At 45.7% G+C, this 288,358-nt stretch overlaps 1 protein-coding gene across 1 annotated transcript; it reads left to right on the forward strand.

Annotated features, from left to right (window-relative positions):
* Positions 1-17,631: 17,631 nt before the first annotated feature.
* LOC146817828 (uncharacterized) lies at positions 17,632-164,131 on the forward strand. The gene is made up of 8 exons (XM_085609247.1): positions 17,632-17,981; positions 57,125-57,395; positions 65,520-65,648; positions 94,428-94,685; positions 107,192-107,283; positions 150,151-150,332; positions 157,456-157,625; positions 163,277-164,131. Exons 1-8 carry the CDS (start codon positions 17,661-17,663, stop codon positions 163,441-163,443), a joined length of 1,590 nt encoding a protein of 529 aa, XP_085465373.1. The 5' UTR covers positions 17,632-17,660; the 3' UTR covers positions 163,444-164,131.
* The last annotated feature ends 124,227 nt before the right edge of the window (positions 164,132-288,358 follow it).

Raw genomic sequence — 288,358 nt, forward strand, 5'->3', positions numbered from 1 at the left:
GCAGTGCGAAACAAAGTCAGCGAGGAATCAAGTTTGGTGCTGAGCACCCCTACCAGAACGCCACACTCGTCCGCACTCGAACCTGGAAACCAAAATAACCGGCACCCGCAGTGGCGTAGCTAGAGCTTGTGGCGCCCGGGGCTATCCCTCAGATTGCCGCCCCCCCCCCCCCCCGGCGGGAGGGCATGCACTTCAAAGAGGTCCGAAAAAAACGTAATATCGCCTCGAATAGTTACCTTGATCATGCAAGTTACATGCACATACATGACACGGTCCAAGGCTACACAGTTGAATACACCGGTGACTGGCAGTACAAAAGAGAACACACAGACTGCATGATCTATCTGGGGACTCAGAAAAACCTCATATGACATCCATCAGAGAGCTGCGTGAACAATTACCTGGTAATCCCCTCAACACAATGCAAACATGCACACACATGACACTGTTCATGTAACCTTCATCTACAGCTGACATTAAATGACCATACATCATGGTCCCACCATTAAAGCAGTGGGGACCTGCACGAACGTGATGTGCTCTGGGGACCCAAAACCAACTTAACAGTGTCGAAGCCTGTGATTCTTTATCTTTCAAAAACAGCAAATTAATTATTCACAGGGAATGACTCACTGTGTGCCCTTAAAACTAAACGCAGCACAAAGGGGTCAGTCAGCTCCACCTTGCCAACACAGACCAGATACAAAGCCCACTCTGGTGGCCCAAAGGCAACATCCAGGGGCCGCTCCCTGTCATTACTTCAAAGCAGCAGCAACCAACTCCCTGGGAATGAAAAGACGTGTGCTCTTGGTACCCAAAACCAGCTTGTAATAGTGCATCTCTCCTTCACAGCAGCCTCAGCACACACATGGTGCACAGCCTGCCTGGGGGCCCAAAGCTAAAATACAGGGAGGGCCGACACATTATGATCACAATCCTTAAACACAGTTGTGGGGGCCATGGGGACTTGTTCAACTCTATCCAAGACCCGGGACAAACTGTTCCGGCGCTGCGGCACTCCTTGAATATTCAGAAGAAACAAGAAATATTAAACCACAGTGATGTCGGCCAAGAATGGTCAATGTTTCGAAATAAAGAAATGTGCAGGGCAAATAAATAGATACAAGACAAAGACGACATCAAGCATGTTAAGTGTGATTGTCAGCTGCTAAAATTTAAGTGAAATACATCTAGATTAAAGGAAGTAGATGTACAGAGGTGAGTCTTGAGCATACCAGGTAGGCTGCATTATGCTAAACTTACATGAGATGCTGTTAGGTGTGTCTATTTAAATATATTGCCAAACTAATACCACACATACATTATGGCTAAATTAAAGAAGACAATAACAATCAAACTGAAAATTAAGGGATGTAAAGCCAGGGAATCGAACCCTGGATGTACATGAGATAATCATGGAGATTATGGGATGGGCTGTATTGTGCTATACTACTGTGCCCCCCTGTTATATGTGCCCATTAAAATCTATTACCAACATAAGTTAAAATAATTTGAGTAAGCTACATCTGAATTATACATTAGAGAAGAAAATTGTGCAATCTATATGACTTATATGGGGGTACTGCCAAAGAGATCCAACCCTTGATGTGCATGGACAAGTCACAGATGATACACAGTAAGAAGAGTTCTACTGTACATTGTTGTTTTGAGTAGTTCCAACGTCAGTTGGTAAATAGCAGCCTCAAAGTGCATAGCTGCCAAGCTTTCAGATTGCTGGGTGTGATATTTTCATAATTTTATTGCAATTATGAGTCCGCCGCCGCAGACATTTGTACCAGTTTTAGTCTTCTTAGAGTTTCTCATTGCTCAAATGGGTGTAATTACTGATATATATATATATATATATATATATATATATATATATGTTTCCCTCGTCTTCATTGCTTGAGTTTTGCTCGCAAAGAAGTGTCACTCATAGTCGTTGAAATGTCACTCACAACTACAATTGAATTATGAAAATGTCACACATAGCAATTTGAAACCTTGGGAGCTATGCTCATAATCGTTGAAATGTCAATCATAATTACACTGAAGTTATGAGAAAATGTCACACATCTGAAACCTTGGCAGCTATGCTGCCACTCTGCCACTCACTAAATATCCCCTCTGAAAACGTTTAGCTCTTACCTCACTCAGCCTCCAGCAGCACTCCACAGTGGTGGCAGCCAGAGCCAGGGTCTCTATGGCAGGGGTTGGTTCACGTCTGGGGACGGAGGACACAAAAGAACCTGGGAGGGCAATGCACAGCAAGACACACTCCGGACAGGGAGGGAACCTCATGGAAGAGGACGCGATGCAGGAAGAAAAAAGAACGTGCAATTACATGGTCAGGCTTGTGTCAGAGAGCAGCGGGAGGTAATGAAGGAGTAGAGGCAGGCAAATTGGTAGAGGGACTGTAGATGCACATACTTAGGGGGGCGACCAACAGGCGAGACAGGAAGAGAATGAGGAGGGCCAGTGTGAGGGAGAGAGGCCAGGGAGTGATAAAGAGAATGAGGAGGGTTTCCAGAAAACGGCATTAGCCGCTCGGGCAACCGGAGAGGGGTCTTCATTTTCCTAATGGGCTGGAAGTGCAGCCAATGGTGGGAAGCTGAGAGCCGCCTCTCCTGTGGGCTGAGCCTGTAACTTACCCCCAAGTCTACCCAGGACACAGGAAGGGAGCCACTGCCGAGAGAGACACGGGCTGGGAGGCAGTGCCAGGGCAGGGCTGCTCTGTGGAGTGCCATGCTGTCAGCTCCAGACATCCATTGTTTGAATGTAAATGGTCGAGGATCAACTAAGCCCCTGGGTCCAAGCTGTTACATTCTTCCTCAATGTGGAGTGGGATTTTAATGTGTGTAATGGGTCTTAATTTTGGAAGTACTGCTCAGATGCTGGAACCACAAGATTTGTCTGTTAACATTATTATACACCCAGTCATTGATCGCTTATGGAATGCTTTTTGAAGCCCCATGCCTCTTCTCTGTGGAGAGCCTTTCAGCTTCAAACCGTTTAGAGCTGTGCTCACCCATTCTTTGAACGTAAAGGGTTGAGGATCTTTAACACTGTGTGGCCATTCAACCCTAACCATACATATCACTATCCCCATCCCACATAAATGTTCATTGTAAAATACTAGCATGCATCGTAGCCAGCAGGATAAACCCACTGAGGCCCAGTCGGATGCCTCCAGATGAGGCAGCTTAAAAACAGTCACCACCACAGAGCAATGCCACATAACAAACATGCACAAATATTTTTGCCACACATCAGGCCTGGCTCCAGGAATTTTTATTTGGGTGGGCCAAGGGTGCATTTGGGTGGGCCACTGCGGGCTCGATTTGTCGCATATATGTCTGGGCAGGCCTGCTTCAGAGCCCTCCTTTATCTCTTCTTAGCCTTATAAGGACCAGTAAAACTCACTCTTTTCCAAATCTCTTTCTAAATATTATCACTCACAAAAAGTGCTTTTTCCATGTAATGTTCCTTTGATGGGAAGAGGATTTTTTTGAGGTGGGAGTATCAGGCAAGTGATACTACTCAGGCTCCATCTGTTTGAGCCTTCATGGAGGATCCCTCTTCATTACTACCTCCAGCTGACCCCGGACTCGGCAACGCTCTCCCTTACAGGCTTGATTATCCACTACTCCTCTCTCCAGTGCACCTTTTCTCACAGCTGTCCTTGGGCCCCAGCCCCATATCAGGCACTATCGAGCTCCACTTTGCTTTTTCCCGGTAAAAACATTAGTAAAATCACCTTAAAACTTAAAACATTGAATATAGCAGTAAATATAATTAGCAGCACTTTAAAGCATGTTCCACAGTAGCCCTTATGACCCGACTGCTAATTAAATAAACAAAAACAGAAAGGCCATGACAGGGCCGGCTTTAGCGCTGATGCGAAAGTCTTTTTTGGCGCCACACTAATAACCTCTTTCTCTGTAAATACCTTTACTACCACCTTCCAACAGTGCCCCTCGTCCCTCCATGGCCCCCCTAGTGACCTCCTCCTCAGATTCCCTCACTGCCTCACGCCACAAGTGCCCCTCATCTCCCCATAGCCCCTCCCCCTCATGACCTCCTCCTTGGACTCCCTCACTGCCACCATCCACCAGTGCCCCTTATCTCTCTGCAGCCTCTCCCCCTCATGACCTCCTCCTCAGACTCCCTCACTACCACCCTCCACCAGTGCTCCTCATCTCACCCTAGCTCCCCCTCCACACCATGACCTCTTCCTCGGATTCCCTCACTGTCACCCAGGGCACAAGTCCTAAAAAAAGAAGTATGGGGACGCTGACGTCACAACAGGAAGTAATGTCACGAAAGTGGCTTGCACCATCAGACTCATTGCCTCCCCTCGCTCACCCCTTAGATGCCATTGCATCAGAGAAGCCAGCGCGTGAGCAGCGTTCTGAATGAGCTCCAATCTCGCCCCAGAGAGGCCAAAGAGTAAATGTGTGGCTCCATTTGCTCCAGTAATCGAGCTCCCGTTAAAATAAGTGAGGGGACACCGTCCACCCGCCTGGTACCCCGACTCGAGCCCTGCAGTCACCCTCCACCAGTGCCCCTCATCGCTCCACAGCCCCTCCAACTACCTCCTCCTCAGATTCCCTCACTGCCACCCTCCACCAGTGCCTCTCATCGCTCCGTAGCCCCTCTGTTTGAAGACCAATGATTGATTTACAGTTTTCGGCATGGCGAGCTGCCATGCCGAAAACTAAAAATCTGACGATCAGAAGTTTCCTCAATCTACCGCCAATACAAGGACACCACAAATGTGGTACATGTGTCTGCTGCGAGTCAACCGTTGAAGGAGATCTCTTTTCGTATAATGGAATCTACTGGAAACATGATACGTTTTCAAACTGTAAATCCAAGTATGTAGCGTATGGCATTTTGTGCCCGTGCAATAAGCTATACATTGGAAAGACAAATCAGGAAATCAGGCATAGAATTCAACAACATAAATCAAGAATTAGAAAGAACGTCCAGTATGCACCATTGGTCAATCATTGGTCTTCAAACAACCCCACCGAAAAAGATCTAAGATGGACCATTATTTCGAAAGTAGAACAAGACGCCAGAGGAGGGGATCTGGACTTGAAATTATTGAAACGTGAAGCAATGCTCATTATCAAATTCAATACATCAGTATACGGTTTAAATGAACTATCAGAAATATACAACCTTTAAGTACCACCAATTCAATATAAAGACACAATACAGGTTCATTCAGAAAATTATAAGCATTGTGATCGCACGCTGGTGTGTTCATTTAATAGTGGTGGGAATGAAAAGAAAAACTTGAGAAAAGAAAAAAATGAGGCCTAAGGTGTATCATGTCACCAATAGCTAGCGCGACACGCACATGAATTGGGATCCATTCCACTCGTGAATTATAATCTGAGACAGCATGTATGGTAAAGCCAGCACCGGATGGCCTTTTGAATAACATTTCGACCATTTAGTCAGAACAATAGATTCCACAAGCGCTGATTAGGGAGGCTCCGGACGCATGAAACGTCATTTATAGGTTCGAGCAACTGCTGGCAACAGCCGGCTAACTCGCGAGACAGAGTATGGATTAACATCATTTTCCAGCCTGTTTAAATAATATACTGTTAAATAATTAAAGTGTTTTAGTCAAGCCAATTGCGCTTTTGAAAGCGGAAACATACTACAAGAAACCCACAACGAACTTCAATTCCCAGAAGCATTGTGGAGTCGCGTCTGATACGCGTTAAGTAAAGGCCGGAAAAGGTTTGCGGTATCGGAAAGAATTATAGCAGTTGATTGCAAGCCCGCCACGGACATGCTGGACGATTTTTCCTCAAAGGTAAGACGAGAGACTCCCTGTAACAGACTATTGATAAGCAGGTTGTAGGGTGACACAGCACGCTGCTTTTGAGGAAATTACTTAAAAGAATTCTCCACTCTTGATTGTTTTCTTCGTTCCATAGACTGACGAGGCAAGTTGAATTTACAACATCTGAACCATTCCGGTCCACCGACCTAGATTCATCAAAAGGTACTCAACAATAATTAATATCACCACAAGCTCACATTGGTGAACTTAACCATGCTAATATGAACGCTCATTAATTTGACAGAATTTCCGTGCAACGAACGACTTGTGTCCCCATCACCAGCCGACACCTCAAGTAAGACCGTCCGATTGTTATCTTGGTGTAAGAGTTTGATAATATGAATTAGGATCTTGAGACACAATTTTTGTGGAAATAAGACTGGTTCTTAATTGTATGCTTGTAGGTAGAAGTTGGACGTTTAACACCTTTGGAATGTTTATTACAGCATTAAGTTGCAGGTAAGCGGTAAAAGCACTTTTAGAGGTTCGAGGCAACTTTGGTCAGGTCATTGGGTAAACAAAGTTTTGTTTGTTTCTTTCAGTGTATATCGGTCCTGACGAGAGTCCCAGCAAGAAAAGGGACTCGAAACGCGTAGACCTTATTTTCTGAGGCCAATCTATTAGTAAAAATAAAAAACAGAGTCTAATGTTCTTAAAAAATCACTAATACTGTTTATGTTGATGGTCTTTTTTGTGTATATGTATTTAATATTATTTGGGTTTGTTCAATGTGCCAAATTGACATGAGTGGGATTGAATGGGTATGAGTGAATAGTGAGTAAGGGATTTGTATGTCAGTATTGATTCAACACGTTAGGAGGTGTCTCAAATGTAAAAAAGAAAATATATGTTCAAAAGACAATGTGGACATTACTATGAGATGTGCTTTTAGGTTTGTGGAATGTATTTTGTACGAAAAGATTTTATGTAATTTGAGTAAATGTTTTGATTAAATCTGACTGAAAAAGTAGTCACCAGTGATATTGTTTGAGTCAATACACTTTGTGAAAGGCAATGTTCAATAAAAGTGCAGCATTGGCATATTTTTGGTATTTGATGTTACTAGGCTAGGCCTTGCTGCCATTAAGCCAAGACCCGAGATTGTTGTGACTGGAGCTTCAGCACGACAACATGGATGATGTTTATTATATATACACAACAGCAGTCCTTTGTTAAGACAGAGGAGCATTTCGCTGGTACTGAGAGGTCACCTGCATGCCGGAATTCCATCCCAGTTGATTCCAGTTTACCTCATGCGAGGGATGCTGCCCAGCTCTCCACCAACACAGGCAGCCTGATGACATTTACCCACAGGTAACGGGGAGTTATAGCACCCTACAGGGATTTGGCAGATTCACTCACCCTAGAAATGATAGTTTAGGAAGTGCAAAATGGTTGAACTGTTTATCTTCCTCACCATTCTCGTAATGCTAATCACAATGTTCTGTTTCCTTCTATTGATTATTGCAGTGCAAGTATTTTACTCAAGAATCACAATGTTTCAATAAATATTGAAATGCTTTTGTCATGGTTCTGCCCCGGGGGGGATTAGCAGTATGTGTGGTGAGTTCCGGTCCATATTATGTGCAAACACTGCAGGACAGGTCAGCGGTCTAGCACTCCGACAAGGAAGTGCACCAGGTCAGGTGGGAAGCACTACCGGGTGAGACCGCATAAACCCGCAGTGCTCTAATCCATCGGTGTTTCTAGTACTGATCCATGCCGGATGCCTGCCTCTAGCAGCCTTCACTATCCTTTGCAGACGCGTTGAAGCGTCTTCTTTGCCAGCAATCCCAGCTGGAGTGCATTGCTGTGTGCAGACTCGCGACACGCTCAGGGAAAGCGTGGTCACGGTCTCCTTATTCTTTGCAGCGCCGGAGCGCCTTGTTGGTCTGCCTCTCGTGACACGCACAGAGAAGCGTTTGTCACGGTTTCCTTGCTTTGTGCCACGGCGCAGGAGTGCCTGATTACACTGCCTCTAGCAACACGCAGAGGGAAGCGTGGTCGCGGTTTCCTTACTTTTGCCACGCCGCAGGAGCACCTTGTTACACTGCCTCTCGTGACCCGCACAGGGAAGCGTGATTGCAGTTTCCCTGCTCTTTGTCACGGTGCAGGAGCGCCTTGTTCCTTTCTCCTCGTGACACGCTCTGGAAAAGCATGGTCGCGGTTTTCTTTGTTTTCATCACCGCGTAGGAGTGCCCCTTGTTTTCTTTTTATTTCTGCCCTACTACCACGCAGGTGAGCGTGACAGTCGTTTCACTCTCCTTGCCATGACATTGGGAGTGCTGGTGTCACACTCTTCTGGTGCTACAGGAACTGGAGCGTGCCTTGCCTGCCTATGGGAGCGCAAGCCTTCATTTCCAGGTGACTATACAAACCTTAAAACAACACCCCTAGTACTGGTGTGTTGCTGTATGTGTATGACCAGGGAAGAAGGGTTGGCAGACGCACTAACCAATTGGTTGTTCTCTCATCTAGCTGGCAATACCTAGGAGAGTGCCCTCAGTCTAGTGAGACTCCTCACCAGGTCTTCACAGACGACGTCCCTTTCCAACACCATTAGACTCCTTCCCCTGGTCCCATCCTTGCCTTGGTCAGTATATTCACCTTTGATTGGGTAAGGAGGGGGACGGTGGAGGTTGTTCACGTCGTCCCTGCCAGATAGCTCCACGAGTATAAGAGGTAAGACTTGTAGAGTTCTGAAAGCTTTACTGTGCATTTCTTGTGTATCTCGTTTGATATGCATAAGTAACTAAGCGAAAGGGTTCTAGATCTGTTACCACGATTTCCTTGTGGAGTCAGGGTCATCATGTTCAGGGGTTGTACAATCCATTTGTTAAGTTGCGATGTTAGGGGTGCAGATGGTTCACTGTGAGCTAGCAGGACTAAGGCCAACATATCAGTATAGTGCGCGTGGAGTGAGTCTTGCACAGTTCTCATGTTTATGTTGTACAACAAATGCACAGTTTATTTGGGAACGTATAAGCCGTACGACAAATTTGCCAACAGCACTAACAAATGAAACTCAGTGCCATCCACTGCAATCAGGGGACTAGGTACTGGTTAAGAAGCATGTCTGGAAAACCTGCCTTGAGCCCAGGTGGCAAGAGCTACATCAAGTTGTGCTTCTGACTAACACTGCTATAAAGAGCGCCGGAATCCTGCAGTGGATCTACTCAGCTCACATGAGAAAAGTGAAGACGGCAGATGAAGTAATGGTAAAAACTACCACTGATTCACAGAGTCAAGCTCAAGTTGACAGCATGGATCCAGAGAGGGGAGAAGTTGGAGAAGAAGTTGGAGAAGTGAATCCTGAAACTAGTGGAGTGGGTGAAAGTGAAGATCTTGGTGAAGGTGCCAGTAGCCAGTTTCAGTTTGAGAATCAGAGTGAAGAATTGTTGCAAAGTCACAAGCAGATGCAAGAAATAGCCTTTGATCCAGTTCATGAAAAGATTTAGCTTAAAACACAGGTTCCAAGAACCCCAAGGAGATAAAGTTGTTCACAGTGAGCTGAGTGGCTGATGCTAGTCAAAGCACAAGTTTGACTGTGAGTAAAGAAGATTCAGCGGTAGTCACAGTGAAGATACAAGAATTTAAATGTACATCAAGGAGTGGCCTAAGGCAGTAAACAGAACTTGCAAAAAGAGAGATTGAGAAAATGAAAGAACAGAACTAGAAATAAGTGAAATTCATACAGAGAGCAATGATAATGAGTTGTCTGTTGCCAAGAAACTAACAAGAAAGAGAATCCTGAACAAAAGTATGCTTCACCTGAATGGGCGGCTCTTGCATCTCTGTCTGAAGAAGAAGAGTCAGATGTGGAAGACTACAATCCAACAGACTGTTGCCAGTTAATGTTTGAAGAAGAACCACTATGAATTTTTTCAATTCTGATAGTCTTAAATTTTCAAATCTAAGGTTTTGAACTCAGCATGAAATGATTATTTTTGCCTTTTTTAAAGTATCCAGGTGAAAAAAGATAAAGTCCAGAGTCCACATTTTCTAAAGAAAAACCAAAAAGAGAACTGTTAATTAGTTTTAGCTTTTGATTATTGACTAAAAAAGAAAAAAATATATTATTGTTTAAAGAAAGTCTTAACATTTTGATTGTTGAGCCCTGAATTATTTTACATTTTTGGGCCCTATTATAACGTTGGTCGGAAAGCCTCTGACCGCAGGTCAGAGACTTTCCGACCAACATCCCTGGTTTGACTTTAGACCAACTAATTACAATGTAGGCATTCCGAAGTCAAATCAGCCGGTCATTCCGGCTGGCTTCCGACGGGAGTCGGAGCCACAACGTAATCCCTTTAGGAGGGCGTTTCCGCCATTGGGATGACGATGTCGGTATCACACAGCCTTTTCATGTCAGAAAGGCCGGCTTTGGGGGCCTCTAGCAGGTCCCCCTTGCCTCCACGGCTTACAGTTGTGTGTCTTCACTTTAATATTAAAGTGAAGGTACATGCTGACACTGGTTTGTTGCACAGTTATTTTGATCCGATGGGAGTGTGGTTCGTTTTTGGACGAAATGTGGAACTGTATATATCATAAAAATAACCTTTCAGGCATAGAGTGACGAATAAATTATGCAAAAATGAAGCAGAGAACTCTGGGTAGTTCTCAAGTTTAGATGGAAAGCAGCTCTTGTATAGAGCCCCCTCAACACCAGCAACCCTCTAGATCTGCTCACCTCAAATGTCTGCTTTTCTATCAAAGTCTTTAAGCATAGGATTAGCACAGTGCTATCCACACAGAGATAGAAATGGACAAAGTCTTTTGCCATTTCTACAGCAAAGTCTTTAAGCATAGGACTACCACAGTGCTGTCCTTGCCGAGCTGTGAAATGACAAAAGCCATTTACCACTCCAGGCACAGTATTACAGCTTTGAATTGGTATAATACCAACCAAGCCAACCTGAAATGAGTAAAAGCAACCCCTGACACAGTGTTTCGCTCTTTGTCATTTCACAGCTTGGCAAGGACAGCACTGTGCTAGTCCTATGCTCAAAGACTGTTGAGCGTGGGGACGTCTCCAACTCGTCGCCAAAAATAAGTGTAGTAATCAGGACAACGCTGGTGTGATGAAGTCAACGTAGCTTTACTGAACAGTAGATAAGAAGATCTCTGTAAGCAGTCCTAAGTATCCATCAACAGTCCCACCGGGAGCAGCCTGCTAGCTGCTCAGCCCCATCCATCCAACTTTCATTCTGCTCCAGTCACCCAAGCATTCCACACATAGCTCACACACCAAACATTCCACTCGGAACACTCACACAGGCTGAGCACCTAGTAGCAAGTTAACATAAGAGATAGATAGTAATAGGAGAATACTACATAAGTCAATTTAACAATTGATAAATATGTATTCACTGTTTTATAAATACATAAATATGAATGTATAAATACATAAATAAATAAATAAATAAGTAACTGGTTTAAAACATTCAAGAATAACATTAGGCGCAGTCTGTAACACGCTGTTGAGACCATTCTCCTTGGTCATGTCTGTGTGTGTGCCACCTTTTTAATTTACCCTTAATCAATTTGTCTGTGTGTGTGCCACCTTTTTAATTTACCCTTAATCAATTTGCAACCAGCCACCATCTAGCCCTTCTTCATTCTCTGTTGCTCATGGCCAGTATGTCATAATATTGCCCAAGTGGGTCTAAGTTGCTGTATGCTTTCAATATAAAGTGTGTTATAAAGTGCTACGTGCTTAAAAACACCTCCCTATGTGCCTACCCAATAATAAAATGTTACATTTATAATAAAATTAAAATATAGGTAGAAGCAGGGATTGTGTGTGTGTACACACATTTTTATATACAAATGGACATGTTGAACCTTCTATTAAGGGATATTACAGTGAGGAGCATTGTACTCTTGTCTCAACCTCTTAGTGATGTTATAGACAAGTGTAGAAATCCTCACTGGCATTCAGCCCATGTGGGCTTTTGGTGCCGAGCTCTAAGATGTAAAGCGTTTCTTAGCATTGCCTCCCGATTGCCTCCACATCTTGAGTGTAAAACTGAATCTAGTACATAGTACTTGAGATGCTCTAACTTATTCTCATGCATTTCTTTAAAATGACGTGCCACTGGGTACGTTGGATCAGAGTTGGCGATAGCTCTGATGTGTTGGAGAACCCTCTTGTGAACCTGTAGTTTTGTACTACCTACATACCGTAGCCCTCATGAGCACTCCAACACATATACCGCATGGTCAGTATGACATGTTAGGAGTTTTTGGATGTGGATGGGCTGATCTCCAAATGGTGTAGTGTAGTCTGTTTTATTGATACCAAATCTGCATGCACGGCATGCGGTATATTTAATAAAACCTTTCCTTTGTGTCAGCCAATTTGATTTTGTTTTTGTCTCGGGCTGCTACTGACTAGAACGTCACTCATAGACGTTACTTTCTAAAGGTGATGGCTGGTCTTTTAGGTAGTATATCCCCTATCACAGGATCACTCAGGACAATTGGCCAATTCTTCATGATTATATTACATATTCTGTTTTTCTGTTTGTTGAAAGTCAGAATTAGTCATGTACTTTCCTTTGCCTGTGTTTTTTGATTGTTGTGTAGTGGTACTATCTCACTGCCTGTTGTTTTAAATAGCAGGTCTATTCTACATAAAGCTTGAGTTTTAATTATGGCTGCGTTGATGGTACTTTCTGAGTAACACCTTGCCAGGAATCTGAGTTTGCTCTCCCTTTGTGCTCCTCTAGATCTATGACACTGCTACATATTCTTCTAAGCATTTCTCCAAATGGAATGCTGTGTATGAGGTGTTTAGGGTGGAAAACTACTAGCATGTAATACGGAGTTTCCCGCAATTCGTTTTCGGTGTAGTTTGGTTTCAATTTTCTTACTCAATATGTATACCTCTACATCCAAGAAGCAAATTGAATTATGGCTCAGGTTAGCTGTAAAGCGTAAATTGATATTGTTGACATTAATTTGTGCTATGAAATTCATGGCACTTTCTTTTGTGCCCCACCAAATTACAAATAAGTCATCAATATACCTTAGCCATTTAACAACATGCCTGTCAAGTACCTCCTTGTAGTCTGCTTTGAGGACCAGTTCCTCCCACCATCCGATGTGTAAACAGGCTTAGCTGGGGGAGAAGCTGGCCCCGATTGCGACAGCTCTAATTTGCTGGAATATCATGTTCTGGAACATAAAAAAGTTGTTTTCTAGGCAAAAGGTGGTCATATTTACTAGCATCTTATTGTGTTGGTACTGATGAATTGATCTAGTGCCTAAGAAAGGTTCCAGAGCTCTTGTACCATCCTTATGAAATTCAGCAGTTATAGTTACTGAGCTAAGTATAAATTACACCCCGCAATGCACTGCTTATGACCTCACATATTACATCACTCATGACATGGTCAGTGACATCACTCATGACATCTCAAAGGGCATCAGTGATGACATCATCTTGTGAGGGTTTCGTAAACGTTTCGGAGTCTTAATGATACATACTAAGCTACAGCATAAGTTACATTTCTATTCTTTCTATACTAGTAATTAGGCATACTTTTTCTAACATATCTTATCTGAGTGGCTCTGTGACTGTATCATTGTGTGAGTGGGTGTCTGAGTGGCTGAATGGGTGTGTGAGTGGCTGTATGGATGTGTTACTGGGTATGTGGGTAGCTGTATGGGTCAGTGAGTAGCTCTTTGAGTGTGTGTATAGGTAAGTGAGTGGGTGTGAGTGGCTGTATGGATGTGTTAGAGGGTATGTGCGTAGCTGTATGGGTCATTGAATGGCTGTATGGGTGAGCTAGCGGATGTGTGAGCGGCTGTACAGGTAAGTTAGTGGCTGTGTGAGTGGCTGCATAGCTGTGAGAGTGGCTGCATGGGTGAGGGAGTGGGTTTGTGAATGGCTGTATGGGTGGGTGAGTAGCTCTTTGAGTGTGTGTATAGATAATTGTGAGTGTGTGTGTGTGGCTTTATTGGAGAGTGAATGTCTGTGTAAGTGGCTGTATGGGTGAGTGAGTGGGTGTGTGAGTGGTTGTATGGATAAATGAATGGGTATTTAAGCGGTTCTGTGGGTGTGTGAGTGGTTGCATGGGTGAGTGAGTGGCTGTATGGGTAAGTGAGTGGGTGTGTGAGTAGCTATATTGGTGACCGAGTGGAAGTGTGAGTATCTGTATTGGTGAGTGTGTGGGTGTGTGAATTCCTGTATGGGTGATTGTGTGAATGTGTGATTGGCTTTAAGGGTGTATTATTGGGTGTGTAAGTGTCTGTATGACTGGATGTGTGAGTGGCTGTATTGGTGAGTGAGTGGGTGCATGAGTGACTATATGGGTAAGTTAGTGGGTGTGTGAGTGGTCAGTTTGAGTGAGTGGATGTGTGAATGGCTCTATGGATGAGTGATTGGTTGTGATTACAGGTATGGGTATGTGAGGGGTTGTGTGGGAGTGGGTGCATGAGACGTTATATTGGGTGTGACTGGGAGTGTGAGTCATTCTGTGGAATATATCATCAATGATATAATTTGAGATGTCATCAGTAATGCCACTGACCATGTCATGAGTGATATAATATGTGAGGTCATAAGCAGTGCATTGCAGGGGCATAAGTTATAATTAGCTCTGGTAACTAGAACTGTTGAATTTCACTAGTTTTGTTCGATTGAATTATGAGCCTAATTATAATGTCCCTGTAACCATTGTTTTTTCAGTGAATTTCTAAGCTTTTTGTAAATTATATTTCCTAACTGTAATGTCCCTGTAACCTTTGTTTTTTTCAGTGAATTTCTAAGGGTTTTTTTAAATTCTATTTCCTAATTATAAGGTCACTCTAACCTTTGTTTTTTTCAGTGAATATCTATGGTTTTTTAAATACTATTTCCCAACTGTAACTGGTAACCTTTGAGAGTGAGTGTGTGAGTGAGTGCATAAGTGTCTCAGTGGGTGTGTGAGTAAGTGTGTGAGTGTCTCACTGAGTGTGTGTGGGTGTCTGAGTGGGTGCATGAGTGGGTCTGTGATTTAGTGTGAGAGTGTCTGAGTGGGTTTGTGAGTGCCTCCATGAGTGTGTCAATCAGACTGTGAGTGACTGCATGAGTGTCTGAGTGGGTCTGTGAGGGGGTGTGTGAGTCGCTGAGTGGGACTGTGAGTTGGGCATGAGTCTCTAAGTAGATCTGTGAGTGGGTGAGAGAGAGTATGAATGATTCTCAAGTGGATACATGAAAGTCTGACTGGGTCTGTGTGTGTGTGTGTGAGAGTGTCTGAGTTGTTCTATTAGTGGGTGCATAAGTGCCCGAGTGGGTGCTGCTCTTTCTCTGCCTTTTTCTGCTCATCTCTGACCTTTATTTGGCCTCCTTCCGCTCGTTGTTGACCTTTATTTTGCCTCCTTTTGCTCGTTGCTGACCTTTATTTTGCCTCTTTTTCCTCATTTCTGACCTTTATTTTGTCTTTTTCCGCACATTTCCGGCCTCTTTTTGGCCTCTTTCTGCTCATTTCTGACATCTATTTTGTAACTTTCTGCTTGTTGCTGACCTTTATTTTGCCTTTTCTTCTCATTTCTGACCTCTATTTTGCCTCTTTCTGCTCATTTCTGATCTCTATTTTGCCCCTTCCTGCTCGTTGCTGACCTTTATTTTGCCTTTTCTTTCTCATAAAAAAAAATCTAGCCCCGGGGAGGTGGTGGCGCTGGTTTTAAAAAAAATTGCATTGAATTTGCAGCAAATTATTTTTTTATATTATTTTTTGCCCTGTCGTGGTCCCTCTGGGACCCCAAGACCAAGGCTTGGGGGTCAGGGTATTCCTACCCTTCCCCCTTTTCTTTTTTTTAACCTTTTTTGTGGAACTTGGCTGAAGCAGAGTCCCAAAATGGCTACCAACACTTCCTGATTGAAGTGTTGGCAGCCAATCAGAGCTCTACTTTTCCCTGCACAAGCTCTTTATTATTCACAAATTAGCCACGATCCCAGATAAACAAATTTTCATTTCCTTAAATTTCTCAACAACTACTGAACAGTTTCACACCACATAACTGAAAGCGTGATCTGCGAACCAAAAACTACCATCCTGCCAAATTTGGTGTAATTGCATCTAGCGGTTCGGGCTGCAGTCGTGTCTAAAACTTCTATGGGAAACACACTTTTTTTTACCCCCCAACCTTTTTCTCGGCTCCTGCTTGGTGGATCACCCCGAAACGTTCCTTGCCCATCAAGACACACTATGACACTTATTTTGGGTACATTTTGTGAAGATTCATCAAACGACGCCAAAGATATAGGCAAGTCAAAAAACGCTTTTTCTATAGAAACAGGATCCTAACTATAAATACCTACTGGTACTGGTACTCCTACCCAGTCAGTCTCCCCTCTGCTCTGAGTATGCATCCGTCCCCCTCCTGTGCTTCCTGACAGAAATAGATAGATTATCTAAAACATTTCAGACTTTAGAGGCGCCTGTGAATGGAGTGTACAACTTTCAATTCAGCTTTGCAGAATAACATGACCTTTGTCCCAAAAACTGGGACATTTACTTGAAATTAAGAAAAGTATCGGGACACCAGGACAGTCCTCTGAAAATCGGGACTGTCCAGGGCATCTGGTCAGCCTACCTCTAATGTTGACATCCAATCCAAATGGGCCAATTAGTTTTTGTATTGATTTCCGAAAATGGAATGCCGTTTGGTTTGGTGCATATTTTATTTTCTGTGTGCATGACCTAATGGTGTGCTTAGGATAAGCATACTCCGTCTCACAACTCATTTTTGCAAAAAGATATTGACAGATACCTGTTGTCAATGATGGCAGAGGAAAGACTACCTTTTCCTTAACACTGGGACTATATCACTTTCATGGTATGCCCTTTGCACCATTTGAAGCTACCGCAGCATTTCAATTATGGGAGGACAGATTGAAAGGACCACACCAAGCATACTCAAGAACATATTTAGACAGGATCCTCACCCTTCACTTAACATATATCTAATCTCTCTGCAATATGTTCCATAATTGAAGCCGACCCATAGCATTATTCATTGGAGGATGAAGAGCAGACGGAGAAGCATTATTGTAACAAAGCTTATGGTCCCAATTCTTTCAAATGTAGAACAGCATGACTGCCAAAATTCAAGAACGCCATGTAAATATCGTACTCACAGGCACCTGATGAGATGGCCGTCTGCACAGTTGACAATCGCCACAAGTTCATACATAAATAACTCATCTATTCAATACTTTTTCTTTGCATTCTAGAATTCGTAGTCATGCGTTTATAATGTGATAAGCAGGACTACAGGACCCAAAATGCAACAAAAAAAATAACACATGGACTGACTGAAAGAACTACTAATCCACGCAAATTGTATAATTGAGAGCTCCGGCACTGGGTCTTGTTCTACGGACAGGATTTGGAGAAATACGTTCTTAAAAGGAAAATGGAAAAAGGCATACCATGTTGAGAAAAATAAGCGACATACACACACCTGATGAATACACAATCAGCGATTCACAAATGTAATCATGGAATACGATTTATATCAAACAGTGATTTTGGCATGAAAAAGCATTAATTAATTCAAAGCAAGTTTGTCTTTGTTAGTTTATTGTACTAAGTTTCGAACTAGCTCCTCTAAAATGACTCTCCCTGAAACAAAAACAGAAGCTCAAATACGGTGTCTGTTTCATGGAAAGGGTGGTTTACTAACCTTCATTTTAACTTCTTGGTCTGGCCCCTCCCCACGCGACCTTTCCCGTGGTACGCTCTGACACCTGATAAGAAGGCGGCGTGGGCGAGTAACTAGACTGTTTTACTGCTCAGTGGGGATGAATCAAAGTGAGGTGGAGAGACGCGGCACCCAGCAGCAGGAGGAGAAGCACGACCAGGATGTGGGGCTCGCAGACCCCGCCGCCGCTGTGGAGCAGGGCTCGGACCAGCGGGCCTGTCAGTGCTCAGAGGGGAGGGAGGAGACCCTCAAAGGCTGCTGCCCCGCGCCCTCCCCGGCGTGCCTGTTACTCCTCAGTGATGAGGTGCTGCTGCTGGTGCTGCGGATGCTGGACCCCTTCTCCCTGCTGCGGGCCGGCTGCACGTGCACCGCGCTGTGGCGCGTCTGCTCCACCGCCTCCCTCTGGCGCAAGCACTGCATGGTTAGTCCCGCACGAGAGTATGGTGTTAACTGCTGTAGACGGGTTTAAGTGGGCTGGGTTCTGCCGGTACTCAGCACCGGCAGTTCTAAAAAGCAGGTGCGGAGACGTGTAATATCGGGCTCTCCATTTTTTGTTATAAGTTAGCGAATGCGTTAATAGTTTTATAACGGCAGCTGCATGTCCGCTTAGTTCACTAGGGAACGGGCTATTGTATCAAACCGCGCTTCCTTAAGGGCTAGCGCAGCGATGTATACCTGGCAAGTGTTTATGAGGAACGATATTCGTTTTTAAGGGCCATGTGTTATTTTCCCCCATTACATTGCATTGTGGGGCGTGTAGTTTTCGTTTCCGGTTATGTGTACGCCTTGATATTGGCCATTGCCTAAAGGTCCAGGACTGGTTACAGGGCGGGTCCACTCGCAGTCTTGCATGATAAACGATCGCCAATATTTTCGGAAACAGCTGAAAAGTAATGGTTTAGAATGCTGCATTGGTTAGATGGTCCGCGCTAAAGATGCACGCATTCCTCAAAGAAACCACGCAGGTGGCGGTGTGCGCGGCGCTGTGCAAACGCGCTGATCAATTACATCACTGATCTTAAATTATAGATAAGAAACTTGATTTTTTGTTTTGATGTCACAGGAAGTGGTGATATTGCCTGTCAAGGGCATGTGGATGGGGGTCTGTGCAGCCACGCTTTGTGCCGCCTGCATGGATGAAGGTGAGGTTAGCTTCTGTTAATGGCGGGTTAGCGGCTTGAGTGGATGGGGCAGCTGCGAGGGACATCTGGGATCTGTGGTGGGCCCGATGTGCGTCTTGGTGGATCTGTGAAGTTGTGGGTGTCGAGGGGCGAGTGGGTTGCAGAAGGGATGGCTTGTGAGGAAAGGAAGGCCCTGAGAGAGAGAGGCAAGGACAGTGATGCAGGAGTCTACTGTGGTGGATAACCATGCCAGGCGTGGGAGAGTTTTGGCGATCAGTCTTGCTCGAGTGTGTTTCGTGCAAATACCTGTGGGACTTTCCAGTCAGGATCTTGGAGAGCTAGAAAGTTGTTTGTGTGCTGCATGCATTCGCTAGCACCAGGCAAACTACAACTGGTGTAGACATCTAATTAAGCAGCTTCCCTTCTTTGGTGCGGATCAGTTTCAGGCCTGCGCAAAGCTCTGAAGTCTTGCTCACCGGCTGCTATTCATTCAAGCCCGATGGTTCTCTTCCCTGGGTTCCCCCCGGGAAAAGGCTCGTCCTCTTTCCATCAATTGGTTCTCTTCAAAGGGAAGCTTCTAGTCAGCTCAGTGAATGAATGACTGTGCACAGCAAAGCTAAACATGTCAGCCTGGGGAGGGATGACTTATCCAAGAACAACTGACTGCGTGATAGTGTGGAAAAGGCTGCTTTAATAAAACGGGTGCACACGCTTTATACCTACCTCGACTCTACCCTTTACATAGTAACTCAATCTGGCCTCCCTATACATTTTTATAACTTTCCAAATCCTCTTCCCCTCCCCTAAGCAACTCTTCCCAACCAAACACAATCCAGTTCCAGCTCTCCTGACTCCAACTCCCTGCATCCAAACCTCGTGCATACAGCACTGTTGCCACTCATTCCATTAATAAACTCTGCCCCCCTAAACTTCAACTGGGTCTAAACATGATCAATGTTTTTTGCAATAACTCTTGAACTTGTGTACCAAACTGACACCAGACCCACCCCCCGCCCCTCCCTTCCCCCACATAAAAAATGTGTACTTTGCCAACCGGCAAATGCAGCATCTCCACCAAAACACTTCGTACCTGCATCAAATACAGCCCCCCCCCCCCCCCCATAGATGGACAGATGTACCCTGTCGTCATAAAAAAAAAACCTCCAGTAACTCGTATTTGATATCAGAATGTTCCATAAATATCAATTCCTCCGCTTCGCAAAACTTCCGCAGTTTTCTATTCCCTTTCCTTTGTTCCCTGTCAATAGCCCAGGTTTCTTTGCCCCACCAAACTCCTCTCAGCATTAACTGACAGAGCAACAGTGGTACCATACCAAAACACTTTTATTTGCATCAAATCTTCCTTATGTTCTTCACCAGCCCTTTTAACTGCACTAAAAAAAGTCTCCCGGGTGCAAAACCAGGAGGCTGCCCTTCACCAAAACATTTTGTTGTTGACCTTCCATGCCACCTTGCTGACTGAATGTGCCCCTCTGGGGACCACACTGAGTAAGCATGTGCTCCACCGCACTTGGAGCAATCAAGCCGATATTAGCAATGCTCCCACAAACAATGTCTCCAATTGCTACCAAGGCATGCCCGCTCCCCTCTTGTCCCCGACCTGCCCCATCCAAACTACCTGGGTGGGATGCCCTCGCACGGGCTTGTAGGCCAGCCACTAATTTTATAGGCCGATGGGGCTAACCGCTTGGGCGTCGTACTCTGAAGAAACCACTCAATGTCTAGCTGTCCCCAAAACTCCATCTTTAATTTCAGCGAGCACCACACCTTCCGCGGATCTCTGCTTTGTCTCTCTACATGTGGGCCACCCGCTGCCTGCAGGGCCCCCTCTGCTAGCAGGTCCAACCAGCCTGCCTCCTTTAATACCTGCAGAGCCTGGCACACACTCTGGTTAAGCCATGGCTAATACCAAATTTCTAAACTGTGTAAAAAATCCACTGTACAGCAAATGAGCCACTAATCGAAACCATTAACAAAAAATGTTAAACTGTCCCTAACAGCTGGGGTGTACCACAAATGGCAACGAAACCTAAGTGACCTATACCTAAACAATGCTTCTAAGCACTTCCCTAAGACCCCGGGACCAGTCGGGCTGCCCCTCGCTCCTGGACCCTACCACCTGCCTCAAGGTTTCCGGGAGGGTAGGGCATTCTGCCCACCCTCCTAAAACCCTAGAACAAAACCTAAAGGGTCGGATCACAAAACATTGACTGAACCCAGTGGTCTAGGTGGGCGAGATCTGAGGCGCACAATGTGCCCACACTTTCCTAATTTAAGAACAAGCATTGGCATAGCCAAAAGGTCTCGCCTTTGGGACCATATAAGTGTTTAGCCATGCAACAGTTGATGTTGCACCAAGGCTATTGTGCTGCATAACCAAATACTTATAAGGTCCCAAAGGCGAGACCTATTGGCTATGCCAATGCTTGTTTGTTCTTACCTTCATAGTCTGCAGTCTGATGGTGTCCTGGCTGCAGGTGTGCCGAGAGCTTGTTTGCAAGATAAGCAGGGGTGCTGGTTGTCATGATAGGTGATAATAGATAACTCCACACTGTTCTGTTGCAATGGATGAAAAAAGGTTGGAGACTGATTGGCATACAGTGAAGCAGTAGTTAAATAGCCAATCTCACTTAGGGGTTGTATCAAGGTCATAACCCCTTGATGCACCACCTAAGTGAGATTGGCAACAATATCAAATGCTGTCAACTTGCCAAGTAGTACCAACGCTGCTCACTTCTGTCATCCACAATTTGCCTAAAGGCTTCCACTGCAGGCAACAGCACAGTTTCGGTCCCGTCCCAGGCGAAAGCCCAATTGTCAGCTGTCTAAGGCATCTTTCTTTTTTGATCTAACTGGATAGCTGCTCAGCCTCCAGAGACCGAGATCTCCTCATTTCACGCACCCATCATGTACCTTCCTCTTCACTTCAAAGAATCCGAACGCTTCAGCTAGGAGGAACCTACCCTGCATGCTAGTGAACAGCAGTTGAAAAACCCGCTGCAGAGCTTGCAGCGAAAACTAAATTTCCGATGCAAATGCTGCAGAAGTTGGAAGTCAATGGCAACAGCCATCTCATAATGAGTGAAGGATAACCGGCAGTTTAGCTGCGGTCGACTAGCTCAGAGACAATCACCCGAGGACAGCCAAAGTGCACAGAAAAAACTACATGGCAATCACAGGAGATGTGCTATATTAAAACTCATAGGTGATGTTGTTGAAATCCGATACCTTTCTATCTTGATGCACTGCAACAAGCACTGATAGGACGAAAAAATAGCACTGTACAATTTTTAAGTTAATTTTTTTATTTGATGTAAAAAGAACGAAAATATTCAAATTGTTTTCCAGGAATCTAGATGAAGTTCGATGTGTGAGCAGCAGACGCAAAGAATGCACAAAAATTATCAAAACCAAATCAGCTGACGGGAGATGCAAAAATAACCTAACTAGAGTGGCCTGGAAGATATATAAGCCACATCAAGTACCAAGATACTAGGTTTTGGGACTGATTTTTCACGCAGAATTGCGCTATCGAAGGAAAAGACAAATGGAAATTTTTTTTTTTCTATTAAAACAAAAAACGGAGCTAACGTAACATCTGAGCTCAGGAAAATAACTCTCTACCATTATAACTTCGCAAACCTCAAGACAGACACTGTAAGTTACCTACACTATTACTCTTGGTTGGTGTTTTACTGGTTGCCATTTGAAACAAGCGAAGCCATCACCTCCTCCTGACAGACTACTTTAGAGGTCAGAAAAAACAAACAGAACAAACCTCCGCGGCCCAGAGCAGTTGTTTTGAAGCACTCGTGCTTGCGTCAGTACTGTCCTGGGAGCGCGCACAAGAGGGGGGGAGCAGGGGGTGAGCCCGGGTGTGGTGCGCACGCAGTATGCTCTTTTTGAAGCACATACTCGTGGCACTCCCCTGAGTGCTCCCGCAAGGTCGATGCCGCCACAAACACGAATATGTGCTTCGGAAAAGAGCAGAACGACGGCTAAAGGTCCTCCTAAGCAGCGGATGAGCGCTGTGTAGGTGAGACCTAAAAACCGTTCCCCTACTGTTTTTTTGTAGAAAGACACCGTCCTAGGATGGTTAATTCTGAGAGATGAAATGCTTTAGCAGAAGTCTGAGGCAAGGCATAGAGCTAAACAAGCATTCCAGTCAGGGTTCCTGCTTCCTGAAATAAATGTAAATGTGCGCAACTGCAAATGTAAAGGGTGCTTGGAGCCAGAATTGACCTTAATTGATGGTATCATTTGAAGCCACCTTTTGACGCACATTTATTCTTTTTGAGTGATAATGCACTGGAGTTACCAGCTGAGCTGCAAAGTGGACAGTTCTAAAAAATAAACAAAAAAACAATTGCACTCCATGCAGTCTGGGTATCACGAAAATCTATATTTTGAAAGCACTTTATCTTAAACCTTTTTTGTGCATTTTGTAGCAGTCTATCTTATACTGTGTGTAATACAAGTTTAAAGTAATGACTTGCATATTCAGTGCTTTCGGTCACAGACTGGGAAGTCATAGCATTAAACATACACAAGTCACTAGTCTTTAACCACTGTATTATGAAAGTAGATTTGTGTGAATGTGGAACAAGTTTGTGGTTGTGATCTGTTGTGGTGTTTTGGGTTACTTTTTTATGCTGCCTTATTGCGATGTTGTAATTTTTGGCGCAGTCTGTTTTTACAGTTCATTGTTTTGTGGCATTGTTTGTTATAGGCTTTTGTTAGGTTTCTTTTGGAGATCTCAACAAAAGTGCTACGTTTCCAGCCAAAAGCAGAACATTCCTTTACACTTCCAGTCGAATCCAACCCTTTACTACAGGCTAAATTAGCAGAATACGGATGCTCCAGCTCTTCTACTAATTCAAACACCAGTCTGATCAGACTTGCAAATCCAGTGCTCGTTTGTGATACAGCTCAAAAGCTTTGACACACTTTTAGGTTGTGGAGCTGCGGTAGGGTATGGAGCCCCCTATCTTTGCTGGATATATTTTAGTTCTACCATTGACTAAAAAAAAAAAAATTTAAAAAAAAGTTATTTCTCCAGATAGTTCAAAAGACGTTCATTCCGCCCTTATGTTCCAGGAGCTGATGGAGGTGATTCTTGAACTGCATTTTATGAAGATGGATTTAGTCCTCTGTTTTTAAGTTTTAAAAGAAACTTTATTTGATGAAAAGATAAACCTAGTATAGTAGATAAAAACACAGTACATAATTATAGCGTAATTCATATAAGAGTGGGAAAAAGGAGAGGTGAAAGGAGGGAGAGAAACGGGGATAGTAAGGAGGGGATACAAACTGTATATTGGGTCTTATAATTAAAACACAAATTGTTACAATAATTCCTACTGTAATAACTTAAGTCTTTGGGTGATTCTATTCAGGAGGGAGGAACATGGCGTCAGCAGGCTAGCTGTTGCGGTACTCTGCTCCGAGTTCTAAGCTCTCACTAGAGCGCCACGCCCCCAGCAATGATTCGGAAATGCTGAGCGTGTGAACCTTTTCACCGGCGATCTCTGGGGTCTACGCTGCCGTTTTACGAGCCTGATCTCGTTCTTTCTGTATTTTCTTAGACTGGTGCATTGAGGTTTTGCTGTGTTCGCTGGCCCGCCCCATCCCACGTTGCATGTGTTTAATGTGCCTAGAGAAAGGCATTTCAGCCGCGCTGGAGCCTTATTTCACCTCACGGCCGGTCGGCGCGGCTCTGCCACAGGTATTGAACCTGTGGCATTTGGCCGCCCTGGAGCTTCGCCGCGGGAGGCGGGCGCGATATCTAAAGAGGGATCTCTTTGCCAACAGTCTTACCCGACGGAGAGAACCACCAAATGCTACAAAAGTGAGTGCAATTACCGGGAAAGCTGGGAAAGCAGGAAAAGCCCCACGAGCCACGTTTAAAATATCCACAGTACCTACGATCAGGCAAGGGAGGAAGTGGGTGCTGGCAAGGGGGGAGCACGAGGCTACGGATATTTTTCAGCTCCCAATAGCGCATCATCCTGTTTTGTTCCCTCCCAAATAAGTGAGTGGGGAGCCCACAGTGGTGTGGTAACCACAGAATTCATCTTAGAAACCACCCTAGAAGGAAGTATTCCTAGCAATTCTAGCCTTCACCTTCACCCTCGCCCTCAGCCCAGACAGCCCCCACCTCAGTGCCCTAGACTACCTAGACAACCTACATCCACAATTAGCAGGGGGCGGAGGGGGCGGAGTGGGTCAAGAGATTTTAGCAACATTAAGAGAGGCAGTCCAACGCGTAGTAAGGGGGGAAGACAAGTTAAAGATAAGGACAGGAATGGATGCGTAGCCTCCTCACCACAAACATTGGAGGCCGTAGTACCCATCCATGCTACCACTCAAGCCTTAACAAGAGCTAGCCATGAGTTTATACCTAAAGCATCTTCTCAATTAGATACAACATCGCCCATTAGAAATTCTTCCTATCTTCCTACCTCTCCACTGTGGTTAAGGCTAAACGTACCAAGAAGTCCAGGAAAACCGGTAGGCCTGTTTTAGACTTTGGTTCTAAGATCACGCCCTCATTGCGCACTTACTTTAAAGTTATACCCCAGGTCTTACATTTGGCCCAGAATAGCCTCTCCACAGTATCTACCCCCCCAGATACCTCAATGACTGTCTGAGTTAACCCAGGTTAACTCTACAGCTACCAGCTTACCTGAGGCACCACACCCTCTTCTTCCAGCGTTGGCAGTTCCCACCTTAAGTACCAGTCATAATGCACTATCCAGGGATCAGCGATTAATCCTTCCTGCCCTCATTAATCCGGCTGTTGAGGATGCAGACGTTTCTAACTTGGAAATACGCCATGAAGAGTGTGAAGATTCTGGGTGCCAGATGTCAGAGGGGCACTTGATCTTAATACCTAATGATGAGCAGCAAAATGATCTTCAGGCTTCTCTTCCTTTGGTTTCCAATGCCCTCCAGGCTTCCTCTTCTTCTATTCCTACTGCAAGTACACCTCCTGATCTCTCAGTCCCCTCATTATTGTTGATGTTCTCAAATCTATCTGCCGACATTAAAAGAGGGTTTGAAGAATCAACGATCATTCAGAAAGAGATCCGTTCATACTGTGAGACCTTAGACAAAAAGATAGATGGCCTCCTTACTAGAACTGGTGTACTGGAAGAGTCAGTCGCAGGGTTGTCTGTAGAGATGGACCGCGTAAAGGAGGAGATTGACAAGTTGAAAAATGTGGACTCAGCCCTAATAGACAGGATGGAGGTGTTGGAAAACAACGCGAGGCGAAATAATATCCGCATCCTGAATGTGCCGGAAGGCAATGAAGGGCAGGATATTAAGTCGTATATCATCCAACTCTAAAGAAGTCTCTCAACTTTGATCATTCTGAAGAGCTCCTCGCCACAGAGATCCAACGGATCCATAGAGATCCATTCAGACGCAACTCAGAGGATTAAGCCCCGTAAAATTCTAGTGAATTTCTACACCTATGCTTTAAAGGAATCTATCCTGAATCTGGCTCTTAAACAAAAATCACTTACAGGTTCTGGCTTCACCTACCAAGTAAGATCTGATCTGTCTAGGGTTACGCTAGACATACAATGGGAGCTGGGCAGGAGAATGGAGGCTTTTAGGTAATTAGGGGAGACTGTGCAGATGAACTTTCCAGCAGCCCTGAAGATAATGTTAAATAATAAGATGCATAACATCCGTTCAGTAGAAGCAGCTGATGATTTACTTAGGGTCATGGGGGGGGCAGCGGGGGGCTCAGTCTGATAGTTTGAATCGCCTGTTTGGGTGGCCTCTCTTCTTTTGCATGACCCACTTTATCCCCCCAGATCTCCATTTGCCTTCTTCCTGGGGAAGGTGTGAAGGGCATACCCATAACATCTCTAAAGTCAATAAAGTTAATAAAGTAGGAATAAGTTACAAAGGGAAGAGAGAAAAAGGGGAAGAATAGTGGAGATCAATAATGAAGGGGGGTAGGAGAGAAAAAAAAAGGGGTGAGGCAAAAAAGGAAGAAATTGGATAAGACAGGAGGAAAGGGAAAAAAAAGGAAAAAAGGGGGAAGGAAGAAAAAAAAGAAAAGAGAAAGAAAAGGGAAAAAAAAAAAGGATGGACTTTACTCTCTTAGGGTGTCTGGGTTTAGTCCCAGTATTTTTCTTTTTTTTTTTTTATTTAATTATTTGCCTTATTATGTAGGGCATAGAAGATTCTTTTTAAGTAATGTTTTCCTTTTTCTTTCACATTCCCTTTCTCCCCATAGCGGGGGTTCTAGCTCTCAGCAGTCCGTGAACATTTCAATCTTGACTCTTCCATCTAGCAGTGGCGCTTAGCCGAGGCTCAGACAGGGGCAAGGGTACCACTATCCGGACTGATCCGGCTAGACTACACAGGGGTTCCTCAGGGGTGGGGGGTGGGGCTCTCTAGGTTTGGGGGGCGGGGTGGGCAAAAATTCACTATAAAACTTTCCTCATTTTCTGCCAGGCTGATAATCCTTTTTTTTTTTCTTTCTTTAAAGTAAGGACAAACCATATATGTGGTTATAAGGGCCATAGGTCACCCTATTTTCCTATCCATCAGTATATATTGAGAAGGAATGGCTAACCTACGGATTTTTTCCTGGAATGTTAATGGTCTGTGCACCAAACCCAGAGCAAATAGGATTCTTCAATATCTACGTGATATGGATGCGCAGATCATCATACTCCAGGAGACACATTTAGCTAAAACGGTGATGCTTGAGATCGCAAACAAAAACAGATGGATAGATCAGTTAGTTTGTACGTCCCAATCTTCAAACACTAGGGGAGTTTCTATTCTTTTTAAAAAGGCGAGCAATGCTAGATTAATCTCGCAGAAAACTGATCCCGCAGGTAGATGGGCAATTGTCTCAGTGATCATAGGAGGTACATCTTTCACTATAGCCGGGTTTTATGGGCCCAATAGAGACGACCCCTCTGCTTTGGAAGCATTATTTTCTGAACTTCTGCACTTCCCTGAGCCTGTTATTCTAGCAGGGGATTTTAACATCGTGCTTGATCACTTATTGGATAAAACCCCCTCTAGTCGACAACAGGGGATGTCTAGGTCTAGAGCGTTCCTGCTTAAATGTATGGATCAATATGGATATATTGACATCTGGAGAGCAATAGCTGGTTTGAAACCTGGATATTCATTCCGAGATTTTAAATATAGTCATAGTTCCAGGATCGATTTTTTTTTTTTTTTTTTTTTTTTTTTTTTTTAACACAGCTCTCCGTGATTCAGTAAAAAATATCGTTTATCTTCCCTCTCATTTGTCAGACCACTCTGCTGTTCTGCTCGAGCTTGTGGATGTGATCCAATCTTCGACCAGGTCTTGGTCCTTGGATCGTTCCTTTCTTTCGTCACCAGATATATCTCTGAGACTAGACACAAAGGAATTTCTGCAAGCTAACATTGGTTCAGCCTGCTCCTCTATGGTATGGGACGCTTTTAAGTGTTTTCTGAGAGGGGTTATAATGAGCAAGACAGTATATCGTAGGAGGCAATGCACTCAGGAAGTCTCAAGTATAGAGGCTAATTTGACATTATTGCAGAATGAGTTAGACTCCCGCGGTGATGGCCCCAACTCCAACATATTGCGTGAGAAGCTCGTTGCTCCAAGGGGTGAATTGGCCTCGGTGCTCAATCAGCGTATTTTCCAGAGGTGGGAGGCGAGTAAACTTGCTCACTTTGAATTTGGAGAAGGGGCGGGTAAACTGTTAGCCTGGAAATCTAGAATGGCCAGGTCACGTAACAACATCAATTCCATCATAACCAGTGCTGGGAAGGTATTTTCTGACCTAGAGATAAGATCTGCCTTTAAAAATTTCTTTCAAAACATCTACCAAGAGGATAAAAACATCTCCCCTGAGAAAATAAAAGATTGGCTAAATGGCATTACGTTACCATCACTATCTTTAGAGCAGAGCTCCTTTCTGGAAAGTGCAATCACTGTAGATGAAGTTATGGGGGCGATTCAAAGCTGTAAGAGTGGTAAAGCGGCAGGGCCTGATGGCTTCCCCGCCGAGATATATAAACATCTTGTGGTAGAGGTTGCGCCTTTCCTTGCGGTATTATTCAATCAAATCCTGCAGGAAGGTGTTTTACCGCCCGCCTCTTGCAATAATGCCTCCATCACTCTCATCCTTAAGCCAGACAAAGTCGCAACTGACTGTGGCTCATACCGCCCAATCTCAATATTTAATGCAGATTATAAAATCTTTGCATCACTGCTGGCTAAGAGACTGGGTCAGGTCGCCCCCTCCGTATTTCATCTTAACTAGAAAGGCTTTGTTAGGGGTTGCCAGCTCTATGAGCTGACGTATGACCTTATAGGAGCTATAGACATGGCCATAAGTTCATCTTCACCTCTAGCTATCTTGACGTTGGATGCCGCCAAGGCCTTCGACAGGGTCAACTGGTTGAACCTGTCGGAGGCCTTGGAGAGGTTTGGCCTTGGTGGTGGTTTTCGCAGAGCTGTAGAGCTCCTGTACCATAAGCCCCTTGCATCCGTTTTGGTTAATGGAGGTCTGTCCGACCCTTTTACCATTACAAGAGGAGCGCGACAGGGATGCCCACTTTATCCGCTCCTTTTTGATATGTTTATTGAGCCTTTTGCCAAAAAATTAGAGAGGATAACAATATCCAATCCTTTAAATAATAGGGATTGGGAAAAAAGGGTGTCGTTATATGCTGACGACATCTTGATCATGACATCGGAGATTAGTACGGCATTCCCTGCAATTATTAAACTAGCTCTTGAATTTGGAAGTATTTCAGGATATGAGGTCAACTCTGCCAAAACTGAAATCATGGCATGGAACAGTGACCTTTCTTGATTCAATGAGCAAATGAGCAACAACTTGAGGTATCTAGGTCTTAGAATTATTAAAGATATAAATAAGATCGCCTCTATGAATTTTTCTATTGTTGCTAAAGAATGCCGGAAGTTAATGGGATCTTGGGTCCATCTCCCCCTAACAGTCTTGGGCCGTGCAAACTTAGTAAAGATGTCCATTTTGCCTAAGTTGACCTACATCTTTAACACCATTCCACTACATTTTGAGGCATTGCTCATTAATAAGATGCAGAGCGATATTTCCTCATTTATCTGGAAAAATAAAAATGTGAGGATAGCTTGGAAAAAAATCAGACGGCGCAGGGAGAAAGGTGGACTGGCTGATCCGGACCTCAAGATTTATGCTTGGGCCTTCCAGATGACACATGCTCGAATGTTGCTAAAAAATTCCATCTGCCCATGGAATAGGGAATATGTTTCCAGCCCTATTACAGGGTGACGGAGTTGGGCAGTCAAGCTTTCTATTTAAGTTTGGGGACCCCAAGTTTTAAAAAAAAATCAAGCTGAAGGTGCTCCATGGCTTAGCTAAAACCTGGTCTAACCTTAGGGCTGTTATCAAACTAGGGTATTTTTCAAATAGATCTCCAATATGGAACCTTCCATCCCCCCCTGGCTGGGCTAATGACGCCTTGGTAATTCCACTAAAGGATGCCGGTATTCAATCATTGGGCGATCTGTTTTTGGAAGGCTGTGTTTCCTTGGGAGTATCTGGTAAACAAGGTCGGTCCAAACCTTTCTAGATTGAAGTACATACAAATCTCAAGTTGGGCCCAGTCACATCCATCCAGTGCCCCTCGGAGCTTCAACATGCCCCTAGGAGGAAATAGCTTACTTGTGTCAACGTTGTTGGACAGAGCACCTCAATCTAAAGAAGTTTCCCTTTGGTATAATCTAATTTTGGACGAGATAGATGGGGAATTTCTTCTTCCTGATAATCTGTGGGGCACCTTACTGCCGAATGAAAATTTGAATGAACTCTGGCGTATGTCTTGTAACATCATGTGGGACCTGGTTAAGCCTGCCTGGCTCCGCAGAAATAATCTTTACGATCCACAGGGCATATTATTCTCCTCAGAGGCTCTCTAAATTTACTCCGGGAGTTCTGGTGGCATGTCCCTGTTGTGGTTTAGTCGAGGCTTCTAATGCCCACATGTTTTTTGAGTGCACCCATTTGTCACCTTTTTGGGATTCCATCAGCACTAAACTTTTTTCTGCCGTGGGTTTCACTGTCATTGTGGACTTGCGATTAGTAATATTTGGGACTGTGGATCAGAAGCGAAGTCCAGCAAAAGATCTTGTGTTTTATTCCATCCGGACGGCTCGAAGGGAAATATGTAAGCGCTGGAAAGAGACAACTCCACCTTTTCTATATGACTGGCAGTCGGCGATGCTACAAATCTCGAAAATAGACCTCCTTAGGTCTGGCAATCTGAGTAAAAGAGCTTTCTGGCACTTACTTGATTGGTCTCGATGACAGACTAGGGTTTTTTTTTTTTTTTCCCCCAGGTCCGATGATTATGAAGCCATGGTTTATTCTCCCTGCTAATGCCGCATGGCATTGATGCCAATTCTCCTGCGGATTTTAGCTATGGTGGAAGCGGTTTGTGGTTGACGTGTGTTGAGTCCATTACAAGATGTTAAGGTTGGCTGGACGCATGACATAGCTGTGAGGTCATGGTCAGCATTTATTTACCTTAAGACCTCTTCCAACTATCTGTTGAGTCAGCTTGTCAATGTCCTATATGCCATTCTTTTTGTTTTGGCCTACGCAAGTTTCAGCCTTGGTGAAGATGAGGACAAAAAAAATAAAAAATAACTTAGTCTTTGACCCAAAGATAAAAGGGGTTAGACACATGTGATTAAGTATTAAAATCAAGGCGTTTTGAATACTTACACATTTAGGAAATTAGTAATAGGTAATCGCAGTATGTCTCGCTTAATAGCAAGTGTGATTGGGTGAACATAAGCCCTATCTAGTTTATGGTTGTAGCAAATTCCATACCACCAAGCTTGAAATGAAACATTTGAAGTATTTTTCCATGACTTGGTAATTTGTTGAAATGCTACAGCTATAAGTAAATCGATGATGCAGACATTAGTATCGTGGGAGGCCCACACCTCTGAGATGCTGCCTAGAAAAATATGTGAAAAAGAAAGGGATACGGGGTATGGAAAATGTTGATTTGTTGCCACACTCTGATCCAGAAATTATGAATAGAGGGGCAAGTGAACAGCATATTTTTAAGATCTGCTGAAGGTGCAGGGCAAGACCAACAGGTAGAGGGGATGGTGGGATCTATATGATGTAATTTAGCCGTTGTGAGCAGAAGTCTATTTTATATGAAAAATAAAGTTTGGGTGGGGTTTGCTGCTCTAGAAGACTTCTTTATTTTGGTCCAGATTTTGTTCCATGTTAAAATAGGAAAAGATTCATCTAAGTCAGATTCCCAGTTACATTCTACCTTAGATTTATCTCGAGTGATGGGAATATCCCTTAATTTCTTATGTTTAGATGCCGAAGGGAAGGCTTGTAAAGATGGTATTGTGATAGGGGAGGAAACCGTAAAAGTAGGAGAGGGTATAAAAGCATTATGAAGCTTGAGCGGCTGTAATCAAAGACATATATTTGGAATTGTAAGAGGGAGGTAGAGAAACGGGATTGAATTACTGTAAAGGGGATACAGATACCATCATGAAAAAGTTGATGAGTCCATTTCAGTCCAAAATCTAACCAATCTTTCCATAAAAGGGTCCTGCTATGTTTATTGTACCAGATTGGGGATCGTAGAAATCTGGTACGCTCATCTAGACCACCGAATAAGAGGTTGAAAGATTTTATGGACATTTTTAAGAATAGGGAGGGGTAATGTTACTGGAGCATGGTATAAAGAAATGTATTCTTCAAAGGTAAAGGGGTGAAAAAGGAGTTTTCGATCTCTACCCACAAAGGTTGAAAATTAGTCATTCATATTCTTGGATAGGAAAAAAGAATGTTTAAGATAAAATGAGGTATGATGAGAGAAATCGGGAAAATTAACTACACCCATGTGTTTAGGTTATTTACGTTTGGAAAAAGACATCCTAGCTGTTTTGTTCTGCCATAAAAACTTTGAGAGAATACTGTAAATATTTTTAGAACAGGATTTTGGAATATTGATTGGAAGATTCGATAAGTAAAATACATTTTTTGGAACTAGCATCATTTTTATAGAGTCCAATCTACCCCACCAGGATAATGGGGGATGCCAGCATGTTGTGGAAGTAGTTCAAATTATTTGTAAATTCTTCAAATTCAACAGTGCCTTTAATAGAAGGGGTGAACCATAGACCTAGATATTTGATCTTAGTTGGGCTCCAATGAAAAGAAGCCAAGAAATCAGCGTGAAAGCAATGTTTGTTTAAAGGAAGGATTTCACCTTCATCAACGTTGAGTTTGTACCCTGAAACTAAAGCAAAATCCGATACTTCTGATAAAGTCGGTATGGAAGTTTGTGGATTGGAAATAAATAAAAGAATGGCATCTGCATATGCAGAAAGTTTTGAATGTTTTATCGCCATATGGGAAACCTGTGATAGCATTTTTCACACACATTTTTGTTAAAAAGGGTTCCTAGGCCAAAATAAATAAGTGGAGAAAGCGGACAGCTTTGTCGAACTCCTCTGTGAAGAGGAAAAGAGGAAGATACAAGGCCATTAGCCAGAATGAAATACATGGGAAAAGAATAGAGTAAGAAGACATAAGCAAGAAACTTGGGGCCAAAACCAAACAAGTGTTGAAAAAATAAACTGCCAATTAACCCTATCAAACGCTTTTTCAGCATCTTACGCAACAGCCACCAATTATTGCTTATGAGACTGAGATTTGCTAAGAGCATTAAAAAAGAGACGAGTGTTGTCAGATAGATGTTGGCCCTTAATGAAACCACATTGCTCTTTTCTAAATAATTTTGGTAGGATATTATCTAAACGAAGGACGAGAATTTTCGCAAATATATTATAATCTAAATTAAAGAAATGGGTCTATAGTTCTTACACAATATGTGATCTTTGTTTTCCTTAGGGAGAAGACGGATCAAAGCTTCCTGAAAAGAACCTTCTGATTTCTGGGATGATATTAAAAAAAAAAAAAAAAAAACTTATGCAATTTGGGAAGAAGAAAATGAGAAAAATATGTGAAAAATTCTATTGTAAAGCCATCGGGCCCAGGTGCTTTCCCTTTTTTAAGAGAATGAATGGCATTAAGAATGTCTTAATTTGTATATCTTCTTCCAAGGAAGAAAAATCCATCGCATGAGAAGAAGGTGGAGGAATAGAAGATAAATATTGTGAAATAGCAGTCGGTTGAGAAGGGGATTCAGGGGTATAAAGATTTTGATAGAAGTTAGTGAATTCTAGAAGAATATCTTCATTTTTATGGACTGTAGTATTAGATGAGGTTAAAATAGACTCTATTTCAGTGCGCCCTTTTCTAATCTTGAGATAATTAGCAAGAAGATTACCAGACTTATTCTGCGCGCTATAGTACTTAGCACTAGATTTAAGGAAGTATAAAATTGCAGGTTCAGTTGAGTTTATTAAGAGTTTGGCTTTGATAAGTTCATTCAGATCAGACTGAGTTTTCATTAAGTAGTAGGAACGTTCCAATTGTTTAATTTGTGCATCAAGTAATTGTATTAATATGGGAGGGTGTTCATCATTTTTGAGCTACGAAAGAAATAATGAAGTCTCTAGAGGCAGCTTTAAAAGTATCCCAAATAAGTTGAGGAAATAACTGAGGGGATTCATTTTCTGTAAAGAATATGGTCGCAAAATCAATCAAGGCGGGTGTAAATTTTGAGTCTAATGGAAGGGAATCATTGAATCTCCATCTTAGTTCCCTTGACGGGGTGGGGGGGGGGGGGGGAGTAAATCTAAACCTAAGGAAACCGGGGCGTGATCAGACATTAAAATGGATCCTATATCTGAATGAGAAATGTGTTGAGTAAGGGCTTTGGAGATAAAAATATAATCTATCCGGGATGGAGATGAATGCACTGGTGAGAAATAAGTGTATTCTTGCAGAGTAGGGTGGCATAGTTTCCATGAATCAACAAGAGACCTTTGAGTTATAGTAGAAGTAAAGTGTGTGTGTGTAGGAAGGAGAGAATCTAGAGTTGGAACGTCTATCTATAAAAGGGTCCATAACCATGTTACAATTACCACCAAAGATTAAATATTCATCAGTATAAGTCATCAAAGTAGCAAGGATTTGAGGCCAGAAAAGCTCATCATGGTTAGTGGGTGTGTATACATGAAAAATGATTAAAGGAATTTTGTTAATTAGTAAAGACCCTGAAACCCATCTACCTTAAGAGTCATTATCTTGCCATATAAGTTAAACATCTAAACATTTATGGCAAAGAATAACTACACCATTACGTTTCCCTGAACCTAGGGATGCAAAAACATGGCCTACCCATTGGCGGCGTAATTTGGCTATTTCAAGATTTGTCAGATGAATCTCTTGCAATAAAACATCACCCTTTAAACCTGCAATATGTGATAAAACACGTTGGCGTTTGATGGAGGAACCCAAACTTAATGTTCCAAGATATGATTTTTAACGACATCTAAATATATAGAATAAATAGTACATTTTGATATAAACACTTGCAAGTATGTAAATATAATGATACATCATATGTCAATTAGAAGGAATTCTGTAGAGAAATGATAAGTGTAGAAAAAGATTATAAGGTAAGAAGAAAAGTTAAGGTGAAATAATACATGAGATGTTTTGACGAATAAGAAGAGACCAGCAAATGGAATAAGGGAAAGTAGGAAGATGAAGAGAAAGGAAAAGATGAAGCAAATAGACATGGTAATAAAGGAAATATGAGTAAATGGATACAGAACAAAAAGAAATGAAAAAATAATTAAAGAACATACCACAAAAATACACGGAAACATGGGGATGTTGAAACCACATAAGGAAAACCGCGCGGTCAAGCAGGAAAACTCCAAGATGAAAACAGAAAAGTGAGACATCATCCAGGCGAGAAAATGGTCTCACATAAGGACCACAATAAACTGCACCTAGTAGTAGAAAACAGAAATGATCACAGGAAAGATAATAAATACCAATAACAGATATCAAGATGCATAAAATACAGAATTATAACAGAACAAAGACACTCAAAACAATGATCAACGAGGAACTTCTATGTTTTCTTCTTTGTAGGCGTCCAAGAAATGTTGTAGATGAGCCGGATCTTCATAGGTAGTGGTTTTGTTGTTAAGTCACCTTCATAAGACATGGATGAAACAACCCATATCAAGCATTCAGACTATGGAGAGCTGGTCTCGTGTCTAAGAACTTTTTCCGTCGATCTGCGGTCGCTTTAGCATAGTCCTGAGCAAAAAAGAGATGGGCACCTTGCCAGGAGATTTTCCCTTTACCTCTGGCAGCATGTAGGTCTTTAAGCAAATTGGTATATTCTAAAAAAATATAGAATGACGCCTCTTGGTTTAGTGGAGGAGGATGCTGATTTTGGGGTTTGGCCCACACAGTGAGCTCTTTGGATGTTCAATTTTGGAAAGTCAGGAAGACCTAGAAGAGTCGGGAGAAAGGATTGAAAAAAGGAGAGGATCGGAACTTTCAAGTCCCTCCACAAGACCATAAATGTGTAAATTATTACGCCTATTGCGGTTTTCCAAGTTTTCCACCTGTTGCTTAAGGTGTGAAACCTCCAACTGCAAAGGAGGAATCTGACTAGTAACAGCTTGGACAGAGTCAACACGTTGTTCCAGGTGTAAAGTCTTTTTGCTCCAGTCGGGACTATTTATCTTCAAGTTTTTGGAGACTGATATTTATTTCCTCCATGTAGGGCCTGAGAGCACGAATTTCTTGAAGTAATTCCATAGATAATGACGCTGTCGAGTTAGAAGGTGACGGTGGATGGATCCTTCTTGACACGTTTGGTTGAAACAGTGGTTGAAGAAGAAGGAATTTTAGATGACTGCTTGGAAATGTTACGAGGCATGGTAGGTGTCACATTACCTGTGTGAGGAAGACTAGGGTCGATATCTTCCATGTTTTCTTGTAAGACACTGAAAGGATTATAGTCGGCCACTGAATTGCTGTCCATAGGATTAGCACAGTTGCGTGTAGAGCCTTTGCCATAACACACTGATATCAGCAGTTCTATGGGAAATCAGTGAAATGAGTAGAGTAATTCATAAACAAAATGGCGGCCGCATGAATACGAGCGCCTCCGAAAATAAGGAGAGAAATTAGGAAAGTGTTCACCCTGGGCTTTGAAATGGAGTTCAAACTGTAGCGCTAGACTTCGTGCAACCCTGCCAGCAGTTGTGGGGTCCTAAAAAGCAGAAAACACGCTCGGAGGAGACTCTACTCCTCGCGTTGTTCCGGAGCTCCGCGTAAGAGCGACCATCTTTTTTGGCTCTGAAGCCACGCCCTCCCGCAGTCCTCAGTTTTGACTGCTTCTGTAATGAGATGTGACATGCATGTTAAGAGATGTCCCAATATCTAACTTTCTACATTCAACTAGGTCCTCACTAATCTATTCAAGAAATGCATATTTAAGAAATTCTTCACACCTGCTGTCCCCCGTTGGAAAAGAATCCCGTCTCTAGTTTCTATTTAGCTTGGGTAACAACCCGTGGCAAGTGGATGGAAATATCCTTCTGCAGAGACCAAGTTTTTTTTCAGAGTATGTACTTTGGTGCAGGGAAGAAATACCTCTGGAGAAAAGAATGTAGGTATTTTCACATTTTGTTTTCTTCACATTTAGCAATTCATCACCATTGATGATGCAATAAGTTTGAGGGCTTGAAATCCAAAGCAACTTTTTTGGGCTTATAACATGCCACAATATTGTCAAACGTAGACCATAGGGGATTGGAGGTTTAAGTTGTCTTCCAGTATCGTTGGACACCTCTACTCTTAGCAGAATCCATATTTAGTTATGGGGCACAACTAGGCCCCATAATGTGAGGGGAAAGGATGCTAACAGGTCAGCCAATTAAGATGGGGCGAACACGTCAAGGAATGGGGCATCACTATCCTTGGAGCGAATTCAAGAAAACGGTGAAATTGTGGATTTTAAGGATTGGTCAAGCACTAAACAATATTAAATACATTTTTCAATGGATGATTTGATAATGTTTATAGGTTACTGACGGATCTTTTGAAACTTCGTTTTTACTGGCATTTATAGTAGTTACACAGGAGCAGGTCACAACATTGTTGTCAGCAATTTTTCCCCCAGAATATTACACCTTAGCTTTCCCGCCCCTAGGCAGAGGCCAAAATATGGTGTCCATTAGTGTCTTCATCCAGTCGCAGCGAGGCTGGGATCAGAATCATTATATGCATTTTAGAATGACTGTTATGAGAGGCAACGCATTAGCAAGTTCAGGCCTCTTGTGGCTAAAGTCTCAGCACTTGAGTGGTCATGGGGCTTTTGCCTGGTAACCAGAAAACATAGCAAAACTCTAGCCTATCAGGCTTTGGCCAACGGGGCATATGTGCATCTGTTTGTGGGGATCGCAATTTCGAGTAAAAACATTACAACCATCGCGCCAACCCAGAAAGTAAAGGAAGAGAGAAAGCAGAGAGGAAAGAAAATGGGTCGGAAGGGGAGGAGATTGAGATGCGCGCGCAAAATGTGGCAGGGGGGGGGGGGTTTCCACCATTGCCCGACTCCGGAGGTGCTGCAGGCTTTGCGTCAACCAGGTTCTGTGGCAAGTGCCATCTGTCTGTAGTTTAAGGTCGGGGTCGTCTACGTCAGGGGAGGAGTAGGGGTAGGAGCGTCCAGGGTCAGGTGTGTAAGCGCTGCCCGGGGTGGTGTTCGGATAGGTCTATCCATAGGCTTCTATAGGCTATCAGCATCCGGTGGTTATACTGCATCCTCAGTCGCAAAGCCTGTAGCCTTGGGGGTTGCATGCTAGCCGTCTACAGAGATAGTTTACAAGTGGCTGCCACAGTTTAGTGAACTTAGTATCCTGCAGCTTCAGGTGTGCCGTGAGTAGCTCCATGGCTATCGTGTTCCACAGGCGGGTGAACCAGAGGTTGATTGGGGGCATTTCCACCTTTTTCCAGTAAAGAGCAGTGGTTTGCTTGGCAGCCCCAAGTATGTGGTGGCTGAGGAGCCAGTCATTAAGAGTCATAGCATGCAGGCTCACCAGCAGGAGGCCCATGACAAGCGCTAGCGGGTTTTCAGGCAGTGGGTACCCTATTATCAGTCTAATGTGGCTGAGAACCTCCTTCCAGTAGATGGTCAAGAGTGGGCACGTCCACCAAATAGGCAGGAAGTCCCCCGGGGCTTTTAACATCTCTCCAGCATAGGGGTGATAGTTGGGAAACATTTTATGTAATCGGTGGGGGGTATAGTACCATTGAGTCATAACCTTGTATGCGGATTCTAGCTGAGGTGTGCTACGGAAGACCTTCGGGATATCGCGCCACAGGTGCGCCCATTGGGTGGGTGTGATGTTAGTGTCCGAGACAGATTGCCATCGCAGTGGATAGGGGTGTGGAGCAATTTGCTGTGAGTGTTGAAGGACTTGGTATGTACGAGAGATTAGCCCTCTGGAGTTGTCAAAGGAGCGGACCAGCTGCTCAAATGGGGTAAGGGGTCGAGTGGCTGTTCATGTCAGACTATTGAACCCAGTGTTGAAGTTGAATGTATTGGAATCCAGCCCCCTCTAATAGCTGGAAGTCCCGTTTACATTGTTCGAAAGTTTAAAGGTGTCCCCCAGGAAAAGGTCCGGAATCGTCGGACATCCCCCTTCCGTCCAGTCTAAGAAGTAAGGCGGGTTAGAAGCAGGCGGGAAGTGAGAGTTGTGAGCAATAGGGGTGTGTGGGGATGGGAAGGATGTGAGACCTCTTGAGTATCGTTAACTTGTCCCAGATCTCAAGCACCATCCTAGTAGGGACCGTGATATAGGCGCTATGAGAGCGGGCTTCCCGTGAGCCATGCGAGGTCCCAAATGGGACAAGTCACTTCCCTGTCCATATGAAAACAGACTTTTTCACTCTCCCATGCCATCCACTCCAAAATGAAGCGAAGGTGTGATGCCCAATAGTATTCCAACAGGTTGGGGCAAGCCAACCCTCCCCTGCCCCGTGGCAACATAAGAATTTTACTGGAGAAACTCGGTTTATTCCCTCTCCATATAAAGGCAGTGAGTTCGCACAGGAGGCCCTGAATCTGGTGCTCCAGTATAGGTGTGGGTAACGTCTGGAATAGAGTATCTTGGGAAGGATCGACATTTTAACCGTATTCAGGCGACCCAGCCAGGATAAAGGAAGGGATTTTCACGTTCTCAGATCCGCTATGACTGAGATTGTACACTCCTGCCAGTTGGCTTGGAAGCGTGTGGCAAGGTTGGGAGTCAAATTGAGCCCCAGGTACCGAACAGTGTGTGGCCCACTGGTAAGGGACAAGGGATTTGAGTGCGACTATCTCCTCTGGAGGAATTGTGAGGTTAAGTGCCCATGATTTCTCGTGATTGATTTTTAAGCCCCGGCACCTGTTCAAATGAGCAAAGTAACTTATGCAGGGCTGGTAGAGCGGTTTGTGGTTGTGATAAGGTGAGGAGAAGGTCATCAGCAAACAAGGCTATTTTGTGATCTAACCCCCCCCCCCCCCCCCCCCCCCCCCACGCGTGAAACCATGGATGTCGGGAGCCCTGCAGATAATGATGAATAAGAGGGGGGACAGTGGACAACCCTGTCTGGTGCCCCTGTGTATAGAAATGGGTTCTGTGAGCTGGCATTGACGCGCACCTGAGCCAGCGGGGAGAGATAAGGAGCCATGATTCTAGAGACCATCTGCGGGCCTAGCCCTATTTTCTGTAAGACTGCCCGAAGGAAGACCAATCTACTCTGTCAAATGCTTTCTCAGCATTGAGCGATAACAAGCTGGAGGGTATCTTCCAATGGTGCGCCTTCCCGATTAAGTGGGCAATCCGCCATACGTTGTCTGCCCCTTGACGTTGATGAATAAAGCCCACCTGGTCCGGCTCTATGAGCCCATGGAGGTGCGAGACAAGGCGCTTAGCTATTATTTTAGCGTAAAGTTTGAGATCCGTGTTTAGGAGCGCAATAGGGCGAAAGGAGTAGCAGAGCAAATGGTCCTTTCCTGGTTGGGGGATTAAAGCGATTTCAGCCATGGCCATATCCATGGAGGGCCCAACCGCGTCTGAAAGAGTTGAAGAGGCGGAGCATATGGGACTTAAGTTGTGGGAGGAAGACACGATAGAACAAGACCGGTAGACCGTTTGGTCCCGGGGTTTTGCCGAGAGGAAGGTCCTGCAGAGCACTGGCCATCTCCTCCGGGGTGATAGGTTCCTCCAGCAGATGAGTGGTAGCTGCTAATCGAGGACCACTCACAGGCCTCCAAGACCGCGAGTACCCGATCGGGATCCGGTGACTCCCTGGCATAGAGGGATGAGTAATAAGTCTGGAAAGCCCGCTGTTTGGCTGCTTCAGTGGTGGCCCAGGTACCGTCTCCCAGTTTAAGTTTGGCAATATGCGCCTTAGCTGCCTGCATTTGGAGGTAGCGTGCCAGGACCTTACCCACCTGGCCCCCCCATTGTATCTCCATCTGCGCGGCCGGACTTGGCCACGGAGCATAGCGAGGCGCCTTTTGTGGAGCGCTGAGGGGCGTGTCTGGTCCGGCCGCTATAGTGTCTTTATGTCTTCAATCAAGAGAGCTTCTTGACCCCTAGCTATAGTGATGGAGGTGATATTGCCACGGATCGTGGCCTTAAACGCATCCCAGACTACAGGGAGCGGAGTCTCTGGAAGGTAGTTGGTCTCAAAATAGGACGGGATAGCTCCCCGGAGTTCCGTAACGTCCACAGGGTCCCTGAGGAAGTGGAGTGGAAAGCTCCATCGAGAGGGACAGTTGGGGCGGAAAGAATGATCCTGCATAAGGAGTTCCACATGAGTGTGATGAGACAGATGTCAGACATGGCGCTGGAAGGGTGTCCTTAATAAGGGAGTGTGAGACGAAGAGGTAATCTATACGAGTATGAGCGATGAACATGGGAATATGAGTAATCTGACGTCTGGGGAGTGGTAGCGCCACACGTCTGAGACCAAGGGCATTTAGTGGCTGCTTTAAGGCAGAGGACATAGCCCCTGTCCCATGAACGAGCCTTCACTACAATCGAGTCCTGCCTCCCAAGCCAGATTAAAGTCTCCCCCAAGATGAGACTAGGGTCATTGTGTGTTGTTCCCGCAGCAAACTCCGCAGATATGAGTCTTGGGCCTGATTCGGTGCGTAAGTATTGCATAAGGTGAGGGTTCGCTGTCCACTCCTGACCACCAACTTGAGGAATCTACCATCCCTACTACGAACTACCTTGGGGTCCCCCTGGTGAATGCCTGCTCGCCATAAGATTGCCAGCCCCACTGTTTTAGTGGGCGCAGATGCCCAATGTTGGAGAGGGTATCGTGGGTGGGCCACACGAGAGTCATTCTTCCTCAAGCGATGTGTTTCTTGTAAAAATATGATGTCTGGATTTTGCAGTAGCAGGTATCTCCAGATCTGGCGGTGTTTGTTAGCTGAGTTAAGACCCTTCACATTGAGAGAGAGGAGTTTCAGACAAGGTATCGACGTCATTAAGTCAGTGTAAGTTGCGTGGGCGCCCTCTCGAACAGTGGAGTGGAAGCAGGGCGCAGTGTAATGTGCTCCCCCACCAACACAGTCCCAAATAAAATTAGCAAGACAAAGGCAATGGTGTTCGCCGCAGATTCTATCGCACTTCTGGGGGAAGAAAGGTTGGTCGGCCCTGGAAGACCCCCCACCACATTCAGGACAACCCCCCCCCACCAGAGATAGAGACCGGGGAAACAAAGGTGAGAGAAGAGACCTAGTGTTCAAAAACTAACAACGCCCAACATGGTCTATTCCAGTCCAGGGAGGAGCCAGGTGCAGAGGCACAGGCCATCTCGCAGAGGTCACTCTCTAAGGAATAGAAGTGGAGTCGGGTCATAGGAGATCAGCATCGCCAACAAGGAGCTCAAACCGGTGCCGCCATCCGCATGCAGTGCAGACACAGTGCAGTCATATCAACAAGGTGGTTACGGGGGTGTGCTGTGTCAGACCCCCTTCCGCAAGGGGTCGGTTCTGGGGGCGAGGGGCAGCAATAAAGCAGTTCGTTGGGCGAGATGTCTAATGACTATTTTACCGAAGGCTGGGAGCCCGAGGGTGAGTTACCTCCTTCCAAGAAGCAGATGTGCTGGATAATGTCCTGCTTCTCCTAGGACGAAGTGTAGATGTCCTGGGGGAGGGGACGTCCAGGTCGGTGTACTTTCGTCCACAGGGGTTTTGTAGGCTCATGGGTCCGCTGAGATATTCGTGAGGGACTGGCAGGTGGCGTGTCTGGGATCTGGAGTAGTTGAGCTGCCTCCCGGAAGGACCGCAGCACTCTGCGCCTCGACTCCCACTGAAAGATAAGGGCAAATGGATGCCCCCACTGGTAGCGTATGCCCAGCTCTCATAACTTGTCCGTGATGGGTCGGAAATCTCTGCGGCGGCGGAGCGTCATGGGTGCGCGATCCTGGAACAGTTGAATGGGGGTACCCTTGAAGGTGAGCTCAGGCTTGCCTTGTGCTGCCTTGAGGCTGGCCTCTTTCTCAGTGAAGAAATGGACATGGGTCAGGATGTCGGGAATGAGGCCAGGGCGGCCAGGAGGGCCAGACACTCTATGGGCACAGTCCAAGGCCGGAGGGGACATATCCTCATCTCCCCTAATGTCCTGGAGCAGATCCGGTACCAAAGTCATAATGTCAGTCCTCCATGCCCGGTCGGGACTCCCCGTATGCGCAGGTTATTGCGGGGCCCCCTATTTTCAGTCCTTCTTGATCTGTAGCGCAACGTGTTCTTCCAAGGTAGCCAAGCGCTGCCACAAGTGTTCTTGTTCTCCGAGCGAGCGTCGACTGTCCTTTCGAGGTAATCTACTCTCCCTCCGAGCTCTGTGACATCCCGCCGAAGCTCCTGAACGCAGGCCTGGACCTTGGTTCTTAAAGAGCCGATTTCAGATTTGAGCTAGTGCATGAAAGAGGTCATGAAGGACTGAGTGACGGGATCAGACGATCCTCCCGTCGAGGATGCCATGTCCGCCGCTGAAGCTGGCCCCGGCTTGTTCCATAAGGCTGAAACTGGGTTGTCTTTAGGAGGTGCAGAGGAGTCTTTTCCAGTCCGTGAGTGAGTCATGGCTCCTCAGAGACCCATGCAACAGCCAGGAGGTCCAGGCAAAGATGTGCAACGCGAGATCAAGGAGGTAGCCGGCACAGTGGTGGTAGAGCAAGGGGAGAGCCCAGCCAGTCGGAGCAGGAGATTGGGGGGCTGCGGATGGGTGGCTAAGGGATGTAGCTGGTAAACCCCCCCAGGCGCTCCACCAGGTCTCAGTTCATCCGCATCTTGCACCCCGCAGTGCTGCATGTAACGCTCCCCATAGCGTCCTAATGAGTGCCCCAGGGCCCAGTCACAATCAGAGAGGCCTTACTGGGGCAGGGGAGGTGTGCATCGGGGCACACAGGGATTCAGAGCAGGGGGCGGCTAAAGTCACAGAATGATCGTTGTGCCAGCAGACTATCATCCACAGCTGCTTCGGCGTGGAAGGGCTGAGCCTCCAGGCAGGTGAGGTGCCCCTCCAAGCAGGCAGTCTAATAGGCCCCATGGAGTGCCTGTGCTTCACAGGCCCAAGATGGCAGATGCCGTCAGGTAGAGACCCCCCCCCCCCCCCCGACCCGGGCAGCAGCGCTGGAGGTCCTTAGCCCCCGTACCTCCACTGCCGTACTTGTTCCCGCATCATCAGCAGTCTCCGGTCACAGGCCTCCTGCAGCACGGGGGCCCGCAGGGACGCTCCAGTTCGGGGACTTCAAAGTGGTGGCCGCGTTCCTGCCAACCGGTGCCTCCCGTCTTCCCTCTCGTTGCCGCCGAACGACAAGCACTGATGTACCCCTGTCCCCGTACCTCTCAGGGGCTCAGGGCCTCGCTCTGCCAGCGACCACCCCAGTCCTGGGATCACAGGACCACGACTGGGGCCGACTCTCCCAGGGCACTCAGGGCCTGACTCCACAAGATGGCGGGTGCCCTCACGGGCCAGAGCGCTCTCTCTCTCTCCTTCACTGCCCACACCGCTGTTGGTCCGTTCAGGAAGCCGCAAGGCCTCAGTGTAGCTGCCCGTGCTCTTCTGCCAGCCAGTCGCCCCCAGCCAGAGCACCCTCGGGGCTGTAGTGCCGTGTTAATGATGATTTACTCGGCAGCGGCCCGGAGTGCCAACGGCGTGTGTCTCACTCCATCGGTAGCGAGACCACGCCCCACTGACAGATCTTTTAAAATGCTACTTTTACAGATTGTAACACAAAGCACTGTGGGTGCACTTTTGGCAACGTTGTTTAAAGGTGAGGAGACTATTATCAATTCTCCAAAAATTCCTTCAAAGGAATGACAATGAGCTCATAAAATATTTCTAATTCCATCTTCAGAAACTCAACTGTGGACCAAAGGGACATTTTGTCTGCTGCTCTGGAATTTGCAACATAAGCTAGTTTGAGGCCACACACGTGCATATATTGATCCCAGTGGATTAATGCACCTGATTTCGGGAAGTTTGACTGGCAAGTCTCAGATTGATCTGTTTCTTCTGAGATTGAAGAAGTGAGTGTCAATCAGTGGACAATATGACCACCTGTTAATTACACTGCCAAGAGTCTGGGCTTTTCTAAACTTAATTTTTGATTTAAGTACCCTACATTGAGAAAGTTACTACATGAGATGATAGAGCTACATCCATGCAGAAAACCACCTGGCCCAAAGAATTGGTAAAAAGGTAGTAGCCTTGAAATAACTTTGCAACAAATGCTATTCTAGTTTGCAAAGCATATACGTATTCATTAAAGCTCCAGAAGACCTAGAATGTGGGGCTGATAGGCAATATCTTAAAAAGATAGGCAATATCTTAAAAAGATAGGCAATATCTTAAAAAGATAGGCAATGGCAATATCTTAATAGCATATGTTAAGAAAAGAACCATGCTTTAATTCTATTCCGAAGCCCCCAGCACCCCACAGCTTCTTGACCTCTTGGTCCTCATGCAGCTCCCTCGCTGCTGAGGATAACTCCTTATTAACTGGGACTATGCAATAAACCTCCAATTGTTTTGTAATTCTGTTCTGTTCTGTTCACTGTATTGTATTCGGCTGCTGTATTTTTTTCAGTGGTTTGTTCACTTCTCCCTCACACACCATTTTATCCCGATCCTTGCCCTCCTGCCTCCTGACAGCCCCTCCCATTACTATTTATGGAGGCCGCAGTGTGGATGCACCAAACGCAAGCTAGTCCACACTTAGACCGCGCACGGACTGTGCCCAGCACCGGGAACCCTGGCTCTATTGGCACCCGCAGCTACAATGCCACCAAGCTGCAAGCCCTGGACCCAGGACTCTGCAACAGCAACTGCTGCCTCACATCTCTCCAATCCAAGATAGGACCGTTTACCTGCCATCATTGTATCTTCTCCTGCAGCACCAAATCTCCACTATGCATGGTAACCACCAACATGCCTACCACAACCACCACAGACAATCTCCACTGCCTCCTGCTCAATGCACAATCTCTCCAAAAGCACACCACAGAGATTTGGGACACCATCACCTTCACCCCTGACTCCATATTTCTCATCGAGACCTGGCCCAACCCAGCATCCATGCCAGACATCGCCTCAGCCACACCAGATGGTTATGATTGCACACTAAGAACGCATCAGCAAGCACAGAGGTGGAATTGCAATCATTCACAAGGAAGCCATCCACTGCACAACCACCGCGTACGTCACCCCGATCATGGAACACCCCAACTTCCAACTCTCAACCGACAGCAAAACCACCATCAGAGGCACCCTCACCTACATACCTGAGGACCTCGCCCCAGTTTCTGCAACACCATTTCCGATTTCATCGACTCCGAAAACTACATCTTCCTCGGAGACCTCAATTTTCACCTCAATGGCCCCAACGATACCAACACCGCCAACCTCCTCAAAAGCATGAGCAACATCGGCCTCGCTTAACTAGTCACCATCCCACTCACATCACAAGACACACTCACTTCATGGCCAGTGACAGAATCAGGTACAGTCATGTGACCGAGCTCACTTGGACTGACCACGCCAATGGCTACTTCACCATTTCGGGATCCCTCGGCACCGCCCCCAAGCTGGCCAGAACTTCACACCACAGCTGGAACAAGATCGCAGAGAGCCAATGGACTGACCCCTTCAACATCTTCCACCCTCGCACTGAAACCAACCTAGAACAGGAGGTCTAGAACTTCTCCGCCTGGATCACAGACTGTGCTGACAGTCACCCCCAGCAAACCCACCAAGCCAAAAAGGTCCTCCTACCAAGCCAGTGGGCACACAACGGAAGTAAGCACCATAAAGAGCACATGTAAATGACTTCAAAGGAAATGGCGCACCAGCATGGAGCCCACGGACAGAACATTCAAATCTGCCCTCCGTCAATACCACCTACTCCTGAAAATGACAAAAGGAATTGCCCTGGCCGACCACATTCAAGCCAGCTCCAATCACAGCAAGGAACTCAATATCGTCAGAGTTCACCAGCACCTCAGTCACCAAAAACATCATCACCCCCTCACAGGAACCCTGTGACTTCCTGGCAGGTTTCTTCAATGACCAGATCCCCACCATCTACAGAATTTCGAACCCCAACCCACCAACTTCTCTGCCATTTCGCCCCCACAAATGAGGAACACTACCACCTGGGACCAGCTCACCACCAAAGACACCACAGCTGTCATGAACCACCCATCATTAGCCACCCAAGAACACTATATGCGGTGTCCCTCAAGATTTGTCTCTCAGCCCTACCCTGTTCAACACCTACACAAGCCCTGTTCACCAGGCGACTGGACTACCGGAACACACATTACATAGCAATCACCTCATAGCTCTTCAAGAGACTGCAAACAATACAAAATTCAATGGCAAGACTCATCCTAGACCTCCCTAAACAAACTCAGATGATCCCCCCCCCCCCCCTTCTCAAGAAGATTTCAAGATGCTGATCCACACCTTCAAAGCCCTCCACAACCAGGGGCCAGCCTACATCAACCGCCAACTGAATTTCCATCTTCCCTCCAGACACCTGCACTCTGCCTCGCCCACTCCCCACATCTGCCACAGCAACAGTGGAGGACACTTCTTCTCTTACCTTGCTGCGAAGTCCTGGAGCAACCTCCTGCTTCACCTACGGACTTGCCCCTGCAGCAGTCCGATCCGAGCTTGGATACCCTCACGGGTGCTTAGCTGCCCTGTACAAATGCAGAGTGATTGAAAGCATGAAATCCACTAAAATATAAATATTTTTCAAATCCTGTAAGACAATGCATATTATGAAGTGCAACATTTGTTACAAATTTCTCAAATTCCATTGAGAAGAATCAGTCTCCATAACTGATTTTCCTAAATATCTTTGCCAATTATAGCAATTGGCCTGGGGTGGCCAGAAAGGCACAACCTTGAACGGGCACAAGAGACACCAGGCAGACAACATGGTTACCGGTTTGTTATTGTAACATGGGAGCAAAGTAGTGTTTTTATTGTGCAACAGTTTTACATTCGATCCTATTATACTCTATAACAGGGTTCTGCTCCTTTTGACAGACCCAGGCTAAGTTTTACTGTAGAATAAGGTTTTACAAGCATTTTGCTGCCATACTACACTAGCTTGACGAAGGACACAATGATGCAATACCTCCTATCGCTCAGGTGACAATGTTCCATTAAATATATTGGAAACCTACACTGATGAGTTGAGTTAATTTTTAAATTGCAATGAACGCCCTAAATTTTCTTGGCCTTGAAGAGACTAACAACATCAGAAAGGCTATGAAGTTAATCAATAAAACATTAATTTGCAAAGCCTTCCTAAACCTAGAATGGCCTCACTTTGCACAGGCCAAGATGGAGAACATTCCAAACAGTTGAAGCCATAAGAGAAGCAGCAGCTCCCTCTACCCCTCCACTGAGTCTTTCTAAATCAGTAGGCTGATAGGAGGGACGAGCCACAATGACAAGATTGTTTAGACTTGGAAGTAAACCTACATTCAGCATGGGGATTGTTTCCTGATAGATTGTTTCATAATAAGGTCTATGTGAAAACAGCATGTCTTATAATGAATTCTATGCATCTGTATGGATATCCTCTTTTTAGAAGCACAAAGAAAGATTTTGTGTGGGGTACTTATCAATTTCTCCTGAGTTCCCCCACCTCAGAATGATGCCTAGAAGCAAAACCAGTGTTTACCACACCAGATTCTGCATGATTTGAATTTGTCTTGGCATTTTATCCTAATGTATTTCCTCAGCCTTTTTCAGGGGAATTTTGTAAAGAGAAAATTGCAGAATGTGGTAACTGATGCACAACTCAGATTTCCATCCTTTGTGTGAACATTCACCTGTGGCTGGGTAAGATTTTAAAATAAAACTTTGAATCAGGATTTAAGTAACTATATATGCTCATGAAAGGCATGGATAGGTTATGTCAATAGTAAACGGCCTAGCTCTTTCTTGCCATTGTTAGAGACTGTCAGTGCTGTAGAGTGTGTGTACGTTGTATTGTGCTAATCTTTATGCAATACTCCTTACTCCTACTGACGTGCCAAAGTATGTTTGCGAAAGGGTAATACACTAATCTGTGTAGTACCACAGATCCAACCATGCATGTTTGTGGCCTATATGGGGAGTTTTTTGATGTCAAGCACAGGACCAGAGTTCTACTCCTAATGTATTTTTGCTATTCCTCTCTGTGACTTTGAAGAGAAAATGAGTGAGTTGCGGGGTCAGCAGATCACAATGTATGTGATCACATTTAAATAAAGTAACATTTTTTTTTAATGCAGCAGTATTTTTAGTTTTGTTTTAGTTTGACAGTTGACGGTGAACCGCTGCCTAATCCCAAACAAACGTTTTTTTACATTCACATTTGCTAATGTGTTACCATCTCAACAACTGAGTCAGTAGCTTTTCAATGTTTTGTTACGATTGCGGCTGCAAAACATTGGTACATATTCTAGCATATCACTATTTAGAAGCGGCGCCCTTACAAAAAGTGATTCTTTTGAAACCCATTTTGCAATTTGATAACCTGCTACCAATCGCAAAATGGGTTTAGTGCATTAAAGGTATTTTGTGGCCACCAACTGCTGATTTGCAAATCGCAGGGTTTGACTGCAACACGGCTTTGTTTTTCAGGCCCAAAATCTTTGCACATTTTACTGTAGCTTATGTTATATTGTGTGTAATACAATTTTTTAAAATATTACCTTGCATGTTTACATTGCTTTTAGTCAAAGGCTGGGACCTTGAAGCACTATAGATGAATATACATTATTCCCTTGTCCACCTAGTTGAATTGAGATGTGTGACTGATTGCACACAGACGTCTGCAGTCATCCTACTAACCAACTGAGCTTTCATAACATAAAAGAATGCATTTTGCACCAGTTTCTCTAACTTGCATTTATTTTTTTCACTTCAGGTGTGTTTTATTTATGTGAAGGTGAAATGCCAACAAAATCGTTGTAAAATATTATTTTCTTTTTTAGGCGCATTTCTGGCCTGACCCCTTTGCATTCAGGATCAATACTTGTGTTATGCACTTCAGCCCCGGGAAGACTTGGGAAATATTTGTTCAAGGCTTTTGTTGAGTTCCCATCTCCAATACAGCCCAGGACACATCAGCTGAAGGAATGCGCCTGTCCTAGAAGCTGCACCAGCCCAGGCTGACACACTACGGGCCGAGAGTGGAGGGGTGTGGGGTGGCTCTAAAGCCCTTGTAGCTCAATGAGTGATGCGCTCTGGTTTAATTTTACAAATCCTCTTGTCGGTCTCGCTGCCTACATGTTGATTGGAGGGAAACGCATCCCTTCCAAAACTTTGCCCTTCTCTTACACTGGTTAGGTCTGTACTCTAGATGGCGCCATGCGCTGCCTTGAACTGAGTCATGGTGTATTTACGTCACTGCCACTGGATTCAAGCTATCCTGGCTGATGAGGGGTGAAACCCCGAAACCGGTGCTAGGATGCTTGTTTCCAGTCCAGGGAGGACCTGGCTTTGCAGTTCGGGCTGGACTGTTCCCATGAGGCACAGGGTCAAGACTGATTTGAATATGGCCAGGTCTAATCTGGGGTGGCATGGTGAGCAAAAGAATGATGGATTTAACCCAGATTTCTTGATTGAGGGTGAATGTTTTGATTTGTTCTGCATTCCATCCATCAATTGTGTGTCTTTTGTATCTACATCATGGGCTTTCATCACACCCATCGCTTTCCATTCGTTCCTTCAGGTGCCTTCCTAAACTCCTTGGTTTTCATTGGTGAAACGTTGCTATTAGTCCTGCATTTGGGTGTTTTGCATGGCTGCTGCCCCCGTTATGTACCTCTACTCTTTTGTATATTTATGGTTTGATTGGTGCACTTTTTTTTCCCTTTGAATTGGTCCCGCGTCATTTGTTCACCAGATTCTGTATGCATTCACAAAGGGAGTTCAACCATTGCGTAAGTATCGATTGGCAATTGAAAATTGGTTTTGGTTCAGTATTTTGTTTGGATTCCTTATTATTTGACTGCCGGCTACACATGCACTCTTTTTAAACCTCTCAACTCAGCTGTCTTAAGACTGCTGGGTTGAGCAAGTGTAGGCATCTACTTCCCTCTGTAGTGCTGACTAAGGCTGCTCCTACCAATCAGTGCGCTGCTCACATGCTGGTTAACAGTACATGAGCAGGTCATGATTGGTCGAGGGAGTTTGCTAGGGCCTGCACTGCAGTCCTTGCGGAAGAGGTTGGAGTGAGAGGAGGATGCCATCATCGCATTCGGTAAGTGTTTTACTTTTTTTACATTTTGTTTGCCCGCCTCCCCTCCCCATTCTAAGTAGATGCCAGCCGCCACTGTTCACATCTGTCAGGGATGCATATAATGGTCAAGGCCGAGTCTAGCTTTCATGGTCAGAGGTGATCTGGTGTTGACCAGCTGGTGTAATGGCTGATATATATATATATTTTTTTAACGAGCATATGTCACAAAACATAAAATCAAACGAAACGTGCCGCCAGTCACCTAAATATTGTCGACAAAATTGCAATAAAAACTAGAGTATGGAAAAAATAATCCTAAATTTTAATGGAAGATTACAGGGTACTTTGTATCAGGGAGATGTACTTGTTACAGGTCTAGAAACCTTTTTTTAATGTAATGCATATCAAAGGAAAAAAGACTTATTGGCATGATGGAAAGGTACTTTTGGCCTTGGATTGCTGTAACTGGAAGCTCTAATTCAAACACATGATGACAAAAAAAATAAAAATGGGCAATGACTAGGAGGAAAAAAAGCATTGGAAACGTATTAAAATGGCACACTGGTGAAGTGGACTTCTTTTATAGGCAGATGTCTGTGGTTTGGCAAAATGCCATAATCTGTGCGAGAGAGCCAGTGGCTGAATTGGGCTGCCCCTTGACTGTATGTTGTAGTGGGCAACAGTAAACTGTGAATGACAGTTGAACAGACTACTGGATGAAGACCTATAGCTCCTCTGTGTATGTATACAAGTAGGCAACTTACGCAAAGGCCAGACCTATTTTTTTTTTAGGTCTCGCTGAGCTAGCCTATTTGCTGCTTTGCGAGAAATTTTGTGTGGGTTTTTCAAAAGCTGCCACAGGCTTTTGGGGGCCTAGTGCTTGCATTCACGTGAGCGTGCACGCGTGCAGCCGCTATCTGTCTTTGATTGCAATCACTTTCACTTTCCCGGGCCGTGCGGCCGTGTCACTTTCACGGCCGCGTGGCCAATGCTTGTTTACCTCCATTCCCGTGCCAGTTATAACCTAATTCCGTCCTTTCTCTCTTATCCTTTCCCTGTTTGTATGACCCCCCTTTCTCCTATTTCACCACCAGTTTAGCTCATCGTTTCTTCTCTTCATTTCTGTCCTCTACTTCACCTCTTATTGCACTCCCACTTCCGTAGAGACTGGCCACTTTCTCCCGCCCATTAGTGATTTGTCCCTTACTGCCTCCACATCTTCACTCATATGCCTCCCTTCTATATCCCTTGCTTTCCCATCTTTTTGTAATCTAACTTATGCTTAAATTACGTACCATACTACACGGCAGAGGAAAATTATTTTCCTTCTTTTACATTTCCTCCCAGACCTTTGACTGATGCAACCACTTGCAGTGGTAATGGACCTTTCCAAAACACTGTTTAAATGTCTGCTGTGAGTAGCGCTTGTTAGAGGCGCTGAGTGGAGCCTCAGAAATGGGCATACACCTGAACTGTTGAACCTCTTTCTCCAGTGTCTCCACTGCACTATTTGCGGCAGTTATTGTCCTTTGTGTAGTTGGCCTCTCTTGAGATGCCTGTTGATGGCTGTGCGTAGTTGAACGGCCATGCATAAAAGGTACCTCTGGAGCACTTTAGTGCTGCCCTGTAGTGTTTTTAATTGGCTCGGGAAGAGTTGCATAGTTTTTCTTCCCATAAAGACTTCTTTGCAGCCAATCAGAGGAAGTCGTTAACTGCCTAATAAATACTTATAAGGCAGGTCTTTCCAGGACTGCCTCCAAATCCTCATTTTTAGTACCGACGTGTTAATACATAGGTCGGTCTGCAAGATATTTTAGTGGTTTCAAATTGTGACCATAGTTTGAGAATGTGTGGCTCATTGTTCCATATATTGCATTCTTGACAAGTCATGAGACTTGTGATATCTTCAAGTGCTCTTGCAAGAAAGTGCATGTTCCTTCCTTTTGATTAGTTTTCTATCTTCCTGCAGCTCCATAAGTAGCCACATTCTTGTGGTTTTTCATCTCCCTGCTTCTCCAGGGCAGCTTGGTGCTTTATTCACTAGAAAAGTTTGCATGCCCCAGTTTCTTTTCTTACTACAGTTTAGTGGGCCATCTGTACATTGTAAATGTATTTATATAGCGCTTACGACCACTGACGAGACATTGAAGCGCTTTTTGCAGCGAGTAGCATGCTAGCCACTCCGGAACCCAAGATTAGAAATTATTAGGTTAGTAAAAAAAATGTATTGCTTTTTCTTGCGTGTAAGCTGTGTTAGAATTGTGCTCTCGATTTATTGTGTGTTTAGCAGAGTTTGGGGTAGGGATAGAATGATAGGAGTGGATTGAAAAATGAGAAGCAGTAAGTTGTTTTGTAAGTAATGGTCGTGTGTGCTTGTTAGTTGAGTGGCAAGATTTAACAAGCATTGGCATAGCCAATAGGTCTCGCTTTTGGGACCTTATAAGTGTTTAGCCATGCAACAGTTAATGTTGTTGCAGTAAGGCTATTGTGCTGCATAACTAAATACTTGTAAGGTCCCAAAGGCGAGACCTATTGGCTGTGACAATGCTTTTTTTTTTAGTGGAAGAAAAAGCAGTTTCTCTCTAGCTCCTATGTTGCTGCACTTGTTCAATGCAGGCAACTAATAAAACATAGCTCTAAATAACAGAATTGGGGAGTGTAGAGGTGAGGTGACACCCTACAGGGGCATCGGAGATGGATATGTCCTCCACATAGAATTAGTTACAAAACAAAGAAATCCACCTCTGGGGGAGGGGGTGGGAGAACAGGCTGGGGTCAGACTGTATGGATAGTGGAAGGTGTGTGTCCTGCAATGGTTGGACACACACTGTTTGTTTAAATACCCCTCACACACCAAAAATGGCCCATGGTGTCATGCTTCATCATAGGGGTCTTCCCGCCCCGCTGCGGGGCATGCTACGACCTGCGACTACGCGGGAGCACTAGTTCTGTAGTACTATGTGTAATGTAAGGGGGAGGGTCTTGTGTATGGATAGGTGGGTGAATTAAAAAGACCTGGCCTCGTAGGACATAGAATTTTTAATGGGTCACGAGAGGCTGGTGCTATTAAAAGTGTGGTGCGGAGATGTCCTGCGTAATGAGCGGATACTCCTAGTGAGTCAACATGTTTCGATGCTGCAAGGCATCTTCGTCAGGACAAGAAAAAGATCCCTCCTGTATTAACTATGTGAGCTCTAATTGAGAAGCTATTAATGTATGTGTAAATGCAAACACTCAAGCATTTATATACAATACCTAGCGGTATGCCTTAATCAGTGTCTGAAAGAAAGAAAAAAAAAAGGAAAAAATGATAACAATGTCCCAGGCAGCTTAAATCGAGGTACCTGCAAAAAGTGATCCGTTCGCCACATAGTGACAGTGGTGTTTAGCCATTAGCCTTTAGCGTAAAAGTGGTGCAGTGACCTGTTAGGGAAAAATTAGACCGTACAAGACATACACACAGAAAACGGAAAACACACTCTATCGTGATATTCTCAATTGGTGACCAAATCTATGAAAAATGTAAAATAGGTATAAGTTTTATACATACTTGTATATATGAGAAAGCAATGCCTCCCCCTTACATTACACATAGTACTACAGAACTAGTGCTCCCGCGTAGTCGCAGGTCGTAGCACGCCCCGTCCCGGGGCGGGAAGACCCCTATGATGAAGCATGACACCATGGGCCATTTTTGGTGTGTGAGGGGTATTTAAACAAACAGTGTGCGTCCAACCATTGCAGGACACACACCTTCCACTATCCATACTGTCTGACCCCAGTCTGTTCTCCCACCTCCTCCCCCAGAGGTGGATTTCTTTGTTTTGTAACTAATTCAACATAGTCACGCATCCTTACATTCATAACTTTTAAGTGATCACAGCGATTCCATCACAAGTTTATATGCAACAAACCTCCAGTTATAAACTTTGGCAATTGTTCCCTTCTTGCTCCAACTCCTATTTGAGATACATGGATATCTAGAGGGTTCAGGTTATGATGTCCTGTTTCGCAGGATCTAATTTAATTCCTTACATCCTGGGATATGTATTTATCACCTTAAATTCAAAGGATATTCACTGAAACCCATTGTTGCACTCTGGAAACCTTGTCACTGGATGCATCTCTACAGGGTGTGGCATATTGCTGTGCTACCAGGAGTGCTTTCATCTGTTGCTCTGGCCTCTGCTGCATGGCTTCTCGACTCCCTCAGCACTACTTGTCTGCCTCAGTCTTTGCACCCCTGTCTAAGCATCCAGGTTCACCTCCATCCCAAGAGCCAATGGTATGACACGAAGTGCCAATTTGTGCCACCATGGGGTTACCAACTTTCCCTCAGGTTGTGTTGTCTTTTTGTTCTTGGTCCATGAGGTCAGGGGTGTCTCAGAGCCTCCCTTCAGTGGAAGCTCTGGTGCTGTCCTGTCTCCATCTTAGCCATGACCACTTGCTTTGTAACGTCTAGATTTGGTATTCATATGTGGAGTTTCTTTATAAGAGACACCAATTGTATACCAGAGATAAGCCACAAGCAGCTGCAACAATTGCCAGCATTATCTGTGCGCTTGTGCAACTTATTGTTTTTATTTATTTTGTTTTTATTTTATTATATGCAGATTAACTTTGAAGGCAACTGAAGTACATTTGAGTTTGGCCTCAAATGGATAATTAAATATAAGTGCAGGCCTCTTCGTGCTTGAACACAGCCACATGACCACCGAGACTCCAAAGCCACCACACAGCCCGGGCCCACTTCACCTGAGAAAATAGGTTTGATGCTCTGGACACACTGTATGATACACGGGGCAGTGTCCTGTGAGTTTTTATTGAATTAGAAGGAGAGTATTTAAGAGGTGTGTGGAGCGAAAACTCTAATCCGTTGACCTAATTCCGATTTAAACATGTCAGTAAATCTGTTTCTGGACAGCTTAGAATGGTGCAGACTGTAGTTGACAAATATACTACTGAGCTCGGGAACAGTTTGAGAGCCTGAAGACCAGTTAACTGTGGAGTTGCCCCATTGTAACCAACAAAGACTGCCAGAGAGGCCAGCCAACCCCCCAAGCGTACTTTAGGGACCGGTGTGGTGGGCGCTTGAGCTTAGCCATGACGGCTTTTGGCCAATAACCAGGCTCCAACTGCCAGGTAAATTTCTGACATTGATTAAGGAATGTTCTCTCCAAATAACAGTTCACCAACCACAAACTATCTTCCAAGTACCAGATTTTAGTTCAGTTTCGAAAAGATGAGTTTTAACAAGATGTGATATTTCTTTTGCCCCTCTACACCTCTCTCCCATCCAATTATTTTTTTCATAGTAAACATAATTTTTTGACAATTGCAAGAACTGATATTTGTTCTTCAATACTGGTTGCTTGTAGACACTTAGTCAACAGCAATCTGTGCGCCTATCTCAAATGAGATCTAGTCGTTCTCTCCTACATTCACACATACATTTTATATAAACTGCAAGATCAGTGTTGCAGAAGCAGTTTGCAGGACTCTCGAGATACCTATATCTGCATTTAAGTAGGTAAATTGAAGGTCCTATCTGAAGCTAAATCTAATTTCTTAAACTTGAAAGGGCCTTTTTACATGAGTTTTAAAGGTTGTCTCAAGTATACATTTTTCAATTTTCGTATTTTTTACAGGACTATTTTGCTTTGCCGTTCACTGCCTGTGAGAACTACTCTCCACAAGAAGCCTTCAGACTCCTGTATATGTGGCACAAACTGTATAGAACGTTACCATATAACAGACAGATGCAAGACCTGTTCTTTTCTGGAGCACCACCCTCTAAATACTGGATGCAGTGGTTGGTCTTGGAAGAGATGGTGCCTTTACCTTCCATCCAACTTCCGGCTCAAGAAATACAAGATATCTGGGGAATAAGTGAAGAATTCCTAGATGAGAAGCATAAAGGTTGGTAGTAAAGCTGTATTTATTGTGCCTACTTACACTTGAGTCTTGCTGGTCTTAGAACATCAATCTCTTTGGTACACCCAGTATGATTTGAATGAGACAACGTTTTTGTAGTTTTCTTTTTGGTGTTGGAGAATTTAGAATCTTTGGTAGCTCCCTTATTGAAGAGTTTCTACTTACTGTCTCAGTTGTCATGTTTCATTGTATAATTACTTAAAATCTTTTACAAAAGGAATATCCGTGATGCAGCATGACAAATCGGGCACTATGTGCCAACCCTATCTGAATGCAGCACTAGGGAGGCAAGCCCTACAGAACATATTGAGGGCTAGGCTTTTAATCCTTCCAAAATGGGATTATAGGGGTCATTGAAAAATATCTCGTCGGGTAAAAAGGAGTTAAGCTTGTGCCAAAGCATACAGAATGAGCTGCGCACATTGTCTGCTGCTAAAATATTGCCAAATCACTCCCTGGGGGGGGCAATTTGCCTAATGACGTGTTGTACGATGAATTTAATCTTGCACTACACGGTTTAACACATGCATCTTGCACTTTATGGTTTTACGCATGCTTGGTAACACTGTACACCATGTGGTGCAAAAGGGCACGGCCCAATCCAGCAACTACTGCTCTACGCAAACACCGCCCATCCCTGTAGGATTATCAACACCTTATGTGCTCAGGTTGGCCCCCTTTGGGCTCAGAATGTCTTGCTTTACAATGTAATATCTGGAATCACTTACTCTATCATTTAAACGGTGTATCACTGGCTCTGCTCTTGCAATATCTCATAAATGATGCCCTCTTGCACATAGCATGTCCTTGCATATATATATAAACCGCTAATGCGGCCAGGCTGATTTTGCTCCGGTTTGTGTCCGGATTTTTATACTATCCTATTTCAATTTACAAAACGTCTTTTGCACAGGTTTTCAATTACCTGGTTTTAAAAATCGTAATTTTAAAACTTTTATTTTTTTATTTTGTCTTGCTGTATCACCGATGTTCCTTTTGTAAATGATTTTCAGTAAATCTACAATACAACATGAGTTTTTAGTTACCTTGTCCTATCCTTTGTTTTTGACCTAAATTTTTGTATTGTCTGATAAGGCCGGTTTCCACCATCCAAATCTTAACGAGGAACCCTAGGTCAAGGAGTCATTTATTACCTGCTGAGAAGTGTAAAGGGGCGTAACAACTCATCTTAGACAATCTAACATTTCCGATGATAATGACTCAAAAGATTACAGACTCCAAATTCCAAGTTAGTAGGTTTGTTACAAAGCCAGGAACAACTGAATATACAAGCACCTCAGGACGAGGCTGTAAAAGTACATAGGAACTAATACAAAGCCATATCTACGAGTGAGCTTAATCCGATGAATCATGAAAAGAATTAAAAGTTCCTTAAACGGAACACAGACAATAACTGCCCCAACATCGAAGTCAGACCTCATCTGCGGCTGAAAAGTGAAAAACAGTCTATCCCTACTCTATCTCTAAAGTGACATCCCTACTTAGCATTTCCCAGGCAAGATCAATTAAAGGCGTCAGCTCGTGAAGACTTCCTAAGAAGTACGCTCACGTTGTATGGGTCAAGTAGGCAAAGCTACAGAGCTTGTTCTAAGAAGCTCCTTCTGTCTAGATCGTTCTCCTAACCACTTCTCCTAACCACTTCTCCTAACTCCGTCCCCGGGACACTGTCCCTAATACAAAATGCACAGATGTAAAACACGCCCACAGATCACCTAATCTGACCAGGCACCTTTCATAGGTAAATTTCCACCATCTTCCGCACTCCACCCAAGTTAAACTCGACCTTGATTCCCAGGCCTCCTCGATGAGAAAGAACACCGGCTCCCAATTATCGACATTCTGTTTACAAAGTATCACTTCTCCTCCATGCCCAAGTCCTAACACAAAAGGCATTAGTTGTAACTAACAAAGACAGCTTCTTTCACCTGCAACGGAAACGTGAGAACAGAACAACCTTGCATGCACATGGAATTTGCTGACTACCTCCAAATGCGAGAGCTTACCAGAGAAATCACATTTTCTGGCCTACACAAATCTGCCAACATAAGAATAAATGATCAGGCCTTCAATTACACAAAGGAGAAAATCTAATTTGGGCCTTTAAGCATCAAACTATACACACAAGTTAACACTGGTTTCCTTTGCAAGCATCTACAATTATTACACGTTAAACACAATTCGTCATCTTCACGTGCAGACTCCCAACATGATGCACGTTTAAACAAATGCATTACATTACACATATAGGCTTTTCGTTACGCAATTGCAATATGCTAAAGGTTACTCTTTCCAAACACCAGTGCCATTTCGTTTCTCTTGCATGGCACAACATTTCTATCAATTGATCTCCATTATTACAACACGTTTTCTAATGATCAAATGTTAATAAAACACAGGAATATATGCGGGTGTGGACTAACCATCCTTGTGATGCACCCCTACAATTTTAGAGCACTATCGCGCTCCATCAGGTCTATTGATTTAAAATGTGAGATTATAAAAAGTGAACTGAACTACATTTGGATCCGACTCTTGGAATTTTCATTGGATTTAGTTTCTTGCATTGAATGCAGAGTTGCCCCAAACTTTTGCGTTTTGTATTACGTTTAGCGTTTGCATAATTTTGATTTGGCCCGTCAAGCTTATTGTACCCTCAATCTTTGATCTGATTGATCTGTAGAGCACTCGTATCCAACAGGGTGTTTCTGCGCTAGACGTACAGTAACAGGAGTAGAGCCGTGCAAAGAAAATAACAGTCTTTTGCTGCTTCCTTAAGTGCAGTAGGTTCCTGTGAAGATTAAGATCAGGATGTTTTGGATTCCAGGCGCCCGATATGGAACTGAGGCATCAGAAGATTTTAGGGACATGGAGAGCTCTGATCACAAAAAATAGATCAGCATATTGTAGAAAGGCGGGACTAGATCCAAAGATGTTAATGACACATTGTTTTTAAAACAATTCACTTATGTGGGCCGACTATTGTCCGAGCAAAGAGGAAACTGGTAAAGGATCGTCCGGGCTAAGATGAGCGGCAACATTCTAAAAACTAGAAACAGATTAATCTGTTATTTCTGCAAGCTCAAACGAATTGCTTTGCCTGAACACTAGCTTCCAACAAAGAACTCTTCCAGCCACACCCTATGTGGTGTAGCGTGCTACCCATGTAGGCAAGCGCTTCAGCTCCCCACACAGGGGTAGTAATCCCTATATCAATTTTGTATTGCAATATAACTACTCCTTGAAGTTTTTCAAAGTTACCAATCTAAAGAAAGATGGAAACCACCACCTGATTCCCATGTGACAAGTTTAATCAACAGGTAGTGAAGGGAAACTCAAATCATGAGGCCATCAATATGTATTTGACAGCATCAGGATCCACAGATGCAATGACTTGAGCTTTGGATTGAATTTATATGGGTTTTCCTTCTTCCGAGAGGCTTTGGAAATCCTTCAATAATGAAACTGGCCAACAACTGTTCATGAGCACAAAAATCTGAGGGTCAAGAGCTTCTGATTAGAAGGAAACCAAACAAGAATGATCCTGGGCAGGGACTGGGGCTACATTAATATTAAACTGTGCTGGACTCTCTGAAGAATCTTGCAACACTCCAAGCACCAGAGTATGAACAGAGGAATATAAAGGAAGCAGCATCTCAAGTGCCTGGCAGCAATCCTGCAGAAATTATTGAAGCTAGGCTAAATCATCAGGGGCCTAGAGTCAAACCCTCCATTCTAAAGACTATGGATAAAACATCCAAAAGGATGATGGGTGTGACCCAACATTAAACAATATTTGGAATATGTTGCCTTAATTTGTAAAATGGAAAACATTGTGATTAATTTGTAGAACAGAACATAAACAAAGGATCAAGAAAAATTTAAAAACGAAATATTTGTAGAACAGAGCTTTCTCTGTACATTCTTTGCTGTGTGACATGTGAGTGGAGCGTATTTTCGTTCCACATATTCCAAATATCACTAAAGTGCTATTGGGGTAAAGCACGCACTGGTCTGCACATGACCACTTTGCCAATAGAGCATCAACTAAAATAATTGACTAATTACAAAACGGAGTGCATCCATCACTTTCAGCAACATTAAACAATGCCATAATACAGTGAGCCCGGGACCCACGTATGAGCATACCCTAAGTGCACCAGGTATGCCCAGCCATGGGTCCCAGGCTCACTGTGCCACTGGATTCAAGCTATCCTGGCGTAGGGGTGAAACCACAAAATCACCCTTGGATGCTTGCTTCTGGTCCAGGGAGAACCTGGTTTGGCGGCTCGGGCTGGACTGTTCCCATGAGGCACATGGTCGAGACTGATTTGCATATGCCCTGGTCTAAACTGGGGTGGCATGGTGAGCAAATGAATGAATGATTGATTTAACCTAATCTCTTGACTTGGGGTGTTTTGATTTGTTCTGAATTATGTCCATCAATTGTCTTTTACTTCTAGAAAGTGAACATTTCTCTGCTCTTACTGTTGTGTGCCTTGCAGCCTGTCCTCCATACATGTCTGGGGTGGGTGACAACTACACTTTGTGCATTCCTCTAGACAGTCACTAATACAGGAAGGGTGGGTACAACAGATAAGTCCTCTGCATTTATCTACATTTGAATAGCTCTTCCTGGGCACAAAGAGAGGGGATTCCTGAATAGGCAGTTTTCTGTCCCCCTCCCCCCCCCACACACAATATGCTGATTGCCCCCCTACTGATGGTCTGGAGCCGAGCCTGGGAAGAAAGCAGGACCTGTGCACCACAAGGGCCTGCTTTGAAGCCACCCCCGCCCCTCTACTTCAAAGGCACAACTGGGTAGAAGTACTGGGCCTCTGACCCTACTAAGACCGTAATCTACTGAACCTGTGAATAACACTGCTAGGAGTAAAGTATTTTTACCAACACTCACAGTAAAACAGTGATAACACCACAAAAGGACACCACGCCAGTTTGGAAAAATAAAATATCGTTATCTAAACTAAACCAGATCAAAACGACGAAAATCCAACATATACAGTTAAAAATATGACTTTGAAAATATTTCAAGAACTTATACCATAGAAAACTATGGATGCGTGACTTTTCACCAAAGTACCTGTAGATGCGTCAAAGTTAACAAGCCAAACAGCCGCAGTGTCGGAAAACAAAGATGCGATACTCCTGAGACCTTGAGGAGGCGATACGACAGTCCCGCAGCATGCAGAGGAAGGGTTGCGTCTAATCCGATCAGTACGGGGAGTGATGTGTTGATTCTTCATGACGGTTCCGGTCTGCAGGTGATGCATTGGAAGAACTTGCCACACAAGTACGATGCGTGGAAATCCAGGATGCGTCGACAATCGATGCAGTGGCGTCGAGCGGCGCTTCGTCTGTCCGCTTCAACCGTGATCCCTCGATGCGTCAATTTCTGTACTTGTTTGAGTTATTTTTCTTTCTTCCAGCTCCCAAACAGCAGCAACAACCTCCAGAGGCCCAAAGCTGGCACAGACATCTCTTGGCAGGTCAGAACTCACAGCAGCAGAGTTCAGGGGAGTTGGGAGTGAAGACTTTGTGTCCCTGAGACTTCAGAACAGGAGGCCAGCTCACTTCAGGCCCTTGGAGATCTCCTTCAAGCAGGGGACACAGCAAAGTCCTTCTCCTTTCCTTGGCAGAAACAGCAACTGCAGGCCAACCTCGGACACCCAGCAAGGGCAGTACTTCTCAGTCTCTCCAGCTCTTCTCCTTGGCAAAGGTTCCTCTTGAATTCCAGGAATGATCTACAGTCTGGGGTTTTGGGTCTGATACTTGTACCCTAAAATGTCTTTGTTCTCTTTGTGCAAGGGGCTCTGAGTCCAGTTCAAACCAGTTCTGGGGGGCACTCTGCAAGTGCACAACAACATCCATTGTCTGTGTGAGCCTTGGCTCCAGGCACACCACAGGGGGGCAGAGACAGTATTGTGGAAGGCAGGCACAGCCCTATTCAGGTACAGGTGCTACTCCTCCCACCACTCCAAATGCAGATCAGGCCTATTCAGCCTAGTGCTGACTCATCCAGACTCCTGGGGCCACTGTACCTACCCACCCCCTGTCACTCAAAAGCCAGACAGTCAATCCACAAAAAGGCAGAGGCACACAGGATGGTTGAACAAGAAAATAGCCACTTTCTAAAAGTGCTATTTTCAAACACACTATTTAAAAAACATCTTTACTAAAAGAGGTTATTAAATCCTGAGTTCAGAGATACCAAACTCAAATTTTCTATAAAACATTCCCCATTCTGTCCTATGGGGCAAGATAGCCTTTCAATAGTGAAACAAAATTGGCAGTATTTCACTATCAGGACAAACCCCTTTATGATGCAGTGCCTGCATCATAAAGGGGTTTGTCGCTGAAGCCTTCATCACCTTCATGGATCAGAACCAACGCAAAGTCTTCGCTGTCGACGTAGCTCCACTAACTGTACTTTAAGTGGGACCTCCGTGAGTCCTATAGTAAGCCCGCCCTCCAACATGGTCACTCTGAACTTTGGATTTACCCAGGTCCAGCACGACCTTAAGTAACCCCTAAGCACTATTTGACGCTAAGAACTTGTTTTTGATTTAATCTTTAAAAATTCATAACTCTAGTTCTACTTCTTGGATTTTTGTCGTTTTGGTCTAATTTTACTCCTAAACATATCAGTTTCTAAACCTAGGTGGAATATTTTTGTGGTGTATTCATTGTGTTAGTGTGTGTTGCACAAATACTTTACACATTGCCTCTTTAGATCAGCCTGATTACCCTGTGCCAAGCTACCAGAGGGGGAGCACAGGTTATCTTTAGTGTGTATCTAACTTACCCTGACTAGTGAGGTGGTTCCTGCTTAGGTTTTAACTTTCAGAACATGTAAAGTCATCAAAATGTATTTTGTTTTACTATTTACACCCTGCCTATAGGGCTGGTTAGGCCTACCTTAAGAGTGACTTACAAATATTTAAAAATAAGATTTGGGCCTTGCCATGGGTGAAAATGGCAAAGTCGAGTTAGCAGTCTAAGTCTAAACACTCGAACTACCAGACTTCAATCGCAGCCTGGGTGTCATGGTCTGCTTTGTCACACTCGTGTTGGGCACAATAAGTGCTTCAGTCTACAGAGGATAAACTTGAAGGCCCTGGGTTCAACTGGTACCATATACCAGGGACGCATATGTAAGTGAACTTATGCCGATTGACGGGAGAGGATGTGGCCAAACGATTAGAGCTCAACCCCCATGTGGCTCCCCTAATCAGTGGAACTATTCTTTAGTTGTGTACCGATTTCTTGCCCCAATTGTGCTGACAGAGCCTGGGATATTTTTCCCCTCAAGACAAAACTCAGAAACCGATCATGATCTTGGGAGGCTTTCTGCATTGTCTCTGGGTTTGGAGGCATGGCTATATTTTAGATGCTGACTATGAACGACTTCCTCCTCCAAGTATGCCACCTACTTGGCGCAGTTCCAGAATAGATGGTAGTGAGAGCCACCCCCCCCCCCCCCCACACACGCACCCAGACTCTGTGCTGATGCACCATATTGTGTGTAATACCACATTTTGGACAAGAATTGCCTGCCTTTAGATGATCTTTCCGTGGTGTATACTCGGACCTTTTTTCCTGTCATGTTATTCTCTTACCAGTTCGCCTTTGCAATCAATCAGGAACCTTTGAAGCGCTCTACTCACCTGTGAGGGTCTCAAGGTGCGGGGGTGGGGGGTAAAGGGCGGGGGGGGGGGGGGTTCGAGCAGCTCCGTGGTAATCTGAAGAGCCAGGTCTTTGAACTGTTTTTGTTTGGCCAAAATGTGCTGCATTCTTACGTAAATTGCCTTTTCTTGCTGCGCAATTTAGTCAGCCTCGGCTCTTCATTTGATTGCCCCGGCTACACACAATTCTAGTGGCCCTGACTACAAGCTATCAAGTATACTACAATATAGATGACACCAAATTTCTTAAAGCAACATATGTCAAAGCCATGTGTTAAACCAGATGTGTGTACACTGAAAATGGCTCAAAATGAAAATGTGCTGATTTCACTTAAAATGTCGTTCAATGTAGCAGATACAAGTTCATAATACCTTTCTTTGTTTGTAGTAATGGACGAAGCGTCTACAGAGTGCGCGTTTAAGTACGAATGGAAGGAGATGTACATTCTGACAATTAAATATTATAGCAGCTTCTCTAATCTCCAAAGACACGTCCTGAATAAAATGACCACTGAAAGTAAGTTTCATTGCAGTTCTTGTAAATATTGGTGAATCCCCTGTGTTCGTAGGATGTTTTAAGTGGAGTGCTGATTTACAAGTGGGATAAGCTTGTTGGCTGTGGGATAAGCTTGTTGGCTGTGGCTTCAGTGGACTGAAGGGCCACCTGGGTCAGGGGCAGGTGATGACTATTGGGATGGGAGATGCTATGTATTGATATGCTATAGCTTGAAACTGTCTGTTTCCTGTCCTTGGTCATCTTCCAGACTGTTTTAGTCTTACCTATAGAACCTGGGGTGCATTTGTTGATTTTGGTTGATGGGTAGTGGAATAAGAGTTTCCCTGTAATGCTTTCATGAGCCAAGCAAACATGGGTTGAAATGTGCTGTGGCCTCCTGGACCAAAAATGGAATTCCCCTGTCAAGAGTGGTGCTTGATATACACACTTCTGCTTCATGGTGTGTGTTCGTTTGAGAAATTGTGTTACTGCTTACTTTACTGCTTTATAATCAAACTTGAAGAGTAAACTACATTTTCAATAAAATGAGGTCTCGCAAGTGCTCTTCCTCAGAGGCTGGCTTGGAGAAGACTTGATGTTTGCAGTGCTTGTTCTGCAAGTAAATCTGGTTCAATTCATATAGTCTAAGCCCAACCTTCTTTTAAAGGAACCAAGTTACTTTGCCTTTGTCTACATGAAATATGTAATTTAAGTAACCTAGGAACTTCAACAAAAAAAAGCATGACTTGGCGTTTTAATATAAATGGTGGCCAACTGCCTCCTTCAAGCTTATTATTTTCCCATTTGCTACACAGTTGAAAGGGCCGGATTCTTGTCTAACCAGTTATCTGCAAGAACCCTCTCAGGTCGCCAGGATCTTTTTACTTGCCAAATAGCGTAGAGGGAGTCAACACAATTATCAGAATATAACTACCGCAAGTTGACATCATTAAAGGATGGGAGGACTCAGGATCTAAAATTTCCGAGATTTTATTATGAGCAAAAACATCGGAACATAAAGGCATCTCAATACAAGGCACAAAAGATAAGTGGGCACTAATACAAAAGCTAGCCTATGAACAATTCGCATTCGACTATAAAAATAAAAAGAATTACAGATTCTAAAAGCATCAAATAAAGAATCGTTATGCTGATATCAATTTTTGGAATCATTAGTCAAAACATTTCTGTCCCTACTCTATTCTAAAGTGGCATCCCTACTTAGCATTCCCTCCCAAGCAAGAGAATCATTAAAAAGGTGTCAGGAGTGAAACTTCCTAAGACGTCTTCACTTCGTGAGAGCTCGATCTTGGATGCTCCTTCTAGCTTCCCGCCTAAACCTCATCTGCCCAACCCACGGGAGTCTGTCCCTAATACAAAACTCCAAAATCGCAGAACATGCCCTTCGGCACACCTTCAGCCAGGTCTTCCTCCGGTGAATTTCCATCCAGAGCTGTCCATCTTCCATCGTCCGTTAGCTTGACCTTGGGTCCCAGGCACCTTCCATACTAAGAGTTACAGTTGCACATTCCAATGCACTCCCCTGTAGGCTTCTCGCCGTATCTCAACTCCTAAAACAAAGACTTATTCTCACTAACAAGCTAAATGTCCTTGCACCTGCAACAGAAACATGGGAACGAAAAGGAAAGCTCTTCGCATCTTGAAGTTTTACATTTCACGGCAACTCAAGCCTTAAACAAGAAATCCCTGTCAGCCTGTAAAATATAGCTAAAATAAGAAATGAACAGGCCTTCTCTTCTACCTATGCACTTAGGGACAGTATTACAGACCCAGAAACATACTACGAAATCACATTCTAAGCATTAATTCAACATAATCATCTTGTAAATAAGCAACCTACTTTTTAATTCCAACGTGGCACACATGTAATCCATTACATTTATTGTGAAACCTAATCTACATTATTCCAAACACATTCACGATAACTTGCAACGTTAAACTTCGCAAAACATTATTACATGTCTAACACTTCTATGTTAAATGATTATAGCAAATACATTTCTGACGCTTCTAGACATACATCGATTATATGCGGGTGCCGACTAACTGTGAATATGATGCACCCCTACAAATCTCAATCACATGGCGCTTGATCAGTTCCCCCCCCTTTGACAATTGTCATCACACCATCAATCCCTTTGAAGACCGAACCGACCTAAACAGTGCTTGTTGCCATTCTACTTTGTCAGAACCCCTCCATCCTTTTAAGGTTCTGACATTGACTGTACTGCAGTCTCGCCATTCTTCTCTCATTCGCTCTGAGAGCTCTCTCAACCTTATTTCCCCTGTACCATTTACAGGCTCTAAGTCCCCACAAACAGATCACACAAACCACAACGATAACCAGCGGCTTCAGCACAAATCTGAGGAACCCTTTTCCCAAGTTTGCAAACCAACTTCCAATACGACCAAATCCTTCACCAATCTTTTCCCACACATTCTCTTCAGTCAACTCAGCAATCTGCTGGTGAATCGTTGCAATGTTGTCTATATATTTCTCCAGATTCTTGCTATTGTCTGGAATATACGTACAGCATTCCTGGACCTTCAACAATTTACAGACTCCGTCCTCCTTTGCCAATAACACGTCTAAAGTAAGATGATTTTGCAAAACCATCATTCTTATCGATAACCTCTCCCCATCAACCAACAGCAATGACCTCGCTGTGTTCATTGACAATTCATCAACCACAGTCGCCAGCTTTCTTATCTTGACGTCATTCAAGACCACACCCAAACCGGGTATCATTGCTCCAAAGATATCACCAATCACTGCACCTGCACTCGTAGCTCTTCGCACTTTAGAATGATGTCCTGTCTCTAACAAATTTAAATCTTCTGTATGGTAAATCTTCGGGAAAATGATAGCCAAGTAGCATGTACCATACCAATTCACAGGCAATCTCACGTAAGCATTCTTTCCACATACAAAATACACCGTTGGAATCACTTGCACCAGACCCTGCAAAAAGTTCTTACTAGAATCTTCCATAGTAAAAGTATGGTCACACGTACTATGTCCCATTGGAACCTTATCATAATGGGTCTGAGGACGTCCTACGCACAAAATCCCCTTCTGTACTTGATCTAATTCTATAGGTCCATAGCTTCCCTTGGATCTGTGTAATCTCTCCTCCTCAGTCCAATCTACCAGACTCTCTCCTGTGTTTAGTTTCTGGGTTAGTTTTCCATATCTATCCTCAATCTGGGCAATAAACTTCTTTTCAGTTTTCGACAATAAGCACGTCAAATTATGTCTATGGGCATAAGCTGTATCTAAACTTGTAGTCTGTATGAAATAAGTCCGAAGTCTATCTTCTGACTTATAATAATCATACTTATTCAAATGCTTATATGCCAGAACTTCAGGAAGTACTACATCATAGTTTGAGAAGAAATACTCAAACTGTTTCCTCTCATAGAACAGGCTAAGCAATAAGTAATCCCATATGTTAGTGGAAGGTGATGGTATCTTATACCCTCGTCTACAGAAGGCAATTGCATACACACATAGCAATCCTTCGCATCCATCGCGTCAACATACTCGTACAACAGCTTCGCATAAGCATTAAGCTTGAAATCACCTCTAGACAGGTCTACATGAAGTCTACGACTCTCTTTAAGTGTCAAAGCTCTTTGAGCTCCTATAGTAATCCCTTTTTGGCTGGAAGTGGTAGGTGTAGGTGTCCCTGTACCTCCCCCTCCTGCTCGTGTGACACTATATGAGGCTACAACTACCGCAACTAAAGCAAATATCACTACCCCTAAAAGTGTACCTATCACTAGTTTAGCCCTACGGTGAGTAATTCCAGCTTCTGCCATCTTCGTATAGTTCTCAGAGTTCAGTTCAATGACAACAGGTAAAAGTCTTTCTCATCCAAAATTTTGTGTCCACTCAGGTCAGTCACCACTTTGAAGCTGGAAAACCCCTAACAATTTTCAGTTCCTTATTTACACAGTCCAGAAAAAGACTTCCCTAGCCCTCTTTCATTTTCTCCAACGGAAAATCCCTAAATGTATCCTTCTTCCCCTCGGGCCTAGGTTATCTTCTTTCAGACTTGTATACAACAAAAGTTCACAATCAGTCCAGAACAATATTCGGTCCCAACAGCTCTAGGACCCCCTGCAAGATTTGAATTCGAAGTGTCAACTCCTGAGGTGCGGGTATAACAACAAAAGTCGGAAAGACTAAGGTTTCCAAAATCAGTTCACAAACTTTACTCAGAAGCGGTGGGCTCGAATATTGAGGGTCAATATCCCATCAATCTCCAATCCTGGGATTTTCATCAACGCTTTTATCTTCAGGTTAGGAGAACTGCTGACCAGTGTCAAGGATTTTAGCCTTCCCATGCTTGGTATGCCTGGCTTCAGTCACAGCGTATGTCCACTCTGGTGAGGCGTACCTTCGACACAGCACTCTTGCTCTCCTCGACTTTCTCAGACCACCTTGAGCTTGCGCTTCGTCACTCTGCTCCACTTCGGACGCTTCGGAGACTGGGGCAAGATCTCTTCCCGGTGCCACTCGCAAGTTTACCCATCTTTGACTCACGGGCCAAACCCTTTCTGGTTCTGTGGCACTTCTGCTCTCCCTTTGAGTACCCTGTGCGCTACTTCCTTCAGCAGAATTTGACTCTACTCCACCCACAGCAACACTTTCTTCGTCTGAGTCAAATTCGGGACTTCGACTTGCACATCCCCTTTCAGCTTGGTCTAGTGCACCACCAACTGCGTCAGCAACCCTCATAGCTTGACTTGCCCTCTCAGATGGCTCTGCCACCTCAGCTGGATTTTCATTCACGAGAGGGACTGTATCTTCGAAGGGTGCTGGAACTCTACGGGCATGGGAGGCATGCACCCAGTTCAGCAATCCCCCACACTTCACTTCTGTATTCGTAACCAAGATTATCTGGTATGGCCCACGCCAACGAGCATCCAGGCAACTCTTCCTCACGTGTTTACGCACAAGTACCCAATCCCCTGGGCACAAGTCGTGGCACAGGTCACTTGCGGCTGGAACAGCTGCTGCTTGCACCTGCTGAGACACAGAACAGACTACGTCAGCCAGGCCTTTACAGTAGTCGAGAATCAAAACATCAGTGATGTTAATCAAAGCAGTGGCAGGTATCGCTGGCAAACGCATCGCTCTCCCCATGAGTATCTCATGAGGTGACAATCCAGTCCTCCTATCAAGCACACTACGGAGACTCGTGAGAACTAAGGGTAATGCGTCTGGCCATTTCAAAGATGTCGAAGAGCACACTTTTGCCATCCGGGCTTTCAAAGTCCCATTAACTTGTTCCACAATCCCAGAAGCCTCTGGTCGATAACTGCAATGCAACCTTTGGTCTACATTCAGGGCAGCACAAAGCAATTTCATGATCTCACTATGGAAATGCGTTCCTCTGTCTGACTCAAAAGAGGTCAGGAAACCGAACCTCGGGATAAGCTCTCTCAGTAGTAACTTGGCTACGGTGAGTGTCACACCTATGTGTTGGGTAAGCCTCCACCCATCTAGAAAAGACACATACTACAACTAATATGTACCTCAACCCATTGCACCTCGGCATTTCAATGAAATCCAACTGCATTCTGTTGAAAGGCTCACCTGACCTCCCAATATGACTCGGGGTCACAGCCGTCCTTTTCCCTACATTCATTTGTTGACACGTAACTAGGCTGTCTGGAATTAGGTTAAAACCAATTGTGAACGACAGTACCCTACCGGCTGAAAATGAGTTGACCCGGTTTAAACCGGCTTTCACTGATTTTGCAGGCATGCAGTCTAACACTCCGGAGCAGTGTGGACCCGAGTGCCCCCCCGCCCTCCCTCGAACTCAATGGCCATGGGAGAGACTGGATTGGACCAGCTCAAATTCCCTGTGTGCACCCTCCCATCTCCTTGCCAACAAAAATAAACACAGGCCAGCCTGAGGTGTAAGCACGTTACCTTTTGCATCATCCTGCTCCGTAAATCAGCAGCAGTTCTTCTCCAGTCCAGTTAAATGATACGTGTGACGTATCTGGATTTGGCGCCACCTCTTGGTCCCCGCCCACTACGTAATTAGATCTCCCTCCTCTGACTTCGACGGAAGGACGGGCGCTGGGACTCCTCGGAGGGGCTGGGCCCGGTCAGCCAATCAGAAGTTACAGCAGCCCTACTCTGGCCCTCCCTTCCAAGCAGTTTAAAGGCCAGTGTCTCGTTTTTTCCACACCTCCTGAGCATCGCTGCATCATCCATTCCGAGACGCAAGATAGCTCAGCGGGTTTGTCAATCAAGTGCTGAAATCTGCTTGAAGTCTGGTGGGGCTGACTCGTCCATCCATCGTTTGAAGGTTGGTAAAAGCAGTACCATTGCTTTCTTTATGAGTGATGCATATTAGTACGATGTAAACACACAACACGGTAGGAGTAAATACTGGATGTACCAAAATATTTTGTAGGTTCTGCAGTCTCACCACCAGGCAATCAGCAGGTAGCGCCGGATTGTAAAGCAGCTCAGTGAGCTAGTGCACCTGCCGCGTTGATGTGAGTTCGAGCCCCAGTGACTTAAATCTCTACTGGGATCAAGTAGATGAGTCAGACGCATTGAAGTTTTGTTAGCCCAATACTAGCCTTTGATGGGTTTAAAAATTCTACAGTACAATAATTTATTTACAGATGTAGTTTTGTTGCAAGCTTTCTTACTTTTGAGTAGTCGTCTCTTACATTTGGCCCCTTGAGCTGTATACAGGTGCGCTACGAAACGCCCATTGTGCTGATAGGGCTGGTTTTTTCAGCCTCTATTTTGAAAGTAAAACACGTCCCATAATGGTGTTGCCTATGAAGCCAATTCTGACAACAAGTGTCCTTCATGACAAAAGACCACAGAGTGGCAAACCGAGTCACAAAGTAGTTGTGACCTACATTAGGTTTTACACACATTAGCAGCACATATGTAAAGCCCAGCTATAAACATACAACCATCGACTAAAGAACACTTAACTTCTCTAGCATCAAAAATCAGAATTGGCTGAGCTGCCTACACCTTACTTGTAGTGATTTGAGATCTTTGGCAGCAAATCGAAATTGTTCCAATGTTGACTGTATACTGTCGACCAAGATCCCTAATGCCAGATTTAGAACTTTTCAAAATCCTGGGTACATCACTTTTGTTCCACATGTTCTAGATTGTAAATTTAGGAAATTAAAATAAGTGACAACCAATTGTACAATGATGTTTATTATTTTCGTAAAAATATCTTCCCACCCACCTCCCCATTACATCCTGGCTTAGGTACTCTGGTAAAAACCAGGGCCCAGACTCACTGTAGATCTTTGTTCAAGGTATGTCTTCTGTGTGTCTAATGGAAAAGAACAAAGATGCAGTAAATGAGCTATGTCAAGTGGGTGAGGTCTTTCACAGTGGCAAGAGAAAATGCTTCTACAAAGGGCAGTGAGGAAGGAAGGCCTGAGTCCTCCAGCTTCTCATAAGCGCTTTTTTTCTTTTGACATTTGTAGCTTTGGGTCTCGCTCAGCATGTCCGGAGCTGGGAAACGGCGAAGCATTTGCACAAAAAGTTAACTTTGTACTGAGAGGATGAGGGCCAATTAGCCGCTGCGGCAGGACCAATCTAGAATGTACCTGTGTTTGTTTTTGATCACCTCAACACGCATACAAAGATAAACACACATCTATTAATGGATAAAGACACAGAGAAGTTCCCATGCGTGCCGTTTTACTATGCACAAAATAAGGGCATTTGTTAAATCCGCAGAATGTATGCGTATTTGTGTTTTATAATATTTGAAAGAGTGAGTGGATACAAGGCCGTTGTTACGGGGATGTTTGAAATACGTTTCGAGTTTCTCTGTGCCCCTTCTGTTGGTCCAATACCCCTCCCCTCAAGCACCTGCTTTGACACTGGACCACCCTAGCACCCAGGACCTCTGTGCTTCCTCTGGGCGATGGACACCTAGAGCTTGACAGATCCAGGCTGCTGGAAATGGTGGCCTCCAGGCCTTTCAATCAGACCCTTGCCTGCATTGTATTGTAGAGCTTCTGTAGCGCTCTCCTACATCTTGTAGAGGCCCCAAGGTGCTTTCTGGTGGGTCAAGGAAGTAGCTACTCTGTTGTGTATGACCGCAAGGGTTAGTAGAGGTGCTTGCTGTAGGCAGACCCTACTGAGGCCCTAATCTACAGTTGGGCTTTAACTTTGGGGTTAGAGCCCCCATGCAGTAATATTACTGCAATCGAGGTGAATTGAGAATACAGGAGCAAATGAATTTGGTAAAACATGCAGAACAGCCGTCAATAGAGTAGGGCAGCCTTATTGTGCACACAAAGGGCCTCTCCTTGCCTCTGCTGTAGGTGAACCCCTGCCCTTCCCATGTGCCCTGGTCTGAACTCAGCCACAGTTTGCTGAGGCCCTTGTTTGATGGTCAATGTTGAGAGGGCCTTTTCACAGATAAGTTTACATGGGAAGTAAAGAGCGAGCGCGCAAGACCAAATACTCACTGAAGAAGTATTGTATGCTGTACTACAATAAGTTTAATTTGTAAAAAATGTATTTGGCCCTCGTATACACTGTACGTTCAATGTCTATATACCATGCTCTATCAGTGCAGAAACGGCCCATAAACACTGGAAAAACACTGTTTCTGTTTTTTATGGTGCGAAAATTTGTAACCACTGATAATCACTGTTTTTTTAAGGTATTGAAATCACTGGAAAACACTGAAAAAACCCCACCAGAATTTGCCAAAAATAGAAACTGAAAACAGGAAAGCCTACACGTAACACATCTCTGACACACAGCTTCGGCTACTGCACAAAACTTTGGATTGTACCACGTTTGGCGAAACACTCGCACCATTGCATCTCTGCCAAGATGTACAGCGCCATGTATCAATCTCGCCATTGGATTCAACAGACATTCCGGTAACACAGCTCTTCCATCATTCGAAATCCATACATCCACATCTCCATTTTCACATCTAGCTCACACCCAACTAGCCCGTTCTTGATTGGAAACTTCATCCTGCAACCGTTTCAGTTCTTCCCATATATCAGCCATGGCTAACATCACGTTGAAATCTGCTCTTTCTTGGCTTCCCTCGACATGCCTTTCAGTGAATGTGCATCCCTGTTCTGCACAAAATCGAGCAACTTCATCTGCGTAGTTATTACCTAATGACAGTCATTCCCCTTGGAGTGTGCAGAACCCTTAACAACTATGATCTCCGCTGGACTTTGCAATGCTTCCAACAATTGCCTCACATAATCCCCATTTCTAATGGGTGAACCAGAAGATGTCATAAACCCTCTCTGTGACCATAGCTGTCCGAAGTCATGAATGACACCAAACCCATACTGGCTATCTTTATAAATGGTTATACGGATCTTGTCAGCAGCCAAACAGGCACAGGTCAAAGCAATAAGTTCAGCCACCTGTGCGGAGTATACTCCTTCTAAATAAGCGGCTTCAACCACTCCAGTGAGGGTACATACAGCAAACGCTGCTTTCAGTCGACCAGCACTGTCTCTTAAGCATGAACTGTCCACAAAGAAAATGTCATCCGAGTCTGGAAGCGGCTCATCGACAATGTCCGGTCTCGGTTTGGTGCACAATTCAGTCACATCAAGACAATCATGGTCCTCAGTCTTCATCGTCTACATTTGGGATAGGCAACAGTGTGGCAGGGTTTAAAACCGAACACATCTTCAGCGTCGCGTTTTCTGCAGCAAGGATGACTTGTTCATAACGCGTCGACCTATTATTCGTGAGATGCTGTGTTTTAGTCCTGGTCATCAACAGTTCAACAGAATGTGGTACATAAACAGTAAGCAGATGACCCATTACAATGCTCTCACATCTTTCGATACTGACACCTGTTGCAGCAACGGATTTGAGACATCCGGGCAACGCAGAAGCTACTGGATCTAAAGTAGCTGAAAAGTAGGCAACTGGTCTACGGACACTTCCATGAGTCTGAGTTAAAACTGCCAATGCACAACCTTCCCTTTCGCAGCAGAATAAGGCAAATGCCTTGTAATCAGGCATTCCCAAAGCTGGAGCGCAACACAAAGCTTCTCTCAGCCTCAAAAATGACCCTAAACAGTCTTCGTCCCATGGTACCGGATCACTCACATCCTTACGCGTCAGCCGCTGTAAAGGCTTCGCTTCAAAGGAAGTTTGGGATCCATTGGCGACAATAACCAACCATTCCCAAGAACATTCGGACTTCTCTCTGAGTAGTCGGAACAGGCATTTTCAGAATAGCCTCAATGCGATCTGGTGACACCTTTCTCTTGCCTTTCTCAATTCTGTGACCCAAATACTGTACTTCACTCAAGCAGTACTGCAATTTGTTCGGAGATACTTTATGCCCATTCTCCGCTAAATAATTCAACAAAGCAACAGTATAGATCCTGCAAGCGTCTTCAGTTTCTGACGCAACAAGCAGATCGTCAATGTACTGCACTAGAACAGAGTTCTGTGGCAACACAAGACCTTCGAGATTTTTCTTCAAGATCTGATTAAAGATAGACGGGCTCTCTGTATACCCCTGTGGGATACGACACCCCGTTAACACACGACTTTCCAGCCGAAAAGCAAAAAGAAATTGTCTCTCCTCGTGCAGAGGACTCGAGAAAAATGCTTGACACAAGTCAATCACTGTGAACCATTCAGCTTCACATGGGATCTGGAACAGGATCACAGACTGATTTGGTACCACTGGACAACATGGAACAACTATCATTGATTTTTCGCAAGTCTTGTACAATCCTGAATTTCCCACTCTGCTTCTGTAGTCCTATAATAGGCGAATTGCATGGGCTACCCATGATCTCCCTCAGAATTCCCTGCTTGATCATGGACTCAATTACAGGTTTAATCCCTGCAATAGTTTCAGGTGACAATTTATACTGGGGCGTCCTCGGGAACTCTACATTTGGCTTAATCTGGATTTTCATTGGGTCTACTCCCTTGACTAATCCGATCTCCTCTACACTGAGGTCCCATACGTCAATTGACACGGAGTCCCTCAGATCAAGTGGAAGTTCCTCCACCGTCAATGCTGGGTACATTTCCACACACACACGCTGATTCGCAACCTTAAAGGTCGCATCGTCATCCCTTGTCTGTACTTCCACTCCCTTTGGGGTACAATAGATAGTGCAGTTAAGCTTGCACAATAGATCTCTACCTAACAGGCAAACTTGACTAGAATCACACACCACAAACTGATGTTGATCGCTGAAATTCCCTATCTTGACTGGGATTGGCTCCGTCAATGGACTAGTCAGTTTCTTATTTGCCATGCCAACGACTTGGATTGATTGTGGAGAGGTGTGGCTCACTGGTTAGAGGCGGCAGACCCGTAAGCAGAGAATCGGCCAGGGACCAGGGTTCAATTCCCGATGCGGCAGGGTCGTGGACCAGGGTCAAAAAGGACTCGATAATTCTCGCCTCGGTACCTACTCTAACCAGGAACACACTCGGCAACTCTGGGCATTAAGCTTGCCTCATCTCTAAAACGGCCCCCCACAGACGCCAGGGATGCCTGGTTTCACCTTGGAGATACCCAGAAAGAGACCATCTCACAGGGATAGCCAGGACGGGTTCCCCAGCGGTCTACAGTGCCGGGACGCCCCGTTGCTGGGGCAGCTGTGCGCTTTACAAGTCTACAACATTTACATTTACATTTACATTGTCCAGAAAGGGGTAGGTCTGGGACCACTGCAGATCATAGTTGATCGAGTAGCACCCGTATCAACCAAAAAGGTCGTAAGGTGACCGTCAATATCTGCTTCCACAAAGGGTCCCTTCTGATCTACCTCTAAGACAGCTCCAAGTGCACAATCCTCTTCTCTCGAGCATGGTCATGCCAGTGGGTCTAGATCGTTTTCCTCACTCCCCTCAAACATAGGAATCTTCAAATATGTCCGAGCTCCCTGTTGTATATTCTGTATCTTGGGTGGTTGGGGAACCTGCATCTGTGGAACACCCGTCCCCCCCCTTTGACCATCTTAGGTAGAGTCACTGTAGGGACCACGTCCGCCACAGGTTCCTGGTCTCTCTCCTTCCTGCTGTATCTGGTTCAACGGGTTCAAAGGACACTCTCGTCTCCAGTGCCCAATCTGGTGACAAAGATGACATGCTGTGGTCTTTTTCAATGTCACCACATCCATTCCGGTCTTAGGGTCTATTGACTTTGGCCTTCCCTGACCCTGAGCATTCTGAATTCCTCCTTGATTGTTTCCCTGTTTCCTTCCCAACGTTACCCCATTAGGCTGTCCCTGGGCTGTTTGCATCTGCACAAGCATCAGTTTATCCTTCAACTTCCTGTGCTTGGATTCTATCTCATCACTACAGTGTCTAGCATACCGCAAAATCTCATCTACCAGCTTGTTCTGCCAGCAAATCAAATGCTGCTGTATCATGAGACTAACCTCTGGCCTGAATCCCAACACAAACTTAGAAACAAACTGTCCCATGTCTTTTGTATCCAACACATCTAGACCACTGTACTGTTTAAAAGCCTGCAAAAGTCTCTCATAAAACTCATGCACAGTCTCCTTAGGCTCTTGCACTGTCCTATCTTCACCCAATCGATGTCCTGAGGTGAGATTTTCGACTTCAACCAAGTAATCACTTGTTCGAACTTTTTCATCACTATAGGCGACGGACCATTCAAAATCTGGTCCCGGTCAGGCTCCGCAGTCGGCCACTCAACAGCAATTTTACATGCTGACCACAAATCACTCAACCACAATGTCAAAGAAGGTGTTCAGATCAATCCACAATACCTTTGAGATTTTAACAAAGCGATCAACTTGCTTATACCACTCCACAGGTTTTTCCCTAAGTCGGGGAAAATCATTTGTGAAGGCAGCCAAATCACCCCTACTCCAAGGTACATGTACATATCCTCCATTCTGCACTTCTCGTAAAGGGTAATTCCCTATCTCCATCATCCCAACACCCGGAGGTAGTGTCTCTCCTATTCTCTTAGAGCTTTTCTTCTTGGACCATCTTTCTTCCCACTTGTCAAGCATAATCCATGCACGCATTGCTATGATTAAATCTTTGATATGGAACTCTTTTCTCTTCTAGTTCCTGGTCACTGTATTGCAACCTATGACTTCCTTGCAATGATTTAGTTTTAGACAAATCCACATCATACCATTTGGCCAATTCCGACAATTTCTCGTGAGCAGTTCGTGCTTTGCGAGTCACATCCTTCGCTACAAAGAGTAATTCATCTTGTTCGTACATTAAGATTCACTCGAGGTAAGTTTCCACTTATCTCATCCACCTCTGCCTTCAATCTTACAACATCTAACATTCTCCCTTTCAGGGCTCCCTTCAGTACTTCTCGACAACCTACACCATCCCTTTCATTGTACTCACATTCTCGTTCCTGTGACCTACTGTCTTCTGACATACTCGTAGGAACAGAACGATTCACTATTGTGCCTCGTTCGCTTTCTGCTGTTAACACACTCTGGTTCTGGTTTCTCACTGGTGGTGTCCCAATTCGCAAATCTGATCTTGACTCGGCCAAAGACCTCGGTCTCACTGGTCTCTGCTCTCCCTGTCCCGTAGAGGAGTCTGCTGTGGCTGGCAATGGCGTACTCCATTCTATAGGCTTCGGAGTCTGCTCCATTCCACTCACTGACCCACTTCCCTCGGTCACACTCCTCACTCATACAGCTGATTGTACTGAGCTTCCAACCTTCTCCTGATCTGGGTCGTAAACAGAAACAATAGGTCCAATGGTGACCGGTACCTTTAGAGCATCCGGTAACCTCGCACCTCTCCCAACCTCTGCGCTAGCTACAGACTGATTCCTCGTACTTCAACTCCTGTCGAGATCTTTCCTTCTACTCTCACATCTGACTGGGTTGGTACTCCCCCCCCCCCCCCCCCCCCCCCCCCCCCAGTCCCTTCCATCTGAGCTGACCTCCCTTCCGGGGCATCTGGGTTGTATGGAGGTGGTCTCTCAGATAATAACCTCTCTAATAGGCTATCATCAGTATCCCTGTCATCCTCCTCATCCGCTCTCTTTTCCTTTGAATTATCAGTCTTTACTAGTAAGGGATACAACCTGTGTCCTTCTATTGCCTGTACTCCATCTTTTCTCTTCTGCATCCCATCTGGCATCCTGCAACGCCTTAATCGACTTTTTCATCCTTTCCTGGTTTCTATCTCTTTTCCTATCATGCTCTGCTCTAATCCACGCATGCAATGCTTCAAATTATGTTGGCCTTGGCAAAGGTCGTAACGTCGCCATCACAGACCAACTGGTACAACACTTCCAACCAGAATGAACCATATCTCGGGAAAGCGAATTCTTTCGCCTTGGGTCATTTTATGCCAATTTTCAAGCCAAATTATAGTATGCAACCCCACATTTCTTGCCATGTAATGTGCCGGAGTATCCTCGGGAAGGGCTTCTTCTCCCCCACGAGTAACCACATGTTTGTCACCTCTACACAATTCTCGGAAAACTTTAAAGCATTTCATAATGACCAAATTCTGAACGCGCACAATTTTTCGTTACTTCCTGATATCAATCCACCAATGACAACTCGACTCACACCAACCGACCTATCGCAGCGCAACACCCTCTGACGTCACTTTTCCTCCACTAGCAGCAATTCCCCTCCTTCACAACTCACATCTCACCCTTGCATTCATCCCATTCATACGCTGAAATAACCGTTTGTCCCAAACAAGTTACTTCTCTGACTGTACGTCCAGTCTCTCGAAGTTGTCGACCTCTGTTGGCAACTGTCCGTCCCCGTCCTGCCAGACAAATCGCCTCTGATAGGTTACAAATACTCAAATCCACATACAACAACCCACGACCAGCGTCTGTTTGCCATGCACTCACACATTCGCTCCCCCTATCTCTGTCCAGGTGATCTATGGCACCTCACGATCTCCTTCGGGTGGTCGACAAAATCTACCGCGGGTGTCTTCCACACCCAATCGCTTAAGCTACTCGTCGAGCCTAAGACTTTCCCGGGCTGCGCGCGCTCACAGCCTGATCTCACAATCACTCAACATTCACACCAACTCCGCAAAACATCACACAACAAATCAACACCGCAATCTACAACATATCACCCTATTCATACTCACTCCTCGAACTGCTGCTTTCTGCCGCACTGCTACTCTCCGCCGATGTCCATCAGCCGCCGTCATCTGCTGCTCACCATCTGATGATACACCATCACTTAGCCTCTATGGGCCTCAAGGATCACTTATCCTAATCTAAATCTTCCCTTGCTATTGGAAATAACCATCCGTCTCTGCTACCAACTGATAGGGCCGGATTCTTGTCTAACCAGTTATCGGCAAGAACCCTCTCAGGTCGCTAGGATGTTTTTACTTGCCAAATAGCGTAGAGGGAGTAAACACAATTATCAGAATATAACTACCGCAAGTTGACATCATTAAAGGATGGAGGACTCCGGATCTAAAATTTCCGAGATTTTATTATGAGCAAAAACATCTGAACATAAAGGCACCTCAATACAAGGCACAAAAGATAAATGGGCACTAATACAAAAGCTAGCCTACGAAGAATTCGCTTTCGACTAAAAATAAAAAGAATTACAGATTATAAAAGCATCAAATAAAGAATCGTTATGCTGATACCAATTTTTGGAATTATTAGTCAAAACATTTCTGTCCCTACTCTATTCTAAAGTGGCATCCCTACTTAGCATTCCCTCCCAAGCAAGAGAAAAAGAAAAAAAGAAAAAGGTGTCAGGAGTGAAACTTCCTAAGAAGTCTTCACTTCGTGAGAGCTCGATCTTGGATGCTGCTCCTAGCTTCCCGCCTAAACCTCATCTGCCCAACCCATGGGAGTCTGTCCCTAATACAAAACCCCAAAATCGCAGAACACGCCCTTCGGCACACCTCTTCAGCCAGGTCTTCCTCCGGTGAATTTCCATCCACAGCTGTCCATCTTCCATCGTCCGTTAGCTTGACCTTGGGTCCCAGGCACCTTCCATACTAAGAGTTACAGTTGCACATTCCAATGCACTCCCCTGTAGGCTTCTCGCCGTATCAACTCCTAAAACAAAGAATTATTCTCACTAACAAGCTAAATGTCCTTGCACCTGCAACAGAAACATGGGAACGAAAAGGAAAGCTCTTCGCATCTTGAAGTTTTACATTTCACGGCAACTCAAGCCTTAACCAAGAAATCCCTGTCAGCCTGTAAAATATAGCTAAAATAAGAAATGAACAGGCCTTCTCTTCCACCTATGCAGTTAGGGACAGTATTACAGACCCGGAAACATACTACGAAATCACATTCTAAGCATTAATTCAACATAATTATCTTGTAAATAAGCAACCTACTTTTTAATTCCAACGTGGCACACATTTAATCCATTACATTTATTGTGAAACCTAATCATCTACATTATTCCAAACACATTCACGATAACTTGCAACGTTAAACTTCGCAAAACGTTATTACATGTCTAACACTTCTATGTTAAATGATTATAGCAAATACATTTCTGACGCTTCTAGACATACATCGATTATATGCGGGTGCCGACTAACTGTGAATATGATGCACCCCTACAAATCTCAGAATCACATGGCGCTCTATCACAGTGGTTGCGTTTACTCCTGGAGGTACAATTTGCACTAATAAAAACAAAAGGCCCAACTTTTCAAAAAATCGTGCTGACCTTAAGATAAGTCATAAAGTCTCAAAGTATTCTTGTGAGCCTGCCATCGCAGCTGCTGATTGCTGAGGCTTTCTAAAACATGAATAAAAAGGTGATTGCTTGTATGTCCCTTGTCTTCGATGCAGTGGAAAGGGTTTTAATAAAAAGTGATTGCTGAAGTGAACTAAAACTATCTTTTTTTTGGTTTTTTTTGTTTAATCAGCAATAGGGAAAGTATAGCGTTCCTTATTTTATATTTGTATTCTATACTTTACACCGGTGCTTTAAATGGGCCAGTACTCACCGGTACTGAGTACCGAAACTTCTCTGTAGACCGGGAGAGTACCGCTACCCTGATCGGCAGGCTCAGATTAGGCTTCTCCTCCAGGGCAGGGCTTCCGAGCAGCTTGCAGGTACATGAGCTGTGAAGTAGCCGCCCTTTTGCAGCGTTGCTGCTGATTAGCAGCGCGCATATCAGTGTTCCCAAACTGCAGCGGTTTGAGTGGGTTCTTGTCACACTGTGATTAACAGGGTAGGTTCTCTAGACAGACACTGCACTGTCAATCTGGTATGCAGCGATGAAAGTGCTTTAGCGCCCCTGCGCCCACCCCTCCCTCAGGGGTGTGAAATGAGTCGGGGCCTCCAGTCACTAATCCAGTCCCATTTAAGGTATGGCACTGGCCGTAGTAAAGTGAGTGGCAGCGCATGACAGTCCCCCCACCTTCAGCAAAGTCGTTTTTTTTTTCTTTTCATGTTTTTGTTCAGCACAGGAGCTGCTTCCCTTTGTGTGCCCCTCCAACACTAATCACTGCATTTACATGATAACAGTGACTGCCCTGGGTAATGGGTTCATAGTGTGAAGTTAGCCCTGCCTTAGGGTACTAAATAGCAGGGAACCTGCAGCTCTCGTGACGTCTGGTGCTGTATTTGGTTTGGGGAAAGACAAGGTGAACATAGAAGGAAAGGGCACGGAAGAATGCAAAGAAGTGAGGTGACAGGCGAAGGTAGCATTTCCACTTTTTCAGATAAAAATGGCAGATATTTGTTGAGTTCTGAAATCATGGCTTAGAAATGGTATTTTAACACACATTTGTGTAAAGTCAAAACTCTGGATATATATCTAAATCGGAACAAAATAGTGGCCAGGTGGCAAACTTGGGGGATGAGTACAGCATGGAGGGGAGAACTGGAGGCAAGTAGGGAAAAAAACAGTGATGAAATAAGACACTTGTGGAGAGAGTAAGGCAGAAGTGGGAGTAAGAGATCTAAATAGCGAGAGAAGGTTAGAGGCTGGGTAAAGATGAAAGGCAAGTGGAGCAGACATGTGGATGTAAAAACACGGAACCAGCAAGAGACAGGAAGAGCCTGGTCGTAGGGAAAAGGGCAGTGGCAGTGCTTTAAATGGGCCAGCAATCACAGGTACTGACTACCGGCACTTCTTATTTTTATCACTAAGTACTGCACTTCTCTACTGTGAGGATAGTACCGGTACTCCTGAAAGGTAGGCGGATTGGCTGCAAGTGCTGGTGAATACTAGGCTGACAGCGTTGTAACCTATCTGACAGCCTAGTGAAGGTCCACTGTATTTCTGAGCTGTGGATGAACTATTCGGGATGGGCTTTTTTGCACCATCACATTGTGTTTGACAGTGGAGGCCCCATTTAGGCCTCGTGCGGTTAATCACATTCACACTATTGTGTGGATTTGTGCAAACGGGTATGGAGGCAGCAGGCTGACAGGCAGGGGCGTAACACAGGCCCCCGCATCCCATGCAGTGCGGGGGGGCCCCCAAGCTCCAGGGGCCCCCTCAGTACTGCACTGCGGCCGGGGAGATTTTGATAGTCCAGAGGGGGCCCCTCCACATACCTTGCAGGGGGGGCCCTCAATTATCTTTACGCCACTGCTGACAGCAACTATTAAAAAAGCCATGGGAGGTAAGGAGTTTAAAATGGCTTTAATCCCATCTGAGACTTTGTGTGAGTGTTTGCATATGGCTGTGTGCCTGCTTGTGTGCGCCTGTTCTTCTGTGAGAGAAAGAGGGAGAGAATCGGGACACTCAGATTTTTTTAAGGAGACTGTGTGGAATGTTTTGGTGTACATGTGTGCTTGTTTGTGTATGTGCACGCTTGAGAATTTATAGTATTGTGCCAAACAACAAATAACAGGATGGCATTAAGAAGCAGCAAATATTACAAAACAAGGAAATGTTAACATATCACGGTTTGGCTTTCATTTTGTGTAATGAGTTAATCTGTTTTGTTGACATGAACACATTTCTCATGTTTTGACATGTGCTGCAACTGGTACAGAAGTCATTATGTATGATCATATCTTCCCGTAGCCCCGCCCCCTTGCACACCTCTAGCTCATTTTTATGAGTACCTGCACTTATTTTTTCCCATTTAAAGCACTGCTTGACACCGGAGACTTTAGGGATTTTGGGAACACTGGTATTTTGGCTCTTGTTCAGAACCGCTTTGAATTTATGATCAAATGTCAGCTCTTTCATGGCCTCTTTGACCAGGTCACTGACGGTGCATAGGTGCCCCCCTACAAATTCTAAATGTTTACATCTAATATTCAGGGATAGTGAAGTGTGTTTTCAGTATTGTATCATGGCAGAAGCTAACTAATATATTGCAAATAATCTGACACCCTCCCACTTCTCATATGTGAGGTCCTGTTTTTATCTAAAACTGTTTATTGCTATTGCATGAAACCTGAACACACCTTTCTCTGCAAAATGTCTGTAACAGACTCTCACACATCACCCAAATCAATTTAAGGAAAACGGTATTTAAACCTATCTATTTAAGAATTATCTAAAGTCATAAGGCAAGGCTCTCTGCAGAAAAGAGTTGGTTCAATCGGGACAAACTCTGGCTGGGCTGGGCCATTGCCCACTTTGCCCATGCCTTAAAAGGTCTGCTTGCTAGGAGAATTTTGTACAGAATATCAAAAGTGACAGGTATTTTGATGTACATTTAACCCTCTTCAGCTTGCTTGTTGTGCAGCGCTCTGATACCGTGATGGTCATGTTTTCTCTTTATGAAACATAATAAATACAGACAGCTGAGTTGATAGCCAGAAATGTATTCCAACACCACTGACCTGGGTAGAATTTAATTTTTAAGTGCACTTCTGTCATTTTGCCCCACAGTGCGAGCATGTAATAAACTCAATTGTTCAAGAGAGTTTCACCCTTTTAAATGATCAAACGGTGCACACTTAAAATTCCAAAAACCTAGGTTACGGTTCCCCAGTAAAGGTATTTTTTTTTTGTTTAAGTGTACCGCTTACTATTCTCACACCGTTTAGGCTTAGCTGCTGCTGCAGGCTGTGCTGCTTCTGCGATACTGGCTGTGCATACCAGAGGCACAGTATTGCTCCTGATGCTCTGGATGTCCTGCTCATGTAGGTGGTGCTGATGCTGTCAGTTTGTGAATATAATTGAACTTACAACAGCATTTGAGTGCGTAGCTAACCTGAGGCATCCCAGCGCTAGCAGCAAGATAGCGAAGAGCGAGATGGTTTAGAGTTATTTTGGAACAACCATGTATTGAGGAGCTTTCGAAAAGGGAGATGTCCAACCTCTGAATAAAGATGTAAAGCAAGAGTGTTCCAGAGTCTAGCTACGAAGGACTTGGCTCCACAACTCACCCTTTTAATTTTAGGGATTGCACCTAAAATTAAATTGGCTGAACAAAGGCATTTCGGGGGGGGGGGGGGGTGGAAGAAAGCTTGCTGTGCAGGTAATGCTGATGTTGTGGTTACGTTTCAGTACTTGCATTGATGGCTGATCAGGCCAATCAGAATGAAAGTTTAAACCATGACCCGGGTTGACCATAAAAAAGGGTCCTCATTTGAAGTAGCTAGTGTAGGTATTCTTTTTTCTCCTGGTGTAATTCGTCTGCCGCATTGTGTGTTTATTTAATTTATTTTGTTTGTTAACCTCTGTAAATTTCGGGGATTGTTCCCCCTGGTCTCCCCTCCTTTTTCCTGCTGCCACTGACCCCTCCCCCTACTGCCCCATTCCCGCCTCCCAGTCTTTCCCCCTCCCCTACATCATGGCGCCCGCTGCGCAGTCGCGCAGTGGAGACGTGCAGCGGGCGCGCCGAAGGCGTGCCTAAGGCAAGCCGGTCTGTGCCCGGACCGCGCCCAGCTCCAGACCCCCTGGCCCCCGCGAGCACCACGACGCCAGACGCTGCTACGACACCAACACGCTCCAAGCACTCCATGCCGGCCGATCCTACACTTGCTTCCAGGCCACCCTGAAGCTCACCCACAGACCCTTCACCTACCGAAACTGCAGCTACACCTGCCAGTGCACACCTGTGCACGTCCTGCCCACCCCACCAAAGTGGACCACAACCACCTCAGATGCATACTGATCAACTCCTGCTCCGTCCACAGGCGCATGTCGTCTAACTCTGGGACCTACTCGACTCATCCTCCCTGGACGTCGCTTTCCTGATGGAAACCTGGATGAACTCTTAATCGGCACCAGACGTTGCCATAGCCATCCCAGATGGCTACAAGATCACCCGCAGGGACCGCACCAACAGACAAGGAGGAGGAATCACCATTGTCCACAGAAATACCCTCAATCTCAACCAACAAAGAGGACACCCTCAGCACCGCCTAACACTTGCACTTCCATATCCACATCGATCCCAATACCACCCTCAGAGGAACCCTCGTGTACAGACTCCCCTGACCCCGGCCACAGTTCATTGACTCAGTCACAGATGCCGTCTGCACGCACGCCCTGGCCTCCACAGACTACATCCTCCTCGTAGACCTGAACTTCCACCTCGAACACCGACAGCAACAACACCACACTACAGGACAACCTCGCCAACCTCTGCCTCAAATAGCTTGTCACAACACCCACCCACTCCACCGGACACACGCTCGACCCCATTTTTCCGCCAGCAGCCACGTCTCCATCAGCCACAACACCAAACTCCACTGGACAGACCACCGCTGCATCCACTTCTCCTTCAAGAAAACCACCGCACACAACCACCAGCAAAGAATCCCCCACCACAGCTGGAACAAAGTCACTGAAAACCAGCTTCCCACCACCCTCGCCCGAGTCCCACCGACCATACAGACACCAACACTGCTGCCCGCAACCTCAAGCGATGGATCGAGGACTGCACCAACACCCTCACACCTATCAAGAAACCCACAAACAGACCCACCGACAGAAGAGCCATCTGGTTCACCACCGACCTCCAGACATCCAAGCAGACCTGCCGGAGGCTAAAGAAGAAATGGCGCTATGAGCAAACACCGGACAACCATGCAGCCCTCGAACGCCAACCGCAGACACCACCAACTCATTTGAATGGCCAAAAGGACCTCCTTCAAGGAACGCATTGACCAACAGCACACACACTAGCAAAGAGCTCTTCAACATCGTGAAGGAACTGTCCAACCCCAGCACCAACATCCTGCCGACACAAGACCTATGCGAGTCTCTCCACTGCAAGATCGCAGACATCCACGACAGCTTCAACACCCAGACCTCTCTGACAGCCACCGACACCCCAGACTCACCGCCCCCCAGTCACACCGGTCGCCTGATCTCCTGAATCCACGTCGAAGACCCCATCCACTCCGGCTCACCATCAGACTCCTGCCCCCACCACATCTTCAACAAAGCGAGCCCCATCATTGCACCCCAACTCCGTAAGATCTTCAACAGCTCATTCGAGACCGCAACCTTCCCGGAAAGCTGGAAACACGCAGAGATCAACACCCTACTAAAAAAAAAAAAGGCAGACCCAAAGGACCTAAAGAACTTCTGGCCCATCTCCCTGCTCCCGTTCCCGGCAAAGGTCATCGAAGATAGTCAACTGACACAATTCCTCAAAGGTAACACCACCCTGGACTCGTCCCAATCCGGATTCCGCAGCAACCACAGCACTAACACCGCCCTCATCGCCACCACCGATGACATCCGGGCCCTGCTGGACAACAGCGAAACCGGGCCCTCCTCCTCCTGGACCTCTCGGCCACCTTTGACAGTCTGCCACCACACCCTGTGCACATGTCTCTGCAACGTGGGGATCTGCGACAAAGCCCTGGACTGGATCACCTCATTCCTCACCGACAGAACCCAGAGAGTCCACCTCCCTCCATTCCGATCCAAAGCCACCAAGATCACCTGCAGCGTACCCAAAGTATCATCCTGTAGCCCGACCCTCTCTTCAACGTATACATGACACCGCTCACCAACATCGTCCGATCACACGACCTCAACATAGTCTCATACGCAGACAACACCCAGCTGATCCTCTCCCTCACCAAAGACCCCGCCACCTTCAAAACATCCACGCAGGGGTGAAGGCTGTCGCCGAATGGATGAAGAGCAGTCACCTAAAACTGAACTGTGACAAGACTGAGGTCCTCCTCCTCTGCTCCACCCCTTCCGCCTGGGACGACTCCTGGTGGCCAGCCTTGCTAGGAACTGTGCCGACACCCACCGACCACGCACGCAACCTGGCATTCATCCTGGACTCTGCACTCTCAATGACCCAACAAGCCAACGCAGTCTCCTCCTCCTGCTTCAACACCTTCTGTATGCTCTGCAAGATCTACAGATGGATCCCCACCGAAACCAGAAGGACGGTCACCCAGGCCCTTGTCACCAGCAGGCTAGACTACGGCAATGCCCTCTACGCAGGCACCACGGCCAAACTCCAGAAGAGACTCAAATGCATACAAAATGCCTCATCCTCGACATCACTGCCCACCTGAAGGACATGCACTGGCTTCCTGTCAACAAGAGCATCATCTTCAAGCTCCTCACCCATGCTCACAAAGCACTCCACAATGCAGGACCAGCATACCTCAACAAGCGACTCCCCTTCTGCACCCCCCACCGCCAGCTACGCTCCGCTGACCTCGCCACCGTTCCACGCATCCACCGAACACCCACAGGCGGCAGATCTTCTCCCACCTTGCTGCCAAGACATGAAACACACTCCCCATCCACCTACGACAGACCCAGGACCTGCTGACCTTCAGGAGACTCCTTAAGACCTGGCTGTATGATCAGTGGCTGTTCACCCCCCCCCTCAGCGCCTTAAGACCCTCACGGGTGAGTAGCGCGCTTTACAAATGTTTGACTAGATCTGTGGTCAGAAGAAATTGGGAAGCTCTCTGTAGCTCTGATCCTAATCGGGACTACACCAACATTTGTTTTCATAGAGAGGACTTTATGCTTTTAACATTGCACTATGATTTGTCTTGTTGATTTTTTACTTTAAGTGGACCAGTGCCCACCCTTTTACCCTTCCAATAGTTAAAGGCACAGTTTGCCCGGTTTCTTGTTGAATACTTTGCATAAAGATTAGGCTTTTATCCAGTCTGCCTAAAGATACCAGAGACCACACACAAGCAGAGCGGTTCAGTGCACCAGAGATCCTAAAATTGGAGACTTCAGGAATCTGACTGAAATCACAGGGCAGCATGGAATAGTGACAAAAGCCTAAGGAAAAAAGAATGCTTCTATATCTTTAGAGTTTGACTTTTGCCATTAATGTGGACAAGAACCAAGTATTTCAGAGCTGTGAGTTTCAGGAATAAGATTGTGGTATTGGTTGTAATTCTCTTTTCATCTGAGAGCATGTTGATGACCACAGCCATACACAAAGGGGTTCTCACATACAGCAAAAGGATTCCTAACCACTCCTACTAGAGCGACCCCTCCTTTCAGACACGTCTGCCATAACAGTGGTACCCTACCAAAGCTAATGCGACTAATACACTGAAGCAGGAAGGGGCACTTGTAAGAAATCGGGTTACTGGTTGAGGGGGGTGAAACCCTTCTCAAGCAGCAATCACAATTCTTCTCAGGGTGAAGCCACAAGTAAACCCTAAATTATCCTGTGCCTAATCCTCTGGTAGCCCGGCTCAGAGCCGTCCAGCTTAACTCTAAGACAATGTATAAACTATTCATGCAACACTTCAAACAGCAACACAGTAAAAACACCCCACACAAGGAGCCTGCACCAGTTTTAGAAAAATTGAGTCGTTTTTATAAAAAAAACCAGACCAAAATGACAAATCTAGTCAGTAGAATTGGAGATATGCAGGTTTAAAGATTTTAGTGAAAATGGTGCCACAAGCACAAAGTGCCAACTGTGGAAATCTGGTCACGCCCGAGTGGGACCAAAGTCACAAGTTCAGGCTGACTGAGATGGAGCACGGGCCAGCTACAAGGACCCAGTTAGGCCCATTGCAAAATGTACCTTAAATCCTGGTGTGAATTGCTGGGATACGCGTCAAAGGTGCATTGTGCAGCCGAAGTGATATGTCAGTTCTGAGATGCAGCGTGACCTGTGTAATCATAGAGAATCCAGTCGATGAGGGCTTGCGATGCAAAGTCCATAGTCTAGGTTGCCATTGACTAGGGATGTGAGGGTCTGCACCGAGGATGCCTCACACCGTGGAGTTCCAAAGAGGCTGCGGAGGCAATGAGGGTCTTTGCGATGGGTCAAATCCATGCGGCGGCAGCAGCAATGCACATGCGCTGGTTCAGGTAGATCCACTGAGGCTTAAAGAGTACCTTAGACCCACTTTCAAGGGTCCAGGACTGGGGTGGCATCACTTGGCAGGGTAGAGACTCAGATGGCAGTGTCAAAGTTTGTAGTTCGAGGTTGTTGGAGCCTTCTGTCCCTGAGGCTCTAGTCAGGTCAATCAACTGGCATTGGGGACCTGGGTTGAACAAATGCAGGTCCAGTCCATTTCACCCAGGAAAGAGGGCATCAGGCCTGCACAGCAGGACTGAAGTCTACTGGGGCAGCGGTCCAACAGAGTGGCAGTCCTCTGCAGCATAACAGTCCTTCCTGGCTGAGCCACAGGTCCACAAGTGTACTGAAGAGTTGGTGTCTGAGGTCCAGTATTTATACCCAGTTGTGCTTTTGAAGTGGAAGAGGTTTTTCTTTGAAGTCCCCAGACATCCCGCCTTCCCTGGCTCCAGCCTAACCACAAGGGATATACAGCCCATTATGTGGAGGCAGGACACAGCCTATTCAGTGTAAGTAGGGCTGTGCCTGGTTCCGCTCTCCCATCCTACCTGTTGGGCCATCCAGACATACCCTGACGGATGCATTGTGTGGGGTTGTCTTGGAGGCATACGCAATTTCCAACTGTTGGTTACACCCAGTCATGTGACCCAGAAACAGGCTACAGGCGATAAATGGCAAAGTCAGGAAAATGCTAACTTTTAAAGGGGAATTTTCAAAATTGTAATTTAAAAATCTGACATTACCACAAGTTGGGTTTTTTCATTACAATTCCAAAGACACCAAACATGAACTAGTCTCCAGATCCCATTTGGAAATTATAGCTTATTCAATGTCATAAAATAACTTCAATGCAAGTCTGTGGGAGAGGTAGACCTTGAGGTAGTGAAAAACAAATGTAATAGTCTTTCACTACCAGGACATGTAAAACGTAAAATTACATGTCCCACTTTTAAATACATTGCACCTTGCCCTAAAGGTTGTTTAGGGCCTCTCGTAAGGGTAACTTGTATGCATTAAAAAAGGTTTGGGCCTGGCAAGTGGTTTATTTTGCCAGGTCGAAATGATCTCTGAAAACTACACACTCACTCATGCAGCAATGGCAGGCCTGAGACTTGTTTAAAGGCTACTGAAGTGGGTAGTACAACTAGTGCTGCAGGCCCTCTGGTAGCATTTAATTTAAAGGCCCTGGGCACATGTTGTATCACTTTACTAGGGAGTTATGGTAACATTGGCTTATGTTAAATTGGCCTATTTCATTTACTTATGTTTTAGGAGGGAGCACATGTACTTTAGCAGTGGTTAGCAGTGGTAAAATGTGCAAGCCAGTAAAAACGAAATCCGCAAAAAAGGAGGAAGACAAAAGGTTTGGGGGAAGACCACCCTAAGGCTGACCGGTCTAACAACTCTCAACTAACTTAACCACAGGATTTTCTTCCAGGCAGGGGTATGGTAATCTGATCCACAAATGTTCTAGAGCTGACGAAATTCCTTTGATTTGTTAATTATTTTGATTATGTTCTGGTGTTATATCCACTCATGTTTGCTAACTCCCACAAATCTCTGTGAAGCTATCACTTGCAGCAGATGGTCATTCGGCACCTCCATTCAACAGTCAGTTGTGGTCGATTTCTAAAGTCCATATGTCTTGAAATGTGTAGGTTTACTCGGCCCTCTCTACCTTATAAGCTACCTTGAGTAAAGTCGTTAACATCCAGTAGGAATCTGGCTACCCTATCTCCTCTCACTGACTGTCATGACGCCTGTCTCCTTAACACATGTTTGCAAACTGGGCTGAAGACATCTGCTTAGCTAGATCAGATGCACTTTCAAAACCTGGAACTCAGTCTGTGTTCAGTGTTTTTCTGAAAAATTGTGTTGGACGTCCCTCCGATTTCGCTATGTGGTTTAGGGTGACCGAGAAAATATTTGCTATACCAGAGAAGTTGAATGCTCACCCTTACTGTACTGGTGGTCCTGGGAACGATATTGGGTAAATCAGAGCATAAGAGCCTTCGTGCTTGAGAAGCCAATCTTTCTCAATATTGATCTATCAGCGCGCACTGTTTAATATTTGTGGTTCATTTTTATGGCAACACTTCATTATGCAGTGGATGGTGGTCTAGCATTTAATATCTTGGGAAAATGCATAAACCAACATTTGGATAGTTTTATTGAATATCTGAATACAGATTGGAAGATATATCAGAATGGCGAGAGATTGGAGTTAAGAATTGTGATGTAGATCGAGGTCTTCTAAAGAATTGCATCCAAGAATAACTTGTACGTATATACCACACGTCTGTCTTGTCATAGTCTGATCCGATTGCCTTGCACGTGGTCACTAGTTGTCTTTGACCAAATTCTTCTCCATTTCATTTTGTTTTTCCATTCACGCTCAATAAAAGATCAATAAGCCCTAAAGGATGTGACTGAGCCTTGGCTTGAACCTTCTATTCTGTGCTCAAGAGATGACATTTGTAATGGGTTTATTAGATCTAGCCAGGCAAACGGGGGTAAGGAGGATGGCAGAGTGTATGATGTCAAACATGAGGTTTAGGGAGTGTGACTATATGAATACTTCCTGGGCCGCACCCTCCTTACTCTCCACCATCATCCAATGTATAGGAATCGACGTGTGATTTTAACGGTTCATCAATGAGATTATGGTGCTTCTGTCGCTCTTGGCTGTTCTACTCAAGGTATTGGAGGTCCAGCTATAACATCAGAGAGCCTTATGTAGCATCAGATAGTTTTGGAAGAGGCCTTTTCCCTGTCCAGAGTGCAAAAGCTTTACTAGCAGTTGGGGAGGACAGTGCAGGCTGTTGGTGTGGGATGCAGGCCGGGCGCAGGTGGAGGAATTGCCTGTTCCTGCAGAATTGCGTTAAGTGGAAAGTAGCCTGCTCCGGGGAGTTCCTCGTTGGTGGTTCAGGCCAGCATGAATTTGAGTACTCTATAGCCGAATACTCTATAGCTGATAAAGGAGATTTAAGTTGATTTTTAGACTACACTGTCATCAAATCCATGGCATCTCCAATCTTCCTTGTTTGCAATTGATCTCATCGTGAATGCAGACTAGATTTTAACCGCTTTTTTTTTTTAATTCTTTGAAAAATGGTTACTTAAAAGTACAAGGTCGAACGGGATCGGCATAAAGCTGTTAAGCGACCCCCTGGAACCAGATACATTGTTATGTGGAGGTTCTGTGGGGCGGGCACTGGGGTTGGGAGAACCTTGCATGAACTACTTCAAATACCAGTCGTATGGGAGAGAGAATGGTGTTTGTCAATTATCTGTTGTGGCAAATTCAACTTGCACAACCAGACGCTTGTCCTGTTGTATACGCTTTTCTGGCTTGTATTTGAGATCATAAGTGCAAAAAAGGAAGTAAGTGAGGAATTTATGTAAAAGGGAAATAACCTTTTCAAATCACTTTTTTTCTTCCCTAGGGATTGTTTGCCCACTAGCATGATTCCAAGGCCCGTGTAATGGGCATGAACTGCACAGTACTTCCTATGGATATTTTACATAATAATCCACTGTATTCTTCTGCCACTAGGTCACGAGGAGTTGGATTGGTTGTTTGGCCAGTATAACAGATTTCGATTCCAGTGGCTTTTTACATATTGGTTATTTGGTCTGTCGAGATCTTGTGCCAAGCAACTGCAAAGAATCTTCCTCTGGTGGAAAAGATTCAACAAGCAGAAAGTTTCCACCTGGGGGACAAAGCAGTGCAATGTCCAGTATCTGGCTTCCCTTCACCACATCACTAGTGACTTCTGGAATGGAAGACTGGCCAAAGGGGATGAAAATTTAGGTAATGTATCTGTAACAACAAACAATTTTTCAACCTAAATTCCAGGGACTCCAGAATCTGTACTCCTATATCTCAACCAGTTCTTCAGGGTTTGAAACCTGTGTATTGGGGAAATCGAAGGAAAGACGCCCACGATAAGTGAACAATGTTGCTGTGTAAACTGCTTGTGTGGATGTTTTTTCTTGAATTCTGGACAGTATTCTGCAATTTACACAAGAATATTTCAGCGACTGCCCTGTGAGTTAAATCCACCACTGCCTCCACGATTGTGACTGGTCTCTTCTTTCTGTGTGATAAAGGGTGAAAGTGGGGATAGCTCTTCAGATCTTGATGCAGATTTTTAAAGTTGGGAGGGGAGCTTCTAGGGCTGGAATTGGTGTCCAATCTACTTCTGGGACACTGGACATAAACGTTGGTCAATGAACCGTTGTCACACTGCCTGGGGGCGGGGGGTAGGGTGAAAAGAGGGGGATAGGTGGGAGGCAGCTTGGGACTTTGGAATTTGTTGAGGATAAAATGTGGTTGCTTGTCAGTTGTCTAATTTGCTAGGGAGTGAACCAATTTCACCCTTAACAAGGTAAGATTTTATTATCATTCTACGCAATATCTGAAATGGGGAAACAAGGATGCTATACTGTAGGTTCAGTTAATTTTGTTGAAATGGGAACTTCAGTGAAACTTGACTCTGGAAGGGTAATTTTGGGGAGTTCGTGACGAAGATGTAGTTTGTTTTTGGGCGGGGAGGATTTGATTCAGATCTGCTGCAGGGCACACTTGAGTCTCAAAATGTAGTCTGGCTGAGAGACCGCAACGTGAAGCTGATGTAGACTGTGTAATCTGACACCAGCTTCCTTTATTGTTTTTTTTCACAAAGTGAAAAGTAAGCCCTAAGTGACTGAACTGGATGTCATCATGTCCACCTCATAACTTTGAGGATCAGATCCCATGAATTTAAGAGATGAATAAAGATCCTTGTATTTTCGCTACACGTGGCCTTCTACTCTATTTAACCTTACCTTGAAGGTCCGCCTAATGTGTTTTCGTGAGTTAAAGATCCCAGTAGTCCATTGCAAAAATAAGTGTGAACTAAGCAAGATTAAGTTAAACATGGATATGTTTTGAATAGCCTCCATCTTTTATGTACCGAGAGTAACTAGCAAAATGGCCGGCAAACAATTAACTTTCCTGCGAAGGTAAATTGTCAAATATAGGGCCTCCGTTTTGCAGGATAGAAATGGCTCTCCCTAGGTACACTTTAGTCCATCTAGTAGGATGTAGCAGAAGGAAGGATCAACTGAGGCTGATATGACTGAGGTAGAGTTTTAAGTGTGTACATTGTATGTATAGTAGAATGCAGGATACAGGAAACAATCCTCAAACTCCCATTACTTTTACAAGGAAAGTAAAAGGTGCTAGTCTAAGCAGGTTCTTATCCAGGGTGAAGTTTGTAATGTTCTTATTGGAAGAGCCTTACTACCATCTGTCTAGAGCCATCATCCACTAAAATTCCAGTCATAACCCTTGGTGGTTATCTTCCTTCTTTCTGCTCACGTTTTCAGATTTATTTTTCCTTATTGTCCTCTTGATATTTCCTTTTTCTCAAGTCTCCTTTTTTTGATGCCCCACTTTATTTCGTTGTTACAATACTGATTTTGTTCTCCTTGTGTATGCCCCTTTTCTCTTTAAGCTCCCATTTTTTTTTTTAGTTTGAAAAGCTTTATTTAAAAAGAATGTCAGTACAAGGATATCAGCAGAAATTGAGACAAAGTAATAAGAATGCAATAACAGTAAATAGCTAATATCATAAAAAATGAGCGAAAGCATTTTATACGGATTTTAAGGAAAGATGGGAAAAGGGAGGGAAAGAGAAGGGGAGGGAAAACTAAAAGGGAGGAAAGGGAAAAGGTGACAATATATTATAAAAATAATGAAAATTATGCTATTAAAGAAGGGGTGCTGTAGGCAAAACAGTCAAAAAGCAACTAGAAGAACAAGTTGAACAATAAATAAATCCTGTACTAATGATATTGATATAGGAGAAAAAGGAGTAAGTCCCTCAAGGCGGCTTAAAATTTTCCGAAGTGGTAGTTGACACATTCTTCTGAACCATCTGATCTAAGTATGAGGTAAGAGGTAACCAGAAGAGATCCCTGTTCTGTGAGGAGGCAAAAGCGGTGTCAAGTCTGTGAAAATGACATAAGGAGTTCCACCAATGACGGATGGAGAGTTTTGTAAGGGACTTGCAATTAGAGGAAATGTGTTGAAAGGCTAAAGCCAGCATGAGATCAAAAAGGCCACGAGAAGGCAGAGGAAGATCTAAATAATCAGATAAACTGCCTAGAAAAAGGGTAGATATTGAATATGGAGATGAAAGTTTGAAAATACAAGAGATGTATAGCCAGACAGAATTCCAGAAGTGAGAAACAGATGGACATAAGAATAAAAGATGGAAGAGATTAGCGTTAGGGGCAGAACAAGTCCAACAGTTAGAATCGGGAGAAGAAGAGAAACGAGCTAGAGAGAGTGGTGAAAGAAACAGTCTATGATATAGATAAAATAAAGTTTGAGTGAGGAGGAACGAGAGAGAAACTTTCAAAGATCTGGACCAGAGCTTATCCCACAAGGCAACGGACCAAGCACATCCCAAGTCCACCTCCCACGAGAGCTCCAGTTTAGATTTAAGACGTTCAGGATTAGGAGATGAAAAGAATTTATAAATGAGAGAAGCTTTGGGAAGGGTTGAAAGAATTTTAAGAGGAGCTTGGGAAACAGAGGAAGGAGAGGAAGGAAGAGTAAAAAATGTCGAGGATAAGTGACATCAGAGAAACAAACTTTTGCAAGAAGGAACGGGGACAATGAAAAGGCATCTGAAAATGAGGAAAAGAACAAGGAGACGCTCCATCAAAAAGCTGGTTCACCCATATGATGCCCAAAGATCTCCAAGACTTCCAAAAGATGGGCCTATTGTTAATAAGAATGAGCGAGTTATACCAGATAGTGGAATCCAGGAAAGATTCCAGAGTAATAGTCGTAGGGTTGAAAAGAGGCCTCAAAAGAGCGGAGGTATGTTTAAACAAAAGGGATCACGAATGGGGAGCCTTGGTAGAAAAACGTACAACCTCTCCAAAAGAAAAGGGCATCAACAATATTTGTTCGATGTGAAGCCAGAGAGGAGCGAGGGGAGAAGGAACGGAAGCAAGCCATCTGGACGCCTGACGAAAAGAGAATGATTTATGATAAAGACGGAAGTCTGGGAAGTTGACACCACCATTGGACTTGGACTTACAAAGCTGCGCTAAAGAAATTCTAGATCTCTTTTTGTTCCAGAGAAATCTAGACAAACAATCAATACGTTTAAAATGGAATGCGGGGATATGAACGGATAACATGGATAAAACGTAAATTAAGATGGGGGCTATCATCATCCTGATTGAATTCAACCGCCCCCACCAGGAGAGAAGGAGGGGGTTCCAGGAAGAAAGTAAACGTTCAATACGAGACAAAACTGCAGACATGTTTAGAGTAATTGAAGCGGAGATGGAATTGGAAAACCATACTCCTAAATATTTAATTTTGGAACTATTCCAAGCAAAACCAGTAGGGGAGAAGGCATGAGGAGTACAACATTTTGTAAGGGGAAGGATTTCGGTTTTATCCGAATTGATTTTATATCCCGAAACCTGAGAAAAAGAGTCAAATTCAGAGAGTAAAGGGGGAATGGAGGTTTCTGGATCAGAAATAAAGAGTATATCGTCTGCATAAGCGGACAATTTCAATTGATTATCCCCATAAGGAAAACCTGAAATGGAGTCATTAGTGCGGATAGAAGACAAAAAGGGTTCAAGTGCAAGAACAAAAAGTAAAGGAGATAAGGGGCAACCTTGACTAACACCACGCTGAAGAGGAAAATATGATGAAACTTGACCATTGACCAGAACCGAAGCCTTAGGAGAAGAGTACAATAAAGAAATAAGAGAAATAAAGTGAGGGCCAAAACCATGCCAACGCAAAGAAGCAAATAAAAAAGACCAGTCAACTCTATCAAAGGCTTCTTCAGCGTCTACAGAAATAGCCGCTAAAGGAATAGAAAGGGACGAAACCTGATTTAAAACATTAAGAAAAAGGCGAGAATTATCAGAGGTAAGCCTACCTTTAATAAAACCACACTGTTCTTTTCCAATGAGGGGCATTAAGGGATCAAGGCGTAGGGCAAGTACTTTAGCAAACAATTTATAGTCCACATTTACTAAAGAGATCGGACGATAATTCTTACAGAATTTGGGATCGCGACCGTCTTTAGGAATCAGACAGATTGTGGCTTCTTGAAATGTACCCTCTGACTTACCTGATAAATAAAACGAATGAAAGAGAGAAAGAAGTTTGGGAAGCAAAAGATCAGAAAAGTGCAAATAAAATTCTACTAAAAAAACGTCAGGGCCAGGAGTTTTACCTTTGGTGAGAGAATTTAAAGCCGTAGATAACTCATGCAAGGAAAGATCAACTTCCAGAGCTGGGAAATTAAGAAGAGAAGTCGAAGGCTTAGGAAGTTTGTCAAAATAGGCTTGGATAAGGGAGGGAGAGGGAGAAGATTCAGGTGTATAAAGAGTACGATAAAATAACAAACTGGTCAAGAATGTCTTGAGCTTTATGCAATAAAGTCTTATCAGAAGAATAAATGGAATCAATAAAAGAGCGTTCCTTGCGCGACTTGAGATAATTAGCTAAAAGCTTCCCCGCTTTATTGCGACCACCGTAATATCGGGCGCTACTGCGAAGGAGCATAGACGAAGCATTATCGGTAGTAGATTTATTAAAATCTAGTTTGGCACGGATGAGATCCGGAGAAACAGAGAGCTTAGGGGAAGAATAGAACTTACGTTCCGAAGATTTAATGCGGGCTAGAATATCTTTCTGTTTCTGAAGAAAAAGCTTCTTTTTCTTGGAGACAAAGTCGATAACAAACCCGCGAGACGTGGCCTTAAAGGAATCCCAGAGAAGGTGGGGGAAATGTTAGAAACGTCATTTAACAGAAAGAAATCAGTAGCAAAAGATCGGAAAGAGGAGGAGAAAAAAGGGTCCGTAAGAAGAGAATTATTAAATCGCCAACGAGAAGGTTTGGGATGCGGAAGAAGGTCAAGGTCCGCTACAATAGGAGCATGGTCCGAAATGAGTATAGGTTCAATAGAAGAAGAAATTAAATTTTGCGACAAAGAGAGAGAAAGAAAAATATAGTCAAGGCGAGAAAAAGAGGAGTATGGAGGGGAGAAAAAGGAGTAGTCAAGGATGTCAGGGTGCGAAAGCCTCCAAGAATCCGTGAGGTGTGCTTGAGAAATAGTATCGAGAAACTGCTTGTGAGGCTTGTGAGGTACAAATCGAACCATTGACTTACGATCAAGAAAGGGATCCACGATCAAGAAAGGGATCCACAATCTGGTTACAATCACCACCTAGAATGAAAAAGTCATCTTTGTATTGAATACATTTGCTCGTAATTGAGGGCCAAAAAAGTAAGTCGGGTTGTGTAGGACCATAAACATTAAACACAGTCAGGGGAATAGAATTAATTAACATCTTAGCTAAAACCCACCTACCATCAGAATCTGTTTCTTGTAATAACACTTTACATGATAATTTTTTATGACATAAAATAGCCACACCATTTTTCTTGTTAGTAGAAGGGGAGAATAAGACCGTACCCACCCAACCACGCTTTAGCTTAGGAGATTCCGCCTCAGAGAGGTGGGTCTCTTGCAGGAGGACTATGTCAGGATTATAAGAAGCAAGATGGGAAAGAATCCTCGGACGTTTAATAGGGCTGATAAAACCTTTAACATTCCAGGAGATTACTCTGAATTTAAAAGGCTAAGAACATTAACAGGAACAACACCTACAACCACAGATAAAAGGCAAGAAAAATGCATAAAATGACAGAGAATACAGGTAAATGGAGAAGGCTGAAATGAGGGAGAGGAGAGAAGAAATAGAGTGTAAAGCAAAAAGGGAAAACAATGATGGAGACGGAGAAAGATTGAAAACAGATAAAAAGAAGAAGAGCGAAGGGAAAAGGAAAAGAAAGGGAGAGAAAAAGAAAAAATTACAAGAAGTGACAGTGCAAATCCAAAAAGGACGACTGAACATAACATACCTGAAGGGGACACGAAGAGTATATCGGGACAGTGGAGAGACGCAACAAGAATGACCTCCCGGAACCAGGAGACCAAACCGGAACGCACCAGGACGGGAGACGATGAGCACAACTCGCAAAAAGGGAGGAGGGGAGCACAACAATAGATCTGAATAAAGAAAAATAAATAGAAAAGTGCTGACAATGGAATAGACACATAAAGAAATGCATAAGAGTGGAAATGTAGAACGAGAAACAGCTAAAAAGTGAAAAGTGATTACAAGCTTGGGAGAGAAAAAGGAGTGAAGAGAGAAAGAGAACCAACAACTTAGTGAGCAGCAATAAGGATAAAAACATCAAAAAAGAGATCGTAAGAATGAATAAAAAAAAAACGAATTATTAATCTAAAAGACAATGGTAGCATAAAAATATTACAATTGAAAAACCTGCAGGAAAAGAAAGATTAAACATTCAACCACAAGCAGAAGTATCCATGCCAGAATTAGATTGAATATGAATAACATTTTTAAGTTCCGCAGGATCTTGAAAAGTCCAAGTTTGATTCTGATGTGTAACTTTGAAGGTACATGAGTGGAATAGACCATATCTGGCACCAAGAGTGCGCAATGGAGCACGAAGACTCAAAAATTCTCTTCTTCTGGCTGCAGTAACATTGGAAACATCCTGAGTAAGAAAGACCCTCTGGCCCAACCAAGAGACCTGACGTTTAGCTCTAGCCGCAGAGAGGACCAGAAGCAAATCCGTAAATTTAAAAAAAAGGATGGACTCCTCGAGGTTTAGTAGAGGTGGATAAGCGAGGACCAAGTCTGTGGGCTCTTTGTATACTCAGGGAGGTGGTTGAAGGCATGTCTAAAAGCTTTAAGAGGAAGGAGGAGAAAAACGTGACAGGGTCATCACCCTCAAAAGACTCCGGCAGACCATAAATGTGAAGATTGTTCCTCCTATTTCTGTTTTCTAAATCCTCTGTGCTGCTGAAGGGCTAGAACCGATTTTTCGAGAGAAGAAATACGCTTAGAATTGACTTGGATGTCCTGAACCTGCTGCTCTACCGAAGACATTCTGTTATCCATAGACACCCATTTTGCTTCAAAAAGCTGCATTTTCGAGTTAGTCTCTTCCACGAACGGGCGAAGAGCCCTTATCTCTTCCAGCAGAAGCTCCATAGCAAATGGGAGGTGGCGACTTGTGCGGAGGAGGGGGAGAGTCCTGTTTCAAGCGCTTCGAGGATACAGAGGAAGGAGGTGTTTTGCCTGAAGAGGATTGTGGCGTGGGAGAACGGATGGGAGCTGCTGCCGCCATTTGAGCAGAGACTGGAGAAGAATCCACAGTTGAGGAGGAAGAGGAAGGCGCCGTAGGAGGACCCTTCGAGGGCACAAAAACAAATTTTGGGTTACGTAGTTTGCCCATGAATAGCAAGACGCAAAAATAGTAGGCCAAAACAAAATACAATGTGCCAGGGAGGACCAGCCAATTAGAAAATAGAATGGCAGATAAGTCATACAGCACAGCAGCCAGCAGAACACAGAGAAAAACAAGAAAAAGGGGCCCACCTCCAAGGATGTAAAGGGAGCACGTAGGGAAAAAGCTCCTGAGTTAGGTAAAATTCCACTAGGCTGACACAGTAACTTGACGTAGGAGCCAAAATGACGTGCAAGCCAGTTAGTGCGAGGAAGCAACTGCCAAAAGAAACATGACAAAAAGAGAGAACAGGAGGGTGCTCCAGACCCAGGCAGAATCTCCAGTCAGCAACCGCAGCTCCACGAACAGGCGCAAGATGTAATCATTAATTCTATTGTCCTTGCCACAATAAAACAGATGCCATTTAAGTGCCACAAAAATAAAAAATAAAAATGTCATAATCAGGCTCAATGACTGGTCACAAAAATGCTCATAGCGCCCTTATAGAGGCTTTGGCCACAAGCTGCGCATGAATGAGAAGCCGAGACAGCGTCGTCCGCGATCCAAAATGGTGGACGCGCCGAGGAGATCCCGTTATACAGGATAACAAAGCATTACAAGGTGAGCGGAAGCGCTGCCTGGGCTCACCCGAGGTCCGAGTCACTCCGCTGCCAGCATCGGTCGAGGGGAGCAAAAAGTAAGCAAGAACTCCGCCGTAAATTCTAAAAGACCGTCCCGGTGTGTCGGAGCTCCGGTACTAGGCGCCCATCTTCGCCGGTGCCTAAGCCACGCCCCCCTTAAGCTCCCACTTTAATCTAAACCTTTTTATTTCTTGCATTTGTTACGCCTGTTTTTTGTTTAACTCTCCCATTTCCATGCTCCGCCTGTTTTTCGCCATCTTTTTTCTTTTCTTTTTTTGGATTAATGCCAAGTGCTTGATTAAAGCTTCAGTGCTTTCATTTTCTTTACTTAACTTTTCAATAGTTTTCTCATGGTATTTATTTTTGTGCGATACCAAAGGGGATGATGGACGCAGTGCCTGAGCAAATCAAGCACTCACCCCCAGTCAACTGATCTGGGTTTAATACATTATTTAGCTCACTCAACCACCCCAGTTCAGACATGGCCATATGCAAATCAGTCTGACCCTGTGCCTCATGGGAACAGTCCAGCCCGAACTGCCAAGCCATGTCTTCCCTGGACCGCAAACCAGCATCCTGGGACCGGTTTCGGGTTCATAACGCTCGTCAGCCAGGCTATCTTGAATCCAGTGGTAAAGTGAGAAAGGGACCCACGTCTGGGCATACCCTGCCAACTTGGGGCGAACAAAGCGGTACCAAAGGGGATGATGGGCGGAGCGCCTGAGCAAATCAAGCACTCACCCCCAGTCAACTGATCTGGGTTTAATCCATCATTATTTAGCTCACTCCACCACCCCAGTTCAGACATGGCCATTTATTTTTGTGTTCTATAAGGCTTTAGGAGAAATAGGGAAATGATTGTTGCATAACAATCTACCAATGCACACAATTGGGCCCCAGATCAATATAGTCCTGTCAAATGGCGAAAGTTGAGCAAAGTAACTTGGAAGTAGGAATGAAATCCAGAGGTCTCAAAGGAAGTGTTTATCAAATAAGGGGATTTTGAGCTCTTATGTAGCTCGACAGGGGATCGTGTGTGTACTGCTGGTGGAAGAATTCAACGGGTCCTATTACATTGTGCTTCGGGAACACAACAGGTGTATGTGCCTGTGTTCTATGCCCCTGGGGCACTATGGTATTACAGAAGGGGCTGCAGACACTTTAATGGTTCCTTCTGTAACACTGACGCACATGTAGTGTCAGACTGTGTTCCCTCATTTGCGTGGGGCATGATCCCATACGAAGGAGGGAATCACTTTCCTTCATGCCATCATTGGTTTACCAACCGAGACAAACTTCCTTAGGAGGGAAACTGACCATGCTCCACAAAAGTGTGGCACGCGATCAGTGTGCCCCTGATGGCAGCCTTCTCGAGGGAAGGAAGTGGGTCCCATTTCATGTTTTGCTTTCAATATATGTTGGTTTCTTTCCCAACAGTTTGTTTAACTTCTCTTTTTTTTTTTTTTTAAAGTTTTCATCTGGTTCGGTTTATCGGTTTTTTCCTTTCTGCTCTACTTCTTTTCCAGTCTACATTTGTATTTCCTAGAAGACCCCTCCGCCTCAATTCTCATGCCTCATTTGTTAATATTACCCTTCTTTTTTCCTTGCTACTGCACTTTTTATTTTCCTTCCTCTAATGCAGCCATTTTGCCTTTCCGATCTTTCTTGCTCTTTTCCTTTGGGTAATTTTTTTTAAATTACCAGTCCACACATTTTTTTCAGTAAAACTGAGTCCTGCACTTTCAAGTGGCAATGGCTATCTTTAAGCAGTGAATGTCATGCGCTCAAGTCACTTGTGATGTTGTGTTGAAGCAGTGGTACTTGCGAAAATTGTTAGCACCTGCTTTTTCTGCGGCACAAGGATTTTCAGAGCCCTAGACATAACATTTTTCCATTTGGTGGACGCTATTCCTCTAGCAACAAAGTTTTTAACGATCTCTTGCTTAAATATGGCGCCCTCTTGCAGCCAATTGCATTGTTGCTGTAAGGCAGCTGTCTGAAATGGCCTTAATATACCACTGGCCTTGTCACTTTGATTAGGAACTGGGCCACTTGTATTACAGGATGTGGTATGGGGGTCGGGGGGGGCAGCCAACAGGGCTGTTTGCCCCCCCCCCCCCCCCCGGTATTTTGGGAAAGTGGAGCAGTCGGACGACTGCTCGGGTTTGGGTGTTTTTTGGGCTAATTATGTAGCCCGGGGGGGTATATATGCTTCTTTTTTGTGTAACCAGCCACAGTTCTGTCTTGGTGACACTGGCTGGCATAGCAACACTTTCTGCAAGTACAAGGGAACATCTGTGCACACCATATTATGCCTCCGGTGTGTTCTCTAGCTATGTAAATAGGTCCTTAATTGGATTCTTAAAGTACTCCAAAAATGGTAGGCCCACCACACACTGATTACTGTAGGATAGGCCAGCAGGAGAGCTTACTTGGTCCTTCAGTGAACACTCTGCATTGGCCATGCCTTACACCAGCCTTATTGAACTCATTCCAACAGAGGAATCAATTAAATGACTATTAATGAAGGAATAACCCCAAAAATAGAATCCGATAGGTATGAAATGAAAGGTTTTTGATTCACTGCTTGCTTTCCCTCATATGGGTTTCCAGTATATGCTGCTAAATCACAAGGTGTTGAACATTCCTGGCAGAACCCACTCCCCTATTGCCAACCTGACTGGATATCCCCCGGCATGGGCATACTTCCATAGAAGTGGGAAGATATTCACAAACTGGAAATACAATGAAACTCGAGCGCCAAAATAAATCAAACCTGACCCATTCTTAGGGGCACTCAAGCCAAATACCTCAACAAATGCAAGTCTTTTCTCCTAAACAAATTTTCCCTAGTCCTCAACAATGCTGTAACTTCATTTCATAACGAGTTTAGCTTCCCTGACGGTCTCCCCCACTATCTCTGGTCTCTCAAGAACTGACTTCAAGACTATGCTCGCCTCCACTTTTCTGAATGCCTCAAATCTCTGGGTTGATGAGCAATATTCCCAATCACACTGAGCCCTCTCAAGCATTTACATTCAAAACAGCCCCTGAGCGGTTCATTCAGACCTACAGCAAACCCATGCATCCTGCAACAAATATCCATGTGTAACCCAACCAGCCTGCATCCACCCTTTGAGGCTTGTGTCCCAGGCACCAACCACCCGCCAGGCAACAATGGAATCACTGGTGTAGCGTCTCCCCCAGCCTGGGTACTCTCAAATGACTATGCCACATACAGAGCTTGGTATTATATGACTTTATTCTGCTGCATTTAACTGTGTCAACATTCTAAATCCGCCTTCATTGCATTCCCCTCTAACACCTGTCGTACCTCTACGGAGCCCATAAGGCGCCAAAAGGGTTCTGCCATTGCTAACTCGCAAGACACCACATCTGGCATATACTTTACCTTTTCTAAATGCAGTATTCCTACTCGCTGAGACCAAAGCTTCACCAGACTGTACATCCCTTGCTTGCCTTCTTCAGAAACCTAGACATTCTCTTTCAAAGAAGGTGGCTGTCTGAATTATTTGCTTCATAACTGCCCAAGGGGGCATTTACCACGCAACCATGGTGGTTTCGCTACATGTGATCTGCAGTGGCAGCCACCACAACAGGAAGGTGGGGGACGGACTGACTAACGGAAGGGTGGGGGGGGGGGGGAGGGAAACTGGGAAGAGAGAATATATGTTTAATCTTAGCTTCCGCCGCAGCCTCCATGCCCATGTCAGTCTTGAATCTCTCCCAGCAGTCTCTGGGAAGGCAGAGGCTGCTCAGCCAAACCTGGCACTGCTCTCCTGCACTGCTCTCCAGGATTGGTCAGAGCCGCCTGCTCTGCTACTCCGACCCTTCTGTGTAGCCCTGCCCCTTTTCTCCAACATGGCCGGCCAAACATACATGCGCACTTCTAAGTACCCACCACCTCCTTGTCATGACCCAGTCACCCCCTCTACTCTCCCCAACCCCGCCCCCCCCCCCTCACCTCCCCGGCATGGTTGTCTGAGGCAGTCACAGAAAAGTAAAATGATATGGTTTCATGATTTTATTTTTCTGACTGACAAGTGGGGCGACGCTCCTCCGCCATTACGGAGGAGCCGCCCCTGGATTTGTATTGGCAGTTGTAATATTGGACGCTATGGTAAAGTCCAACACTACAAATGCAGATCTAAATGCTGAAGATTCGGAATAAGTTAACTAGAGTACGTTATTTATTTATAATTCTAAATCGACTGTTGGTCAATCTGGTGTTACCAGTTTGTTTTTAAAAGCTTATTTTTATCTTCTCAAGACAATGTTAATTTCTCATGGGTTCTTTTTAGGTATCCAGACTGTTGAGAACTATTTCTCGATGTGCAAATCGCTGTCTGCATGGATACTGGGGCGCAACTGGGGCAGACTGAAGCAAAAAAAGGTACGCTTTTTTCCCTCCTTAGTTAGAATTTTTGTGCTTGGAAGTACATTTAGTGCTCACCCTGGTTGCGTGCTTTCACAGGTGGGTATAGGACCACCATGATGACCAGTGCTATGGTTAAGGTTGTCGCACACGCTCAACAGTGTTTTTTGTGTGTGGGGAGGTAAAGTATGTGTGTGGAGACACGGACAAGTGTCCAACTGCACAATGGTGGTGGTGGGAATGTTGTGTGATGGTGAGGAAAGGTTCAACTTGTGGAGCAAACTTGAAATCTATTTGTCCCTCAGTGTCCATCTAATTATGACAGGGAGCAGAGTACATAAAGGAATTGTTCTTTGTCCCCACCCAGCAGCACAGCGTGGGTTGCCGGGGCAAGGCAAGTTTCCTTCCACTTGGCCCTGCGCCCGTAAGAATGTCCCTAAGAATTTTGCGCCCAGGGCAACTGCCCCTGTGGCCCCGCCCACGGTAACCCACTGTCCTCACCCTAACCTACCAAGTCAATTTTCCTCCAGACCTGCTTTGTTTTAGTTTACTATTTATAGATTTTCTACCGAGAGCATCATGCATGTTTTATATGCGCAATAATTTGGCAGGAACATTTTCTAAGAGAACTGCCCTTTTATTCATCATAAAGGAATCCATAAGTAGCACCACCTAAGTTTGAGCACCTTTTTAAAAACCACATTACAGGAATATAAAATTAAATGTTTAGTATAGCTCTTACTACCACTTTCAAGGGCTATAAATACCCTGTTGCTAGTTCCAATTTAATAGTTCTCAATTGTCTTTGAATTCCGAAGGCATGCCCGCATTGGCCTTGTTGGCATTCAACCTTCTGTAGATCACACCAGATGCCAGCAGCCATTTGTGTACACGCGGAGCCATCTAGCCTGGTTGTGTCATCAAATGAGTGCCTGTGTGGGCTGAGCCGTGGCATAGCAAAAATCCAGGTGCTTAGAGACCATACTACCGGGCTGTCCTGACACCCTATGAGCCATAACAAGCATTGGTAAAATCAACAGGCCTGGGTTTCACATGCAGACAACATTCGTTCATGTCTGTATTTGCATGCATGATAATGATTAGCACTTTAAAGCCCGACCTGTAGGCTTTGCCAACGCTGGCTGCAGCGGTCTCGAGCCCCAGAAGCACTGCATGTATGTGCCAGAGGATATTGCTTCAACGTTCCTCGATGGACAAAAACGCACACCCAGAGTTTTAGATAAAAGCTGGAGTTTGAAAAAACTTCTTATTTCTCACAAAAACCTCAGATTGTCTGCAACACGGCAATACACTAGAACGGCAGAACCAGTGAGCTAGATGTGCTAGAGGTAAAATGGAAGGTAGAAGCAAAGAAGGGCCCCTTTTTGTTCGGAAAGGTGGGTTGTCATTTCTTGACCCTAATCATTGTAACTGTTCTTTCATGCTATTTTTTTCTTCAAAAAACAGCCACAAGAGTTGCATTTCCTATAATGTGTCATAAGGAAAAATAAAAGTGCCGGTGTACCCCACCGGCTCAAATTAAGCACTGCAGTTGCCTAAAGAATGGACAGGAAATGAAATGTGTGTTAACAAATGGTGTCCAAGAAGCAGGCTGTTCTCATACATGCATACATACATTTTTATAACGAGATACACCACCACCAATGGGGACAGGAGTAAAAAACATAAAAAACGGCACGTCGGACGCGCCGTTTCTGCTGCTCTCAATGCTGCACCTGAGAAAAATCGGGCACAAATGGCTGACTCCCTGATTATCGTTGGGCTGCATAGTCTGAGTGCTAGTAAACTTTAACTTAAATGGTTGGCTTTTTTTGTTGTTGTTGCATATTTATATAGCGTGAACTCGACCCGAAGGTATTGGAGCGCTTTACATAGCAACGTATCTACATTACATATTAAGGCACGGGGAGATTAAGTGATTTGCCCAAAATCACAGGATGTGGACGCGACCCCGAGGCTCGAACCCTGGTTTCCAGCACCAAAGTCGGCAGCGTAGCCGACGGACCACATCCTCTGTGTCACATCCACACCATGTTTTTCGTACTCGTTCAATAAAGGGCCCAAACAGATTTCACTGGGAGCCCCCTCTCACTCCCCATCCTTGGCTTGTGGAGTGGATGAAAGGAGCGCTCATCTGGTTCTTCAAAATAATCACAACTCCTGCAGCTCCCAGAGTGTTTGATCAGTCTCGAATTTATTCAGCAGAAGAGGAATAACCTCCTGAAGCTACTGTCCATTTCAATTGGTTTCTTATTTGGCTCGAGTCAAACGAATTCATCGCTTTTGGCAGAAATAATTGAGTTCCTATTGTACTTTTTGTAAGTTTGCCTCATTTTTCAGGCGCTATTTTTTATTTTCGTATCACATTCGACAATCCTTTACAATGAAATAAGCATGGCATTTGGATTAATGTTTTTGCTCAAGTCCTTTAGTGCATATGATCTAGGCAAATGTCGAAGTTGGTCGAAATGGGCGGAATTAAGGCAAAGGTTAGAGGTGGGATTCAAAGGATCTTGGGACACCTCTCCCCTGGTCAAAATGGTTTGAAACTAGGTGATGTGAAAATTTTAATTTTGACGATAATTGACACTGGTTCAATTCACAAGTACGCATTTGGCAGTTTCTGTTTTTCACAAATGAAATTATAAATATTCACAAAAAACAGATTTGCGCACATTGGTGGCAATATAGTATAATCCGTAAAGCGTCATGTCTGAACCAATGCCCATTTCAATGAAAACGGTGCTGACTGTAAATGACCACACAAAGCTTTGGTTGCATTCAAAATGTTCCACCTCATGCCCATTAAAGGTAAGTGGGTCACGAACGTTTTTCTAAAACTTGGGCCATGATTCTAAAGTTTGGGAAGCACTGGCCTAACCATTTACCTCAATTCATTTCCCAACCCCTTATTCTATTTTTATTTTATTTGGACCCACAGTTATCAGTCATGATCTTTCTCAATAACTCTTTTCAAACATTCTGGTTTGAACAAGATGTAATCTATTGCCAGACGTCGAGGTGTCTAGATCCAACTGGTAATGGCTGGCATTCAATCACTGTTCTCACCCTTTTTGGGCTGACCTTTACTTGACCTTGCGTGATGGGTTGTGATTCTGGTTTAGATAGGTGGGTTGAACATATTTTCCTGCGCTCCTCTCAAACGTCAGCAGGCGTGCACTCATTGTCTCCTTATTCCTCACCCCCTAGTCCTGGTGTATGTAAATAACTGGGTGGGAGGAGGCTGGAGGTTGGTCACCCAGGGCGAGATGGTTGTGGAAGCTGGTTATGAGTTGCATTTTAGCTGATAAAAGGTCATAGACCATTCAAGAGCCTTATCGCCGACATTCACATCTTGCGAATACTTGTGTTTGGACAGAAGTTGCAATGGCAAACCAGTATGTTCATCCCACATCATCTATCATCCCCCAGGAGACAACCTCCTCTTCATCGAACACCTCATGGACTTGATCGCTTCTAACATGGGTCAGCAGAATACCCAAATATTCCTGGGCGATTAATCTCCATTGGAACGACAGCAATGACTCCGTGGTCAAGAGTTTCAAAAACTTCTTGGATGATCTTACCCTCACCCAATCCTGCAACAGCCCGACACACAATAAAGGCTCAACCATTGATCTTATAATTGCCAAATCTGACATCATCCAGGTGGATTCGATCCAACCCTGTGACTGGTCGGACAATCATGTTATTGCCTTCTATATCAAGGGAACCACCAAACACATTCCAGCGCAATCCACAAAACCAAAGATCTGGAAAAGAGACCTGAAAAAACTCAATCCAAACTCACTACCCTCTTCCAGCTACAATCTGCTCCAGCCCCCTGCAGTCACCTCTGATGTGCATGCTCTCACCAACCACTATCTCAATGCTATGACTACGATAATTAATGAGGTAGCCCCTCTGCAACTTAAGAGCTCCCATTAAAGATTCCAAGCCCTGGTATAACTCACTTCTTAATGAGGACAGACTGGCTCTCAGATCCTTTGAACGCAACTGGAGATCAGTCCCCTCAGCTCGCCACCTTAAACTTCTAAGGAAAAAGAGAAATGCTTACTACAAAAAGATTAAACGCACTAAAGCAGATTTCTTCAGCCATCAACTAAACCAAGCAAAAAACCGCCCAAAAAAACTTTTCAAATTAATCAAAAATCAATCCAAGGATGCACCCCGACGGCTACAAGACCTAGCTCTCCCTCAACCTAACTGTGAAGAATTTTCTACTTTCTTTAATCTGAAGACCGACAACATCGCGAAGGATCTCCTCAATAACCAACTACCACACGCTGCTCCTAATACAGAAATCTCCACCTCCTTTCCAACCACGTCTGGCCAACCCCACCCTAAGCCTGGCCCTAAAAACGAGGCAGCATGGTCCTCCTTTGATTTGTACACTGAACACGACCTAGGCATAATCCTAAATTCCCTGAAACCGGCCAATCACCTCATTGACCCCCTCCCTGCCAATGCAGTCAAAGACCTTGCCCCTTGGCTTCTTCCACTTTGGACCAAAATCATTAACAGCTCTCTTCATCAAGGTTGCATCCCGGACTCCCTCAAAGTAGGTCAAGTCTCACCTATTCTAAAGAAACCCACTGCTGACCCTACGGATCTTAACTACCGACCCATATCCAATATTCCCACCCTCGCCAAATTGCTGGAAAAATGTGTTCACCGACAACTAACCAATCGCATAGATCACTTTGAACTCCTAAATAAACAACAATCAGGTTTCAGAGCAGGACACAGCACTGAATCAGCCATGACACACATTGATGCGCTACAAATCCTGGACCAGAACGATGCGTGCCTACTCATCCTGCTAGACCTTTCCTCAGCCTTTGACACGGTCAAACACCAGAAACTAATCGATCTTCTGGAGCACAGAATGGGTATGTCTGGCACAGTGTTAAATTGGTTTACCTCCTTCCTCCATAACCGTACACAAAAATTCAAGGTCAACAACACGCTCTCCAATTCCTCTCCTGTAACTCTTGGGGTTCCGCAAGGGTCCGCACTCTCGCCGACCTTATTCAACTTGTTCATGGAACCTCTCACTGAAATTCTGCACGCGTCTAACGTACAATTCCATATGTACGCGGACGACACACAACTCTATCTCAAGATCAACTCCCTAGAAGACATTAATTTGCTTAACTCCACTCTCAGGACCACCCAGTCCTGGCTTTCAGATAATCATCTCAAACTGAACGCGCTAAAAACAGAATTCCTCCTCATAGCACCACCAGTCAAAGTCCCTCTAATGCACGACCTGATCAAACAGCTTACCGCCTTCAACGTTCAACCAACCATCGTGGATTCAGCAAAATCCTTGGGAATTACCCTCAACAGCAACCTTATGATGCAAAAACACATCAGCAACGCTACAAAAGGAGCTAATTTCCAGATAAATACATTGAGGAAGCTGAAACCCTTCCTGCCCTTCGAGGACTTCAAATTGGCAGTACAAGCTCTAGTTATCCCTCATGTTGAGTACGGAATTGTCCCCTTATGTGGCTTCCCAAAAGTTGCTACAGCCCCACTTCGAGCAACTATCAACGCGGCAGCTAGACTCATCACTGGCTCGAAAAGAAGGGCTCACATTTCCCCTGACCGTAAAGCCCTGAACTGGCTACCATTTGAAGCTAGAATCCATCTAAAAATTGCGTGCATGACTCATAAATCCCTACATCACAACACCCCCAGCTATCTTGCGCAGAAACGGACTATCTCTGGTGGTCTTAGGTCCTCTAGAAATGCTGGAAAACTTCTACTGAAACCACAAAGGTTCATCAAGAAGAAAACCTATAAACGATCCTTCTCAGGGATGGCGCCCAAAATATGGAACTCTCTTCCCCCTGAAACCAGACTGAATGACTCTTCCGCATCGTTCGAAAAAGAAGTTAAAGCTTTGCTCATGGCAAAACTTACATGATCAATTGCCATCCTTGCCCCAAGTTCTTTAGAGCCTGTTTACAATGCTCTACTTGTTTAATCCTCATAAGATTTCTTGCTCCAAATGTTGTTTTTATATGACTGTTACCTGCACACTATTGTTTGTTCCAACTTACTGTTTTGTTATGTAAAGCGCTCTGATATCCGCAAGGATCTTGTTCGCGCTATATAAGACTTTCAAAATAAATAAATTACTGATGGTGAAAATGTCCGTTTGTGATCAGGAAAGGAGAAATACCCCCTTACCCTTTTTACTGGGATGCTGTCCATCTGAACCACTCTGAGTGCCACGGGGCTTGCACAGCTTACTGGGCCAAACTGTGGTGTTTGAGCTCTTGTACTACTGATGTCCTAGGGTCTGACCTATAATGAATCCTCCGCAATTGGGCCAAGTACGCTTTCTGCACTTGGCTCTCTGGGGGAACTTTGCACAAGTAGTCAAACGCTCCGGGATGGGGGGGGGGGGATTAGTGTTAGGTTAATGAACACAACTCCTAAGTTAGTGTGCACAGTAATGCAAATCAATTCCCAGTTAGTCAAATCCCTGTAACACTCCTTCTTGTAAAGTGCTCAGGGGTATTACCCATTATCTGGTGGCTGCATCCAGGGAATTCTCACTAATAGACTGTACTCAAGAATTCCCCTTTGAGTCTTTAGGATTTAGTTAAGTCTATGGCTCCCAGGGCCAACTAGTCCAAATCAAGTTTTCCCCACCCCTGCAGCATGGAAGCATTCAGCACGGCCGTGAGTGTCCTGACAGCCTGCACTCAAGACTTGGTTCTGTTCAGAGAAGTTAGGGTGGTCTGAGTACATGCTCCAGCATCTGACAGATGCAGGCTCTTTCCCGAGCAGTACTGCTGGCTTTTTCCATTGATGCGAAATGCTCCCAGCGTGAAAAGATGCAGTAGGGCAATCTTCCCTGGTGGTTGGGGAAGATGCAATCTGCCAGCTCCTTACCAGAGTCCAGCAAGGATGGGACTTCTGCATTTCTCATGGTCCTCAGGGGTCAGTAATGTGGCAGATCTTGACATGCAGGCTGTACCCACTGCTCCCAGTCTGTCTTTTCCTGGGCAACGGGCTGAACTTTCTGGCAGTGTTTGTACCGCCAGGCCCTCCTGGCATGCAGGGTTGTTGTGGCACTTTAATGCCCAAGCGTAGACTCCTCAGGTGTAATCGCCCACACCACGGTGGCCCCTCCTGGCTTACAGGGTAAACTGGTAAGGCGGCATGAGTCTCAGTGCACTTGTAACAAACACTTCAACTGTGTCCCCCTCTGGCATATGGAGTCACCGCAATGCGGTGGTATGGGTTTGTCACTTCCCACACTGCAGACCATATACAGCTCCGTCAACGATGGCCCTCTCCTTGCATACAGGGATCACTGGATCAATCCTGCACCTGGCTAACGACCGGATTGGTGCACAGCTGTATCCTCGCACCTCGTTCAGGGAGTCCTCTTGGTAGGGCTCCCTAATGGACCTCACTCCCTTCAACCCTCTTCCTCACTGGTCACACTGGGTTTGGCAGATGCTGGTGCTCCAGGCTCTTGTGAAATTGGTTTTGGTTTCCCTCAGTGAAGTCCTCTCACCCAGCAGGGAGACTATCAGACCTTGTCCTCTAGTCCTGGTCACAAGCAGAAGTCTTGCCAAGAAGCATGTCTGGCTGCTTGGTATTTGACAAATTTTGGGGTCGCAAACTCCCTATAGTTAATTTCCAGACATGTGATTTGGGGTCGGAGTCTTTTAAAGTTTTATGTTTAGGTTCTGCTTTTTTTTTTTTTTTAAGTGTACACTTTTCTTTCTCCTCTTTCTTGAAAGGCTGTCACAGCAGGATAGACTTCGAAGTTGATATTCACAAAACACAGGCCATGGGCGTGACTAGAGTTCACGCCTGGATGTCAGCCATAGGGATATGTGCATCAAAATCTTAATCCCAGACTCCCCAGCCCTACTCTTTGATTCCCTTATCTGTCCCATCTTCTTCCTAGGATGTGTCCAGGCCCCCTTCCTTGTGATTTTTCCCTGAATCAAGAAGCAACCTTTTGAAGTGTAAATGGGAAGTCTCTCTTCCTCCAGTGTGCCCCACCCTACTCACAAGTATGCAGCAATCTACAAATCGGTCTGGGAGGATCCCTTTACTCAGTTCTTCCAGGCAGGCCTGGGCTTCCCAAAATGGAAACCAGGGTGCTTCATGTAATGTACCATTGCAGACACCCTTACACTCAGTGTACATTCTCACCTCATTTACTTTCTAGTACTGTCACCTCCATGTATTGCGCCACCACAGATTCCTACATTCAGCACACACATTCAATCTGAGCTCAGTGTTCAGTATTGTAACCATTCTGTATTGTACCAGGGTGTGCTATTGGCAAACACACACACTGCCACCAAACGCACACTTGCCATGTGTGCGCTGCACAACACTTCACCCTTCATGTATTGTACTTCTTGCAAGCGCACACACACCCAGCACATGCTTTCATTGCACACGCGCTGCACAGCACTACAGCTCTCCTGTAATGTATTATTTGCAGGCATACATGCTCTAAATTCATGCTCTAACCATATATGTACTGCACAGCACTGCATTATCCCTGTACTATACCCTTCCCAGGGCACACATAAATCCATTAGTCACCACTCCTGTGCTGTGCGGCACTCCACATCAAACTAATGTAGCCCATGGGTGAGTTAAGCACACATCAGCAACACTTTTATAAAGGTGAGTGAGCCTGTAGGCCTCACTTCTCAGACATGTGGTAAAAAGGACCTGTTCACTCCTACTGATCACTACACTGTATGCTGTCACCACCGTGCTCGTGCTGCTCAACTCTTGGTGAAGGCGGTCGCCTTCCACCACAATGAGGGTAGCACTTTGGGCACCCCCCTGCCCTTGTCCAATAAGACGGCAATCCATGAGACAGACCTATGTCAATGGCGTACACACATGACCGTGTTTGCCTATGACAGAAATCAGCATTCGGAAATCCAGGCAACAGTACAGTTGGGCACTCAGGGCAGGGTTACACATCTTTTACCATTCAGAGGACTTTTCTATCCCAACCTTCTTCCAAATCACATTACAAGAATCTTGGCAGGCCTGAAGTATGGTAAAGCTGAATCCCTACTTCCAATGCTGCTTTGTTCATGAATGGGAAGCTTTGAGTGCAGGCTGAGGGACTGCAGCATACCTCCTACGAAGACATTTAGGTATTTTGCTGGGCTCTGAAGTGTGAGCACTGCTTCCTCGGCCTCAAGGATTTTCAGCATAGACCACCATCTTGTTCTTGTGGACGGATTGCCCTCACAGGAACTGGCTGACATGGAGGTGCTGGGGAGCATAACTCTCTGCTCGTGGCAACATATAGCATACCTCACCATTTGCTTCTATAGGCCCGCCTGCTTCATAGAGGTCGCTGCCACATCGAAGTTATCCCAGCAGTTCAGGAGGCAGCCCAAGCTGTCCTATGACCAGCCACTTCCAGGCCATCAGGCGGTGGTATCTCGCTTGGTGTTATCTTTCAAGTTGGTCTTGTTACCACTTTGTCTCTTTTTTTTGTTTTTTAATCCTGTGAGATGGTTTCCTGTGGATTGCTGCTTGACCAGTCCTCTCCTCTCACTAGATCAAGCCTGTGTGTTAAACTGGGCCTTATTAAAGTAGTCACCCATGATGGTTATTATTTCTGCTTAGTTTGGGGATTGGATGGTATAAGATCAGATGAAGCACCATCTCCCACAGATTGCACTTGCATAGAGGTGCCACCTGTATGCGTTGAGGAGTAGCATTCATTTGCTGGCTATTACAGTGGAACATCTGCATGGCCCTCATTAAAACTTATTATGCAGAGGGGTTTGTCTACGGCCTGCTGTAGTAGCCTTGTGGCTTACATATAATCGGGGTGCATATTGCAGAACAGTCGGGGCTATAGAAGGGGATCCACACATCTTGTTTCAGAAGATGCCCACCTTAGGGGTTGTGGGATGGCTTTTAAGACTTCAGCATTATACGATGGAAACACTTGCTATATCGTACTTGTACAACAAGCTAGGGTTAGATTTATATGCTTGTGGTGGACCTATCAAAAGGATATGCTACCTTTATTTCGGCAGCCTTGCATTGGAAGTCATCATGTCGCAGGATATGTTTTCCTGACTTTTACAACGCAGAGAAGTTAAAATGTTTACATATATGTAAACATATATTTTTAGAAAACAAGTTAATCAATTACAATAAATTGTTAAAAATAATTCAAATTATTCTGAAGGTAATATTAAATAGTGAACCAAAAATTTAAACATAATTAGAAATTTAATGTAAATTAAATGGAATTGTTAAATATGGAAATTAAAGGTAATAACTTGAATCCAAAATAGTGCAATTTAATTTTAATGTAAAATTTCAATATAATTTGAAAATGTATTAAATATTCACTTAAAAAAAAAATTAACTTCTAGGTCTAATATTTTTTTAATGTAGACACTGAATTAAAAAAATTACTTTGAATAATAAATATACATTACCCCCTCCAAAAAAAGAGGGTAAACAGAATTAAAATGGGCATATGGTGGGGGGGGGGGGAGGGGAGTTGACACAAAAGGATATAATTAAATAGGTTAGGGCGCTTACTCCTAAAGCAATAGGATGACAATATTTTTATTAAATGAGTTGGTACCTTTAAAATGTAAGCGCATATAGATTACAGTGGCACTGATTGCACCTGTGTAGTTATAGTTGGCTCAATTTCCATAGGAAAAAAACTTTGGGAAACCTTGTCGAATCTGCATGAAACATTACAAAAAAAGTTCATTCACTTTGGCTTTTTCAAGAAAAGTTTTCCGCTGATTCGTTAAGTGGTGGGCACTGATGAGGGTTCGGATCCCCAGAAGTCAGTCCAATTTTAATTCCCAAACTAAAGTTTGCTCTCATATGCAGAAAAAACAGCTGAACGGAATTGACCCAAGTTTGGCATAAAGTTTACACTTTACACTGTTTATATATTTTTTTAATTTGGTGAAAATTCGTTCAAATTGTTTTTTGATGTTAGGGGCAGATTTACAAGCCCCTTGTGCCACTTTTGCGTCACTTTTCCCATGTTAAGTGATGCAAAAGTGGCGCAAGGGGCTTGTAAATCTGGACCTCAGTGTTTAAATTGGTGCTCTGAGTCTGAGTGACTTGGTCAAAGGTGGATGTACCTAGTAGTACTAGATTCTGATCGCCCATGGGAGATTTTTCTCCCGTCGGCCATTCGATACTACAGATCTGCAGCACCGTAATAATGTTTGATTAGCTCTCCATCTGGGGAAATTGTTACAGATCCCGTTACAGTACTCTGATTCATGGTCGCAAAGTCCTGAAAAATAATTGAGAAAGGGCATTTGGAAGGCAGGGTGAGCGCAGCACACCCTTTTCAGGTTGCAAGACCAGTTTAAGCACCAGCGACTGGGAGCTTGGAAAAGATGGCACACAAGACACCAGTTATTGCAGTGCTTAATTTGTAAAATAAGAGCCAGGACCCAAGATATTTTTCAGGAACGGACTACTGCTCGTCCCACTTGTTTCCAGCCAGCACTGCCAAATACCAGTACCAAAGACACCTACTTGCTATTAGTCCTACAAATGTTACAATTTGGACTACTAGGTAACTCAAAGCTTTAAGAATGGCCTAAGCACCCTACTATTATCTTTACTTGTATATTTACTTGTTAAACGCTTGTCATATCTGCTTTTTGTTTGTGTGGTTTTTTTTTAATTGACTGACCGTGCCACCATATAATGGACTACACTAAGGTGGCGATTACGATCCGGTAAAAAAATTGCCCGTACGACTCGTATCCGGTCTTTTTACCGTACGAATCGTACAAGTGCCGTACAAACTGCCAATTACGATTCGCATGGGAAAAAGACCATACGAATCGCATCGGGAATAATTCCCCACACGTCCTCGGGTCGGAAAATGTGTCCGACACGTCCCCGGACGATTTACCGTACAAATGTGAAAGTGAAGTCCGACCACGGAATCACGATCCATCCCGTGCGTCCGATGTTACAACCGTATGGAAAAAACACCGGCCGCACCGAACACCCATAGCAACCATGGAGACATGTGCCCGCATACGCGCCGGCCCCCCCCCCCCAGCCCCCGTACGTTCGAGTCGTACCCCTGTGTATGTACACCCGTGTACGTTCGAGTCGTACCCCCACCCGTGTATGTACACCCGTGTACGTGTCGTACCCTCCGTGTATGCACACCCGTGTACGTTCGAGTCGTACCCCCACCCATGTATGTACACCCGTGTACGTGTCGTACCCTCCGTGTATGCACACCCGTGTACGTTCGAGTCGTACCCCCACCCGTGTATGTACACCCGTGTACGTGTTGTACCCCCGTGTATGCACACCTGTGTACGTTCGAGTCGTACCCCACCCGTGTATGTGTACCTGTGTACGTGTCGTACCCCCGTATATGAACACCCGTGTACGTTCGAGTCGTACCCCCACCCGTGTATGTACACCCGTGTACGTCGTACCCCCCGTGTATGTACACCCGTATCGTACCCCCCCGTGTATGTACACCCGTGTACATGTCGTACCCCCCGTGTATGTACACCCGTGTACGTGTCGTACCCCCGTGTATGTACACCCGTGTACGTGTCGTACCCCCCCGTGTATGTACACCCGTGTACGTGTCGTACCCCCCTGTGTATGTACACCCGTGTACGTGTCGTACCCCCCGTGTATGTACACCCGTGTACGTGTCGTACCCCCGTGTATGTACACCCATGTATGTGTCGTACCCCCCCGTGTATGTACACCCGTGTACGTTCGAGTCGTACCCCCACCCGTGTATGTATGACCCGTACCCTCACCCGCGTACGTATGGAGAGCGTACCCCCACCCCAACATCACCACCTTCACACAACATCACGCATGTACGAGTCGTACCAAGCCAGACACAAGGACAGCACTGTACAACAAAATGGCCCATGTACACACCGTACACACGCTAAAAACGCACGTACACAACCAGGACAAAGCAAAACACGAATACACCATTCGAATGGCACAAAGCCACAACATGTCCAACAAGCACAAAAACAACACATTCACTGACCTGCAACTGCCAAAATCCAAAACAGAGGCCCAAAACACAACCACTCCTTATAACACACCCACCCAAAGTTCAAACACAGCCACACCCACCAATGGACCAATAAAAAGGGCCCACACACACAAACCATGAGCCTTTGCAGCAGACTCACTGCTGCCAGACCCCACAGACAACCTACAGCACCATACTAGAACCTTTACTACACCTTACACTTGCACACCTTCACACACACACACCTTCACAAACACCCCCTCATCACATTCACACACACACCCACCCACAACCATCCACACCACCCCCCCCACCATCCACACCCACACCCCTCACCATGCCCACTAACAAGAATCCAAAGTTCACTAGCCGAGAGTTGGAGGTCCTTGTCGATGAAATCCTCAGAGTTGAGCCACACTTCTTTGGAACATTGGTCAGACAGACCAGCATTTCAGAAAAAACATCCATGTGGCAGACGATCGTCGATGCTGTGAATGCTGTTGCGGACACCAGAAGGACCAGGCATGAATGCCAAGCCAGGTGGTACGATCTGCGGAGGAGGGTCAGAGCCAAAATGACCGACTAACACAACCAGGCCAACGTCACTGGAGGAGGGCCGCCCCGCAGACGCGTAGAATACCATCCCTGGGAGGAGAGCGTGATGGCCATACTGCCGGTGGTGGCAGTGGACGGATTAGAAGGACTCCGAGACCCGGGTGAGTACACAAACAACTCACCTCACATGGGGGGAACGTCATCCACAACCAAACTCACAATCAGGCACGCAACCACCCCAAGCTATCGCATGACTCAACCACACTCCATGAACACGCACATGCCACTGGCGCCACCATGCCCCATGCACCCAGCTGGACAATGTCAAGTCACAGGCCACAGAAAACACCAACACATGACACGGTAAGCCAGATGGCAGGAGTGTGGGCCCCAAAAATCACATAGTGCAAATCAGAAGCAGACCACAATGCCCCCTGCCCATATGGCCTAGGTCACAGCCAGACAAACAGTGTGTCCCCACACAGGAAAGACTCGCCAGCAAATGGCGGACGCCTTGCATCAACACATGGGGGTGATGGCACGTTCTTGCACATGACAGCAGCTAATGAACAGCCAACACTGAAAGAGTGGCAGCACACACCACCACAGCAGCAGTACAGACAGACACTACACCCAATGGGTGCCTGGAGATCAGAAACAAACTCACATCAACAATCCAAGGGCCATTCAAAGATCTGCTAACAGTGTGTGCCCAGGAAGCTGGGCTGAGGTGACAGAGGGTGACACACAGAGGGAGGGAGAGGGGGACAAAGAGGGAGGGAGACACATGGAGATGGACAGAGGGAGGAGGCTGACACACAGAGGGAGGGAGAGGGGGACAGAGAGGGAGGGAGACACAGGGAGACGGACAGAGGGAGGAGGCTGAAACACAGAGGGAGGGAGAGGGGGACAGAGGAAGGGAGACACAGGGAGACGGACAGAGGGAGGAGGCTGACACACAGAGGGAGGGAGAGGGGGACAGAGAGGGAGGGAGACACAGGGAGATGGACAGAGGGAGGAGGCTGACACAGAGGGAGGGAGAGGGGGACAGAGAGGGAGCGAGAAAGGGACACACGGAGAGCAAATCAGCCTTGTGGTGTGTGGGAATGTCTGCTCGTCAGCAGGTGGACTGCGTGCATGTAGACAAGGGTGGCCAGTGCCAGAACCCCCCCTCTTCTCCATGGCATAACACAGGGCCATGTCACAACCTGTGCACGAGCACAACGACAGCTACCTGCATCATATAAGTGTGTGGAACAACTCCATGTGCACACGTACAGTGCTACACGGAAGGCGCCAATGCATGGCTCGCCACACCTGCCCACTCCACTGCTGACTGCAGTCACAATTGACGCAGCAAGTAAGACTGTGCCACACATAGGTAAAGTCGCAAAAGCTGTGGCCAAGGGACATACCCATGCACAAGTGCACTGTGAGTGGAATGCAAGACATATCCAAATTCCCAGAGGAAATGTGCCAACTTAGAAACCAATGACACATGGATGTTGCATGGAACAAAAATAACATTGTCTCTCTCACACACAGGTCAACGTCGTGGATCACCCCCCAACACTGGGGGGGAAGACTCACAGGACCCGGCTCGGCGTGATGACGGAGCCACCGGCAGCGACGACTCTCACCACTCTGTGGACGAACCCGACCCCGACCAACCTGGCCCCTCTGGTGTCCAACGACCTGCAGCACCTGCGTCTGGTACAACTGGGCCAACCACCACCCCCACTCCTGCCACATCCCAGGAGACACCCAGGATCCCTGCCCCACCACCACAATGCAGCCAGGCTGGCCAGGAGGGACACGGTGTCCCGGGCACCCAGGAGGAGGCAGGCGACAACGCCAATGCCACCCCTCAGGGGTCCCGGAGACCCGATGTGCCCACAAGGGCAGGCCAGGTGCAAGTGGGCAGGGGTGGTGGGAGTGGAGGACGGCGGAGGCGCGAGCCTGACCGGTTGGCTGGGGAACCGGTATATTCCCATGTCCGAAACATCCTGGACACATACCGGCAGGACACCACGGGCATGGCCCAGGTTGTGTCCATCCTCGGAGATCAAGACCCAGCATGCCCAGCAACATGCGGAGCAACATGCCTGTCTACTGCGACACCAACGGCGGATGGAGGACAGACAGGCGGTGTTCATGAGAATTCACAGTACACTCCGTCGGATGGGCGACAACATGGGCAACCCTCCCTGTGCCATCAGGCGTAGAACATCACCACCCACAGGGAGGGATCAGGAGGAGGAGGAGGAGGAGGAGGAGGAGGAGACATCCGATGGAGCATCCCAAACATCGTCACGGCCTGCTTCTGAGGGTCCCCGCAGGAGGGCGGGTCGTCCACGGAAAAGACCGTGAGGGTCGGCGCAACAGCACCATCTCCCAGGACACCTGGCCCGGCACCTGGCCCACTGGAGCAACAGCAGCACAGCAGCAAAAGACATTCTCTGCCACATGGACTTGCTGGTCACTGTCTGACCAATGTTGACAAAGACTGTGGCATGGACTCTGAGGATTTCAAATGGCAAGGACACCAACTCCCCTAGTGAACTTTGGATTCCACACACCCGGAAAGCCCCTCATGTCAAAGCCCCCCCCCCCTACCCAAACCAAAATAAAAATTCACACCATAAAGAGAAGATGCCTACTTATTGCATTATTACCTTACATGTGTCTTGTAAAGTCTAACCATGCCAGAGTTCTCATTTGACTTCAACCATCCACACCCTGGGGCCTGAGTCTGGCACAGGACACACATGGGTCACAGTCACATTGTATTAGGCAAGACAGACATGGAGCACCATACACACCCGTGATGGGCCCAACCAGCTGAGGGGGTGGCCGCACAACCGTGCCAACAGATATATTGAGTACAGCGACAGCCATGCGCAGAGGTCAGGGATCATGTGGAGTGTCCTGTGGGGCACCCAGGTATGTGTGGACAGGTGGCAGAACCATGTCCTGCAAGCTTGAGTCAGGTGGACGCAGAGAATGGTGGCCTGGCCAACGTTGGATGCATGGGGATGACACATGTCACAATACCCACAGTCATGGACATCATGCACAATACACAGTCTAATCCCACACAAACAGCTTGCATCTTGCTACTCTACACATAGACACATAGCCACTATCACGGAAAACCATGCCAGACATGCCGGATGCACCGTGGCAACACACCAGCATTGACTGAGAAGAGGCACCTTGGAGGCATAGGGACACCTTTATTATTCATGTATTCGGGAATGCAGAGGCAACTCGGAGTACACATGAACGGGTCATGTGGAGTAACATGTGGGTCCAACACTGGCACCCCCCTTCTGCAGCACAAATGCGTGATAGCCATGGAACTGGCACACAAGTGTCGGCTAACAGCTAAACACCCCCAGCTGCTCACGGAGAGACTGCCATACACCATTGATCCGCTGATGTGGAAGTCCCACACCATGTCAAGCCAATGCAAACCGTATGTGTCCGAGGGCAGTGTAACACACATTGATGCCATCATCACATTCCACAATCCCATCACTGATGACTGTCAACAAGTCTGACCATCTATTCAGGTGTACCCAGCTGCATGTCATGTGTACCATGGTGATGCGACATGTCTGCAGAGGAACGAAACATCGACAGGGGCAGTGTGCATACATCGTAAACTGCCACACCCAATACACCCCTGATGCATCCCTTACCCTAAGGAGACTTCCAAACTTGTGCGTGTAATGCTGAGTCAGCACACGATGAGGTGTCCATGAGGAATAGCAGTGCCACAACAATGAAACCAGCAGACGGCATGCGCAAGTACCTGGGGATGAGAGACACACAAGTCAGCCACAAAAAGCACAGCCACTTGCATGTGCATGTACTCGACACATGTAAGGATGACAACATGCCAGGTCACAATTATGACTGGGGAAATACACATCACTGCCACCATCACTCCAGTGACACATCCACACACACCTCTGACTCACGTGGCATACATGCAGATGAACACACACATCGCAACACATGCCACACGGGGACCAATGCGTGCACACACAGACACTGGTACTCACCACTAAGCAAAGAAGTCGCGTTTGAGCCGAGTCCGGATGTCCTCTTGTGGAACCACATCCTCCACATCACTAGCCCCATTGCCCAGACCTTCATCCTCCACGGGTGGATGGTCCTGATCATCTTGATCCAGGATGAGTGGCACAGCTTTCTCAACTGCCATGTTATGCAGCAGACCATGAAGATTTTGCAGACCTTCGCCGGGGCATATGGGAGGGCGCCGCCGGTCTTGTGTAGGCACCTGAATCGGCTCTTCAGGAGGCCAAACGTCATCTGTATCACTCGCCTTGTCCGGCCATGGGCGGTGTTGTAGCGGAGCTGGGCCGGCGTGATGGGGTTGCGGAGAGGTGTGATCAGCCATGGCATGTTGGGATAGCCAGCGTCCCCTACATGGAAAGCACATGGACATAAGTAGGACAGGAGAAGCGGTCGTGCTGGAAGTCTACGCAAAATACAGGACAGACAGAGTGTACCCACCAACAACACATGCTCGTTCGTTGCGCAGCTGCGTCATCAATTCAGGCACCCTGCTACGCCTCATGATGTAGGCATCGTGTGCTGATCCTGGGAAACGAGCACAGACATGTGAAATCACCATGTTGGACAGACACACCACAAGGGCATTGATGGAGTGGTAGTGCTTGCAATTCCTGTACGCTACCTCCTGTGCCTGTGGTGGTACTAAAGCCACATGTGTCCCATCTATGGACCCAATGACATGGGGCATCCCTCCCAGGGCATAGAATCCACGCTTGACACCAGTCAACATTTCAGGGGTTGGGAAATGGATGAACTCGTCCAGGTGAAGCAACATGGCCTCTAAGAAATCATGCAGCACACGGCAGAACATGCTCAGACATGCCACCAACATGAGCTATGGTATTTTGAAAGGTACCTGTGGCAAGAAAATGTAGGGCTGCCATTACCTTCAGCTTGGGTGTCAGTGCCGTAGGATACCTGTGCAGCGGTTGCAGGTGTGGTGCCAGTCTCGCCGTCAACTCCAGAATCAACGGTTGGGGGAAGCGGTAGCACCGGATAGTCATTATCCCGCATGTCAGCCAAGTCCGGAATTGGTCGGGGAAGAGGCGGCGCTCTGCAGTAATTTGGAAGTGACAAGGAAGAGTGAGTGCACTACAACAACAATTTATATGTACTGAGCACATGTTAATCTGTCAATACACATATGCGACATACGGAGTCAGGTATGTGCCACATGCCCTGGACACGTATGGCTGGCAGGTGACTCTCCTACCAAGACCCAGCTACACACGGAGATTGTGAACCTCCACATGCCATGGCATGGGATTAGCTGTGTCCCAGTGTAAGTGAACAGCCAGACGCAAGACAGGAGTGACATACATCCACACATCAGCAGAAGTAGGATGTCGATTGCAGAGACTGGTAGCGGAACACTAGAGCCACAGGTCACATGACAGTACACTAGGACAGCCCGCACACCTTGCCATGAAGGTGTACATGTGATGACTCACCACACATTCATAGAGAGGATGCAGACATGTCCTTGTTACGCTACTCTGTGTCCCATGCATACATACGCACCTCACATCCGATACCACATGTGGCCTGGTGTGCGGAACAGTGTACCATGTCCATCTACACACACACATGTTGGTTGCTGCAACAGCTGATGCTTTTGAGGGAGCTCCAACATCAACCTAATGGGAACCCCCCACACATACATGACATAGTCACATTGTGCACCGTGGGCAGTGACATGTCTGGTGTGGTAACCCCTGTACCGGGCCTCAGGGGACACTTGCGTGTGTTGTTGACCGTGCCATGCCAGTGACGCTCATCCCAAGTGTGCAGTACGACATGCACACATGTCAAAGGAGTTAAGGGCATGCCTGGCACACATTGCACCGTCACACATCTGTACACATCTCATCATACATCTGGTGCCTTCTCCACTCAGGAGTAATGTGCCACATTACAGCCTTTCACACCTGTGGCCCACACATGTAGTACTGCCCACACAATGCCTTGATGTCCATCCATGGACAAGTATGTCAGCCCTATTCCTTCCTGTGTGCTGCCTGTCACCACTGTGATGTGTGAAATGCACCGTACTTTCGCTAAGAGGGCCTGTGTACGTTCCCTATCACTATGGGAGTGCTGCCGTATGTGTACCCATAGTGATAGTGAGCGTACGCACGCGTGTACGGTCCATCTCACTATGGGTGTTCTCGAGTATGCGTACTCATAGTGGTACGGACCGTACACACGCCTGTACGCTCACTATCACTGAGTACGCATACGCGAGAACACCCATAGTGATAGTGAGCGTACAGGCGTGTGTACGGTCCGTCTCACTTTGGGTGTTCTCGCGTATGCGTACTCATAGTGAGCGTACAGGCGTGTGTACGGTCCGTACCACTAGGAGTACGCATACGCGAGAACACCCATAGTGGTACGGACCGTACACACGCCTGTACGCTCACTATCACTATGGGTGTTCTCGCGTATGCGTACTCATAGTGATAGTATGCGTACAGGCGTGTGTACGGTCCATACCACGGAGTACGCATACGCGAGAACACCCAGTGATAGTGAGCGTACAGGCGTGTGTACGGTCCATACCACTGAGTACGCATACGCGAGAACACCCATAGTGATAGTGAGCGTACAGGCGTGTGTACGGTCCGTACGACTGAGTACGCATACGCGAGAACACCCATAGTGAGACGGACCGTACACACGCCTGTACGGGCCGTTGCTATGCATTTGGGGTGCCCTAGGGCCCCGGAACGCACCGTACCTGTGTGTGAAGCTCCAAATTACATAGGGGACACATGAGGGACAAGTATAAAGGCCTACATGCATGCTGGTTGTCATGGAGACCAAGTTTAAAGTTTGAATTTTTGGAAGCAGGTGCACAGCAGTAGTCAGTTTGAATGAATTTTTGTTGCAATGTGCTTCTGGAGTTGACATCATGCTGAAGAAAAAAAACACAATAAGAACCCACTGACTGTGCTAGGTTTGAAGGGATTGGAGGAAACATGGGATGCAAATGTGAGTGACCAATCACTCTGTACTCCTGTGCATGAAACAGGCCAGCAAGGCAGATATAAGGCAGCCAGGTCCCATGAGGGAGCACTTGCCTGCACATCTTTGTATTCCACGACCCAGCTGCTGCTACTGATTCACTGGAACCATGTCAAGGTCTGTGGAGAGGTCACAGCCTTTCACCCTGGAGGAGAACCTGGCTTTGCTGGATGTGATCCTCCCACAGTACCCCATGCTGTATGGGCGACCAGGGTATCAGGTGAGTGCAGAGTCCACTAGCACAGACTGTGTCCCTTTTTTGTGAGTGTGACTTCTGGCATTGTGTCCAGGTGTGGCACACATGCTATGTACTGTAGAGGGGGTTCCGGGGGGGGAATGCCTGATGTCTCCCAGCCAGTGCATGCTGTGGTGCATGTCTGCCGTCCTCACTTGCATTGTGTTTACTGTGACAATCACTGCATGGTGCATGCCACATTCTGCCTGTCTTGTCCTCCTGGGAATGTAGCCTCTACAGTCCTCATGTGATTATGTGGTCAGCCCAGTGTGACAGGTGACTGTACCCACAGATGTGTGTTAGTTCTGTGTACCTGTGCTGAGAGTGTCCACATGATGTGTTCGTACCCTGGACATCGGTGTGTGTGTAAGTCCCCTGTCATGTGGGTGGGTGCATATGTGGAGTGTAGCACCCGGGCTGCATGAGGGATGGATATACCCTGCCCATGTGATGTGAGCAGGGAGCAGTGCTGTGTGTCTGACGTGCAGAGCCAACCCCACACCTGTGAGCCCCCCCCGTCTAGTGGCACATGTGCAGAGTGAGTTTTGTCGCTGCATTTGGCAATGGCAGGTGAATGTCCTGTGCCTGTGTGTGTCTGTGTACTCTGCTGCGGTAGCGTCAGTGGCCTGTGGCATGTGACTGCTTAGAGCTGCTGCACATTATCCTGGTGTAGCTTGTGATGCACAGTGTGAGCCTGTATCATTGATTGTGTTGTTGCCCTCATTCCACCTGTGTACTTTCAATGGCACGTACTGCTTTTGCCCTTCCCCAGAGGATCATGTCCTTATGACAAAGGTGCAATGCGTTGGAGGCATACTATGCCTTGTTGTAAACAGCAAATTTGTTCTAATATGTCTCTCTGTGACATGTGCCTGGTGTATTGATGTAGTGTCACTTGTTCATCCTCAAAGGTAGGCGCCTCTGCTAAGAAGCAGATATGGCTGACCGCCGTCAGTGCCGTGAGGAGTGCGGATGGTCGCAAGCGGCGCCTGACCCAGGTGAGGAAACGCTGGCAGGATATCCGGTGCTGGACGCGGAGGATCGCACGGGTCCTGCTGGGGGACTCACCTGAGACCCATAAGAACCGCGGGCGCCGCTGTCTGACCCACATCCACAAGCGTGTGCTAGCGGTGGTATTTCCAGACTTGGACAGGCGCTTACAGGAGAAGCAGCAGCAGGAAGGGGGTAGGTACATGTGTGTCACCAGCATTTGTAAGTGCACAGTTGCATGGATACACTGCCAGGGTTTAAAGGTGCTGTGCAGATCCAGTTACCCACAGTATAGCTGTGCTCTCCTGCCTCCCTTCCCCTCCTTGCAATGTGTTCCCTGGTCTGTGTGTAGTCACTCCTTCACAAGGTAATGTAGGCTGGTGCTTTCTCCACGTGAACTATGCCTGTAGCATCATGTGTGGGGGTGGTGTGTAACAGGTTTGGGGACCTTGCCTGTGCCCTGTCCAGTTCAGTACATGTGGGTTCCATGTCAGTTGGCACTGATGCGGAGTCCAGACATGGGAGTTAGTCTCTCGTGTCATGCCTTACAGCGCGCATGTCCTATGTTGTGGCCTGTGACATGATGTGCATGAGTGTGCGATACGCATAGTGCAGGGATGGTGGCGTGTGTTGCAGTCATTCCCATTCAGGACCATGGAGTTGTGTGGCCACTACTGTCCCCTGGGGCATATTTTCCTAGGTGTCATGTGTCATTACAAAACGTGGACACTCTCAGTGTCTACAGCATAGGTTGTGCTCTGTGCCATTGTCCCCTGGCACCATGTATATTGACGTGAAATGTAGTACAAGTGTCCACTGTACAGCCTGACCTGATTTTCCTTGTTCATAGTCAGTGGCCAGTGCCTGTGTGTCTTGTTACAATCATCTGATGATGGCCATTTGTACATGATTATTTGGACAGGCGCACCTTGGGAATTTGGCGTCCAATCTTGCATTTATGCAGCCCCTGTGTATTTCACCCAGACTAAGAGATGTAAGTGCCATCTGTGTCTCAACAAATAGTCTCATGTAGGGGGTGGTTGGTGCGGGCCAAGCCTACATGTCAAAACCAGAATTCTCCTTGCTAGGTCTGGCCAGTGTGTGATGTTTGTCTGGACATACACTCAAGGTGCAGTGAGCCAGTCATGGTGGGCATGTTTTCAGTATTACCTATGCAGCATGTGCCTCAAGTTCATGGATATAGTCCCTCCTCATCCCGATTTTCGGCAACGCTGTGTGGTGCAGATGCAGTGCTGGATTGTCCCCAGGGCCTGGCTCCTATGTCAAACTCCATTTCATGTCATTTGCTATTGTCCTGCTCTCCATGGATTTTCATTGGCATGGTGGGTCAACCAACTGTGTTGCATGCCCTACATCTGTACCTTGTTTTGTAGATGTTACTGATCTTTCTTTGCAGGCCATGCACTGTAACCTATGTAGATTGGACTCATGTGACATATGTATACAGGTGTGTGATTAATTGCTGTCTCTTCACCTTGCCCACAGCATCGTCGGGGGACACGGAGGGAGACATGAGCACAGACTGAGCGGAGGGACCGAGCACCAGTGCCAGCGTTGACATCGTGGCTGGCACATTGAGTGGTACTGAGGTGGAGGAGAGTGAGGCCGAGGACCTGTCCACTGGCACGACAGAATATGAAGCTGATGGGTCCGAGGATGATCTCTCCGAGTGGGCGGAGGCTGCACCAGCAGCTGACAGCGGCAAAACATCGCACCCCGCCCCCTCCATTGCCATCAGCCGCCTCCCACTTGCTCGTGTCCCTTCCCAGCGTGCCCGGTCACCACATGTCTCCTTCCTGCCAGGCACCGCACCCCCTGCCCCTGTCTCCACTGCTGCCGCCAATGCCGAGTCTGTGGACATCCAGCGGCAGTTGCAGGTTGGTATGGCTGCGATCCTTAATGTCCTCCATGGCCACAGCCAAGTGCTGCACAACATGGAGGCATACTTGGAGGGCATTTTTTCATCGCAGGCTGACCAACGCCAGTTGCTGAGGTCCATAGACTCGACACTGACTGCAGCAGTGGGTCTCCTGCAGCGCTTCGTCCCTCTCCCTACCCCTGCCCCATCCACACTTCCCACTCCCATGCCTGTCCCACGTACACCCAGACGTCAGCATGCACCCACCACAACAGACACAGGCACCACACCAGCAAGGAAGGTCATACGCACACCTCCTGGCACGCGCACACAGGGTGAAGTAGGCACACCCACTGGGTCGGGGGGCAAACGTAAGTCATGCAGCCAGAGTGGGAGTCCGCATTCCACCCAATCCACTCCCTTCAAATCCCCTCCCCTCAGCTCTCCTGGCCACATATCCGGCAAGGACTCCTTCATGGCCGCTCTGTCCCTGAGCCCCACTGTGACACCACCCCGCAAGCGGTCAAGGGAGTCCCCGGTCAGGGTGGTTGAGTTCCCCCCCCCCCCCCTGTCCGCACCGTCCCCCAGTGGCGCTGCGACCCATCCCTCTGCCCCCCCCCCTCCTTGGGGCCTGTGGTTCCTTCGGGTGCAGGGGAGACGCTGGAGGATCTTGCTAAGGTGTGTAGCGACATCCTGGCCTCAGCCTTTGGCCCTGCCCCACCCCCTGTGGTGGAGTCCTCCATCCCTGCACCCACGACACCTACCATTCGCCCTCATGTCCCTGCGGTGCCTGGTCCTTTCCCCCCACATGATGCCCTCCCCGCTGTGGAAGACGAAGGAGTCTGACTGTGCAGGCAAGCTAGGGGACACGCGTCCCACTATGTCCCCCATCCAGCTGTGACTCATGGACTTCCCTATGCGCTTTGTAAATATTGAACTTGATCCACACACACATTATTTGGAAATGCTGAATAAAGCCTTTTATTTTTCCTTAGAACACTACTGCTTTTGTGGTGTTGCTGTTGGTGGGGCTGCTACATGATTTTGGGTGGTGATCATTTGTTGGGTGTGTGGGAAATGTAGTAGTGTGCTGGTCATAGGGGGGACCCTGGTATCTCTGTGCCATCACAAGGTGTTAGCTAGGTTTCTCTGTTCATGTAAGCAGTTACTGCATGGTGAAATTGTCCCAAGGTGTATTCCTTCCTCTGTGTACCCTGACATCTTCCCTGCAGGGTGTTCCCAATATTGAGCGGTGAGCTGTGTGTACATTAGCTGGGTGTGTGACGGACTCCTTCAACTTTGGCCATGCATGCAGATCGATGTCTCCACCTGCATCATTTGTGGCATCCTTGGTGATCACTGTACTTGTGTATGTAGTCTGTTGACATGACTTCATGTGGACATGTTCCCTTTTAGGCTGTATGCATGTGTGTACTCCCAGCCTCGCACACATGTGTTACATGTACTGCAGGGTCTTTGTGCACCTGACTGACAATTGTGGCAATTGGATCTGTGGGTACTCCACCCTTATTTTTTTCCATGGGCAATGCTGGGGGCCTCTGCACACACCCCTCCTGTCTCTGGGCACTGCTGGGAGGACTCTGCACACACCCCTCCTGTCTCTGGGCACTGCTGGGAGGACTCTGCACACACCCCTCCTGTCTCTGGGCACTGCTGGGGGCCTCTGCACACACCCCTCCTGTCTCTGGGCACTGCTGGGAGGACTCTGCACACACCCCTCCTGTCTCTGGGCACTGCTGGGAGGACTCTGCACACACCCCTCCTGTGTCTGGGCACTGCTGGGAGGACTCTGCACACACCCCTCTTATGACTGGGCACTGCTGGGAGGACTCTGCACACACCCCTCTTATGACTGGGCACTGCTGGGAGGACTCTGCACACACCCCTCTTATGACTGGGCACTGCTGGGAGGACTCTGCACCCAACCCTCCTATTTCAGGATATGTACGCTTAGAACATACACGGGTGTGGGTTCGCTCCATGCATACGAGGTGGGGGTACGTGTTGTACGTACACTGTTGGGGTGGGGGTACGCTCCATACATACGCGGGTGAGGGTACGGGTCGTACTTACACTGTTGGGGTGGGGGTACGCTCCATACGTCCGCGGGTAAGGGTACGGGTCCTACTTACACTGTTGGGGGTACGCTCCATACGTCCGCGGGTGAGGGTACGGGTCGTACTTACACTGTTGGGGTGGGGGTACGCTCCATACGTCCGCGGGTGAGGGTACGGGTCGTACTTGCACTGTTGGGGTGGGGGTACGCTCCATACGTCCGCGGGTGAGGGTACAGGTCGTACTTACACTGTTGGGGTGGGGGTACGCTCCATGCATACGCGGGTGGGGGTACGTGTCGTACATACACGGTTGGGGTGGGGGTACGCTCCATACGTCCGCGGGTGAGGGTACGGGTTGTACTTACACCGTTGGGGTGGGGGTACGCTCCATGCATACGCGGGTGGGGGTACGTGTCGTACATACACGGTTGGGGTGGGGGTACGCTCCATACATCCGCGGGTGAGGGTACGGGTCGTAATTACACTGTTGGGGTGGGGGTACGCTCCATACGTCCGCGGATGAGGGTACGGGTCGTACATACACTGTTGTGGTGGGGGTACGCTCCATACGTCCGTGGGTGAGGGTACGGGTCGTACTTACACTGTTGCGGTTGGGGGTATGCTCCATGCATACGGGGGTGGGGGTACGGTCCGTACATATGCATCCCCACGCTATGTGATGCTTGTGTGGGCCGTACCCAGGCCTTTGCCACGTGGGTACAGCTGTCCCGCCATTGTTGGGATGACGTAGGTGTGGGCGGGGTATGACTCGTACCCACGCTCTTAAGGCGTGGGTACGGGACGTACCTGTAATGTTGTGTTGCCGGTTTGCGTCGTCAAGCACTTCCGTTGTGGCGGTCGCTGGCTTTGCTGGACACGCCCCCACCCCTTCGTAGTGACCAGGGCCTGGGGGTCAGGTATGTCCAGGGCATGTGTGACTTTGGTGGGGGTTTTGTGGCCTGCCCCTGGTCCTGCCCCCCCCCCCCTTTCCCCCCTCCCTTTGTTGTTCTGACCTTCTGCGGCGTCTGCGTCCGAACCTGTAGAGGAGGTCGACTGCTGAGAGGGCCGGGATGACACGTAGGTTCGAGTCCATGTCTGTCCGTCGTGTACAGGTACTCCTTGTTCGCGTCGTCCTGATTTCCCGGCAGTTTTTGGCAGCCGGAAAATATTCACCGTGCGGGATGACGTCGGTGCGAATCGTGATTCCTGGTTCGTGAATGGCAGGCTGCGTGCGTCCCGACGTCACGTCGGTGCTTTCCCGGATCGCATTTGTATGTTTATTTTCGTCGGTCGGGGTTTTGTACGATTCGTACGGAAATGGTGTTTCCGTGCGAATCGTAATTCCATGTTTGTATATTTTGACGACCGGGTACGCGTCGGACGGAGAATATGCTCTGTCCGACGGTTTGTGCCCTGTTTTTACCGGATCGTGATCGGCACCTAAATATGTGCCGGTAATGCAAAATACATGCCGGGGCTGAGCACCAGAAAACCCCAATACAAATTATGCTCTGAGTTTTTGAGAGACTTCGCTTTTCGCTGTAGGTCATGCTCTACACTTTAGACCATTCACCTTTGTTTTTTCCCCAAAATTCTGTTCTTTGGTCCTCTGAATCCCGTACCCTTTGCTAGTTAATCCTGCTTTATTGCCTCCTTGTCTAGGACTCCTTTCTACTGGTGCAGTGTAGGTTTTCATCTTCTGCTTCTGTCTGGGGTGTGCCAGGGGCTGGATACATCACCTCTGCTTGCACTGGATAAGCCATACACCTAGTTACTCATAGCTAATGTGCATTCCATGTTGGAGACCTTGATCTGCTTAACATGACCGTGTGATGTTGTGCCTCAGAAATCCATTGAGGGTTTACTAAATACAAACAAGCCTGCAGGAGAGTCCCTCTACCTCCTTGTCCCTTTAGCCTGGGTCTTTCTTGTTCCAGCGTAAGCCTTCCTTTTGGGGGAAATTGATGGATTGGCCTCGACATCCACACTCCCGAAACACACTGGATGGCAGATTGCGAGACCCACACAAAATGGAGTCTGAGGCCCATCCTCTACAGGCACATGCAATTCATAACATCCAAGATCTTAATCTCATCAGGGGCAAGCAGTCCGGCTACTTCTCCTTGGTCAAGTGTCACTTTAGATACAGGGTGAATAATTTGGTAACAGCACAGGAGACTCTTCTGTTTTGTCGCAACATGGAAAATTTATGGGAGATCATTTCCAAGGGTTTATGGATATATGCATTGTATGGCCAAACCTCAGTAATTGGAAACTGATCAGGCTAAGAAAGTTTAGGTTATTTTATTCAAACATAGATGCTTTGCCTGGGTTACTCCATTAATTTTCCAGCAAAGCTCTCTGCTGTCAAGCTTTGAAACCTTAATACTATAGTTTTTGCCAAGAGACAAAGGTAGCTGCCATGCTTCATTGCTGTCTCTTCAGCAAGACTATCAAGATTTTCCATTTCTACTCAGTACAAGCTCTCTTACAAGAGAAAGGTACGGTAACAAAGGCAGCTGTACAACATCAGGGCCGGACTGGGAACTAACACCGGCCCTGGCAAAGTGCTCGTCTGGCCCCTGGGGGGGGGGGTTGGGGGTGCAGTGGAGCTGATTGCCAGGGTCGGTTTCGGCCGATTTTGTTACAGGCGGCGATATTGCAGCTATGCTGCAAAAACGCCCCTGTAACAAACGCCCCCCAGGGGCCCAAAACGGACCCGCAGCCTACTGGGGAAAGGCCCGGTGCCCACTACTGCCAGCCTGGCCCTGTGCAACATGCAAGAATGGCTAGGGCAAGATATCAACGTTTTGCTGATGGCCATTGCACTCTTTGTACTTAATACAAGATTGGGGAACAGGTTTGGCTTTACACAGATTACCTATCCATTCAGGGGGATACTCTAAATCGGTTTCCCACTTTGTGAGTCCCTTTCTCATAACAGTTAATTGGGACCTGTCAGAAATGGCATCTCTAGTTAGCAGAGACTTGCATCCTGTCCAAGTAGGGACCACCACCCTATTCAGGGTAAGTCAGATAAACACCCTAAATTAAACTGTGCGCACACTCTGGTAGCTTGGTGCAGAGCAGTCAAGCTAAATTTATGTAAAGTATTTGTGTAACACCTAAATTACAGTAACTCAATGAAAACACAGCAAAAATACTCCACATAGGTTCATACAAATAAAGAACATTTCTTTGGTTAAAATAAGACCAAAATGACAAATTCAATAAGTAGACCATGTGATATGCATTGTATAAGTGTTCAGGTCAACACAGTGCTAAGCAGCATTTACAATCGGGGCACGTTTAAGCTGTCAAAACTACACCAAAAGTATAGTGTATGCTTTAGTCTTTGGAGATCCGTTCCAAACGACTAGAATTGGAAGCGCACTGTGCAAGATATGCAAGTTCCTTGTAAGAAGTTAAAACAGTGCTTGTTGAGTACTGGCGTCTAGCAGCTCAGTACGGTCACGCTAGACCTGGGTAACTGTTTAAGCATCCCCATCGGGGGATCGGGAGAGAGTGCTCGCACATTTAACAAAGAATGGAAAGTTCAAGGTCTCACCAGACCGGTCTACTCGGCTCACTTTAGCTGCTCACACTTGCACGCCGGTGAGCTACGGCCATCTTGGTGGGCCTACTACACTTCGTACCTTGATGACGGGGGTGCCGATGTCGTGGCATGGAGATGGTGGCTGAGAGGATTGGTTGGTGTCTTAGGTGGGGCCTGCATCGTTGATGCTTTAACCTGGGACACACTGACTATCTCACAGCTCTTGGGGCATAAACAGCTGATGAGCAGTGTGTCGAGGGGCAGCTCTAATTAGCACGGCAATGCAGCGCAGGAAGGAGCTGGTCTGGTGTTTGGTAAAGGCGATAATTTTAGAACTCGGTCTCGGGGGTGCAGTACAAGCCCACAGTGAAGTACTGACTCTGGGCATGGTAAAGCGCTTGTTCTGCAGTAGGTAAAAAGCGCGTTGTTCTGCTCATAACGGGCTGGGGATCAGACATTCTTTGATCCTGGTCATTAGTCACTTGCTGGACTCTCGAACAACAGTCTTGCGGCAGTGGCAAGTAGGCAAAATCTTTGATTGCCCTGAGATTTCTAGAACCGGGGGCAAGCCAGCAGGTACTCGGAGTCACTCTGGGTTCAGTCCTTGGTCTCAGCAGGGCAGAGATCAGCAGGCAGTAGGACCGCTCATCAAAGCAGAAAAGCAGTTCCTCAGAGCAGTCAGTCACAGCCAGGGGCAATCCTTATAGCACAGTGTTGCAAAGTCATCCTGTGCCCTGGGCACCCCCCAACTTTTTGCTGACTGGAACTGGTGGTAACTAACTCTGACTGACCCTGGGCTCTGCCTAACCAGGCCCAGGGCCAGTGCCAAGCTGAAAGGAACACATTAGATTTATATATAATATGGCAGGGGATTGAAACTACCTAGAGGTCCCCAGAATCCTGGGGCACGGCAGTTTAGAGGCCAGCAGCTTTTCTGCACTTGCATGTGTGCCCTGCTGAAGCCTGGGGTCAGTTTAAAACCAGCCCTGGTTGCCAGGACTCCTTTTAAAAAGTAAAGAGGTGCTCGTATTAGACTGTGATGCTAGAAAACCTGGTTAAGGAAGATCTGCAATATTTCTGCAGATTCAGAACCCCTAAAGTCTCCCTTAGTTGCACAGGGGGTGGGGGCCCTGTAGAGATTAGGGAAATACTTATAAAATAGGTTTTTATAAGCCCTGGTGCTAGAAAACTGACCCAAGTCATTTTCCCCATTGCAAACCCCATGGCCCATAGGTTAACATGGTAGGAAGGTATTGATTAATAAATATTGAGAGGAGAGGACTAGCCGGACCATTCAAAGACTTCCCATAATGGTAGTAGTAAATCCAACAATATTATATTGTTGAATTTCTGCTAACGTGTACATACAAGAAGTTAGAAGACTTTCTTGTTTGTAGTCCAAATTCAGCCTTCCAGTGGTCTGCCCTGATTGGTCAGAGATAAGTGGATTAGCCAGGCTGCTTTGAAGAGGTGATAAAGAACCACTCTGCTGGGAGGGCAGTGTGCTGGTCTATAGGTATGCCAGGCCAGGAGGAGTCGTAAACTATGCTCTTCAAAGGCGGAGGGGAGGCCTGGGTTTCAGTTTCACTTTGACACTCTTGACCCAGAGTCAGGGCTAGGCTTAAGGAAGGTATGTGCAGATGGTAGGGGGAGAGTCCATGGAAATAAGCCGTCCCAGGGGGTGTGTTTAGCCAGCTCTTACCTCATTGCTGGAAATGCAGCCATTATGGATTTGGAAGAATGATGTACTCTGGGACAACATAATGCCACACTCCACCGGATGTGGTCATAACTATGAGGAGTTACCCTGCTTTCATTGGTCAGAAGTGACCTGTGGCTTGACCCAGAGAATTTTGAATAAGTATCTGAGAGGGGCAGAGCCCTCCAGATCTGCTGCTTGAAACTTACTTGAAGCAAGACGTGCCCTGCTGCGAAGTTCTGCTGTGCAAAGACTTCTAAGGCCTGACCTCTGAAAACTGCGCCATCTGAAAACTGCAGCCCTGTGGATTACCTTGCTACAAAAGGACTAAGAAGTAGACTCCCTGCAAGCTACAGGTTAACAGAGCTCACCTAGACATCCCCACAAAGAATCCCCAGCCTGGAGTACCAGTGGATTTGAAAGGGTTTTGTTCAAGTGGATTGCGGAATTGAAGTTTCACACTTTCAAGGACCCTCTTGGAGATTCCAGAACCTTGGACTGTGTGTTGGATACTTTGGAACCCGCAAGCAGAACTTCAGGAAGGAGTTCTAACTGGACCTAGCCTGCTGGAGAAGGCTTCACAGTGGTGAGATATTCTTCAGAACCGTTTCTAAAGGTGTGTCCCTGTCAGAGAAAACGAAATGACTAAAAGGGGCACTGTTGGTTTCTAAGCCCTAGAAAGTGACTAATCTTTAAAAATTCATATCTCTGGTTCCCTACAGTGGATTTTTTTCGTTTTGGTGTCATTTAAAAGATAAAAATATTATATATTTTTATAAATTGGTGTTGGATTTTTATTTTGTGTTGTCTTAATTATTTACTGAAATGGTGTTTTTGAATGCTTTACATACCAGTCTTTGAAGTTAAGCCTGTCTGCTCGCAGCCACGTTACCAAGGGTTGAGCATAGGAATAATTTTCTAAGACCTATGCTGGGTCCTATTATGTGTTGGTGGCCTTATTGCTAGTGGCAGACCGACATTTGCCCCTACCAATAACCCACCTTCCAACACACAGCTCCCTAGTACTTCTACCATAAAGTGCTCGTTATACTTGGCATCTTTTGGCGTGTTTCCCATTACTTTTTACTTTTTGACCTCCTGGTTTTGACTCTGTTTGCTGGTTTAGGGTCTCTGCATACTTTCTCACTGCTCTTCAGTGTTAAAGTGCAAGTGCTCCTGTTGTAAATTGTTGTTATGGATTGATGTTTCCATGATTTGCTGATTTGATTTAGTAGACAGTCCCTAGTACAGTGCGCTGTGTGCCCAGGGCCTGTAAATCAAATGCTGCTAGTGGGCTTGCAGCGCTGGTTGTGCCACCCACGCAAGCAGCCTGTAAATGTAACTCTGGCCTACTATTGCAGAGCCTGTGTGCAGTCTGGTACTGCCATGTCGACTTGGCCAGGCCTTAACCTTTCCATTTCTTCCATATGTCACCCCTAAGGTAGGCCCAAGGTACGCCTGTGGGCAGGGTGCAGTGTATGTAAAAGGTAGGACATGCCCTGGTGTGTGTGGCATGTCCTGATAGTGAATTACTGCCAATTTTGTTTTCACTATTGCAAGGCTACCTGTTCCAATAGGATAGAATGGGGAGTTTGTTTATAACATCTTATAAATATAACTACCCCCGAGAACAAGGTAGAAAAAATAAAGTTTAGTATGGCTGAAATAAGAATCTAAAGAGGCATCTTTTAGTAAAGTTGATTTTTTACGTTCTGTGTTTGAAAATACCTACTTTTAGAAGGTAGGCATTTTCTTGCTTTGCCATCCAGTATGCCTCTGCTGGGTTTGTGGATTGACTGTCTGGCTTTGGGATGACATGGGCTGGGGAAGAGCGGTAGTTCCAGTGAGTATAGATGGGTCAAGGATGGGCTGAATGGACCTGGGCTGCATTTATAGTAGGGGGAGGAGATCTCCTTTCACCTGAATGGACCTTGTCTTCCTCTGACAATGCTGTCTCCACCTCCTGCAGGAAGCTGCACCAGAAAGGACAGAACTGGTTCTGGCTGGACACCCTCTGCCCCCAGAGAACAGAGGATTTTGGGCTATAAAAAGTGGTGCCCAAACCACTAAACGTTTGAACTCTTTTGGACCAAGAAGACTGCCAAGAAGAGCTGGAGAAGCTGTTAAGAGGAACTACAACTTTGCAGAGTGCTTTGTTGGCCTGCAGTGGCTGATACTGTCTTGGGCAGTGAAAGGACTGGACTGGACTTTCTATAACTTCTTTCAGTTTCTCCAAGGGCTTGAGGTAGAGCTTGTCCCCTGTCCGAGAAGTCTCAGGAACAGCAAAGACTTCAAGTTCTTCTGCCATCAGCACTGGGGACTGTGTTTTGTTCTGCAACAGAAGAAAAAGCAACCAGATGCAGTCTACAATGCCACTGCCGACAGTTTCCTGAGGAATCCGCAGAGAACGCCACACCGCAACCCTGGTCCCAGAGACTCCACCTGATGCCGCCACTGAGCCTCTGCTTGCACCGCGACCTGTGGGCACTGCACTCCGCACTGACTCACTTCATGCTGTCACCCTGGTATACCAGACGCCTCTGCTCCACGCTGGCATCGACTCCGCTGCTTGCACCGTGGTTCGAGGGCATCGCTCATAAGTTACACGACGCACTGTCCTCATCCCGCACCACAGCCTTGGCCTACCGATGCTGGCACCATTGACTCCAGTTCCTCAGCCAACAGCGCTTCAGCAACGACAACACTGCTGCTTGCACTGTGATCTGCCAGCACCACGACTAGCACTGCATCACTTTGCACTGCAGCCCTTCGCACTGCAGCCCTTGTCTCACTGATGCACTGGACGTCTGCCGCCAACCTGCTGCCTGCACTGTGGCCTGAGGGCACTGCACGCCGCACCTCTGTTCTTCGCACCGCAGAATCCGATGCCTACCGACGCCAGCGCTCCTGGCTTCAACTGTGAGAAGTTCGATCTGCAATGTGTGCGGCTTCTAGGGCCTGACAACTCCTGCACCGACCTCCGGAGCAGACGCTTGCAGATGCCTGTGCTCAGAGCTCATCGAGAGTTGGCCGACTGCCTCCATTTCTAAAGGTACTGTTTTGCGGGTCTTCCTAACACCGTAGCTGGCCCGCGACGCCACCGTCTGCCAGAACTGTTTGGAATGTATTGTTCACGACTCCGTAATAGCCACAGACTGAGCAATCGACTTCAAGGAACTGTTTCAGGTTTATTTTGATAACTGAAGATTTCTAAGTACTGTATTGTGGATTTTTATCGTTTTTAGTCTTGTTTTAAGTATATAAAATATTGGATACTTTTCTAAACTGTTGTGGTGTCCTTTTGTAGTGCTTTCACTGTATTACTGTTGATTATGTGCAAATGCTTTACACACTGCCTCTAAGATGAGCCTGACTGCTCATGCCAAGCTACCAAGGGGGTGAGAAGGGGTTATTTTAGGAGTGTAACTCCCTTTTCCTGACTAGCAGGAAGGGTCCCTACTTAGACAAGGTGCGAAACATTGCCAAATAGAGACTCCCATTTCTAACGGTGCCTTTGATGTAGGGGGTAACTTCAAAGGAACTATCTGAAGTGCACAAGGATCCCTTTTCAGTCTAGCCCTGCCTCCAGACTACCAGAAGGGGGTTAATCAGCCCTTTTGTGTGAGGGCATGACACAACCTATTCAGATGTAAGTGTGAGGTGGGGGAAGGCTATCGGTATGCAGCTAAATCCCCTGTCACACATGGGCCTTCCTCTGTTGTGGCTGTCTAGAGGGAATGCACAAAATGTAGCAATCACTTATTTCAAAAGTGTATTGGAGACAGGCTGCAGGTATACAGAGCAAAGTTAAGAGCAAGGAAATATCCACTTTCTTATGTGACTCCTTCCCTTACTTTGATTGGTGGAACACCTAAATATGTGGTTGGGACCATGTCTGACACCCATTGGCGTCCTGGTCAGTTGCAATATTTGGTAGCATGGGAGACTGGAATGAGATCTTGGATAAGACCAGGGGACCAGTTTAATTTGTCCATTTCTTGACCCAGGGTAGGGGAAATGTTTGGGTGGAGTGCTGGTACTGTAAGGTTGTAAGATCAGTTTGGGCACAAGAGACTTATGAACTTAGAATAGATGGCATACAGAACAGTGTTTTGTTTGTCTCTTCACGTTTCAATATAGTTCACACTCTGCTTGTTCGCCAATACACCTTTGTTTTTTCCCTTTTTCAGTTCCATTATGTTCCCTTCGGTCCTCTGGTCCCTTTTTAGGTCTCGCCTGACCCAGCGCATGCGCTGGTCTGGCGACTTATTGAGAGGGCTCCAAAAAGTGCTACCAGGCCAGCCTAGAGCTACAGTGCACGGGCAGCGCTTTACCGCGATTACCTTCACTTTCGCAGCCGCTTTGATGTTTGAGCGTGATCGCGATCACTTTCACTTTCGCGGATGCTTGGCATAGCCAATAGGTCTCGCTTTTGGGACCTTATAAGTATTTAGTTATGCAACTGTTGCATGGCTAAACACTTAGAAGGTCCCAAAGGCGAGACCTATTGGCTATGCCAATGCTTGTTGTTTTTGAATCCTGCTTTCCTACAGTCTTGTCAGTTTATCTCCTTGTCTAGGCATTCTCTCTACCCAGTGCAGTGTGGGTTTCCATCTTCAATGTAGGGTTTGTGGTACGTTGATGTTATGTCTACTTCTATGATGAGACTGAGGTATTAGCCTCAACATCCCACATTCTCAAAATAGTCTATGGCAACCCTGACCCCTTGGCCCATGCAGGGTGGCCCAAAGGGACTGCTCGATGGTGTGCAGAAAAAAAAAAACTTATGAATGTGTGTGTCAGGACCACAAGATCCAGTGAGGGTCTGTGGTACGGTGGTGGGTTTCACATATAAAGCTTCTCCATCATGGCATTGCAGTCCTGTGCAAACTAATCTGTACCAACCCCAGCAAATTAGGCTTGCAAAGGAAAATGACAACTAGGTGTAAAAGCTTGTGGGCTGGCCACCAGGTGAGGGGTGGGTGTAGTGCTTGGCCGGAGGACAGGCCCTGTGGCAGCCGTCCCCTGTGCATAGCCCTCCAGCACAGTGAAAGGGTAGAAGATGGACATGGCCAGAGGCCAGGCCCTGTGGTCCGCTCTCTGTATGGTCAAAGGCTGTGTGAAGGAGAGTGGCTGGCTGCATGTGGAGGGGTAGGTGCAGGGCTAAGCCCTGTGGCCAGTCCTCCACCTGGCTGTAGAGGGGTGGGCATATGGGTTGGCCGGAGGTCATTCGAGGAGAAATGTGAGTAAGAGTACCATAGACTAGGTCATCAGTGAATTATTCCATGATGTTTAACAGGTCATAAGCGGTGTAATATGTGGTAGTGAGCAGTGCATGATAGGGATCCAAGTTCTAGTTAGTTTGCAAAACTATATTTAGTGAATTGTAATGTTTTTTCATTTTTTTAAAGTTTTTATTTCAACTCGTAGCTATAACGTTACCCTTTGGTGTTTTTTTTTTTTTCTAAAGTGGAAAAATATATATGGTAAATTTTATAATTTTTAGGAAAAAATATATTAAATGTAACTAATATAAAGTTAAATAGGGTAATTCGGAATTAAAACTGAAGGCAGTATATTAACATAAAACAGTTCAATATCGTAACTTAATTTTTATAAAAAAACAAATCGATATAAAGATGTACTTTTTCATAAACTAAGGCTTTTGCTTGGCTCTACATGGTTTGTTTTCTCACCCACAGGTGGCATGAGTGAACTGTTCCAATGCTTGAATATAAGACAGGTTATTATAGCCCCTCAGGACCCCATGCAGGGGAAATGGAGTCAAATGCTTTTGGTTTACTAACAGTCCCTAAACAGTGATCCAGAGGCACTGTGCTGATTGGACACAAGCCTATCTTGTTCTTCTCAATATATCACACACCACTGCACATACAAAAAAAATACTTTTTCTAAAAAAAGTTTTATTTCAAGTGTCAACGTGTTGCTTATCACATCTAAAATAACCACACAATATCCTAGTAACCGCACAAACCAATGTTGCGAATAACGAGAATACAATGAACATTTCTACCATAATTAAAATCTCATCTAAAAACCTAACACCCGTGTAAACCTGCTTTTATACACTACACTAGGAGAGCATGTAACCGTGTAACTTGCATCAAGAGTTTCTTATGGAGAATCGACGCACTGCATACCTGTTTACAGTAAAGCGCTGTAGTTGTCAAAGTTGGTGATGCTGCATTCGCTGTGAAAAACAAACCTGCAGTGCATCAGCTCCTCTCTTCTGTACTTGGCTTAATCAGTCTTCAGTGGAAAGTGCGATACGGCAGCATCTCCGGCAGTCGAGATCTTTGCTGGCAGTATCTTGCACAATAATCTGGGGCGAGGGACCTCTCCTCCCAAGCAGCCAAGCAGGAGTCCCTTATTTACTGTATCTTATCTAAGATTGGAATTTCGGTTATAACTTCTGGGGTGTCCTACATAACCTATGTGCATAAAGGTGCTATTCTTCGATGCATCCTTATAAACAAATAAGGTAAAAAAAACATCATTGCAAACCTCACTGTTTTGGCTATTATTCTTGTCTGGCCTTGAAATAGAAAAAACAAGCTGATATTGCATAAGGTGTCTTGTTAATGTCATGGAGTGACTAAACACTTTCACAGGTTTTTGGAAAGATCAGGACAGACTGCCTCTGCGACAATGGCAGACATTTTGATTCTGCAAAAATAAAGAAAATAAAGTCTTGGTCACGCTCAAGATGGAGTTGGGCCTTATGCCCTTTATGTCCATACTAATTTAAAAAAAATTACAATTTAAATTTTCTTCCATGATGAGCAGTAAAAGCATTCCTGATGTAAATGTTTCTACCGATGTAATGACTTCCAATTTAATGGACAGTTTGTAGAACTAGTCTGGCATGCTTTTTAATGAAAGTGCATGTGACCACTTAAAATATGGTTTTATGAAAATACCCTGGTTGAGCAAATAATTTGGGGACATGATTTTTGCATGAGCCCGAGAGGCCAGCTATTGAAGAGATACAGGCCAGTTTAGAGGTTTTTCTACTTTCAGATCTCAAGGTAAGTGCAGACATTTTAAGTCCCGCTTGGTCTGTTTTTGAAGAGTGCTGACCACCAGCCGACCCCATAATGAAGCCAAACCGTCCCTTAAAGTGGTGCCAATTAAAAGATGGCGGATCCTTGCTCGTTAAATAGTCTGCTGGGAGGTTGTTGATGGGGAGTGTGTGGTGCTGAAAAAGGCTCATAGTGGTATAGCACAATGGGAGGTGTTCTGGCAGGAGTGGGGACTCGGAGGAAATTGGAGAGTGAGTCGTCTGGATGGCTGGCAAGGGTGCTGGTGAAAGTCCCCAGGGAAAGGCGGGGTGAGATGTTGAGGGCCATTGAAACTCAAGTCTGCTGCATGAGAGTGGGATGGTGAAATGTTCTAGACGGTACATGAAAAACAGAAATAAGAGAAACCAGACTTTGTTTTCAAAAATGTCAATTTTTCTTTTTTTTTACCTTCCTCGAGAAAGATGTAGTAGCTAAGCAAGAGGGCCTGGAACATGGAGAGCTGGCCAATGGGCAGAAAGTACATGAACTGATAGCTGTGAAACCTTTTTTTGCTTGCTTCCGCATGGAGCACATGTTCTTTGCTGTTGGAATTTCCCTTTAAGTCACACTATTTGCAGGACAAATTTAGATGGTATGTTCCTACTAGGACCCTTCGTTCCTCTAGCGCGAAAAGTTTTGATGCCTTTTGTTAAAAAGGCCAGCTGGGGTGGCAGGAGCTTTACGGCCAGTGCATCCTTGGCTTGGAATAATTTGCCCTTCTCCTTGAGGAATGCTCCTAGTCTTCTCTTGTTTCGGAAGGGTTTGAAGACTTGGCTTTTTATTCAATGATTTTCCGCCTCCTCCGGCTAGGCAACTCCTAGCGCCAGGACACCTTAGGTTTAACAGTTGCGCTCTATAAATCCTACAAAAACAACATAACAAATAGTATGACGTAGCTAGAGTCCACTCTAGTGACTAGTAAACACTGTCTTATTTTTCAATTGTCATAAGCCCCCCCTTTTATCATGCGTGTACTCCAACTTCCATTATCCCCAGGCTTCATAACCACTTCCCCACCCACCCCCATCCCTAAAATCATTTGTCATTAGGTTCATTTAAATAGAATTTTCCCCCAGGTTGGTTTCATATCCCATATTAAATGACAATTCCAAAACCCCTTGATCAGACTCTGGCTCCTCATTTCCAAAGAATTCATCTTTATAATTTCTTTACAGTTTAATCAGATCACCAGAGTGAATCTATGCAAGGGTTTTATAAAAAGCACTGCATTAATAAAATTGCAATAATGTACTTGTCGGGGATCCCTTTAGGTGTATTAAATTGATCTACAGATTATATTCTCTGTTCTGTTAACATAGAATACAACTCAGCAGTCCCCTTTAGACCCCTGTTTATTTTCACAGCAACAACCATGCAACGTTTGACAGCATGCCCAAGTATACAGAGACTCCCCACATTGCTACCAAGCCACATAGAGCACAATAGGTCCAGCTGACTGTTACACCCCGGTTCACCCCAGCCTAAATCATATCAATTCCCTTCAGCAGATCTCCTGGAAGAAAAGTAGGGATGACTTACTTTCACCCTGGAAGAAAGGCCACCAATTAAAATGGAAACGGAGGACTGATCAACTAGTTGGCCTTATTTTTTAAGGGTTTTGTTAAACTTTTGCTGCACCCTGAAGTAACCTTTGGTTGAGGCTCTAGCTATATCCTGACCTAGTGTGTGGTGTCTGCATGGTTGAGGTGGCAAGTTGGGAGCAGGGGGTGAACCTTTTCCCAGCTGGTAAGAGGATCCTACCCAGGTGGGCAAGTGTTCACGCAGATACATGTATGGATTGGATTGGAACTGCTCTGATGTTTATACATAGCTTGAGGTTATCAAGTGTGGTTTCATTGCTCAGGAACGTGCCTGGGAGAGGGTACTATGATCACATGGACATATGTGGTAAGATTTAGGTGAATAAGTGTGCATGGTGGTCCAGATGTGCCAATTCCATGTAGAAAAACTAGACCGAGCTCCATCAATAACCCTCATCTGTGTGCATGGCTGCTCGTGGCAAGGGGCTGCTTGCCCAGCTTGCTTGCCCAGCTTGCTTGCCCAGCCATGTTTCTCCGATGTATCTGTATCTACTTCAGGCTCTTAACCATATCAAATTTCTTAAGGTATAGCAGCAAGTTGTGTGTGGCATGTTGGTCAGTCTAGCTCAATACTCTAAAAGGCCATGTTCACTCCTGGAAATTGAAGGAACAAGCTCATACCCCTACCCGCAATCCTAGCTCAATTGAAGCAGAGTCATGAAATATCCATGATAACTGATCCCAAGTGAGTGGGAAAGCCTTTAATGAGCATACCCTGTCAAAGTTTTCAATTCATTCACTGTTTATAGGTTTTAAGACTGCTGCAGGAGATGAGTTGCCTTGTACTCGCAATGTGGCCAAGTGGCTGTACCACACCTGTTGTAGGACTTGCATCATCTGCTGTGCTGCTTGTGCCTCAGCGAACCCTGGGAGTTGATCATAGTTTGAGGGAGACCTGGACCCTAACTGGACATACTTGCTGTGACTATAAGCTAAGGCCCTAACATGGAATAAAAACTATCTTTGCTCCTACCTGGATGGCTCCAGACCTTTGCGTGATCCTCCTGCCCATCAACTTCAACAGGCTGTGAACTATATTCTTCTGTAATGGCTCTGTGCTTTTATTTCAGTAACTACAACACCCCAGGGGTTCCCTCGTTGCTCAGTAACTCTCAATGTCGATTCTTAAACTCCTCCCTTCCCCCACCCTCTGGACGAGAGCGCGATTTAGTGTATGCAAAAGGTGTTGCTATGGGAATTATTTGAGGAGCACCTTTTCTCTTTTCCTTCCTGACTTGCAGTCTTGTTCCTCATTGAAATATGTACTAATTTTCCCAAAGTACTCCTTAAATTGGTTAACATTGGGTCAAATAGTTAGCTGCAAGAGTAAATTGTCACTTGCTGAAAAGCTTTTCTAATACAGTAATCACTGTTGGTTCCCTTGCACCTCAGATCTATATAGCAAGTGCTTTTTCCTCTTCTTGTTGCCACCTTATCCAATTTTGGGTCAAGAAATTTACTATTTTAGGAGCAATTTTTTTGTTCAATAAAATGGTGTTTTTTGAGTCCTAAATTTGAGTTACTTAAAGTACATATAGAAGCACCTGCACATAGTCATGTCATAGTATTTTTAGAGTTTACCCTAGCCATTATCAGAATCCTGGCCAGCTATTTGTTTTGAGAATTCATCCTGGCTGAGAATTTTGAGTTCCCTTTAGCATGTGTGATTACTACACACTTTCCTTCGCTTATTGAATTGGCACGTGGGCCACCTTGCATTCCAAAGGCCAGCATCCTCTAGCCTTATGCCACACAAATACCTTCTGCCTCTATCATCCAATGATTTTCCCCCGACCATCCCACAATTGCGTTTCTGCCTCACCAGTGACCATCACTGCAGGTTCCTTGGAAATAATGTTGCATTGGGGATAGTGAATCAATTGGGATGAAAATACAGCCGACAGCTCAGGGTGTCCGACTTTCATTTAAACATGGCATGCGAGCTGTCTAATCTCCCACTGAGCTTAGATGAAAAAACATGGAATTGAATTTAAGGGGACAACATCTCATTTCGATGTACTTTACTTACTACATCCATCTGAGGTATGGTCCTCATGTGTTGGTCCTGTGACTACCCCTCAGTCTAAGCATAGAAGATTACATCCAAGTCTGCAGAATGGGACTACCCTTCTCAGGCTCCCGACTCCAAAATTATACTGTCCAGACATCAAATTGTCCTACTACATAGTACATCAGCACACACAGCTGTGGCTTCTCATTAACCACTCTTCAAAGGCAGACTGATCTTGGAATAGTCCGTGTAGTGAAAGGAGGTGTAGGTCAAGAAGAACAATCTGATACAGTTCAGAAAGCTACAAACTTCAGTGGCAGTAGCCTACTGGCATAAATCCACTAGACACTTGGCATGCCCCGCCTGACCCTCCTCCCAATTCTGTTGTCCACTGGCATCCTGAAATAGTGGGTTCTCCTACAGCCATTGGCCTGAAATTGCACTCTGATACCTATAGGCCTCATTTTATTGCCTTCTCTCTGTGGATTTCTCACTGTCTCATTAACACATCTCCAATTTAGATGCCATACTTGTTTGTACCAGTTGCAAGCTGACTTTCACATCCACTTTGTGGAAAACAAACTTGTCAGAAAATGCAGATTTACTTGCCTTTCTAGTGAGGAGTGATTTGTTCGTGTTTTTGATCTTTAATTTAGCCACTTTTATATTTATTTTTTTCATTTTGTTTAGTTTCCAGTGACTCTGTCGGTAGCCCCACCTTCTACATCATATTGGAGGTCTCCATTTCTAATCGGGAGAAGCGTAAGGATCCATTTTAGTCTTTGCTGCTGTACAGGTGTTACCAAATATAACAGCTGAAAAGATTTGACCTTATAAACTATACCCCATTACTCTGATTAGGACTACAGCCTGCCAAATTAGAACTTCTAAGTAAACTCTAAAGCAATTGAAGAACCATCATGCAGTCTTATTTTCTGGATCTTACTAGAACACTTTGTTTTGCAGGTCTATGAAGACACACTTGATGGAGTGTACAGGTCACTAAAATTAGAACTACAGCTGTCTGTTGTTGATCATGCCCAGTTCTGGCAGCTGGCAAAAGTCCAGATGACCAGAGTGTGCAAGCTTGAGGAAACAGCTGCCAACTATGTGAACTGGAAGTTAATAGATTCCTTGCCTTCTTACAGGTATGCTTCAAGAACTTTGAGTTCTACTGTATGTGTGTCAAATGATATATTGATTATTTGGTGTCTTGTGACTTTATTAGGTTTACAGTATGTATCAATGCAACTTAGTGGAACCTTTATATAGCATCAAACATTTTGAGATATTGAACCACTGAAAATCAATATATCTAGAGTACTTGCAGCATTGACATTAAAGGTATGCATACCTTCATGTCATCCTGGATTTGACCCCAATTTTCCTGTATTTGATACAACCTTCCCTTTTACGTCGTGCAATATTTCTTTTGTGTAACGTTCTGCTGTTATGTGAAACCCAGAGACTCACTCTGACATCCTGTGTGTTCTATGCATGCATAGTATGCATACTCTACATGTATAATAGTAGGATTGTGTGGGTGAGTCTGCATACTGTAGACCGTGGAATCCATTTGTCATGACCTTGGTTGTAGTATGCATTAGATGGAGTATGATGATGGTTTCCCCAGACAGTGGTAGTGTATTGCCTGCATTCCTGTGACTTGAGGTTGGAGACTGGGCCAGCTTTAGAAATTCCATGAACTTTGTTAGCAAGAGGCAACTAATTTGTTCGTTCAGCCTACCGTTTTGTCTCTCCCTAATTAATGCTTCAGAAAGGCTGATGACGGCCAGATGCTGACAACTTGCAATTTGTTGTGCCCATGCTGTGGATGCTTTTGCTTGGAGACCGCTCCGGTGCTACTTGCTCTGAGAAACATCACTTCACACAAAGGCTATAGTTAGAAAGTAGCCTTAGAAGGACACTTGAGAGATAGCAACAGGTTCTGAAGTATGAGAACAATGCATGTCCCATGTCTGCCCAGGAGTTGCTACTGCCTAAAATAATCTTCATGAGAAGATTTGGCTTGGAGGCTGCAGCAACCTTTGGCCGAGGCTCCTCCTGTGGAGCTGAGCACCAAAATGATGGGCCATCTCACACAAGGTAAACACTTGCACACAAGGTAAACCCTCACACATCATAAGAATTGCAAAGATACATTTCAGTAAGGTTGATTATTAAATCTGTAGATTGTTCTAAAACATCTAAGGCAAAGTAGTTTCTCTTCCCAATAAATGAGTTACCTATACATTATGAAAAAGGTGACCTGATAGAGTAGTCATATGGTGCGCTAAACACATGGAATGTACAGTGCAATTTTATAAAATGCAGATGTTTCTGTACAGAAGTTCTGTGTAAAAAAAAAGTTGAGGCATAAGACATTGTTAAAGAACAGGAGTGACTAATTCACTTACAAACGTAAGCAGACATCCAAATACCTATATGAAGCCGAGCTCCTATTTCAGTCTTCACCTCATACCTAACCCTTTGTGAATAGCCAACTTCTTGTAGGAAATCAACCACATACGCGTGTGCAGCTACCTTAGTGCGTAGCCTTCGCTCTTATCCAACTTCTCATGGAGAGCCGTCTCCATCTAGACACTCAAGCTACCTTAGGAGGCCAAGTACCAACTAAGTACAACCTTGCCCTGCAGCAAAGCTTTTGCGCATAGTTGACCTGTTGTGGGCAAACAACAAAACACTGGTTGGCAAGTCCCTGTGGCATACGGTTTTCAACATGTGCACTACCCTTCATAGAGTTCACTCTCTTCAAACACTCAAGATCCTTTAGGAGGCCAAGCATGTTTTAAAAACATATACCTATTATACATATTAGCAGTACTGAAGCTATAAAAAATTAGGTTTAGATGTACATAGCTGAATACCTTCAGTAGAAGCATATAGCAACCGGACACTTTCATTCGATGTTATCGGTGAGGTCTTTGAACATGTGTGCTGTTATGAGGTCCTAATCCGAGCACGGCGGGGTGCAAGTTATAATTAGATTGCTGAAGTATAAATGGGGAATTTCAGTGGTTCTTCTGGTTTAAATCATTACGTTATGACTTGCACTGTTGCCTAACTAGAATGTTCCTATAACCTTTTGGTTTTTCTGTGAATATGTAGTTTTTTTCTTTTCAAACTTAAGGTAAGGTTTTTTTTTTCTATAACTAATTAGAACGTCACTTTAACCTTTTGTTTGTTCATAGAATTTCAGAGGATCTTTTTAAATGTAAAGTAAGATATTATTACCATGGGTTTGGTGCCAGCCTGAGTAGAGACCAAGGGGAGGCAGGCCTAGCCTAGGTGTGCCGTTCATCTGCCAGTGACAACCTAGGCATCATTTGAACCTCAGGAAAGGGCTTGACATGGCCCCAGGCTATTCTGTCGAGAGGAGCCTCACATCTCACTTCCAGGCCCCTCTGCCTACTCTCTGGGTGTAATGCACATCTTACCACAGAGGTGGTACTCGGGGCCAGGTGACAGCTGGATGCTTGCACAGAAATGACCACTTTTTAAAAGTGTAATTTCCAAAATTGTAATACAAAATCTAACTTGACCATTACGCTATATTTTACATTACAATTAAAGTCAGACTTTGAACTACTTTTATAGCTACCCTGAGCTGATTTTCGCACTTATTACAGGTAATGGTGTAAACCAGTGTTATCCCATGGGTAAGCCAGGCATGCAACAGTTTAAACTTTGTAGGTTTTTTACGGCCTGGACATGCAAAACAAATTATACATGTCCTACCTTTTAAATACATGTACCCAGCCCTCTGATACTTTAGGGCCTACCTTAGTGCTGACTTATAAGTATTAAAAAGGAAGATTTAGGCATGGTAAAAGGTGCAATGGCAGGCCTGGAGACATATTTTGCAGTGCTACATTAGTGGGAGCACAAGGAGTTCTGCTTCCCACTAAGTAGCAGGTAATTTACAAGCCCTGGGTACATGTAGTCCTATATGCTAGGGAAAAATCAGTAGCTGAAATGTGTCAATTGGGTATATTGTAATTTGCCATGTTTAAATCGAAGATCACAAGTACTTTACCATTGGTTAACAAAAGTAAAAAAACAAAGACCTATGGCCCACAAAAACTGCTTCAGCAGAAGTAAAACAATCTGGGGTAATGCCATGCATCTACTGTAGTAGCATAAACTGTCCATAAGAGGCCCTCTCGAGTAATTTGCCCAAGTGAAAAATGAGGGCTTAAAACCAGAGTGGGCCTATAATATCTATTCAGTACGACTGATTGCATATACAACTATTAAAAACACACTAAGTTAAAATGTTCCATTAGACTACAAAAAAGACCATGAACACACAGGAGCTTCACAGCTGCGAAAGGTTTGGTACAAACCGAAGTCTATGCGTAGTAGGAGCCTGGACATCTAATAGCGCTTCAGTGTCTGGAGGAAGTGGCTATCTGTGTGGGGTTTGTTCTTGCGATGAGTACCACTCACAAGGGGGTCTTGTTAACCCACACCTGTTGATTGCCTACAAGAGGTCAAATGTCAACCAAAGGGTTTTGTACAGGGCCAAGGCTGTGCATAACATGGGCTTAAATACCCAAAGCTTGGACGTCTGGAACGAGTTGTCCATCCGTGAACAGTTGTGGACCGGGCGAAGAATGTGCCCAGCAGTGTCCTGTCCACCTATGACTGATTAATTGGCCATAAGAGAAAAGCTATTTTTACAGGGTTCAGCACCAAGTGCACAGTACGAACATGGCCATCTAATGAACTTTGTCTGGAGGAAGTGGGCTTTTCATGAGGCATTGTGCGCAGGGTGAACTGTCAAAGCATTCTTGCCCACCCATCTGTGGTGAGTTACCAACAAGAGGTCGGCTATCTGTGAAATATGAAGTACAGGGTGAAAGCTATGTGTAGTAGGAACCTAACCACCCAAGGGAGGTAGGGTGTCTAAAGGAAGTGTACCCTCCATGAGTAGTTGTGGATAGCAGAGAAGACCATTTGCACCAGCGACTTTCCCAGCCATGCTTTGTTGTTTGCCCACAAGAGGTTGGCTACCCGCAGAAGGTTCAATACACCTTGAAGGCTGTGCGTAGTAGGGGTTTAGCCTCATACGTGGGCTTGTGTCCAGAGGAAGTGTTCTCTTCATGAGTTTGTCCACAGGTTGAAGACTGTGTACAGTTTTCTGGAGGGAGTGGGCTTTCTATGAGGAGTTATGCACAGGGTGAAGTATGTGCAAAACAGATACTTAACCACCCATGTCTGGTTGCTTGTGGCAAGAGGTCAACTACTCATGAAGAGTTTGGTACAGGCAAAGGCTGTCTGTAGTCAGGACTTCACCACCTACAGGGGCTTGAGTGTCTAAAAGAAGTGACTGTCCATGACTTTATATCTTGCTATCATAATTCCCTTATCAAAGCATTTGATGTGGTGGCTCCTATTAAAGGTGCTAATAACCGACCTTTGAAACCTCAAGCCCTCTGGTACTCAGTTTAGTTGAGAAGCAATAAATTCACCAGCAGAAGACTGGAAAGGAGATGGCATAGAATGAAAGCTTCCCCTGATAGAAGGGCCTACAAACAAGCCCTTCTTATCATAGGAAGATTAGGGAGGCTCTTAGATCTCGCATCATTAGAAGGAGCGATAAGGCAGGCAATTCTATAAAATAATTATTTAAAGTGATCAATGAATTCACTAAACCAGCAGCTAGAAATCCCATCCTCACAAGAGTTCTTTAATGAGCTTGCCAACCATTTAGAGGACAAGATCGCTGGTATTTGCAGAGATTTTCCAATAACTATTAGGAGACTAAAACGTGTGTAATCTTCCTCACTGCCCCTGCAGAGTGTAATCATTTCAAAGCCATTTCCCAAGAACAGGTGCAGGATATACTGAGGGAGGTTACATCTGGCTCTCTGTCTGACCCCTGCCCCACCTATATTGCTCCTCCCTAGCTTTCATTCCCTGGTCAAAGACCTACTTAATCTGACACTGCTAACAAGCAGCAGTTTTGGAAATCCGCTCAGGTCAGCCCTGTTTAAAAAAAAATAATAAAAAAAAAATAAATAAAAAATCTAATGTAGATCCATCTGATCTTGCAAATTATAGGCCCATCTCCTGTCTGCCTTTTCTTGGCTAAATCTTGGAAGGCCATGTCAATAAACAACTCCCAAGTAATTAGAGGACAATGGCATACTGGACACCTCACAATCCGGTTTCAGGATCTCTTAACCCTAGACCACCCTCATAGCAGTAATGGGTTCCACCCAAGTATTGATGGACCAAGGCACTCCAGCCATGCTGGTTTTACATGATTTGTTAGCAGCCTTCGATACGGTCTTGTGTTCTATTCTTATTTTGAGACTGTTGAGATGGGCCCTGATGGGAATGCCCTAGATTGGCTAAAGATTTTCTGGCCGATAGAACCCAAGTGGGAGCACTACAGCCTTTTAATTCCAGATCCATGACCATAGACAAAGGAGTTCCTTAGGGTTTATCCATGTGCCCTACCCTCTTTAACATTTATATGACTCCTCTTGCCAAGATTGTTCATACTTGCAGCTTTGAAATTATATCGTATGCCAATGATACCCAATCGCTAATCTCCTTTGGGCAGGATATTGAGTCGTCTAGAGCCTGATTTATCGACGGGCATAAGGTGGTCTTGTGGATGACCCTCCACTGTCTTCAATTGAATGGAGGAAAGGCTGAAATTCTTGTGTTTGGCAAAGCGCAGCTAATTTGGTCAGATGACTAGTGGCTTACAGAGCTAGGGCCAGCTTGATTGCCCTTGGAGGTTTAGTAACAAACCTGAGATTCCTGGTAGATAATGTTTCCATGAAAGGTCAAGTCATCCCTATTTGTGGTACCGGTTTCAACACACCATGGCTACTAAAAAAAAGTGTTCTCTTGGCTCTCCATGAGCTTTAGGAGAACACTGGTCCAAGCATTTATCACCAGTGGTCGTGAATATGGCACGCTCTTCTAGTAGCCAATGAGACGCTCCTCAAAACAAAACACTGGCTTCCAGTTAAACATTTGTTATTCACATTCCTATGTCTCACTCACAAATCTTATGGTGAATGATCCTTCCTACCTCCGAGCCAGGCTTTCGTGGGATCATACCAGCAGAAACCTGAGGTCTATGGACAAAGTCTTTCTAAGACCACACCGATTTTGTACCACTAGGTACAGAGGCCGCTCTTTTTCCTATCTAGCCTCACTCCACTAGAACAGCCTCATACACCATATTTGTTCCTGTTCTGTTTTTGTTAGATTTAAAAAACTGCTTAAAACCTGTTTTTTTTTTTTTTGAAGAACTACCTCCTCTGCCTAGTGCCGAGATACTCCCCCGGGAGTGAATAGTTTCCCCTTTCCAAAGGCAGGTAACACAACGTGAGTGGTTTTACATAGGAGCAAAGATCGTGTGCAGCAGGGGCTTGCCCACCCTGGTCAAGGTTTCTACGAGAGCTCACCTATACGTAAATGGTTTGGTACAAAGGCTGTTTGTAGTACGAATATGCCTCCAAAGGGGTCTTTTTCTGTAGTCTTTGTGCGGAAATGTGCACAAGGCAAAGACTGTGCACAGGTTTTTTAGAGTGTGCTCTCTGCTGCACATGACCTCTGCAGCTATGCACATCTTCTGACAGATACTTGCCCATTTGTGTTTGATTCCCAACAAGAGATCGGTTATCTGTAAAGTGTTCAGTACAGGGCGAAGGCTGTGCATAGTAGCAGCTTGGCCTCCTAATGGGGCTTGGGTGTCTGCTGGAATTGGGCTCTGTTAAGGGTTGGACAAGGTGAGCTCAGCAAAGGCTTGCCCACCCTCATCTTCTTTCTATGGGAATTTACATGGGGAATACAGTTTTTCGGATGCCCTCTTTTCCTCAGCCCCTACTGCACAGATCATCCCTAAACTTTACAGGTAGGAGCTGAGGTGTATTTTATTTTTACTAAGTTTCATGAAGATTCATCTAATGGCTACAAGGTTAGCAGCTAAATAAACACTCTTGCTCTGGAAACTGACCTAACTATAGTGTAGCAACCGCCACTGTGTAATGTAATTACAGAGGCTATGAGCTTAATTTAGTTATGTCAACACAATATTGTTCACAAATAGGTAATCTCATATTTATGTGGACTTCAAATCTATTTCACTTTCAATTAATTTTGTGACACTAGTGATGTCCTAGTATTTCATAGCCTTTAATTGCAATTTCATTTCACCCTTTTGGAATGATCTAGACCGTGCATTCAAATCTTAGTACATACTTTCTATTCATTTCAAAACAGGCTCTACATGATGTCTGGGAATCAAACCTATTTGGATCAAATCAGAGGATTTCTAATGAGGAAAAGGCTGGTGAATAACTGGCTCCTGAAGGAAGAGAATGCCTGGGTGAGATGTTTACTACCTGAAGATCTCCTACTCTTGCTGGACTATGACACTAAGCTTTGCGAAGGTAAATTAAACAGCTGCTTGTTTTGTATAGTAATGTATCATTCTTAATTTGACACTGGCCATTTTGTGTTAATTGTAGGGTAGAGGCTTCTCCATCTAGGAGTAGCTAATTACTTGCTTTAATCATCACATGGGGTAGGGAAAGAGAGCTTAAAATACCAATAAATTATGCATTGGGATTTTACATGAGCTACACGAGTCATGTTTTAATCCAGGCTCGAGATCATGGAGCGCATTAGTATTAAAGTCTTTTTTTTTTTTTTTTTTTTTTTTTTGTGTGCAAATTTCTGGCATAAATCTCTAAAAAAGCAACTCTTGCATTTCTGGATAAACAGTGAATGCTGACCGGTTTTGTGGAATTCCTTTCCTCAAAGAATCTAGTGATCAATCGCCTCATCTTCTTTTCGATTCATATTTGTCGTGGGTGTTCTTTACATCGTTAACATGGGTGGTGGTGAATGTGCCATGCCAGCATCACTGGTGATGTGTTGCACTCGAAATAAAAAAAAAAATGGGTCATTTCTTTCACATGTATTAGTGTTCAGTATTCCAAGCTGCAATGGAATTCATAATGGGGGCTCATTTAAGGCTTGAAGCCCAATCAGGGCACTAGAAGGTCTGTATACATTCTCTCCAATCTACCCCTCGGTCACTCTGTCTGCACAGATTGCAAGAAGGGGTTGTGCTCTAGTGGCCCAGGAAGAGGACCCTAGAGACCTGGTTTACGTGCACTGTCACAATGTGCCCTGGACCGGGACCCCCAGGCCTTGGAGGGTCCCCTGGTTCAAAGCCCCAGTGTGCCAGGGGGAAAAAGTGCCCAGCCCTGGGGTCTGTTCCATGGCCTGCCATGTCACTTGAAGCCTGGGACAAGGGCCCTCGGGTTGGAATTCTCCCATGTTTGTCTGTGTTCAGAGCTTTGACTGGGCATTGGATCACAGCTCAGGCTGGCCTTGGGGTGAAAGTCCCCAGCCCTGGGCTGCCTTCACTTACCTGCTGTATTACCAAGTGCCTAGGGCAGGGTTCACAGGTCCAGGGAGGTCTCTTCTGCTTTGTCTGGGTTTAGAAGCGCTCACCTGGCCCTGATTCAGAGCATCAGCTGGCAGCCCCTTGACCTGGGCTCCATTCTATGGCCAACCGTGTCAAAATGCTCCTGATGGGGACCCATAGGCCTGGGAAGGCCACTCCTGGTTGCCGGGATAAAAAGCTCTGACTGAGCTCCATGAGGCCCCCGCAGGTAACCAACTCCGGCTCTGAGAAACTAGGCTACAGAGTCCATGTCCCCTCCAAAGCTGAGATTCTTTTTCAGAAGTCACAGGGCAACCAGATGGCGGTCCAGGAATCTGGTCTCTGAACCCTGCACATCTGGTCTTGCACCAGGCTTTCCTATGGCCGCACTGGCCTGGAAATCAGATGAGGGCTCATTTAATTCTGAGTCTAGACAGTGCTCCATGTGTTCGGGTGTGTTTTCTCTGATGCATGGTTTACAAGAAAGGGGAGTAGACTTGCTCCCAATTAGTAGGGACAGGGTCTTCGGGACCCCCATGTATTCAGGTCCTTCTCACTTGGGTGCCGCCTGGGTGAGAACCCTGGCCCTCCCCCCACCACCCCCGGGTCCAGAGTCTGCAGTTGCCTTCCAGCCCTGTCTGATGAGCCCCTTGCAGGGCACTTTTTAGCCAGCACGCTACTGTGATCGCGATTGCAGAGCTTACCTGGAAGTCAGATGAAGGCTCATTTGACTCAATGCCCAGACAAGGTTCCAGGAGGTTGGATGTTTGTTCAAATGGCCCTCTTTCACTCTGTCCATGGATTACAAGAAAGACCGGTAGCCTTCCTTCAGATTACTATAGACAAGGTATGAGGGACCCCTTTGTCCTCTGCCCCTTCTCCTCAGGTGTCGCAAGGGCCTGGGTGAGCCTGCCCCGCAGTAGCGGCTGGTGTCCGTGCTGAGTGATGGGGGGAGGGAGGGAGAGAGGGTGACTAACTACAGCAAAATACAAAAAAAAATAATTACTTGCCTGCCTGTCCTGCTGCACTGCTGCTCCTTTTCTCCTCACCAGCAGACTCCCAGAGTCCCCTGCAGCCAATCCTGATGCTTCTTTCATTAATGAAAGCAGCGTGTGGATTGGTCTGAGCTCCCTTGATTTGCACTCCCAGTGAGACTGGGAGCCTGTGCCTGCTCTCTTCAACCCAGCAATGTAGCTGGGGTTGGAGAGCGCTTCACTGCGCATGATGCTTTGGCTGCGTGAGTCGGCTGGCCAAACCATTATGCACACTGAATAACAGTTCTCTCCACTCTACCTCTGTGACTGCCTCCTCTCCCAAGACTCACCCGGGAGAGAAAATTAAATGATAAACATGTTTTTTTTATTTTTCAATTTTTGGTTGGGGAGCAATGATTCTCCGCCATAGCATGAAGCTGTGGCTGCTTTTAAGCCCTCTCTCGGTCTTTCCTCTGAGCCTTGCTTCCTAGAGAGCATGCAGGGATGTGAAGCTGACATCCCTGTGCATGGTGGCGTGCATAGGGCCAATGTGAAGTTTGACACAAGACATTTTATAAAATACCCTTATTGAAAAGAATACTTTGCTTCAATAGTTTAAAAATGTGGCTACACCTTCAGTTCAAGTTTGGAACAATGGTTATCAAAACAATTGTGTTTAAATGGCATAAATCTGTTGGTGATTAATTGCATGGTACTGATGGAAGACTGAGTAGTGTCTCAATTTTATAAAAACTATTGCGATGGAAAGACCAAATTGCAGTTTCTCATTTACCACACCGAGCACAGTTTTTTTTTTTCTGTAGCAATAACAAAATATTATTCAAAACCAAGCAGTGTTGCATTTTGATGTGCATCCTGCTAGTCAATCTAGTTGATACTAGGTTGGAACAGCTTTGCCAATTGCTGCTTGGTAATTGCATGTCCTTGAAGCTGGTGATCTAGATCAGACCCGGTTCGCTCCCGTACACCATATGTACTCTAACATTCACTTAAATGACTCATGAAATCGAAGGTGATGGCGGTCGTGAATTCATCAGCCATAACAAATATTCTACGCTAGCGTGTTCGGCCAGGTAATAAGAATTTTATATCTACCACGTGTGATAAGACTTTTTCCATATATTTTTCTTTTACTGAAATACAATTTGCTGCAATGAGGCAACATCCATTGTTGCTAACTCTAGCACCAGTGCACATGGAATTGAGTGAGGATTTTGCTAAACGGACTGTAAACTATCATACCTTGCTCGATTAGGGAAAAATGCTAAACCATAAGTAGCTACACATCTTGCCAAACAGAGGGTTTTAATCTCACAGCAGTCAAAGTTCAGTCCAGGACCAAGTATCGAACCACTGTACCAAACCTACTGGACTTGTGCTTCATACACTGTCACGCAAACGCCACCTTCTACTTGCCATCTTTCAACAGGCTTTGCGGTGTATACCAGAAGACTCCAGCCTAATGCCCTCACCTCCCACCAGACTGTCCCACCAAATGAGACAGCCAGTTGTCTTCTCACAGATCCTGTTCAGATATATTATGAGGCCTAGCTGCCTGTGGGGCCTCCTTGAAGCTAGAGAGACACTTAATGGTGTACTCCGCATTCAGACTGAGTGGCTTTAGCTGCCATTTAGTGAGCTGCAGCAGCAATGAAATGCATTGATTTATCCTCTCAGCCAGCTGGGTGGTCTCACCTGTCCCATCGTCTCTCTGGGCTAATTTGTGGAGTTGATGCTTCACAATTCAGAACGGGTATCGGCAGAGCAGAAAGTCTTGCCTTTGTGGCCTATTGGCTTGCTGATGGTTTTTACTGATGCTCTATAGCATCGGCAAAAAGACCTGAAACGATACGCATTCGTGTCATGATGTAAATCGGATGCGCCGTTCAGTATGCAAATGCATGTCCCCACCCTCATATGTCTTTACTTTAACATTTAAGCCCAAATGAAGTCCTTATTAGGTCTCGCCTATGCAACGCTTGCGCTGTCTCTCTGAGACATGCTGTGTCGGGATATGGTCTTTACGCTCCACCCATTGCCTGCCCATGTTTTCAATTGTCTCCTTTGACTCTTTTGTAAATGCTTTTCTTCCATTGGTTAATTTGTTCAGTAGTCCCTCCTTATTCCTGTTATTTCTACCGTTGTAATCTCTCATGCGGACTGGCCCTATGACATGTAATCTTACTTGTCATGTTTCCTATACACTATTTTGTTAATTACTTTTGGTCTGCTAGTGTTGCAGGCAAAACAGCTACACACTTTCCAAACCACAGTTCCTGAACACCACGCTTAAATGTTAAATGGCAGCCAAGGTCTTGTTTCTGTTGCATTGCTGTGCAGCTTGGCCGCCCATGGTTTTTGTTGTGCCCAGCTCACACAACTATTTCTACAAAAGTAAATAGAAAAAAAAAATACGGCAGCCACACTTTCTTTTTCTATTTATTGACTTTTATGGCAATGGTGGTACGCTGCGCTTTAGCTTTAAACATCTTAAGCTAAAGTGCGGCGTTCCGAGATTGCTACAAAAGTAAATAAATAGAAAACAAAAAAACGGACGCACAACTTTTTAAAAAGAGAATAGACTTTTGTAGTTATGCTACTGCAAGGATATTTTTAGACAAATAAAATCACTCATTTGTAAAGCCAATAGCTCGAAATGTAACTAATGTGAGACCTATTGCATTGCAAATGCTTGTTAATTTTAAAATTGCTACTGTGGGTCAACAAATGAGTATACTTTGTTTCTTGGCACTGAAGAGGTTTGGACTATAACGAGCAATAGTCATCAAATGTGTACATTGGCAATGAAGGGTATAACATTCTTGACGTTCGTAGTCTGGTGGATGCCCTTCATTTATTATTATTATTTTTTTTTTTAAAAGATCCTAGATGGTTGACACGAATTGCAGCAGTTAATTATTAAAAATGTTTTACTTGTGCAAATGTGTCTTTGTGGAAATGGAACATCCAGGCAGCTAGTGGGAGATGTGTCCACCCAAAAAATTAAAAGTATTGCGAAGACTGGGAGAGTGGGTGGAAGAAATCCGCAACATGGATTGTGTGGTGTATGGTATCCTATAAGTAAAGCAGCACACAAGTGAGAAAGCAATTGGGGGTGGGAGCAATGTGGAGTGCAGGGGGTGGTGTTTGGGAGGGTACACAGCACACAAGGCAGAAAGCTGGGAGACATGCACTCTGAGTGCTAAAATAAAAAAGTTGTTATCTAAATAAGAGTAGGGGGGAAGGATACAAGTCGACCAATCAAAGGATGGTAAAGAGGCTCTGCTCCATGGGAGGGACAAACACAAGAAAAGGAAGGCATGCAAGCAATGAGTGACAAAGCCAACCAATGGTAAGCAATAAGCGGGCTCTAACCTTTAAGGTTCTAGTAATGGCCACAAGAGGCCTTTTGCCTTCAGGCAGCTAAAGCTGTGTGGTACGCAAGACCTATAGAACAACTGTGTGCCAGCCAGAATTAGTTACAGACTCCATCTGTCCTAATGAAGTTTGGCAGGTTTGTGGTAGGGACTTTCTTCTTTATAACCCTCCCCCTTCCTATCTTTGGCGTTTCTATTCAGTGCTGTTAAAGTCCTATCCTCCTCAAGAAGGTATGGCCTTTTATAGCCTAATGCTTTTTGCTTTGTTTTTTCAGGCCAGCTACATGGGGACACGCTATCTGCCCACCTGAGTCGAATAATTTGGATATACCTCCATTCTAACCAGCAGCTGTACATGGAAGCTATGAAGGGCTTCGTCTTTGAATGCGCACATGCAAGTTATATGTCCCAGATCTACGAGAGCGGCAGCATAGCGCTGTGAACGAGCGCACTTTATGCCGATGCACATGGACATTTATTGCATGAAGCGTTTTACAATGCACATTTTTAAAATCAGTCCTGACGACTAGTTGGGCTGTTTTTTAGCAATTTTAGGAATTTTGCACAGTAACTTAAGGTATTTGTTGGACATGTATATATGGTTTTTATTCAATTTTAAACCAGTATTTTCTTAATGTATTACTTTTTAACTTGGGTTTATGCCCACATTATGAAAAAGCACACTGGGGTATTTGTACAGATATTGCCCCTGATTGAACAGCTGCGAAGTCATTATTGCTTTAATTCCGAACATTAGCACACAGTGCTCAACAGATTACAATCAGCCATGCTTTATTGATTTGATTTAGAAAAGTTATATAACTCACTTTTTCGGTGGTGTCCCGGGAGTATTTGCATGCCTGGTATTTCAAGTGAAAATGTATTGATTACTATGTAAGATAGTTTAACATTGAACATGCTTAAGGTGAAAGCTGCTGAATTTTAAAATAAGTATTTTACAATACTGTGCATGCAGAAGGTGGGCATTGGTAACTTTTTTTTTTACTTACAGATCGATTGCTGTTTTATCTGGTTATACATCTGTTTTTTTTGTATGGCTGGTCACTGGGCTATTTATTATTCCCAAGGAACAATAAATACCTTTTGTGGATGAAAACAAAAAGCAAGCATTTACTTTGTGGTTTCCTCTTGTGTCAATTTTAAGTCTATTAACCCATAATTGTATAAGCCCGCTCAGCTGGTGCACGGAATGTGTCCTCCTCAAGATTAGATTGCATTTGGCCCTGCTTCCAATTAATGTTTGTCAGACTAATCTGTCTGAGCGTCCTGCTGGAGGTAGAGCCTTTGATGGATGCCTGGAAGTGCATTATTCTAAAGCTCGCCCTAAACCTGCTGTCTGGCCTGAGAATGATACATGGGGAGAGAGGCGCAAGATTTTCATTGGAGGTAAATTCAAGCCTTGGGGACACACCTTCCTTCAGCTCAAAATATTAATAATTTTTAATGAACCTGATTTCACCAGGGGGATATGCCCATCACAATTCATTTGGGAATGTTTTAGGGAAAGTGTGAGTAACCAATGGGATGTTTCTTCATAAAGTTGGGTTTTTTTTCATTCGCCTCCAATTCTGGTCTAAATTACCTTTTTTTTTATTTTTATATATACTACGTATTGTGAATCTTCAATATTTGCCAATTTGAAGATGTAACTAATGAACAAACTAAAACCAAATATCCAAGAAAAGTCTGATATCTGGCTTGAGTCCCCTTCTAACTTTAGCCCAGTAGAGTCCAAGTGGCTCTCAGGCAAGCGCATGTTTAAGCCAATTTACCGGCTTGTGCAGGCGAAACCCATTCAGCTCCCACAACTTACCTGGAGATAACTGTAGTTGTATTTATATAGCGCTTACTGCACCTGAAGCGGTATTGGCATGCTTTACGGCGAGTAGCGTACTACTCCAGAACCCAAGGTTAGTGGTTAATTCAGTGGTTAATGTTAGTTATTGCGATTATAACTGCGCTCTTAAGAAAATAATGGCATGCATTTACTCCAGATACTTTGTGATAGATTATATTAATACCGTGTAGGTGTGATCATTAGTGGGGGTTGGGTGATTTCAGGGGGAAGGTTGGGGTGAGACTGGTGGAGATTAGGTGGTGGTAGTTTATAGGAATAGGCTTTTAAGTATGAATTATTGTGAACTATGAAATAAGGTAAAGGACAACTTCGAAATTACAAAAAAAAAAGGATTAAGGCAGACATGAGACTGCAAGGAAGCTATACTCGGAAATCGAAGGTGTGTGCAGGATGGAAGGTAAGAAAAAAGTCACTGAAGAAAGAGGAATAATGTGGAAGTATGGCAAGACCAATTTTTCATGCAGGGCTTTAGGAGTATGGTTGGTGATGTTTGTGCCATGGCAAGCAATCGGGGGATGGAAGTTGTAGAATCAAACAGAATTACACATGTGCTCCATATCAGGGCATACAGTTTAAACATGTGATTCAGTGTACACCTCATTTAAATATTAAGAGCTATTGCCTGTGTGTGCCAAGACTGGGGTAGACCTTTTAAACCTAGTCTGGAGTATCCCAACCTTGGGAAAGGGTCTGTATGCTGAACAAGGGGAGTTAGGGGAAGAAAAAAGGGTCTCATTTAAAAATAAATCCTCACTATTCTGTAATCAAAGGTTTCTCCCTCACTGAACATGAGCTATGTGGCACTGGCTGAGTCTCAATTTATAACCTCTTTTGTCACCTACGGACGTTCGCCGGATAGTAACGGCACCAGGTAAAGACCTTAAATAATACTACACCTCCCTTTTAAAACTTCTTCCCTTGATGGACCTTCCCTTAAAACACGTTTCTTTATATAATTTTTCAGTTTGGCAATAAATCCGGCTGTGTATACAAACATCGAACTCTAGTGGAGTGACACCACGTATTAAGGTACCCTTCACATTGTTTATTTCTGTTAGGTCTACAATTAACGTACTTGTTTCGGTTACTAATCAGACCCCCCAGGATTTCGCGATTCCGCGATTCACGAAAAAATCGCGAAATCGGCTTACTTGCGCAATGGACGCGATATTTACAATTATTGCCGCGATATTTAAAAAGTGTCAGCAAAACAAACAATACTCTTTCTCATTGGCTGTGGGCGTACACGTCACTACGTTCCGCCGTCCAGCCCTGCCGTCCAGCCGTCCAATACCTGCTTCCTCCTGGCCAAGATCCAAGCCTTTAGCTACCCTGAGTTCAAACAACATATGTCTCAGTGCGCGGCGTTCTTTCGCCTTCAGCTCCGCTAATGTGCATTTCTCTATAGGTAGCATCAAGCTGTTCTGCTTGTGGTTTTGAATCTATTAATCTAGCTTGCAATTCTGAACCGGTAGACGAGGAAGGAGTAATATTATCGAAGCATTGCTTGTTCGCAGTGTACTTTGCTGATAATCTGCAAAGCGAAGTTGAGACAGGTTTTAGAAGCTACTTTTAAAAATTAAAATATGCTGGGTCACGGCAAGTTATGCTCTCAAATACAGTTTTATTTTAAAGGACTAGACGTATAAGCAGCGCTGTGTTAAGAAAACGTCAGTTCGGCAAAAACAGAAGGGAATGCATGGTTTTATTATCATTACAATAGCGACCCCCTAGCAGAAAAGAAATGGTTATCTCTTAGCTGTTAGACAGAAGAGAGCGCGATGTTTGAACATTCGGAGCTAGCTCAGCAGCAGTCCCCGCCTTTCATGCATGAGGTTGAGAGTTCAAGTATGCAAGACGTCGAAGCATGTCAGGCTGACCCGGTGCCTGCCGTGCATTACACGCTTGCTAGATCATATAATGGAACAAGTGCTCGATTTCTGAATTGTGGTTCCACTGGTCCATTTACATGTTTTGTTTGCTTGCTCCAGGGCATAAGTCCTAAAAATTAGAAGTGGGGTACCAACCAAGTTGGGCAGTATGCAAGTGACATGATGTGTGGCATCATACAGCCCATGACTTCACAGGAAGTGATATCACAAGTGACATCACATCTTCAGACCTCACACATGTTGAGCAGGTCTATCTAAAGTACATTTAAGCGCATTAGGAGATTTTGTGTAGGGTGTGTGCCAAAAAAGTGACGCAACCCTGACACAAAATCTAGGCCTCAACTTATACATTTTTTAAAAAAAAACTCTGCAACAATGAAATTGGCAACAAGGAGAAATGTGGTAGTAAATCTGTTCTATCCTATTAGTTGCAAAGTCTGGATTTTAAATAATCTTTTGGGGTTAACACACCTGTTGCAGAGGACTTTGTGTGCCCAGTAGATCCCAGGGAATAATAATAATGAAAAAACTCTGGACGTTAACACATTTGGTGGCGAGATCTTTGTTTTGTCTAACTGCTGAATAATGCTCCTGCTGTTGTGACATCAGCCTTTTGTCATGATAAAACAGGGCAGAGGATTATTATGCATTCTGCAAAGTATGTGAATCAGGTTGCAAAGGCACTAGGCTAGTGTCCTTCCATTTCAGGTACTTTGCTGCAGTTTCAAGATATTCTTAGAGTTTCTAATTGCTCAAATGTTGGGTAATTTCTGATATTTATCTGTTTCCTTAGACTTCCTTGCTTGATTTTGTTCAGGAGAAAGTGTCAGTCATAGTCATTGAATGTCAGTCATATTTACACCGAATTTATGAAAATGTCATATAAGCAATCTGAAACCTTGGCAGCTATGTACCCAGCAGCAGCGCTTCAGAACTGCTGGGGATATTTTAAGGCCCTTTTTAGACCATTGGGTTTCAGAAAAGAGGATCGTTTTTAAATTAATTTCCTTGCCTTTGTCCACTCACAAAGTTTCACTTAAATTGCCACACTTAATTTGCTGCATTACTTTCTAGTAAAGCGCTCTAGCAGCAAAGCAGGACTTCCTGTATGGGTCATATTGGTATTATCAATATTTCTTCAATGTTAAAAAGGGTGATAGAAATTACTGTTATTTAAAATGGATGGTAGCAGTGCCCCGGCAGGGGTGCATACATGGGTGCTAGAATACCCCTGGGAGAAATAGGGCCCCCTCTCACGAGGTGCTGATTAGAGATGTGCTTCTGTAGAGCCTCAAACACTTTAAAAATGCCAGTTTCACAGTGGAATTCCTTGCTAAATCAGTTTACATTGATTCAAGGCTGAAAAGGAATGATTACGAGTAAAATAAAGTGCCGCAATAATGCCGCTAAATTTCAATTTTTGTGCCGCTAAATTTCAATTTTTGTGCCGCTAAATTTGAACATCTATGCCGCTATATCCTGGGGGGTCTGACTAATAGTCGTAACCTTGTCTTTGCAGTTTCGAATTCAATTCTACCTAGTGGCACCTCACTTATGGAGTCCATCCACACGAAGTCCACCGTTATACCTTATTCACAAGGATAAGCGGGTAAGCCTCTTTGGCTTTACACAGCTAATTAATAACACATTAGCCTCATGCAACCGCCTCATTTTAATTTTCATTAATTTTAGGCACTCCATAAGGCCCAGTACCCATCTAGGTTGCCCTTCAGTCCTGATGAAGATCCGCATGGCCAAGGTCCAAATTTCCTCTTGAGGCCACAAAGACGGATCGAAACGTCGACGCCCTTTATTATAGAGCCTGGAATACGTTCATTTATTCACGTGCCTTATTGGAATTAGTTTCCAATGTATCTTGTAATTGTTTAATTCAACGGCTGTACTAATTAATTCAACGTGACCAGGCTATTTCATTTGGACGGTGATTGACAACCGGTCCAGTGTTCAAGTCTTTTAAGTATTTTATGTCACAAATCTCTCAAATACTTTCTCTTTCCTTTCACTTTTTCATATTCCAACACCTCACTCTTTGCACGTTCCCCTTGGAGCAACCTTGATTGAAATTTGTCAAAAGTAAACTACAAAAATAATAAATGCTATAAGAATTTTTGATGCTGGTTGGTTGCATGTCTTGTTTTATATGACAAATGTTATATTGAGTATTGAGGGCTATCTGAGTTGATGTTGCATAGCCCAGAACATTTAAATGATAACACTAAGAAAGGACTTGTAGCCTATTTCTGAATTCAGGTCTAGGACCATTGTTTTTTGTACTACATTGCACCCAGGTCCTTGACTTTTTGGGTTACCCCATTTTTGTAATGCTTAAGAAAATAATGGCATGCATTTACTCCAGATACTTTGTGATAGATTATATTAATACCAGGTAGGTGTGATCATTAGTGGGGATTGGGTGATTTCAGGGGAATGGTTGGGGTGAGACTGGTGGAGATTAGGTGGTGGTAGTTTATAGGAATAGGCTTTTAAGTATGAATTATTGTGAACTATGAAATAAGGTATAGGACAACTTCGAAATTACAAAAAAAAAAAGGATTAAGGCAGACATGAGACTGCAAGGAAGCTATACTCGGAAATCGAAGGTGTGTGCAGGATGGAAGGTAAGAAAAAAGTCACTGAAGAAAGAGGAATAATGTGGAAGTATGGCAAGACCAATTTTTCATGCAGGGCTTTAGGAGTATGGTTGGTGATGTTTGTGCCATGGCAAGCAATCGGGGGATGGAAGTTGTAGAATCAAACAGAATTACACATGTGCTCCATATCAGGGCATACAGTTTAAACATGTGATTCAGTGTACACCTCATTTAAATATTAAGAGCTATTGCCTGTGTGTGCCAAGACTGGGGTAGACCTTTTAAACCTAGTCTGGAGTATCCCAACCTTGGGAAAGGGTCTGTATGCTGAACAAGGGGAGTTAGGGGAAGAAAAAAGGGTCTCATTTAAAAATAAATCCTCACTATTCTGTAATCAAAGGTTTCTCCCTCACTGAACATGAGCTATGTGGCACTGGCTGAGTCTCAATTTATAACCTCTTTTGTCACCTAATCCCATCCAAGTGTATGTTGTGCATGTTTGTGTATGTGGCTATTGTAGTATAGGCATTGTACTTATAAGCGAAGCAGAGTGAAGGTCTGTGGGTTCCATTTTGGGAGTCTGTTCCTGAGCACAAGATGGGGGGGTGATGTTTTCCCAGACAGTTGAAGTGTATCACAAGTGATGCTGGAGGGAGGAGACCTAGACAGTGAAGTGAGGACAAGAGGCAAGGCTCCTATTTAAGTTTGATTAGGTCCTTCTTGTAGCACTAACCTTTGGTAGATGGTGAGGGTAAAGGGGGCTGTAGTCTCTTCAGACTGGGAAGAGGCTAGTAGGTAAAACCACCCTTTTGTCTCTTTCTTGGCCACTGTCTTGTGTCTGTGCATAGCAAGGAGCAGATAGTTCAAACCTATTGGTATCGGTTGTGGGTGCTCCAGGGTGGATACTACTCTGCTGTGAGGAGCATCCCCCAACACAAAGGCTGTCTGCAGAACTGCATAGAGAGGTCCTCGGAAAAAGGAAGCCACGCCAAATCCGTCCTACCTGCAGAATTTTGGGGAAAAAAATCATTAATGAAGCCTGCTGTGCCTCGAACATCCCCACCTTGGATAACTGCACCTCGATCCTGATAAATGTGTTATGAAGGCTTTCTGGTCAAACGCTTTCAGCTGAAAGACGTGCTCTCACAGTAAGATGCTGCCTTCAACTCCTACCACAATGTCGCAGCTAAAGACCATACTCGAAACAGAGGCAAGAAGGATGTAAGAGATGAGCCATATGTCCCAGGTGCTGCAACCAGAGCGCAGAAGTGGCAGGTCTAGTGACTGGTGCAGCTTGGTCCTGGTGGGGAGATTGGACATCTGCAGTCTGTCTGCCGGCTGTCTGTTGACTTTCGCTGCTTTACTGCCTCTATTGCCACTATTGAAATAGCAGCCAGTCGACTGGGGAGAGAAGTGGCTCTATCTGCTCCTCGTCCCCATATTCTGCCTCTAGCCTGCCTATCTAGCACCAGCTCGATCTCCTCAGGTTCTGCTTAGTGTGCCCCTTGACAGAAAGGAGACGTCTATACATTTTCCTGGCATTTTTTGCAAAGCTCCTTAAATCAGTGGGATAGATGTCGTTGGACACAGCCACCCTTTTAATCTCTACTTTTAGCACTCCTTCAAAGTTACCTTGATTTTCACTGTGCACGAGCATCACCTCTGTATGAAGTTTAGGAGCTGAAGTTACTCACTCCATCAATATCTCAGTATTTATTATTGGATGCCAATTGGGAGATAACAGCTGACTTGTGGCTCAAGAGAAGGCAAAGGCGTCCGGTTTGGGTGGCTGACTAGCTTCTTCAGTGGAAAGGTATAGATGTGTGCCAACAAAAAAAATCGAAATCCAGCCTGTAACGACAGCAGACTTTGGGGGACACAGCTCTACCACATCAATAATTCAGTGGTCTCCTAGAAATACAACATCACTGGCGATAGAACCGCAACTATCAAGAAAGGAACACATTCAGGCCACACCTTGAAACAGGCTTGAAGGAGCAAATTACATCTCAAAAGGGTGGAAGCACAAGGTCAGGAGCTCAGTCTAGTGCTGGGGGAGGAAGCCCCCAAATACAATTGATCAGTAGTTACTCCATGTGAGTAAACCAGGGAAGGTGGCCCCAAACCGCAAATACAGAATTTCACTCAGTCAATAACAACCTGGCTGAGCCAACTTTAATAATTCCACTCATTGACCCAAAGAAGGATAGTGTCTTATTTGCTGAGACTTCTGCCTGGGAAGCAATTTACGTCCAGACTCAGTCTAAGCAGGATGTGGAAATATGCCCAGTATTGAACTCTCATCAACATTAATTTTGAAGATCATCGATTCCATGCTAGGGGCACAGCAACCACACATCATAACTGTTGCATAAGTTCACTACTCTTCTAGGCAATATGAGGAGGAGGACATGTTAGCTAAATCGCCAACACTTGCAACGCATAGCCAGTCTCTAGCTCAAGGTGCCATATTTATTTCAAGGAACTCAATCAGCTTTCTGATGAACAACATGGCTGAGAATATATTAAAAGCAGTGAAACATTCACTCCTGCAGTGAACACTACAGTAAGGGGAAGTCCCCCCCTGCCAAGAATACCACAACTGAACCCACCTTGTCCATTAATTCAACTTTACTGGCAGCTAAAAATTCATTGACCAGGCAATCTCATAAATTGGAATTCCAAGTTCATTTCATGCAAACAATAATTCAATAACAAGTATGGAATAAAAAATAAATCTGGAATCCAAGTGAAGGATACGCTCCTACTCTGGTGGGGACACCAAAAGTACCTGCACCCTGATAGTGGGTAATTTATGTACCCTTCTTGATCTAGTTTCACTCCTTGTGGAAAATCTCAAAACGGCTAATTCTCCAAAAGAGGAGCTCAGAAGAATGGTCAAAGTAGCTGGCCCACTCATACCCAGCGGGGGCACTGATCTTGAATCTACTGTACTATCCACAGATCTCACTTGCCCGAGTCAACGAAAGATGAGGTGGTTAGTGATTGTCATGTAAGATCTAACAAAGGACTCCACCGACTTGGGCAATAAAATAAATGGGAAAACAGAAGCCCAACCGCCCTCTTGTCCTCGCTTAATCCTGCCCCAAGTACTGCTTAAACTGTTGACAAGAAAGAAGAAAAGACTAAAAAAAAATAAAAAAAATAACAAATTCAACAAAAATGCCAGGAAGGGGAAAAACTGGAGAAAAAAAAACTGACAACGGTTACATAGTAAGGAGGCAGCACAAAAAAACTCTATCCAATATTCCATTAGTCCCAATCCCCTCGCCAATAAACTGGGGAAAGACATTCCTTGAAAGGAGATCGATATCAAATAGCCAGCCATTTTGGACCGACAGATCAAGACTACAGTGACAGGGGCATGTATTCTAGAAAGGACTCAGAGTGAGCACACAACAGTCCCCCTCCCATCTTCACTTGAAGTCTTTAGCCTGCAGGAAATAAATATTTTAAGAAGCCCCTCGCTGAGCAGGAGCACAAAATCCGTTCATCAAGATACACAAATTCAAATGCAAGAGTTACTAGAGCTCACAATTGAATCTGTCCATGTCTTACTACAGAGAACTCCGACTCACTCATCTGTGCGAACACCAGCATTATGCAAAAAGATGGATGTACCGATGAGGAAGCTACTTGGAGCTAGCATGACCAGCCCATTAAACAAAAACTTAGATTTACTCTGCTATATACATCCAGTGGTCGCAGTGATATTTTAAGTAGGACCAATATTCTACAGCTATTGCATCACATTTCCTTCCGAAGTCACTATCGGAGCCCAGGTATACTAAGAATCCAATTCGATATGGCCTCATGGCCACCAAACATTGAGTCCACAATTGTCTCTTGGAGATCTTAGTATTGCGGCCCCAGTTCCCAATGAAAAAATCCATCTTTGCACAGCGGGGTACTGGGATGAAAAGCATCGAGAGAAAAATACCCCAACATTTTAAACTACAATATGCCTCTGGAAAATGAGAGAAAAACATGAACACTGACGGGTGCAAATGGTGCACCAGATCAAAATCCTCAAAAAAAGTGCAGATCTGCATGCATTCCAACAAAAGACAACCAGTCACTCATAGTACAGGTTTACGCAAGTTCAAATCTTGATTCAGAATGGGGCTGGATTGCCTTTGTATTAACACCTATGCCCAACTGCTGTTCCCAACCTATATAGCCACATTACTTAAAGACGGCCTAGGAAGGTTTCCCCTGCAACTTCTGTTTTGCAATCATTTCATGGGACATAGCCGACCTCAAGAGGATCCTTAGTCACCAAGAAGTACTCTGATTGAAGATGCTGATTTATTGTCCTTACAAGAAACGTGGGCAATGACTTCAATACACATGGCAGTATTTCATGGAATGCACAAGCCGGCTCTAAAAAAAAAAAAAAAAAAGTCCTTTTGGATGCCTGTCGAGGAGCCTTTTCATCTACATGGCCACAAGCACAAAGCTGGAGCTAATCGATGTTGACAGTGTTCATTGTTTCAAGCAGCTAAAGTCCAGGGCTGCCACCTGGATAACAGATTGAATTCATGGCTGCTAAATAATGTATACATAAATATACACCATGAGAGAGAACAAGAGGAGGAGGCTAACATGACAACCTTTTGCGACTCATTTGGAAATGCAATTTGTAGATTCCCCTTCTTTGAAAATCTGGTGACTGAGTACTTCAATATACACAGTTGAGCAGACCCTTTGAAGCTTCCTTAAGTATCGGCACTCATTCAGCGCGGGAATTACTTAGTTGCTTCAATCTCATAGGCTCACTTTTTATCCACCAACAACTCCCCACTTGCATTGAGGGGCCTTACTACACTTTGCAAGCCCGCTCTTACTGGAGCTATGTCTGGCTTTTCTGGCCTGGTACACTCGGAAAGTGACCATTATCCAGGTAGGATGCAGTTTCAACTAGAGCACTTCTGTGCTCCTCAACTAAACACCCTGGGCAGTGCTGATGCAGATTGGGGTGTATAAAATCTCCCTACTTCCACGGATAGAGTAATTCCACAGTTACACGCACATACACTCACCATACACTAGGGCCCATTTCACTAACATACACTCAAATACTCTACCAGCACTGAACCTGTGGAAAGAACTCCTAAACCTCCTAAACCCCACATCTACACCGAGGTGGATAAGACCTAGCTATTGCAATTGTCATAATCTAAACAATCTATACATCAATATTCAAATAGAGTACTCAATAATTGACAAGAAATAATCACCAACACCGTATTTAAAATTATGATTCTTTATCTAAAATTAGTCAAAAGAAATTAATCAGAATAAATCATTTTCTCATAATTACCTATTCTAGCTAAATGTCAGAATGGGTCATCAGGACAAGTCTCTCAGTAGAAATCTCCCAAGTCACCGTCCTCTCAGCATCGATTCTCACCAACGCAGGTTTGGGAAGCAAAATCCCGAATGCAATGACACGGACCCTCTCTAGTCTAGTATATTTATAATGAAACTTGCAATATTAAAGAAACATTAAATGTTTTACACGTCCGCCGAACCGCTGAGCAGAGCGAGCAGGAAAGGATGTAGCATCGCTACATTTGGAAAATCTCCGCTCAGGAAATCACAAAAATAAAAAGACAGAACAGGAACCAAAAATAAAAAAGTATCTTTTTACAGTCCACATTTCCTCAGCGATGACAATGCTCAGAGTTCTTTCTTAACAGCTCCTTTGTCCTCCAAGGCTGTCCAATACATCTGGAAACTCGCCCAGAACTGCTGCTGTCCTCACGGAAAGTTTTAACCAGGCAAGGACTGTGATCACACGTCTCGTGATCATATTCAGCAAGGCCTTCTCATCACAAATTCTCACTCGAGGCCAGGCTGCAAACGGCGGACATGTTTGGTTAGGCCAAAATGGACCATCTTAATTAAAAGAGACAAAAACGTTACCACAGCATAGTGATTAAACAGTGTTAACCCCACTAATACCCTTATGTGTATGTAATTATCTAGCTTTAGCAACACAGAAAAGCATTAATTCAAAAGCGTTTCGTGCTTAAAATAAACAGCACTCAGCAACGTTTATTTAATAAAACATGCACATTGTTAATATGCAACACATACGCGTTCCCACGTGTAGTTCTCTCTTGTTAAAACATACATCTTGATAAGTAAAAACACTTACACAAAACAAATAATTAGTAATTAATAATGTTAACTTATGACAAATAGACAAACCAGAGCTTCAAAACCCTATAGATTTTCATTAGAAAATCCTGCTCCAGCAATCCCCCCTTTGGTGATTTCATCACCAAATAACCCAAAAAAAAAAAATATTTAGTGAAAATTTAGTCCCATTTTAGGAGAAATTGGAAATGTCTTTTTCCTCCTTACACAACACTACACACCAGACACTCTCATCATCCCTCTTTGTTTCTAAGTAGACACTCTCCCTTAATTCTTCTAATTCAATTTCTTGTGGTTCTCTTTTCAACCTTTTATTTCTCTTTTCATTATTTCTTTTAATTAATTTCTTTTTCCCTCCCCTGTTTTTACAACACAAACACACCAATCTCAATATCAATAAAGCAACAATTATACAAGTCAAAGGAAACAATATCTTACCTATAATAGTACTACCTATTTTTGCAATAAAACTCTTAACAGCTATCACCTTATTAGCTATTTTAGTCCAGATACTTTCAGCTTCAAGTGGTACTAATTCTTCATGTAAATCAGTAATATTTTTGATATAGACCTTCAGGTCTTTGCTTTCGTCTGGAATGTAAGTGCAACAATGTTGAACTTTCAGCATCCCACAAACTCCACCCTCCTTAGCCAATAGAATATCAAGAGCAAGTCTATTTTGCATAGACATGGCACGTACGGCAATTAGTTCCGTATTCACCAAAAGAAACCCTCCAGCGGTATTTGTCGATAAGCGATCCACCACTGTTGACAGTTTCCGAATCCCATAAGCATTTAAAGAAATTCCCACTGCTGGAATTAAAGCTCCAAAAATGTCACCCACTATTTCAGACCAAGTTTCCCTCTTGAAGCGCATTAGTAAATTAATATGTTCTACATCTTCTATTCTATCTATATGAAAAATCTTTGGAAAAACCAGGCCCACATAACACGTGCCATACCAATGGTCAGGCAACTTGTAATAAGCCTTGTTCCCACAAACATAATACACTCCTGGAAAAATTGTATCTTCTCCACCTCTGAAACCCCATCCTGTTGCAATGAAGTATGTATCATGACATTCACTAGTCCCAACAAAATATGTATCATATTGGGATTTCCCTCTTGTAATGCACAGCTTACCCTTCTGTGGTGCATCTAAAGCTAAAGTTGGACTAGCTCCATTTCTCAATTCTTTTCCCATCTCAATGTCCCAAATTGTCTCACTCACTTTATATTTCCCTGCCTTTTCATTAAGGGTGGGCGTAGTTCGCGAAGTAGCACTTCGCGAAGCTACGCAAAGTGAAGTTCGCACTACGCGAGCTACGCGTAGCACTTCGCGAACTGCGAAGTAACATGTTCGCACTGTGCAAGATGTTGTTTTCAATGATTGCACAGTGCGGACAAGCAACCGGCACTGTGCAATCATTGAAAATGGCATCTTGCACAGTGCGAGCTGTAGTTTTCTGCTGCTCGAGTAGATTTTTCCTCGAGCTGCAGCTTTCTCAACGCGAACTGGTAGTTTCTCATCGCGAGCGGTCGCGAGCATACGCGACCCCTCGCAATGAGAAACCTGACCTTCTCGCGTTGGGAATCTCGCCGGGAGGTTTATTTTCCATGCTCGCGAACAAGGAAAAAGTCTCGCCAGGATGTCATTTTGCTTGCTCGCGGTCGCCAACTTGACGTTGAGGACCGCGAGCAAGCAAAAAATGACCGCAGCACTACGCAACACTACGCTACGCGTGTTCGCACTGTGCTACGTGCAGTTCGCGTAGCGCGAACTTCGCAAACTACGCGAGCGTAGCGTAGTGCTTCGCCCAGGCCTACTTTTCATGCATACTCAATCTCCTTTCCTCCACCATGTTCAGGAAAGCTTTCTCCTCTTCTTCCAAACTACAAGTTAAATTATTCTTAAAAATGTAATCTAATGTTAATTCTTCTTTCTCAATAAAAATCTCACCAAAAATGTTAGCTTCTTTAGCTGGATTCAGCTCTTTGTTCATTGGCAAGTGCCCAAAAATACTATCTTTGTTAGACATCTTATAATCTATGTTCCCTAACAGATAAAAAACACTACTTAATACACTACAAGAAATTCCATACATAGCTGGTAAATGGTGATAAGTAACACACTCTGAAACGGATGCAGGTAATTGCATACAAACGTAGCAATCCCTTACTTCCATTGTTTTCACATATTCGTATAACAACTTTGAAAAAACATTACTAGAAAAATCATTAATTGACCTATCTTTATGCATGTAAGTATTACTAATTCTAGTTGGAACTACTTTTTGCGAATTCTTTTCTACATTTGTCTCATTCTCAGTATGTATTTCAAATGTACCTATTGAAACTCTAAATGTAACTAATAAAGCTAAAATACCCCATAGTAGTGTGGTAAATATTTCATTACCGGTACTATTTTTATGCGGTAAAGTCTATTAAGAATAACTCAGTAAATATAAGAGGCAGAATCCGTGGTATTAGAGGTTTTAAAAGGCTTTATTCCTATACAAAGGAATACAATTCGAATTGTAGGCTTTCTATTCCATCACCACGAAAGTTCAGGAAGGAAGGGCATACATTATTGACAGATAGGCAGTTTTATAGAAAATACATTACAGTAAAACAGATGCAAGAGGCGTAACAGCTGATAGTACAGATAAAAGGTGCATACGTAACTAATAGAGGCGGATGTATGGGCGTAATTTAATAAACGTCATCATACATGATGTCACAAATGGGTGGATCCATAAGAGAATCCTGCAATGTCAGCAGAAATATTTGGCAGAGATGCGCGCGCAGCCGCATGACGTGTGATTGACGTGCAACTAGAGGGTGAAGGGGATTTGACATTTAGCTCTTCATGTGGAGACAGAAGTCCGGGGTTATGTCAACCTAATCCCAAATCATATCTAATATCCTATGTTTAAAGAACTGTGTTATCCAAAAGGAGAGGTCTCTAGGATAGAATCTATTCTATACTGACTGTTAGTGCGTGTACAAGCGTCTAAGTGTCTACACTAGATGCGAGGGGGTAGGAATATTCCATGGTAACGGGGCTATGAATTACTTGCATGAGGACAGCGAGGCCTGGCCCTTTGCACGGTAGCTGGAGGAATGTTTACCTAAACTACTAGACAGGAATGCATCGGATGAGGAGCGGAGTAGATAATCTTGAAGGTGAAATACAGTTTTTTGGCAGGCGACAGGCTGGATCAGGCACCGTTAGCCGCGCAGGGAGTAGGACAAAGTTCATGGATACAGATGCAGGCTCAGACTGGAGCTTTCAGAAGCAGAAGGCAGGAAAAGGCTTGATGACAGAATTCGGGGCCTACTCGCCTGAATCTGTAAAATGTGGAAAGTGAACCACATAGTCGGTGGCCTTTCATACTTAGGAATGGAATATCTGACCCATTCATGGCGAATCTGAAAGAGGACATGTTGACGGTGGACGCACATATATTTGCGTCTTCAAAACTGGAGCAGGAGGGAACATACATGTACTTATAGCATGCACATGGAGCCGTTGGGGTCTACGATAGGGGACATAACTGATCACAAAATTCATATTTCCTCATTCCCTCCTTGTCCCCTACAGACCCTCAGGAGATATCGATCTTCATCAATCCATCGATCTGTTCATATAGCATCATTTGTTCTTCTTTCTTCTTCCGGGATCTTGAACGAAAACTTGGATGTGGGATACACGAGGTGGCACACAGACCACAAATCGCTGGCCCACATTGTAGACATAAGCAGCAACTGAATAGTATGAGAAAGCCAATACCTAGGAAGGATAGGATTCTCCATCCCCAGGCTGACAACACGCCCCAGAACCAACCGGACCAAGTCCAGGTGCCTGGACTCTGGTGTATCTGGCTTACAATCTTATGAAGGCGAGTTATGGCTTTATATACTGACGGCGAATTTTCTGGTATGAAAATGCAGCAACTTGATCCGATGACCCTACAATCTCCGCCCCTATCGGCCAGGATGACGTCAAGGACAAGACGATTTTGAAGCACAACAATCCGCATAGCAGACTGTTCTTCTGTTAAATTGCCTAAGGCGGAAATAGTTTCGTTCACTACTGCTTCAAGGGTTCTGGTTAATCTACGTATCAGCTTACTATTAGTGACTGTACCTATATAGGGAAAGAAACCTTTATTGAAATCTGTGTATTTTTCCCATGCTGTTTCAGTGTAATCGACAATTGGGAGATCTCTCTGCTGTCTATTGTGTACTAAATGGGTATTTCTGTGATAATCAGGAGGAGCTAGGAAAACAGGTGGCAGAAGGAATGCTATGTAACAGGTACCATCCCAATCTAGAGGTAGACGTATATATGCGGTCTGGCCACATATAAAGTAGGAATGGCGAGAAGCTCTAAATGTAGACTTGCCTTGATCACTGAATTTTATTACATTGGTGCATTTACTATGGCCCATGTGTATGGAACCATTCTTTCTTACACATAATTCCCCTTTTACTGGGAATACTGACATGGCGGGCAAGATTGGTGTAGCTTCAGATTCAACGTTCAGGATCATAAGGTTAAGTGTAAAATTACCTAATCCATATACTTCATTTTCTAGATCAGTTCCTGTTCTTCTGGGAAGTCCCTCCTTGTTAGGGTAGCAGACTTTAAGCAAAACTAAGTTCAGGTTTCCCCATACCCAGTTGTCTTGATAAACTGCGGAATTTGAATCTAGGGAATTAATCAAACTAAACCATGCTCCACAGGAGCCATTGTGTGTGAACGGATAGGGAAAGAGGGGCAAAACTCCCTTATAGTTCTGATAGGGAGGGAGTCGGCCACATATCCAACAATTTGTGGCATTGCTGGTTTGATGGGAATGATGTAACATACTAATGAATGTGTTGTTGCGCAGCGCAAATCTATAGGACAACTCATGCGGAGGTAATTCGCTAAAAGAATGTTCTGCAGTTATATTGTAAGCACGCTTAAGAATAGGGTAATACATGTGCAATAGTATGCTGACAATGATGATCAGAAGACTTAGAAAAAACAAAATTAATAATGTTACTGTGCAGTGACTACGAAATGATTTACAATACGCATGCTTCTTAAGCTGCATCTGATGATTTCTTTCTCTATTCCGGTCTAGAGGATACATGTCAGAGACAAATTCAACCGATTCACCTTGGAGAGGACTTAAACAATCAAATTGTCTGACTTGCTAGACCTCAATTTTAGTTTGTAAAGTTCTGGTTTTGACTGCTCAACCAAGGGGAGCTTTGAGTCTGTCTGTGAGGGAATACAGGGTTGAGTATTCACACTGGATGGTAGTCCATAAAATTTCTTGATATGACTCGAGTGCAACCACCCTTTCCGTCCCTCGATCTTCACGGCTGTCCTTGTAGTCAGTAGAACCAACTTTGGCGACTTCCACCTAGGCTCCAGTTGGGTCTTCCGGTCAAAATTCCTGACCAGAACCAGGTCACCAGGAACCACGTCATGTGGCTTCACCTCAGTGTTATCGGGAAAAGCTGCGGTTACCTGTGAACGACAAGATTGTAGTGCAGACATCAAGGAAGCCAGGTAATCTGTCAGCATATTACAGTCAACATCAGTGATTTTGCGAGGTATAGGCGTCCCCCACATATTTGGTGGTCTACCGAAGATCACCTCGTACGGGGATAGCCCTGTTCGAGAATGTGCTACCATTCTCATGTAAAAGAGCGCAACTGGTAAGGCTACTATCCAATCAACACCTTTTTCCCTACATATTTTGGACAATCTAATTTTCAGAGTTTGATTATGGCGTTCCACGAGACCTGCTGCCTCGGGATGTCGGACACAGTGGAATTTCCATTGGTAGCCTAACAAAAGGGAAACGTGTTTCATTAGTTCGGATGAGAACGGCTGGCCGTTATCTGAGTAGACAACACGTGGTAAACCGTACCGTGGGAAGAATTCTCGAACTAACTGTTTGGCAGTAGTCGGGGCAGTGTAATCTGAAACCGGGTATGCTTCTGTCCAACGGGAAAGAGCACAGACAACTACGAGAACATATTTGAATCCTCGACATCGTTCCATCTGGATATAATCCATCTGGAGGACTTCAAAAGCATGATCGGGAGTTTGAAATCCACCCTGCTCTACGGGGATGCTTTTACCTGGATTAAACTGACAACATATCATACAGGTACGAACTTTTTGTTTAGCTGCTGCTCGCAAGTGTTTGTTGAACCAAATGTGTTGAATGCTGTCTAGCATAGCTTTTTCTCCTAGGTGCGCTGGACTATGTATAGTGTTAATGATGACTTGAACCATTGAGTCGGGAAGAAACCATATAGATTTTTCCTTCGTCATCCATCCTTGATCCGTTTGGATCCCTCCTAATTCAGTCCATTTCTTTATTTCTTCTGGTGTAGCATGTGTCTGTATGTCAATTACATCAAGGGCGGGATCCTTAACTGTCATGCAATGTGTTGGTGTCGGAACTATTGTCTTTGTCATGTCAGTTGTGTGAGTCTGAGTCTGAGCAGTCTGTTTAGCTGTTCTGTCAGCTAGGTCATTACCCTGAGAAATGATATCGGTAACCTTTGTGTGGGCTTTGCATTTCATAATCGATATTGCAGTAGGTAGATGAATTGCGTCTAATAGGGCTTGAATGAGGGGTCCGTGTTGGATGTGGGCACCGTGAGAAGTTAAGTAACCTCTCTCTCGCCACAGTACACCGAAGTCATGGACGACTCCGAATGCATAACGTGAATCGGTGTATATGTTGAATTTCTTATTTTTGGCTTGAGTACAGGCTTGTGTCAGAGCGATGAGCTCTGCTGCTTGAGCTGACAAAGTGTTAATACAGTTTGTTTCAATGACTTCAGTGTCTGTTGTGACTGCGTAAGCGGCCACCAACTCTCCTGTACTTGTTCTCATACATGACCCATCTACATACAATGTCAAGTCTGGATCTGACAAAGGGATGTCTGTCAAGTCTTGTCTAGGTTTCGTCGTGATAGTAATGACTTCGACACAATCATGTGCCAATGGATCTGTTCCGCCTACTGGTAACAGTGTGGCAGGATTTAACGTATTACAACGTCTGATTTCTATATGTGGCTGAAACAATGTTAATTCGTAACCAGTGAGTCTCGCTATAGTCAAGTGTTGTGTTTGTGTGCGGTTCAAGAGAACCTCTACTGCGTGTGGTACTTGTACTGTCAATTGGTGTCCTAACACTATGGCATCGCTTTGTCTGATTGCTAAAGCTGTTGCTGCCACTGATTTCAGGCACGCAGGAAGAGCCTGAGCTACTGGATCTAATGTACTAGAGAAATAAGCACATGGTTTGTGTGATCCTGCTTGTTCCTGTGTGAGTACTGACAAGGCAGTACCTTCGCGTTCTGTAACAAAGAGTGTAAACTGTTTACTGTAACATGGTGTTGCTAGGACAGGTGCTTGGCATAAAGCTTTCTTTAAGCTTTCAAAGGCATGTGTATGTTCTGGAGTCCAAGGGAGGACAGTCGATGTGGCTGCCTCCTGTGTTGTCAACTGAATGAGTGGTTTTGCTAGAAATGCATATTGAGGGATCCACTGCCTACAGTATGAAGTGAGGCCTATAAAAGCCCGCACCTCCTTTTGTGTCTTGGGTGGCGGCATGCTAGCAATTAACTGGATGCGGTCGGGTGTAAGCTGCCTTCCCTCCTTGGACAGCGAGTGCCCAAGGTAAACAACTCGCTGGACACAGAATTGCAGCTTAGAAGGGGACACCTTGTGCCCCTTGTCGGCCAGAAATTTCAAAACCGTCAGTGACGCTTTTTCACATTCAGGTTCGTTTCGGGCGGTGATCAGCAGATCATCGACATATTGAAGCAAGGCAGTGTTAACTGGCATGTGGATACTGTCAAGTTCTCGTTTCAGTGCTTGGCTATAGATGCTGGGGCTTTATGTAAATCCTTGAGGTGCGCGTGTGAATTTAAAACTTCGTCCATTTAAACTGAATCCGAACAGATATTGACTTTCCGGATCGATTGGGACACTAAAAGCATTCTTGAGATCAATTACAGTGAAGAACGTTGCTTCTGAGTCAATAGCTGTGAGTAATGAAGAGATATCTGGGACCACAGGGTATTGTGGTACAATACATTTGTTTAATTCGCGCAGATCAATAACTAATCGATATACTGGTGGTGCTTTTGGATCCGTTCTTTTAAGAATCGGAATTATCGGGGAATTACATACATTGGAGTCGGTTTCGACAACCACTCCTTGTGCAATGAGCTCGTCAATGATTTGCAGTAAAGCCACTACAGCATCTGGTGGTAACTTGTATTGTCGCATTCGTGGTAGTACTATTCCTGTTTTCAGTGTAACTCGATATGGTGTAATGTTCATGCAACCAACATCAGTGGGGCCTTGTGCCCATAAATGTGTAGGTAAATTCTGCAGTCGGTGATCCATGTCTCTGGACACGTAGTGACCTTTAAAGTCACGTAAAAATAGTCGTACTCCTTCCGGAGAACAACATATTATGGCTCCTAGAGCTTTCAATGTTTTTATGCCTAACAAGTTTTCTGGACATGATTTAGTAAGCAATAAATCTGTAGTACATGTCAATGGACCGACCGTAAGTGGAAGAGGTTGTGTTACGTCATTGATTATAGGTTTTCCTGAGAATCCAAGGGAAATATTTTGTGAGCCTGAGAGGGGTGCCCCTGGAACTTCACTGCGTCTTATAGTTGTTCTGCTTGCCCCTGTATCAAGTAAAAACTTTCTGTCTTCCCCTAATAGTTCACTATGTACATAAGGTCCCTCTTGGTCTACAGGAACCTCAATAAGGGGTAAGCCAACTTCCCTCTCTAGGCTATCTCATGAGTATTGCTGATAATCGGGATAATCTGTTTGTGCGTACTGATACATCTGTTGTGTCGTTGCTTGTGTTGCAGCAATAGGCTGCGCTTGTGGTGGTGCTACGATCTGTTGTGGAGCCGCCTGTTGCGGAGCTAGTTGTTGCGGAGCTAACCTAGGTTGTGCATGCTGAGGTATTTGTTGTTGATTCTGATCCTGTCTAGGTGGACGTGGTCTTTCCTGGGTTCTACCTGTGGCAATATTATGTTTCAGGACTGGACAATCGTGTATATAATGACCTTGTTGTTTACAATAGTTGCATGTCCCTTTCGCAGGACCTGCGGAATCACCCCTTTGATGACCCTCGGCTGGAACTGACTGTGCAACAAGCATTTTCATTTTTGTATCTTTCATACGTCTTTGTTCGTGTTCTTGTTCTTCTCTAATTCTATTGTGGTGATATTGTAACATCTGTAACATCTGTGATGGGGTATTACCTTGCCAGGTACTTTCGAATTTCAATACTCTATTCTTGACTTGCAGCAGAGAATTCTCAACTAATTTTGTCACAAACAGATGTGGATATGACTCACTACTGGCTTTTATGCCACTATTTATACTGAAACATTTTTCAAATCGGGAATAGAAATCACTAGTGTCTTCATCTGGCTTTTGTTTACAGGCTGAGATTGCACCCCAGTCTTCCTTTTTCGTAGTTAATAAACGTGGCAGTACCTGTATTAGTAATCCTGCTAGTGCTGTAGTCTTTTCCCCAAGCCCTGCTCCTGCTGCTCGGGCCCTTTCTTCGTTTTCCAATGCTGTCCAATCTATCTTTTGGTCTCCCACCTCCCATTCCTTTTCTTTGAGTTTCTCATAAACACCGGCGGGTAATAGGACTTTTAATATTTTCATAATGTCGGGATAGGTATACTCTCCCATGAGTAACATGTCCTTTATTTCACGGTGGAAACCTGCTGGGTCCTTGTCATGGCTGGGTACTACTTTCTTCATTTCTAATAATTCCAGTTTAGTTATAGGCGTGTACACAAACACGCGTGTAAAATTATTACCGTCACCTCTGATTGGGTGTACTTCGCGTAACGGGTTCTGTCTTTCTATGTGATACATTCTTCTTCCCATGATGGGAACTGGAACGTGTTCTGGGCATACGAAATTTAAATATTGGTTTCGGGATTCTAGAATTTCTTTAATCAAATCAGTACCTGACCCTCTCCATATATTCGTGAGTAGTTCTGTCAATATGTCAGGTAAGGGTCCTGGATCGGAGTGTTGGCTTTTATATAATATAAGGAGGTGTTGAATCATGTATATACTAGCTAAACGCTGTTCGTATGGGTCAAGATTCAGAAACGTGTGTGCAAGTACATCATCATTGTATTCGCCGGGACTGTCAGCCCATTGTACTGCTGACCTGGCTAATTCTTGTTCGTCCATGGAATCGAGCATGTGGTACCCCCTTCGATCTCGGAGTAATTTATCAGCGGCTTGGAATAGGTGTTCAGGGGATTTTGTATTTAACATAGGGTTTGGAAAATGTCTATTATATTCTGGACGTATTGGACGTATCGGGTCGTTAAAACCTCTGGTATTATTATGGGGTCTTCCTCTACCTACATAAGCTATCGTTTCTAATTGCTCTGATTCTTGCTCCTCCTCTTCTTCTGATTCTACTCTGTCTGTTTCTCGTCTCTCTTTATGTATTCGTTCTACTTCCTTGCGGATCTTTCGACACATGGCGATTATACACGCCTGTCTATCATGTTTCTCTTCTGATATGTTCTGACCCCATTTGGCAAGTCTTTGCATGGTATCGTGATCTGCCCCAGGCCTGTCTTGATTCCTAATTACACAATTTATGAAAAAACGTAGTAGTTGTCTTTGGACATCCACTTTCTGGTATTCCATAGCTTCGTTAATACTTTCTGGACCTCGCCCTGTTTGGACAAAGCGATATATTTCGTCTAGGTGTTCACCCATTCCTGGTATCGTCATTAAATATAATGTAGCTCGTCTTATACGTAGTGATGATATGAGCAATTTATCCTGTCTACCTGGTACTGGGTCGTATCTACAATCCACAAGCTGTTCTTTAAACATGTCGGATGTCGCTAGTTGGGGTGTACGTTGGAGTGCTAAATCTCTAAGGGTCTGTTTATTTCGCGGCGGTGTGGCAAACATGTCTGTCGTACCTCCTATAGCACCATCTGAGGTGCTAGGCACGAAAGGATTCGTTGGGCGTAGGATAGAGATTGTAGATGCGGGAAAAACTGTAGAAACGGACGGGCCTGTTGGAACTTGTGTAGGAGTTTGTAGTTGCGGGGATACAGACGAATGCTCTTGGTGTTGAACACCATCGGCAAGCGGTGTTGGTGGTATGGCATTAGCATACTCGGGAGCTGCGTCATCTAAATAGGAGGAAAGGAAAACGTCCTTTGCTGTTTTGGGATGTGTTTTGGGATGTGCTTTTATCGGGAGCAATTGAGGAGTTAAGTCTTTTGGTATTTCCGGGGTAGCCTTAGGTAACCCTTCGGCCAGAAGAGGATACATACCATTCATAAGAGTGTTTCTTTGTCTATCTACTTGTTCTGATTTTACTCGGGTACCTTCCTCAAGTAATAGATTTTCTCGGGTTTTATTTGAATTCTCTCTACCTTTCTCTTCCTGTCTGAGTGCTTTTTCTGTACGTCTATATGATTCTTTACGCCATAATTCAATGGCATCTTTCTGTGACTGTCTGGCTTTCTTTTTCCATAATTCTTCTTCTACTCTCATGATGCAATCTGCATCCCAGGTCCCCGCTGCGGGCCATCTCTGACTCTCTGGTAATTCTTTGGTGTAGTCCACCCATAAATCAAGGAATAATACGGCATCTAGGCCATGCTTATGATACATAAAGTACCCTGGAGTGTCCCTAGGTGGGATGGGAACAGCTTCTTCGAGTACACCTTTTCTAGTTTTGATCTGTCTTAGTTTCGAAAAGAGCGGCATTTTTAGACCTTATTACTAGAACACACTTTATACAAAAAAACACAATAATGAACAGTCATTCACACCACAATATATAGAACGTATTTAAAACATTTAACACTTAACAGTTTTACGAACAATGATAACTAATAGAAAACTAGTTAATGGCATAATACTGACACTAGATAGTACTTATTTATATGCAAGACATACTATATATACTGCTAAACAGTACAGATACACTGCTAAAACAGTGCAGACCGGATTTGTGTACCCAAACCCGTCTTGACCGGCACAGACTATGTGCACGTTAAATGCCTCCCCGGTAATGGTACTCACCGGGTAGCTCGGAACGGAAGGCCTCGGAACGGAACTGAAACTGGACCGGACTGGACTCGACTCGGAACTTCGGAACCTGGTGGGCCTCTGTATACCTCGGATCTTGCTCTCTCAGCTAGGCTCTGGTCGGGATACTTCGCACTTCTCACCGCCTCGTCTGGGTGTTGATCGCAGCCTCAGTCGTCCCCGCTTGGCCGGAGGGAGATACAGGAAATCCTGCAGGTACGCGTTTTTGTCCGTTCAGCTGTGGCAGGAGACCGGGCCTGCAACGCACCGCCGGCGCGTGAGATGAGAAAGTGTCCCTATTCGGGCGCCAATTTATGTGGTAAAGATTTCATTACCGGTACTATTTTTATGCGGTAAAGTCTATTAAGAATAACTCAGTAAATATAAGAGGCAGAATCCGTGGTATTAGAGGTTTTAAAAGGCTTTATTCCTATACAAAGGAATACAATTCGAATTGTAGGCTTTCTATTCCATCACCACGAAAGTTCAGGAAGGAAGGGCATACATTATTGACAGATAGGCAGTTTTATAGAAAATACATTACAGTAAAACAGATGCAAGAGGCGTAACAGCTGATAGTACAGATAAAAGGTGCATACGTAACTAATAGAGGCGGATGTATGGGCGTAATTTAATAAACGTCATCATACATGATGTCACAAATGGGTGGATCCATAAGAGAATCCTGCAATGTCAGCAGAAATATTTGGCAGAGATGCGCGCGCAGCCGCATGACGTGTGATTGACGTGCAACTAGAGGGTGAAGGGGATTTGACATTTAGCTCTACATGTGGAGACAGAAGTCCGGGGTTATGTCAACCTAATCCCAAATCATATCTAATATCCTATGTTTAAAGAACTGTGTTATCCAAAAGGAGAGGTCTCTAGGATAGAATCTATTCTATACTGACTGTTAGTGCGTGTACAAGCGTCTAAGTGTCTACACTAGATGCGAGGGGGTAGGAATATTCCATGGTAACGGGGCTATGAATTACTTGCATGAGGACAGCGAGGCCTGGCCCTTTGCACGGTAGCTGGAGGAATGTTTACCTAAACTACTAGACAGGAATGCATCGGATGAGGAGCGGAGTAGATAATCTTGAAGGTGAAATACAGTTTTTTGGCAGGCGACAGGCTGGATCAGGCACCGTTAGCCGCGCAGGGAGTAGGACAAAGTTCATGGATACAGATGCAGGCTCAGACTGGAGCTTTCAGAAGCAGAAGGCAGGAAAAGGCTTGATGACAGAATTCGGGGCCTACTCGCCTGAATCTGTAAAATGTGGAAAGTGAACCACATAAAGTCGGTGGCCTTTCATACTTAGGAATGGAATATCTGACCCATTCATGGCGAATCTGAAAGAGGACATGTTGACGGTGGACGCACATATATTTGCGTCTTCAAAACTGGAGCAGGAGGGAACATGTACTTATAGCATGCACATGGAGCCGTTTGGGTCTACGATAGGGGACATAACTGATCACAAAATTCATATTTCCTCAGTAGCATTAATAATCCAGTACAGCAGCAGCACATTCTACACCATCTTCTTAAGAAGGCACATCTACCTTGATTATTCTCTGTTAGCCATTTTACTACTTTGACCTTGTCTTTTGACTTAGCCTCTACTACTCCACTACTGTAATTTCTCAAACTTTGGATTACTTCAGACAGCTGAATTTCAGACTTTCTCCTTTTCACTTTCTCCAAGTGATTTCTTCAGTTCACTCAATTTGGATATTCATCACTTTTCACTCCTCCTCCTTCAGCAACATCAAATTGTATCAGATCATCAACAACATCCTGTGCATCTGACTCTTCTCCAATGTCAGTCAGAATAACTTTTAAGATTCCAACAGATTTTTCCTTCTCCTCAACCACTTTTCTCAAGATCCCCTCCGGATTATCTCGAGTCACTGTTTCTTCTTCTCCTTCTTCAGACAGTGCCACATAAGACCATTCCGGTGATCTGTACTTTTGGTTGGGTCTTCTAATTCTCTTTATTTCCTCAGGTTCTCTTGACTCCTTTTGCTCCTTCCTTTTTACTTCGTTTTGACTCGACACTTCATTCACTTGTTCAGCTTTTGATGTATTCCCTCTTATCAGTCTGTATCTCAGCCTTTTTACTCTGTTGTTAGGCCAAAAATCTCCTCTTACGACCTTTTTCGGTCTTGTTTCTGTATTATTTCTTTCTCCAATCCAAGTTCTCTTTCTCAGAACTCGACCCTCTGATTTTCCATTCTCACTTTCATCCGATTCTGTTTCAAATGCCTCTTGTTCTTCAGCAGTTTTCTTTCGCTCCACAGTCTTTTTCACCACTATTTGAGACTTTCCTACTTCTTTCCCTCCTCGGGTCTCCGACACGCAATCTTCTTGCTGTCTACTTGTCCCTTCACCTAGCTTATTAGAAGTGTTCCCTACACCTCCTCGGGGGTCTTCCGCAATCTGTCCCTCTCTATATCTGAAGAAGTAGGGTCAGAAGAAGATAATCTCAAGTGGTTCTTCAATCTCCTCCTCTTCTGATTCAGGAGTAATTTTTGTGGAACTGCTTTTCTTTTCTTTTTCCTCCACTGCTTTTTGGAACTTCAGGCTCTCTTTCAGAATCTGATCTCCTTTCTGAGATTCTCAATGGTTCACTTGAACTTGAAGCCTTTTCTGCTTCTTTTCCTGAACTTTGATTTTTTTCTCACTGGTTCTGGGTCTTCATCATCACTGGAATCTGACTCTTCAAAATACTCAATACTCTACCAGTCCCATCCTTTGGGTTTGGAACTCTCAGAGTATGACTCGCATGCACCCAGTTTTTCACACCAGCACACTTCACTGCAGTCGTCGTAGTTAAAATGACTTGTCTTGGTCTTCCCCACCTTGGAACCAAGCAATTTCTTCTTCTGTGAACTTTAATCCTCACCCAGTCCCCTGGACTCAGATCATGAGCTTGCTTCTTCTCAAGTGTTGTAGCTTCTTCTCCAATCTGGTGAAACACAGAATGAACTGCGTCAGCCAGGCCTTTACAGTAATCCAAAATCATGTCATCAGTTATTGTCATCAACTTATTGACAGGTACATATGCATGTCGCATTGCACGTCCCATTATTATTTCATGCGGACTTAAACCAGTAGTTCTATCTGGAGTAGATCTAATAGTCATTAGCACTAGAGGCAAGACATCCGGCCATTTCATGCCAGTGGCTAAGCACATCTTACCAATCCTGTTCTTGATTGTGCCATTTATCTGCTCAACCACACCAGAAGCCTCTGGTCTGTATGCACAATGTAGCTTCTGCTGTATGCTTAATGCTTCACAAATCAAACTCATGAGTTAATTATAGAAGTGTCCACCTCTATCAGACTCAATCGTTACCGGAAATCCGTACCTAGGAATCAACTCTCTTAACAGTAACTTTGCCACTGTTACTCCATCATTTCTCCTAGTCGGATAGGCCTCAACCCATCTTGAAAATAAACAGACTACAACTAGTACATATCTCAGTCTGTTCACTTGGGGCATTTCAATGAAATCAATCTGCATTCTTGTAAAAGGACCTCCTTCTCTGCCTATTGTTCCCAGACTCACCACTGTCTTTTTCCCAGTGTTAAATTGCTGGCAAATCAAACATCTTTGACAGATACTTTCTGCAATTGTCCTGAACTTTGCATTGTACCAGGTTTGCTTAAAAGACCTAATCATTGAATCCCTTCCCAAATGTCCCTGGCCATGATACATCCTTGCCATTGCTGACAGCATGGAATTCGGCATTACTGGTCTGCCATCTCTATAGACCCAAACATGGTCTGTCTCTCTCGGGGCACAACCTACCTTAATCCAATCTTTCTTTTCTTCCTCCTCTGCCTCATCCTGCAACTGTTTCACTTCATCCCACGTCTCTAAGACATTAGTAAACATCACAGAACAAAGACATTTCTCCTTCTCGTTCCCGATTAATGGACTGGTTATTTTTGGCACAATATTGAGCAATGTCATTTGCATAACGGTTGCCCACTGTCACAAAATCATCTCCTTGTCCATGAGCAGCACATTTTACAACTGCTAATTCTTTAGGCAGCTGTATCGCCTCAAGTAATTTCCCAATCATTTCAGCATTCTTTATTGGAGTCCCACTCGACGTCAAGAAACCTCTTTGTAGCCAAAGTTGGCCAAAGTCATGCACAACTCCAAATCCATACTGACTATCAGTCATCAGTCGTTCTCAAATCTTTCCCAATTTCACAAGCTTTTGTCAATGCAACTAATTCAGCAACTTGCGCAGATTTCACTCCTTTCAATGATGATGCTTCCATTACTTCTGAAACCTTACACACTGCATATGCTGCACATAGCACACCCTCATCATTCCTCAGACATGATCCATCCACAAATAACACATGATCACTCTCATGCAAGGGAAGATCCCTTATGTCTGGTCTCGGTTTTGTACAGTAATCAAGCACATCCAAACAATTGTGATCATCTTCTGTTTTCACACCCACATTTTCAATATCCGGCAACAATGTCGCTGGATTCACATTCACACATCTCTCAAGAGTCACATTTGATGCTCCCAGAATGACGTTCTCATATTTAGTCAACCGACTATGTGACATGTACTGAGTTCTGCTTCTCGTCAAAAGAATTGCCACATTATGAGGTACGAATACCCTTACAGGATATCCCATTATGATTCCCTCACTCTGTTCTAGGCTTCTGCATGTTGCAGCCACAGATTTCAGACAACCTGGTAAACCCACAGCTACAGGGTCAAGTGTCGATGAGAAGTACGCAATAGGCCTTCTCAGTAATCCATGCTTCTGAATTAACACTGAAAGTGCACATCCATTTCTCTCACTGCAGTACAATTCAAATTCTTTTTCATAATCTGGCATACCCAAAGCAGGAGCTTCACACATTCTGCTTTTTAACTCTTCAAATGCTGCCATTTGTTCTCCATCTAGTTCCAATGGGTCTGTCATCTCACTTTTTGTCAGCTTAATCAGTGGCTTTGCTATCAGCGAGATTAATTATCCACTGACGACAATAACCCACCATTCCCAGGAACATTCTCACTTCCCTCTGGGTCTTTGGGGCCTTCATTTCCCTGATAATTTTGATCCTGTCATCAGTCACTTTTCTCAGACCTTTCTCAATATTGTGTCCAAGATAATGCACCTCTTTCTTGCAGAATTGCAATTTGGCTGGAGATACTTTTAACCCTCCATCTGCCAGATGATTCAATAAAGCTATAGTATCTACTTCACAAGCTTCACGTGTCTTTGATGCCACAAGTAGGTCATCAATATACTGCACTAATACTGAGTTTTCAGGCATGATCAAACTCGCCAATGACTTTTTCAATAACTGATTGAATATTGAAGGACTCTCCGTATATCCCTGTGGGATACGACACCATGCTAAAATACACTGGCCAAATCTAAATGCAAAAATCGGCTGGCTGTCATGATGCAATGGAATTGAAAAGAAAGCATGACACAAATCAATCACTGTATACCACTCAGCATCATGTGGAATCTGATACAAAATCACTGATGGATTTGGCACAATAGGACAACATGCCACCACAATTTGATTAACTTTTCTCAAATCCTGTACAATCCTGAACTTCCCATTAGGCTTCTTTAGCCCCATTATCGGTGAATTACACAGACTACTCAGTAGTTCTCTCAGAACTCCCTGCTGAATCATTTTCTCAATTATAGGAGTTATTCCCTCAATTATTTCTGGTGTCATTTTGTACTGAGGAATGTTAGGATAAGTAATTCCCTCTTTCACTGAAATTTTCACAGGATCTACATTATTCATCAATCCCACATCCTCTCCAGTAAAATCCCAAACTGTCCTTTTCACTGTGTCTCAACTCTTGAGGCAAATCCTCTGGATCAAACACAGCATATGCACCAATTAACTCACTCTCTCTATTTTCTAGAGTCATTCGGTACAAAACATCCTCATCTGGTGTTTCAAAAGCTATTCCATCTGGTGTACAAAAAATTGTACAATTCATTTTACAGAGTAAATCCCTACCTAACAGGTTCACTGGACTTGTGTCACAGACGATAAATCTGTGCATGTCTGAGAATTTCCCTATTTGTGTTTTTACTGGTTCAGTAAGACGTGTTCTGATTTGTGTATTGGCTACACCAACTACTTGGATTGCTTCATCCGAGAGAGGAAGATTTCTAATATCTGTTGACCTGACAGTTGATCTTGTCGCACCTGTGTCTACTAAAAAAGTAACACCTTCTTCATTTATTTTCCCATCCACAAATGGTCCTGCCTGGTCTATTTCTAGAGTTGCACCAAGTATGCACTCTTCCTCCTCTCTTCGGCACCGTCAATAATCACCCTCCGACTCACTCCCTTCATTCTTTAACAAGTACTGTTGTACCTGGTTAGAGCGCCTTGGTTTGTTTACCTGCTCATCATTGTAGAATCCCGAATCCGGATTATACTTTTGTGCTCCTCTATTCTGCGGCAAGGGCGGTTTTGGCTCTTGACTCTGCTGTCTCACAACTTTCTGCTGTTGCTGCTGTTGATTATTCCCCTCGTTCTGCACCTGTTGATTTAAGGATTTTCCCTCATTATTCACTAATGGTGGATTGGTACACTCAGATCTCCAATGTCCCAGTTGGCCACAGTTGTGACATGGGAACTTTTTTTTAGCTTCCTCAAGGTTCCCCTTTCCTTTCCCTGCATACCTAGGTCTATTCCCTGCATTATTCCCTGCATTATTCACCTGTTCCACCAACTGTGCTTCCTGTCTTTCCGCAACTTTCACTTGTGCCCACATTGCTTTCTCTTCCAGCTTTCTCTGTTTTGCTTCAATCTCATCACTGAAGTATTTTGCATGTCTCAGAATCTCATCTATTTTCTTACTCTGCCAATCCACAGTATGCTCACGAATTCTTTCACTAATCTCAGGTCTCAGGCCATATACAAATCTGTATACAAAATGACTCAAATCCTTGTCACCCAGGTGTTCATCTCCACTGAATTGTTTAAATGCCAGTATCAGCCTCTCGTAAAAAGCATGAACTGATTCTTTTGCTTCCTGATGTGTTCGATCTATTTTAACCCAGTCTGTTTCTTTCGGAGGTACTTTATTTTTCAGGTATACAATCACCTGCTCATATTTTCTCATTACTTCTGGATCTGGTGCTCCTGTTCTCTGATCTCTTGGATATTCCTCAGTAGGCCAACTCACAACTATTTTACACTCAGCCCACAAGTCTGCTGGAACAATTATATCAAACAGACTATTCAGGTCAATCCACAGCACTTTTGACAATTTCACAAACCTGTCTACCTGCCTATACCACTCGACGGGCTTTTCTCTCAATCGAGGAAAATCATTCGTAAATGATAAAATATCCTGTCTGGTCCAAGGAACATGTACATATCCTCCTCCAGATATTTCTCTCATAGGATAAGTATCCACTGGTTTTTCCTTTTCTCTCACAGGAAATGCTGAATAAGTCCTATCTCCTGATTCTTCTCTCTTTTTGTACCATCTATCCTTCCACTTCTCAACATCACCCCATTTTCGCAATAAAGCGATCATCTCTTTAATCTGTCCTGTTCTACCAGTACCATTCAAATTTTCAATATCTTTATCTGTGAAATCCATCCTGTAAGACTTCTGCAAAACTTTCACTTTATCAATGTCAACTCCATAGTCATTTGCTATTGCTCTTAATCTGTCATGTGTATTTCTCGCTCTCCAGGTGATGTTCTTACACATAAACAATAATTCACCATCATGATGATTTTTTTAGAATTTCTCTTGGAACTGTCCCTGCAACAAGCTCTTCCAATTCTACTCGTAACCTAGCAACATCAATTGCTTGTGAATCTTTATCCCTCTTTTGAAGAACTTTCATCCATTCATTCAAATCTTCAGCTGTTATTTCAGTAGATTTTCTCACTGGAACCACTTTCTTCTGCGGTTCTAAAATTGGCATCCCTGAACAACTAGCTTCACCAGCATCCAGTCCTGAATTAGACTCCTCTAATCCTTCACTACATGTGTCATGTCTGAATTTTCCTGCCCTTTTTCCTGAATCTCCTGAAGGACCAGCCAAACTTGTCAATCTATTCCCAACATATGGACATGTCCTTTTCCTGCCCTTTTTCCTGAATCTCCTGAAGGACCAGCCAAACTTGTCAATCTATTCCCAACATATGGAATAACCAAACCATTCTCACCCGTCCTCTGCTTATCAAAAACAGGCATAACCGGACCTATGGTTACGGGTACCGTAACAGCGTCTAGATTCTTTGTCAGTTCTTTTATCTTTTCAGTCAACTCCGATGTAGTTCTAGCTAATTCTCTCGTATTTTCGCCACTGCTTCTATTCTCTCTTTCCCTGAAAGGATTACCACTTCTTAACTCAGGTGTCACATTTTCTGTCTCAATGATACGGACTGTATCGGAGAAACAACTGGTGTACTCTCTTCTGGTTCCGGTCTATATGGAGGTGGTCTTTTGTAAATCATGTCATTCAAAACCTCATCCTCATATTCATTAACTCCATATCTTCTCACTTCTGCCTCAGGAACCCTTTCTGCTCCCTCTTCAACTGTTCTCACAGGATATAATCCCTCTGACATACTAGCATCTCGCCATCTCGTCATTCGATCATGATGAGTTTCACGACCATGTCTCCTCCCGAACATATACCTATAGTTGCCTCCAGATCTCTGTTTCTCTCGTTCATGCACTTCCTCTTCCCATTCCACTAAAGCCTCGAACTGTGTCGGCCTTGGTCTTGGGTCAAGACATAACATCTTTTCCCGTAAATTTTTCAACACGGCCAGATTAAATGAACCATGTTCTGGAAATGCCAAAACTCCATCTTCTTTGGTATACCTAACCCAATTTTCCAACCATATACAGGTATGATACCCATATCTCGCAGCCATGAAGGATGCAGGCGTTTTCGATGGAGGTAACAATTCACCCTCTCTCGTTTTAACATCCTTATCCTTGTCGAACCAATTTTTAATCTTTCTGAACAAAGATTTTTTCTTTTTCTCTTCTTGGTAATACATTTTAACGCTTACCAAAACTTTCTAATCCCTTCCGTAATACAACTGCACAATATGATTTTCTAACCAATAACAGCGCGACTCACACTAACGCACCAATCCTGGAACGTTACGTCACTAGAATAGCTCCACCAATCCTTGCGCGGCTCACACCAACGCACCAATCTCAGCGCGAACACTATTCTGATCTAATATCCAATCAGAGCGCGGTCTGTTTGACGTCAGCAGTCGCTGCAGTCGCTTCTGTCTCTTGTCACTCGTTTACAAAATTTCTCAGTAGACTCCGTGTCAAATTTCTACAAAATCTATTAGTTACAACATATAAACATCTCCATTGTCTGCTTCGCTAACCACAGAATAGTAAAGAAAATCTATTTCACAAGAATCAACGGGATTCTTTCATACATTCCTTAACTGTTTCCTCTAGGACTTGTCCAAAGAGTCTTACAGTCAACTAAATGTATAAGCATTCACGCACATTCATACAAGAAAATATAGTACATACACACAGAATCCTGCTTTTCCCGAGAACAGCGAACAATCTGCTCCACTACAGAATTATAACACACATCAACCAAGCAGCTTACTTCTACCCAGTTTCTCAAACAAGCTCAGAGAATACCTATTACTTCTCCCGCGATAAGCTTAACGGCGAACCTTACGGATCCCTGGGACTTAAAACCAGAGTTTCATAGATAACCTTCACTACCATACGCACTCCTTATATACCAGAAATATATCCCTAATAGTAACACACAACGATGTCACTGATTCCGAATCCAGACAATGTGACGCGCAACTTCGATTGTCACACGTTTTCTTTTACCACGGGGGGTAATCAATACCAGCTACTAAGAAGACTTAAGTGGAACCAGGCCTCTCATAACTAATTCAGTAAATGTAAGAACTCACTACTAAGCCAGCAGACTCTAACTGGCCACTCACAATTGGATTTGGCCTATTTGTCACTCAAGATATCATTGCTAAGGGGAAAATAGAACAAGGGCCAAAAGGTGCAGAGTAAGGCAAGGCAGTGACTTGTGCTGCTTTGTCTTAATCCAGATCTGAGACCATGCAAAGCCAAAGTGTCTTTGCGTCGCTGCATAGATATGTTTAAGAGGCTAGCACCACCGGAGTGTCAAAAAGTGAGGCTCAGTTGCCACAAACCTCTCATGAATAAGCACCTAAGTTTCTAAGGTGTTGGGTGTGAGGTCAAAACAAACTGTAGGTGGCTCAGGGTGGGATCTGCAGGGGCTCGTATTAGGAAGGAAGTGGAGGAGAAAGGCCTTCCTCGAGGACCAACAACCTTGTAACTGTTATTATAAGGATGACCTTGGTACACTCTAGGATTACAGGATAAATCATGTAATGAATGAAGTCAAGGCAGCCTACCATGCTTTGTACATGCAAATAATGACCTGCCCGATACCCACCCAGTCACATCCCAACCCACAGGTCCACAAGTGAATCGCTCAATGAAGAGTCTGATTAGTTTCCGCCATCACACTCGCTGTGGTCGTTCATCTGTCTTTGCTTTCAATTTTAACAATTGTGTCCCATATAGTACCAGTTGGACTCAGTCTTTTTTTAATTTATTTTAAGTAAAGTGATAGTGTTTACCTCTGCCAGTGCCTATGTATACAAATCTTTAAGCTGGTATTTGATGTCTGGGGGACTTCCAGGACATCACAATTCAGCATTTGAATAGGACCAACTCTAACTCTTGGAATCAAAGTGCATATTTATATTTTTTGCTCTGGGTATTAAGCCCAGCAAGGAAAGCTTTGGGTCGGGAAAAAGAGTACAGTCTGAGTTCTGATACTACCTCTGCTATCATCCCCCATATCAGATACAGCACTGGACTTGACCACACCATGTGAAAAACCTGTGTCGGCCTGCCTGCAAATTGGGCATTCCAATGATGGTCTAGGCGACATGTACTTTATTAGTCTCGTGGTGAGATCAACTATCTGCACCACACTGAACTCCGTTAATTTTTTAGACTGGACTTGTGCAGCACTTTTCTAAACAATGGATGCAATGGTTACTATATGTTGTCGGGTATCCCCTGTCCCAGACACTGCTGCCCCTTATTTCTCTCCCTCAGATATTGAGGTTGGTGCTGTGCAAGTAACGAGTCATACAGGGCTGTAATTGCTTTTCTGTTTTGCCTGTCAATAAACATTGTACCACCTCTGACAAGAGTAGTAAGGTCCGCGCAGGTCCCCATAACTGATGTAAGCCCACCACCAAGGCACTGTGGGAAAGAAAGAGAACCGCCACCACTTATAGATAACCTGCATTTCTTGGAAAATGTGAAACCCCACTCCTGCTTATAAATCTGTGCCAGTTCACACCCCATGCGTCCAGCCAATCTGCAGGTCATGTACAATTCTTAATTCTCTTGAATCTGGGTAGTTTCCACAAAGGCAGTTCTGGTGTATATGGGAACATTTGTCCATGAACTGTCATGTGTTCAAGTTAGGCCTGGAGGGAACCACTGCAATTTTACATATACATGGGTCTTTCCTAAAGTTGCATTCACTTTTACACGATGACTCCTGATGCGCATTTGAATCTGTGACAGTCTGGATTAGTTTCTTGGAAACTATGCTTGCTTACAGAGTCAACTTAGCAAGAATGCTATCATGCTACCTTGACACTATGTACAAGGTTTATACACATGCTTTGCAATTGTGCTTGTTGTTTTTGTACATATGGCGACATAGCTATCTATAACACACAAACTGGCAGCGTGATCAATATCTCGGCCCGAAGCAAAGATGCCTTTTTGTTATAAACACTTGTTTCCGGGTGTTGGCAGAGGAGCGCTTTGCTGTCATTGGTGAGGTCTCTACATGCTGATCCTCCGGCCCAACAGCCTGCTGATATCTCTACGAAGGGTGTCCAGCTTGTGGAACACAAGGACCTACGTTCTTTCCCGTCAGGTAACCGTGGTTGGATCATCCAGTATGGGGATTCTTGGCGAAACACACACATCCTAGACAAGGGGACGCATAGTAGGAGTATGGCAGATTTCAGTATTGTTTTATATACTTGCATGTATACACTGTTTCGGCACAATGGTGGAACTTTTCATTCTGTTCACTGTCCTAATAACTTTCATTGCTTCTCTTTATTGATCATTGCAGCACATATATTACATACAAGAATCCCGTTGGTTCAAAAATCAAACGTTCCACTGTGTATTCCTGGTATATTTCTTTGCGAGAAAGGAAGCACGAGTGACTCAGCAAAATGGTTCTAAAACTGTTGCCACAATTCCTGAGGGATCAGGGTTGTTCAGTTCAGTGGCTGTCTGAACGATTTGCCACACACCTAGGGTTGGGGTGGCTTATAGTGACACTGTGAGCTAGCTGGCCTATAGGATGACCTATCCAGAGGGATTGCATGGAATCAGTCTGGCACCAACCCAAAGGTTATTCCTATCGTAGGGTGGAAACTACGTGACATGGCACCCAACAGTTTTATTTTAATGGTTTGCCGGAGTATTCAGTTGTGCCTTCTTGGAGACCCCCTACTTACCTCCTAACAGGAGACCTCTGTGATGGTAGGGGAAAATCCTCCTCAGCTGAGTAGGTAATTAGCCTTAAGTTATTCAAGCTTTAAATCTCAAATGATCTAAATCCCCTGTTACCCACTCTGTAATTCATTTATGATTATGTCTGACAATGATCAGGCATTAAACATTGCAGACAACTGCAGACATGCTTTTACTCAAACCATTACACCATGGTCCCATCCAAGCCAGGGGGAAGACTGGGGATGAAATACCAGATAACTATACTCCATATGAAGCGATAGAGATACCTCTGTTACCAAGAACACACACATTGGTTTAAAGGTGCCCTCCCTCACAATAGCAAATGTTAGACTCTGTCCTCTCAGCAATGAAGATGCACCATAACCAGTCTCGGCCAGCTACACACCTCACCCTAATGTTGATTATTTAGCAGCATCAGAGGTGCGAAGACTATACAAAGTTTTAGTAACAATATTTAGATGTCTTACACAGTTTGTTATGCAAACTTTAACACTTAACCCTGCATGGCTAGCTCAAGCTACATAACCACAATTGGCCACCCCCAGACATTAAGCCCACAAACATTAAATGAAGTCATGGGAAAAGTTCCATTCAGACGGTAGGAGAATCTGTTCTGGATTGCACAAAAAAAGCTAGCTTGAAGTGATATTTCTGCATACGGGCCCACAGGAAAAACATAGAATATTAACAGTTTGCTTGCCGATAGGGATGGCTGCCCCCTGTGGAAGACTGCACAACTTGGGGCACACTCTTTCCTGCAGTATATACCAGAACGCATGGTACCGCCTCCCTGGCTGTTTTGCCTGAAGTGCTGAAACTGCACCAGAATAAGTACATGGCAGAACCTGCTGCAGTATATGCCATTAGTTTAAGTAACATAAAGGGGGAGGCAGCTGCATTGGCTCTACATCAGTGCATATGACATTTGACTACTGCACAGCAGGTGCCCAAATTACCGAAGAAACCTATGCTACACTAGGTTGAGATAATTTGGGAGCCAACCCTGGTAAACTGCCATTAAAGAGTAATTTTAAAAAGGATAGCTCTTCAAGCACCCGACTTTTCAACAAAGAAGTGGGACAATAAACAGAAAAAGACTAGACAAAATCACAGGGTGGGTCTCCCCAGCAAAAAGCCACTGAAAAATTATAAATTCGAAACAGTGATATTATAAGACCTCCTGACAAGTATTGGGATACTGATACATGTTCATCTCGTTCCTTCCAGGGGTCATCTGATAAATGTTCGGAGAGCGGTAGACGGTCAGAGCACAGATTGGAGGAGCATGTGAAACTGAAGGAGGACTCCATTCTCATCTGACTACACAATCAAACGGGAAGATAAACCGAAACCTTCCAAACTTCAATTCAAAAAGAAAGTAGCCGGACTAAAGGTCAGGCATGCCCCAGATATTAAGGACTCTGCTTCTGAGCGGAGAACGGACAGTGGCAATGTTAGATAGCACAGCATAAGTCCTGAAAGTTCACCAGGACCTGATGCATTGTCTGGTGGGAGTAGCGTTGAGTGATTGTATCACGGTAGAAACACCTAATACCGGGGTAAGTGTCCCACATAGTTTATACAAAATACTACTCCAATTGGAGGGAGACATACCAGAAACATCAATGTTCTCTTTTGAGAGGACTTAACTTATGGTTACTACATTCTTTTGGCTGAAAAGGATTCCCCCTCTGATTTTGTAATGGAGTCCCTAAACGGGGAAATGGCAACTTTACCTGCTTTTCCAGACCTTGTTTCGAAATCCGTGAAACATTCATATGCCAAGGAGTCGGTGTTCACTATACCGCAACCATGTGGGGTGGGGTGACTGTTTCCCTTATGAGATCTTCTAGAGAATGACCCCACAACCTCAACAAAATTACTCAATTAAACATGAAGCTAAAAACCAAGTTAGGGAAATCCTAGAGCAACTTGAATACCAAGGTGTAATATAAAGTTGCACCTCATCTATGAATAATCCTTTGTTTCTAGTATTGAAACTAGACCAATCATATAGTCTAGTATTAGACTGCAGACACTTGAACACTGCTCTACTACTCGCACATTTGCTGTACAGAATACACACAGTGCCGCACTAATGAATAATATTGTGTGGAAGAAATACAAAACAGTTGATATCTTGAATGGATTTTGGTGCCAGAATATAGCACCTAGAAGGGGGCATCTGACTACATTTCCAGTGCTAGGCTCTGAGACCATTCCGTCAATTGCCCAAGAGGCATAAGAATAGCCCTGGGCTGTTTTCAGCTAGAATAACTGAGCCACTACAGAATCTTGATGACCAGGCATTGTGTGTCGAGCTAGATCTGATGGCTGATGACCTCATGCAACACTTGACAAGAGTAGATCATGTAATTTTAAGATTTGCTCACATGGGCTACAAATTTAATTTAAATAAAATCAAAAATTGCCCACTTCAATGCCCTTTTTCCAGGATATGAGCTGTCAAGTGAAGGCAAAAGCCTTAAAACACACTTCTTGGAGAAATGTGTGCTACTTCAATGATATTCAAAAGACTACACTCCAATGTGTGCTTAAAGTCTGGACGTATTAAGTCGTAGAATGGTTTAATTTGTTCTGCATAATCTGGACACATGAACACACAAATATTTTGCATTATCTAAGAGCTGACCTGATAGCTTCCAAACATTTACACACACCTGTGAACACAGCAAACCTGGTGATACGCATCATCGCAGGAATATCAGGGTACACTCAAGGAAGGCGACACAATACTGATTGCATACAAATCGCATTTATACACTAATGCTGAAATGCGTTTTGCACCTACAGACTGCTGTGGTGACCAAGCAGGCGCTGGCTCAGGGTAAACTCATTATTGTCATGACCCCAGTGCCGACCATCACCAAAGCAAGCGTTCCAATCGATAAAGCTTTACATCCACAATGGATACAATGGGCTAACTCACTCGCCGCAACAGATGTAGACTACAGATTTGATTCAACACTACAAACACAAGCTTTTCTGCAGTATAAGCAAGAATATCCTCTGCCTGATGTCAAAGTACTTTTATTTCGGTAAATAAATATCATAAAAAGACATAGGAACAATACAATACAAATTCATAAAGAAACATTATTTCATTAAGACAACTCAATCATTAAAAATGTTAAAGAGGTCAGTCAGATAAAACCATCTATTTACATCCATTTAAAAATTACATTTATATACTAGAATCCCCCAAGAAACGAGATCCTGCTGACAGTGTTAGTGATATCACCATTATAAATTGATATTTGTCTGATTATTGGGTAACTTGCTTTTCTTAATCCTAACAGCCCCCACCGGGAAACTGGCTACATGATACATAATCCTGGGGGTTTGTAAAAGCTGTAGAAAAAGGATTGCAGGCTTAACTTGAATAAACCCTGCCTCCCTTAAAATAGGAAGCAAGTATTTCTTTCTTGGGGCAGTGTAATAGTCACAGAACATCAAGAAATGTGTAGTATCCTGAATCGAAAAATTATCACATTTGCACGGACTGGCGTTTTCTGGGATACACCAGGTTGGGAAATGTCCCAGTATTAGGTGAATCATATTAAACCTGAAACGAGTTAAAAGGAACCGGTGAAAAGGTAGGTTTACTATGGTTAGATAGGGTTCGGTACCTATGTGAGTACTCAAAATAATGCTACTCTGAACCGAAGGTTTCTCCAATTCAACTCTTTACCTTTCTGAGCTTAATAACTCGCCCATCATCCTCTTAATAAGACCAATATCTTTCGCAGTAATCCGTTCCGGGGCTGAAAAGAGTTCCAATCTCCCTATCTTGGCAAAACAATTTTTAATGTAAGCTAGCCACGGTATATTTACGGCTCTATCCAACTGCAAACAGTCTTTTAAAATGATGTGGTTGAGGGGAATTTCTTGATTCAGCCATGTTTTTAACCAGGCCACGAATGGAGCTACTCTAATCAGGTCTGTGATGTAACCCATTCCAAGTTCTGTATGGACAATATATGTGGAAGAAGACTGCGGTACGGAGAGTACCGATCTCAAAAATTTATTTTCAGTAATCTGTATACTGTCAGAATTGCAATTGCCCCCTATAGCACTTCCATATGTGGCAACAGCAAGACATTTTGCCCTATAAATTTTAAGTAGCGATGCTATTGGCCTAGCTCCTAATTTTTTACCAAAACCCTGAAGGGCTGAAGATGATCTAGCTAGGGCAATGTTTCTATTTTTTATCTGGGGGCCCCAAGTGCCTCTTTCATCAAATGTGATCCCCAGGTAAGGAAAAGTAGCTACCTTACACAGCTCTTGCTTCCCACAAACAAATGTCTTTGAAATCTTACTCTTTTTACTCTTGCCCATTATCATGATTTGGGACTTTTTAGCATTAATCTTTAAGTCCAATGAACCCATAAAATTCTCAAATGCGTCCAATAATCTTTGTAGACCCACCCCAGTGCGTGAAAGCAGGACGGCATCATCGGCATATAAGAGAACTGGAATACCAAGTTCTCCTACGCGTGGGATGTCTAGGGTTGCATCTTTGAGAATAGGGTCCAGGGCGTTTATATAAATAGTAAATAATAGCGGCGCCAGAATGCATCCCTGCCGCACGCCCCTATCCGACTTAGTGACTCGTGCAGCGCCCATCTGAAGTTACTCCAATCGAGGCTGTTAAATCAGTATGCAAGTCTACTAATAGATTGACAAGGGCCCTATCTAGTCCAATGTCTAGCAAAATTTCCCATAGTTTAGAGCGATTTACCAGGTCAAACGCTGACGAGAGGTCCATGAACGCCAGGTACATGCAACCCTCTTTAGCCCTTGTATATTTTTCAACTAGTAAGTGCAAATTGAGCCCTTGGTCTATTGTACTTCTTTTTGGTCTAAAACCATACTGGGCATTTGACAGTACCCCTTTCTCTGTAAGCCACTCATTCAATTTTGTTAAAATAACTCGTCCCAATATTTTCACTGAGGTATCAATCAGAGAAATAGGTCTGTAACAAGAAGGATCTTGCCTGTTACCCTTTTTAAAAACAGGAATAATGATGGATTTTTTCCAGGAATCTGGGATTCTTGCATTAGGAAGAGCATTAAAAACATTACATAAAATTTTTGCCCAAAATTTCGGCTCACTTTTATAGACATCCCCAGGGACCCCATCAGGGCCTGGGGCTTTATTTTTTAGAGTTAAGTCTATCGCCCTTTCAACGTCTACTACATCAAAGGAGACAGCAGTGTCAACAGTAGAGGGGGCCCCTGCGTTAGTTTCCGGAATCCCATCATTTGCAGCAACACTCATTGTTGCTGAATATATCTGACTAAAATATTTGATCCAGTCTTCATCTGGGATATTTGCCTCCAAAGGGCTGTTGGAGTCCTCAGAGAAAAATGGTTGGTTTATTATTTTCCAGACTAAACTACTATTTTTTAAAGTTTCTGGTTCAAGAAGTTGGACCAGCGCATTTTCTTTCAAGACCCTCTTTCTTTCTAAGATGGTTTTTTTATACACAGACCTTGCACTGATTATATCAGCACGAATCGTAGGGGTCGCTTTAAGTGCTTTTAATAAGGCTCCATGTGCTTTCGTGCATTCCTTGTCAAACCATCTTTTTCCCGTCAAGGGCTTCTGACTCGATTTATTCTGAAGACCATGGTTCAATTCCTTACAGATGTTTTCAAAAGCCATTAAAATATCTATCGGTTGTGTGCTACTCTCTAAACATATTGTTACTTCTTCTTCTACTTTGGACAACACATCTCGTAAGAAAATGTCCGGCACAATTTTAGTCCATTTCAGCCGACGATTCTGGTCTTTGCCTTGAGATTTATACCCCCTCTGACTTTTACTCTATTTAGTGAGATTAGATCTGTTTGCATTACTGCAAGTACAACGGGATTGTGATCACTAAAAACTGAAACCTCTGTATAATAATTTAACACATTATACAACAAAAAAGAAGACACAAAAATATAATCAATTATAGTAGCCGTATCCTTTGCCTTAAAAGTAGGGGCTCTATGTGATCCCTTCCCACACCCTGATTCATATAGGTTCCATCTAGCCAAAAAGATTTCCAAAAGCTCCCCAGGCCTGGTATGTTCCAGATGAACAGGTGAGGAAAGAGGGGGGCCTTCATCCTCTTGACTAATACAGGGGAGGGTACACGGATGTATATTAAAGTCCCCTAATAATATTAATTCGAAAGAATTTACATTAGCACTATAGACCGACAAGAAGTTATCCAATACTTCCAGATTTTGGCTCGTACACTCCTTAGCGTGAGCATTATAAAAATTTACAAATAAAATCCTAGCCTTATCTGGGGTTAATAATTCAACAACCAAGCAATTTTCAGAGCCCGTCATACACTGTGATCAGGTCCCTTTCAAATCCAGTTTGAATAAGCTCAACAGACCCCACTTAGACCTCCCTGCCACACTGCTGGTTGCTGGAATAAAAAAATGGGAATAGCCATCCAAGGCGAAACTGTTCGTATTGTCCCAAGTCTCTTGCAGGGCAATGATGTCAAAAGATTTTAATGATGTTAACCACTCATCAATCCCGCTTTTATTTTTTATGCCGGCGATATTCCATGTGGCAATTTTAAGGGATGATTCTGTTGGCTGTGCGGACTTCACTGGTGTTTCAGACAGTCAGTCATTTTCCTCCAAAGATGATAAAACAGAAAAACGATTATGAAGAGATAAAGTGTTCCCCAACTGACTGCTTGGTAACTGCTGAGCCTGTAGGTCCCCACTGATTTGATAGGAAGATATATTCACATTTGCAACAGAACCAACTGGCCCCCTTCCATGACCACAATACCTATGCTGTACAGGCAAATAATGTTGAATATTGTCCAAATGATTATAAAAGAAACCCAGAGGTCTAACACGTACAGAATTTTCCAGGGTTGGCAAAACGGCTGCCCTAAGGAGGACTGTTGCCACATGTTGGTGATATTTGAAGTTTATGATTATACAGTCCCCCCCTTATATTCTTCCTACCGTTGCCAATCCAGCTAACTCGACGGGTGAATAAAATATCTTCTGCAAGGGCACACGGAAAACCACAATTCCTGTTCAACCAGGCCAACGTTTTGTTTTTTAGGGCAACATATGTTTCTTGCCTTGAGTCAGACCGACAACTATCAATCTCCGGAACATTAGTTAGTACAAGAGTATATGGCACACAATCCGGTGGGAGATTTACACATTAATTCCTCCTCGGTCTATTTCTCCCACCTAGTTCCGTCCCACCTGCATTATTCCGCTTGTTATTTTGGGCGTGTTGTGTTTGTGCTGTTGCCTGTGCATTTGCAATACCCGTTGATGGCATAAACGTTGGTAGGGTAGTCAGTGAGTTAGTGACTAAAGGCGCCTTTGCATTCGCCCCGGTGTCATTGCCGTGTACCTTTAGGCCATCCAATTGATGTGCCTCCGGACCCCCTGGGACCCCTATACTAGATCCCATTACCCCCAATAGACGAGGTTGTGATATTGACCCATTTTGAGACTGTGTAATGTAGGAGTGTAAAGCACCTTCCAAACTAGTGACTTTTTGGGCCACAAAATCTAACTTTTCTACCAGTGGAGTAATCAATGCCTGTAGTTTAGACTCAAATATGGTTGTCAAGAGAATAATCTGGGAAGGGTGCAGAATGTTACCCTCGACATTATTTATTGGCTCAGGGGCATCTTCTCTACTAGTGGGGGATGTGCCTGCCTTTTTAGTCTTCCTGGTCACTACTCTTCTAACGGGTGCCTTCCTACATGCGCGTACCCTTCTCCGTAATGGAGACTGAGGTGGTGTGAGCCTTCGAGGGGATGTCACACCTGGACTTAATATAAGGTCAGAGACAGTCTCCTGGTGGGCCTCTACTATCTCATTATTTGTTTCAGCATTAAAATCCATTACCGATCAGCGATTAGACGATGAGATAGACTGGGTACATGCCCTTGTAGGTGAAGAATCTGGGCTAACCCTTGTTAGAGATAGTCTTCTATCTCTGTTAATCTTACTGACAACCTTGACGAGATAATTGTCCATTGTCCTTGCTTCAGTATTTGGGACTTGTTTACCAGGCCTCGATTTAGACATAGTCAACATGAACAATATAAATCCGGTTTGGTCAAACAGACAGACACAATATGACTTACAGCCTCAGCCAGGACATAACTAACAGGGGAAACAAAGTCTTACTGTGTATCCTGGTTGTAGAATGTACGGAGCAAATAACAGGGCCCGGCCCGGCCTCACTCGGTCCTCTGAGGGCCACAGAGGGCCGGCCCTTTGCCCGGGCTTAGCCCGGCGCCGCCCGCGTGCGTCCCGCGACGCGGGTAGACCGGTGTCCTTTTGAGCGCCTCCGGGCGCGTAGGTAGCGTCACGCTCGCTGGGGCCGCTGGGAGCTGTAGTTTGCTCCACTTTCCGGGCCACAAGATGGTGCTGCGGCGATAGCGGCAATGTCAGGAGAGGGACGGCAGGTATCTACGAGGCAGGCAGAGCACCAGGAATGACCCCATACCCAGGCAGCAGGTGTCAGCTGTTCAGCGCAGCTCCGCGTTCACGTTTCCCGCTCCCCCGGTAGACCGGCGTCCTTTTGAGCGCCTCCGGGCGCGTAGGTAGCGTTGCGCTCGCTGGGGCCGCTGGGAGCTGTAGTTTGCTCCACTTTCCGGGCCGCAAGATGGTGCTGCGGCGATAGCGGCAATGTCAGGAGAGGGACGGCAGGTATCCACGAGGCAGGCAGAGCACCAGGAATGACCCCGTACCCAGGCAGCAGGTGTCAGCTGTTCAGCGCAGCTCCGCGTTCACGTTTCCTGATTAATTAATGCCTCTAGATTGCTATGATTACATCCTATATACTGATGGTTCTGCCCAGCCTGCCGTGGGTACTAAGCACCGATACTCCGGCGCATGCTAATTTGTGAAAGGACACATGCAAGTTTGAGAATTCCATCCTGAGAAAACCTACATGCAGTCACTTGATGACTGGACTGTGCAGCTGGAAGAAATACGGGCTCGAATTCTGGCACTAGGAAATATGGATCCCCCATGCTTATACTGTTTGGTTCATATTGCTGTGTCAAGTCGAATAATCAATACCTACACTACTGGAGCCAAAATGTTTTCACAGGGTTGCACAATAAAGCACAAGTTGCTTTGGGAACCGTGGCAAAGCTGAAAGACTGCTTGCCACGGACCTATGTAATCCACACATCAACATTTTGGCCTTCACGTTGCATGGAATTTCATGGCTGATGAAGCAGCAAAAGAAAAAATTTGCACTGCTGTGGTTGCTGTACTTAATCGCTCTAGCACAAGGATAGACCGAGACATCATGGTTGCAGCCAATGCTGCTCGCAACGATTCCCACCTGCCAAAAGGCTTTCCAATCAAGTACTCCTACAATTTAGATGCACAGAACATACCGTATGCTCACATTTCTGGAGTGGGGGATGGAGTAATGCCAAACAGTGATCGCAGATTGGGGGTAATACTAGCTGCACACAAAGGTCTGTCTTCTGAACGCCCGGGGATGGCTGCTACAATTTCATTATTGCAGCAGCGTTATTGGTGGCCAGGTCTTTCCAAAAAAGACCAAGGACTTTGTTCTTCAATTTGACCTCTGCCAGCAGATGAAGGTTTCTACTGTAAGGCGTCCACCCCAGATACCTCTACTGATTTCAAACAAGCCTCTGGCTTGTGTCTATTTGCACCATTGCAGCCCTCTGTCATCAGATGGGGCTTTCAAGTACATCTTCGTAGCAGTGAATTCCTGCTCTCGATTCCTGTGGATATGGCCACAGAGGTAGGCCTGGGCAGAGTTCCGCTACGTGGAACTCCATGAAGTGGCCAAAAAACTCTGCTGCTCTACGTGGATTTCTGCAAGCAGCGGAGTGTTAGGTTATGCCGTTCAGGCTGATTTTAAGCATTGGGTGTTTGTTCTGCGCTGGAAAATCAGCACGCACGGCACCATTCGCAGCACAAGAGTGCACTGCTTCTTTCTGCCACTCTAGTAGATTTTTCTACTCGAGCGGCGGTTCTCAACAAAAGCTGTTGCGACTATACGCAACCGCCCGAGTTGAGAAATGTTGGAGGTGGTCTAGTGTTGGATTTTCCTCACCCACCAACTTAATGTTGGTGAGCGAGAAAAAAACTTTGCTCCGCTTTGCAGAGTGGAGTTTTTGGGAACTCCACGTGCTCTGCGGAGGGTGGAAAACTCAGTGAACTGAGTGGAATTCACTGCCCAGGCCTACACAGCTGTCGGCTGAAGCCCAAACTGTTATAAGGGATCTGCAAGTCTTTATCAGGACTTACACAGTTGGCACATTACGTTCTGACCAGGGTCTGGTGTTTAGCTCTAGGGCTTACAAAGAGACGATGGGAAGTTTGGGTGTGAACAAACACAAAAGGAAAAACCCCAGGGTCTACAAAATGAGTAAGAGTACCATCAGAGTGTCCTTTTTAAAGGACAGTTTCCCCTCAACCCCTGAAGGTGGCATGCTTCATAGGGTAACCTCCTTACATTATGAACCCAGTCATAATGTGGGCTACAGCCCCCTCTCTGACAGGGAGAAGCTCATGGATGTTTTATATTATAAAGAGGTATACTAAATACCTTAGATAAGTGGAGTGTGATGAGATTCATAATGCGAGGTTACCCTATTAGAAAGCATGCCACCTTTGGTGGGTGTGGGAAACCGTTCTTTAAAAGGGACACTCTGGTTGCACTCTACCTCACCTTGCAGACCCAGGGGCTTTTCTTTTGTGTTGGTTTCTGAGTAGGGGAGTCAACCCTTGCAGGTCTTTAAACCTCCTCTGACATTCCCTGTGTTTTGAAGTTTGGGTGTGATCCTGTGTTTCTCGTCTCCATACCATCCCAAGGGAAATGTACTTGTGGAGAGGAAAAACTGTGACTTAAAGTCTTTAACAGCAAAGGTATTAGGTTCAGGTCACAGTTTGGCCCATCACCTATAAGGGGTCCAGAGGGATCTAATTAATATGCAGAGAAAAAACCTAGGTGGTCGGACTCCCTATGAAATCTTGTTTGAGGTAAAGATGTGGGTTCCAGACCTAGACAATCCCAGCACAGTGGTGGCAGAAATACTATTTGATATCATTGAACGTTTGGCTGTTTTACAAGAACTGAACTCTCCTGGGAAGAATATAGCAACATCCAAGTAAAATGCACCTCCACTGGAGAAGTGAAGGTAGTCCCTGAAACCGGTCCCAGCATGCTTGTTTCCAGTCCAGGGAGGACCTGGCTTGGCAGTTCTGGCTGGACTATTTCCACAAGGAACAGGGTCAAGACTGATTTGCATACGGCTGGGTCCAAACTGGGGTGGTGTGGTGAGCAAAAGAATGATGGATTTAACCCAGATCCTTGTGTCTTGGGGTGAATGTTTGCATTGTCCAGCATTCCGTCCATCAATTGTTTTTAACATCTGTCAACCCAAGTGGAAAGGGTATGCCCAGACGTTGGTCCTGTGATCACTACACCACTGGATTTAAGCTAGCCTGGCTGATAAAGGGTGATGCCCTGAAACCGGTCCCAGGATGCTTGTTTCTGGTCCAGGGAGGACCTGGCTTGGCACTTCGGGCTGGACGTTCCCACAAGGAACAGGGTCAACACTGATTTACATGTGGCTGGGTCCAAACTGGGGTGGTGTGGTGAGCAAAAGAATGATGGATTTAACCCAGATCCTTGTGACTGGGGGGTGAATGTTTGGATTGTCCAGCATTCCGTCTATCAACTTTTTCTTTTGCATAGTCCCAAGTAGGCCTGGCTGGATTCCGAAGGTTGGGGATCCGGTCAGGAAAAAAATATTGGACAAGAAGTGTTTTGGCCGTCCTACTGAACTCATGTACCTGTCCTGGCTGTTGGAGGTACCGGAACTGTACTTCTTCTGCCCCTACCGGTCGCAAAGACAAAAGCTTTGTCTCCATTGATCCCGTCAAACCACACTATGTGGTCAATTCTCAACAGTAAGCCATGTGGGCTGCTGGGCAGCTACCTGCCTCAGCTCGCTACAGTACAGGAAGTCCAAATGAAAGCTTAGATAACTGAAGAAGCATCCTCTCTCCTACAAGAGACAACAATTAACAACAAAGTATGTCTTCTACCTGTTACAACTACATCAACTGTACAGTCAACTAGTGCAGAAACACAGATTTCAATTTGGAAACCTTAGAAGAACACGGTCTGTGTCAATGTTTAACAGATTGAGTCCTCTCCCAGTTCTGCAAAACCTGCTAAGCTGCCAAAAATAGGTTGGACGGCCTATGGCTACTCCATTGACTTTGACTTCTCATTGGATTCAATTGGTCCAACACCTCTTCCATTCAGGCTGAAAGTGATTGTTTTCTGTCTTTGGCTGTTTCTCCATGATTACATCTTTGGATTGCAATTGCGTTGTTTTTGATTAGTCCTTTGGATTGGTTTTGTGACAGACTTTTTACTGCTTCTGAACGGACATTTCCTCCTAGGACGCTCTGTGGTATAACTCGTGAACTTGGTTCTTAAACCACATTCGTCATCAGACGGAGAACAAAGAGACCTTTCCCTGGTGAACATTGCTACTGTTCCAGTTAACGATGGGATTGTTTGGGATAGGGTATCGTATGATGTTTATGGCCCCACTGAGACTTTACAAATTCCATATTTGTTCAAAATTTCTTTGAATGATGTCATTACCTTTGTACTGTTTCTGACGATTGGGACATTGTTACAGTGCATAAGCTGCTAGAAGATCTAGAGCATTCAATTATTTTCTTCTGATGCATTGTATGATGGTACATCTAATTATGAGGGCATGTTTTGATTTCAACATTAGTCATCATTTTCTGCATAAAGCAAGAATTCCATGTGTTGTTTATAATTACACCCAATGAGAACACTGCCCTGCACCACCACAGGGTAATTAAAAAAAAAACATGTGCACAGAAGTTTGCTTATTTTTCTGGTTCCTATACATCTGACCTAGCCTCATATTTCTAAAGGCTTGCACCATCACCTGCAAGAAAAATATGCTAACTGACAACAAGCTGATATGTTCTGCTTTTTTTTTTTTTACTGAATGGAGTCGCACCAAATAATTAAAAGTGTGATCTGTGCACCAAAAGCTACCTTTCTGCCAAATTCAGTGTAACTCCATCCAGCAGTTCATGCTGTAGTTGTGTTCAAATCTTCTATGGAATTTTTTTTTTCTTGGCCCCCGCTTGACGGATCACACCAAAACTTTCCTTGCTGAACAAGCTTCACGGGGGCAGTTTTTTTTTTTAAAAGAACATTTTATGAAGATTCGTCAAACGGCGTCAGAGATATAGGCAATATATATATTAGATATATATCTATCAAGAAACCCCGTAGTTCCTCCAAAAAGTCAAGCACGGAGACAACTTCACTTTCTCTCAGATTATTGAAATTTATTTTTTCTGTCATGCCACGTTTTGGCCAATCATGGCCTTTATCACATACACGCTGCAATGGTCACATGATGTGTAAACATAGTAGACATAATGTACAAATCACAACATGATGCAAAGCACCATAAGAAATTTTCCTTAAAAAGCAGGCAATGTACTAAAATTGTTTGATATTTTAAAACTCATGAAACCTATGATTGAGCGCCTAATTACTTGTTGTCCCAGACTAAAATACATCCATTGACAAATCACTAAATAAATCCATTGAGATAGGCTAAAATCATCAAATTCATTCCTAGTGTTGCTGATTAAACATAAGAGTTATGTGACCAGTATACAAAATAGTGCTTTTAGATCAAACTAGTGCATTTTGGGTTAACAGTAAAAGTGATTTAATTTTATTAGAGCATGTGTGTAGCCACTTCCCACTTAATGACAACCATCTAAGTTGCTGGATCAATCCTTTAAGCATACATAATTATGGTCCCATCACTTAACCCAATCCCCAAAAAAAACTATGCTCTATACATTTAACCTACTTTACCCAAATAGGTATTGCACATGGACTGGCCACAGATTCAATACCTGCAAACCACACAATCACATAGTCAAATTGATATAACAAATGATAGCCCCATAATCAAATCTCAAAATTCAAAGTGGCAGTCATTAAAATTATGAGTTAGAAAAAATTCAATTGATCCTATACATTAGCCTGAAACCATAATCCACATAAATACCCATCTTGTGAAAACTATGCACAAACTTTAGGGAACAGAAAGTGGCTAAGGTATTTTCCTAATATAATAATCATTCATATGAAAATCAAATGCAGTCGGGAGAAATTCCTAAAAATGTATGAAAATCATATTCCTGATTCAAACCATTGGGTGATCGGTAGTCTAGTTTCCAAATATATCTGGTTTAAAACTGTCTTAGCAGTTGCTCACAATTCCCACCCCGGATCAATTTGGGAATTGAATCAATAGCAAAATATTTAATACAGTTGGGATTACTGCTATGGCATTAAGCAAAATGTCGGGGAATTGTGTAGGATTGGCCCATGTTGCTAATTGCTCGGAAATGCTGTAGAATCCTTTTATGGACCTTCAATTTGCTGCTACCTACATATTTCAATTTAAACTCCCACTGCATATTCGGTTTTACAACTGTATTTACCCTTGATTTTTTAGGTCTCTCACAGAGAGGTGTGGTATATTCACTGATATTTTTGCCGAATTTGCAAGCCCTACATTTGTAAAAGGCATTCCTAGGTTGGAACCATTTTTTTTTCTTTTTCACCAATTCCGGACTACTCTTGACTAAGGCATGCCTCATAGGGGAACATTTCTAAATGCAATAATGGGTGCCATAACCAAAGTGGGCACTAATTCACAATCTTCCTGGACCAACGACCAGTGTCTCTTCACAATGACTCTTAGTTCCCTCTCCCTAAACCTAAGGATCAATCTTATGGTTGATCCTTAGGTTTAGTTTTGGGTGTTGGGACATCTATCAAATAGAAACTCATCCCTAGTCTGTAGGTTGTCTTTTTTTAAGTGCATTATCCAATGTGGCAATTGATATATTTTTTGTTCAAAACTGGTGGCTGCCTCTTCCTGGCCTATCGCTACATGTTCAGGACAACTGCAATTCCTCCTCAAACGGAAGATCTTCCCATAAAGAATACTGGTCTCTAGATGTGTGGGTGGAAACTACTTGCACGGAGCATAGAGTTTCCAGAAGTTGCTTTTCTATGCAATCATGTCTAGATTTTGTTATGTTTGATAAACACTTGTACATCAAGAAATTCCACCTGTGTTTTGCTAACCAGTTCTATGAAGTGCAGATTAACGGAATTGCAGTTGATACACTCAACAAATGCTGACTCCAATGTCTCCCTCCACACCACAAATAGAGCATCAATATACCGTAGCCAACATAAGACATGTTCGTTCCACAGTGTGTAACTGGGGGGGAGAAGAAGGTGCCCATCGCTGTTCCATCCATCTGGTGGAACATTTCTTGATTAAAATGAAATTCTCCATGCACCATTTAGTCATAGAAAGCAGCATACGACTATCTTCAAACATTCTCAACGGTCGACAGCATGTAGGCCATCATGATGATGCGCGTGCCTTCTGTTGGAGTTAGCGGTGGCTTTTTAATTATATATATAATTTGCATTATTCCTATGGAAAACGTGATTTAACTACACAGTGGAAGCTGCCACTGTCTAATATAAACTCGTGAACAAGGAGCGTCGGCTCCGAAACGCGCGGAGTTGTTGCCAAACCTTTAAAATCACCGCTTTGCAAACATTCAGAGTCTACGGCATGCTGTCTAAGCCTGGGCAAAGCACTACGCTACGCTCGCGTAGTTTGCGAAGTTCGTGCTACTTCGCACTACGCGAACTGCATGTAGCACAGTGCGAACACGCGTAGCGTAGTGCTGCGGTCATTTTTTGCTTGCTCGCGGTCCTCAACGTCAAGTTGGCGACCGCGAGCAAGCAAAATGACATCCCGGCGAGACTTTTTCCTTGTTCGCGATCAGCAACATCAAGTTGGCGATCACGAGCATGGAAAATAAACCTCCCGGCGAGATTCCCAACGCGAGGAGGTCAGGTTTCTCATTGCGAGTGGTCGCGTATGCTCGCGACCGCTCGCGATGAGAAACTACCAGTTCGCGTTGAGAAAGCTGCCGCTCGAGTAAAAATCTACTCGAGCAGCAGAAAACTACAGCTCGCACTGTGCAAGATGCCATTTTCAATGATTGCACAGTGCCGGTTGCTTGTCCGCACTGTGCAATCATTGAAAACAACATCTGGCACAGTGCGAACAAGGTACTACGCAGTTCGCGAAGTGCTAGGCGTAACTCGCGTAGTGCGAACTGCACTTTGCGTAGCTTCGCGAAGTGCTACTTCGCGAACTACGCCCAGGGTTAATGCTGTCTGTTTGATGTTAGAGACAATGTGTGTTGGGATATAATGGGCTTCACCACCCGCCGTTTGAACACTGTCACTGGAGGCTTGAGTAAGAGGGAACTTTTTTTGTGTATTATATATATATCTGCTGTGACCCTCACAGCTGGTTAGTTATAGTTCAGTCAGATCTTCCAAAGGAAAAGTATTTTTTGAAGTGCTAATAGCACTCGCGCCATTTAATGAATCCACACAAAACATTTTTTTTTTTTTTTTTAATTCATCCACCTCTGCTCCTTCCTGGAACATTTTTGGGTGATCTGTCAAGCAAGGTCCGAACAAAAGGCGGGACCCAAAACGCAATTTCCCCATTAAATTTCCACAGCGATAATTGGATGATGACGCAGAAAATACAGCTGAACAGAATTACAAACATTTTGGAAAAATGCTATATTTTTACCCAGAAAGTGTGCTTTTTGTGATTTGATGTCCATCTGTTCAGTAGGTTTGAAGAAATAAAGGTTGAAAATATAGAGATATATTGATCGTTGGTGCCTCTGGAATCCCTTGTGTAATTATCCGAGCAGGCTTTTTCTCGTTGCTCATTTTGCTCCCACGAGACAGAGATCGTCACCCTAGGAGCAAGCTTTCTGATTGGCCGACTGCAACATCAGAAGAAATGTTGTAGTTGCCATTACAAGACATGGTAAATTGGTCACTGTGTCTTGAAAATACCATATAAGGATCCCTGATCACCTGGCCCTTGTGTGTGGGGTTTCTGAATGACTCGCATCATGTTTTGAGGTAGCAACAATACAACAGGGCGTCTTTGGGAAACCCTCTGGAGTCCTGAGGGACCTGGAAAATGATTTTCCTACAAAGATGAGAAGTTGGTGTCCGTGGGGAGTTGGCTGCCCATGAGAAGATGGAAGTACGGCCTAGTTGCTGGCCAGGCCCTGCGCCCAATCCCATTTGGCCATGCACATGCATGGCAGAGGGCTGGTAACCCGCATGGGGCTCTGGGCACAGGGCCTGGCCAAAAGGCACTCCCCTTGCCCAACCCCATGCCATGCACAATGACTTGTATGACAGAGGGCACAACCAAAGGCTTGTGTGACAGAGGGGTTACCTGTCTGCCGGAGGTTGCTATGGTGATAGGATCTTACTAAAAAGATTTAACTGAACAAAAACCACCATTTAAGTGACATCATATATATGTATGTTCATAATATCTTACTTTAATTAAAACTTTTGAAATTCATTAAAAAAACAAAGGCTAAAGTAACATAATTTTGGGTGAAAATGTCTGCTAAAATGTAACATTTTTAAACTAGAAAACCCACTTCAATTCACCAGTTATAATTTACTGAGCTAACTATAACTTGTACCCCCACAATGCTCTGCTTATGACCTCACCAATCGTGTCACTCATGACATGTTCAATGACATTATTGAAGACATCACTGATAACATCTCAAACCACACCATTGGGCATAGTCAGGGGCACAAGTTCTAGTTAGTTTAGTAAACTATAACTGATATCAAAAGAAGACATTTGCTGCACAATATTCTGCTGGAGTGTGCTTTATATATATATATATATATATATATATATATATATATATATATTTTTTTTTCTTTTCTTTTCACTGAAAAAACAACAGTTATGGGGACGTTATAATCAGTTACGTGGGTGTGTGAGTGACTGTATGGGTGAGTGAGAAGGTGTTTGAGTGGATTTGTGAGTGACTGTGTGGGTCAGTGAGTGGCTGTGTTAGTGGTTGTATGGGTGGGTGTATGAGTGAGTGAGTGGTTCTTTGGATGATGATATTTGAAATGCCATCAGTAATATCACTGACCATGTCATGAGTGATGAAATATGTGAGGTCATAAGCAGTGCATTGCGGGGCATAAGTTATAGTTCGCTCAGGAAACTAGAACTAATGAAATTCTATGGTGTTTTGCGGATATAATCTGAACCTAACTATGACGCCCATGTAACCTTTGGTTTTTGTAGTGAATTTCTAAGGTTATATTTAAATTCAATAATTAAATATAACCTGTAACCTTTGCGAGTAGGTATGTGAGTGGGTGTATGGGTGAGTGAGAGGCTGTCTGTATGAATGAGAGGGTGTGTGAGTGGCTGTGTGGGTCGGTGAGTGGCTGTGATTGGTGGATAGGTAGGTGTGTGGGTGTGTGAGTAGATATGCGTTAGGTTGTGAGTGGCTGTAGGGGTCTGAGAGTGGGTGTGTGAGTGGCTGGTTTGGTCTATAAGTGGGTGTGTGAGTGTTTATGTGGGTGTGAGTGGTGCTGTCAGTCTGTGAATTGGGTATGTGAGTGCCTGTGTGGGTCTGTGAGTGGCTGTGTGTGTGAATTTGTGGGTGTATGAGCGGGTCTGTTAGTACCTGCATAGCTCTGTGAGTAGATGTGGGAGTGCCTGTAAGTGGCTTAATAACTGGCTGTGAGTGGTTGTATGTGTGAATGAGTGGGTATATGAGTGGCTGTATGGATTTGGGAGGGGTTGTGTGACTAGCCGTATGGGTGAGTGAGTGGCTATGTCAGTGGTGTATGGGTGAGTATGTTAGTAGGTGTATGGGTAGGTGAGTGGGTGTTTCAGTAGCTGTGTGTGTGTGTGTGAATAGGTTTGTGAGTTGCTGTATGGGTCTGTGAGTGGCAGGTTTGGTCTGTAAGTGGGTGAGTGAGTGACTGTATTAGTCAGTGAGTGGGTATGTGAGAAGGTTTGTGGGGTGTGAGTGGTTATGTGGGAGTGTGAGTGGTGCTATGGGTCTGTGAGTGGGTGTGAGTTTGTATGGCTCTGTCAGTTGGCCTGTTAGTGCCTGCATAGCTCTGTGAGTTGGTGTGCGAGTGCCTGTAAGTTGGTGTGTAAGTGAATACATGGGTCTGTGAGTAGGCATCTGAGTACCTGCATAGGTATATGAGCATCTCTGTGTGCCTGCTTAGTTCTGTGAGTGGGGTGTGTGAGTGGGTCTTTGAGAGCATGTGTGGGTCTGTGAGTGCATGTGTGGGTCTGTGAGTGGGTGTCTCAGTACCTGCATGGTCTGTGAGTGGGCATGTGACTGCCTGTGTGGGACTCGGAGTCAGTGCAAAAGGGCCAGAATAGAACTGGGAGTGGGTTTGTGGGTCTGTGAGTGAGTGCGGGAGTGCCTCTGTGGGTCTGTAAGTGGATGTGTAAGTAGATGCATGGGTCTGTGAGTGAGTTTGTGAGTCCCTACATGTGTCTATAAATATCTGTATGGGTAAGTCTGTCTGTTCCTGCATGGAATTCTGAGTAGCTGAGAGTGCTTGCATGGCTCTGTCAGTGGGTCTGTGAGTACCTGTGTGGTTCTGTCAGTGGGTATGGGAGTGCACGTGTGGATGAGAAGTGTGCATCTGTAAGTGGGTGGGTGAGTGCCTGTGTGGGTGTGAATGGGTCTCTGAGTACCTGTATAAGTCTGTGAATGTGTTGTGAATACCTACATGGGCCTGTGAGTACCTGTGTTGGTCTTTGAATGGGTCTGTCATTACCTGCATGGGTATGTGAGAGGCTGTGTGAGTCTGAATAGATGTGAGACTGCCTGTGTGGGCCTGTGAGTGGCTGTGTGGGTCTGTCAGTAGGAGGGTGTAAGAGTGCCTGTGTGGGTCTGTATGTGGGTGCATGAGTGATTGTGTGGGTCTGTCAATAGGTATGTGAGTGCCAGAGTGGGTATGTAAATAGATGTTTGAGTATCTGCATTGGTCTGTGAGGGGGTCTATGAGTGGCTGCATGGGTTTTTGAGTGGTTGTATGACTGCCTGTGTGAGTTGGTACGTGAGTGTCTATGTTATGTGAGTGGGTGTCTGCATGGGTCTGTGAGTGGGTGTGTGAGTGTCTGTGTGAGTCTGTGAATGCCTATGTGGGTCTGTGAATGGGTGTGTGAGTGCTTACATGGATATGTGACTGGATCTGAGAGTGCCTGCATTTCTCTTTTAGTAGGTGTGAGAATGCCTGCATAGGTCTGTGAGTGAGTGACTGTCTGTGTGGGATTTTAAATGGGTGTGATAGTGCCTGCATGGGTGTCCGAGTGGTCTGAAAGTGTATATATAACCCAGAGGCAGTAGTTAGGTCAGCATTTCTAAAGGGAATGTGTTTTTGTATTGCTAATAACTTTGGCATCATTTGACGAATCTCCACTAAACTTTATAAAAAAGGGTTCTGTTCTGCCTAGTTGGTGCACAGAAAGTATGGAGGTGATCCATCAAATGTGGTCCGAGGAAAAAGGGGGTCCCAAGCGCAAAAGTCCTATGCATTTCCCATAGACTTCTTTAGGCTGGGCTACAGCAAGAAATGCTGGATGGAATTGCACCAAATTTGGCGGGAAACTAGATCTTGGTATGCAGATTGTGCTTTTTATTAAAATCTGTTCAGTAATGTTTGAGACATTAAGGCTAAAACATATTTGTATATCTGGACAGTCAGGTTGGAGGGACTCTAATGAGATTCCCTTGAGCCCAATTTAAAAAAAATAGAATTATCAGATTGGCCCAGAGAGCTTTCATTCCCCTTGGGTCATCTCACTAGCGAGTGCTCTGAGTGTCTGCCAGCATCATGAGAATTTTTCTGGAAGCTATTACAGGACTCGGGGATTTAGTCTCCTGCCCTGAAGTTATGAAGACAAATAATATAAGGAGGCAGGGTAGGGATACTCTACCCCACCATGCCCAATGTGGGAGGGGGACCCAGAGAGAATCCCCCAGGTCAAATTTGAAAAAACAGAAAAATTACAGCGTGTGCCACATTTTTAATTAATGGGAGGGGGCATACAGCCCCCTCCCCAGGCCATTTTTGAGATCAGGGACCCCATCCCTTGGGGTCTGATTTATTAATATGGGGAGTGAGTCATGCCCGCTCTCTGAACCATATAAGGCCTCGGGTACCCCATCTCTCAGGGCCCAATGTAGTTTTTTAAAGGAACGGGGCCACCCAGCCCCCTCCCTAAGCTTTTAAAAGGCCCTGGGGACCCCATCCCCAGGGCCATCCTTTTTCAAATAGGGTTAGGGGCTGTGGGGCCCCCCTCCCTGAGCCTTCAATGAGCCGAGTACACCATGTTCCACAGGTGGTTCATTTTCTCTGCCCCGGGGAGCCCACCCCAGGACACAGTAGTGTCCTTGCCTGAATTGGCTTGGTCCGGTAAGTTTTTTTTTGCTTCCACCTGGCAGCAGAATTTTTGAATCTCCCGTCAAATGGGAGCAAACACAAAGTCTGCTCCCAGCGGGCAGGAGCTTTAAAAATGCTCCTGCCAACTGGGAGCAGGCTTGTTATCTGTTTTCCTGTACTCACTGATGCAGGCATGGAAACAGATCATCAGATAGCTCCCACCTTGAGGAAGCAGAATAAATAGCTGCTCCCTGCGAGTTGGGAGAAATGCTGGCATGCAGGAGCCCCCAACATTGTGCATGTGGGTGCCATGGGTGGGCACCCACATTTAAATAATGGGGTCCCGGGGAAGAAGTCCCCAAGGTCAAAATAGGCTGGGGAGGGGGGCAGAGTACCGGGAGTCAGGGTTACCAGGGCCATAAAAGGCTTAGTGGGGTGGGGCACGTGGCCCTCTCCTCTTTAACAAAATGGCCCTGGGGATGGTGTCCCCAGGGCTTAATGAGACTCTGGGAGGGCAGGCATGCAGCCCCCTCCTCTTTAAAAACAATATTGCCCTGTGGGATGGGGTCCCCAGGGCATAATGAGGCTTAGGAGGAGGCCCATGTGCCCCCCTCCACTTTAAAGTTTATAAGGCCATGGGGAGTGGAGTCACCAGGGCTAAATGAGGCTCCAAAGAGGGGCTACATCCCACTTCCCATTTGTATTAGTTTGACCCAGGGTATGGGTTTGGGGAGGCAGGCAACATGGCCCTCCTCCCCTTTAAATTAAAAAAAAAAAAAAGGCCCCCGGGGTATGGTGTCCCCCAGGCCCTACTGAGGCTTGGGGAGGGGACGCATGCCCCCCCCCCCAACCCTTTAAAAAAAGAATTGGCCCTTGGGATGTTGTCCTCTGGGTCTAATGAGGCTCAGGAAGGGAGGCCACCTAGCCTGCCCCTTTTTATAAAAATATGTTCTCTGAGGGATGGGGTCTTGGCCTAATAAGGGACAGGGAGGACGGCCACATGGCCCTGCTCCCCTTTAAAATAGATAAGGCAATGGGAGGTGAGGTTCCCAAGGACTAATGAAGTTCATGAAAGGTGGCCACATAGCCGCTCCCCTTTTTGATTGGTTTTGCCCTGAGGGATGTGATCCCCGGGGTCTAATAAGGCTCAGAGAATTGGGAGAAGCACACCCTCCTCCCCTGTTTAATTGTATTTGGCCCCAGAGGATGGGGTACCCTGGCCACTTAATGGTTGGGGAGTGGGCTACACTCCCTCCCCTTTATATATGTCGAAATAACGAACTGTGAGCATATGCACTGCAATTCCAGAAATTAGTGATATTACCTTCCATAGTGCATTCCTGGAAGTTGAGGAATATGGACTTCAAAATCATGTAACACTACGCCTTTAAATTTGGTCACCTGACATTAGAAACTGATCACCAATGATTAAGGCTGTTTTAAAGCCGAAACACGTCTGGATAGAATGCTGCCGCCTGTTGTTCATTAAAACGCTTTGATCCTTGCAGTTGGGCCTTGGCTTTTTCCATATGTGCTGCTGACAATTCAGCGGGATACTCCACTCCCGTGGTGCTGAGGCTGCTCTGTCAGGGTCAGGCCCCTTTTTATGGAGAAATGTTGAAGGATGCAACTTTAGGGGCATGACCCGCTCGTCTCTGTTGGAGATACAGAGGATTTCCCTGAAGTAAATGTACCCAGAGGTGAGCAAGGGATGCAAGAGGGGTATTGACACCGCCTGTTGCTAACTTGGGAGAGATGCGCTTGGTAAAGACATTATTTTGTGTGGCAGCGAATGGGCAAAGCACGTTGGAAGAACATTATTATATCGAAATAACGAACTGTGAACATATGCACTGCAATTCCAGAGATGAGTGATATTACCTTTCCATAGTGCATTCTGGGAAATTGAGGAATACGGACTACAAAATCATCTAACAATCCACCTTTCATTTTGGTCACCTGACATCAGAGACTGCTCACCAATGATTGAGGCTGTTATAAAGCCAAAACGTGTCTGCATAGAATGCTGCCGCCTGAGTGGTCATTAAAGCGCTTTGATCCTTGAAGTTGGGCCTCAGCTTTTATCATATGTGCTACTGGCAATTGAGCGGGATACTTCATTCCCGTGGTACTGAGGCCACCATGTCAGGGTCGGGGGCTCCTTGTTACGGAGAAGTGTTGATGGATATATATATATATACATAGATATGTATACATACATATATATCCATGGGGCCTGAATGCCAAACCTAATCTGTGTGCGGCAAAGGCTGTGCGCGGTGTGTGGTTGGCAACCTGCTGTTGAGTTGAAAGTAGGGCCTGGCTGCTACACAGGACTTATAGCTAACCATGCATGAGCAAAGGCCAAATGCAGCATGGGAATGACTGCCTGTGGGGTGTTAGATGCAAGGCCTGGCTGTGTGCTACGAATGGCCATGTGCAACGTGTGGTTGGCTGCCGTGAGGGGTGTCGGCTGCCTCCAGGTGGGTTGCCAACCCCCTGCTGTGCATGGCTGAAGATGCCTTTGTGCGGCGGAAGGTTCGCTTTACGTATGGTAATACAATATTACTTGGTGTTAAAAATACCCTTAGAAATATGTAGTCGGGTATGATAAAAAGATCTTTTTTTAAATCTTAGAGATTCACTGAAAAAGCCTCATTTGGGATGTCATCAGTGATTTCATAGAACATTTCATGAGTGATGTAATATATGAGGTCATAAGCAGAGCATGGCGGGCGCAAGATATGATTAGCTCTTTTAACTATAAGTGGTGAATTTCTGTGTTTTTATTTCTAGTTCAAAACGTTAATGTTGTCACTGACATACTCAACTAACCACTTAACTATAACGTTATTTAAATCTTTGTTTTTTTAGTGAAAAAAAACTTTCCATATATATATATACACTACATTTTAATTACTTACCTGATAAGTAAAGTGCTACTAATGTAAACTTATTTATGATATAATTAATCAGCCAGAGTATCATTCGAACATTGTTCATACATGGAAGCGAACCAACCTATGCTGCCTATACATGCTAAATTCCCATCTCCAGTTTTTGCAGAAATTCTCTTTTTAATTACAACACAGGCTGACACTACAAGACTTAGAAGTATAAAGCGAGAACCGTGTTCATCAAACTACTCCCTTATGTGACTGCTTAGCATGTAAAAAAAGTCAATTAAATTCCGAATCTTCAACAGAGCTCTCCTTCAAAAACCCCGGGGAACCACCTAATGAGTCTGTTTTGATCATTTCTGTGATTAGCTTTTTATACTTTGTGAACCTGCCAATTACAAAAGCCCTCACACCAGTACCTTGTTCTTAGTTGATTCATATGACTGACTGAGGGCACTCTTTAAAGCTCTTTAACATCTTTAAAATACTATATTTACCTAATCCATTAAAATTTCAGCAATCGCATGGAACTGACAAAATTTACAAGAACATTTTAACTTGGAATGTCCCAATTACTTACTGATGATCTTCATTAGTCCTAGTCCTACTTTTCACAGTTATCACAACTTGAGGTGGTTCAACCTCTGAGACAGAAACAACAGCACAGGAGAATTCTACGTAAGCCCTACACATCCTCCTGGGTGCTATATAAAGGTAGCTTACCTAGAATCCTCCTGCTATTTCTAAGCATCATCAAAGGAAAGGAAGGAGAGTGGGTGGGTCATGTAATGACTGTGACGAGGATGAGTATGACTGAGAGCAATGAAGATTATTGGTAAGTAATTAGGACTATGGCCCTCTTCCTCATCCTAGTCATGACAACTTGAGGTATACCAAATCGTATCCCCTTTGAGACATAAAAATACCTTTACACTTCATGTGCACACCCAAAGATTCATTGCACACTAACATGAAAACAAAACAGAATTAGAGGATTTCTCTAGCACAGATTTCATAATCTGACACCAACATTTGCATTGTAGTGCACCACATTATTCCGTCTATAATGTCTGACAAATGTAGAGTCTGAAAACCAAGTAGCAGCCCAACAAATCTCCTCGATATAGACCCCCTGGAACTCACCCTAAGAAGTGTTGATGCCTCTGGCAGATCTACCCTGAACAGAGACACCCTCAGAGAAATCTTGATCAGCCTGTAAGATAGTAGCCTTCATCCATCTACCAAAGTCATCTTGGTTGCCTTAATTTCTCTTCCTGCCTGTCCAAAAGTTACAAAGAGATTGCCTTATTTCCTGAAAGGCTATGACCTGTAAAGATAAATGGAAAGAACCCTTTAAACATCCAGCAGATGAAGAGAACGTTCTTCTTGAGAGGAAGCAGAAGGAAAAAAGGAAGAAATTATCAATTTCCGTGACTTGTAAAAAGAAGAGTTGACTTTAGATAATACAGAAGGGTCTGGTCTCCAAATCACCCCATCATCAAAAAACCATAGAAAAGGTGGTCGATAAAGTAAGGCAGTAAGCTCACTAATGCTATGTGCCAAAGCGATGGCAACAAGAAAAAACACTGTATCCAAAAGAAACTTCCGATCTGCTTTTCTAAAGGCTCAAACGGGGGGCATGCAATGATCTGAGAACAGTAGGAGGATCCCAAGAAGGAAAAGTAGACTTTGATATAGGTCTCGAGATTGAGAAGCTTCTAAAAATTCTACCGAACAGGGAGTCAATTTCTCTGCAAGGTTCAGAGAAGTCTCTAACAGCCTTAATCGCAAACCACTTTGATTTAAGAGTTGAAAGAGAGAGATTGAACTGGAACCCTTCCACCAGAAACTTTGACACCATGGGAAAAGGACAGGAAAGTGCTGAAAAGTCGTGCAGAGGTCACCACTTGTCAATTGTGTCCCAATGTCTGGAACAGGCCTTTAAAGTAGAGGTTCTCCTTCGTTTTAGACTATCTGAACCAACTTAGGAGGGAGACCCTTACTTAATAAGGCCAGCCTCTCAACATCTAGACCAACAGAACCATATTTAGAGGCAGAGGTAAGGCTGACTTGATGGGACAAGGAAATGGAGGAAGGATCCATGGAGGACATATTGCCAAACTGCTCAGGGTTGGGAAACATGCTTGTTGTGGCCAATAAGGTACAACTAGTATCACCTCCGCTTTCTCTTGCTGAATCTTTTATAACATCCTTGCGATAAGGGAAAAGGGAGGAAAAGCATAAAGAAGCTACTAGGGCCAATTTATCAGTAGAGCATCCATTCTCCATGCTCCCGTTTCCTAAAACCTTGAGCAAAACCCCATGACCACTGCATTCTCTTGGAGGTTAAGAGGTCCAGAAAGGGGGAACAACCTTTACAACGCAGCCATTACATCACACTACATTTACAACGCAGTCATTACATCGTAACATCCTTTACAACGCATGTCACTACAACGAATCCATTACATGTCACTACAACGCATGCCACTACAACATGTCACTACAACGCAGGCATTACACCGCATGTCATTACAACGCATACCATTACAACGCATAGTACCCCTACACTATCCAACACTTACCCTACAGTTGCACCCCCTGGAGTTAGAATAGTAATTTTTACCCCTACACCATCCAACACTTACCCTACTGTTGCATCCCCTTGAGTTAGAATAGTAATTGTTACTCCTACACTATCCAACACTTACCTTAAATGCAATGTAATGGTATGCGTTGTAATGGTATGTGATGTAAAGGTATAATGCGATGTAATGGAATGCGTTGTAAATGTAGTTTTAAAACATTCGTTGTTGTGGTATACGATGTAAATGTATGCGTTGTAAAGGATGTTGCGATGTAAAAATTGTGTTGTAAAGGCATGCGTTGTAAATGTATGCTTTGTAATGTCATACATTCCCAGAAAGGGGGTTCTGAATCTCTTGCAAAGTTGCTAGAAGATCCTGCAAGTTATGGCCAAGTCCATTAAGGGAGGAAAAGTTCTGCTGAGGCTGTCTGCATGAACGTAGTCTTTACCCTGGTTGTGGACCGCCGACAGACTCAAGATTGGTCGCTGCCCTAAGCTCATTGCAGTGGCAATCCGATTCAACACTCTTGACCTGGTGCTTCCCTGATGATTGATATAAGCTATGGAGATGTATTGTCAGTCCTTACTAGAATACTAGAACATCCTTTTGAAAGATCAGATCTGAGAATCCCAAAGGTGCTCTGTGAATTGCTGTGAGTTCCCTCCAATTGGATGACCTTCTCTGTTTTTAAAGGATGCTGATAAGATCGGGCCAGGATAGTTGATCCCCAACCACGTTTGCTGGCATCTGTAGTGAGTATTACCCGCTGTTGTGGGAGCATGCGCGTGCCTTTGAACAGTGTGTTTGAGTTCATCCACCACATCAGTTTCTGCTTCATTTTACTGGATAGGGGAATGAGGTGATCCAAATGATGAAATGGCGGAGAACAGCATATGTGCACGTGCCGCAGGAAGGGGAGAAGATGAAGATGTGCCAATGAAACAGCGAAGACAGAAGCTGCCATGTGCCCCTGAATCTCCAGATAATACCTGGCTGGAAGAAGAGAAGTCAGTCCTTGAAGGCAGTGGATTCTGTCCAAGGTAAGGAAGATTTTCCCCACCTCTGTGTTGAAGAAGGCTCATGTATTCTTGATTTCTTTTGATGTGTCAATTTACATTTTGGGGTGTTGAACAAGAGCCCTACCTTGCTCAGTACTGTCATTGAGGTCTCCAGAATTTGAACCTCTATGGGATAGACGGAGCACGAAGTAACCAATCATCGAAGTATAGTAAGACAGGAATGCTTATCAGATGAATGTGTGCTACCACTGGAGCCCTCATCTTTGTAAAGGTCCTGGGGGCTAATTTGGTCCCAAATGGTAGGACAATGAACTCCCACTGCACACCTCAGGAACTGCCAATCCTCCCTTGCCACCGGAACATGAAGATAAGTATCAACGAAGTCGAGAGTAATCATTAAACTTTGCAATGAGATTAGAGGTGCAATCCTCTGCAACGACTCCATCTTCAAATTGATGTTCGTAATGAACTCAATGAGGTTCTTCAGATCTATTTCGAGACTGTAGCCTCAGGATGTTTTCTGAACCAGGAATATGATCTAATAAATACTGAGACCTCTCTTCCTCCTTGGGACTGCACAGATTACTCTTTTCTTCAGAAGAGCAGCACTTCCCTCTATTAAGGCCGGTCTCTTGAAAGGATCCTTGGGAGCTAGCGTTTGAATCAGATCTGAAGGGACTGAAACGCGATCCGATAACTGGATCTGTCCACATGACGAACCCACCTGTCTGATGTTATCTTCCTCCATTCGTGAAAATATCTTCTTATCCGACTTCCAACTGGTAATGGTGGGTTGAACCCAGTAGAGTCATGAGTTTTGTAGCTTAGACATTGAATCCTGCTTCTGTTTCTGAAAGGAATGAACAACTATGTAGACTTTCTCTGAGGTCTGGATGAAGAAGGCATTACATGTAGAGGAAAATAATGGGGTTCTCCTTGTGTGTTTAGTTTTGTCTTGTGGGGTTACAGGCATTAAATATAAATTCTTCTGGCTCCGAAGCAAAGCTCTCAAGTTTCACAGGTCTACCTGAATAGCTAATGAAGTCCAGGCTTTTTGCTTTGCACTCTGGGATTTGTAGTCCTTACTGCATTGTAGATGCTTAACTACAAGTCCCAAAGTGCAAAGTAAAATATGGCGTGCATGCGTTCTTGACACCCGAGTCTAGGAAGCTTTAGGGCTATGCAATCATTCAAAAGTTAGGGTAGGGTACCAAGTGAACGATTCCTAAGCATGCATTTCATTTAGGCCCGTATATAATAAAGTCACCAGATAACTCCAGGTCACCAATATAGAATGCTCCACTGAGGGAATTCTTTTACGAATCATTGCTTTCAACCATGTAACTTAAGTGAAGTGTACCTGCACTACAAATCCCAGAATGCAATAGGTTGTTAAATGAAAACCCTGGGGCTTGAGTAACACATCGTGGAGAAGTGTGGCTCAATGGTTAGAGCGGCAGACCCTGATGCAGAGGTCTGGCCTGGGACCAGGGTTCAATTCCCCCCTCGGCGGGTCTTGGGCTCAATTTCCTCGGACCTGTTAATTCTCGCCTCGGTGCCTATTCTAATCATGGGTCCCACTCTGCAACTCTGGGCAATAGCTTGCTTAATCTCCACAACGGCCCCAGCAGCGCTGGGATGCCTGGCTTCACCTTGGGGGTGCCCAGGAGTGGACATTTCACAGGGAAAAGCCAGGAAGGGTTCCACAGCAGTATGAGTTACAGCGCCAGGAGACCCTAATTGGGTAGCAGTGCGCTATACAAACACATTTACATTACATTTACATTTGGTGGCATGGAGTCATCGGGTAATCGTACTCTAGGCTGCTGTTAGTAGGTGGCAAACAATCATAATGCACCACAGATCCATCACTGAGCCTAACCGTGCATCGAGCCGAAGGCACAAAAACACTTGCTTTGAAGCAAAGCTACTACTAGCAGACTCGCACTCATTCACATAAATGCGGGACGAAACCATATGTTTTTGTGAGCATGACCAATAAAACGAAAGTCATGGGAGGCATTAATCATTGATGGTACAATGCAGTATTAATCCGTGCATTGCCTCGAGGGTGGCTTGCTATGCGCAGCCATAGCCCGCATGGACGCTGGACACAATCAGAAGTAATATAATGTGATGGCGCCAAAAGAAATGCACAATGGCAGATTTAGCTTGAAATTCTATGAACATTACCTTCACGTGGTTCGTGCTCTCAAAAATGTCCGCATCGATGAAGGCAAAAATTAACACCAGAAACCCCCTTTCAAAACAGTACGCGTTTTATCTGTGTTATTTCGACATCAGAACAGCATGTTTATCATTTCGACCGTCCTGATTGACTGCGAGGTAAGGCGTAATTTCGAGAATTTTCCATTTATAGATGGAGGAATTGTGCAGATTATTTGCTGATTGGCAGGTTACTTTGATTTCACTGTGATTAGATGCTCGTGGGATGGCAGTTAAAGGGGCCATCCACTTCAGAGGGGGGAAAAACGTTATTTTTTAAATCTATTTCTGATTCGTTAACAAAAGGCAACCCAGGATGTTCGTCTTATGACGTCTGCTTGGGTTTTGAGGCCCATTGTGACGTCATTCACCGGATGGCCCCTTTGAAAATACTAGGAAATGAGAGTGGAGATTGAGCTTCGGGGAGCTGACAGCACTTGTTCACAGCAGTCACCGGCCAGCTGTCATGCACCATTGTAGAGAGTGAAAATGCACCCACTGCTGGATTTTTGTGCTCCCCTGTTTTTCTGGCATGTTCTGTATATTTCCCTAATGGGGTCAGCATTTCAAAGCCCACTGAAGGTACACCACTTTTGGCTGAACAGATGGTACATCCTAAGAGGGCTCCTGCCCTTAGAAGATAGTGAAAACATGTTGTCCCTTCACATTGATACAGGGAGACTGAGGGATGGTGGCAGCTGAATAAGTAGTTGTGAGTTACAATATTTTTTATGGCCAGGCTTGACAGCGCAGCTCGAACCAGGCAGTTATGTGAGAATCACCAGAAGAAGGGTTTTGGCTTTGCTCACTTGTGTTAGGAGTCAGGAGTAGATGTTTTGATTGGGCAGAAGTTGTGTGCTTCCACAAAAAAGTGCTTCCCTTCCACACAGCTGTGATCATTTTGTTTATTATCCAGCAGTCTGAGCTTCTGCAATGCTCTCCTCGCCCAGGGACCACTGTACATCAACCACCCCCTGAACTTCTACCAACCATCCAGGCGCCTCTGATCCACCTCACTCGCCCTTGTACACATTCCCCACATCTGCCGAAGGTACAGTGGAGGACATTCCTTCTCTTACCTCGCTGCCAAGTCCTACGATACATGATTCCACTCTAGGACACTCCACTCCATTCTACGAGATGCGACGACAATCCGCTCTACACCACTCCACTCTGCGCTATTCCCCTGTATGCTTCTCCACTGTATGCCTCTCAACCCTACTCCACTCTATGCCACTCTACGTTAGGCACTCCACTTCACGGTATTCTACTCTACACTACCCCACTCTATACCAATCCACTCCATGTCATTCCACTCTTTGCCACTCCAGTCTATGCCACTCCACTCTGCACCACTTCACTCTATGCTATTCCTCTCTATACCGCTCCACTGTACACCTCTACACTCCATGGCACTCAACTCTATGCCACTCTATGCCACTCTATTCTATGAAACTCTATTCTATGAAACTCCACTCCACGACAGTCCACTCTACACCACTCCACTCTACACCACTGCACTGTACAAAACTCCAGTCTACGATATTCCACTCTAGGTCACTCGACTCTACGCCACTCTATGCCAGTTCACTGTACGCTATTCCACTCTACGCCACTTCACTCTATGCCACGCCGCTGTACGACACTACAGTGTACTCTATGACTCTCTACATAATGGCACTCCAATAAAATAAAAACCAATGGAATTCAATAAACAAAACTAATGATTAATACTTACTTTTAGTTAGGAAAACTGTATTTATTCTTAAAGTTATAGTTATTCCTTAAATTTGTAATTTTTGCACCACCTTTAAATTACTATAATTCATGCACCTATGTACAAATTGTTGGCAACATGCAAGCCACATTACTAATGTTTGTGTACTTTAAGTTTGGTTTGTAGAGAAAGAATAATGACGTTTTTCAAGGTTTCCTAACTATTTCTAAACTTTAACCATTGTCTTTTTCATTGAAAAAATATATATATATATATATATTCACTTAAAAAACCATAGGTTTCACACGTTATAGTTAGGTGGATATTTCACTCGTAAAAAAACAATGAAATTCCACCGTTATAGCTAGTTCAGATAACTATAACTCGCCCGCCCGCAATCCTCTGCTCATGACGTCACATTTTACATCACTCATGACATGGTCAGTGGCATCACTCTTGACATCACTGATGACATCATCCTTGTGATAGAGTGGCGGTCGCGCGAGTTATAGTTATCTGAACTAACTATAACGGTGGAATTTCATTGTTTTTTTATGAGTGAAATATCCACCTAACTATAACATGTGTGAAACCTATGGTTTTTAAGTGAATTTGCAAGGTTTTTTAAATGCTAATTCCTAACTTTAACGTGTGTGAAACCTATGGTTTTTTCAGTGAATTTGTACGGTTTTTTAAATGCTAAGTTATGTATGTATTTTTTTTTTTATATTTGTATTTTTCATTAAACTACGTATTAATTTTTTTAATGGTTTTTCACCGTGCGCGCACGGTGCGCGCACCCCCGTGATTTAAAAAAAAAAAATTTAAAATGTTTTTTTCTGCCTTCGGGGTCCTTCAGGGACACCCTGACAATGGCTAGGGGGTCAGGAACTCTCTACCCTGCCCCCTTTTCACGTTCGCCACCTTCCTTTTCCACTCTCGCACTGAAAACAAACAAAATGGCGGCCGACACTTCCTGATTTCGACCGATTCGAACGTTGACTGACATGTAACAACCAATCAGAATTACGCTCGCGCACATTAGGGTGCGCGCACGGTGCGCGGCTATAGATATGTATGTGCTTTTAACTGCAATTTTCTCAGGAACTACTGAACAGATTGACTCCATATATGCAAAAGGCACATCCCTGACCTGAGGACTACCTCTCTGCCAAATTTCAAGTAATTCTGTTCAGCCGTTCGGGCTGTACCTTCGACTAAAGGTCCTATGGGAAAATGCATGGGGAAAACGCGTTTTGGGACCCCCTTTTTTCTCGCCCCCTGCTTGACAAATCCCCCCGAGACTTTCAGGGTAGGAGCTGAGCGGAGCGCCCCATTAGTTTTAAAAATTTCGTGAAGATTCGTCAACCGGCGCCAAAGTTATTCAAAATCGAATTTTGAGATTTCCTATGGAAACACGGTCCTAACTATAACTATCTACTGGCGACTGCCAGTAGATAATATAGATCTATATTTATATATCTTAATTTATTATAAATTGAACAAACTAAGGGGTTCATTAGGATGTAAGGTGGTGGGACCACCGCCGCGCTGGCGGTGCGGAAAAATGCCTTTTTCCGCCCCCTAGCAGCGGACATCACGTCTGCCATATTAGTATGGTCAAACATAGGCCAATTCACGACCGCTGCGGTGCGCCGTGCACCGCCATCAGAGTGAGCCCACAACTGTGGCAGTGGGAGCCAATGGAGACCCTCCGCCGTGCGGAATGACGTCCGCCCCGGTCCACAAATTAGGATGGCTCAAGCAAGCAGACGCACCGCAGCGGAGACACCGCCCAACCAGAGACGGCGGAAACTCGACAGTGGAGCGCGAAACCAGAGTCCCAGTCCACATCACCCGAACACGACCGCAATGGACCCAACTTTACACGTCTTTCCGGTGCTGTACCTGCTACATCACCAGGAACTCATGGACCGCTGCGGACGCCGCCGCAGGTACGCAATAACACAACACACAACACACAACCCACGGCGTGACACAGGGTCCAAATCCACATCAGACACCCTAGGGGGGGATAGGGACACATCCCCAAGGGCACCCACACATCACCCACCTGCCACAAATTCACCCCGCTGTATCCTGGACACACAGCTACCTCCACCATGCAGCAATGCCCGGTCACGTCACCGCAACGGCAAACACAAGCAAATACATGCACAATGCAGAAGGCAGTGCCAGTACCAGGCATGGGCAGGGCACAAAGACCACAGGGCCACACACTAGCACACCCCATGAAGGCACATGCCATGTGCCCCCCCCTGTGCACCCCATGCACAGCAACAAGCCAGGGCAATACATACCCTGCACCACACAACCAACAATCATGGAGACACACAATGCAGGAGTGGCTGCACAGGAACACACAACACACAGCACAGTAGCACAGGGCCAGGGAAACACACACTACACCACACTCAGGGAAAAAGCAATGAGGACAAGCAACAAATTAACACACACAAGGAAGCAACATCCAAATGGACACACAGCCTGCACAGTCACACATACATATCACAGACTGACACATACACACACACACATACACACACACACCACATGCCAACAGCAATGGATCACAACAAATAGGGAAACAAAAGTGGGCTGCACACAAATGGAAGGCCATGGAGACACACAACAAGCATGTGTACATCGCATCAACACAAGGAACCGAGCACAACACCCTCACACCATCAAAGCACACATGGCTGGCACAGTCAGTGAAATCAAACCACAGACAGCTCAGTGCAACCACACGGGGAGACAGCAAGGCAAACCATGTATAGGCACAAGGATGAAAGGATGCAAGGAAGACCCTGAACTCAAACTGGGAACAGCCACACATACATACAACTACTTCACAGGAGTACACAAGCAGCACTACACACAGGGACCATCTACACACCTCAGGATTGACAAACACCAGTAAGAATCTACACACATACCCCCCTCACACCAGCAACACACAACACCAGTGCCAAACACACGGAAGGCTGCCAATACTTGACAGGCAATACACACACAAACAGCCACACACCCTGGGCTCAGCCACAAATATCACACACACATACACAAGGATGCCACTACAAATGTGGAAACAAATACAACAGACAAACACATCACCCAGAACCACAACAACAACAACAGACATGCCCTGTGCAGCTAAACTGGGGAAAGGCAATGGGAGCACAGAAACAACAGGAGTGCACAACCTCATCACCCAGGAACAATGCACAGACAACATTCCACAACACACACAAGAAGTGCACCATCACAGAATAACACAGCCAAAGCAAACAAACAGATGCACAGGCAGAACAATCACATGGCAAACATAGCATGACATCAGGGGATGCACAACAGACAATTACAAGGCAACATACACACAGCACAGCAAGTACAACAAGCTGTGTGTGCACATCAAGCATACCAGACACACACAGACATCAGTGACAGAACAGCAACCCACACAACACCATACAGCACAGCACAAACACAACAGCACACCCAGGAAGTGAAGCAATAACACAAACAACACACTTACATCCAACACAACACCCAATAGATGCACAAGTCTGGGACACAAAGGTGGAAACAACTTGACCACAGGACTGGGCAGCACACACAGTTGAACTGCATAGCAGCAACCATGACTGACAAACAGCACCAGTAAATCACACATGACCCATTGGGGAAATGCACTGAGTGACACATTGATCCTGGACAAAGAACTGCACCACAAAGCGCAGTGGCACAAATGAAGTCATGGGGAGGCACACACACATACAAACCAAAGGGACAGCTCACACCAAAGTGAAGTGTACTGCATGTCAGTAGGGGACATGGCAGGAGTGTACCATACATAACGAGAGGGAGTGCAGACCCACAATGGTTAGGCAGCTGAAGCACAGATAGGGGATGGCATGACAAAACACACAACATGCCACACTGGAGGCAAGAAGGCACCATGGGACAGCAAGGCATGAGAAAACACAACCACAATGGCAGTGGGGAGCAGCAGGTCTGCACAGACCCCACAAACAGCCACCAGACACAGGGATCTGCAGAAAAACACAACACTGAATTGCCAGTAAAACCCTCTGCATACTCACAAGTGACAAAACAAGCATTGGCATAGCCAATAGGTCTCGCCTTTGGGACCTTATAAGTGTTTAGCAATGCAACAGTTGCATAACTAAATACTTATAAGGTCCCAAAAGCGAGACCTATTGGCTATGCCAAGCGGCCGTGAAAGTGATCGCGATCAAACATCAAAGCGGCCGCAAAAGTGAAAGTAATTGCGGTCAAGCGCGGCGCGCGCGCCCGCGCACATGCACTGTAGCTCTAGGCTGGCCTGGTAGCACTTTTTAGAGCCCTCTCATGCGCAGGGTCAGGCGAGACCTAAACAACAAGTAGGAGTCAGACAGAACTGCAAGGACCCACCAACACACTGCACAGTGCACAACATACAACTCACACATGGGTATACAACCACATCCACAGGGATGAACAATCAAAACAACAGGCACACAGCTCCTGGGTGACACATGTGTGTAGTTCACATTGCAGAGGCATGCACACATCAACACTCCCCACAAACTCACCCCCTTCACACTGCACAATACCTGGTCATCCAAGAGCACACATGGAAAGTAAGCCATGGGACTAGAATGACTGGCCATCACAAGATGACCACACACATACACCACTGGGCACAAATATAGGAAGAACACACACATGATGACCCTGGACAGCCTGCCTGAAATACTGTGTGCAGAAACCCACCCTGTGCTGGCAGTGTCCCCCAACCTGACATGTGTACAATAGAGCCAACTTGAACTAATCAAGTAAATGACTACTGCTAAACAATCGAAATTGACACCATTGCCACCACAAGTATCAGGGCCAAGAAGAACTGAAGCCCCTGTCACCCCTGAAAAAAAAAGAGCAAGTGAGCCCAAACATTGACCGTGTTGAAGTGCCACACAGACCATGTGGCACAGTAAACCATTTACACACAGCAAAATAACTTTATTCAGTAATGACACTGACAAAAGGGGAAACTGTCTTAATCACATATTGCACAGATAGGCACCATGAGTAGAGAAGAGCTAGGCACAAAATGCAGAGTATGTCTATGAGAAGCTGCACAGGTAATACTTGAACACAGCAAAGAGCAACAAGGCCAGTGGCAAAAACGAAGTGCAGAGTATGTCCATGAGAAGCTGCACAGGCAAGGGCAAAACAGCAGTGAACAACACAGGCAAGGGCAAAACAGCAGTGAACAACAAGGCCAATGGACAGGGCAGGGTGCAGGGCATGTCCATGAGAAGCTGCACAGGCAAGGGCAAAACAGCAGTGAACAACAAGGCCAGTGGCCAGGGCAGAGTGCAGAGCATGTCCATGAGAAGCTGCACAGGGAATGTGTGCGACTGTACCTTTCCATGGCCAGCAACACAGTTAGGGGGCAACAATGTGCTGTACAGGCCCTCCTGTGTGAGACACAGGTGTGTGAGGGTGACTACCACTCAGACTTGGCTGTCAGGCAGACTGGGAGCTGGCTGTGCCTCAGAGACTGTCGGGGCACTTATAGGGGGAGAGAGCGGAACAGCTGAGGTAGAGCGATCAGTGTCTTGGCAGGCTGGAGGGCTGCTTGGACCAGGTGGTGTAGTGGCACGTGGAGGTGTAGTCATGCAGAAGGGAGTCACGGTGTGGCTGGGAGATTGTGGAGGGGTGCCCTTCCACTTCTTGGGGATCCTAAATAGCTTGACTGACTGTGGATCAATGGGAAGTGGTGTGGGCGCATCAGGCACACTCACCACCACTGCTGCAGCAGGTGCATGCATTGGCAGCCCCTCTGGTGATGTGCTGGACCCAGCGGAACGCTTTGCCTTGCTTCGCCTCTGCCCCCCCCTTCCCCTGTTTACTAGGTGTCACCCTTACAGTCCCCTCCGGTCCCTGCTTCACTGGGCTTGAAATGGGAGTTGAGGGGGTTGGTGATACTGCCTTTGAGCCCTTCCCAGGTGTACCCTTGCATGCACCACCTCCTTGGTGGGCACAGACACTGTACGATTATCTTTGCGCGATGCCTTAGGGGCAGGAGAGTCATTGGATTGGGATGCCACTGAGGCATGTGTGCCTGAGGTCTGCTGATTTGTTAATTGTCCCCTGGTGTCGCCTGACAGGCTTTTCTCCCTGCGGTCTGGGGTGCCTTTGGTCTTCTGTGGGGATGGTGTCTGCGCACGAGACCGCTTGGGTTGTTGCTGCTGTGTGCTCCGTGTGCTGTATCGTGACTTTGATGTATGTGGACCATGGTCACTATCATCAGACGTGGCCACTGCCAGGGGGATGGACAAAGGGACCAGAGCTAGAGTGTGAGAATGTGCCTGTTGCAGGGCAGACGTCACTGTTGATGACAAAGCCTGGACTGTCCGGTGCAGCCCACCCACGTCGGAATGTATGCCCTCCATGAAGGCAACCACCTGGGCCAATTTCTTGTCGTGGTCAATGAAGGCATTTAGGAGAGCTGTCTGGCCTACACACAGCTGGCGCAAAAGGTCCACAGACTCAGCACTGATGGCAGCAGGGGGGACAGGGGCAGGGCAGCAGTGCCAGGGGTGAAGGACACTCTTCCCCTCTTACTGAGGCGGACACGGGCAGCACCAGAGGAAGTGGCTGGGAGGGTGGGCAATGGCCGCTGTGTGGTGGAAGTCGATGCAGAGTCCCCGTTCCCTGTGCCCTCCAACATGGATGCATCCCCGCTGGCATTGGATGTTGTGGTGCTTTGCGTCTCAGGCTGGGGCTCCTCCAGCAGACTCCTGTCCCCCTCTGATGCACTGGTGACATCTGTGTCATTGGGCTCCTGGGCAGCTGTGGTGCTAGTTTCACCCCCACTGGTGTCCGTCTCCTGTCCCTCCGTAACCACAGGTGATGGTGCATGGGAGAGAGAGATGTAGGGTCATGTCAGTGGCAAAAACAGAACAAACATATGCAAGCAATGCATGACAAAAGTTGAGCAAATTTACATGTTGCACACCACCCTGTGCAGTCACATCGTGCCAACTCACTACATAGACTCAAGCAGTGCATGGAAACTGGAAAATCAGGCATGAGTGAGCCATGTGATGACCACACAGCACAACACCCTGCTTGTGGCTCTGTTCAAACAGGCACACAACTAGTTCTGAGCACACCTAGGGACATGATGTGGGCACACAACTTGTTGCCAATGACAGAACTGGATGTAACAGGAGGGGACAACACCGACCCAGACTACAACATGACAATCCACAATGGACATTAGCCCATGCCACCCACCATGTCGTACCTTGGGGACAAAAGAATGCTGCACATTGCTGTAAGATATCTAGCCCTCCCCAATATGGGTGCATGCAATGGACGCATTGATGTACGCACAGTCAGATTGGGCACACTGCCGTTCCCTCCCATGGGATTCCCAAGACTACACCAATGCAGAAGAAACCTGAAGAGCACAACTCAGAATGTAATGTGAAGGCACAGCTTCCAAATCAACTTTGTAAGTACAGGTAGGGCAAATGCATGCCACAGGCACCCAGGTCAGCAGCCACTTACATGCCACAGCATCACACTACCAACATCACAGAGGCCAGCGCTGGCACAGGCTCTGTACACATGCTGCCACTCCCATCCAAAGTCCTACTCCCCAAATGCTCATCCCTGGCTTGCTGCTGATGCTCCTTCAAACGTGCATCCAGCTCAGGCTGGGTAACCGCCAAGATGCACCCCATTAGTGGTGTCATGCTGTGCTGTGCCAGATACCAGTGCGAGGAAGCAGCCCCAGGGTCATCTCTGCCACATTCTTTGCCAGCCGGCTGATGTCATCCCATCTCTTGTGGCAGTGGGTGCGCCGTCGGTTTGAGACCCCCAGGGCTCGCATCTTCACTGCAATGGCCCTCCACACGGCCTTACGTTGGTGTACCTTGAGCTGCAGGCATGAGAGACAAGAGGGAGAAATGATCAGGTATACAGTGCCATGTAACGACATCTATCAGTATAGCCGCAAGATACAACCAAATCACATATCCAACGATATATTAATCAGAGACTATAGTACAGCCCACATGTGACCCCTGCATGGGGAAAGCTGATGTTAAAGCATGCAGGTGTGAGGGGGAACACAGTCTCTGCACATCTCACACACATGCAGGATGCCAGCACTGAAACCTGCCTGCCCACATCTCCAGTCAATTGTTGGGTTGAGCAACACATACATCACATATCAACCTGTGTTGGGGGGGGTGACCCACTCTGTCCAAGACTGCGCAGCCCTCAATGTCCCTGCCCTGTGAATAGATAACTGTGTCATGGATGTCACATTGAGGGACATGATCTCACAAATACAAAATGCCCTTCACAAGGGCGGTTGTGTGCAATCTACAGTGTTGAGATGGGCCACAGCTGGAGTGCAATGTGAAAAGACTGATGTCATACTCTGTAAGTGAAGTGATGTGTCCTTGTCTTAGTAGACGGGGACTGTGCAGGCCAGCTGGGCTCACGCTGAGATGGACTACAGGGGCACACACAGCCATCCAGCCAAGCAATCACTGTCCTGACTACAGCATGAACAACCTTCTGTGTCACTGTATGGCTGACAACACAACACAGGTCACTCATACTTGCATGTGCAGGGAGGGAAAGCTGTGGCATTGGGTACACACACCCTCCCACTGGAGACAGCATGTCAGGCAGTGCATTATACTACTCCACACTCCCAGGCACATACAGCATCAATCCACTACATGTGTGGCCCCCCCTGCCCTACCATCATACTGTTTAAGACTCACCACGACATTTGTGGCACCATATAGCCTTGGGTACTCTGTGAGCACCTTGTCCACCAGGACCTCAAGCTCCTCGCTCATGAAGGGACTGGCACGGATCTTCTCTGTCCTTGCCATCACTGTGGACGTGAGGCAACAGCAGGGGATTTTGGTGGAGAGGGTCCCCAGGCAGCAGTCCCTGGAGGCAGCAGCAGGTGATGGGTCTCAAGCAGCAGTCCCTGGAGGCAGCAGCAGGTGAGGGGTGTCAGGCAGCAGTCCCTGGAGGCAGCAGCAGGTGATGGGTCTCAGGCAGCAGTCCCTGGAGGCAGCAGCAGGTGAGGGGTGTCAGGCAGCAGTCCCTGGAGGCAGCAGCAGGTGATGGGTCTCAGGCAGCAGTCCCTGGAGGCAGCAGCAGGTGAGGGATGTCAGGCAGCAGTCCCTGGAGGCAGCAGCAGGTGAGGGGTCTCAGGCAGCAGGCTCTGTGAGCAGTGGCAATGTGAGGCTCACTCCCACATATATAGCCCCCTGGGGTCGTTTCAAAGGTGCCAACCTGCAGCAATTGGTGGTTCATGTCTGCCTCTTTCAAATGCATCCAATGACCACCTCCGCGGTGGCGGAGCACGCCTACCGCAATCTTCAAAATTGCATCATGCCACCGCTATCGAGCTTCCCATTGGCTCTAGGGCGAGCTCCATGGCGGTGTAACACCGCTAGGGCCCGGGTGCGCTACCGCAATGGTGCATCTTTCAAATGCAGCCAATGACCCCCTCCGCGGTGGCGGAGCACGCCTACCACAATCTTCAAAATTGCATCATGCCACCGCTATCGAGCTTCCCATTGGCTCTAGGGCGAGCTCCATGGTGGTGTAACACCGCTGTGGCACGGGTGCGCTACGGCGATGGTGCATCTTTCAAATGCAGCCAATGACCCCCTCCGGGGTGGCGCAGCACTCCTACAGCGATCTTCAAAGTTGTATCATGCCACCGCTATCGAGCTTCCCTTTGGCTCTAGGGCGAACTCCATGGCGGTGTAACACCACTGGGGCCCGGGGTGCGCTACCGCGATGGTGCATCTTTCAAATGCAGCCAATGACCGCCTCCGCGGTGGCGGAGCACTCCTACCGCGATCTTCAAAATTGCATCATGCCACCGCTATCGAGCTTCCCATGGGCTTTAGGACGAGCTCCATGGCGGTGTAACACCGCTGGGGCCCGGGTGCGCTACCGCGATGGTGCATCTTTCAAATGCAGCCAATGACCCCCTCCGCGGTGGCGGAGCACGCCTACCGCGACCTTCAAAATTGCATCATGCCACCACTATCGGGCTTCCCATGGGCTCTAGGACGAGCTCCATGGCGGTGTAACACTTCTGGGGCCTGGGGTGTGCTACCGCGATGGTGCATCTTTCAAATGCAGCCAATGACCACCTCCGCGGTGGCGGAGCGCGCCTACCGCGATCTTCAAAATTGCATCACGCCACCACTATCGAGCTTCCCATTGGCTCTAGGGCCAGATCCATGGCGGTGTAACACAGCTGGGGCCCGGTGTGCGCTACCGCGATTTTAGTGGGGGAGCATGCCAACAGCCATTTGCACATGTCTCCATGCCTATGAGTACTGCACTGGTGTGAATGGGGGTGCTGGTGACACACCGCCGGTGCCAGGCGGTAGCTACCGCGATATGGGTGCCATGCATTGACATGAGGCACCACCATGCTGGCGGCGGAGCATGCCAACCGCCATTTCCACATGTCTCCATGCCTATGAGTACCGCACTGGTGTGAATGGGGGTGCTGGTGGCACACTGCCGGTGCCAGGTGGTAGCTACCGCGATATGGGTGCCATGCATTGACACGAGGCACCGCCATTCTGGTGGCGGAGCATGCCAACCGCCATTTACACATGTCTCCATGCCTATGAGTACCGCAGTGGTGTGAATGGGGGTGCTGGTGACACACTGCTGGTGCCAGGCGGTAGCTACCGCGATATGGGTGCCATGCATTGACACGAGGCACCGCCATTCAGGCGGCGGAGCATGTAAACCGCCATATGGGCATGTCTCCATGCCTATGAGTACCGCACTTGTGTGAGTGGGGGTGCTGGTGACACACCGCCTGTGCCAGGCGGTAGCTACCGCAATATGGGTGCCATGCATTGACACAAAGCACCGCCATTCTGGTGGCGGAGCATGCAACCGCCATTTCCACATGTCTCCATGCCTATGAGTACCGTACTTGTGGGGGTGCTGGTGACACATCGCCGGTGCCAGGCGGTAGGTACCGCAATATGGTTGCCATGCATTGACACGAGGCACCGCCATTCTGGCGGTGGAGCATGCCAACCGCCATTTGGGCATGTCTACATGCCCATGAGTACCGCACTTGTGTGAATGGTGGTGACGGCTGACGGCTGGTGACGGCTGGTGACACACCGCCGGTGCCAGGTAGTAGCTACCACGATATGGGTGCCATGCAATGGCGATGTCCATCTGTCACTCATCAACAGTGCATAGTGCCAACATGATCAATGTCACATCATTGTGCACACAATGCTAATGTTCAATTTACTCCACTGATGGCTACACATGCCATGTTTGTGTGTGTGTAACATACATTTGTCTGTACCCACTCACATGTCACTTGAGGATTTGATGTTGGTGTAGGCAGGACAGTGTAGTCCTGGACTGTACAATGTGTACACATGTCAATGTGTTGAGGTCCAGTGACAATCACAGCAATGCTCGTTTCGATGAATGTTGATCTAATTAGCACTGCCTCTCATGTCTGCTCATGAACACATTCATCATTCCAGCACCGACTGTGGTCATTGTGTTGTGGATGTGTGCCAGGTTGTAATGATGCATCAAGGTGTGACCGGTGCAGCAGCTAGGTAGGAGACAGTGGTTTTGATTAGTTACACATATGCTGGATGCTATACTCCCAGGCGTGCACATGTGTACTGTGGCCATATACCTATGTGCATTCACATAGCCAAAGGTGGTGTTTGAGGTACTTGTCTTGTGTAAGTTGACACATGTGCCCTTTGTGTAGCTGAAGGTGTCCCTCCATGTAAGTTGGTCTGTTAGTCACTCTAGATGTCAGTCATTGTTGTCGTTATGTCATCCTGAATGGGATATGCTGTGCACATCTCTTGATGTATTGTATTGACATGTGTCCACAATCAACTCCAATAGTAGGAGGCCAAATTTGATTCGTCACTTAACGGTGCTGGAGGACATGGAGGATGTTGCAATCATACGCAAATGCCGCCTGGACAGAGCCACCCTGAAAACCCTTTGTGATATGTTGGAGCCCCACCTGCAGCCAGGCAGGACATATCCAACAGCTTTCACCCCTACTTATAAGGTGATGGTAGCCCTGCATTTTTTTGCAACAGGATCAATCCAGGTGACTGTGGCCAGCGCTGGTGGGATGTCACAACCGATGTTCAGCATGGTGCTGCGTGATGTACTGTCCGCCATGATGCTATACAGGAACAGATACATCCATTTCCCCAGGGGTGCTGAATTGCCAGCTGTGAAGGGAGACTTCTATCCCCTTGGACACATCCCCAATGTTGTTGGGGCCATTGATTGCACCCACGTCGCTCTTGTGCCACCACAGGCAAGTGAGCACATTTACCTCAATCGCAAGCATTACCACTCCATCAATGTGCATGTGGTGTGCCTGGCAGATATGACCATCTCGCAGGTGTGTGCCAAATTCCCAGGCTCGGCCCACGACTCCTACATCCTAAGAAACAGCATAGTGCCCCAGCTGATGGCTAATCTTCTTCCAGAGCGTGCATGGATTGTGGGTGAGTATGCCTAGTCATGTGGCGTGCTGTGTGTGTGACCTGTTCCCCTGAGACTGAGACATTGCAATGTCTATTTGTGTTTGTCATACCTAGGTGACTCTGAATATCCCAACCGTCCCTGGTTGCTGAGCCCACTGCGGAATCCCAGGTCCCCGGCTGAAGTCCGCTACAATGAGGCCCATGGGAGGACACTCCATGTGGTGGAGTTCACTTTTGGCCTGCTCAAGTCACGTTTCCGGTGCCTGGACAAGACCGGAGGTGCACTGGCATACTCGCCCGGGAAGGTGTGTCAGATTGTTGTTGCATGCTGCATGCGCCACAACCTAGCCATTCGCAGGGAGATTCCCCTGCTCCTGGATGATGGTGAGGACCCAAGGCCCCAGCCTGCAAACCAAGCCATGTCCAGTGATAAGGACAGTGGAGAGGAGGAAGGTGTTGACCTGCGTGAACAACTCATCACCCGCTACTTCACTTGACGGTGGGTGGCAATATGCAACATACCCATTGTCTGAGGTTATTGCTGTTGTCGTGAAGGGGCATGTGAGAATTGTAGCATCAGCCAGTTGTAGACTCAGTGGTGGTTGGAAATTTTTCTAGGACATGTCATTTGGGAACATCAACGAGACGTGTATGTTGACACTTTGGGGCCATTGTGACATGTGCATGTTGGGTTATCCTGGTGTTAGGGCTTGTGTGATGTCTGTGATGCCACACCCAGACCAGTGACAGTTGTTCTGTTGTGTTTCCCTAGGTGCCTTCGACTTCTCCTAGCCTACATACAGCCCATGGTCCTGGTACATTGTGATCATGTTGAAGACTGTATACTCTGCAATAAAGACAGAGCAGACACAACATGTGTGTGAGGATATTTTATTTACTATGGTGAGATGCAAGGGGGTGTACATTTCCATTGGGGGGAGTGAGTTGACAGTCGTGGTAGATGAGATGGTCGAGTAGTCACCACATTGCTGTGGTGACCCATTCAAACAGGCAGATGCCATTCACAAGGCAGTGTGGGGTGGGACAGTCCAAAGAGTCAATGCAGTGGTGGAGAGAGTTGCCATCATGGCTGGCTCCGTGACTTGCGTCTGGCAGGTGCTTTGCCTCCAGAGACTCCCAGGGTCTTCTTGGGACATCCCCTTTGTCGTTTGGCAGGAGGGGCCCTGCTGCAGGGCCAGTGGGGTCTGAGGACTCACCCCTCTCTGTGGGCGCAGGGGAGGATGGTGAACTGTCAGTGTGCAGCCCACCAGAGGGAGGTGGAGGTGTTGTCTGGGGCGCATGCCTGTCCCTCAGTACTGCCACTTGCTGGCCCAAGAGGTCCACGATTTGTCCCATGCGTCTGTCGATGGACCTCATCAGCAGGATGAGCTCGTGCAACAGATCGTCCGACCGGCACGTTCGTCCCTGGGCCTGTTTGTATGCGCCCAGGACTCTGGTGATGTGTTCCTGGGAGTGGGTCCCAGCCTCCTGGTGTCCCTGGGTGACCCTGCCCCTCCCACCTGCCCTGCTGCCACGGACCTGTTGCCTCACCACTGTGGGCACCCGCATCCCCTCCCTGCCCTCCTCCATGGGTGGTGTGTGCGGGGCATCCTCTGGGACAGGGAGGGTGTTGCCTGCAGCACTGGTGGTGGTGGTGGTGGTGGCTGTGGCTGCACAGGCCGTGACAGCAGGCTTCTGCTGTGGAGTTGTTGTTGCCGCAGATGTGGTGGAGGGACGCTGGGGTCCTGTGACCTGTTGCTCCCAGGCACACCAGATGGGCCGGCCTCGAGCTCATCGTCCACGGAATCTTGGGAGTCAACATCCGAGAGTCCTTGTACCGGGGGTGGAAACTGGCTCTGCAGGTTGCTGGTGTTGTCATCTGCAGTGAGTTCTTGGTCACCTGTGGGTCATATGGGAAATGGTCATTGCAGTGCACCCATCAAGCTTTGGGTTAGCTGTGTGTCATTCACATTTTGTACACTGCACAATTGACATATCATCACATTGTTGACTGTGTGCAATACTGTGCTCCCTGACATGATACAGTGGTACACGCATTACTTGTCCATGGTGCAAGGTGTCAGGGCATACCATGCGAACCGTGTCCAATTGAGGTTTGCTGGGGCTTGTTGCCATCTAGGTCCTGGCACAACATGTGTTTAATTGTGGACTCATGGTTTAGTTTCTGACCTAGCAGATATCACATCTGGCCATGGACTGGCCATTGTCCTCTCCTGCATCCCTTTGTCCTGTCATGTGCATATCTTGATCTGTGCCACCACACATGCTTTCATATTTTGAGAATGGTCCTTGTTGCGCTTGCCCCATGGTGATGCACATGTAACTAGTTGCTGTGCATGAATGTGCCCAGGCTTTCTTCTACTTGTGCATTGGTGTGTCACACTTTGGTGGTTATGACAGTTTCCTTGGCTTACCTGTGTGCACACTGTGCTTGGCAATGGGTAGGTATGGCTCTTTGTGCAATGTGAGGGCTGGTGTTGTCATATGGCACCATTTAATTTGGGGAAAATGTGTGGGTGCACGTACTGGCTACCTACCTGTGAGTTTGTTTGTTGTACTGCAATGGCTTCCAACTGCTCCTGGGTGGGGTGGGGGAGGGATCCATCCTGCTGAGGTGTGGGACACAGGGAATGTTGGGAGTAGTAGTGCAGCACTCCCAGCCACAAACACCCTCCCAGGGAAGATGACTACCTACCTTTGAGTTTGATGAGGGTTCTGTAATGGCTGACACATGCTCCTGGGTGGGGTGGGGGAGGGATCCATCTTGCTAGGCTGTGGGTCAGGGGGCATGGTGGGAGTAGTGGTGCAGGCCCCCCACCCCCGGACACCCTCATTGTGAAGATGGCTACCTACCTGTACGTTTGTTTGTTGCACTACAATGGCTTCCAACTGCTCCTGGGTGGGGTGGGTGAGTGCTCCATCCTGCTGAGGTGTGGGACAGGGGCATGGTGGGAGTAGTAGTGCAGCCCTCCCAGACACAAACACCATCATTGTGAAGATGGCTACCTACCTGTGAGTTTGTTTGTTGTACTGCAATGGCTTCCAACTGCTCCTGGTTGGGGTGGGGGAGGGATCCATCCTGCTGAGGTGTGGGACACAGGGAATATTGGGAGTAGTAGTGCAGGCCCCCCACCCCCAGACACCCTCATTGTGAAGATGGCTACCTATCTGTAAGTTTGTTGTACTGCAATGGCTTCCAACTGCTCCTGGGTGGGGTGGGGGAGGGATCCATCTTGCTAGGCTGTGGGATAGGAGGCATGGTGGGAGTAGTGGTGCTGGCCCCCCACCCCCAGACACCCTCATTGTGAAGATGGCTACCTACCTGTACGTTTGTTTGTTGTACTACAATGGCTTCCAACTGCTCATGGGTGGGGTGGGGGAGTGCTCCATCCTGCTGAGGTGTGGGACAGGGGGCATGGTGGGAGTAGTAGTGCAGCCCTCCCAGACACAAACACCCTCATTGTGAAGATGGCTACCTACCTGTGAGTTTGTTTGTTGTACTGCAATGGCTTCCAACTGCTCCTGGGTGGGGTGGGGGAGGGATCCATCCTGCTGAGGTGTGGGACACAGGAAATATTGGGAGTAGTAGTGCAGGCCCCCCACCCCCAGACACCCTCATTGTGAAGATGGATACCTACCTGTAAGTTTGTTTGTTTTACTGCAATGGCTTCCAACTTCTCCTGGGTGGGGTGGGGGAGGGATCCATCCTGCTAAGGTGTGGGACACAGGGAATGTTAGGAGTAGTAGTGCAGCACTCCCAGCCACAAACACCCTCCCAGGGAAGATGGCTACCTACCTGTAAGTTTGATGAGGGTTGTGTAATGGCTGACACATGCTTCTGGGTGGGGTGGGGGAGGGATCCATCCTGCTCAGGTGTGGGACAGGGGGCATGGTAGGAGCAGTAGTGCAGCCCTCCCTGACACAAACACCCTCCCAGGGAAGATGGCTACCTACCTGTGAGTTTGTTTGTTGTACTGCAATGGCTTCCAACTGATTCTGGGTGGGGTGGGGAAGGGATCCATCCTGTTGAGGTGTGGGACACAGGGAATGTTGGGAGTAGTAGTGCAGCCCTCCCTGACACAAACTCCCTCCCAAGGAAGATGGCTACCTACCTGTGAGTTTGTTTGTTGTACTGCAATGGCTTCCAACTGCTTCTGGGTGGGGTGGGGAAGGGATCCATCCTGCTGAGGTGTGGGAGACAGGGAATGTTGGGAGTAGTAGTGCAGCACTCCCAGCCACAAACACCCTCATTGTGAAGATGGCTACCTACCTGTAAGTTTGATGAGGGTTGTGTAATGGCTGACACATTCTTCTGGGTGGGGTGGGGGAGGGATCCATCCTGCTCAGGTGTGGGCCAGGGGGTCTGGGGGTTGTTGTAGCACTGTCTGCCTGTACACATGCCCCCATGGTTATGTTGTTAGCTATGTTTGTGGTGAATGGGAGTGTCGTGTATGTTGGATCTGTGAGCTATGTTTTTGTGAGTGTGGTGTGCAGATGGATGGTGTGTGTCCTAGGTGGTGTAGCTTTGTAGTTGTGCAAGACAGTACATAGCAGAGTGGCGGTTGTCATTTATTTGTACTTACCAGCCTCAACTCCCCCGGCTACTCCTGTGAGACTCTCTGGATGCAGTATGGCAAGCACCTTCTCCTCCCATTGTGTGAATGTTTTGAGTGGAATGGGAGGGCCACTGCCAGTCTTCTGAGCCAGCTCACGGTTCTTGCTCCTCTTCTCCTTGACCACCTTCTTCAGGTCATGCCCCCGCTTCATGATCTCCTTTTTTGATCCTGGGGTGGTCCCTACTGCACATTGACCCTTTGGACTATCCTAGCCCACATTTGTGTCCTTGTGGCTAATGGTGTCTGTTGGACCAGGGTACCAAAAAGCTGTGGTTCCACTCTGACTATCTCATCTATCATGACCTTCAACTCACTCTCAGTGAATCTGTGCATTTTCTGTGTGGCCATGGTGTGTGGTGTGCAAAGTGATTGTGGGTACAGGGGTGTGAGTGGTGGTTGTGGTTGTGCTGTGTATGGTGTGTGTTGTGCAGGGGGGTTAGTTGTGCTGGTTTGGAGGTGGTGGTGGTGGTGTGTGTGTTGTGGCTGGTGATGTTGTGTCATTTGCCTCTCCTGTCAGCTGGGGTGTGTGTCCCTTCTCTCCTGGAGTTTTGCAAGGGATTGTGGTCAGTGAAGGGGCTGGTTTTATATACAGCTATGTGGGTGTGTCCAATTGGGGTGTTGCTGATAGGTGTGTTGTCCTGGGATTTGTATTGTTCATTTTGCCATGTGGTTGTGTCATTGGGGTGTGTTTTGTGTATTTGGAAGGCATGTCTAGTTTTCTGTGTGCACTTTTTGGCCTTCTTGTGGGGTTTTGGCTTCGTCCGCCATATTTTTGACGGTTCGTCCGCCGCGGTGGCTGTGCTTCAGCTCTCCCGCTGGCTCTCCCATTCATTCCATTGTGCGACCACTGCGGTCAGAGATGGCGGTACATACCGCGGGACCGTTGGGGATATACTAATTTCCGGGGCGGTGTCTCCGCCATACTTGCGGCGGGTTGTTGTTTTTCCGCCGCAATTACTACCGCTGCGGACGGATTTTGGCCATCTCCGCCCGTTACGGGTGGATATTCTGGGACAAGTACTGCCGCGGTCGGTTTTTTTGGGCAGTTAATGCTAATTTGTCCACCGCTTTTTCCACGGGGCCGGCCCTACATCCTAATGGACCCCTAAATCTTTTGCATCACATTGATGTATTTATTAGATTTAAATATTTTGGGATAGCTGAGGGTTACATGCACATTATTATATTATATATAAGTTTTGGCATACTTACCGGAATTTCTCAATGGTAGTCTGTTGTCTGTATCCATAATATGCACTGCATGCGTCACTTTAAAAAGGTTGATCGGAAATCACAGCGTTGTCATGTGATCAAGGTCGTGTGCGGCTGAAACGCCTAATGGCGGACAATCCACAATAAGCAACTTACTTGGCACATCATTAGACGGTCCGTGTCCGTTCTATCTTGAGCAGGATTAGGCAAGAAGCTAACGGAGCTTTGGATATTGTTAACCGGGTAGACTTCCCCAGTTTACACGGACCACCTCTCCACAAGCTGGCCCAGCGTAAGGCAAGTAATTCTTGTGGTGAACAGTTGGCGGCGTCAGCATCCGTGGTTGTAGCCCGAAACCGGAAGTATTCATTTTCCTGGCAAAGGAGTATCACAGTGGCCCCCTGATGGCAAAAGAAGTGGCGCACAGTAAGATTTGAGTCTGCTGACCCGAGGACGGCTGAAACCTCAAGGCATATTTTCCGGTCAGGTGGGGAGGAGTGCATCGGGCAAGCCTGTTTCATTTCACTATATTTCACTGGCTTGCCGATCAACATAGTAGAAGGATGATGTCTGCTGACATGCTGCACTATCGAGAGGCAGCAGCAGAGGAAATGTTTCAAAATTCTCCCACACAGGAAATACAACTGTCCAGTGGAGCAATAAGCGCTAATCCTGGTAATATTAAGGAAACATTCCGTACAATAGAGAAATTAATGAACCAAGAACAGTCCAAGTGGTGGGAGCACAAGTCCCTTCAGCGCTGCCTGGATGTGGGCAGAATCCTGAGAGGACTTAGAATAATGATAGCCCCCAGTTATGAAACCCCCCACCCCCAAATTATGGCAGAGTAGGCAGAATGCAATTTGGAATCATCAAGAAAACTGGTTCAAATTCTGGTGAAATATGCAGAGACTGACCGAATAGAATTGCAAAAGCAGATAGATGCCCTCAACGGGGAAGTTGAAAAACTGGGGACCACTCAATCTCTGTCGAAATTACGTGAGGAGATGTTGGACAGATTATGAAAGGAGGAAGATAAGATCAAGGCAAGAAAAACATATAAATTCCAACGAGACAAAGCTGACTACGATAACGGACAAATATATTCACATTTTCACGCAAATATGAATCGTTTAGAAATGATAAATCCAGAAGCCGACATGATAAGACACAGGTGACCAGATATAACTCAGGTCCAGATGCTACTACATCAGTATCAGATGTGAGTTCAGCTCTGGAAAGCGAATCAGAGCCGGAAACAAATCCGGAAAGAGCCAGCCAATGTAACTTAAATTTGTCTCTAGCTGAGGAACTTGATTTTTTATGTCAGGACAGAAGAGAAACCCTACGCCTGAGAAACAGCAAACCAGGCAGAAGCATAATAAAACAAGACGGCAAAGGAGAAAAGCAAGTCGAAAACGTAAGAAACAAGAAAGTGACGAGTGGATGTTTGAAACATAAGTAATACGAAATCAGCAACAACAAGATGCCAACACGATAATTAATTTGGCTCAAGTCGATCTAAATGCAGCTCAAAAACAACTTCTTGCATTGGGACTGTCATTCTGTCCGGAGAGTATTTTGATTCTGCACAGACTAGAACCAATGTCTTCAAATTTATATGCAAACTGAATTTTAAAAAATACCATCTACTTCAGAAAACCAAACAAGATACCAAGCAGAGCAGGAAACAATTAAATTCAACAGTACAATGAATATGACAATGGGGGACCTCTCTCTGCTCAAAGATTTCCGGGATTTGCAAAACGGAAACATCAGTCAAGTCAGTAGTGATGAGGAAAATATACAGATTATCAATCAGAGTGCATCACTTCAAGGAACGTTTGCAAGACCATATACCCCTTTTAAGAAGAAATCTCAATTCAATCCAATCATGCCTCATTGGATATCTTCAATGAACAGGTGGTGGCTCAAATAAAGAAATAGAATTTTCATCTTCAGAAAGCCAACCAAGATACATTAATCAGGAGTGGAGATATCAACAACTGATTGCCAAACTACAAAATGAGAAGCAAGTTGTAGTCAGGAACTCCGACAAAGGTGGGAATATTGTCCTCTGGCCACTGAAAGATTATATGGAGGAAGCTTTTTCTCAACTACATAATATTGAGTGCTACAGAAAAAGCTCTATGCAAGCAGCCAGAAGCAAAACTTCTGGCTTGGAAGAGTGCTGGTTTGCTGAGTTTAGAGGAATATCATTTTTTTTAAAAGGAACATCCAGTTAATCCAGTTATTTATTTTATACCAAAACTGCATAGGAACATGGAAAACTCCTGGTAAACCCATAATATCAGCGTGTGATTTCCCATTCAAAAATACATCCTGATATACAGATTATTTCTTACAGGACTATGTCAAAGACCTTTAATCCTATATTCAGGCTACAGGAGACTTTCTGCGCAAAATTCAAGGCACAGAGAGGCATAAAGAGTATGTTCTGATGACTCTAGAAGTCACATCGTTATACACAAGTATCAGACACAATGACGGCATCCGAGCATTGGAACACTTTCTCAGCAACCGACCAACAAAATTTGCACATCAAAATGTTGATTAATATGACTTTTTTTTGCCTAGAGAATAACTAATTTTTGTTCCAGAGCCAGCTTTATTAACAACTTCAGGGGGCTGGCTATGGGGGGCAAGCTTCTCTCCCAGCTATGCCTGTTTACATATGGGCTGGTGGGAGGAGCTGGTCCTCAGTAGAATATTTAGCCATGAGCTGAAAGAGCATGTAGTAACCTGGCTTAGGTATATGGATGATCTATTTGTAATTTGGCGGGTGACAGAACTAAGTGCTTTAGATTTTGTCCTTCAGATTAATGAGGATGACATTACCCTCAACTTCACAGCCACAATCAGCCCAGAGACGGTCAACTTTCTAGAAGTCTAAGTATGTATTGTCAACAACAAACCTGAGACATCCCTACACTGCAAGGAGACGGCAGGTAACTCTGTATTACATGCCACCAGTTTGCATCCTGCCCACCTAATAGAGAGTATTCCATATGGGGAGATGTTGAGGTTGAAGAGAGTCTGCAGCAATGAGGCAGATCTAACTGTGGAACAAAATGAAAGCAAAGTAAGGTTTCTAGTAAGGGGCTATTCGGCAAAAACAATTGATGCAGCTATAGCTAAATCCAAATTACTTAATAGTTCTGAGCTACTACTTTGTAAACGGAAAAATAAGAATAGAGACAAAGATACCGAAGCCAGTCGGAGTATGGAATTGACCAGACTGATTTTAACCTATACCAAACAGGAGAAACAGTTGAGGGGTATTATTAAACACAACTGGCCAATCATTTTAGATGGTCTCATCATAGGCCACCTCCTGCCCAAGACACCTTCAATTACCTATAGAAGTCCAGCATCCATGAGCAATGCTCTGGTTAAAAGTAGTCTGGAAGTCGTGGAAGCAGGGACCTAGCTTTTGGCTAGAAAGGGTTTCTACAAATGTGCTTCTTGTAAAGCTTGTAAGTATGGTGTCAATAAAACTACACATCTGACACCATTTAGTGACAAAGTGCAGACAATCAGTAAACATCTTACCTGCAAAACAGATCATGTCATTTATATATTGGAATGCACATGTGGACTCCAATATGTTGGAAGTACCAAATTACAAGCACATAAACTAATACTCCAACACATAAGGGCCATAACCAATCTGGACCCCACCTACCCTGTAGCACAACATTTTAAAGAAACCCAAAAAAGTCATTTGAAACATCTTAAATATTTTTTAGTGGATGCTGTCCCTATACACAAAAGAGGAGGTAATAGGGAAGAGAAACTCAGGAGGTTGGAAACAAGTTTTATATCTGTACACCACAATTTCGGGAGGTCTGAACACTAATGAAGACCTATATACCTGTCTATAACTGTACTGAACAAAAGAAAATATTCCAGAGCCCGTATTTGATCATATTCATACATTACTTTTATACCAATGTCTTTTAACATTTGTAGTGACAAAGAATTTTAGATGGATTGATTTTATCTGGAGAATGCACTTTATCCTGTTGAAAGCCTATTGATGAATTTATTCTAGGATTTATCCCAATAAAGTGAATATCTGCCCAAATAATTTTCTGGAATGTCGAATGACTGACCCTGCTGCTTGAATTGAAATAAGTACTGTTTTGCACTTTTGCACTTTATTAGTAAAATTACAGTTTACTAGTTCGTAATACGCACAATTGCACTTTATATATTTTTTGCACAAGTCTGGTTAATTATACAGACAAAACAGACATATATGGAATTTTATCTAAATTTATTTTAAATTGAACAGACTTTTGCATTACATTTATGTATGTATTAGATTTAAATGTTTTGGATAGCTGAAGGTTACATGCACACTATTTTATTATGTATACGTTTTGGCATAGTTACTGACATTTATCAATGATAGTCTGTTGTCTGTATCAATAATATGCACTGCATGCACCACTTTAAAAAGGTTGATTGGAAATCACAGTGTTGTCATGTGATCAAGGCCGTGTACAGCTGAAACGCGTAATGTCGGACAATCCACAATAAACTAATTACTTGGCACATCATTGAATCGTGCGTGTCCGTTCTGTCTTGAGCGGGATTTGGCAAGAAGCTAACGGAGCTTTGGAAAAAAAAATATATAGTTAGAGGTTTCTACTATTTGTTACAAATAGATCAATATTTTTAGATAATATTTTTATCTATTTATGAAATTCATAGTACTAATATTTATTTATTTATTGAAATGCTTTTTTACCAAAAAAATGGTTTTAAAGATTTATTTAAATTGTGTTTATGTATCATGCTCAAAACAGATGTACTTTTATTATGATCGTAACATTTGACTACAAACTGAGGCTTTTCGATTGAAATGCAAATGAACTTTTTTATGTCTGTTCTTTCCCCAATCACTTTTCACGTATGCATTTTAAATGGTCGAAGGAACGTAGCAGCGTTGTCATGTGATCAAGGTCCGTCAGGACCGAAACGCGTTATGGCCGACATTAAAATATTGTGAGCACTTATCTTGTGGTCCGCGTCTGCTTGCTGAATGAACCGACAACGATGAGCAGTGTTGGGATATATATATATATATATATATATATATATATATATATATATATATATATATATATAATTCAATGAAAAAAACTAAGGTTACAGGGACTTCATAGTTAGGCTCAGATTTGACTAGTAGAAAAATCATTGAAATTCAGCAGTTGTAGTTACCTGAGCTAACTATAACTTGCGTCCTCACAATGCCCTGCTTATGACCTCACATATTACATTACTTATGACATGGTCAGTGACATCACTGATGACATCATCAGTAACAACCCTGTAACCCTTTCTTAATAATTGTTTTCTACTTTAAAAAAAATCTATTTGCGAACTGTAACGTGTCAGTAAACTTTGCCTTTTTTCAAGTATATTTCAAAAGTTTTTTTATTCTATCTCTTAACTATAATATTTGTCAGCTTTGCTTTTTCAGTGAATTAATTAAATTATTTTACTATTACATCCCTCTTACCTTTGTTTGTTTCAGAGTATTTTAAAGTATTTTTTATGTAATCTTTTAATTTCAATTAATTTTTCACTATAACTATGTATGTTTGTTGTCGCAGAATTTGGAATGTTAATTGCTTAATTTTAAGACTGTATGATAACATCTTTATGTACGTATTACTTTGCATAATTTCTTTTTAATATATTTATTCCTATTTGAGGGTGTCTTTTAACAAACAGTATTTAAAAAAATAATTTAGACAATAAAATGTAAAATACAAAATTTGGAATTTTATCAATGATACTTTTTATATAAATCTGCAGGTAGGATTGCAAGAATAGTTTTTTTTGCTCTGTTTCTGAGATCCACGGTTCATCCGCAGTACCAAAATACACGCTGTCCAGCAAGTACTGTATGATTTTCTAGTCCGTTCATGTGACCGTAATGTGTTTGCGGTTTCCAAACCGCAGATTCAACGAAAATTTTGAAAATTAAAATCTTGAACACTTTCTTGGTTTTTTAAATTAGAGAGGACATATTTAAAGACAACAGTTTCAAAATGTATTTTTAATTTTTAATTTTGAAATAATTTACGCGAGTTAGCCACTTTGTGGCCTCGTGAACCTGCTGATGGACTCCACGGATTTGCACGCTTGCACAGCAAAATCTTCTCATTTCATTGGCCACATAGAAACCACAACTTTTTTTTGGTTAACATCCCACCCAACATCACTTATTTCTGAAAGCGGAGACAGAAAGCAGGACATACATTGGATTATCTGCTGTTTTATATGTGAACTTGCATTGGTCTATCGTAAAAATGGCTACAGCATCACCATCTACTCCAGAAGAAGATCCTGTTCTTATAGACGAGGAGGGGGAAGAAGAACAAGCAACACCATGGAAGAAGGGGAGTAAAGTTTGGAATTTCTATAGTATATATTATATAGCAGAAAAAAAATTGACTGCAAAAATAGTTTAATACAACATCTGTGGAAAATAATTTTCAAGAGGGACCAGTAAAAAGTAAAGTCACAGGACAGCTTCTATGTAGAAGCCTTTAAAGACCATCCATGAGAGAGCCTACCAGAGGATGGTCAGAGAGAAGGAAGCTGCTGTCCGTTTGTGTGGTTCTTCAGCAACAGTACCAGTACCATCACCATCAGTGACAATAATCGTGGCAGCTGTGTGTCCAAGTTTGGGGCACATGACGACCCATTGTTTACAAAATCATGTGCCAGTTGGTATTAATATGACATCTGTTGCTGAGTATTTGGATGCAGTTAACAGTTATCTGTGTTAATTATTTTGGGCTTCATAGCAAGTTCATTTACATGTAAATAGTTTTGAAATAGTTCTGTGGCATGTTTTTCTGGGTACAATAAATCTTTTTAAAAAAAAGAAAGTATAAGAAAAAGTTTTAGAACCTTACCAAGAAATCAAAAAGAGCTGTGTTTCACATTTTTTAATCGTATATATGGTACAGAAGTGTCTGTGTGGGTGTGTCAGTGGATGCATGAGTGAGTGTTGGGGTGTCTGAGTGTATGCATGAGTGAGTGTCTCAATGGGTTAGTGAATGCATAGTTTGTTCTTGCATGTGCTAGTATATGTACAAGTGAGTGACTGGGGTACCTGAGTGTATCTATGAGTGAGTGTCTGAGTGACTCAGTGAACCTACCATGCATGTGTATGTCAATATGTGTATAAGTATGTGTTCCAAGGTGTGTGAGTCCATGTATAAGTGAGTGACGTAGTATGTCAGTGAATGCATTGCTATGTGCATGGGTGTGGTAGTGTATGTATCAGTGAATCTTAGGGTGTGTCAGTGCGTATGTGAGTGAGTATGTCTGAGGATGTTTTAGTATATGTATCAGTGAGTGCCTGAGTGTGTCACTGAATGTATGAGTATATAAGTGTGTGCTTGGGTGTGTCTGTATATGTATAAGTGTGTCTCAGGGTGTGTGAGTGTGTCCTGGGGTGGTTGTGTGTCTGTATGAGTGAGTGTCTGAGTTAGTAAGTGAATGTGTGTGTGGGGGTGTGTCTGCATATGTATGACAGTTTCCCAGGGTGTGTAAGTGTATGTAAGAATTATCGTCTCAGTCAGTCACTGAATGCATCTCTGTACTGGCTTCCTTGTGTCAGTCTAGTGTGTCCTGGGTTGTCTGAGTGTATGTAGGAGTAAGTGTCTCAGTTAGTCAATGAATGCATCAGTATATGCTTGGGTGTATTAGTGTATTTATGAGTGAGTCCCGGGGTGTGTGAGTGTATGTATGTGGGAGTGTGTCAGTGAATGTATCAGTGTGTTCATGGGAATGCCAGTGTATTCTAGGATGCCTAAGTGTATGCGTACATGAGTGTGTCAGTGAATGCATCATGTATACATGGATGTGTTAGTGTATGTATCATTGTGTCTTTGGCTGTCTGAGTGTATGTAGGAGTGAGTGTCTGAGTGATTTACTGAATCAATCAGTGTATTTTATTGACTGTGTCAGTATATGTATGAGTGTATCCTGCTGTGTCTCAGTTTATGTATGTGTGAGTGTCTTAGTTACTAAGTCACTGTATGAGTATATGTGTGGGTGTCTATATATGAATGCCTGTGTCCCAGGGTGTCTGAGTTTATGTATGAATTACTGTTTGAATGAGTCAGTGAATGCATCATTGTACTTGATTCGCTGTGTCTGTATATATTTGTGTGTTCCGGGGTGTCTGAGTGTATGTATGAGTGAATGTCTCAGTTAGTCAATAAATGCATCAGTGTGTACTTGGGTTTATCAGTATATGTATGAGTGAGTCCCGGAGAGTGAGCTTGTCAGTGTGTCAGTGAATTCATCAGTGTACTCAAAGGAGTGTCAGTGTATGTGTTAGTGTGTCTCAAGGGTATCGGAGTGTATGTACAAGTGAGTGTCTGAGTAACTTGGTGAATACATTAGAGTAGTTGGTTGGCTATATTAGTATATGTATGAATATGTCCTGGTGTCTGGGTGTATGTATCAGGGGGTGTGTAAGTGACCTAGTAACTGTATTAGTGTCTGTGTCGCAGTGTCAGTATATCTATGAATGTGTGGTAGGGTGTATGAGTGTGTACCTAGGAGTTTCAGTGTATGCAACAGTGTCTGCCTGGATGTACAACTGTATACATCAGTGTGTTCCTGGATGAGGCACTGTGTGCATCTGTGTCTGCCTGAGTGTCTTAGTGCATGTATTGGAGTGTACCTGGGTGTGGGTGTATGCATGAGGGTGTTACTGGATGTGCAAGTCTATATTTCACTCTGCGTGGGTGTGTCAGTGTATATGCAAGTGTGAAGTTTGGTATATCAATACATACCTTCAGTGTGTACATGAATGTATCTATATCTGTGTGTGTGTGCTTGGATTTATCACTGAATGCAACGGTTGCCGTCCTGTCTTGTTTGATGCATTGTAAAGGGGAAAGATGTAATTAGTCACCTATATTGCTGCAATAAATGATTCCATTGATCTGTGATAAAAGAGAAAACACATGAATAAAAGTTAATCAAGGTTTTATCCTGAGCACAAAATCTCTTCAAAGTGAGTCCATCAGTCCATAATTATGGTAACTTCTTTCTTTTTATTCCAACTGTTGAAGTTCCAAGAACAATGATATCACAGTCAGTCTGAACTGCTGTCCGGTAAATCATTCATCATATAAGCACCAATAATGCACAGAGATGTGCAGCATTCTACCTTCAAATGTACGGGCAAAGTGCTTCGCATTTAAACTCGGAGTCTAGCATGGGCGCCATGTTGGACTACCCATATATACACAAGTGCATTCTGAGGTCCTTTACAATATGGCGCTCAAATACAGTTTATGGAACTGAGATTTTAACAGCCTGTCTTTTACGTCACTTAAAAATGCACTTGTGCATTATTGGTGCTTATATGATGAATGATTTACCGGATGTCGCACCGTATTATTGCACTATGACTTGTGACACGTGATTGTATTCGTTCAGTAACTTTAACTGAGTTACTGGTTTTGTGTTATAAATATTGGAATATGCTCTCAATGATGGAGAGACTGAAGTCCTGATTTTGTGTAGTAGTTATTTACTTTGGTTCGATTTCACGTACATTTGGTAGATATATATTAATTTTTGATCCTTCTTCGTACCACTACACTGTGGTGAACTTGGACATATTGAAAATTGAAATTACAGTTTGTTCATGATATCTTGATATGGAACAGCCTCCCGAATGATAACAGATGGAACACTGTTCTACTTAGGTGCCGATTCCGATTCCGGCCGTAAAACGTACCGACCGACACGGACTGGGAACGGAGACCGACCGACACGGACCGGCGTCATACGACCCGTGCAGTTCGATGCAACGCGTGTGAATTACAACCGACACATACGGAATACAAGCCATACAACCGAGCCGTAGGGAAACCAGTGATTCGCCCGGAAACGGGACGCAATTCGCACCGACTGACACGCACCAGGAATGAACCCGACCGACATGTACCCGCGATGTCCGACCCGCGCAGTACGATGCAATGCGTGTAAAACCAGACCGACTCGCACGGAGCCCAAGCCGCATGACCGACATGCACAGAAAACAGGGACCTGAAACAGTAGAGATCTCCGCGACCGACGCGTATGAAACACAGAAGAAAGTCAGCGTGAAAGACCCGGAGAAGTCCGCACGAGCCAACATCAGTGTCCGACTCAGTGAGAAGAACGTCTCCTTCATGCCTAAAAAACCCAGAGGAAAAAATACAAAAAAAGGACCAAACAAGCAATGACAAAGTCAATAAATATGTTTTTAAAAACTTGGAGCAAAGACACACCCACAACTCCACCTATATAAAGGCCACACATCACTACCATGATCCTTTGCAAATTCAAGAGAACAGCCAGCAGAGAACACCATCAGACAGCAACCACAGACACACTCACAACTCACCCATCACATAACCTTCACACCATTAGCACCTCTCCAAAAGCACTCACACATACACCTAGCAAAACTGACACTCACCCACCCTCAATTGCACCCTCACACAAACATCACTCACCACCACCATGCCCCCAAAGAAGAATCCAAAGTTCACAGATAGTGAGTTAGAAGTCCTGGTAGATGAAATCATCAGAGTAGAGCCACATTTGTTTGGTACATTGGTCCAAAGGACACCCATGTCACAGAAAACAAAGATGTGGGCGAGGATTGTGGACAAGGTCAATGCACAAGCACCAATGTTGCGCACAAAGGATGACATCCAGAACAGATGGTATGATGTGCACAGGAGGGTCAAGAAGCTCATCGGGAAGGATCACGTCTTGAGTCAGCACACTGGTGGCCCTCCTGCCAAACCAGTATACTTCAGGTCCTGGGAGGAGAAGGTGCGGGACATCCTACCACCAGAGAGCGTCCATGGTCTATCAGCCATACCAGAGGCTGGTGAGTGCACAACCAATATACTTAATATTGTGTGGCAATACACACACATCACTGTCAAGGGGACAATGAAACCATGCACTGTTAGCAAAGCCACAGTAAACAATAGAGAATAATCCCAAGATGTGTATGCTAGTCAGACAAACACAATACCTGCCATTTCATAGTGACTTGTAACTGTGTCATGGCATGTACAAACCTACCAACAAATAGAGCAAGGCAGTGGCACAAATCTAAATAAACACTGTCAGACATTTTGCCACCAAATAAACACTACCTCACAGTGAAGCTGACTGACAGGAAGGAATAGTGGGTATGCTGGTGAAGTGAGTGTATCCAAAAGCATGATGGGGTTTGTAGTCACAGATAATGCTCCTCCTCCTAATTGGCACATCAAGACCTCTCTGAACCATGCTCACATCACAGAGAGTGGAAAATAACTGACAAGATGGCTGACACTGGGTCCTGCTGTGGAGAGCACAAGGCCCTGGTAGGGGTTGTGCTAAAAAAAGAAGCAGGACACCACTGCCTGACATCCTGAAAGCCAACTTGCACGCCCTGCAGCGTAAGCACGTTTCATGGTGAGATGTCTGGCCGGGTGGGAAGGAGGATTGACAGCTTTGACCATACTTACCAGCATGTTTCGACACACACACACCCCTCAACACAAACTCCACACAACTCACCTGGGATAATGCATTGACTCACACTGTATTGAAATATCACCCAAAGATACACCACACTGGGATCTGCTGTGTGAAGCACAGGGGCTCTCTTTGGACTTTTAGCCAAACAAACACCAGGACTGCACTGTCAGCCATCTTGCCATTGCTGCCACACTCCCTCACAGGGAATCAGAGTCCAAAGAAAGGAAGTATGGGCATGCTGGGAAGGGGGTGTAGCCAAGAGCATGATGGGAGTTGCAGTCACAGATAATCCCCACCCAGTGCCTAATTTGTGCTGGTGCTTTCCGGTGCTTAGCACCGGCACTTATTTATTAGGGCCGGGTCTACCTGCGTGCTGGTGCCAACTCACATCAAGTACTGCACGTGTGTCCAGTCACACGATATGATCAACTATTGACACTCTGTCTCCCCGTTGAAGAGTGCTTAGCCGATAACAAATCCATGCCTCCCTTCAGTCAGTGTTGCCGGATGGATGGGACACTGATTGGGCTGAGTTTGGTGCCCTGGGGCTGCCGCAGCTGCAGGCTTTATGTAACCTTTTTAAAATTTCCAGCCCTCCCTGCCACCATGCCCTGTCATCAATCATGAGCACATTGCGCATGTGTCAGCGCACCAAAAAAGGAAGTCTGTTAGGCACGACGCTGGGCGGCACTGTAATTTGAAACAGCGTGTCATTGTGAACTGTGCAGCAGAGTAGCAGAGCAGCATCAGGCCTCTTAATAAAGGCTGCAACCAGTCCAGTCCGTAACTGCAGTAAGTAGTAGCCAACCAACGCTGCTTTTTTTTTGTTTGAGTGTGGTCACCGCAGCGTAGTGGTTGTGGTTGGTGAAGCGGATATTAAGCCAAGTACGATACGCGGTGACTGTGAGTCAGTGACTCTGATCTGAGCAATCATGCCCCTGGAGCTGGGCACCATGTGCAGTGAAATCCACCCAGGCTGTGGCGGCCTGGTTTTGTTACTGGGGCCTATTTTTTTTTTTTTTACCAAAATCGGCCCACAGTAACACAATTAGAAGTCTGCTTTCATGGATTACCCCTTCTCCCTTGTAAAAGAGACTTTTCACTTCAACTAAAATTCCTTTCATAAAGGAAGAATATGAGTTCTGCTTAAAAATATAAACTAATCCTTTTATAGCTAAGGCAGTGTTTATACCACTGTCATAAACTTTAAGGGTCAATTAAAAATTCCGGGGGGAGCAGCAGAAATACGGAGGAGTAAAACCAGTGTCTCTCACTGTAGTGCACATAAAGCATGCCGAGGGTTAGCATCTGAGGGGATTACAACAGCATTTTCCGAAGGTTTCAGGCGCGAGGTTGAGGTATTCTGCCGTCCTCCATTATCTCACACCCTGTTATGTTTTACTACTTAATCAGGATTGAATTTAGTGCCTGAAGTGTTTTTGACCCAGTTTGCGAGCTTGACATGTGCTATTGTGCTGCCTTTGTGTCTTAGAGTGTCCTCTCCTGCGGCCTTGTCAGTCATTGCCTCTGGGCCTTGTTGTCCTATCTGCTTCTTGATATGCAAGTCTTCTGCGGCTAGAGTTAGATGTGCTGCAGCTCCTGGTGATGGTCTGCCCTATGTTGAGTACATTGCTGACACAATCCTCTGTGTTTTTTCAAGTGGTGCATGCTTTCTTTTCCCTAGTGAGCTTCTGGCTCGCCCACTGGTCGAAGTGAGAGGGATCACCAGGGCAGGGCCCCTTCTTCTTTAATTGAATTGAATCCGTTCCCCTACCTGTTTATTTTACAAATGCGTCCTAGGCTAGCAGAAATGGCTAAGACCTATAGATAAGGTTTGGCTGTTCGTGGCCGTTCGGGGACGGGCCCAGAGAACGACCTGCCCAGTGTAGACAAGGACAGTGTCCACTTCTCCCTGGCAGCTGCCCCCCTCTTCTCTCTTGCTCTCCTTATTTCTGTTATTCCCCCTCTTTTTCTCGCTCCTCCTCACTTGCTGAAAACTGGGACTTCAAGACACGGTGCTTATCCTCTTGTTCCTCTCTGTTACTTTATTTGTTCCCCTGTGAAATGGATCCAAACAAAAACACTTTTGCTGGAAATTTCTTTTTCTGACATTTTTCTATGTAAAAGTGCAGCCTCTGGATGGAGAGAAATAAAAGGTTCAAAATATTAAAGAAAAAAAATGTGGCCAGATTGATTTTATTCGCACCCAAACACGTTATCCCCACTTTACAGAGTTTTGCCAGGGGAACACTAGTTTTCTCGTCGGGTCGAGGTGCACCATTCGTGGAGGTACTGCAATACCTGATTGTTGGCCTAAGCTTAAACCAGCTAGATAAGAAAAGGCCTGTGTGTGTATGATGTGTGTATGAGGGTAGGTCCAGGATTGTGTGTGAGGATAAATGCACATGTGTGTTTGAGGGTAGGTCTATGTGTGTTAGTACTTGAGAATGAGTCCAGGTGTGTTTATGAGGAAAAACAATTACAACTCTGGGCCACCATCTCCCCCGGCCAAACGCACAGCCAAAATCGCCTGTTAAGTCATCATCTGGTCATTCAAACTTTTCCAAGTAATCCATAGTAATCCAAATAATCAACTTTTTTAATTCATCTTGATTTCAATTTTATTCATCCACACGCGGAGTGATTTTGCCAATTTTCAAAGTTTCTAATGTTTAAGCTGGGCCATCCGAACCTCTTGCTAAAAAACACGAAAAATGCAAGTTCATCTTAGGCAGTGCTGTTTTATTTTGAAACCCAATGCATTTCGGGCCGCTGGTGCCCTTCGTCAGGGGTCACTACAATGACATTTGAGCACCTGGACATCATATTTTACAAATTAATCACTGTCCCCACCCACCTACATGGCCCAGCAAGCTCACACCGAACCATGCTCACCTCACAGGGAGTGGAAATTGACTGACAAGATGTCTGACACTGGGCTCTGTTGTGGGGAGCACAAGGCCATGCTGGGAACTGGGCACCAACAAACACCAGGACTGCACTGTCAGCCATCTTGCCATTGCTGTCACACTGCCTCACAGGGAAGCAGAGTCAAAAGGAAGGAAGTATGGGCATGCTGGCAAGGGGAGGTGTAGCCAGGAGCATGATGGGAGTTGCAGTCACAGACAATCCCCACCCACCTACATGGCCCAGCAAGCTGACACTGAACCAGGCTCACCTCACAGGAAGTGGAAATGGACTGACAAGATGTCTGACACTGGGCTCTGTTGTGGGGAGCACAAGGCCCTGCTGGGAACTGAGCACCAACAAACAACAGGACTGCACTGACTGACAGCCTGAAAGTTAACCTGCACCCACTGCAATGGTGGCACGCTTCATGATGGGATAACTGGCCTGGGGGAGAAGGAGGTCCTGACTTGAAAACAAATAACACCGATGCTGGCCATACACACACCTTCTCTGCTAAAACACATTGCACACGTGGTACCAGTCACTCACAAAGTAAATGCTCGGGCAAGATGGTTGACACATGGGCTTGATAAATGATGTGGCTGCAAATCACACATATGCACTGGCCAACCCAAACACGTTCGCACACATAGCCTATGCAACCGTATGTTCAAACTCACTGTCTGTGGATGCAGTGTCCAGGGGTGCCCCCTGGCCTGGCTGTATAGGTGTGTCTTGAAGATGACAAGTGCGGAGATCCATTTATAGTACATTGCACAAAACACACAGGAACTCACATAAACATCATTGACAGGGGACATCTGTATAGCTGACACCGTAGCATGGTCTCATTCACACTAGGTGCTGTTGTGAGCTGCATTCCACTCTTACATCGTTCTGCAACATATGCATCCTTCACACAACACACCACTCACTGTCATAGACACTGTAGACACAAGGTCTAACCTGGACTGCATTGGAGGAGTCATGCTACTCACAGCAGCAAAACCGCAACACTCACAGCACTGGCTATCACTGTCATGAGCATGGAAAAGCCAGAGAGCTGCCTTGCTCAATCCAATCACCATGGAGAACATTGACAAGTTAAATCACATATGTACGTACAAAACTCATTAGCTACGGTGACATCATCACTTGTATGAAATGAGATGGGAACTAGGAACACAGGAAAAAAACACTTTCTCCCAAGAGATCACAGGCATACCGGACTGTGACCATGTTGTACCAACACACCAATGTGACGCTCAAAGACTAGCAAAAACTGCTTCCACACATGCCCCAATCTTGCAATATATCCTAAGTGGAATTGCACGTATGTCCTCGTTAAAGGTCAAATGTGGACAGGGATGACACACCTGTGTCAGCCACGTGATGGCCCTTGAGTAGTAATGGCCATGTACAGTCAAATCTATACATGAGCTGGTCATGCACACACTTCGCCATGCACATTGAAATGCTTCATGTTGGCTGGACAATGTGCTGCAACAATATCAATCTCTGTCCATGACGACTTTGGACAATGCAGTGTACAGGCATGCATCCTGACGTACAGTTGCAAATGTCATGTATGTGAACCAATGATGCCTGTAAAAACATAACTTACATTGTGTGTCTCTTCCAAACACAGGTGGTGCTGGGGACACAGCAACAAACGAAGAGGAGTCCCTGTCCCAGACTCCGGTGGACCCTCAGCTCTCTGGTGTGGATGAGTCTCTGTCCTTTTCGGATGAACAACCTGGCACCTCCGGGGTGAGTCATCATGCAGCACCAGCAGTACAAACATCTATACCCCCTGCACCCACGCCTCCAACATCTGGCAACAGACAGAGCACCCCTGCCAACATGGACAGACCAAGGACACAGAATTCCAACAGCACAGGGACACAGGCCACCCAGGAAGCTAAGGACAACACCACCCAAGGGGGCCCATGGTCACCTGTGCATGCCACCGCAGGTCCTGCCCATGTGGCTAGGGGTGGTGGGAGGGGTGGTAGGCAGAGGTCACGGCTTGCAGAGGGGGCTGGACTACATGATGACCCCCAACTGGCACACATCATAGATGTGTACCAGGATAGCACCGGAGGATTCGGTCAGGTAGTGGGGATCCTCAAGGACATTCAACAGGAGCAGGCTGCCCATCATGCTCACATGGAGTCCAAGTGGAATGCACTTACTGCGATGCATAGGGACATACTGACATGCCTCCGCCAGATAAGCACCAACATGTCCACACCTCCCTGTGTGCCCACAACATCTGTTGCCGCTAGATCTGCTAATGCCAAAGGGAGGGAGGATGACTCTGGTGGAGAGTCCTCTGCACCGCAGACACCTGCACCTGAGGATCCCCCCCAGAAGAAGAAGAGGGGTCGTCCGAAGAAGGACAAGTGAGACGTAGATGGCCATGCACATCCCCCAGGGACACAAAACCTGTTCTGGAAAATGTTCTTTGTGTGTAAACCGTTCACCTTGTCGTATATAACCCAACTCGCCAACATGACATGGAGGGTTTATGTTGGTCTAATGTAGCAGATGACTGTGGACTTTACTCTGGACATTTCAGCTACCAACACTTCCAACTCTTCTGTGAACTTTGGATTCAAAACCCAATGTACAGCAGCCACCATCCTGTGCACTATCCTCGCACATGTTTGTAAATAATCTCACCATTACACTATACTTGCCTCTGTTGTGATTCCAACTTGGTATGTGTCATGGAGATGATGATCTGCTAAAGAACACTGTGCATGCTAACTACTACAGCAATGTGATCACCGTTATGTGAGTCATGGTGATGTGACATGTGAGGGAGACATACAACTAGGGCACCACAACACATACTCACCATGGCCATGTAACTCATCACCTACAATGATGTTGACCAGAAATACATTGGAATGCACAGACACCACACCTATCCGCAGTCAGTGGTAACAAGCCCACATGTGAGGTAAGCAAATGTCAGTCAGATGTGGGAAGACAGACAACGCACATAACAAAGTGTAGCACAGGTTCATTACACATCAGCAACATGTTTATTCCAAAACAGTCGCAAGGTAATTCTACGTGACAGTGGACACACGGTCACCAAGTGTCGAAGAATTGAAGTCCAGGGGTGTGTGGTACATCACTTGATGGGAATCGACAACTACCACTTTGGGATTGGATTATGGGTGTTGGGGGTCAGAGTTGACCAAACAACAGGCAAAGTACCCTGGGAAGGACAGACATAAGACACAGTCAAAAGCACAGCAGAACAGGATAGAAATGCAATACACATGCACACAACATGTCACAAGAAACCTACACAGAAACAAGTTAGCATGTCAACACTATTGTGGAGTACAGACTACCTGAAAGGACACATCACTGCACGCATCCAGTCAAGTAGCACACAGACACACTCAAACAGCAACAGAGCAGCCCCAACACATTTCAGGCTAACTCAATACATTGACATAACAACCCTGTAAACTCACATTCAGGTGAAGAAGTTGTTGATGAGCTATGTGCGGACGTCACCCTCATCATCATCATCACTGGAAGATTGTCGATTCATCCACCCATGTGGCTATGACCAAGCAAAATATCACATGATACATCATGATAATACACAATGTACTGAGGTGTGTGCAGTTGGATATGGACACATATGTCACCTACATGCCCATCATTTCACATCTCAAGTCCACATGTCTACATAAGTTCCATGTAGTGCAATGGCCAATCATTAGACTGTGTCACAGTACCTATGTACTGCTGTCACGTTCCAAACACACACCACAGTGACAAGTGAGGACTGATGTCTACCAGGCATCACAGCTCTTTGACAGGCAGATACCCAGGGTCCCTGTATTGCCACATAGACACTGGCATGACATGGCGTATCATGTACACGCCACAAAACCACCATGAATCCCACAAGTAGTGGCCCCTGTTGTCTCTGCAGGCCATATATGGACGTCTCTGAGAGACACACACAATATCAATGTTGATGCACAAACCACATGGATGTGGAGACTGTCTCCCATTGGGCACATGGGATCAGACACATCTGAGACACAACATGCACACAGACTGTGGGTGTACATCAGAATTGTGGCTATGGGTCTCACTGTGACGTACATACCATCCCACCCAGGACTCAGGGTGTATGTGACATGTCCTAAACATATCCAACCTACAACTGTGTCCATGACTCATGCCCATAACTGTACAGTTGCACATCACAGTGGTAATGTGCACAACACACCAAGGATTCTGTCCCCATGAACACGTGCACATCCTGGGAGTTGCTGCACCAAAGTGCCACACAACAAACCAAATGTTGCCCCCCCCTACACACACAGGTAATGCAGCCTTACATGCCATGGGATACAGTGTGGCACATGCTGTGGTGTGGTAGGTGTGCACCTGAGTCCCGGGCAAGTAATTGTGTGTGGAACCCGTTAACAAGTCACACCAATGTCAACCGACGTGGGTGACTTCTACAGAGACGCATTGCACAGTTGTGGACCGAGCCGTGCGCATGCCTTGGCCAGTGACTGCAATGTGAACCGATGCGGGTGACTTTTATGCATACACGTCATGCAGGCATCGACCGAGCCGTGCGCATGCCTTGGCCATTGACTGCAATGTGAACCAATGCGGGTGACTTTTATGCATACGTGTCGTGCAGGCATGGACCGAGCCGCGCACACGCCTTGGCCATTGACTGCAATGTGAACCGATGCGGGTGACTATTATGCATATGCGTCGTGCAGGCATGGACCGAGCCGTGCGCACGCCTTGCCCAGTGACTGCAATGTGAACCGATGCGTGTGAGTTTTATGCATGCGCGTCGTGCAGGCATGGACCGAGCCGTGCGCACGCATAGCCCATTGAATCGTATGGAGACGGGTTCATGTGGGTTTTCAAAATATGCGTTGTACAGTTAGTTGACTGAGCCGTGCGCACTCATTGGCTATGGACTGTCATGGAGATGGACGCGGATTCAAAACTTGTACGAGTCGTGTGCTGGAAATTCAGTTGGCTGCCTACAACAATGTTGCAATTTCTAGGGTGTCATGAAGGTGACATTTTGAACGATGCTGAAGACGCGTACGAGTCGTACAATTCCATGGATTGGCCAGATCGATAGGATGCAACCGTGTTGGACCTATCACTTAGGACACATGTCACAGATTCTGCCTCTGCAGCACAGATATAAGGCTGGCTAGCCCCCAGGGAGCTCACTTGCCTGCACTACATGCTACTGGACCACATCTCTGCTACCACTGCTGTTGTCTCTGCATCCTCTGGCTACTGCTATGGCACGTACTCTGGAGAAAGCCCCAGCCTTCACGGAGGAGGAGAACCAGGCCCTGCTGGGCGGGATCCTTCCACAGTACTGCAAGCTGTATGGGAAACCAGGGTAGCAGGTGAGTGTGCCGTCCACTGCCTTCCTAATTGTGTATGTTGTCTGACTAGCAGTACTAGCAGTATGTACACCAGTGGCAAGCGTACTCACTGAGTACTTTCAACCCCCAAAGTGTGTAGGTACATGTGATGAACAGGTGTTCTGCAGCAAAAGTGCATTTGTGCAAGCTTTAACTTCCCAAGCAATGTTAACATGTCAGACATGCAGGGCAATTGTCCATTTCCATGGGTGCACTACCTGTGTACCTCGTTTACCTTTGTGATGACTACATGTATATCCAACTGCGTGCACACAAATATGTGGCATGTGTGGTAATGGCCTTTTCACTTTGTCATCCTCACAGGTTGATGCCCACCAGAAGCATGAGATCTGGCTGGCCATCGCCCGGGCAGTTAGATCAGTGGGGGTCTACAAGCGCCGGATCCGCAACTGCCAGAAGAGGTGGCAGGACCTTCGGTGCTGGACCCGGAGGATCACAAGGGTCCAGCTGAGGCTGTCACCTCCTCGCAGGAGGGGCAGACTCCGAACCCTGACCCCCCACATGCTCAGGATTCTGGCGGTGGTCTTCCCGGACCTGGATGGGCAGCTGAAGGCCAGACAGCAGCAAGGAGGGGGTAAGTCCATGCCTAGTCTGTGAACTATGTCTGACATGCTATTTGCAGTCTTTTGGCCTGGTTACACTTCCACATTACATCGGTCTTGTAGTCCAGGACTCATGTCCCTCGATTTTGTAATGCACCCTCTTCATCTGATCCACAGGTGTGGCACCTACAGTCTGTGACTTGTTTCACTAGGGCACTGTGTCCCTGCAGTCAGCTATGCTTAAGGTTCCGGACAGCATCTGTTACCGGGACTCTGTTGTGTGCTTTGTGGGTGGGTCAATTGTTTACACAATGCCTGAGATCTGACATGTGATCTGTGTGTGTCCTTGATATGTGTTCGAATTGCTGATCTGACTCGCCACATGTGCCTCGGGTATTTCAATCACACCCATGCAGCAGGTGACTCCAAATGTTGGGCCTCAGGAGTATGCATATCAAGTGTGTCACACTTGCTTAGCCACCTGCCTACTGTCCAGGGCTATACACTGTTTCACGTAGACCTGGGAAGTCATGCCTACTCCAGGGCATTTAAAAACACTGTGTACTCCCACTCCCGTGTATCAACTTACAGATTGTGCTTAGTGACATGTGCCTTCAGGTGTCTGCCTCTGTGTCATTGTGGTATGGCTTCCTTTTCAGTGTAACTGGGGTGTTCATGAGTTTGAGGGTCAGCAGGAAATCTGAGATGTGACTATAGGAGATGAGACCTGTGTGACATATAGGTGTGTGATCACTTGACAGTGCACAATGGTGTATGCAACTGTGAAGTTCAGGCAGCTGTGTTTGATGCACAGCAGACTGTGAGGTGCTCATGTTCAGGGAGTTGTGTTCACAGTCACTCATATGTCTGATTTGTATGATGTGGGGTCATCTGAGTCCGGAATATGTTGTTTGCAGGGGATGGACAAGTGCACTTGTCAGCTGCAGAGTTTGCTTTACCCATGACTTATGATTGTGACACAGTACATACTGTTGTTGTCTGGATGCCCTGCCCCTGTGACAGGAGACATTGATGACTGACTTTTCAGGCATGCCTGTGCCATGGCATTTAACTTGCTATGAGGGATCCTGCATTGGAGTCAAATGTGCTCTATGCACCCCATTGTGGCATTGACTATCAGGACATGAGAACATCATTGTGTGTGTTGCTGGTATGCATCACAAGCATGTGAAATGAGACTCTGGCCATCCCTTCTTCCTGACACCTGTACTGAGTCAGTGGCAAGAGATGTGATGTGTGTATAGTGACAAACTTCTACATGTTCACTTGCATGTCCAACAACTTTGTAGGTGGTGCATGTCTGCAAATTGGGGTATTAGCATCCAACATGCAACAGACATATAGGTGCAAGTCCAGGAGGGATATGAGTTCCATGGTTGATGGTCAGACTGACAATTGGCTTATTCAAAACAGTGTGAGCACTTTGAGCAGTGTTCAGATGATGATGCCAGGTCTTGCCCTGTGATGTGCTGTAGTCACTGTGGTGTGTGCGGTAAGTGCAGGTGACTGATGTTCTGTTTTTCCTAATCCTATCCAGATACATCCACGGCCACAGGAGGGGACTGCACCATGGACCAGGAGCCGCAGAGCCCGACTGGGACAGAAAGCGAGGAGTTGGAGTGACCCAGTGGCACAGGGGGCGAGTGGAGCCACACCGAGGAGTCCTCAGCACCATCCACCCCAGCTGAGGACCACAGCAACTCAGAGGATGACTCCCTTGTGGAGGCGGGTGTCAGCAGCCAACAAACCCCAGCTAGTGAGGCTGTCCCCACCACCACCATCACCATCACCACCCTCCCATCCCAAAGGTCCGTGGAGGCTCCTGTGTTCAGGAGCATGTCTCCTTTGTGCCAGGCACTGCACCCCCTGCCCCTGTGTCCCCTGATGTCCTGAGCGTGGAGTATGTGGACTTGCTTCAACAGATCCATGTAGGGCAGACATCAATGCTGAGTGTCCTCCATGCACACACCAGTCTGTTAACACAACTGGTGTTGTTCATGGAGGGCATGTCATCGGGCATGTCTGCCCTACAGAGGACCAATCAGTCCATGGCCTCCTCCATGACGGCAGCAGTGTCCCTCCTCCAACAGTCCCTCACCCCTCCTACCCCTGCCCCATCCACAATTCCTAGCACCCTACCTGTCCCAAGCACACACACACACCAGCACATTCACCCAAACCCACAGACACGGGCAGCACCCAAACACCCAAACCAATGTATAGACGTGCACGCAAGCAACCTCAGGGGACTGATACCACACTCACAGGGGATGGTTTGCAAACACACACACAGGCATCCACAACCACTCCAAAGTCCTCCGATTCCTCTCCCTCCAAGACCCCTTCCCTTGCCTCACCTGCAACCCCATCTCCCAAGAAGCTCTTCCTCTGTGACCTTGGCCTCTTCCCCACCGATCCAGCAGATCCAGCGTACAAGGGGAAGAGGAAGTTCCCACACACAGAGGAGAGTGCCCCTCACACCCGGACACCCTCCCCCAGGCGCAGGCAGACTGAGGCCCCCACCCGCAAGTCCCCCCGGACCTGGAAGAGCAAGACCCCACTCCCGCCCCACTGCTCCACGACACAGTCTCCGTCCTCCATCCCCCAGGCCACCACTCCACCACACCCTGCCCCAGTTTCCCCCACCCACAGATACACCATCCCCAAAATGCTCAGGCCCTCCCCACTACCACTTGCTCTCCCCCCCACCCCGCTGCCTGTTTGTGCCACTGGTGTGGGGACCATGGTTCCCCCCTCTGTCCTGCCGACCTCACATGAACCCCATTCCGCTCCCATGGAGTTAGGCACTGCAGTGGAGTCCACGACCATCCTGTCTGACTTGGGCACTGCAGTGGGGACCCAGTCCACTCCATCTGACCTGCCCACTGCAGTTGTGCCGGCACCCACACCATCTGACTTGTGCCCCACAGTTGTGACTGCACCCACTATGTCAGACACCTCCACTGCAGTTGCCAGTGACTCTCCTGCACTCACCACCCCTTCACTGCCTCCTTCTGTTGAGCCCTGATCCTGTCCCTGCGGTGCCTGGCCTGCCCCCATGTATGCCCCTCCGAGTGGATGTCCCCTGTCCTTAGCAGTGTAGGCAAGCAACGTGTGACAGTTGTCACTCACACCCTATTTGGACTTTGGATATGGACTGGCCATTGGCCTTTGTTTTGCATGGACTTTGCATTTGAATTTCAAATTTGCTGAATAAAGCATTTGTAGTTATCCTTGTGAATTTGATTTAGCTGTACATTATGTTGATGATGTTTACCATGACCTTGCTGTTATAATGCTGAATTTGCAATGTTGAATACTGAGGTGTTGATGTGATGTACTCCATGTGGTCCATGAGATATGTATCCTATTCTGGTCGGTATCCATGTCATCCTTTGCAGCAAACTGGGTGTCATGATTGACAATTGTTGCACATATATGTAAACATTTCATTTGCATGGTCACATCTGTGGCTTGCACCCATGCACATATGATGTGCTTCCCATTGTCCAATTTGCCTATTTCCCTGACTGTGGGCATATCTCCACTGGACATGCAGGTGTGGGCATCATTGGTGTAGGAGCAACTGGGTCCTCTTTGCAACTTGCTAAACATATGTATTGAGTATGTGCAGATGACTTAAGGGACACTCCCGTACCCAGGCTGATGTGACCAGAGCCTTAATTGGGTGGTAGCTGATGGTTGACTGACCAAGTGTTCTGCTGACATGACTGAGACCTGCTGGGACTATGTTTGGCACAGCTGAGCTTCCACAAGAGTTGAGTCCCCTCAAGTAAGTGTGTTGTTCTGTGACATTGCCTGGGCCCATGGTGTGTGTTGTGTGAGCATGTGTGTGTGTCCACATCCCTTTTTCTACACAGGCTGTGTTCCCTTGATATGTTCCTGTTGTTGATGCTTGCTGAGTTGTCCTGTGTTCATCCCACATCTTTGTCATGGGCTACCAGATATGTGGGTGCATGACACACTACTGTTTATTGGTGTGTCATCATTGGGATTTGTCATTTCTGAGTGGTGATGATGTGGTCAGACGCAGGTGGGACACAGTCAGGGGCCCCCATGGCACTTGTTTGTTCACAATATGATGTAGTTGTCCCTAGGTGGTACCTTTCGGTGATTGAGACATGTGTATGTGTGTGTGACTGCTCCCACTCGTCAGGTTCAGAGGTGCAATGTTGGCAGGTGTCAGCATGTGTGCCTTGTGGTTCTCCTTGGCTTCTGCATTGTCCTGGGACTGTGGCAGGGATTCCGAAGGTTACAGGAGCTTTGACGTCATGGCCATGTACCGCATGCTGTGCAGTATGTCTGTCATTCACCAGGGTTGTAGACTGTCCTTGTGTGATGAGTCTATGCACCTTAGATCCTCCCAACATTACTGTGTTTGTCATGGGTGCATGTGCAATGTCACATATCCATGTGGGATTCACTGATGCACATTGGTGCAGTTCAGCGTGTGTGGTGTTGAGGGTGGACAGATGTCTATGTTTGCATGGCTCGGCCCCTACCTCACGTTTGTCCCTGGATGACGGGCCATGCTGAGTAGGGGTGGGCGGAATTTGCGGAATTAACCTTCGCAAATTATCGCGAGAATGTTTAAAATTATCGCAAACAAGCAGAAATATCGCGAAGATGCGGAAGTTTTTTTCCGGCATGTTCGCGAGATTTTCTGCATGGTTGCGGGTCGCCAACTTACCCATGTGGTTGCTTGCGGGCGCGGCCATCTTGTTTTGAGTTGTTCTCGCGGTGCATGATCGCGAGAAGAAAGACGTGATCGCGCGACGCATGACGTCACTGCGGGCGCGAACTGTCGCGAGACAGCGCAAATGGCTAAAAACAATACAACATCTCACGGAGAACGCGACCGGATCAAGAAAACTTGTCGGCGAACGCAGGGATTCAGGTAAGGCGATCGCGCGCGCGCGAGAATGTATCATTTTACAGCGCGAGCAAGAAACAAATTATCGCCAAGCTGCGGAAACCGGAATTTTTGACATTTTCGCGCTCTCCGCGGAACGCAAAAATGTCAAATTATCGCAATTTCCGCGAACGGAACAAAATTTTTGCCCAGGCCTAATGCTGAGTGATTTGTGTTTGTGTAGGTGTGATGTATGTTTGTGGCACAGGACGCATGTCTGAGTTTCACAGTTTGTACGACATCTACCTTTGTCATCACAGTGGACGTATCATGCTTGTGTCACCCCAATGTATGGTCCCTGGGGGTAGTGCTGTTGTGTGTCAGTCTCTTGCTGTGTTAGTTGCTGTTCATGCCAGCTTGTGTCACATGTGTCTGTTGGGATCCCTCTCATCTCACAATGCCTGATTGCCCACTAAGGGGTGCCCAATTAATGGGTTACTTTTGTATGGAACTGTGTCCACATCTGTGTCATTGTGGTTCAGCCCGCCTCATGTGTTGTGTAGTTGCCTGGGGATACTGAGACACACACACACATGTTGTGTCAGATAGGTAGTGTGAGGTTGCCTGTTTGTGTTTGTGCATCTGCACTAGTGCATTGGTATTGCTGTTGTGGGCCATTGGCTGGATGTTGTTTGGGTGATTTTCCCTGTTGTCCCTGTGAGTCATATCTCATCATTCTGCACATTCATCCTGGTTGTTAGGTCCCATTGCTGCCATGGAATGGGAGTTTGTGACCTGACACCTACAGTCTACACAGGATGTATTGATTTGTGTGTCTATTTTCGAGATGTGTTTATGCATTATGTTGATCACTTCTGCTTTTGTGTTATTGTACACTGTATGCAATGTCAGCCCCCATGGGTGGTGCTTGTCTGCACATGGCCGACAGTATGTTTGATTTTCACAGCACTGTTAGCCACACCACATTTCTGTGAGTATGGGACACAACCACTACTTTGCCACACAAGTGTTTCATGTATTGGGACCAGGATCATACATGCTGTTTGGCATTTGCAGCTTTTACCATGATGACACTTACCTTTTGGTCACTGTGATGATGGTGGGTTTAGACCCCATTGCCACAATGCTCAACATTTGCTGCAGTTTGGAACCCCACACTTAACTTTTGTTCTACACAGTGAGGGGGGGTTAGTGTACCATGTCACAGTGCTATTGTGATGCTTGACTTGTGTAGGCCACACTCAGTTTTTGGTCACTGTTGTGGGCATTTGTCACAGACTACACACTGTTGTCATGATGTTAGGGGGGATGTATTTTGCTGACATACCTAATGTTGGTGTGTGATGGATGTGTGGCACATCACCCATCCTATGGGTTTGGGTGTTGATATTGATAGTCACAAAGCACCCTATGAGTGGAGGTGGCAGTAGTGATGGGCAACAGGTCCTCTATGAGTGAGGGTGGCAGTAGTGATAGGCAACGTGTCCCCTATCAGTGGAGGTGGCAGTAGTGCTAGGCAACAAGTCCCCTATAAGTGGGGGTGGCAGTAGTGATGGGCAACAGGTCCCCTATGAGTGGGGGTGGCAGTAGTGATGGGCAACATACCCCCTATGAGTGGAGGTGGCAGTAGTGATAGGCAACAAGTCCCCTATGAGTGGGGGTGGCAGTAGTGATGGGCAACAGGTCCCCTATGAGTGGGGGTGGCAGTATTGATGGGCAACAGGTCCCCTATGAGTGGGGGTGACAGTAGTGATGGGCAACATACCCTTATGAGTGGAGGTGGCAGTAGTGATAGGCAACAAGTCCCCTATGAGTGGGGGTGGCAGTAGTGATGGGCAACAGTTTCCCTATGAGTGGGGGTGGCAGTAGTGATGGGCAACATACCCCCATGAGTGGAGGTGGCAGTAGTGATAGGCAACAAGTCCCCTGTGAGTGAGGATGGCAGTAGTGATAGGCAACAGGTCCACTATGAGTGGGGTGGCAGTATTCATGGGCGACAGGTCCCCTATGAGTCGGCATGGCAGTAGTGATAGGCAAGAGGGCCCCTATGAGTGGAGGTGGCAGTAGTGATAGGCAACAAGACCCCTATGAGTAGGGGTGGGTGGCAGTAGTGATGGGCAACAGGTCCCCTATGAGTGGGGGTGGCAGTAGTGATGGCAACAGGTTCCCTATGAGTGGGGGTGGCAGTAGTGATGGGCAACAGGTCCCCTATGAGTGGGGGTGACAGTAGTGATGGGCAACATACCCCTATGAGTGGAGGTGGCAGTAGTGATAGGCAACAAATCCCCTATGAGTGGGGGTGGCAGTAGTGATGGGCAACAGGTCCCCTATGAGTGGGGGTGGCAGTAGTGATGAGTGGGGGTGGCAGTAGTGATAGTCAACAAGTCCCCTATGAGTGGGGGTAGCAGTAGTGATGGGCAACAGGTCCCCTATGACTGGGGGTGGCAGTAGGGATGGGCAACAGGTCCCCTATGAGTGGGGGTGGCAGTAGTGATGGACAACATGACCCCTATGAGTGGGGGTGGCAGTAGTGATAGGCAACAAGTCCCCTATGAGTGGGAGTGGCAGTAGTGATAGGCAACAAGTCCCCTATGAGTGGGGGTAGCAGTAGTGATGAGCAACAGGTCCCCTATGAGTGGGGTGGCAGTAGTGAAAGGCAACGTGTCCCCTATGAGTGGAGGTGACAGTAGTGATAGGCAACAAGTCCCCTATGAGTGGGGGTGGCAGTGGTGATGGGCAACAGGTCCCCTATGAGAGGGGGTGGCAGTAGTGATGGGCAACATACCCCCTATGAGTGGAGGTGGCAGTAGTGATAGGCAACAAGTCCCCTATGAGTGGGAGTGGCAGTAGTGATAGGCAACAGGTCCCCTATGAGTGGGGGTAGCAGTAGTGATGAGCAACAGGTCCCCTATGAGTGGGGGTGGCAGTAGTGAAAGGCAACGTGTCCCCTATGAGTGGAGGTGGCAGTAGTGATAGGCAACAAATCCCCTATGAGTGGGGGTGGCAGTAGTGATGGGCAACAGGTCCCCTATGAGTGGGGGTGGCAGTAGTGATGAGTGGGGGTGGCAGTAGTGATAGTCAACAAGTCCCCTATGAGTGGGGGTAGCAGTAGTGATGGGCAACAGGTCCCCTATGACTGGGGGTGGCAGTAGGGATGGGCAACAGGTCCCCTATGAGTGGGGGTGGCAGTAGTGATGGGCAACATGACCCCTATGAGTGGGGGTGGCAGTAGTGATAGGCAACAAGTCCCCTATGAGTGGGAGTGGCAGTAGTGATAGGCAACAAGTCCCCTATGAGTGGGGGTAGCAGTAGTGATGAGCAACAGGTCCCCTATGAGTGGGGGTGGCAGTAGTGAAAGGCAACGTGTCCCCTATGAGTGGAGGTGGCAGTAGTGATAGGCAACAAGTCCCCTATGAGTGGGGGTGGCAGTGGTGATGGGCAACAGGTCCCCTATGAGAGGGGGTGGCAGTAGTGATGGGCAACATACCCCCTATGAGTGGAGGTGGCAGTAGTGATAGGCAACAAGTCCCCTATGAGTGGGAGTGGCAGTAGTGATAGGCAACAGGTCCCCTATGAGTGGGGGTAGCAGTAGTGATGAGCAACAGGTCCCCTATGAGTGGGGGTGGCAGTAGTGAAAGGCAACGTGTCCCCTATGAGTGGAGGTGGCAGTAGTGATAGGCAACAAGTCCCCTATGAGTGGGGGTGGCAGTGGTGATGGGCAACAGGTCCCCTATGAGAGGGGGTGGCAGTAGTGATGGGCAACATACCCCCTATGAGTGGAGGTGGCAGTAGTGATAGGCAACAAGTCCCCTATGAGTGGGGGTGGCAGTAGTGATAGGCAACAGGTCCCCTATGAGTGGAGGTGGCAGTAGTGATAGGCAACATGACCCCTATGAGTGGGGGTGGGTGGCAGTAGTGATGGGCAACAGGTCCCCTATGAGTGGGGGTGGCAGTAGTGATGGCAACAGGTTCCCTATGAGTGGGGGTGGCAGTAGTGATGGGCAACAGGTCCCCTATGAGTGGGGGTGACAGTAGTGATGGGCAACATACCCCTATGAGTGGAGGTGGCAGTACTGATAGGCAACAAGCCCCCTGTGAGTGGGGGTGGCAGTAGTGATGGGCAACAGGTCCCCTATGAGTGGGGGTGGCAGTAGTGATGAGTGGGGGTGGCAGTAGTGATACTCAACAAGTCACCTATGAGTGGGGGTATCAGTAGTGAGGGGCAACAGGTCCCCTATGACTGGGGGTGGCAGTAGGGATGGGCAGCAGGTCCCCTATGAGTGGGGGTGGCAGTAGTGATGGGCAACATGACCCCTATGAGTGGGGTGGCAGTAGTGATGGGCAACAGGTCCCCTATGAGTGGGGGTGGCAGTAGTGATGGGCAACATACAACCTATGAGTGGAGGTGGCAGTAGTGATAGGCAACAAGTCCCCTATGAGTGGGAGTGGCAGTAGTGATAGGCAACAAGTCCCCTATGAGTGGGCGTAGCAGTAGTGATGAGCAACAGGTCCCCTATGAGTGGGGGTGGCAGTAGTGAAAGGCAACGTGTCCCCTATGAGTGGAGGTGGCAGTAGTGATAGGCAACAAGTCCCCTATGAGTGGGGGTGGCAGTGGTGATGGGCAAAAGGTCCCCTATGAGTGGGGGTGACAGTAGTGATGGGCAACATACCCCCTATGAGTGGAGGTGGCAGTAGTAATAGGCAACAAGTCCCCTATGAGTGGGAGTGGCAGTAGTGATAGGCAACAGGTCCCCTATGAGTGGAGGTGGCAGTAGTGATAGGCAACAGGTCCCCTATGAGTGGGGGTGGCAGTATTGCTGGGCAACAGGTCCCCTATGAGTGGAGGTGGCAGTAGTGATAGGCAACAAGTCCCCTATGAGTGGGGGTGGCAGTAGTGATGGACAACAGGTCCCCTATGAGTGGGGGTGGCAGTAGTGATGGGCAACATACCCCCTATAAGTGGAGGTGGCAGTAGTGATAGGCAACAAGTCCCCTATGAGTGGGAGTGGCAGTAGTGATAGGCAACAGGTCCCCTATAAGTGGGGGTGGCAGTATTGTTGGGCAACAGGTCCCCTATGATTGGGTGTGGCAGTAGTGATGGGCAACATACCCCCTATGAGTGGAGGTGGCAGTAGTGATAGGCAACAAGACCCCTATGAGTGGGGTGGCAGTAGTGATGGGCAACAGGTCCCCTATGAGTGGGGGTGGCATTAGTGATGGGCAACAGGTCTCCTATGAGTGGGGGTGACAGTAGTGATGGGCAACATACCCCCTATGAGTGGAGGTGGCAGTAGTAATAGGCAAAAAGTCCCCTATCAGTGGGGGTGGCAGTAGTGATGGGCAACAGGTCCCCTATGAGTGGGGGTGGCAGTAGTGATGAGTGGGGGTGGCAGTAGTGATAGGCAACAAGTCCCCTATGAGTGGGGGTAACAATAGTGATGGGCAACACGTCCCCTATGAGTGGGGGTGGCTGTAGTGATGGGCAACAGATCCCCTATGAGTGGGGGTGGCAGTAGTGATGGGCAACATGTCCCCTATGAGTGGAGGTGGCAGTAGTGATATGCAACAAGTCCCCTATGGTGGGGGTGGCAGTAGTGATGGGCAACAGGTCCCCTGTGAGTGAGGATGGCAGTAGTGATAGGCAGCAAGTCCCCTATGAGTGGGGGTAGCAGTAGTGATGGGCAACAGGTCCCCTATGACTGGGGGTGGCAGTAGTGATGGGCAACAGGTCCCCTATGAGTGGGGGTGGCAGTAGTGATGGGCAACATGTCCCCTATGAGTGGGGGTGGCAGTAGTGATGGGCAACAGGTCCCCTATGAGTGGGGGTGGCAGTAGTGATGGGCAACATACAACCTATGAGTAGAGGTGGCAGTAGTAATAGGCAACACGTCCCCTATGAGTGGGAGTGGCAGTAGTGATAGGCAACAAGTCCCCTATGAGTGGGGGTAGCAGTAGTGATGAGCAACAGGTCCCCTATGAGTGGGGGTGGCAGTAGTGATAGGCAACGTGTCCCCTATGAGTGGTCGTGGCAGTATGTATATGCAACAAGTCCCCAATGAGTGGGGGTGGCAGTAGTGATGGGCAACAGGTCCCCTATGAGTGGGGGTGGCAGTAGTGATGGGCAACATACCCCCTATGAGTGGAGGTGGCAGTAGTGATAGGCAACAAGTCCCCTATGAGTGGGAGTGGCAGTAGTGATAGGCAACAGGTCCCCTATGAGTGGGGGTGGCAGTATTGCTGGGCAACAGGTCCCCTATGAGTGGAGGTGGCAGTAGTGATAGGCAACAAGTCCCCTATGAGTGGGGGTGGCAATAGTGATGGGCAACAGGTCCCCTATGAGTGGGGGTGGCAGTAGTGATGGGCAACATACCCCCTATGAGTGGAGGTGGCAGTAGTTATGGGCAACAGGTCCCCTATGAGTGGGGGTGGGTGGCAGTAGTGATGGGCAACAGGTCCCCTATGAGTGGGGGTGGCAGTAGTGATGGCAACAGGTTCCCTATGAGTGGGGGTGGCAGTAGTGATAGGCAACAGGTCCCCTATGAGAGGGGGTGGCAATATTCTTGGGCGATAGGTCCCCTATGAGTCGGCATGGCAGTAGTGATAGGCAACAGGTCCCCTATGAGTGGAGGTGGCAGTAGTGATAGGCAACAGGTCCCCTATGAGTGGAGGTGGCAGTAGTGATAGGCAACAAGACCCCTATGAGTGGGGGTGGGTGGCAGTAGTGATGGGCAACAGGTCCCCTATGAGTGGGGGTGGCAGTAGTGATGGCAACAGGTTCCCTATGAGTGGGGGTGGCAGTAGTGATGGGCAACAGGTCCCCTATGAGTGGGGGTGACAGTAGTGATGGGCAACATACCCCTATGAGTGGAGGTGGCAGTAGTGATAGGCAACAAATCCCCTATGAGTGGGGGTGGCAGTAGTGATGGGCAACAGGTCCCCTATGAGTGGGGGTGGCAGTAGTGATGAGTGGGGGTGGCATTAGTGATAGTCAACAAGTCCCCTATGAGTGGGGGTAGCAGTAGTGATGGGCAACAGGTCCCCTATGACTACGGGTGGCAGTAGGGATGGGCAACAGGTCCCCTATGAGTGGGGGTGGCAGTAGTGATGGGCAACATGAACCCTATGAGTGGGGGTGGCAGTAGTGATGGGCAACAGGTCCCCTATGAGTGGGGTGGCAGTAGTGATGGGCAACATACAACCTATGAGTGGAGGTGGCAGTAGTGATAGGCAACAAGTCCCCTATGAGTGGGAGTGGCAGTAGTGATAGGCAACAAGTCCCCTATGAGTGGGGGTAGCAGAAGTGATGAGCAACAGGTCCCCTATGAGTGGGGGTGGCAGTAGTGAAAGGCAACGTGTCCCCTATGAGTGGAGGTGGCAGTAGTGATAGGCAACAAGTCCCCTATGAGTGGGGGTGGCAGTGGTGATGGGAAACAGGTCCCCTATGAGAGGGGGTGGCAGTAGTGATGGGCAACATACCCCCTATGAGTGGAGGTGGCAGTAGTGATAGGCAACAAGTCCCCTATGAGTGGGGGTGGCAGTAGTGATGGCAACAGGTTCCCTATGAGTGGGGGTGGCAGTAGTGATGGGCAACAGGTCCCCTATGAGTGGGGGTGACAGTAGTGATGGGCAACATACCCCTATGAGTGGAGGTGGCAGTAGTGATAGGCAACAAATCCCCTATGAGTGGGGGTGGCAGTAGTGATGGGCAACAGGTCCCCTATGAGTGGGGGTGGCAGTAGTGATGAGTGGGGGTGGCAGTAGTGATAGTCAACAAGTCCCCTATGAGTGGGGGTAGCAGTAGTGATGGGCAACAGGTCCCCTATGACTGGGGGTGGCAGTAGGGATGGGCAACAGGACCCCTATGAGTGGGGGTGGCAGTAGTGATGGGCAACATGACCCCTATGAGTGGGGGTGGCAGTAGTGATAGGCAACAAGTCCCCTATGAGTGGGAGTGGCAGTAGTGATAGGCAACAAGTCCCCTATGAGTGGGGGTAGCAGTAGTGATGAGCAACAGGTCCCCTATGAGTGGGGGTGGCAGTAGTGAAAGGCAACGTGTCCCCTATGAGTGGAGGTGGCAGTAGTGATAGGCAACAAGTCCCCTATGAGTGGGGGTGGCAGTGGTGATGGGCAACAGGTCCCCTATGAGAGGGGGTTGCAGTAGTGATGGGCAACATACCCCCTATGAGTGGAGGTGGCAGTAGTGATAGGCAACAAGTCCCCTATGAGTGGGGGTGGCAGTAGTGATAGGCAACAGGTCCCCTATGAGTGGAGGTGGCAGTAGTGATAGGCAACATGACCCCTATGAGTGGGGGTGGGTGGCAGTAGTGATGGGCAACAGGTCCCCTATGAGTGGGGGTGGCAGTAGTGATGGCAACAGGTCCCCTATGACTGGGGGTGGCAGTAGTGATGGGCAACAGGTCCCCTATGAGTGGGGGTGGCAGTAGTGATGGGCAACATGTCCCCTATGAGTGGGGGTGGCAGTAGTGATGGGCAACAGGTCCCCTATGAGTGGGGGTGGCAGTAGTGATGGGCAACATACAACCTATGAGTAGAGGTGGCAGTAGTAATAGGCAACACGTCCCCTATGAGTGGGAGTGGCAGTAGTGATAGGCAACAAGTCCCCTATGAGTGGGGGTAGCAGTAGTGATGAGCAACAGGTCCCCTATGAGTGGGGGTGGCAGTAGTGATAGGCAACGTGTCCCCTATGAGTGGACGTGGCAGTATGTATATGCAACAAGTCCCCAATGAGTGGGGGTGGCAGTAGTGATGGGCAACAGGTCCCCTATGAGTGGGGGTGGCAGTAGTGATGGGCAACATACCCCCCTATGAGTGGAGGTGGCAGTAGTGATAGGCAACAAGTCCTCTATGAGTGGGAGTGGCAGTAGTGATAGGCAACAGGTCCCCTATGAGTGGGGGTGGCAGTATTGCTGGGCAACAGGTCCCCTATGAGTGGAGGTGGCAGTAGTGATAGGCAACAAGTCCCCTATGATTGGGGGTGGCAATAGTGATGGGCAACAGGTCCCCTATGAGTGGGGGTGGCAGTAGTGATGGGCAACATACCCCCTATGAGTGGAGGTGGCAGTAGTTATGGGCAACAGGTCCCCTATGAGTGGGGGTGGGTGGCAGTAGTGATGGGCAACAGGTCCCCTATGAGTGGGGATGGCAGTAGTGATGGCAACAGGTTCCCTATGAGTGGGGGTGGCAGTAGTGATAGGCAACAGGTCCCCTATGAGAGGGGGTGGCAATATTCTTGGGCGATAGGTCCCCTATGAGTCGGCATGGCAGTAGTGATAGGCAACAGGTCCCCTATGAGTGGAGGTGGCAGTAGTGATAGGCAACAGGTCCCCTATGAGTGGAGGTGGCAGTAGTGATAGGCAACAAGACCCTTATGAGTGGGGGTGGGTGGCAGTAGTGATGGGCAACAGGTCCCCTATGAGTGGGGGTGGCAGTAGTGATGGCAACAGGTTCCCTATGAGTGGGGGTGGCAGTAGTGATGGGCAACAGGTCCCCTATGAGTGGGGGTGACAGTAGTGATGGGCAACATACCCCTATGAGTGGAGGTGGCAGTAGTGATAGGCAACAAATCCCCTATGAGTGGGGGTGGCAGTAGTGATGGGCAAAAGGTCCCCTATGAGTGGGGGTGGCAGTAGTGATGAGTGGGGGTGGCATTAGTGATAGTCAACAAGTCCCCTATGAGTGGGGGTAGCAGTAGTGATGGGCAACAGGTCCCCTATGACTACGGGTGGCAGTAGGGATGGGCAACAGGTCCCCTATGAGTGGGGGTGGCAGTAGTGATGGGCAACATGACCCCTATGAGTGGGGGTGGCAGTAGTGATGGGCAACAGGTCCCCTATGAGTGGGGTGGCAGTAGTGATGGGCAACATACAACCTATGAGTGGAGGTGGCAGTAGTGATAGGCAACAAGTCCCCTATGAGTGGGAGTGGCAGTAGTGATAGGCAACAAGTCCCCTATGAGTGGGGGTAGCAGAAGTGATGAGCAACAGGTCCCCTATGAGTGGGGGTGGCAGTAGTGAAAGGCAACGTGTCCCCTATGAGTGGAGGTGGCAGTAGTGATAGGCAACAAGTCCCCTATGAGTGGGGGTGGCAGTGGTGATGGGAAACAGGTCCCCTATGAGAGGGGGTGGCAGTAGTGATGGGCAACATACCCCCTATGAGTGGAGGTGGCAGTAGTGATAGGCAACAAGTCCCCTATGAGTGGGGGTGGCAGTAGTGATGGCAACAGGTTCCCTATGAGTGGGGGTGGCAGTAGTGATGGGCAACAGGTCCCCTATGAGTGGGGGTGACAGTAGTGATGGGCAACATACCCCTATGAGTGGAGGTGGCAGTAGTGATAGGCAACAAATCCCCTATGAGTGGGGGTGGCAGTAGTGATGGGCAACAGGTCCCCTATGAGTGGGGGTGGCAGTAGTGATGAGTGGGGGTGGCAGTAGTGATAGTCAACAAGTCCCCTATGAGTGGGGGTAGCAGTAGTGATGGGCAACAGGTCCCCTATGACTGGGGGTGGCAGTAGGGATGGGCAACAGGACCCCTATGAGTGGGGGTGGCAGTAGTGATGGGCAACATGACCCCTATGAGTGGGGGTGGCAGTAGTGATAGGCAACAAGTCCCCTATGAGTGGGAGTGGCAGTAGTGATAGGCAACAAGTCCCCTATGAGTGGGGTTAGCAGTAGTGATGAGCAACAGGTCCCCTATGAGTGGGGGTGGCAGTAGTGAAAGGCAACGTGTCCCCTATGAGTGGAGGTGGCAGTAGTGATAGGCAACAAGTCCCCTATGAGTGGGGGTGGCAGTGGTGATGGGCAACAGGTCCCCTATGAGAGGGGGTGGCAGTAGTGATGGGCAACATACCCCCTATGAGTGGAGGTGGCAGTAGTGATAGGCAACAAGTCCCCTATGAGTGGGGGTGGCAGTAGTGATAGGCAACAGGTCCCCTATGAGTGGAGGTGGCAGTAGTGATAGGCAACATGACCCCTATGAGTGGGGGTGGGTGGCAGTAGTGATGGGCAACAGGTCCCCTATGAGTGGGGGTGGCAGTAGTGATGGCAACAGGTTCCTTATGAGTGGGGGTGGCAGTAGTGATGGGCAACAGGTCCCCTATGAGTGGGGGTGATAGTAGTGATGGGCAACATACCCCTATGAGTGGAGGTGGCAGTACTGATAGGCAACAAGTCCCCTGTGAGTGGGGGTGGCAGTAGTGATGGGCAACAGGTCCCCTATGAATGGGGGTGGCAGTAGTGATGAGTGGGGGTGGCAGTAGTGATACTCAACAAGTCACCTATGAGTGGGGGTATCAGTAGTGATGGGCAACAGGTCCCCTATGACTGGGGGTGGCAGTAGGGATGGGCAACAGGTCCCCTATGAGTGGGGGTGGCAGTAGTGATGGGCAACATGACCCCTATGAGTGGGGTGGCAGTAGTGATGGGCAACAGGTCCCCTATGAGTGGGGGTGGCAGTAGTGATGGGCAACATACAACCTATGAGTGGAGGTGGCAGTAGTGATAGGCAACAAGTCCCCTATGAGTGGGAGTGGCAGTAGTGATAGGCAACAAGTCCCCTATGAGTGGGCGTAGCAGTAGTGATGAGCAACAGGTCCCCTATGAGTGGGGGTTGCAGTAGTCAAAGGCAACGTGTCCCCTATGAGTGGAGGTGGCAGTAGTGATAGGCAACAAGTCCCCTATGAGTGGGGTGGCAGTAGTGATGAGCAACAGGTCCCCTATGAGTGGGGGTGGCAGTAGTGATGGGCAACATACCCCCTATGAGTGGAGGTGGCAGTAGTGATAGGCAACAAGTCCCCTATGAGTGGGAGTGGCAGTAGTGATAGGCAACAGGTCCCCTATGAGTGGGGGTGGCAGTATTGCTGGGCAACAGGTCCCCTATGAGTGGAGGTGGCAGTAGTGATAGGCAACAAGTCCCCTATGAGTGGGGGTGGCAATAGTGATGGGCAACAGGTCCCCTATGAGTGGGGGTGGCAGTAGTGATGGGCAACATACCCCCTATGAGTGGAGGTGGCAGTAGTGATGGGCAACAGGTCCCCTATGAGTGGGGGTGACAGTAGTGATGGGCAACATACCCCTATGAGTGGAGGTGGCAGTAGTGATAGGCAACAAGTCCCCTATGAGTGGGGGTGGCAGTAGTGATGGGCAACAGGTCCC

Source organism: Triturus cristatus, chromosome 6 (genome assembly GCF_964204655.1).
Source record: "Triturus cristatus chromosome 6, aTriCri1.1, whole genome shotgun sequence".
NCBI classification, from domain to species: Eukaryota; Metazoa; Chordata; class Amphibia; order Caudata; family Salamandridae; genus Triturus; species Triturus cristatus.

Coding starts and splice junctions, on each gene's coding strand:
- LOC146817828 (XM_085609247.1), top strand. CDS start 17,661: ATGAATCAAAGTGAGGTGGAGAGACGCGGCACCCAGCAGCAGGAGGAG. Junction 65,649..94,427: donor GAATAAAATGACCACTGAAA/GTAAGTTTCATT, acceptor TTCTGCCACTAG/GTCACGAGGAGTTGGATTGG. Junction 94,686..107,191: donor CAAAGGGGATGAAAATTTAG/GTAATGTATCTG, acceptor GGTTCTTTTTAG/GTATCCAGACTGTTGAGAAC.